Source organism: Euleptes europaea, chromosome 18, assembly GCF_029931775.1.
Source record: "Euleptes europaea isolate rEulEur1 chromosome 18, rEulEur1.hap1, whole genome shotgun sequence".
Taxonomy (NCBI): Eukaryota; Metazoa; Chordata; class Lepidosauria; order Squamata; family Sphaerodactylidae; genus Euleptes; species Euleptes europaea.
The window spans coordinates 6,260,493-6,470,758 of NC_079329.1; the positions used below are offsets into that span (position 1 = coordinate 6,260,493).

The window sequence follows — 210,266 nt, forward strand, 5'->3', positions numbered from 1 at the left end:
AGAGCATTTTCTTGGCATGCGGAAGGTCCCAGGTTCGATCCCCGGCATGTCCAGTAAAGGGACTAGGCAAGGAGGAGATGGGAAAGACCCCTGCCTGAGACCCCGGAGAGCCGTTGCCGGTCTGAGTAGACAGTACTGCCTTTGATAGATCAAGGGTCTGATTCAGTATAAGGCAGCTTCATGTTTTTATTTAGGGGTACAGAAAAAAGAAATGGGGGGGGGAGAATCAAAGTGAAAAGTATATCTGTGACCAAGCTACAACGTAATGATATCTACATGCACCCTTCATCAACTTTAAACTCATTATTAATTTCTAATCCTAGTTATTAGTCATTCCTCTAAATGACTCAATGAGGAGCAAAAATATTGGAAGCACAATTGGTAATTAAAAGTCAGATAGCGACTTATCACGATAGAATGCAAACATAAACATTTCTATTTCAGTTAAGCTGAAATAGGGAGGTGGGTTTTCTGGAAGCTGTTCACGCAAAGAGCTCTGCCCGTAAGTGCTGGGGGACATGCGGCGGTGCCAAGGGTTTTCTGGCGGCTGTTTTGGGCTGAGTTCCCAAGGCCCTTTTGAAGTGTGTGGGCTGGTCCAGGAGCTATTGTGTCGCTCTCCTAAAATCAGCAGAACCGTTGCACGGACAGGGCTTGGGAATTCTGCAGGGACGTGAATAGGGAGGGACTGGAAACAGTAAAATCGTACCCGCCACGTTGTAGCGCGAAAACGGAACACGTTTGCAATACTGTAACACACTGGCCAACTAGAAACTAAGTGAACCCTTGTTGTATTAATGTAAAATACTATATGACCGCCTGTTCTTAGACCTGGCTAAACGGCTTCAAAGGAGGCCGAAATAGCTCAGTTGGGAGAGCGTTAGACTGAAGATCTAAAGGTCCCTGGTTCGATCCCGGGTTTCGGCAGCCCTTACGCTCCTTTTGCTGGATGTTTTACTTTAATGATACTTTAATGATAATTGCCTTCGACAATATTTTAATGATACTGTTCATATGGCCAATTTGGCCCTGAACACAATGTCACACTGAGACCAAAATTAAAAGGGGGAGGGGGGAAAGGAACTATCTAAAGAACCCATAAGGATATTAATATTTTTAATCTTAAATGCTGGATGTTTTGCATCCCCCCAGTAGTGTTTATCTCTTTTTATTCTTTGTGCATGAGGCAGAAGTCTGCAGAAACAAAGCAGGCACAGAGGCTGACTCATTCCTCTGTAGTTGCAAGTTTCTGAACTATACTTAAGCTAATTAGATCATGATGGGTAGCTGCAGAAAAGAGCAAGGGTCTAGAAGCACCTTAAAGGCTAATGAAATTTCTGGTAGGGTAGGAGCTTTCGTGAGTCACAGCTCACTTCTTCAGATACTAATTGGGCAGAGAAGCAGATTACAACATCTAGTGTTTTGTTGCTGAATGATTTATTGATGCATAAGTCAGTGTTTTAACAGGAATGTTAAATCTGCATCAGTTAGACGTATCTGTGAGTATGCATGTTAGCAGGTTGAAGTACTCCTTGTTCCACAAAAACTCTACAGCCCAGTTGCATTCCGTCTCCTCATCCAATAAACCACCAGTGAAGCATAAGAGAGCATTTCCTAATCTCATATAAAATAATGTTTACTTCCTAATGTTACTTCTTTATTTAGAACATTTTATGCTGCCTCTCCAAGAACGTGATTGAAGTAGCTTACAAAATAATAAAAAGCGAAACATTACAAGATATTAATAAAAACCCATCATTAAAAAATCCCAGCCCAGCATAATATATCATCAACACAAACCACAGACACCTTATAATAACAGTTTCCAAGCTAAAATAGTACTAAAAAGTCAAGCCTTTAATTAAAACCTGGGTGAACATAATGTTTTGGGCCCGGTGCCTAACAGGTAAGGTAGGTGAAAGGTAGGTTAAAAATTTTGGTGTGAGGCCAAAGGACTCTAACAAAAGTAACTGTCCAGGCAATAATAAATATAGCAATAAATGCAAACACAGCAAGGTTAAAAACAGTTTTGAAATTGTCAGGACCAGGGCATCACATAGATTGCTGCACATTAAACATCAGGGTGAGAGTTTGGCACAAATCTTTTTGGCTGCCAATGCAGACAGTGGCATCATACAGGTGACACAACGATCGTCATCAAATAGAAGATTAAATGATTTTGTCTGCCACTGAATGCAGGGCTAGCCTTGCTAAAATGGCCCCAAGAAACTGGGCCCTGGGAATCGAGTAAATGTCACAAGACAGGCTATAATGGAGCAGGTCCTCCTATTCCAGGGCTCCACAGAGAAACATAGAAAGCAATATCAGTACGAGGAAAAGGAAAGGGCATTCCACAAGTAAGGGGCCACTTCTGAAAAGGCCCTCTTTCTGGTTGTCACCTGCCTCACTACTGAGGATGGGGCACAGATAGCTGGGCGAGTGAGACAAATCCTAACTGTTGGGCTGGATGAAGTGGAAGCGTGCATCTAAGTTATTTCTTGAGAGAGATGTGTGGACCAATTTATGTACTCAGTAAAGAAGGAATGACAAGGTTCCTAACACAGGTACACTGACCACCATACAGGATGTAAACACCATCAGAGAAGTAGAAGCGCAACCCTGAAAAGAAAAGAATGTAAGTGCATAATATTCGATTGCCATTGAAACAAAAAAATTACAAATCATTTTTAAAAGTTATATGTGTGTGTGTGTATACACACACACTTTTTGATGGTGTTGGTGCCCAGGACATCTCACTATAAAATTTTAAAAAAAGATCAGTGGGTTCTAGATCAAATCAAGCCTGAACTGACCCTAGAAGCTAAAATGACTAACTGGAGCTATCATATTTTTGTCACATTATGAGAAGACAAGAGTCACTGGAAAAGACAGTCATGCTAGGAAAAGTTGAGGGCAGCAGGAAAAGAGGAAGACCCAACAAGAGATGGATTGACTCTATAAAGGAAGCCATGGCCCTCATAAGAACATAAGAAAGGCCCTGCTGGATCAGACCAAGTCCTGCAGTCTGTTCTCACAGTGGCCAACCTGGTGCCTCTAGGAAGCAACAAACAAGACGACTGCAGCAGCACCATCCTGCCTGTGTTCCACCTCACCCAATATAATAGGCATGCTTCTCTGATCCTGGAGAGAATAGGTATGCATCATGACTAGTATCCATTTTAACTAGTAGCCATGAATACCCCTTTCCTCCATGAATATGTCCACTCCCCTCCCCTCTTAAAGCCCTCCAAGCTGGCAGCTATCACCACATCCTGGGGCAGGGAGTTCCACAATTTAACTATGCGTTGTGTGAAAAAGTACTTCCTTTTATCTGTTTTGAATCTCTCACCCTCCAGCTTTAGCAGATGACCCCGCATTCTAGTATTATGGGAGAGGGAGAAAAACTTCTCCCTGTCCACTCTCTCCAAACCATGCATAATTTCATAGACCTCTATCATGTCTCCCCTCAGCCGCCTTCTTTCAAGCCTCAGTTTGCAAGGCTGTTAAAGATAGGATGCTTTGGAGAACACTGATTCATGATGTCACCATGAGTCGGATGTGACTTGATGGCACTTAACACACACACACACACGAACATAGCAGGCAACAATAAACACCTAATTCAGAATAGATACCTAATTCATAATCCAGCATGGGTGATTCCAGTGTGGCCATTTTAAGAAGTACTGTCAAATGAGATCAGCCATTTGTCCCAGTCAGTGGGCACCTTTGGAATTCTGACACACAGTGGTGGACACAACCACAAAATGTCCACTGTGAGAGATGGAGCCACACACACAACATGGCCAGGTGCTGGAGACAAGAGGAATTATTTTAAAAAATACGCCAGGAAAGAGTACTGAGTGAGACATAAGAACATAAGGAAAGCCCTGCTGGATCAGACCCAGACCCATCAAGTCCAGCAGTCTGTTCACACAGTTGCCAATCATGGGCCTCTAGGAAGCCCACAAACAAGACGGCTGCATTATCCTGTCTGTGTTCCACGGCACCTAATATAACAGGCATGCTCCTCTGATCCCGGTGAGGTCTGCATCATGACTAGTATCCATTTTGAGTAGTAGTCCTGGATGACCTCCTCCTCCATGAACATGTCCACTCCCCTTTTAAAGCCTTCCAAGTTGGCAGCCATTCACCACATCCTGGGGCAGGGAGTCCCACGATACTTCCTTTTATCCGTTTTGAACCTCTCACCCTCCAGCTTCAGCAGATGACCCTGCGTTCTAGTATTATGAGAGAGGGAGAACAGCTTCTCCCTGTGCACTCTTTCCATACCATGCATAATTTTCTAGACCTCTATCATGTCTCCCCTTAACCACCTTCTTTCCAAGCCGAACAGCCCCAAAACCACATTAGTGGCAGCTGCCACCAAAACAATGTTATTTTGATCTGCATAGCCAATGAGTCAGTGGCCAATTACTAGCTCTGCTGGGCAGGAGCTCCACGTGGCTCCATCCACTTCCTAAAATCACTTGGCGAGTGCCAAGGAAATAGTTGGTGGGCGCCTACTTGGGGCTAAAATAATAATTAGTCGTCCCTGGGTGGGCTCGAACCACCAACCTTTCGGTTAACAGCCGAACGCGCTAACCGATTGCGCCACAGAGACTCCTATAAAAATACATTTTTCCACATGGGCAGAGAATTGTGTTACCATTTAATTACTGTTCAATTACCTTAAGAAAGGTCAGCAGCCGCAGGGTTTGTGCGGTCCTGGTTTCTGTCCCCATCCCTTTCCATTTAGAAAACCGACCACTTATTCTTTAATGACTCCTAGACGAGTTCATCAAGAGAGCTGAGTTCAATAATATCAGTAGTTTAACATTAAGGCTCACTTTAAAAATAATAAAAGGCGAACTGAGTTCCAAACATTTCCACACAGGCGGGTTGTCATTTCTTATATGCTCACGTAACACAGTTCTTTCCGCCATTTTCAATTGTTTTCCAAAATAAAATTTTTTTTTATTAAAAAATGGGCTCGTCCGGGATTTGAACCCGGGACCTCTCGCACCCGAAGCGAGAATCATACCCCTAGACCAACGAGCCAGCTTCGGTAACACTATTCTGTAATTGACTTTTTACTATTGCAACAGAGAGAGTGATTATAGTACGTAAATTTGACCGGCTGGCAAGGTTTTATCTCATTCACTTCATTTCCGCCATTTCGCAATCCTTCTGTAGCGCTTTAAGGCTATCAGAATATATTTTTTGCAGCCTATTCTTCCACAATCCATTGTTATACTGAACAAGAGAGGGATTGTGGGTTGGAGATAGAGATCAAGCCTCCAAAACCTTTCCACTATCTTGATTTAAAAAATCAAACGGGTATGATTTAGAGAACCTTGCTGGAAATACCAGCCTGAGCAGATCACCAGGAATGCATGCAAATGCCCACGAAACCCAAGGCCGCCTTGGTATCCTTTTTCCAGTGCCTGAGCCGAGGTTTGTTAACAGATGGGGAAATAATGGAGCAAAAGGAGCGCTCTGAGCATGTGCAAATTCATGTTTACTCACGCATAAAGACAGGATGCATGTAACCATGCAGCGGGGATTGCTAGGAGGTCTTGCACAAAATTAACCCCCCCCCCTTGCAGGGCTGTCACCGGAAATACAACGCTGCAGTAAATTGAGGGAGGGAGGGAAGGAAAGAACACAGACAGGATAAATGCTGCTGCAGCCGTCTTGTTTGTGGGCTTCCTGGAGGCCCACTGTTTGAACAGACTGCTGGACTTGATGGGCCTTGGTCTGATCCAGCAGGGCCTTTCTTAATTCTAATTAAGAGGAAAAAAGATCATGCAAAAAACAAAACATCAATGAAAGCGGTATGGTCTGATTTAGAGAGGTTGCAATAAAAAAGTCTTCCCGCCTTCTCCTCGTTAGTATAGTGGTAAGTATCCCCGCCTGTCACGCGGGAGACCGGGGTTCGATTCCCCGACGGGGAGGTTACATTTTGTTTACTATGGTTTCCTCATTATTCCATGGGTCTTTTTTTTTCTTACACATTTGTACAAAAGCTCATTCGCTTTCTGGAGCAAATAGTGCAAGCCCGCGAGGAGGCTGCAGTCTCGAACGTTGCCTAAGGGAGGAAGGACAATATTTATTTATTGGCTGAAAACAGTAATGAACCACGGTGCACACGTGCAAGTAATCACTCAATGATTGCTGAATGTGTGAACCTCTTTTAATTTTTTTTAAAAAGCGCGTTTGATATATGTGGTCCATTCAGACATGTAGGTGTGATGGTGAAGAGAAAGGCTATTCTATAGGAGCCGACGAGTTGATCTGCAAAGGTATGCATAGTGATCGCTTACAATCCAACCCAAAGAAGGCCTAATCCTTCTAAAGCAGCCCATGGATTTGGAAAGTTAAGAACCCACTACCAACCACAACAGGCTTTTATTGCACATGGAATGCAAGATACATGCAGGGAAAGAGCAGGGACGAGATACTACAGTGCTCAGCACTAGGGGACAGATTGTGCTGAACAAATACTAATATTTATTTGCTGGAAAAAAAACTTAGGTTCCACCGAGATTTGAACTCGGATCGCTGGATTCAGAGTCCAGAGTGCTAACCATTACACCATGGAACCACCTTGATGAATGTGTTGTCTAGCTGCTTGTGGAAAAGGCCTGCCATATATTGAAATATTTGCTTTTATGAAAGAAAAGGAAATCCTTTCAACGTTGTATCAGTATATTGTGTAATCAGACATTTTCTGCAATCATTTTTTAAATCTCTCCATTACGATACAACAGCAGTTTTAAAAGTCACAGATTAATTATAGCTTTCCTTCCAAAGTTGTAATGTATTTGAAACCGTCCATTTAATGTTTCTGGGAGTTTTTATTCCCTGTATTTATATTTCTGTGTTGATTTAAAAAAAAAAAAAACTCCGTTTTAAACATGGAAAACTTAGGTTCCTTTCAGAAAAGATTTTTTGCCCCCTCACGACTAATGTGATGTCTTCAAAAAGGCACCACTGGGATTCGAACCCAGGATCTCCTGTTTACTAGACAGGCGCTTTCACCAACTAAGCCATGGCGCCTCCCATAGCAAACATTTTGAAATAATCTTTGAAAATAAGGTAACTGAATTGCGAACTAGTGGAAGGATCACATTCAGAAAGTAAAGCACTTCTGGACACTATTTCAAGAACCAGAGTTTGATCCACAATGTCTCTTCAAAGAGCAGGTGTGGAAGGATGGAACAACGACTCTGCGGTGTTTTTTCTATAGCTTCAAGAGAGGAGGATGGGAGAGGCTTGACTCCTGAGAATGTGTGGAAAGCCACCCTAAGCATCTAAAAATGTATTCCAGATGACATTTGATGGAGAAATTTTTATTTAACTTAACTAAGACTATTTGCTCCCCAGGGCACTGTTTTAGACACTGCTTATAGTGTTCGATGTTAATTGAATGTCTCTGTGTTGTGATGAGTCTGTGAATTCTTTAGCTTTATTTTGCTAAATTACTTTGATCACTGGAAAGGTACTGTATAGTTTATACCCCACTGATGTTGCCAATAAAATAAACCGGTTCTCAACATCCTATTCTTACCCGTGTTTCTTCAGAAGTAAGCTCCTCTGAGAGCAGTGAGACTCTCCTAGGCAAATAACGATAATAAAAGATTGCAATTAAAAAAAGAGAAGCCTTATTTACCTATGCCTTGGGGGCACGGAAAGCCGCCAAGAGCCTGGCCAAGAAGGTGGTCAAGGCGAAGGCCAAGCCCAAGGTGCCCAAAGCCAAATCTGGCAAGGCCAAGAAGGCAGCCCCCAAGAAGAAGTGAGGCCCGCCACGAGTTTCGCCCTGAACCCCCACCCCAAAAGGCTCTTTTCAGAGCCACCCACAAACTCCAGAAAAGAGCCGGATTCTGAAATGCTTCTGATCTGATTTCCCCCTCTGTTCTGCAGCGATTACTGGCAGGAGTCAGTAATCTGGGGAGGGGGATCTCCCCCCCCAATTCGTATAATTAAATTCGTACAGTTAACTCCCTGCCCCAGGATGTGGTGATGGCTGCCAACTTGGAAGGCTTGAAGATGGGAGTGGAGGAGAGGGCTATTCGTGGCTACTAGTAAAAATGGTTGCTAGTCATGATGGGTACCTATTCTCTTCAGGATCAGAGGAGCACGCCTATTGTATTAGGTGCTTTGGAACACAGGCAGGATAATGCTGCTGCTGTCGTCTTGTTTGTGGGCTTCCTAGAAGCACCTGGTTGGCCACTGAGTGAACAGACTGCTGGACTTGATGGGCCTTGGTCTGATCCAGCATGGCCTTTCTTGTGTTCTTATTTTGTAGTTTGACTAAGATCTGGAGAGTACCCAGTTCTGAACTCCCACCCTGTCCTTGGAAGCTTGCCTGTTGACCTTGGACCAGTCACACATTATCACCCTAATCTACCTCACAGGGTTGTTGTGAGAATAAAACAAAGGAGAGAAGGATGATGTATGCATTGTGGCCTTTCTGTTCTCATTGGGGAGAGGAAGCTGGGGGTATAAACAAACTAAATGTACAAGGAAAGGAACGTGGGGTATCATAAGCCTTTTGTCCGTCCTGTAATGTTAGACTGTAAAATATTGTCACTGGGTATCAATATGTAGTGGTGATGCATAGAGTGGGGAGTAATTGTCTGTTCCTATGTACAGCATGCAAACAGAGCAAAGATGGGATGAAATTGTGTACAAAATATGGGGGTTTCACTTCCCTATGGGGTGGTTTCTAGACTCGCAATATCACACATGTGGACAGAAAGAGCTACCAGGCGAATCCGGTAGAAGTTCACTCTTTCTCCCCCTGAACCTTTGAACAGCAGGCTCCCACCTGTCTTGTCAGGAAGTGGCAGCTAACTCTGGGGCTCTGCCTCTGAGTTTTGTGTGTGTGTGTGTGTGTGTGTGTGTGATTTAGAAAGTCTGGTGTGATGGCCTATCTGAATTAATCTAGAAGAATGGCTAGTTACATGAGGCTTACCCTAACCTGGATCATCAGATCTTGTGAAGCTAAGTAAGGTCAGCCCTGGATACTACTTGGATGGGAGACCACCCAAGAAGTCCAGGGTTGTGATGCAGAGGAAGGCTTGAAAACCTTATGGGGTCACCATGAGCCAGCTGCAACTTGATGGCATTAAGTCAGGCCCAAACTCCCCTCCCTCTCTGGACCCATACAAGTGGAGTAAGGGGTGTTTATCCTGATTCCTCACTGAACACCAGGCTTCCCACATCCCTGGGTTTAGTTGGTTTGTGTTCCTGGTTAGGTCCTGAACTGGGCACCACTATGGAACTCCCAAGAGGTACCTCCTGGGAGATCCATAGGCTGGCATTGTAAAGTACATGGATAATTAGGAAGGAAGGCAAGGCAGATGTGCCCCCAACATATGGACCACCCAACTCAGAGTAAGAACTCTGTGCCTTGCAAGTTGCTTTGAAGTGGTGCCCAGTTCAGGGCTAGCTGTGGATCAGAAGTGTGAGTTTGCTGGAGCAGGGTGAACCCTCTGGAGTGAAGAGGTCACCATGAACAATGGTGGTTGCTCTTCTTACACCTTTCTTCCTACACACACCCCAGATGATGATCCTGCATCAGGCTGACCAACCGTAATGGTCTCTCCTGTCCATGTGACATATGCCATCCATAAATTCAGGCTGTCAGGGATTCTCGCTTCTTATCTAGGGGTCTATGTAGGCTCCATTGTATGCCTGCCCTATTAGGGCTCCTGTAACCACATCTGCTTGACCTTGGACCCTGGATAAGCCCTTTGCCTCTCTGCCTGCAGCATGTGTCTCTGATAAGCTACTTTTTGTTGAAAATAATAACGCTGACACGGTAGTTATTAATCAAAGTAACAAACTTTATCTAGTCTATAGGGAAAAGGTAAAATGGGAAATTCCTGATAAAATAATAAACTCCTAAGCGCTACATAGTCGGCTTATTAAAACATTAGTTTACATACCAACAAGCAATTAGGCATGGCCGGTAAGTGGCTATATGACTGAGTTACAAATTAGTCATTTTACTAAAATCTCTACAGGAAAACCTATTGAGCTCGTTAACCAACTCAAACAATGACGTAATTCAAATTGGCAAATCAGTTTCTCAAACACACCAAATAATACATAGGATTGATTGGCTAAAAGCCAGATTTCACTTCGAGGTCAGGTCTATGATGTTGCTAAACAAATACATTAACCCCAGAATGACTAAATTTAGATCTTGACTATTACAACACTTTTTGGGGAGAAAACAGCCTTATGGAGTCTTAGAGAATAGGAAAACGTTCAATAGAACAAAGATGGCGACAATTTTGGTCAACAGGAAATTTGAGGGGAAACCCAGGGTGGGTTTTTGGTTTCTAACACTAGCGACTACATGACTTGGAGGAGAACATTCAGGCAGGGGCCATTTTCAGTGGCCTGCGGGCAAGACAAATGCCAGTCCTTTGGAATCATAACTGGGAGAAGTCCTCAGAGGGGGGTGGATTTTAACCAATTGGCCAAGATGGGTTAACATCAGTCAGGAGATACCATTGTGATTAATCAGGAGATGCAATCAGGAAAAGGGGAGCTGCAATTATAATTGCTGATTGGTTCTTGTAGGTTATCCGGGCTGTGTGACCGTGGTCTTGGTATTTTCTTTCCTGACGTTTCGCCAGCAGCTGTGGCAGGCATCTTCAGAGGAGTAACCCTGAAGGACAGTGTCTCTCAGTGTCAAGTGTGTAGGAAGAGTGATATATAGTCAGAAAGGGGTTGGGTTGAGCTGAATCATTGTCCTGCAAAAAGTATCAAAGGTAATGTGCTAATAATTGCTGAATTTGAAAATGTGGGGAGGGGTCGTGAGGGATTTGAATGTGGGACCTCTCGTGAAAAGTCTGAAGCCTACACCTAAACCAGATGCAAATGCTGGCCAAGAATGTAGAGCCGCAGAAGTAGTCCTCTTCCTTGGACGTCTGGTTACTTTTCCGCTTTGGAATGAGAGAGACCGGACTGTGAATGTGAAGGAGACTAGAAAGGAAGAAGACACTGGCCATTGATGCCTGGGAGGTTTTGCCTTGGATTTGCCGCTCTCTAGATGCACCTTTTCCCATCTGAATTCTCAGGACTCAACAATAAGCCCCCATGCAGAGTTGAGTTTTGAGAATTCAGATGGGGAAAAGGTACATCTAGAGAGCGGCAAATCCAAGGCAAAACCTCCCAGGCATCAATTGCCACTGGGAAACTGAGAAATAAAAATCCGCCTAGAATTAAGTTACTTTTAATTTCAACTCTTAGAATGCGTTATAAACTGCTGAGGGGCTGTAGTCGTGGCCGAGTGTTTTTTTTGTTTCCCATGAAACAATTCCAAATGTCTCCACTTATAAACAACCACTTTTAAGCGCTATATAGGTTTGCTTTCTTGGATGAGAGACCACCAAGGAATGCCAAGGTCGCTGTGCAGAGGCAGGCAATGGCAAACCACCTCTTGTTAGTCTTTTGCCTTAAATACCCTGCAGGGTTGCCATACGTCGGTTGTGACTTGACTGCACTTTTATACACAGACACACAGAGAATCGAAACATTTCAAAACCCTGAGCTTTCCTGTATTACAAAATGCTGCAGAGAATTCTTCACCGAAGACGAGGTGGCCGAGTGGTTAAGGCGATGGACTGCTAATCCATTGTGCTCTGCACGCGTGGGTTCGAATCCCACCTTCGTCGAGATATTTTGGGGGTTTTCTTCTTCTCTTTTTAACCACCACATCAACATCTTTTACCTAGCATTTATCGTTCCAGCCTCTCCAAAAACGACACTCGGATACAGATGGTTTTTAATTTAGCAAATTCAGCATGGGGGCAAATTAAAGGCATAGCTTCCTCTTTGAGCTGTTCCGAAAGGTATTGCAACATTCCAGCCCACGTTTTCCTAGGTAAAAATCGTCAGGTGGTTTACGCTCCCAACCAAATCCCGAAATGCATATATAACACAAGCCTGGTATTTAAAAAACAAAACGGCCCCTTTCCCCTGTGCCACCCAAGGCAAGATCAATTCTGCTCAGTACTTAATAGACAAGGATCATATGCTTTTAGGACATTTATTGACAGGGTGCTTGGCAGATTCTGACGATAAGTGTACTAACTTTTATTATTGTGACCAGATATCGTTTGAAGGAGGAAAAAAAATCAGCAACGCCCGAGCAGGGACTTGAACCCTGGACCCTCAGATTAAAAGTCTGATGCTCTACCGACTGAGCTACCCGGGCTCCTGTTAAAGGTTTTCTGGCAAATGATTTTAATAATATTGGTGCTGTCCTGCCTGAATTTATCAAAATAAATCTTTGGAGGTTAATAGAAACATTAATCTAATTTCCCAGTAATCTGATAAATGGAGTTTTGAGTTTCTAAAGTGCATACCCTGGAAATCTTGTTGGTCTTTGAAATGCAACTGGAATCGAATCTTGCTTGCTCACCCTGGCAATGTTTACTGACTAAAAAACGCTCCATTAAAAACAGGTTCCAGTAATTTTGACTTAAGTATCCCTGCATCTCTTGTAAAAGTATAATTGCATCCTTCCACAAATGTAATCATTTCTTCTTTAATTTGCTTACCTTGGAGACACCCACTTGGCAACAGACACTATTTTGAGTTCTGTTTTACTGCAAGGGAGCATGCATTTTCAAAGCGTGTAATAGGAATAGGAGACCCAAGCTTGGGTTTTTACTCTCCTACTGAACATTAAATAGATGAGTTCCAGAACTGCCTTATTGGTCTTCCAGGAGAAAAGCCACTTTCAGGTCCAGTAGTACCCAAACAAGAAAGTTTTGACTCTAGAGCTCCTGCCACCAAAATAATCTTGTTTAAGGTGCTACTGGACTTTACTTTAAAAGATATGACAAGCAAAAAGATATACGTTCATGGAGGAGAGCTACTAGCAAAAATGGATACTAGTCATGATGCATACGTATTCTCTCTAGTATCACAGGAGCATGCTGATTATAATAGGTGCTGTGGAACACAGACAAGAGAATGCTGCTGCAGTTGTCATGTTTGTGGGCTTCTTAGAGGCCCGTGGTTGGCCACTGCATGAACAGACTGCTGGACTTGATGGACCTTGGCCTGATCCAGCAGGGCCTTTATGTTAAGGCTTCAAGAGGGGAGTTGACATGTTCATGGAGAAGGCGGCTATTTGGGGCTACTAGTAAAAATGGATACTAGTTATGATGCATACCTATTCTAAAGTGCTGTGGAGCTTAGGCAGGACAATGCTGCTGCAATCGTCTTGCTTGTGGGCTTCCTAGAGGCCCCTGGTTGGCCACTGTGTGAACAGACTGCTGGACCTGATGGGCCTCGGCCTGATCCAGCAGGGCCTTTCTGATGTTATGGCTTTTCGCTATGGTTAAGACTTGCCTCTAACTTGCCCATTTAGTATAACACCGACTACAGATTCAGACTCTCTCCTGTGACCAGGTGGGTGGCTCTGAAAAGAGCCTTTTGGTGCTGGCTGGCAATCTCTCTCTCTCCCCCCCACCCCCAGGCCATAGCTTGAGGATAAGAAGGCTGCCATATCCCATAAAAGAAACTGATTTACAAAATGGATTAGTGGTTTTATACACACAGCACTAACATATTGTAGTGGTGGTGCACATAATTTACTTATGATAGCTATATCATTAGCTAACACATTCAGTCAGGGTTCTTAGTTTCTGACTGTTTCCTTTTTGGTTGCTTTTTATAAGAACTTAAGAAGAGCCCTGCTGGTTCAGGCACAGGCCCACCAGTCCAGCAGTCTGTTCACACAGTAGCCAAAATTACTGATTGAACTTGCACGTATGGTGTTCTTTGACTAACAATAAAGGTTGATTAAATCGCAGCTCTTTCCTGTGAGCGGGTGGGTGGCTCTGAAAAGAGCCGTTTTGGTGCTGGCTGGCTGGCCGGCGGTCTCCCCCGCTAGGCCCTCTCCCCGCGGATGCGTCGGGCCAGCTGGATGTCCTTGGGCATGATGGTGACGCGCTTGGCGTGGATGGCGCACAGGTTGGTGTCCTCGAAGAGCCCCACCAGGTAGGCCTCGCTGGCCTCCTGCAGCGCCATGACGGCCGAGCTCTGGAAGCGCAGGTCGGTCTTGAAGTCCTGCGCGATCTCGCGCACCAGGCGCTGGAAGGGCAGCTTGCGGATCAGCAGCTCCGTCGACTTCTGGTAGCGCCGGATCTCGCGCAGCGCCACCGTGCCCGGCCGGTAGCGGTGCGGCTTCTTCACGCCCCCCGTGGCCGGCGCGCTCTTCCGGGCAGCCTTGGTGGCCAGCTGCTTGCGCGGCGCCTTGCCGCCCGTCGACTTGCGCGCCGTCTGCTTGGTGCGCGCCATGACGCAATAACCTCCACTCTTGGTTTGGCAAAGAAAGACTAATCAAGGGGTGAGGCGCGGCGGGGTTTTTATAGGCAACTTGCTCTCCGCCGATTGGCCGAAAGGGCAGGCCAATCAGCGTTGCCGGATTCGAAATTCCCGCATGGGATTGGACAGATTTGCAAAGCCACCTTCCTCGGCCTTTCACATGGCTGCGAGTTCGGTTTTTGCTCTTTCCTGGCAGTTCCCTTGGGAAATGGTATCCTGTTTTCCCTTTTGGCCGTTTATGCCTGGGAGGTTTTGCCTTTGATTTGCTGCTCTCTAGATGCTACCCAGCTTTCTGGGGGTAAAGGGAAGATGACTGGGGAAGGCACTGGCAAACCACCCCGTAAAGAAAGCCTGCCTAGTAAACGTCGGGATGTGATGTCACCCCATGGGTCAGGAAGGACCCGGTGCTTGCACAGGGAATCTTTACATTTAGAAAGCTAGCCTGATCTCGTCAGATCTCAGAAGCTAAGTAGGGTCAGCCCTGGTTAGTATTTGGATGGGAGACCACCAAGGAAGACCAGGGTTGCTGTGCAGAGGAAGGCACTGGCAAACTTGACGGCGCTTTACACACACAGAGAGAGATGCATCTTTTCCCCATCCAGATTCTCAAAACTCTGCATGGGTGTTTTTTTTTTTTTTTTTAAATTTTGAGAATTCAGATGGGGAAAATGTGCAGCTAGGGAGCGGCAAACCCAAGGCAAAACCTCCCAGGCATAAATGGCCTTTGTATGGTTTGATTTAGGGCTGGTCTCTATAGGCTGAAGTGGCAGTGAGTTGGTTTAATGGACTTCACACGTCAGGAAGGTTTACAGCTCCTGTGTAAAATTGGGGGGGGGGACGAGACACACACACACACACACACTCAAAACACCTTGCTTAAAATAAAAAGTAGCAACTGGAATAGTCCAGACTAGCTCAAAACTCCTCAGAGCTGGGATGCTAAGCAGGGCGAGTCATGGCCATTTTTAAACCCCTTCAAAATAGACAAGAAGTACAACCAAGAAGTGGGGTTGGGTACTTAGCAATGTATTTTAAAACGCCCACAGTGCATTTTTCTCCCGGAAGGGACTGATGACGGCTGACAGCAAAAGTAAAAAAAAAAAAAATCTAGCAATTATATGTCCAAATGATGATGCTCCCCCCCCACCCAATGCAAAAGGCCAAACCAAGAAAAGGGACTGTTGTCACAGCTTTTAATCACCCCACACACACAAACAGCTGTCTGAAGAGAGTGGGTGTCCCCCTCACAATCTAAGTGAAAGGGTCCCACAATATAAGGGTAGCCATGGGTATTCTCACATGTGTGCTAGAAGTGACAGAGAGCAGAAAATGGTAGTGGGGTAAATGGCGCTTTCAAATGGGGTCAAACAGGGAGGGCCTGGCTGTAATCTTTCCCCCTGATATCCTAGTTTTCAACTTGCAGGGAGATTTTCATGTATGGGAGATTAAAGGGGAAATGCCGTCTCTGCTTGCAGTGTGATTCTTTCAGTTCTTGCGCCTCATCCTGCAGCACACATGCTAGTTAAATGCCTTTGGATAAACTTGCAGCATTTAATTACTTTAGATGGTAGCTGTGTTTGGTATGTGGTAGAAACCGTTAGCACCTCAGAGACTAACAAGATTTTCAGGGTATACACTTTTGAGAGTCAAAGCGCCCTTTGATTGTGTTCACATATCACCCTTGGTGTACATGTTGTTACACAGCCTGCCTAGGATTCTGCCTCCATCAGTTTACAGTCTAGAAGTGGCTTGTGCAGCGAAACCAAGGCAATCATTGTGTGACTTTGTCTTATACTTTAAAAAACCAGACACCAAGCATTGCTAGCTGAAGGGCTGGTTCTGGAAGAACATTTGCCTCCTTCACCAGTTCATCTATGTGGGAAGATATGAAAAATCCCACAATTTGTAAAGATCTCCCAGTTCCCAAGCAACTGCTGTTAGAGCCTAACCTGAGCAGGAACCTTTAAGAGTACCCTATTCCTGATTTGGAAGTAAAAGGGAACATCACACCCCCTCCTCTCTGGTGCCAAATTCCCCATGGGGCTGTGTATTTTATGTAAAAGTGTACTGGTGCCAAATCAGCTTCATAAGGCATACTTGATTTGCTTATTGGGGGGGGGGGATAAGGTTTTTAAAGTTTTTTAAAAAACTGTTCCCAAAGTTATATAATAATAATTCTGCTGACAGAATTCAAGGCAGGAATAAATGGGTTGAAATGGGAGTGAGACCAGCTAGTGAAACGAAAACTTTTTTTTTTTTGCCTGATCCACACATACATCAAAATGAGGTATACTCAACATATTAAAAAAATGTGTTTTATATATGTGTGTATCCCAAAACATAGGAGGATAGCTTTCATTCTGGCCCTTTTTAATGTTCTTCCATTTGCCTCATTAGAAGGGAGCTACTGTGATGTTCCACTTATGCCCTTGTGCTACTGGGGGAATTGAAATGGTTGGGCATGTGCATGCTACTGCTGCTGCAGTGCCTCTTCTATAGTCATCTTAGATTTATGTTTATTACACCCATCTTCCAAATAAATCCCAGGAAGATCAGAGGAATGGAGTATCTGCTTTCTTCTTGCAGACCTTGAATCTGAAACGATGGATAGAATTGCCAGATTTGGTGCAGCTGCCAGAGTCTACTGACATACAGTGTTGATTTAGCTAGCTTCAAGTCCCATAGCACCTTAGAAACCTGCAAGATTTTGGGGGTAGGAGCTTTCAAGAGTCCCTGAGAAAGTAACTTTGACTCTCAAAGGGTCTCTAAGGTGCTGCTGGACTCAAATCTAGGTGTCCTACTGACGATCAACATGGATACTCTCTGAAATTATCTTAATGGAAGTGCAGATTTAGTGACATATATTTGCATTTTTATATAACTTACAGTGCATTCCTAAGGAGAGTTATTCCAGTCTAAGCCCATTAATTTCAATGGACTTTAACCTGGAGTAACTCTCCTTAGGAATGCACTGTTAATGGAAGATTGTATATGTATCTTTATAACCACTTTGCTAATGCATATTATATTCCACTGGTTTATATAAATTATTGATGGATATTCGAGTGTTTGTCTACACACACACTAGCACATGAAAGAGCTTGCTTTCTCCTATACAGTTTTCCTACTTGCACAGTCTTGTCTATGTAGGGAACATTCATTAATATGAACCCAGACATAACATTGAATAGTACAATCTTCTCCACCACTTTAGGATCCTGTCAATCCGTTTTCTTGCATGACATGGGTAGGTTAAGGCCTTAGATTTCCCAGCACTGTAGAAGACTTGGGCAAAATGTCAAAACCCACTGCGAGATCAAAAGCAGAATATAGGTCTTTGATGGAGTAATGAGAAACATTGCTAGCATTTTTGTTTGGTTAGAACTGCTTTTGCAGTGCAGAAATAACAGATTGAAACAGCTCTACTGTAGGTGAGACAAACTTGAAAACATTGAACATAATACATTTCAGAAGCAACCAAAGAAATCATATTATTAGGAGGAATTAATAAGCAGGCTTGGACATGAGAAGGAATCTATAGTAGAAAATGTATCATGGACAGATGCAAATTTTTTTGAAGGGAATGGGAGAGGGAAAAGCATGAGACAGCAGATACTGTGTGAAGAATGCAATATGCAACATCTCACAAGATTTGCTCCCGCTTGAGAGTAAATGACTAAAAAGTGATTAGATTGGGAGTCTTATATTTAACAGAATTATCACTGGCAGACACAATTTACTTCTAAGTGCCATTGGGGGTGAATACATTCACATACTGCCAGTGGATTCCCTGAAAAGTATTTAAGAAGTTGCTTAGGGAAAGAAAATTGCTCTTGATTTTTTTGCTTAACTCCACCGGATGTATAAATTTAAAAGGATGCTGTCGAAGGCTTTCACGGTCAGAGGTCATTGGCTCTTGTAGGTTATCCGGGCTGTGTAACCGTGGTCTTGGTATTTTCTTTCCTGACGTTTCGCCAGCAGCTGTGGCCGGCATCTTCAGAGGAGTAACGCTGAGAGACACTGTCCTTCAGTGTTACTCCTCTGAAGATGCCTGCCACAGCTGCTGGCGAAACGTCAGGAAAGAAAATACCAAGACCACGGTTACACAGCCTGGATAACCTACAAAAACCAATTGAAAGGATGCCTTTGAAATGCAATTTATAAAACAGAAGACTTGTTTGAATTTAACATGCATGATTTAAGTGGACAGCAGTACCTGTTGTGCTCAATACATTTAAAATCAACTTGTTCTCAGCACTTCAAGCAGCACGTAAAAAAAAAAAAAAAAACCCTTCAATTGTCCTCCCAGACCCTATGCATTCTGTAATGTACTCCTGTGCAATAAGCAGCTCTTTCACAGACGTTGTGGGTGGCTCTTAAAAGAGCCTTTGGGTTGGTGCGAGCGGTCCGAAGGCGCCGGACGTCTTTTATTTCCCTTTGGCCTTGTGGCTCTCGGTCTTCTTGGGCAGCAGGACGGCCTGGATGTTGGGCAGGACGCCGCCCTGGGCGATGGTGACTTTCCCCAGCAGCTTGTTGAGCTCCTCGTCGTTGCGGATGGCCAGCTGCAGGTGGCGGGGGATGATGCGCGTCTTCTTGTTGTCGCGCGCCGCGTTGCCCGCCAGCTCCAGGATCTCGGCCGTCAGGTACTCCAGCACGGCCGCCAGGTAGACCGGCGCGCCGGCCCCCACCCGCTCGGCGTAGTTGCCCTTGCGCAGCAGCCGGTGCACGCGGCCCACCGGGAACTGCAGCCCGGCCCGCGACGAGCGCGTCTTCGCCTTGGCCCGCGCCTTGCCGCCCTGCTTGCCGCGTCCCGACATCCTCTAAACCAGCTAATGTCAACCCTTGCCGAAGAAAGCGAGACTAACCCTCCAAGAGGCGCAGCGGCTATTTTTATTTGTGCCGCCGCCTTGCAACCGCCGATGCTCATTGGCTGCGCCGTTCCAGCGCGTGAGTCACCTGTCCAATGGGGAAAGGGATGTCCTGCAGCTCCCCTTGTGGTTGGACGGCTCCTGTCGCCGTCCAATGGGAGAGGAGGAGAAACGGCGGCTTGCAATTTTGTATGGGCCTCTAGGCAATGAGACAATGGGCAGGCTCTTTGGGGCATGAGCCGAAGGGTGTATAAATGGGCAGGAGACTGGGAAAGCAATATATGTATTTTAGCTGTGCGGTTGTTTAGTGGTGGGTCGCTGCAGAGATGCCTGAGCCAGCCAAGTCCGCGCCTGCGGCCAAGAAGGGCTCCAAGAAAGCCGTGACCAAGACGCAGAAGAAGGGGGACAAGAAGCGCAAGAAGAGCCGCAAGGAGAGCTACTCCATCTACGTGTACAAGGTGCTGAAGCAGGTGCACCCGGACACCGGCATCTCCTCCAAGGCCATGAGCATCATGAACTCCTTCGTCAACGACATCTTCGAGCGCATCGCCGGCGAGGCCTCCCGCCTGGCCCACTACAACAAGCGCTCCACCATCACCTCCCGCGAGATCCAGACCGCCGTGCGCCTCCTGCTGCCGGGCGAGCTGGCCAAGCACGCCGTCTCCGAGGGCACCAAGGCCGTCACCAAGTACACCAGCTCCAAATAAAACTCTTCTTTAGGCAGGTTCGCAAAACAAAGGCTCTTTTCAGAGCCACCCACTTTTCTCAGCAAAAGAGCTGCAATTGCAAAGCCTTAAAATGAACCTAATGTGTTTGGGGATTTAAAAAATGTACTGGTTTGAATGATATGCGGGACTCGTCTCAAAATGCCTATGGCTGATGAGGCGCTTGGGAGATATTTTCTTTATAAAAGGGAAAAAATCCTAATCTCTGTCTAATAAAATGCCACACTCCCAAGTGATCCCCTTTCCCTGAAGGTCGAAAGCGCCAGACCTCAAACCCAAAAGCTCCTTTAAGAGCCATCCACTTTCTCAGCAAAAGAGCCGTGGCTACTGTGCGCAATTTAATACACCCCCTTCCACCAGCAATAAAACTACCTACCGGCCAGGTACTGGGTGCATTGAGAAATCAGATTAGGTTTTGTACATTTGCAAAAACTCACAATTTTTAGTTAGGTAAACTTTCCCAATAAAATTCCCATTCTTCTGATAGTGAGTTCTGAAAGTTTTTGGGATTAGTGAATTCAGAGAGTGTTTTAGGTGTTTATAATACTAGCTGTAAATTGGGGAACAGTACAGGACTCCGCATTAGGAGTGTGGAGGGAATTACGGGTATTCATTCTAAGATTTCACTGTCACAGAGCAACGTTGTATTTACACGTATTGATTCTCCCACATAGATACTTCGGTTTTGCTTCTGAATTGCCCTTGTTTGGACGGAATTCGTCCTTTTAGATAAATTCAGTGACTAAACTAAGGAGATTCCACGATCCTGCAGACACTCTTTTGTGCTGAAGGGAAGGCGTGCATTTCTCTTGTGGCTCTAGCATGATCTTTATTGTAATTATCAGTATTGTGACAGGACTGTCAGTTTTTCTCTTCCATCAAACTAACTTCCCCCACTCCTAAGTGGCCGGTTAGCTCAGTTGGTTAGAGCGTGGTGCTAATAACGCCAAGGTCGCGGGTTCGATCCCCGTACGGGCCATTCAACTTTTATTGCGAAAATGCGGGTATTTCAAGTAGCTTTCAAATATTATGGTAAATATAGTGGAGACATAATGCTTCTAAGGAAATCTTCTGTGCTGAGTTTACAATGTTTCGTTTGAACAGAAACATGTATAATTTCGATACGGTGATACATATTTCATTCTGTGTTAAAAGTTTGATTAACCAACTCCAGGTCACAGCACTTAAAAAATAATAACAACAACTTTATGCTGGGACAGCAGAAATTTGATGTCACTTAAAGCTCGCTCAGTGAGGCCTAAATTATCCCAGCACAATATTAGGTACATGAATATGTGACAAATGCAAGATACCTTCCAAGCAAGCTATGGTTTTCAGAACCGGGGGGAAAAAACTGGGCTCGTCCGGGATTTGAACCCGGGACCTCTCGCACCCAAAGCGAGAATCATACCCCTAGACCAACGAGCCACGATTAAAAGCGTCCTTCGTTAAAAGGCTATTGTATTAAATACTGTTGCACCGTGCTCAAAGGAATGTTGAGAAAAGTTGTATGTGAGCAACATCATCGGCTCTTCCAAATGGATCTCAAAAGGGTCTTTATATTTTTCATATGTTTGTTTCTGTGTTTGTTTTTCTGTGGGTTGTTTTTTAAGTGGAGAGCTTTGAGTGCTCTGGAAGTTTTGTGGCTCAATTCCGCCCCCTTTCCACTGAGAGAAGTACTGATGAGTCTCCAGCAGCACTGAAAGTTTGTAGAAAAGAGCAAGAGTCCAGCAGCACCTAAAAGGCTAACAAAATTTCTGGCAGGGTATGAGTTTGTAGTCAGCCATGTTGCTCCCACAGAAAGATGCCCAACCCCAAAGTCGTGCAATCCCTGCATTGTGCAGGAGGTTGGACTAGATGACCCTGGTGGACCCTTCCAACTCTATGATTCCAACAACACCGTACCAACTTCCTAATTCACCAGAACTACTTGTCAGATAAGATGTTAACATAAGAACATAAGAAGAGCCCTGCTGGATCAGACCCAGGCCCATCAAGTCCAGCAGTCTGTTCCCACAGTGGCCAACCAGGGGCCTCCAGGAAGCCCACAAACAAGACGACGGCAGCAGCACCGTCCTGCCTGTGTTCCAAAGCACCTGATACAATAGGCAAGTTCTTCTGATCCTGGTAAGAATAGGAGATGCCTGGAAGCATAAAACAAGCCCACCAGAAAAGTTCTCTGGAACTAAAGGAATGTTTTGGTGGATTATAATAAAAAGGGGTTGTACCGTTTTAACTTCTGGGGGAGCAATAGGGAGAGAGAAAGAGAGACAGAGCATGAACTGAATGTTTGTTTGGAATGTATATATTTTTAAAAAACTACTTTGCGGAAGTAGTCGTGGCCGAGTGGTTAAGGCGATGGACTAGAAATCCATTGGGGTCTCCCCGCGCAGGTTCGAATCCTGCCGACTACGGTACTCACTGCCAAACGTGACTTTTGTCCATTTTATGCTGTGTGACCTTTGGTCGCTTTCCGCCAAATCTACTACATCACGGGGTTCTTTTTGTTGAGATAAAATGGGGGCTGGGAGAAAGGTGTTGTCAACCAGAGGGTGTCTTGACTGGGGAGGTAAATATTCCCTCATTTCGTAAACTGACATTTTGAAACGTAGACGATTCTTCATACTGATTCTCACATGAATGACAGCTATTGCATGAGAATCCAGCTCTTGCTAGCCCTGGACCCATTACAGGGCATGGGTTACACGTTCTTTTTTAAAAATTAGAGACCTCTATGAGAAGTATTGACTATAAGCACAGGGACCTATATTAACTCGGGCAGCTGAACTCTCCTGTAAATATTTCTTAGGACTCTTTAACACAGAGGGAATAGCTCCACCGTGTGCATCAGGAGCTTCACAGCAAGTTTACACCGTTCTTTAAAATGAGCCAAGCTCTTGCTGCAATACCACATAAAGATGTTCTGCAACCATTTTTTTTCCAGCAAGCGTTGGTGGTATAGTGGTGAGCATAGCTGCCTTCCAAGCAGTTGACCCGGGTTCGATTCCCGGCCAACGCAGGTACAATTTTCTTCCCCAAAAACGCTTTTTATTTAAGCATTACTTAAACCGCCCTGGCCCTAACGTGGATGGCCCAGGCTAACCTGATCTGGTCAGATCTCAGAAGCTAAGCAGGGTCAGCCCTGGTTAGTATTTGGATGGGACACCACCAAGGAAGGCTAGGGTTGCTGTGCAGAGGAAGACACTGGCAAACCACCTCTCTTAGATTCTTGCCATGGAAACCCCCAAAAAGGGTACGCCATAAGTCGCCTGCGACTTGATGGCACTTCACACACACACACAACTGCCCTGAGAGGGTCTCTTTTCATTTACCAATAATGACAGCAGATCTTGTTCCATCTAGCTCCAGGTTCTCCTTACAGTCAGGGATCTCAGTCACCAATATTTAAAATGGGGAAGGATGCATTAAATCACAGGTTTAACCAGCCCACCCTGGTGCAAGCATAAGCAATGCAGGTGAAGTATTAGCATTATCATTTGATTGCTAAAGAAATGGGGGGGGGGGAGGGAAACTACTAAATTCTAATTCCAGGAAGCATTTAGCAACCCTGCTGGATTCAGATAAGATGTGGATGCATACTTATAATACTTGGTTTTAAAAGAGAAGCGCTCTCCAAGTTTTTGTTGCCTGTTTCTCTCTGCAAACTGCTGTTAAGAAACAGAAAAGAGCAAGAGTCCAGAAGCACCTTAAAGACTAACAAAATTTCTGGCAGGGTAGGAGCTTTCGTGAGCCACAGCTCACTTCTTTCAGATACAGCTAGAATGTGATTCCATCTATCCTTGAGTGAATCAGACACACAATGGCAATGTAAATGTAAAAAGCAAGTAAATGACATTAGCAGGCGTGATTGGATTAGGTGTGATATGCAGAGGGATAGTAGGCGTGGAGACATCAGCATTGCTAATGAGACAGGAATCTCAGATCCCTCCTAAATCCTGGAGAATGCATAGTTTCAACTTCATTATCAATTGTAATTCAGCAGTTTATAATCTCCCTTTGAAATCCCTTTGTAAGAGAACTGCTACTCTTAAATCAACAACTGAATGTCCTGGAAAGTTAAAATGTTCCCATACTGATTTCTGAATGTTGTGGTTTCTGAAGATTTTTAGGGTATGAGCTTTTGAGAGGCAATTTTACCCTCCTTCAGATATCTTGGAAAGGGAGCTTTGACTCTAAGAAGCTCATACTCTGAAAATCTTCTTTGTCTTTAAGATGCTACTGGACTTGAACCCAGAACTTAGAAAGGTGTAACTCTCTTTAGGATGTATGCCATGTGTGTGTTAAGTGCCGTCGAGTCACTTCTGACTCATGGCGACCCTATGAATCAAAGTCCTCCAAAATGTCCTATCTTTGACAGCTTTGCTCAAATCTTGCAAATTGAGGGCTGTGGCTTCCTTTATTGAGTCCATCCATCTCTTGTTGAATCTTCCTCTTTTCCTGCTGCCCTCCACTTTTCCTAGCATGACTGTCTTTTTCAGTATCTCTTGTCTTCTCATAATATGACAAAAATATGATAGCCCCAGTTTTGTCATTTTAGCTTCTAGGGTCTGTTCAGGCTTGATTTGATCTATAACTCACTGATTTGTTTTTTTGTCAGTCCACGGCATTCGTAACACTCTCCTCCAACACCATATTTCAAAGAAATCTACTTTCTTCCTATCAGCTTTCACACCCATACATAGTAATAGGGAATACAATGGCATGAATTAACTTAATCTATGTATGCCATAACCCTTTTTATATATGGACATAGTTGCCTTAATTTTATGTATGCATGTATTTTGCTCCCTTCTGGAGGTGAGATTAGGCCCAACATCAAAAGAGCCCTGCTGGATCAGACCAGGGGTCCATCTAGTACAGCATCCTGTCTCACACAGCAGCCTGCCAGTTCCTCTGGAGTGCCAATGACAGGCCACAGAGGGCGAGGCCTTCCCCTGATGTCGCCTCCTGGCACTGGGATTCAGACACTGACTGCCTCTGAACATGGAGGTTCCCTTTAGTCACCATGGCTAGTAGCCACTGATAGTTCTATCCTCCATGAATCTTTCAAATTCTCCCCTTTAAAGATGCCTGTGGTCATCACTACATCCTCTGGCAGTGAATTCCACATTTTTATCACTCAAAGAAGTATTTCCGGGGCCTCCAAAGCCACCAAGAGCCCGGCCGAGAAGGCAGTCTAGGTAAAGGCAGAGGGTGGCAGTGTTCATCTGCAACAGGAGAGCTATCTAAAAGTCCAGAGACCAACAAGTTTCAGGGTTTGGAAAGTCAGGACTGCCTTCCTCAGATACAAGTTGGAACAGAAAATCTGAGTCGTTTTATCCCAGTCATTTGTGTGTGGGTGGGTGGGTGGGTGTTTGCAAGGAAGAAACTCAGGATGCAGAAGTACAGTGCACATTGTAAATCTTGCAGGTCTCTTAAGGTCCTACTGGACTCAAATCTAATTGACCTTTGGAAGAAATCTAACTGTTTTTTGGCTGTCTTTAAGCTTTGTACATACTTGAGAATGGGAGGTTTAAGTATGTGGTTCAGTCTTTAGCTGAAGCTAGAAGAAACAACCAGCACTTCTCTGCAGCTGGGACTTGCCACTAACTTGCCCATTTTGCATAACTCTGACTATGGATTCAGACTCTTTCCTGTGACTGGGTGGGATGGCTCTGAAAAGACCCTTTTGGTGGTAGCTGGCAATCTTTCCCCCTCTTATGGCCATCCTATTGCTTGAGGATAAGGAGTTTGCCATATCCCACCCAATGGCAAAATTCTTCTTTCTAGCTATTAAGAGAAACACACTTACAATTAAGGAGATGGATTAATTAATACACAGTACTAACCTATATTGTAACTGAGGTATACATCATTTACTTATGATAGCTATCTAGCTATCATTAGCTCACACATTCAGTCAGGGTTCTTAGTTTCTAACTATATACAATTTCCTTTTTTTCCCTTGTCTCTCTTTTCATAATAACATAAGAAAAGCCCTGCTGGATCTGACCAAGGCCCATCCAGTCCAGCAGTCTGTTCGCACAATGGCCAACCAGGTGCCTCTAGGAAGCCCACAAACAAGACAACTGCAGCAGCATTATCCTGCTGGTATTCCACAGCACCTCATATAATAGGCCTGCTCCTCTGATCCTGGAGAGAATAGGTCTGCATCATGACTAGCATCCATTTTGACTAGTAGCCATGAACAACCCTATCCTCCATAAGAACATAAGAAAAGCCTTGCTGGATCAGACCAAGGGCCATCAAGTTCAGGGCCATCAGTCTGTTCACACAGTGACCAAATTACTGATCCAGAAGACAAAAGTAATGACTACAGGAGACTTAAACAACTTTAAGGTTGACAATGAGGAAACTGAAATTGTTGAAGACTTTCTATTCCTTGGCTCCATCATCAACCAAAAGGGAGACTGCAGCCAAGAAATAAGGAGATTGAGACTGGGAAGGGCAGCCATGAAGGAGCTAGAAAAGATTCTGAAGTGTAAGGATGGGTCATTGGCCACCAAGATCAAGTTAATTCATGCCATCGTATTCCATATTACTATGGTATGAAAGCTAGACATTAAACAAAACTGACAGGAAGTAGATTCCTTTGAAATGTGGTGTTGGAGGAGAGTGTTACAGATACCGTGGACAGCAAAAAAAAAAAATTAGTGGGTTCTAGATCAAATCAAGCCTGAACTGACCCTAGAAACTAATGACTAAACTGAGGCTGTCTTACTTTGGTCACATAATGGGAAGCCACTAGAAAAGAGTCATGCTAGGAAAAGTGGAGGGCAGCAGGAAAAGAGGAAGACTCAACAAGAGATGGATGGACTCAATAGAGGAAGTCACAACCCTCAATTTGCAAGATTTGAGCAAGGCTGAGAAGGATAGGACATTTGAGGACTTTTGATTCATAGGGTCGCCATGAGTCGGAAGTGACTTGACTGTACTTAACACACACAATTTGTATGTACGCTGGCCTTTGACTGTAACAATAAAGATTGCTTAAAGCGCAGCTCTTTCCTGTGAGCAGGTGGGTGGCTCTGAAAAGAGCCGTTTTGGTGCTGGCCGGCCGGCCGGCGGTCTCCCCCGCCTCTCCCCCCTAGGCCCTCTCCCCGCGGATGCGTCGGGCCAGCTGGATGTCCTTGGGCATGATGGTGACGCGCTTGGCGTGGATGGCGCACAGGTTGGTGTCCTCGAAGAGCCCCACCAGGTAGGCCTCGCTGGCCTCCTGCAGCGCCATGACGGCCGAGCTCTGGAAGCGCAGGTCGGTCTTGAAGTCCTGCGCGATCTCGCGCACCAGGCGCTGGAAGGGCAGCTTGCGGATCAGCAGCTCCGTCGACTTCTGGTAGCGCCGGATCTCGCGCAGCGCCACCGTGCCCGGCCGGTAGCGGTGCGGCTTCTTCACGCCCCCCGTGGCCGGCGCGCTCTTCCGGGCAGCCTTGGTGGCCAGCTGCTTGCGCGGCGCCTTGCCGCCCGTCGACTTGCGCGCCGTCTGCTTGGTGCGCGCCATCGCCGACTCCCCCGGGAGACGCTGCTGCAAGCCGCTCTGCCCAAGGCGACTGGAAGGGGCTGCCTCCGGCGCGCTCTGTATTTATAGGCCACCCGCCCTCTCCTGATTGGCTGAGTCCCGCTCAGGGTCCTTTTTTGCGCATGGGAATTCGAATCTCCCGCCCGAGTGACGTCGCTTCCATCCCCTCCCTTGCTTTTACAGCCAGGCTTTCCCTCTCCTCGCCGCCGCCCTTTCCCAGTTTTTAATCTATGGGAACATCCAGGCTTTTCCAACTGTAGGTGCTTTCTAACCAAGGCTGGATTGGCTTCTTCTCAGTATTCCAGATCCTTTTTTGTTTGTTTGTTTTGTTCAGAAGGTTTATAAACATTTTTTTTGTTAATTTTATATCAATTAGGGTTGCCAACCTCCAGGGAGTAGCTGGAGATCTCCAGCCAATAGAGATCAGTTCACCTGGAGAAAATGGCTGCTTTGGCAACTGGACTCTATGGCACTGAAGTCCCTCTCCTCTCCAAACCCTGCCCTCTTCAGGCTCCACCCCCCAAAATCTCCAGGTATTTCCCAACTCGGAGTTGGCAACCCTAATATCAATGTATCGTTTAATCCTAGCTGCCGTCCTTTTCCTGTTTTAATCTATGGGAACATCCAGGCCTTTCCAACTTTAGGTGCTTTCTAACCAAGGCTGAATTGACTTCTCAGTATCCCAGATCTTTTTGGTATTGTTGTTGGTTCAGAAGGTTTATAAGCATTTCTTTTATTTTATATCAATGTATATTTTCCTGATCTAACGGGATATTTATTTTTGTAAGCCGCTCTGAGCCCGGTTTTGGCCGGGGAGCGAGGAATAATAAGTAGAAATAATAAATAAATTTAGTGGGGGAGTCGGAAGTGCAGTCAAGTCGCAACCGACTGATGGTGACCCTATTGGGTTTTTAAGGCTAGAAACCTTCGAAGGTGGTTTGCCATTGCCTGCCCCTTCATAGCAACCTCGGGGGTCTCCCATCCAAGTACTGCTGAGCTTCTGAAATCTACCTAACCAGATCGGACTAGCCTGGGTCCTATATTTTAGTGTGCGTCCTTAATGGGAACAAGGCATGAAAATTAAATTCTAGTTCTTATTCCATCAATTTCGATAGTATATGTTAGAATCAATTCACAGAAAGAAGAACATCTTTGCAGCATTTGGTAGCGTGGCCGAGCGGTCTAAGGCGCTGGATTAAGGCTCCAGTCTCTTCGGGGGCGTGGGTTCGAATCCCACCGCTGCCAGTATCTTTTTGAAGTCTTTCATTCCACGACAGCACAATAAGGCGCGCTAAGACTAGACATCATAGCGTCTCTTTTGTAATTCTTAGGTAAAGCATCTTGATCAATAATCTGGCCCAAGCCTTGTATAGTGTAAATAATAATGAATGAAAGGAAGATTAATGCTTAAAATGTGCCAATCTGTACATCTACCTTAAAGTAAATGTATCCAACCTCAATATCTTGAATTAAGTATTCTCAGTCTTATTTCTTGGATTCCTTACAGCTGTTTGAAAAGGGAGAGTGCAGTTTTGACGAAAAGGAAGGAAAGACATAGAAAGGGTAGTGGAGGGAAATTATTGTTTTGATTTATTCTTCTTAAAAAATGTCTTGTATGGAGGTCTGTGGCGCAATGGGTCAGCGTGTTCTGCTGTTAACTGAAAGGTTGATGGTGCAAGCCCACCCAGGGAAGGTTTGTTTTCTGCACCAGCTTAATTACATGTATTCTTTTTTTTCCCTTTGGGTATAAGACAGTCAGACAAGCTCCCCCCAAAGGTATTTTCAACTTACCCTATACGATTTGGGAATGTGATCTCATTAGGTACAACTAAAGTGGAAAGGCAACTCCAAGGCTTGGAGGAGATACCAAAACAAGGCCTTCCAAGTGAAATTCAATCTCCCTGTCTCTTCCAAGAAGTCCCTTAAAGGACTCCTTTGATATCTTCTCTCAGAAGTCTGTAAATTGTTTACTTACTTTGATGATACTGCTCATATAGCCAATTCGGTCTTGAACAGTGGAAGTCTGTAAATGAGTTAGTACACTGTCACATTAGGAGACCAGAGTGCATTTTATTATAGCCCAAAGCAAAAGCTCACACCCAACTTGGGGCTTGAGCTAGCCATGCACTACACATACTATCCTTAATTTGTTATAATTTCCAGGACGGTTGCTTTACCCTTCCTATTTTTGGAGATCTGGAGGCAAATCAGACCCAGGAAATTAATTGAATTACCATGAGTTCAACATGCTATTCTCCAGCCAGCCAGAAGCACTGGGACACCTCCCCCCATGGGAACCCCTCCCTTTGCCCCCTTGACTCCACAGGTATTTTGCATGAACGATGACATGGAGCAAGCCCTGCTGCGGCTTTCTCCCCCATAAAAGTAGAAGGGATCCTTAACTCATCCTTTCCCTCTGACCTCTAAAGCAAAAACCGGGCGGGTTCCCTGGCAAAACTTTCTCACGCCCTCCAAAAAGCGAAGGTGAACTTCGATTTATAGATCACAACCCGCGAAACAGTAACTTCGGAGGAGGGGTGGGGCTCCAAGGTTGTAATCCTGTATTCATTTAACCCCCTCCGAAGTCATTGAGAGCAACTTCCGGGTGAACGCGTACACTTGCCAGGGCTGCGAATTTAGGAATTAAGGTCACACCCGAGAATCGTTCTGAAATAAAACAGCACCTGGCAGCGGTGGGATTCGAACCCACGCCTCCGGAGAGACTGGAGCCTAAATCCAGCGCCTTAGACCGCTCGGCCACACTACCCTGCATAAGAACACGCTGTTTCCTATGTCATCTAACATATATGACCCATGGTGTTGAAAACAATTAATTTACAATGGCTAGATGACAGTTCGCTAGCTCTTTAGAGCCAAAAAAAGTTCCAGGATATAAACTTTCGAGAGTCAAAGCTGCCATTCGTTCAGATGCCTGACTTCAGATTCCAGACTCTTCATCCTGGGTACCACATGACCCAGGGGGGTGGCAGTAAATAGACCTGGTGGTGACTGATTTGTACCTGAATCGTAACGTTATACAGATTTACCTAGGGCTGCCAACAACTGCTTGGGAAATTTTTGGATATGGGGAAGGGGTGTTCCCTGGGAAGTGTGTAGGTTCAGGAAGGGAGGGTGCTCAGTGGGGAAGTGATGTCATAGGGTTGCCAACCTCCAGGAACTAGTGGAGATCTGCTATTACAACTGATCTCCAGCCGAAAGAGATCAGTTCACCTGGAGAAAATGGCCGCTTTGGCCATTGGACTCTGTGGCACTGAAGTCCCTCCACCTCCCCGAACCCCGCCCTCCTCAGGCACTGCCCCTAAAACCTCCAGCCAGTGGCGAAGAGGGGCCTGGCAACCCTATAAAGACCACCCTACAAACCTGCCATTTCCTCCTCAGGAACTGATCTCTGTAGTCATTATATCAGTTGAAATCATGGTAGTTCTATGGTGTGAATGTGGTTCCATGGTGTCACAGTTAGCACTCTGGACTCTGAATCCAGCGATCTGAGTTCAAATCTCGGTGAAACCTACGTATTGCCTATTACATGAGGTGCAGTGGAATACAGCCAAAATAATGCTGCTGGTGTCATCTTGTTTGTGGGCTTCCTAGAGGCACCTGGTTGGCCACTGTGGGAACAGACTGCTGGACTTGATGGGCCTTGGTCTGATCCAGCAGGGCCTTTCTTATGTTCTTATGGAGGATGAATACTAGTCATGATGCATACCTATTCTCTCCAGTATCAGAGGAACATGCCTATTCTATGAGGTGCTGTGGAAGACAGACAGGATGCTGCTGCTGCAGTTGTCTTGTTTATGGGCTTCCTAGAGGCACCTGGATGGCCACTGTGTGAATAGACTGCTGGACATGATGGGCCCTGGCTTGGTCCAGCAGGGCTTTTCTTATGTTCTGAGGAATCCAAGCTTCCCCTTGACATTGGTAACCCTAGGTCAGGGGTGTCAAACATAAAGCCCGAGGGCCGGATCCAGCCCCTTGAGAGCTCTTATCTGGCCCACAAGCCAGCCAAGGCAGCCACGCCCTGACCCCTGTCCCGATCTGGGCTGGCAAGGCATAGCTCGGCCCAACTGAGTGACATTTATGTCATATCCGGCCCTCGTAACAATTGAGTTCTACACCCCGCTTTATGGCATTATATCCACTAAGGTCCTCCCTGCCCCAAGGCCTGCCCTCCCCACTCCACCACCAAATCTCCTAGAGTTCGACACCCCTGTCCTAGATTGACTTTGTGGGATAGTGAGAATATTCATGTCCCCACCAGTAGCGACTATACAGATGGACTCACAAACTGAAAAGACTCCCGTTCTACCCAGCAGTGGCTTTGGAACAGTACCTGTTGGTTTTGGTTACTACGAAGATGTAGGTTTCAAACACCTCCCCATGTTATATTGTGTTTTGTCTGCATCACTACCAGGTGAATTAGTTGTTGGCACCACCAGCCATTTTAAACTCTCATCCTAGACAATGCCACATCCCAAATGATAATTAATTGATATGGGGAGAAGGGGGAGAGAGACATAAACTGAGGCAGGAAGAGCAAACCTATTTGTTTTGTTAAAAACAAACCTCTACGCCTGAACAGGGACTTGAACCCTGGACCCTCAGATTAAAAGTCTGATGCTCTACCAACTGAACTATCCAGACCTACATGACATCAAAATATAAGTGTTTGTGACACAGGAGGAAAAATGCTTCCTAAACCCAAATGGTGATGGGTATTACCATGGGCATGCAAGAAAGGGCCAAGAGAACCAAACACTGACTCATCCCTTCCTGCCCTCCCTCTCACGATCTGCCTAAATTCCTAGAACCTGCATCCTTCTATGGTGATGCAAGGCTGAATTTTGAATTTACCATACTTTGAAAGGATTTGCCTGTGCTCTTTGGCTCCATCGACTCATTAGCTCATGTGCTCTTGGAATGCCCTGGAGTGCCGCTGCCTGTCTGAGTAGACAATATTGACTTGGATGGACCAAGGGTCTGATTCAATAGAAGGCAGATTCATGTTCAACCATAAAGTTGGAAGGCACCACCAGGGACATCTAGTCCAACCCCCTGCAAAATGATCAGGTTAGTCTGGCCTATTCAGGTCAGGGCAAACATTTTCGAAATGAACAGTTCAGAGAAAGGAAGGCCCAGACTAGCCTGATCTCATTAGATCTTGGAAGCTAAGCAGGATGGGCCCTGTTTAGTAATTGGATGAGAGACCACCAAAGAATGACTGGGTTGCTGTGCAGAGGCAGGCAACGGCAAACCACCTCTGTTAGTCTCTTGCCTTGAAAACCCCACTGGGTTGCCATAAGTCTGCTGCGACTTGACGGCATTTTATGCATGCAAATTTTCAGTTAAAAGTCTAACACTCCATACCACCAAGCATGGTCTATTGTTACAGTTGTGTGAATATATATGTACACCTATTAATATATGTAAGTAAACACACAGGTGGTTTTAAAAGTTATTATTGCAATAGAAAAAGCCACTTCTCCCCATGGAGTAACCCAGTCTCTCACATGTCAGGTAGGGATATTTACCACTATACTAACTAGGAAACCGCTGTTACTGCCACCACACAAAAGTCCAGTATGTGCTCTCTATCCCTGTTTCCCACAACATTGATCTGGTAACACAATACCTTCATCAAATTCCATTGCTCTGTCTTCCCAACCTGCCAATTATGTCCCAACCTGCCAATTAATTTTTACTTTCAGATCCTGATCTCTGCTGAGAGTAATGTGGGTTGGTAAGAACATAAGAAAGGCCATGCTGGATCAGACCAAGGCCCATCAAGTCCAGCAGTCTGCTCACACAGTGGCCAACCAGGGGCCTCTAGGAAGCCCCCAAACAAGACGACTGCAGCAGCACCATCCTGCCTGTGTTCCACAGCACCCAATAATTAGGCACGCTCCTCTGATCATGGAGAGAATAGATCTGCATCATGACTGGTATCCATTTTGACTAGTAGCCATGGATGCCCCTCTCCTCCATGAATATGTCCCCTCTTCAAGCCTTCCAAGTTGGCAGCCATTACCATATCCTGGGACATTTTAGCTATGCGTTATGTAAAGAAATACTTCCTTTTATCAGTTTTGAATCTCTCACCCTCCAGCTTCAGCAGATGACCCCACATTCTAGCATTATGAGAGAGGGAGAAAAGCTTCTCCCTGTCCACTCTCTCCAGACCATGCATAATTTTATAGACCTCTGTCATGTCTCCCCTAAACCGCCTTCTTCCCAAGCTAAGCAGCCCTAAGCGTTTTAATCCAAAGAAGCCAAAGCATATTTTCTTTTCTAGTCTCCTCCAGCACAGGCAGGAGATGCTGGCAAGCAGTTGCAGGCTTGAGAAAAACCTGCTTCCAGAAGTACTTTACATGGCTGTTTCCCTTCTGTGTGCATGTTTCTCTGGACAGCAAATCTGGCATCATTTTCTTTTCGAAAGAAAGCTGAAAAACAAGTACCCAGAACTCTGCATGCTTTAGAAATGCACTGTGTTGGCCGGGAATACGAACCAGGGCCAACTGCTTGGAAGGCAGCTATGCTCACCACTATACCACTAACACCCCTGCGGAAAACACTTTTTAATTTTCCTTACATATATTGAATTTGGATGTTGATTAACCCAATGCCCAAATTGTTTTATTTATCAACTGTGCATCCTCAAACCAGAGCTCTAGCAAACGAAGAGCTGTATGAACACGCTTGAGTTTCTTTTACACCCTGTACTAAAAGTGAGAAGTAAGAACAGTGAAGAACAATGTGAATCTGAACATGCTGGAAACAATACATCCCTTCCCAGATGGGTCACTCTCTCCCACAGAGAATCTGGCTTCAGAAGACAGGACTTCCAGAGAGGAGCTTCGCTCCCCCTCATGACTACTATCCCTGATGGGCAAAATGGAACCTCCATGTTCGGAGGCAGTATACCAGTTGCTGGGGGGACAGAATAAGAGGGATGTCACTATGGGAAACAGGATACTGGAATAGTCGGACCACTGACTGGATCCAGAAAGGCTGGCCTTATATTTTGTTTTTGGAAATTCCGTATTGGACCACCGGGGGCATTAAAACAATTACACCCCACCTCTAGGAGAGTCAAGGGGGGTGTCTATCGATATTCATGAAAGAGATGTAGGGGTTTAGCTGGAAAGCATTTCGATGCTGAAGCCCCTGTGTGAGATTCCCTAAAAAATATGATGGGATATACTAAAACGAATAACAGGCTAGCTACCCCATTAGGAACAATGGGAGAGGCTGCAGAGCCCATCGATGATAATGTTTTTGTGTTGCAATGTATTTCAATGGAGCCCATGCAAGTCAACCGACAATCCAGGCTCCCATTATCTTCAATCGGAAGTGCAGCCTCTCCCATTGTTTCTAATGGGCTAGCCTGTCATTCATTTTAGTACATCCCTTTTTTCCTTCATGCTGACTTGCAATTTTGGCCATTTATGCACGGGGGGTTGTGCCTTGGATTTGCCGCTCTCTAGATGCACGTTTTCCCCATCCAAATTCTCCAAATGCAGAGTTTTGAGAGTTCGGATGGGGGGAATGTGCATCTAGAGAGCGGCAAATCCAAGGCAAAACCTCCCATGCATAAGTGGCCAATGTCTTTCTGCAAAGACCGGAGCAGAGACATACCCATGGTTTAGAAAGCAAAGATCTGAAAGGGCCCGAAACCAGAAAGCACAGAGGATGTCAAGCAAAGAGGATGGCTCTAAAACGAATTCAACACAACATAGAATATGAATTCGTGAGCAAGAAAAAAGTTCCGTAGTCGGCAGGATTCGAACCTGCGCGGGGAGACCCCAATGGATTTCTAGTCCATCGCCTTAACCACTCGGCCACGACTACTTCTGTAGAGTTTCTTTTGAAATATGACACTTCCCGGAGAGGCTTATGACGTCATACCACTCTGGATGTTATTCATAAACTCCATGTGAGTTTTAGAAGGGCCATTAGAAAACAATGCATTTGCGAGTTAACAAGCTAATTAAAAAAAATTAAGAGTTTAAAAACTATTTTGCAAAAAGCCAGGATGGCCGAGGGGGTTAAGGCGTTGCAATCAAATCGCGGTCTTCTCGGGAGCTCTGGGTTCAAATTCCATTCATGAAAAGTAATTGTTTCCTTTCCATCATTTTTTTTTAAATAAAGCACCCAGCTTTTCATACTACCTACTCATTCAGCAAGCACCTAGCACTTGAATCTTGACACTAGAACGAGTGTTTCCCTTTTACCTGTGAGGGTCTGTGCTTGGGTGTAACCGTCCTTGATAAAGGCCTGCTGTAACTGAAGTAAGCGAGGGAGTAAATAAATAACAAAAGGAACCTGTTGGCAGAAGGCACCATCACTACAGGGGGGATAATCTAAAATTATTAATAAGTTATTATTCACATAATCAGATAATCGAATCAGTTATTATTCAGATAATCTAAAATTATTATTCAGTTATATCCATATTTGTCACTCCCCCCTATTTCTTCCAGAAGAAAAGCTCTATGAATTGTAAAATCTTGTTATTTCCCATTGTTAAAGGTGGTTCAGCAGAAGAGATTTCAATATCTGAATTGTCAAAGTGGGAGAAGGGATGATTATTTATTTAAATGTGTAGTTCGCCTTTCTCTCTGAGACTCAAGGCGGATGACACACACCTATTACAAGCTGATGTGTCTGGCAGGTGCAAAACGTTGCGAGGTTGATTTTTTAGAATATCCCCTAAACATCCAGCCTTTTGATAGAGTTCTGTGTGACTCAAATGATGACACTTGATGAATTCAAAGAAACAACAGTATTTGGATTTAAATTAAAAAAAAAACACTCTTGCTTCCTCTGTGGGACAGTATAGGCGAGTATTCTGACACTCCCCGTCAATATTGGCACTTATAAATAGATGGTCAAAGAGTCAGGGTCTTATAGCTCTTTTAAACCTTAATTTCTTTTGGCCCCAGAGTAACATTCCAGGGCACCTTTTGCAAAGACCTGTACCTCTTTATAGAAATTAGGCTTAAAACAAACAAACAAACAAACATTGCTCTGAAAGGTGGGTGGGAAAATGACTTTGCGCTTCTGAAATAATTAAGTGACGTTTTCTACACCAACTCACGCTTTGTGGGCGTCTCTCAAAGGGGAGTGAAAAGATCACACTCTATAGGAGCTCCAGTGGCGCAATCGGTTAGCGCGCGGTACTTATACAGCAGTACTTGTCGAAGCAATGCCGAGGTTGTGAGTTCGAGCCTCACCTGGAGCACTGATTTTTGCTCCCCAAATAGAGTGACTCAAAAGGACTACGTTTCGCTCCCGCATTCGACTTTTTAGTCTTGGTTATATACGAAACGGCCAGGGCATTTAGGATGTGGGGTTTCCTTTGGGACCATCTTGCTGGAATGGGGAAAATACAACTGGGAGAGACCGGCTGTTTAACATGCGACTGGATGAGGGGTGAAATTTGCAATAAATGGGCGCAGGTTGAATTGGACGAGACGTTTTTTCAGGGACTCAAACAGGGAGTCGCTGGTTTGACACAAGTTTAGAAAACTTCGACATGAAATCCCCGAAAAGCCACGTTGAGAAATTCTAATGCTTAGTTTACAGCGCCACCGTGTGGTAATTCAGAGACATACATTTTTGAGTAGGTTCATAATATGTACTCTTGTTATATCACTGTTGAACAGCCGCGTTGGTGGTATAGTGGTGAGCATAGCTGCCTTCCAAGCAGTTGACCCGGGTTCGATTCCCGGCCAACGCATCATTCTTTTGTCTATTTACTCCCCCCCCCAGTTTTATATTTTTATGTGCTATTTTTCTTCCAGCTGCAACCTCTGGGGTACTAAAAGAAGTCACTAAAGCAAAGCATTCACAAGGAAGAGAGCTCTGACTCACCAAAGCTGATGCTGGAAAAAAAAATATTAGTTATTAAGTTGTCACCACTGTTTTGATTTTGGCGCAATAGACTATCGTTGCTATTCCCACCAAGAAGAATTTAGAGTGGGGCCACTTGGGCAGTGTATGGCGGTTCTGATTGAATTGGCCCCAATATTTGATCAAATCTTATTGGGAGCTGCTTCATGAGGCCCTATGGTTAAGAGTTGTGGGGTATAAAGGTTACTCAGACAATGGTTTTACTTATTTGGGGAAGTGTATATTAAAATGCAATAATGCCTCGCTACAAGGAGGAAGGCTGAAGAAGGGAGAGTGGGTTGCTATATGGAAGAATGCAATGGCGAACCATCTCTGCTCATCTAGTCGCAATCAGTTGTTTGGGACTGGATGGCACATTCTTCTTCTTTCTCACTGAGACTCAAGGTGGATTATAAAATATAAAACCAATGCAATCAGGCATCTGACTAAGGCTGCTGACCTCCAGGTGGGGCCTGGATATCCCCCAGAATTTTAGCTGACCTCTAGACCACAAAGTTCAGTCCAGCCGGAGACATTAGCTGCTCTGGAGGGTGGACTGTATGGCATAATATTCTGCTGAGATCCCTCCCCTCCCCAAAACCTACTGTCCGCAGGTCCCAGCTCCTCAAATCTCCAGGAATAATTTCCCATCCTGCAGTAGGCAACCCTACAACAGACAATACAGGAGAACTATGATCACAGAATCAGAAGACATTAACATATGACATACAATTACGCAGAAAATTTATTACTGATCTCATCTAAGGCATTTCTATGCCACCTTTCCGCCCTGCTTAGGGTTCCCCATGGCAGTGAACAACCCCCCCCAAAAAAAACAATATTGAAACAAGTTTCTGAAATACACTGCACAAAACAATTAAAACAGGAACAGGGGAAGGAAGGTAAGTCAGAGAATGCCAGACAAAACAATTCAGTCTTCACCCGCTGGGTGATATTGGGGCACAGAGATATTTCCCTGGAGAGGGATGTTATGTTCTCTGCAGATGGGAGTGGGCTAAATAAAAATGCTGGGATAGGTTTATGTGCCTTTTTTTATATTAAAAGTGCTTTTGTTTCCCCCCAAAGTGGCAGATTGATAAAACAGCATTTTTTATTTAAGTCAGTGCATCTTAACAGTCAATTGCGCTTAGTGGGTTAAACACAGGCTGAGACATGGCTAAATCATGAAGAAACTTTATTTGAAACTTTTACTGGCTTGACAATACTGGGTTTAGAACTGTAGGACACAAGATGAGAAGGTACCAAGCTTCATTTGATGGAAACTGTTGCTTTCCAATCTGGCTTTCTGCCAAAGCATCTCACCAAGAATGTGGCATTTATTAATCTGGGATTAGGATTTTCCCCTTCTCCAAAGGAAAAAAAAAAACTCTTCCAAGTCCCTCATCTGCCAGAGGAATTTTGAGATGAGTCCTGCTGTGTATAGTTCAAACCAGGACATTGTTAAAATCCCAAAACACATAAGGTCCATTTTAAGGCTTTGCAACTGCAGCTCTTTTGTTGAGAAAAGTGGGTGGCTCTGAAAAGAGCCTTTGTTTTGCGAACCTGCCTAAAGAAGAGTTTTATTTGGAGCTGGTGTACTTGGTGACGGCCTTGGTGCCCTCGGAGACGGCGTGCTTGGCCAGCTCGCCCGGCAGCAGGAGGCGCACGGCGGTCTGGATCTCGCGGGAGGTGATGGTGGAGCGCTTGTTGTAGTGGGCCAGGCGGGAGGCCTCGCCGGCGATGCGCTCGAAGATGTCGTTGACGAAGGAGTTCATGATGCTCATGGCCTTGGAGGAGATGCCGGTGTCCGGGTGGACCTGCTTCAGCACCTTGTACACGTAGATGGAGTAGCTCTCCTTGCGGCTCTTCTTGCGCTTCTTGTCCCCCTTCTTCTGCGTCTTGGTCACGGCTTTCTTGGAGCCCTTCTTGGCCGCAGGCGCGGACTTGGCTGGCTCAGGCATCTCTGCAGCGACGTCCACCAACAGCAGCAGAAAAGAAATAAACGACGCGGTGTGGGCTGCCCTTATTTATAGGGCTGCCATGCTAATGAGGGTGTCGAAATCCTCCCTTCCTATTGGCTGGGTCTTTATTCAGTGGTTAAATAAACATGCAAATGAACGCATTCTACCCTCCTCCGTTTCTATTGGCCGAAGGCGCAACGCCGGCTGCCTACTGGTCACTGGAGAAAGCCAGCCAATCTATTGGTCAGAGGAGAGCATCTCTGAGAATGAGCCAATAGGAAGTCGCGACTGGAAGCTGCCCGAGTGAATAAAAGGCAGAGAAGCCCTTGGAAGAACTCAGTAAGTTTTTGCTCCTTGGAGTAGTTCTGGTTACTTTAGTTTAACTTTATTTGTGGCTCCATCGTCATGTCGGGACGCGGCAAGCAGGGCGGCAAGGCGCGGGCCAAGGCGAAGACGCGCTCGTCGCGGGCCGGGCTGCAGTTCCCGGTGGGCCGCGTGCACCGGCTGCTGCGCAAGGGCAACTACGCCGAGCGGGTGGGGGCCGGCGCGCCGGTCTACCTGGCGGCCGTGCTGGAGTACCTGACGGCCGAGATCCTGGAGCTGGCGGGCAACGCGGCGCGCGACAACAAGAAGACGCGCATCATCCCCCGCCACCTGCAGCTGGCCATCCGCAACGACGAGGAGCTCAACAAGCTGCTGGGCAAAGTCACCATCGCCCAGGGCGGCGTCCTGCCCAACATCCAGGCCGTCCTGCTGCCCAAGAAGACCGAGAGCCACAAGGCCAAAGGGAAATAAAAGACGTCCGGGGCCTTCGGACCGCTCGCACCAACCCAAAGGCTCTTTTAAGAGCCACCCAAAACATCCAAAAGAGCTTTGGTCGCCCGATGCTGAATACAGTTCTATTACACGAATGTTTTTAAGATCCCCCCAAAAAATCAATTCTCCAAGTTGTATAAAAGCACAGCTTTATGTAAATATGCTTTCTGCAGTTTTCCATGGCCATTTATGCATGGGAAGTTTTGCCTTGGATTTGCCGCTCTCTAGATGCACATTTCCCCCGTCCGAATTCCTGGAACTCTGCATGGGGGTTATTTTTGAGTTTTGGGAATTTGGATGAGGAAAAAGTGCATCTAGACAGCAAATCCAAAGCAACACCTCCCATGCATATATGGCCCATATTTGGTGAAGCCCTTTTTTTGCCTAGCCTAATAGAGTGGGCTCCCCGCCCCATTTTTATTAATTTTTTATTAAAGGGCACAGAAGGAAAAAATAGGGATGGGTCAAGATAAAGGGTAATCGTCTTGACAGTCAATTAAAAAAATGTCAAGTGCATAAACATCTTAAAGACTAATCGAGCAGACTACTTTCTTATGCTTTCTTACAGTTATCCGGGGGAGCGGGGGGGGGGCGGTTAGGGTCGTGTAGGAAGTCAGTGTAGGAAAACGGGTTTCTAGCCTCCCCTAAAAATGGTTTTGGCGCGAATTTCGAATGGATGGAGCCTTCTGTTGTGAGAATCTTTGGATGGAGCTTAATCAGCCAATCGCGTGTCAGGGCGCGATTTTCAAATTGCCTATTACTTCCCTCCGGCGTTATTATACTCTTCCTGTGGGTGGGGGAAAGTCCCATCAAGTCGATTTATGGCGACCCTGTAGGGTTTTCAAGGCAACATCCCTTCGGGGGTGGTTTCCTATTGACTGGCTCTGCCTAGATCTTCAGGATTTCTTTGGTGGTCTTCCATCCAAATACTGATCAGGACCGACCCTGCTTGGCAGCTAAGATCTGAGAAGATCGGGCTAAGCCTGACTTCCTTTGGCAAAGCATATACACGACCCCTTTAAGAACCATAATAAATGTTAGCTCAGAAGACTCTTTTAAGAAGCACCTAAAATCCAAAGTGATGAGAATTTCGATGAAAGTCTCGTGGTGCTTATATGATTTTTGATCCCAATCCGCCAACACGGCTACCTAAATTTGTACATATCTAAATTGCCGCCAATCAGATGCTTTGGAGGTCATTCATTCATAGGATCGCCAATAAATCGGAAGCGACTTTACGGCACTTAGCGCGCCCAAATTGCGGCACACCGATCCACAGCATGCGTTTTAGCTCCTCTCCATAGAATCATAGAGTAGGAAGGTACCACCAGGGTCATCTAGTCCAACCCTCTGCACAATTTTTCCCGTTGGAGAATACCGTGGCATGAGTTCAAATCAACCCATTTCTTGGGTTTACATGCTGCTTCAATCCTAGAAAGTAGAAAAGAGCAAGAGTCCAGTAGCGCCTTAAAGACTAACAAAAATATTTTCTGGCAGAAAATATTTTTGTTAGTCTTTAAGGCGCTACTGGACTCTTGCTCTTTTCTACTACCGGTACTGCAGACAGACTAACACGGCTACCCACTGTGAATTATCAATCCTAGAAAGGGCTTCCTCCCAAGTAATCCCGCCCAAGATGGCGCTAGAAAGGGCTTACTCCCGAGTAAACCTGCCCAAGACGGTGTCGTAAAAGCGCAGGGCCTACGTGGTCAAAGCAGCCCCTAAATAAATACCCCCTCCCTCCCGCGCCTCCTCCGACGAGGTAGGAGACAAAGCATCAAGGAGGAGGGGGGGGAAGGTATTGTAATTTCCACCCTATCAATGTTCAAAGAAACTTGGGCAAAGGCCGTCACATATTGGGATAAACTGGCAAAAATGGATTTTACTATTTTAGTTAGTGAGTTATAGAAACAAGTTTTATTATTTTTTTATTATATTGTTAATGGAATTTTTTTAAACTGTTAAGACACTTCTTCGGAAGTCTGGTGGTGGGTCACTTTCTAAGGTGGGTGGAGGGTCAAAAGGGTATTTTCTGTTTTTTGGACTTTATAATTTTGTAACTATGAATATACTAACAAGAGCATATAATTGATACTCTTTTGTATTTTATTTTTTATTTTTTATTATTGTATTTGTTCGTTTTGTTTAATGTGTTATAAAAATTAAAAAAATTTAAAAAAAGGAGGAGGGGGGAAGGTATTGTAATTTCCACCCTATCAGTGTCCAGCCCGGGAAATTCAAATGCTGCAACCGCGGTCCGCCTCATCCAATCAGGACGCGGACAGTGGCTATAAAGACCGAGCCATCGGCTCTTGTTGCCCATTTCGTCTTCGGAGCCGGCGATGGCGCGCACCAAGCAGACGGCGCGCAAGTCGACGGGCGGCAAGGCGCCGCGCAAGCAGCTGGCCACCAAGGCTGCCCGGAAGAGCGCGCCGGCCACGGGGGGCGTGAAGAAGCCGCACCGCTACCGGCCGGGCACGGTGGCGCTGCGCGAGATCCGGCGCTACCAGAAGTCGACGGAGCTGCTGATCCGCAAGCTGCCCTTCCAGCGCCTGGTGCGCGAGATCGCGCAGGACTTCAAGACCGACCTGCGCTTCCAGAGCTCGGCCGTCATGGCGCTGCAGGAGGCCAGCGAGGCCTACCTGGTGGGGCTCTTCGAGGACACCAACCTGTGCGCCATCCACGCCAAGCGCGTCACCATCATGCCCAAGGACATCCAGCTGGCCCGCCGCATCCGCGGGGAGAGGGCCTAGGGGGGAGAGGCGGGGGAGACCGCCGGCCGCCAGCCAGCACCATAAAGGCTCTTTTCAGAGCCACCCACCCTCTCACAGGAAAAAGCTGCGATTTAATCAACCCTTATTGTTAATCAGAACATAGGTGCAAATTATAATCAGTCCTTTGGCCACTGTGAACAGACTGCTGGACTGGATGGGCCTGTGCCTGAACTAGCAGGACTCGTTTTATGTTCTTATGAAAAGAGAAACAAGAAAAAGGAAACTAGTCAGAATCCTAAAAACCCTGATTGAATATATAAGCTCATGATAGTACGTAGCTATCATAAGTAAATCATGTGCTTTTAAGATGCAGTATTAGTACTGTGTATATAAGGCCATTAATCCATCTCGTAAGTGCCTTTCTCTTAATAGCTAGAAAGCAGAATTTTGCCATTGCATGGGATAGGTCAGGCTCCTTATCCTCCAGCAACAGGATGGCCTGGGGGGGCGGAGATTGCCAGCTAGCACAAAAAGGGTCTTTTCAGATCCATCCCATTCCAGAGATCTGACCTACGCAAAAAAAAAAAAAAAACCAGACACTATCCCATCAGTTAATAATGCTGCTTATTAAACCTGTAAGGTCGTTTGAAACTAATTGCAGCACCAAAAGTTATCTGTGTCAGAAGTGGGATTCGAACCCACGCCTCCAGAGGAGACTGCGACCTGAACGCAGCGCCTTAGACCGCTCGGCCATCCTGACAACTCGGAAGCTTTTTTTCCTGCTCTGAAATTGTAGCTCTGGCTACCCTCTTCCTGTCCCTCCCATCCCCAAATATTTTAAATTACTTGTTGATATGAGTATTAAAGACAAATAAAATAAGCTGACATGAGTCGGTTTCTGAAACAGTCCTTCCCCCCCCCTTTTTCCCCCGTTCCATCTGCTACACAATCTGCAGAGGCAGGAAGACCTTTTTTCCCTCTCAATGGGACGAGGGAAATCAATCGGATACTGTTGCCTGTTTGTATTTTTGCAGCAGCAGACTTAATGCGGCTACATTGAAGCTGCGAGCCTGTGCTAAATGCCTTTCTTCCCTTCACCCCCACCCTGCCCTGATTATTCATGAATCTAAGATGGGGGTTGGGGGGGGGTTGAAGGTGTGAGTGCGCGCGCTCTCTCCCACCCCCACCCCGTAGGTCTTGAAGATGGGAGATGCTGCTAATGAATCACAGAACAGAATCATAGAGTTGGAAGGGACCACCAGAGTCATCTAGTCCAACCCCCTGCACAATGCAGGAAATTCACAACTACCTCCCCACCCCACACACACACACACACCAGTGGCCCCCTACTCCATGCCCAGAAGATGAGACGGTGGGGAAATGGCCTGGGGGATCTGAGGATCTTTCCTGCTAATCCTTTGATCGAAAGCCGGCTCCCAAATAACCCTGGAAGGGGGGAGGGGAATGGTTCTGCAGATTCTCAAATCCGCTTTCTCTAATAATAATGCTGCACTCCTTTCCTGTGATTGCTAATACCTTATTTTCTTCAGCGTGGATTCATTTAAAAATACATTATTTTTTTAAAAAGCAGCTAGCAGAGGATGGTTTCGATCCATCGACCTCTGGGTTATGGGCCCAGCACGCTTCCGCTGCGCCACTCTGCTACACGGGTACAAGGTTTTCGTGTAACCCTTTGAAATCGGTGATACCTTTTGTCTGTGATGCTATTCTCTCTCCCAATGTTTATTTCTCTTCCATTCAGACGTTTTGGCTTTAATTGCCCTTGCAAATCGTTCCTAAATATTCACGAGTTAGATGCATGTAAACTTTTGAATACAGTGGTATGACATGGCAGCTCCACAATGAACAGTCGGTGAATACTGACTCAATCTTTGATTCAGGTGGCTCTTCATAATACAATCTGGATCTCCCAGTCTCCCCCTTGGCAGGGCTTCATGTGAGCTCAAACCCCAGGAAGTATTTCCCAGTACCAGAAAAGAGCAAGAGTCCAGTAGCACCTGGACGTGTTAGTCTTTAAGGTGATACTGGACTCTTGCGCTGTTCTACTACTGCAGACAGACTAACACGGCGACCCACTGTGAATTATCTTCCAGTACCAGAGTCAGTCTCCTAACACCTGACTTGGAAAACGACTGTCCGCTCTGTCCAGACTTTAGGCCTAAGGGGACAAACTTCTGAGGCTGAATCACCCAGAGAGCCCACCTCGAACACTTTATCGATGGAGAAGAAAGGAAGCATGCCTATTATATTAGGTGCATTGGAACACAGGCAGGATGGTGCTGCTGCAGTCGTTTTGTTTGGGGGCTTCCTGAAGGCACCTGGTTGGCCCCTGTGTGAACAGACTGCAGGTCTTGATGGGCCTGGGTCTGGAGACAGAGACCCTCTGAGAGATTCTCTGATCTGGTATAATTCCCCTGACTTGAGAAATTCTCTGATCTGGTATAGTTTGCTGGCCATTGCCAATTCTATCACCTCCTTCTCTTCAGATATATGTAAATTGGGTAGGGTCAGTGTTGTGTAAAATTATGTCGGGGTTCAGCAACAAAGAAGGAAAGCACTATGTATCTAAAACATGAAAACGCACATTTATACAGTTACGTATAAACTTAAAGCTGCCTCGCTGCTATAAGGTTCCATAGTGTAGTGGTTATCACGTCTGCTTTACACGCAGAAGGCCCTGGGTTCGAGCCCCAGTGGAACCAAAAAGTTTATTTTTTCCCCTTTCTTACAGAACAACGAGAAGTAATTCTAAAGGCACTACCGCTCCCTTATTGTACGGAACTGTAGGCAGAAAGAGGCTTGTTAAATATAAATGAGCTGTCTTTATAAACTACACAACAGAACGCGCCTAGAATTTCACCGATAGGCAAGAAATTTAGAAGACGGGAGTTGGAAAAAGAAGAAACCAAAATCAATGAGGAGAAAATACAAAACAAAAACAAAACCTTTATTTGAACACCAATTTCAACTGGCTTACGTATAAAAGGGCGGGGGAATAGAAGCGGAGAGTGAATAGAAGCAAACAGCACTTTAGGGAGTCTTCCTTTTGAAGAGGGCAATGTTATCCATTGGGAAAGGCCACTTCCTATGGAAAATATATATATATAGTGGGAAAATAGAATTGGCCCGTACGGGGATCGAACCCGCGACCTTGGCGTTATTAGCACCACGCTCTAACCAACTGAGCTAACCGGCCAGCTGGTACAATTGCTTTTCAGCAGTGTATGTGACTCAACGCAATCTCATTTTTTTCTGTTGCAAAATGGCTTTAAAATAACAGAAGATGGCAGGCCACCGGGGTTCCAGTTCTTCGACTGCTCGATGCGGCAGTTGTTTCAAAGCTTGCAAACTATGCAGACGGCTATGAGCAAGGAACGTTCTGCATGTGGTCTCTCTGGCTCACTTAACACAGATTACTGAAGCCCTAATTGCTCAATGATTGCGCCTACTCTGCTTATGTCAATTGCAAAGCCAGGCAGTGAACTGGAGAGGGGTGTACTACTGGCAGCAACATTTTAAAAAGTTCACTAAAAAAAAAAGAAGACCTGGTAACCGATCCCTCCATTATAACACTTGTGGCAGGGTTGCCAACTCCAGTTTGGGAAAGGCCTGGAGATTTGTGGGTGGAGACTTGGGAGGGGCAGGTCCACAGCAGGGTGTAAGGGCAGAAAGGTCGCTCTCATTTTCTCCAGGGGAACTGACCTCTGTGGTGGTCATTCTGGGAGACGTCCAGGCCCTGCCTGGAGGTTGGCAACCAGAACTTGTGGGTACTGTTCCGTCTCTCCATATCTTGAGTTGAAGAGTGTGTTTGCCCTTAGCCGATTCCCCCTCCAAATGTCCTAAAAACACACAATTATTGTATGTGTTTTTTTACATCTAGCATCGGCCCACTCCAAGCACTTGGAGAAGACAGAAGAAAGGGGGGATTTAATGTGCAGATGATTTTCCTCCTGTTGAATTCATATGGGGTGATATAGTATACTCTCATCAGATCTGGGGAATAAAAAAAGCAGGGGTGGTAATTTAGATAGGAGATTACCAAGGAAGACTTTGCAGAGGAAGGCTGAGCCAGCGTGGTGTAGTGGTTAAGAGCGGTGGTTTGGAGCTGTGGAGTCTGATCTGGAGAACTGGCAGACGCTAATCTAGTGAAATGGATTTGCTTCCCCACTCCTCCATATGAAGTCAGCTGGGTGACCTTGGACTAGTCCCAGCTCTCTCAGCCCCCCTGCCTCACAGGGTGTCTGTTGTGGGGAGGGAAAGGAAAGCGGATTGTAAGCCGGTTTGATTCTGCCTTAAGTGGTAGAGAAAGCCGGCATATAAAAACCAACTCTTCTTCTAAATGTTTTCTCACTGGTTTCTTAATACTGTGTGTGTTTTGTTTTCTTAACGTTAGATTTGCATCCACTTATTCTTTTGCATATGGCCTGTCCTGTTTGCCCGATGCAGAGAGCGGAAGGGGGCTGTTGACAGAAGGCATATATCATAAACTGGAGGCTGAACAAGTAAGTCCCAGATGGTTTGGCTGATGCTTTGAGGTCCTGCCCCAGCCTCTATCAGAACCAAGCTGACATCTGTGTTTGTTGGAGGATCTGATCTGTGAGTTTGTATCTGTTAACTGGCCCGCCGATGTTGTTTTTGGTGAGAGGGGTGTTTGTACGTGAGGAAGGACTTGCCAGCCAAGGCGTGTGAGAGAAAAAACATTATGCAGGATTGGTTTGTGCTGGGAGCCTCAGCAGGCTATTGCTGAAAAGCAGCCAAAGCCAGCTTATTTGTTTGCTACAACAGACTAACTGGCAACCCCTCTGGTGCAAAAAACTATGCTAGCCGACAACATCTGCATGAATACAAATGAATGACTTCTTCAGAATTTGGCTCATTAATAAGTATCTTACACCAACATGAGATTGGATCCAGGGGTAGGTTTCTACTAATGAAGGGGGGTGATTTTCACTAATCCCCCCTCCTTTCCACTGCAAATCTCCATCCTGACTCACATATTGTTGCTAGGGGCGTCTTTGCTGCAAGAGCAGATTTGCAGGGAGCATTCTGGACTGCAGCAAGCCGGGAGAAGCACGGAAGTCCTGTTCCACTGACGAAATCACTGCTAGTTCCAACTCACTGCATTTCCTAGTCTCAAATTACATCAGTTTTACCTAAGGTAGCAGATAAATCTTACAGGCCTGGATTTATCGTTCTTTCCCCCCTCCCTTTTCCAGAATAAAGTATGTCTCTGTTTACAAATATTTCAATAGTCTGCCTCAGAAGTTCAAAAGCAGATTTCATCCTAGGATAATTTTGGTGTAAATTATAAGGTGGGCTTGGCCTCTGGGCTAGATGGCCATCTGTCAGCAATACTGATTCTATGACCTTAGGCAGATCATGAGAGGGAGGGCACCTTGGCCATCTTCTGGGCATGGAGTTTGGGTCACTGGGGGGTGGGGGTGGAGGTAGTTTGGAATGTCCTGCATTGTGCAGGTGGTTGGCCTAGATGACCCTGGTGGTCTCTTCCAACTCTATGATTCTATGCCCTGTAGTTGGATTTCTGAAGGAACTGGTTGAGGCCACTGTGTGAGACAAGATGCCAAACTAGATGGATCACTGGTCTGATCCAGCAAGGCTCTTATGTTCTTACGTCCAGATGGTTGGAAAGCAGAATCATAAGCAGGTTATTTTAAAATGTCATTTGAGGACTTTAAAAGAAACACACACACATTATATGGTTTCCCATCCTCAATATCTAATAATGTTCTCATGATGAGAACGTTGAGTTCCAGCTTAGCATGTGAACTAGCGTAAGTGCAGTCCATGTACAAATAGCGAATACTGACGAAGAAAAAACTCGAACCAGGTGACTACTGGGTCCCTGTCTTATTGAGGGATCCCTTTGGGGCTCCCTAGAACCACATTCAGGGTTCAGAATTGCAATTCCAGCTGTGGTGACATGGGGATTAATGCACCATTGGAAAGTCCACAAGAGATACAAGGACTATTTATGAGAGGAAATATATGGACGTTGTTCTTTGGATCCTATTTGAATATTGGTGTAATGAACTGTACTTCCTTTCCTCTGATGTCATACTTGAGTACATGACTGGATTTATAGTTGTATTCTAAGTGTTAAGCATAGTTGTCAATTACATGTTATTACAAATTGGAGATTCTGATTTACTGCACGTCTTGTGAGCAGTAACTGCTGTTATTTGGTTGAACCATCTATGTGCAGCAGGCTATTTTTGTTGTTGTTGTTGTTAAGTATCATCCTCAATATCTAGCATGAGATTTGCCACAGACAATACATGCTAGAGGAGCTGGAGGCAATGCCACCAATATCTTCCGCTGTGACCTCCTTCTTAGCTATCTCCATAGTATCTATGGATTCCGACACTACCCAACACATACGGACAAAAGAAATTCCAAACACTCCATAGCCAGAAGGCATTTTCTTCCACCTCAAGCCAGGGGAGGGAGGGGGACTCAGACACAGCCATGCAGATTTCTGAAGTCAGTTTCTTTTTATTGGCACTTTGGAAATTGCATTGGTCCCATAAAGCTCCGCAAAGAGAAGAACACAGACTTGTTCCTTGCTGTGCAATGTCGACCTCCTGTGGTCAGTGAAAGTATTGCACATTTCCTTGTTCTCTCAAAGGGTCACTTTTAGTGAGGACAGCAGCACAGCCGAGGGGCAGTGATAGATTGTCTGGTCCCGTGCAGCTTATAATTAATGGCAGAGAGCAGCTTGTGTTAGGGCAACCCCAAAAGGGATGCGGACGCCTGGGCATGTGTGCTCAAGGCTGGCCTGCAGGGTAACGCAAGCACCACTCACAGGCGTTCTGGAACATGCGTAGCCATGGGGAGACCTGCAGGGATTGGCGCCAAGAGCTTGGCATCCAGGGCCACTGCCAGGGAAGGACGCAGCGCTCAGGGTGAGGCATCATGGCCAAATGGCGCCCGTCGGGGGAACAAATGCCTGCAATGCCTAATGGGGATCCATTAGGATTCAGGGGGTACTCCTCAGTCGGCAGCCCCTGGTCGTCCACGTAGCGTAGCGGGGCGAGACGGGCAGATCGTACGCGATCCAGGATTTCAGCTGAGCGGAACCGCATCCGACCTGGTTGGAGGGGAAAGACACAACACATACGTGAAGCTGCCTTATGCTGAAACAGGCCCTTGGACCATCCAAGTCAGTATTGTCTACTCAGGCTGGCAGCAGCTCTCTGTGATCTCACTGAGGTTTGTCACATCACCTCCTCTCTGATCCCCTTAACTGTAGATGCTGGGGTTTGAACCTGGGACCTTCTGCAAGCCAAGCAGATGCTCTACCACTGAGCCATTACCTTGGCTGTCGAAAGAACTTAATAGTACTACTGGGGCTAGAACCCAGGACACACAAAGCTGCCCTCCACTGAATCAGACCCTTGGTCAATTGAAGTCAGTATTGTCTACTCAGACCGACAGCGGCTCTCCAGGGTCTCAGGCAGAGAGGTCTTTCACATCACCTACTTGCCTGGCCCCTTGCCTGGAGATGCTGGGGATTGAACCTTCTGCATGCAAAGCAAATGTGATAACCACTACACTATGGATCCCACCACTAGGATCTCCCAAAATATTTATATTATAGCCTCTCTGTATTGGCTGGTTGACTTCATTCTCTTCAGACCAATGAAGATCAGGGACCACTACTGGGAGGCAAAACAAAGAAAGTTACAAAAGAGGCAGGATTCTACACCTGGGCACTTTCTAAATCCAGCCCCTGCCCCCCCACAAATAATTACCTTCTCCATGTGCCACCCAGATGCCCAGGGTGGAACCAGCCATGCCCCGCAGCATCAGCGCCGGACTTTCCTCAATGTTCAACGCCACAAAACGCGACTCAAAGCGACCAGAATTGTTGGGGCTCAGCAGCACCCCCGGTTTGATTGAGCCACCTGGAAGAAGATGAGTTGGTTTTTATATGCGGACTTTCTCTACCACTTATAGAAGAATCAAACCAGCTTACAATCTCCTTCCTTTCCCCTCCCCACAACAGACACCCCGTGAGGTAGGTGGGGCTGAGAGAGCTGTGACTAGCCCAAAGTCACCCAGCTGGAGGAGTGAGGAAACCAACCTGGTTCACCAGATTAGCCTCCACCGCTCATGTAAAGGAGCGGGGAATCAAACCCGGTTCTCCAGATCAGAGCCTAGCACTCCAAACCACCGTTCTTAACCACTACACCATGCTGGCTCTCTAGAAATGGCCACACCAAAGGTGCACAGTGCAGGATTCGCCACTGGTTCCAACCCACCCCAGGAGAGCTGGCCGGCCTCTCTGTCCACCCTCTCTGTCTTACCCACTTCGACTTCGGCATCTGGGTTCTCGGTCCCCACCCAACCAAGCAAGGCCATCAGCTGGCAGCCGTTGCACACGCCCAGGCTGAAGGTATCTTTGCGATGGTGGAAGGCCTGGAACTGAGCCTGCGCACGGGGGTTGAAGGTCACGGAAGCAGCCCAGCCTAGAACCATATGTGGACATTAAAAATGGTGAGAAGGCGGCAACCTCTTTGCTGGTCCAGCTAGTCTCACCCAATGCTGATCATCCAAATGATGGTGGTGGAAAGTGCCGTCGAGTCGCGGCTGACTTTTGGCGACCCCACAGGGTTTTCAAGGCAAGAGACGTCTACAATTGCCTTCCTCTGCGTAGCCACCCTAGTATTCTTGGGTGGACTCCCATCCAAATCCTGACCAGGGCCAAACCTGCTGAGATTCCCAGATCTGAAAAGATCAGGCTATTATCCAAACGCCTCTGGGAAACTCACAAAAGAGGACTCCACGGGGAGACCAGCTGAGAACTATCCTCAGTTTGCCCCCCTCTCCACTTTACAAAATTGGGGAACCACAATTTAAGAAAGATGTAGACAAGCTGGAACGTGTCCAGAGAAGGTCAACAAAGATGGTGAGGGGTCTGGAGACCAAGTCCTATGAGGAAAGGTTGAAGGAGCTGGGTATGTTTAGCCTGAAGAGAAGACTGAGAGGGGATATGATAACCATGTTCAAGTACTTGAAGGGCTGTCATATAGAGGAGGGTGCTGATTTGTTTTCTGTTGCTCAAGGTCGGACCAGAACCAACAGGTTGAAATTAAATCAAAAGAGTTTCCGTCTAGACATTAGGAAGAATTTTCTAACAGTTAGAGTGGTTCCTCAGTGGAACAGGCTTCCTCGGGAGGTGGTTGAGCTCTCCTTCCCAGGGGGTTTTTAAGAAGAGGTTAGATGGCCATCTGTCAGCAATGCTGATTCTGTGACCTTAGGCAGAGGATGAGAGGGAGGGCATCTTGGCCATCTTCTGGTCACTAGGGGTGTGGAGGGGGGAGGTAGTTGTGAATTTCCTGCATTGTGCAGGGGGTTGGACTTGATGGCCCTGGTGATCCCTTCCAACTCTATGATTCTATGATTCTAAGAGCCCAGAGCTTTCCCAAGCAGAGGTAAAGTGAGGATCTGATCTCTGCAGAGAAGAAGAGTTGGTTTTTAGACCCCACTTTTCTCTGCCTTTAAGGAGTCTCAAAGTGGCTTACAATCACCTTCCCCTCCCCACAACAGGCACCTTGTGAGGTAGGCTGGGAGATTTCGGAGAGAACTGGGACTATCCCAAGGTCACCCAAGCAGGCTTCATGCGGAGGAGTGGAGAATCAAACCAGGTTCTCCAGATTTGAATCCGCCACTCTTCGCCACTACGCCCCGCTGGTTCTCCTCACCTTTGGCCGAGCCCAACACATCGGCATAGCTGAACCCTCCGACGAACACCAGGCCTCGGAAGGAGTCCAGCGACATCTCGCCTGAGCACAGGTCTTCCATGTTGAGGTCCCAGACCTGCAACAAGGACCAACGGGGGCAAATGAGGAAGGAACGGTTAAAGGAGGATGCCAACCCAGCTTGCAGAGAACGTCTGATGGTGAGAGATGAACTCCCTGACTCTGTTCTTTAGTACACCCACACAGCCACAGGCCATGTCAGTCCTACCACTCCCTCTTGTTCCAGTTACTTCAAGACAACCCAAGTTGCAAATATTATTTGTACAACAGGAAATATATATGGCACAGAAATTGAGTGTGTTTCTTTCATCACACCTTCAAATTAATCTGGGAGTTTCATCAGTGTTCCAAATTGTGGGCATTTATGTTGGGATTTTTTAAATTAAAACATTCATTAGCCGCCTTTCTTCCATACGGAGCTCAAGGTGGCTTACGACAGAGATAACATACATAAAATACATGTTTAAAAAAACCAAAGTTGAAATCACAGTTTAGGACTGCTAGTAAATGAATCAACTGTGGTCCTAAATGAAACGGCCTCCTGAAGATCAACAATGAAGGGGACAGGCGCACCTCCCTGGGGAGGTTGTTCCATAAGTGTGGGGCTGCCACTGAAAAGGCCGTCTCACATGCCCACCAGCAAAACCAAACAAAAATCTTTGCAAACAGGTCACAGCTAATTGTCTGTTCCTGAGACAGTAAAGGTTCTGGAAGCCAGAAGGGAAAGAGAAACAAACAGCCTAAAACCTCTGAGGTCATGTTTGGTTTCTGAGATCAGGTTGAGGCACTTTGACCAAATCCCGTTGCCCAGCTCACCTGAAACCCGGCCATGAGGAAAGCAGCCACCATTTCACGGTCCCCGTTGCTTCCTTCCTCCCGAAGTACAGCAACCCGGGGGGCAGGCATGGCTGTGGGAGGGATAAGAGGTAGAACAAAGGGGTACCTTTATACCAGGACACAATCAACCCTTCCTGGAATCAAGGGGCTGTAGCTTAGTGGAAGAACATCTGCCTGGCACGTGGAAGGTCCCAGGTCCAATTCCCAGCATCTCCAGTTAAAAGGACCAGGTTATATGAAAGACCCCTGTATGGGACCCTGGATAGCCACTGCCAGTCTGAGCAGATAATAATGACCTTTATGGATTGGGGGTCTGATTCCATAAAAGGCAGCTTCATGGTGACCCTCTACGGCTTTTCAAGGCAAGAGGTGAGCACAGATGGTTTGCCATTGCCTTCCTCTCCCCAGTAGCCCTGGTTTTCCTTGGTGGTCTCCCATCCAAGTGCTGACCGTAGTGGAACTCCCTGCCCCAGGATGGGGTGATGGCTGCCAACTTGGAAGGCTTGACGAGGGAAGCGGACATGTTCATGGAGGAGAGGGCTATCCATGGCGACTAGTCAAAATGGATACTAGTCAAGATGCATACCTATTCTCTCCAGGAGCATGCCTATTCTCTTAGGTGCTGTGAAACACAGGCAGGATGGTGCTGCTACAGTTGTCTTGTTTGTGGGCTTCCTGGAGGCCCCTGGTTGGCCACTGTGTGAACAGACTGCTGGGCTTGATGGGCCTTGGACTGATCCAGCATGGCCTTTCTTATGTTCTTAAGCCTCCTTAGCATCTTAAGTTCGTGTATGTAATTCGACACCTTCCTTTGGGCACCCTCTTCCCCTCCCCTCCTTTGCCCCTCTCCAGTCTCATACCTATTTCCTGCAGCAGGGGAAGCTCCTCGTGGGGGTTAAAGGTCATGATGAAGGTTGGTTCAGTGCGCTTGGCCAGCCCTGCCTCTTCTTGGGCCACGCAGTCAGGGTTGGCCTGCAGCCGCTCAAGCTGGAAGCTGGTGGCTTCCCACCAGCCCCGTAACGTCCCCACTTTCTCAGCTACCACTTCCTGGCTGTTCACAGTGACCCGGACCTGCAAGGGAGCACCAACTTGGTTAAGCAGCAAGGGCGTTGGCGGCAGGATGGGGAAAGAAAGGTGGTGACCCCCCAGAAGAAGAGGAAGAAGAAAAAGTAGAGTTGGTTTTTACATGCCGACTTTCTCTCCCACTTAAGGAAGAATCAAACCAGCTTACAATCACCTTCCCTTCCTCTCCCCACAACAGACACACCTGTGAGGTAGGTGGGACTGAGAGAGTGTGACTAGCCCAAGGTCACCCAGCTGGCTTCATGTGTAGGAGCGGGGAAACCAACCCGGTTCACCAGATTAGCCTCCGCCGCTCATGTGGAGGAGTGGAGGAATCAAACCCGGTTCTCCAGATCAGGTTCTCCACTGCTCCAAACCACCGCTCTTAACCACTACACTACGCTGGCTCTCTGTGGCTCAGCTCAGTGGGTCCATCATGCAACTGTATGACTGCACAATCTCCCAGGAAGCCGGCCTCCAAAAGACCTTATTTCCAGGTCTCCCCATCTCTGACAATGACTTTTCCCAATACTCCTTTTTTTAACGCCCTCTCAATCTTTCTTTAATTTTGTAATCACACCTATATACTCACCATGGCATTGGGCCCCCGAGAACCTGAATGCCCGACTGGCACGCACCGCACACCAGCTTCCTGGTAGCGTCGGCAGACATCGGCTGCCGCTATGGGGGGCACCTCTAGCACCAGGCCGGGTTCCTCTGCAAACAGCGCCTCCAGGGCTAGAGTCAAACGGGAGAGAGGCTATGAGATGGAGGCAGGCAGGAGAATGGGACACATGAACACATGAAGCTGCCTTCTACTGAATCAGACCCTTGGTCCATCCAAGTCAGTATTGTCTACTCAGACCAGCAGCGGCTCTCCAGGGTCCCACAGGCAGGGGTCTTTCACATCACCTACTCGCCTAGTCCCCTTACCTGGAGATGCAGGATATTGAACCTGGGACCTTCTGCATGCCAAGCAGATACTCTACGATTGAACCACGGTCCCTCCCCTAAATCATTTCCCTCTATTAAACCTGATGTTTTCCTACACACATGAACACATGAAGCTGCCTTTTACTGAATCAGACCCTTGGTCCATCCAAGTCAGTATTGTCTACTCAGACCGGCAGCGGCTCTCCAGGGTCTCAGGCAGAGGTCTTTCTCGTCACCTACCTGCCTAGTCCCTTTAACTGGAGATGCCAGGTATTGAAACTGGGACCTTCTGCCTGTCAAGCAGATGCTTGATCACTGAGCCACAGCCCCTCCCCACTGCCCTTAGCCAACCTCCAATCTCGAGCAGAGAAACGTCATGCCCTCCACCCCGCTGATATCCCACATGTCCTTCCAACACTGGAGAGCTCTGTATCCAACCGCTCAAAGATTTCACCATGCTTTGGCCTTGGCCCCTTTTACGCAGCATTACTGGGGTCCCTGCCGCTCTCTGACCCCTTCCACTTGTCCCTGTTCAAGCACACCTGCCGCATAGCTCGTTTTCCCACCGAGCTCACTGACCGTTGACTCCGGGGGCACCCAACTCTACACGGGCTCCACAATTCCCTGCAAAAGCCATCTCCAGCAGACAAGTCAGGAGTCCCCCGTCGCTGACGTCGTGCCCAGCGGAGATCAATCCATCTGCGGGGGGCGGAGGAAAAAACACAGCATTGGCCAAAGAGCCAGGCCGCCAGGATATTGTAACACATGAATTTGCCTTCAAACCAATCAGACCCTTGGTCCATCAAAGTCAGTATGGTCTACTCAAACTGGCAGCGGCTCTCCGGGGTCTCGGGCAGGGGTCTTTCACATCTCCTACCTGCCTGGTCCCTTTAATTGGGGATGCCAGGGATTGAACCTGGAACATGTGAAGCTGCCTTACACTGAATCGGACACTTGGTCCATCAAAGTCAGTATGGTCTACTCAGACTGGTAGCGGCTCTCCAGGGTCTCAGGCAGATGTCTTCAGCATCACCTACTAGTGACTACATAGGAAAGACCCTCGGGTACTTCAAATCATGAGCAGGCTGACTGTAGCAACCCAGTTAGTAATCGTGGGGATGACTTCCAGGCAGGCTTCAAGGGATTCGAAAACAAAAGGAGGTAGCACCAAGGTCTAAGAGGGCAAAGGTGTCCTGGGGAGCCGTGGTGTTGTGGTTAAGAGCGGTGGTTTGGAGCAATGGACTCTGATCTGGTGAACTGGGTTCGTTTCCCCACTCCTCCACATGAAGCCTGGTGGGTGACCTTGGGCTAGTCCCAGCTCTCTCAGCCCCACCTACCTCACAGGGTGTCTGTTGTGGGGAGGGGAAGGGAAGGGGATTGTAAGCCGGTTTGATTCTTCCTTAAGTGGGAGAGTAAGTCAGCATATAAAAACCCACTCATCTTTGTCCCTGCTTGCGCCCACCTTCCAGCAGCTCTTGGGTGACTCGGAAGCAAGAAACAAGAGTACTGGGGCTATCCAGGTCTGGGGAAACGTCCCCCAGCTGAGAGAAGCACTGGGCCAGCGCGCTGCCCCCTAGGCGATGCCGATCCGGGTTGATTGCCACATGAAGAAGGGTCCCTAGAAGCAGAAGGACGGGCACGAAATCAGAACCAAGGTAAAGACCGCTTTCCCCCACTCCCAATCCTGGTAGTATTAGTCGCTAGGCACTACAACCGCACCCTATGAGCTGCTACAGGCATCTTTGAGAACTCGGCAGGAAGTCGGGGGATGGATCTAGGGTTGCCAAACTCCAGGTGGGGTCTGGAGATCTCCCCCGAATTGCAACTTACCTCCAGACAACAGAGATCCATTCCCCAGGAGAAAAAGGCTGCCATGAAAGCACATTCTATGGTATTATACCCTTGCTGAGGACCCTCCGCTCCTCCCCCCAGGGTCCTCCCCCAAATCTCCAGCATTTTCGCCCACTCAGTTCTAGGCTCAAACCTAGATAAACTTGCTTCCTCCAGCATCTTTTGCTGTAGAGGTCAGTCCCACGCTCTACCTCAAAGGGTTGTTGTGAGGATAAAAACTGAGGAAAGCAGAACAACGTAAGCAGCTTTGGGTCTCTATTGTGGGGGAGAAAGGTAGGGCATAAAATGAAGTTAAATTGATGAATTAAATTTTCTCATACACAAAATGGAGTATCTGATTAAGCACCAAACCTTACCCTTGCCTTCTGGACATTTAAGATCGGGGGTGACAGTGGATCTGATATCTGGGCAGACGGCATAAGCTGAGATAACCAGGGTCCCTGTGGGAAGAGAATACAAGGCAGTTGTAGGTAGGTCGTGGAGTTAAACTGGGCGCCTGGGCCAGGAAATGGTCTTCTGCCCTTCCTCAGGAACCAGAAAGCTGAGCACCCCAGCTCTGTGGTAGTTTGATGGAGCACAACAACACTGTGAATGCGCTGGAGAGCAAGTGGTGTAGTGGTTAAGAGCGGTAGTTTGGAGCGGTGGACTCTGATCTGGAGAACCAGGTTTGATTCCCCTCTCCTCCACATGAGCGACGGAGGCAAATCTGGTGAACTGGGTTTGTTTCCCCACTCCTGCACATGAAGCCAGCTGGGTGACCTTGGGCAAGTTACAGCTCTGTTAGAGCTCTCTCAGCCCCACCTACCTCACCGGGTGTCTGTTGTGGGGAGGGGAAGGTGATTGTAAGCCAGTTTGAGTCTCCCTTAAGTGGTAGAGAAAGTCGGCATATAAAAGCCAACTCTTCTTCTTCTTCTGGATTGCTGGAAATCCTGTGCTTTGGTCAGCATCTCCTCTTTGCCCAATGAATGGGGCAGGCACTGCTTGGGAATCCATTTCCCCAAAGACTCTCCCAAGCAAGAACCTGAACCTTCATTATTCTCCCAAAGTGCTTTCAATACTTTTAATTGTTGCTCTGAGGTTTGTAAGTCTCTGATTCCCCACCCCACCACCACATGGGATCTCTATTTCTCATTTCATCTGGAGACCGGTTACAACTTATTTAAAAAGTGCCAGTGCTATGTAGTGGTTAGAGAACTGGCCTCTGATCTGGGGGACCCAGGTTCGAATCCCCTCTCTGCCATGGAAGCTCGCTGGGTGACCCTGGCAGACACCCACTCTTGGCCTAACCTACCTCACAGGGCTGCTGTGACAACGAAATGGAGAAAGGGAGATTGCTGTAAGCTGCTTTGGGTCATCATTGGAAAAAGAAATGGGATATAATTAAGTAAATAAAATATCTTAGGCTGTTACTCCCGTAAACTTGGTCACAAAGATTGCTTTAAAATTGCAACCTCCAAACAAAAGTAACTGGACTAGAAATGAGGATACAGTTTTAAAAAACAGTGCCTGAGTAACCCTCAAACAAACAACCTTGCTTCCAACTTAAGGAGCGCAACTTTGGGGTAGTCGGGAGGTTGCGGGGGTTGGGGGGCACCATCCCAGGAGAAAAATTAAAAGAAAAATAAGGCCTCGTCAACTTACAGGAAGCTCTGACCATAGTTTCTGGTGATTCCTAGAGCTACCCTGGTCACTTCAGGGTAGATCTTGGGCCCCCTTACCACCTACCGATCAGGTGAGCATCGGCAGGCAAGGGGTGCAGTTTCCTGGAGGTCTCCAGGCAAATGGGCAGACCCTAGGCAGCCCCCAGGACAACCCAACCCCCTTCTTACCAGGCGCCTTGACCGTTTCCGTGCCAACCCGGGCTGCCATGCTGAGCGAGTCCTTGCCTCCGTCCACAGCCACGCCCAGCTCCCCCATCACGGTGCACATCGCTCTGCAGGCCTCAGCCAAAGTCGCCCCCTCACCCGGGAGCTTGGCTGCCCACATCCAGTTCCCGCTGCACTTCACATCCTGCAAACACACAAAGATTCCCTCAGGGAGGAGATGCGACAGGAAGTATTTCTTCACACACAACGCATAGTTAAACGGTGGAACTCCCTGCCCCAGGATGTGGTGATGGCTGCCAACTTGGAAAGCTTGAAGAGGGGAGCGGACATGTTCGTGGAGGAGAGGGCTATCCATGGCTACTAGTCACAATGGATACTAGTCATGATGCAGACCTATACTCTCCAGGATCAGAGGAGCAGGTCTGTTAGATTAGGTGCTGTGGAACACAGGCAGGATGGTGCTGCTGCGGTCGTCTTGTTTGTGGGCTTCCTAGAGGCACTTGGTTGGCCACTGTGTGAACAGACTGCTGGACTTGATGGACCTTGGTCTGATCCAGCAGGGCCTTTCTTATGTTCTTATGGAGGATGGGGCTATCCATGGCTACTGGTCCAAAGGGATACTAGTCATGATGCACACCTATTCTCTCCAGGATCAGAGGAGCATGCCTATTATATGAGGTGCTGTGTAACACAGGCAGGATAATACTGCTGCAGTCGTCTTGTTTGTGGCTTCCTAGAGGCACCTGGTTGGCCACTGTGTGGACAGACTGCTGGACTTGATGGGCCTGGGTCTGATCCAGCAGGGCCTTTCTTATGCTCTTAGCAAGATCAAGTTGGGAAATGGAAGGGCAGGGTTGGGGCGGGAACCTTACCTTCAGGTCGGTCACCCGAGCAAAGACCAGATTGGTGAGAGCTTCCGCCACAGCCAATCGAGCACCGGCAGCTGGGTCAATGAGCCCCTTGAGAGGCTGCTCCCCCAGGGCTGTGGCTCCTCCCACGGTCTCGAAGGGCGACAGGGCCACCACCGCAACATCTGCCAGAGGGGTGTGCAGGGGTCCCACGCACTGTTGCTGAGCCACCAGGCCTGTCACGGACCGATCGACCTGCGCCAGGGGAGGAAGAGAGAGCCCAAAAATGCGCAAGCGCGAAAAGAGACGGTGTGCAAAACACACCCACCACTTTGAAAGAGAACCCCGAGAGCCCAAATCTCGAAGGTCCATCTGAGAAACAAAAACTAATTTTTCCCAGGGTACCTTATTGGTCAGGTAACGTTTACTAGCCACGGAAGGCAGCCGCAGGACTCGCTGGAGGGCGTCCACCACGCTAAGGTCCCGGGGCAGGTCCAGAGGCCAGAGGGCTCGCTTCACTCGCTTCAAAATGAATTCCTGGTGGGAAGGGGATCAACAAGAGTCCATGTGTTATTACAAGCCAAGTTGGAAGATCGCTGGGGGGAAAGTGCCGTCAAGTTGCGGCCCAGAGGGGGGAAAGGCAGGGGTATAAACTAAACGAATAAATATTTATAAAAAGTCAACAGGAAAAGAGACAAACTTGCTCGCTGTTAACTTGAGATTTCCTGCATGTCATGTCAAAAAGGGGGGAAAGGGGGGAGATCCAGCGTGGTGTAGTGGTTAAGAGCGGTGGACTCTGATCTGGAGAACCGGGTTGGATTCCCCGCTCCTCCACATGAGCAGCGGAGGCTAATCTGGTGAACTGGATTTCTTTCCCCCACTCCTACACCTGAAGCCAACTGGGTGACCTTGGGCTAGTCACACTCTCTCAGCCCCACCTACCTCACAGGGTGTCTGTTGTGGGGAGGGGAAGGGAAGGTGATTGTAAGCCGGCTGGAGTCTCCCTTAAGTGGTGGAGAAACTCGGCATGTAAAAACCACCTCTTCTTCTTTCTTCTAGAACAGAGTTCCTTCATAAGATAGCCCCAAAGGGTAGACAATTTTTGATGTAGTATGAGAAGGGCACGAGGACCATCCGCTTTAAGGAGAACTCCTTCTTACGGGTGGGGCTGTGGGTGGTAAGTTACCTTGCGGGGCATCTTCCCCAGAACCCATTCCAGCTTCAGGTCGACAGGGGTAGGCCTTCCTCCCGTCTTCCCTTCCTTCAGCTCGTCATCGCTTGCCGGTGTCTTCGTGTCGTCAACCAGCACGATCTGTCAAGGACCCACCCACAGAGAGGAGGAGTCACTTCCACAGACCGCCTCCTTCTGGAACTCTCCCAATTAATTTCTCTCCCCACCCTTGTTCTCAATGCACCCACTTTCTAATGGGTTCCCACCCATCCATCCCCTCAGCATTCTGGACCAAGGCACATGAACACATGAAGTTGCCTTATACTGAATCCGACCCTTGGTCCATCAAAGTCAGCATTGTCTACTCAGACCGGCAGTGGCTCTCCAGGGTCTCAGGCAGAGGTCTTTCACATCAACTACTTGCCTAGTCCCTTCAACTGGAGATGACTGGGATTGAACCTGGGACCTTCTGCATGCCAAGCAGATGCTCTACCACTGAGCCACAGCCTCTATGCAGCCTCATGAGAAGAAAGACCCTCGTTGCCTGAGCAACATGTAACTCCTATATTTATTTATCTGTCCGTCCATCCAGCTCAATCTCCAGATGCGGCATTCATCATACCCCCCCCCCAAAAAAAATTAGGTACTTGGGTCAGTTGTGGGGAGGGAAAGGGAAGGTGATTGTAAGCTGGTTTTGTGCTGGTCGTGGACCGTAATAAAGTTTTAATGTAATGAAAACTGGTTTGATACTGCCTTACGTGGTAGAGAAAGTCGACATATAAAAACCAGCTCTTCCTCATCATCATCAAAGACCCCTAAAGGAGAGCAGCTGTTCTGCCCAACAATTCAGATTTGTAGGTGGGCTCTTCTCTGGGTATCCCCTCCTTCCAAAAGTACTCCCTTCCAGATTCTTATTCACTCCAGGTTTTTAGAACCCACAAGAGCGTTACGTTTTGCAGAATTCCGCTGGGGGGGAAATGTTCCAAGGGAGGGGTGAGTGAAGGGTTCTGAGTCCTTAAAAAAAAAATAACACTGGTTTTCTGTTTCCCCTTAGAAATTTTTAATCTGCCTAGTTTATCTGAAAAACGCTTTCTAGCTCTTCCTCTACCTCTGTGAGAGAACAGGGTGTATTTTCCCCCTAAATAAATATACCCTGCAGCACAAGAGGACACAAGAGCCATTTCTTCGATATGTAAAGCAAGCAGCAACAAGCCACAACCAACTTATGGTGACCCCAGCAAGGGGTTTTCAAGGTGAGAAGCAGAGGTGGGTTGCCACCATCTTCCTCGGCAAAGTCTTCCTTGGTGGTCTCCCATCCAAGTACCAACCCTGCTTAGTTTCCAAGATCTAAAGAGATCAAGCTGCACCATGCCGCCTTCCCTCTAATTTCCTAGACAGCCCTGACCAAATCAGCACAGTTTCCAACTTGGACTTTGCTTGTTTTCGCCACTGATGCATCCCTGACCCAACACCATTGATAATCCCCAGTCCTGGTGAGCCGGCATCATCTTACCCGTCCGTCGCCAGTAATCCGACCTACGAAGTCAACAGGGCACCTCTCGCGGCGAGCCAATCGGCGCAAGAAAGTTGCATCCCGGGGCCGGTGCAGGAGAGCATTGGACTCTTGGTACTCGGCCCCCCAGATCTCCAAGACGCTCAACGTGGGGTCTCCGAGCTGGGCGAGGAAGGAAGAGAAAGGAGATTGAGCTCTGGAGAACTGCCAAGGAGTCGTGTTATACAGAGTTCAGCAATAATAATAAGGGCAAAACACTTGAAAAGATTATTGTCTATTCTTTGCATTTTATCTGTCTTTCTGCATTTGGTTTTCCATCTATCGTTCCTTGCTCTGGATCAGTGGGAAAGGAGATAGAGGGCAAAACACAAGGATTAATCACCAGAGGTGTCAGAAGACAAATGAGTCTACAAGTTGTACAGAGGGGGAAATGCGAAACAGACCTGGAAGCGGCTAGCGTAGATAGTGGCCCCGGCTGGCTCGCTCAGCTCCTTCAGCACATTGCCTAAGTGGAGAGGAAGAATCATTTGTCGACACCAAAAATCCTTGGTAAAGAAAACCTTGATATTGAAGTATTTCCAGACTTCAATCTGGAGAACCACATTCAATTCCCCACTCCTCCACATGAGTGGCAGACGCTAATCTGGTGAACCGGGTTGATTTCTCCCACTCCTACACATCAAGCCTGCTGGATGACCTTGGGCTAGTCACAGCTCTCTTAGGGCTCTCTCAGCCTTACCTACCTCACAGAGTGTCTGTTGTGGGGAGGGGAAGGGAAAGTGATTGTAAGCTGGTTTGATTCTCCCTTAAGCGGTAAAGAAAGTCAGCATATAAAAACCAACTCTTCTTCTTCTTCTTGAAAAGCCAAGATGGCTGCCACCCAGCCCATCTCGCAAACAGCCCATACCAAGCTCCTGAGAAACCAGAGAGCAGTACGGTAGTGTCTCGAATTGTGGACAGATTGGGGAAACCTGGGTACCACTCAGCCACAAAGATGACCATGGGTCGGTCTGTCAGAGTCCTTCACCCTGTGCTCTACAAGGGAAAGGTAGATCCACTCCATGTAGCCATAGTAATATTGTTCTGCAGCCCCCTCCCCTGCTACAGGTTCTCACCATTGCCTCCGGCGCCCTGGTCATGCAAGCTGCAGATGGGGTTGTCCTCGCCGCTCTCCACACAACCTCGCAGTACCCGGTTCATCTTCTGCTCCATCTCTGCGTCCCCACGCTGCACGGCCCCGAAATCCAGCTCGCTGGCATTATCGCCCTGCACCTGGCACGCAGGAAGCATTGGTGGGCGTGAGGGGCTTCAGAGTGAGATACCGTCGCTTTACCAATGGCAAACCAGGAGAGAAAGAGAGGAATAGCCCAACAAACAGGATGTTTTTTCGCATCCCAGCTAGCCTCCCGGAAGCAACCGAAGAGACGTTATCGCACGAAAGGGGGTCCCCAACCTTTTTGAGCCTGTGGGCACCTTCAGAATTCTGATTTAGTGGGGTGGGCGCAGCCACAAAATGGCTGATGCAGGAGGCGGAGCCAGCGACAAAATGTGTTGGTCTTTGTACTCTGGCGGCAGCTGCTGCCAAAGCAACATTTTAAAAGATCTGCGCAATGAACTCTCCAGTGGCAGATCAGAAACCTTGCTGGGCAAAAGCTGCACTAGGGACCGGCCCACTTTCTGGAAACACCAGGAAAGGTGTCAACGAATGCTGTGGCACCTACAAGCACCACGTCAGGGAACCTTTGCCGTAGAATGTAGAAAGAAAACATACTATCTTCACCTCCAGAGACAAATGGATGGACACCCCCCCTCCACCTTACCTGGATGGAAGATGCAGCTCCTCCCCCCACTCCAATTCGATAGACGGGACCTCCAACCTTCACGACATCCATACCTGGAAAGCGAATAACAGTACTGAGACCTTAATCATCCCTGGCAAAATCCAGGGCACCCAACTTGGCATCCTGAGTCTTTTCTGTTTTTAAAAACACGCCGATTCTCTAACTCTCATGGCTCCAAAGACAAGCATGTGGGCAGTTGCCCATTGAAGCTGAGGACCAAGGGAATAGATCCAGTGATGGTGCTGGGAGATCTTTAGAACTGGGCACTCTTAACCACTCAGCCATGCTGGCTTCGTATGCCACACTGGCTCTCAGTATTTACCTGCTTATTAATTTAAAAAGGTAAAGGTCCCCTGTGCAAGCACCAGGTCATTCGTGACTCATGGGGTGACGTCACATCCCGACGTTTACTAGGCAGACTTTTGTTTATGGGGTGGTTTGCCAGTGCCTTCCCCAGTCATCTTCCCTTTACCCCCAGCAAGCTGGGTACTCGTTTTACCAACCTCGGAAGGATGGAAGGTTGAGTCAACCTTGAGCCGGCTACCTGAAACCAACTTCCGTCGGGATCGAACTCTGGTCGTGAGCAGAGCTAGGCTGCTTATTAATTAACTTTTTAATTTTACAGCCCAATGCTAGACATGCCAAGGCAGAAGTAAGCCCCACTCCCAAGTAAGCATACCTAGGACCGTACCCTTGTATCTATCTGGCGTAAACTATCGTTATTGACCCCTAAGCCTTTGAGAGCTGGCGAAAGAATAGTGTAAGAACCATTTACCAGGCTGTGGGGTTTCCTTGAGCACGTGCGCATCCTCCATGGCCCCGATACCCCCACTGAACATGATGGGCTTGATCCACTCGTACCGCTCACCATCCGCCAGACGCTGCCCAAATGAGCGTGCAAAGCCTACGCAGAAGAAGCTGGGTTAATGGTGTCAACGCCTTGTGTTTCACCCCAACCTCTCTTGCCATTCCATCTTTGGTCCTCATGTTGCCCCAGCTGTAGTTCACAGATTTAAAAAATTTTTCAAAGGGAAAAAAAGCAATTGAGTCTTGGGACCATCATCACATGCCTTCTACTGAGTCTGGCTCTTAGTCTATCAAGGTCAGCATTGCCTACTCTGACTGGCAGCTGCTCTTCAGGGTCTTAAGTAGAGGTCTTGGAACCATTATCACATGAAGTTGCCTTCTACTTAATCAGACTCTTGGTCTATCAAGGTCAGTATTGCCTACTGACTGGCAGCTGCTCTTCAGGGTCTTAAGTAGAGGTCTTGGGACCATCATCACATGAAGTTGCCTTCTACTTAATCAGACTCTTGGTCTATCAAGGTCAGTATTGCCTACTCTGACTGGCAGCTGCTCTTCAGGGTCTTAAGTAGAGGTCTTGGGACCATCATCACATGAAGTTGCCTTCTACTTAATCAGACTCTTGGTCTATCAAGGTCAGCATTGCCTACTCTGACTGGCAGCTGCTCTTCAGGGTCTTAAGTAGAGGTCTTGGAACCATCATCACATGAAGTTGCCTTCTGCTTAATCAGACTCTTGGTCTATCAAGGTCAGTATTGCCTACTCTGACTGGCAGCTGCTCTTCAGGGTCTTAGGTAGAGGTCTTTCCCCTCACTTACTACCTAGTCCTTTTAACTGGAGATGTCAGGGATTGAACCTGGGACCTTCAGGAGACAAAGCTGATGCTTTACCATTGAGCCACAGCCTCAAAGGATGCGCTGCAATTCTCACCTGCCAGCACAGGTTCCCCAAATTTGTTTCCGTAATCTGAAGCACCGTCACTGGCTCCAACGGCCACCTCTACAGGCCGAGCGAAGTTTCCTGGGTATGGCAGGGATGCATCCTCCCAAGGTAATGAGTATCCTGCAGCCAGGAGAAAACACAGGATGGAGTCCCACCATGGGACTGAAATGCCAAAATATACTTTCTGTCTGGGACTCGGGAACTCTTTGCATTTCTGCTGAATCTCAAAAAATGATGATGGTGTGAATTGGGTACGGCTGTGCGTGCCCCAGAGGGGATACAAGTTGTGAGTTTTTGATGTCTGGCTCAGAATTTAGCGTCTTGAGAAATCTCAGCTTTCAATTTAGAACATAAGAAAGGCCCTGCTGGATCGGACCAAGGTCCATCAAGACCGGCAGTCTGTTCACGCAGTGGCCAACCAGGTGCCTCCAGGAAGCCCCCAAACAAGACAACTGCAGCAGCATTGTCCTGCCTGTGTTCCAAAGCATCTGATATAATGGGCCTACTCCTCTGATCCTGGAGAGAACAGGTCTGCATCATGGCTAGTATCCATTTTGACTAGTAGCCATGAATACCCCTCTTCTCCATGAACATGTCCGCTCCCCTCTTCAAGCCTTCCAAGCTGGCAGACATCACCACATCCTGGGGCAGGGAGTTCCACAATTTTAAATTTATTTAAAAAGCTTCTAATCCATAAGGAAAAAATGGGGATTGGTACATGTCAGGAAAGCTGAGCTTGATTTACATACAGTAGACCGTGGGACCTGAATTCGTCCATCCCTCCAGAAGCAATATAAATGATGCATTTTATGTGCTTAATAGTAGAATCTGTTTTCTTCTTAAATATACAAATGGGATGATCAGCTTTGGGCCACAGTGTGGAGATAGGGTCTGCTTATTAGAGAAAGGTGTGCTAAAGAGGCATTTGATCAAGAGGGAAGCCGGTGGTCTTGAGAAGTCCCCAAGCACTAGGGAATCTGAAATATCTTTCCAGCCCATGCTTTTCAATATGTCAGCCCCAAGAACTGCCCCTAACCTGGAATGTTGAGATTGCCAAAGCTGTACCCAGCCGTGCCAGCGATCACATGCGCCCCACGACCTGCGCACTGCACGTCCCGGATTCGCCCGCCTGTTCCAGTGGTTGCCCCACTGAAGGGAGCCACGCCTGCAAGGAGATATTTAAAGCTGCATTTATTTATTTGCTTACTTCACTCCACCTGTCTCCCCAGTAGAAACCCAGAGTGGCTCAACATCATTCTCTTCTCCATTTGGTCCTCACAACAACCCTATGAGGTATGTTAGGCTGAGAGTGTGTGACTGGCCCAAGATCACCCCTTCCATGGCAGAGTGGGAATTCGAACCTGGGTCTCCCAGATCCTAGTCCGACACTTTAACCCCTATACCACGCTGGCTATTGTCCACACTAACAGAGCCAGCGTGGCGTAGTGGTTAAGAGAGGTGGTTTGGAGCGGTGGACTCTAATCTGGAAAACCGGGTTTGATTCCCCCGTCCTCCACACGAAGCCAGCTGGGTGACCTTGGGCTAGTCACAGTCTCTCAGTCTCACCTACCTCACCAGGTGTCTATTGTGGGGAGAGGAAGGGAAGGCGATTGTAAGCCAGTTTGAGTCTCCCTTAAGTGGTAGAGAAAGTCGGCATATAAAAACCAACTCCTCTTCCTCTTCTTCTAATACCAAAACACCAAAGAGGCAACAGCCAACAAACTTTATGAACACCTCGTACACGAGAGAGTAGGAAACTTGTCTCAGGGTTGAAGGGAGAACGTCTTCTAGATCACAGGCAGCAAACTGGCTTAAGATCTTCACAATGCACTAGAAACCCATTTTCCCCAAAACACACACACACAATTTTTTTTTCCATTTCACTCACCGGTGGGGAAGTTGTGGGTCTCAGCCGTGAAAATGACATGCCGAGTGGAGGTCCGCTTCTCAAAGGGGCTGGCGTGAGACGGGTCTCTGGGCCACAGCGAAAGAACCTCCCTGCCCTGGATTGCACTGAGGAGGGGAAAGTGACACACAAAATAGATTAGAGTCCAGTAGCACCTCAGAAACCCACAAGATTTGGAGGGTATGCTCTCCAAAGTCAAGGCTTCCTTAGAATCGATGGAAGAATTTCAGAAGAAATGGGCATCTTATTATGAATATGCAAAACTTAAGGTGTAATACAGAAAAGTAGAAGTTAGCAGATATTAGTATTTAGACGTGTAGTGATTATCAGTCACCATTATCAATTACCATGGCGACCCCAATAAGCATCCTTCTACTCCTCCTCTGTGATGGAAACTGGGCATGGGGATGCTACCTGTGATCCAACCACCCTATCTTCAGCATTTTGGGGAGAAAACCCACCTGCTGTTATCACAGAACTTGATGACGTTGTTGGGGTTGCTGTGCTCCTGGGTCTTCATGATGGACTCGAAGAGGGACTCTTTGACTTCCTCCCCGTCCACCACGAGGCGTCCTTTGAAGAACCAATGCCGGCTGTGTTCGCTGCAGAGGACACAGAAGGGGAACGAGAGACGCATCTGAGAAGTCCCAGGGAAGAGGTGGGCGGAGGTTTTCCCTCTGCTTTCAGTCCTCGCACCCAATTAATGTTAGGGACTCTAGAACATCAGGTGACTTCATCTATATTGTTATTCCTAAGGCAATTCAGCCTTTGACAGACCTGTTCATTCTTAACGTGCCTTCTCTGCCATGGAAGCTCGCTGGGGGACCTCGGGCTAGTCACACACTTGTAGCCTAGCCTACCTCGCAAGGTTGTTGTGAGGATTACATGGAGGCGAGGAGAACAAATGCAAGCCTCTCTGGGTCCCCTCTGGGTAGGAATAAAGTAAATTGATAAATAATAAAGCAAAGCCGATACCTGTTTGACTGGGCAAGGTCAAAACACTCCACGCTGGTGGGATTCCTGCCAAGTTTCTGGAAAAGGCTTGTGTAGAAGTCCAGATCCCAGGAATCAAAAGCCAGCCCTGCAAGACAGAGGAGTGTTTGTGAAACCGATGCAGCTATCTTTGCTCTATGGTACGTCCCTTTCCTCTCTTCGCCTTCTTCCACCAACCATAAAGAGTATTATAAACCCAAGGGGATCAAGACAAAAGAGAATTGTACTTTCAGGGTAGCTTTTTTTCAGTGGGCAGAATGTGCAGCTGGAAAATAAGGGCCTAGCTAGGATTGACAGGTCCCTCCGCCACCAATGGGAGGTTTTTGGGGTGGAGCCTGAGGAGGGAGGGGTTTGGGGAGGGGAGGGACTTCAATGCCATAGAGTCCAATTGCCCAAGCAGCCATTTTCTCCGGGTGAACTGATCTCTATCAGCTAGAGATCAGTTGTAATAGCAGATCTCCAGCTAGTACCTGGAGGTTCTCAATCAAAATAACAGCACACACAATATGTTTTATAGCAAACACAGAATATATTAATATGGAAGTGACAAGAACATAGGAAATACCTAACTAGCTAAGAACATCAAACCGTATACAGACAGGCAGGCTGATGAAGCCTCTTTTGGTGAAACGCAAAAGAATACCTGGGATTTGCGTACCTTCTATGCGGTCCTGAACAGTATTTCTATTGTGGGCCCCACCAGACGCTTGGAATTACTCTTTTAAGGGACTCATATCAGCTCCAACATTACGGGTGAAACTAAGGATTTTTACCATGCGCTTGAGGCTTATCAAGTCCACATACGGTTTACCTCACTCTGTATTTATAGGATCCTAAAGATATATTATTGAATTTATATATAGTGCTGTGGGACCTATTTGCACATTGTATATATTTGTAAATAATATTTTGTGATTGGTTCAGTACCACTTGTTTGTCTGTATACAGTTTGCATGTTCTTAGCTAGTTAGTTATTTCCTATGTTCTTGTCACTTCCATATTAATATATTCTGTGTTTGCTATAAAACATATTGTGTGTGCTGTTATTTTGATTGAGCATCTCTCAGTACAGCACCGGGTGACTGTTATTTTGGTTTAGTACCTGGAGGTTGGCAACCCTATCTATCCAACACCTACTCACACCACAGTCTCATAGCTTTGGCCACCTCTAACCATCTTGATCTCGGCGTCTCATACCCAACTGGTTGTTGGCCTTCACCAGGGCAGCTCTCCCTTCTCCTAGAATATCGACGTGGAACACCGGCTCAGGGCGGACGGCTATGTCAAAGCTACTGATGGGCTCCGGGTAGCGCTGCTCGGTCATGCGGTCATGTAGCGAAGCAACCAGAGAGGCCTCCTGAGATGAAGATGGGCGCTGGTCGCACTGAAAGACAAAGGCGTGGTCTCTGCCAGGCAAAGGGTTCCCAATCAGGGCAGAACGCCAGTCGATTTGGCAGGGGGAACCTTCGGCATGAAGCATCAGACCCACACAATACAGTGGGGGAAAGAAGATCCATATAGAATCATAGAGTTGGGAGGTGCCGTACAGGCCATCTTGTCCAATCCCCTGCTCAATGCAAGATCAGCCTAAAGCATCCCTGACAAGAGGGCCAGCGTGGTGCAGTGGTTATGAGTTGTGGTTCGGAGCGGCGGACTCTGATCTGGAGAACCGGGTTTGATTCCCCACTCCTTCACACGAGCGGATGCTAATCTGATTAACCGGGTTGGTTTCCCCACTCCTCCACATGAAGCCAGCTGGGTGACCTTGGGCTAGTCACAGCTCTCTTAGAGCTCTCTCAGCCCCACCTACCTCACAGGGTGTCTGTTGTGGGGACAGGAAGGGAAGGTGATTGTAAGCCGGTATGATTCTTCCTTAAGTGATAGAGAAAGTCGGCATATAAAAACCAACTCTTCTTCTTCATCGCCTGAGTTTCTATCCTCACAACAACCCTGAGAAGTAGGTGAGTACGCGACCGGCCCAAGGTCACCGAGCAAACTTCCATGGTACAGTGGGGATTCGAACTCAAGTCTCTCTGATCTTGTAACCATTAAACCACACTGGCTCAGTAGCCCTTTTCCTATGTTACAGCGAATGCATGCATATCCTAGAAACCTGCTAGGGGGTGAGTGGGAAGTGGAAACGCCTGTCAAGAAAAGACTGTTTGTGGGGAGAAAGGCCAATGCTTACCTTAATGAGATAGCGACGAGAACACTCGATCCTTTCCACTGTTTCCAGTCCAGCTGCGCGACACACTGAGACAGCATTTGTGGAAGCTGCCGTGGAGAAGTTCAGCCTGCAATCGCCCCAAATCCATTTAGCACTGCATGCAAATATTGATTTCGAATTCTCTCTCATACACAGGTTGTTCCTCCCTTCTGCTATAAGACACCATCTTCTGGGCATGGAGTATGGGTCACTGGGGGTGTGGGGGGGAGGTAGGTCAGAATTTCCTGCATTGTGCAGGGGGCTGGACTAGATGACCCTGGTGGTCCCTTCCAACTCTATGATTCTATGACACAGGCTGTATACTGTAGTGGTCGGAGTGAGACTAGAACCAGTGAGACTTGGGTTCAAATCCCCCCTCCTCGCTCCAGCCATGCTCTCTCAGCCAAACCTACCTCACAGGGTGGTTGTGAGATAAAAGTGAAGCAAGGGGAACTATGTATGCCATCCCTAGTGCCTTCGAGGAACAGCATGGTAAAAATGCAGTGAAGAGATAAAAATAGACCAGGGGTCCCTAGGGTAATACCCCCGGGCACCATGAAGCCTGCCGACACCTTGACAAATGTTTTTAGAAAGTGGGAAGGGACAGGTGGGGCTTTTGCTAGCCGGGCGTCTGACTGGCCACTGGAGATCTGACTGGCAGCAACTGCTGCCATAGCACAAGGATCTTTGCTGCATGCCTGCAGGTAAGCTATTTGTGTGCAAGAACACATTTGCAAACAGTATGCTCATTTAAAAGGGCCTCTTGTTAAACACAGCTTCTGCCTGAAACACTGAAGAGCTGCTCTTAGAATTATGCATCACCTCCCCCCTTGACATTGTGCGGATGGCTCCGCCCCCTGCGGCGGCCATTTTTGCAGTTGCCCCCGCCACACCGATGTCAGAATCCTAACGGTGCCACACAGCCTCAAAAAGGTTGAGGGTTTCTGCAATATACAATGCGATACGCTTTGTGCACCCTGACTTACCGGGGTCCGATCTCTATCAGCAGATCCGAAGGGGTCGGGCTGAGGAAGGTCTTAGTGGCAACGTCCCCCTCTTCAAAGGGGCACCTGAATATCCACTGCAGAAGCTCAGTCGCATTGGAGTCTGGGAGCGCTCGCCCTGACCACAAAGCAGAGAGAAATGTGACCAGTTACCCATAAGCCAACAGGCAAGTTACCCAACATTCCCAGAAGGGATGGACCACCCAGCACCAACCCACTTTCCCACACAAGAGCCAACCCTCACTCCTCTCTCTCCATTTTATATCAGAAACATCTAACACATGAAGCTGCCTTCTACTGAATCAGACCCTCAGTCCATCAAAGTCAGTCTTGTCTACTCAGACCGGCAGCGGCTCTCCAGGGTCTCAGGCTGAGGTCTTCCACATCACCTACATGCCTGGTCCCTTTAACTGGAGATGCCGGGGATTGAACCTGAGACCTTCTGCATGCCAAGCAGAGGCTCTTCCACTGAGCCACGGCCCCTCCCCACTGTCTGCTCCCACTTCTGTACCTGTCCAGTTAACATTGAAGCACAATTCCCTCTGTACGGCTCGGACGCCGTCGCCCAAGGCAGCTTGCGCTGAACGCAAAAGGCTGTCGAGACCACTGTCTGCCTTGCCAGGCCGCTGGTAATAATGCAGCACCACCATGGTGAGATCCTATGGCTGGTGGCTGTCTAGAAGAAGAAGAAGATTTGCTTTTTCTATACTTTTTCTATACTGACTTTCTCTACCACAAGGATCAAATGGGCTTACAGTCACCTTCCCCTCCCCGCAACAGACACCTTGTGAGATAGGTGAAGCTGAGAGAGTTGGGAGAGAACTGTGACTAGCCCAAGGTCACCCAGCTGGCTTCATGTGTAGGAACAGGGAAACAAATCCAGTTCACCAGATTAGCCTCTGCAGCTCACATGGAGGAGTGGGGAATCGAACCCGGTTCTCCAGATCAGAGTTCACCGCTCCGGACCACCGCTCTTAACCACTACACCACACTAGGATGGTTTAGAAAGGGCCTTCTGCAGGACAAGAAGACAGGGTGAACACCGAGGCTACTGGGGCCAAGCGGTCAATGATCAAAGACGGTTAAATATTTAAAATTTTAAGCATGTTTGTATTTTAAGCAAAAAAATAATATCATTAATTGGCTTTTTCTGAGTTTCTATAAAGTTTGTATCTCCGGTAGCTGGCATTAAAAAATTTTGTACATGTGGCCCGGCCTGATCAAGTGACATTTATGTTGTATCTGGTCCTCATAATAAATGAGTTTGACACCCCTGCTGTAGGGTTTCAAGCCAAGAGACGTTCAGAGGTGGTTGGCCGTTGCCTGCCTCTGCCTAGCAACCCTGGCCTTCCTTGGCAGTCTCCCATCCAAGCGATAACCAGGGCCGACCCTGCTCAGCTTCCAGGATTGCACCATCCAACACAGGCCAGCGTAAGCGAGGAGGAGGAAGAAGTTGGTTTTTATATGCCAACTTTCTCTACCACTTAAGGCAGAATCAAACCGGCTTACAATCACCTTCCCCTCCCACAACAGTCACCTTGTGAGATAGGTGGGGCTGAGAGAGTGTGACTGGCCCAAGGTCACCCACCTGGCTTCATATGTAGGAGTGGGGAAACCAACCCGGTTCACCAGATTAGCGTCCACTGCTCATGTGGAGTGGAAAATCGAACTCAGTTCTCCAGATCAGAGTCCACCACTCCAAACCACCGCTCTTAACCCCTACGCCACGCTGAAATATGATTACATGCATGAGTCTCGGGGGGGGGGGGGGAATCATCCGCCTCAAGGTACTTTTCTCCAGTCACAGAATACAATCCACAAAGGACAGCAGGGGACAGAAAGGGCAACTTGCCAAAAATTACAACGGCAACTCAATGTCAGTGCCCTGTCAATCGTTCCCGCTTCTTGCTTCATCCAGGTCACGTTTAGGAAAGATCCCTCTATACGCCCCCTTTACCAATTCACACACATAGCTAACCATCCAAAGTACATAGCTAGGGATTTGTTCAATAGAAATGCAATTTGTTGCTGTTCTTTTTGAAGATGCCCTTGGTTTGGGTTACGCACAGACACGTCACTGAGCTGTAGCAATCTTTTGCGACTGGATTCTTCAATCCGGACAAGCTAGCTCCATTGAGAACAACTGCTATATTGCAACGATACCAGGGCATTCTCTGTTGAGCAAATTCAGCCCACGTTCCCTGGACTAAACAACTAGAAAAAAAGCGCCGCAATGCAAACATGAAACTGTTTTATATGTATTTGTCGATCCATTTATGAACTTTTATATTGTAACATCAATGACGAACTTATATACAAATAACATTACTCAGATAACATAAGTTTCACGATTGTCCTTGTTTCACGGTTGCTTCTTCAGAAGTCTGTCACTTTAAAGCAGCTTACATAGAATCATAGAGTTGGAAGGGACCACCAGGGTCATCTAGTCCAACCCCCTGCACAATGCAGGAAATTCACAACTACCTCTCCCCCCCACCCTCCCAGTGACCCCTACTCCATGCCCAGAAGATGGCCAAGATGCCCTCCCTCCCATGAATTGCCCATTATTCACCTATCCCCCATTTTTATCCCCACAATTTCTCCGGACAGCAGCATCCAATTTAATTGTACACCAGCAAGATGTAATGGTTAGAGCACCGGGTTAGGGCCTGGAAGACCCAGGTTCAAATCCCCACTTTGCAATTTAAGATGGCTGGGTGAGGTTGGGCCAGTCATACACACTCGGCCTAACCTACTTCACAGGGTTGTTGTGAGGACACAGTGGAGAAGGAAAGTTTTATACGCCACTGTGGAAAGTGAGATGGAAATTAAGTAAGTAAATGCCCTGATGTGGATGGCCCAGGCTAGCCTGATCTCATAAGATCTACCACGCAGAGGCAGGCAATGGCAAACCACCTCTAGACATTTCTTGCCCTGAAAACCACAAGGAATCACCATTAAGTCAGCTGCAATTTGACAGTACTTTCCAACACCACCTAGTAAATAAAACATAAAATTTGTTCCATTAATTTGAATGGGGCTTCAATCCTAAAACAGTGGTTGGAAGAGCATAACTCTGTTTAAGATTGCATGTAGTGACTGACTTTAGCTGGATTGGGGCCTTCATATGTACAAAGAATACAAAACAGGGAAAACACCTTTTCCCCCTAAGAAGATGACATGTAATACCTGCATTTGTCAACATACCCATTATAGAGTGATCCATAGGAGGGAGTTATAACTGCTGCTAATTCACACATGTGCATTTATTTACAACGGGACCACTACATCTTTATGGATCTTAGAATCATAGAGTTGGAAAGGACCACCAGGGTCACCTAGTCCAGGGCTTCTTAAACTGTTCCCACTCGTGACCCCTTTCGCTCGAGAAATTTTTATGTGACCCCAGGTATATAGGCATATAAATCGGGTATTTACTGGTAATAAATCATAAAGAAATGTGATTTATATCGTTGCCAAATTTTTCCTGACCGTCACATTCAGTTACGCGACCCCATATGGGGTGGCGACCCACAGTTTAAGAAGCTTTGATCCAGTAGTCCAACCCCCTGCACAATGCAGAAATTTACAACTACCTCCCCCCCACACCCCCAGCGACCCCTACTCCATGCCCAGAAGATGGCCAAGGTGCCCTCCCTCTCATCATCTGCCCAAGGTCTTGTCGGTAGAAACAGATCCTTGCACATGCTACCAGCACACTGAACTTTTAACACGACCGCCAGTGCTTTCCGATGGGCTCAGCACAAGCGATTCCCTTGCCCATCTTCCAGCGCAGGTAAACCAACCGTGCGTGTGTGAATCTCAACACCATAAGGCACCAGCACTGACCGCCGTTTGATATGCGAAAGGCCACGCATCTGCACCCGACCTGAGTGGTGACCTTTTGCACGGATCTGCTTTGCACGCGTTAAAAGGTCACGTCTGAAAGAGCGCGGCTTCCTTGTCCCCTACTCCGCTCTCTAGCAGAAATTCTCTGTCGGGGGCCAAGGTTGGCAGCAACCCACCCCAGAAGCCCCAGCTCCGCAGGGAAGCCCCTAGATCCTAACGACGTGCACCCTGCGTATCGTGGGAACGCGCGAACCCCGCGTGGCATGGAGTTTACCTGGCGGTCCCAGGAAGAGTCCCTGTTCTTCCTTCTCTCGCTGGCTCTGAGCAACGGGGGGGGATCCACCCTGGCTCGCCTGCGATCACGGGGGCGACCCTGCGCTCCCGGCCAGGGGTGGGGGGGAGTTCCGCACACGCTTCCCCGCCTTTCGCGAGAAGGGCGAGCGGGCCTTCTGATTGGCCGGCCCGCCAGACCGCGCCCTCCCCATTGGCTGAGCCCCTTCCTCCCACCCGCGGCGGCCCTCCCCCCCGTCCTTGAATAGAGGCACGTGGGGGGAGAAGAAGCCCAGTTTTGTTTGCTGGAGGGCAGATCGTCACGCCACCGCCCCCCCTCCGGCGCCAGGAAAAGAAACACGAAGAATCCCCCCCCCTACACTTTGTGCAAACTTCGGATGATCTTTCCATGCCCCCCCCCCAAAAAAAAAGTTGGCTGAAAGTCCAGCGGGCAGGACTTCTAGGATGCCCTCTTGCATGAGACAGCAATAGTCAAAAAGGGCAAGAGTCCAGTAGCACCTTAAAGACTAGCAAAAATATTTTCTGGTAGGGTATGAGCTTTCGTGAGCCACAGCTCACTTCTTCAGAGACAGCAAGGTAGACTTCCCCTGACTATGGAAGATCCACGGATTTTGCAATTTGTAATAATCTCTTTTCCTTTCTGTAAATGTACTGAAATGTATTAGGACAGCAAGGGAATAGCTTGTTGCTGGGCAGGGTATCTCTGTGTGCCTGTGTGCTAGTCATTGGGGCAAGAGGGTTACAGTGAACCATAACAAGAACTGGGTGAAACTGTGACTATACTGCCGCCTCTCTGTCTGTATTACAATCAGATATGCCCTGAATGTTGATGGCTGTCATATCTTGAATTTGGATAAATATCCCTACCTCAGTATGATCAGAGATTTCTGCCCATTCGGGCCTCTGGGTCGCAGCTGCCAGAATAAACTGTTTTCTTGAAATAACGGTTCGGGTCTTTATTTCCCCCACGAACCCCCGTTTACCACTACACGCATTGAGCTTGCAGAGAGGTAGACCCCGTGCCAATCTGTCGCAAGAGCAGATCTGCCTGACGGACTAGGCTGTGAGCCACGAAAGCTGCTGGTGTGGAGAGAGTGGAAAGGGGGGAAGCTTTTTCTCCCTCTCTGGTGATACCAGAAGGCGGGGTCATCTGCTGAAGCTGGAGGGGGAGAGATTCAGCACAGGCAAAAGGAAGTCTTTCTTCACTCAAGGCGGAGCTCAACTGTGGAACTCCCTGCCCCAGGATGTGGTGGTGGCTGCCAACTTGGAAGGCTTGAAGAGGGGAGTGGACATGTTCATGGAGGAGGGGGCTATCCATGGCTACTAGTTAAAATGGATACTAGTCATGATGCAGACCTATTCTCTCCAGTGTTAGAGGAGCATCCCTATTGTATTAGGTGCCGTGGAACACAGGCAGGACAGTACTGCTGCAGTTGTCTTGTTTGTGGCTTCCTAGAGGCCCCTGGTTGGCCACTGTGTGGACTGACTGCTGGACTTGATGGGCCTGGGTCTGATCCAGCAGGGCTTTTCTTATGTTCTTTTGAGTGGATATGTTCGCGGAGGAGAGGGCTATTCATGGCTCCTAGTAAAAATGGACACTAGTCATGATGCATACCTATTTTCTCCAGGATCAGAGGAGCATGCCTATTACATTAGGTGCTATGGAGCACGGGCAGGACAATGCTGCTGCAGTCGTCTTGTTTGTGGGCTTCCTGGAGGCACCTGGTTGGCCACTGTGTGAACAGACTGCTGGACTTGATGGGCCTTGGTCTGATCCTGCCGGGCTTTTCTTATGTTCTTATGCAGATAAATGATTTGTTTTGGTTTCTTCTATGGGTGTCTGGCACACTACTTCGATGCTTTTATTAGGCACACCGCTAATGAGATTCACAATATATGTAAAGCTGAACTGCTGTTTATGTGGAATAGGGAGAAGTTTATTTATTAAAACATTTATCTCCCACCTTTACTCATGTTTCAAGGAGGTTAAACCCCCCCTCTTCGACCAAAAAGCCAGTAGTGACTCTGGAATACTCTCAACCTTCAGCTACGTTGTTATATGTATTTTAAACAAAGGCTGTGTGTTTTGACCCTAAGAAGCATCTACAAATGTTACTGATCAAGAAGGACACAGTTTCCCTTTTTGCCCTTCCCCACTCTTGCTGTTGCCTTAGCGGAGGCTAATCTGGTGGACAGGGTTGGTTTCCCCACTCCTACACATGAAGCCAACTGGGTGACCTTGGGCTAGTCACAGTTCTCTCCGAACTCTCTCAGCCACGCCTACCTCACAAGGTGTCTGTTGTGGGGAGGTGAAGGGAGGGTGATTGTAAGCCAGTTTGATTCTCCTTAAAAGGTAGAGGAAGTCAGAATAAAAGCCAACTCTTCTTCTATAATCTAGTTAAATGGTGGAGAATATATCATATGAGCCTCTGTACGTGAAATGGTACAGTCCAGGTACAGGGTTGCCCCTTCCTTGAGACCTACACTGGAGAAATCTACCCAGTCACATTACGTACTAGAATCCTTTCTTCTTGCACCCATTAAAAACTCAGAAAAGAAATTCTAAAGGTTTTTTTTAAAGGTATTTTATTTTGTTAACGGTTAAGCATTTACGCCTACCAATGAGGCAACTCCAAACAGAGCCACGCCAAGGACTGGAAACCAGAACCTCATTGGTTCAGCTGCTCCTGAAAATAAAACAAAATAAAATGGGTATATAGCTGAAGCAAGGCCGTGCACACAGCTAGCTCTGAAGCTCTACACCGACTCCTAAGTTCGATTACTGCATGGCAGGTCTGAATTTGGAGGTTTCATTCTGCTTTGGAAAAGACTGTATACAGAGTTTGGCTCAAGCAAAAAAGGTAAGATTAGTGTTTGTGGAAGTAGGAAACATGTGGCAGGGTACATTGTTGTGAGCACACATGAAGCTGCCTTATATTGAATCAAACCCTTGGTCCATCAAGGTCAATATTGTCTCTCTCAGACTGGCAACAGCAATCCAGAGTCTCAGGCTGAGGAGGTCTTTCCCATCACATGTGACCTGGTTCTTTTAACCGGAGATCCAAGGGATTGAACTTCTGTTGCCCCAGAAGGTCAGACCAGAACCAACGGGTTGAAATTATATCAAAAGCATTTCCGTCTAGACATTAGGAAGAATTTTCTAACAGTTAGAGTGGTTCCTCAGTGGAACAGGCTTCCTTGGGAGGTGGTAAGCTCTCCTTCCCTAGAGGTTTTTAAGCAGAGGCTAGATGGCCATCTGTCAGCAATGCTGGTTCTATGACCTTAGGCAGATCATGAGAGGGAGGGCACCTTGGCCATCTTCTGGGCATAGAGTAGGGGTCACTGGGGTGTGTGGGTGGGAGGGAGTTGTGAATTTTCTGCATTGTGCATGGAATTGGACTAGATGACCCTGGTGGTCCCTTCCAACTCTATGATTCTACGAAGCTGGGACCTTCTGCACACCAAGCAGATGCTCTAGCCATGGTCTCTCCCTTGTGAAAAGTCGCAGTACTCTAGTTCCATGTCTGTTGGAGACACAAAGGCTGCACAGCTCCCATGAAAACATCTTCCATCACACACACCTTGACAACATTCACAAAAATGGTCTACACAGATCCTGCCATCCACAGGGCCAGCAGACAGAAATCAAAGACGACATGATGCTGGTGCCAAAAAGAACTGAGCTGCCTTCTTTCCCCTTTGCTCTTGGTACAGAACTGGATAAGCATCTGGAGGAATAAGCTTCTCACAGATAGATCCCAACTTTCCATACTGGACCTTTTTAATATGAGTCTTCACTAGATGTTTCCTACATGCTTGAGGTATTTTTGCAAAGGGTTCTTTTAAGATCGGCTGCCTTTCTGGGCTAGAGAAACCAGTCTAATTGAGATATCACTATGCAGCAATCCTTACTGAAACAGTACTATCCTGATTCGGGACCGCTGGGTGTGTGTAAGGTCTCACCTGCCAAAACATCACCTGCCTTCTGGAAGGAGACGTGGTCATCCATGGATCTTCCCTGCCGGTAAGCTGCGAGAGGGGCTTTCAGAGGAAAGCAGTGAAGTTAATTTAAAACATTTAACTAAATGCATTTAATTCATTTATACCACGCCTTTCCTCCCAATGGGACCAGTCATCCCACCATGTTTAGTTAGAAGCCTAGTTGCAGGATCCAGACAACCAGTGGCATGTGCCATCTCTCTTACCTCTGGCCCCAAAGGCATAGGGCACAGGTGTAACCATGCCCCCCATGAGTTGTTGAGCCCAGACTCTGAGAGTCTCATTTAGGGGGTAACGGCAGCGCAGAGTCAGACTAGAGGAAAAGAATACAAATGCACACCTGAGCCACCGGCTTTACTCAGTACCAAACCATGTATAGCCCAATGAATTTTAGGTAGAGAAAAACGGTAAAGGTCCCCTGTGCAAGCACCGGGTCATTCCTGACCCATGGGGTGATGTCACATCCCGACGTTTACTATGCAGATTTTTTTAACGGGGTGGTTTGCCAGTGCCTTCCCCAGTCATCTTTCCTTTACCCCCAGAAAGCTGGGTACTCATTTTACCAACCTCAGAAAGATGGAAGGCTGAGTCAACCTTGAGCCGGCTACCTGAAACTGACTTCCGTCGGGATCGAACTCAGGGTCGTGAGCAGAGCTTGGACTGCAGCACTGCAGGTGACCACTCTGCGCCACGGGGCTCCTCAGGTAGAGAAAAGCAGGATATAAAAACCAGCTTTTCTTCTTCTTCAGAAGAGGTCCATGGGGACTCCTTTTCCAGCCACATCTTCAAGGATGGGATACTATTGCTCTTTTTTTTTTAACCCCCAGAGGGCATGTGCCAAGTTCTCATGCCAACAGCGCACTGAAATGGCTTGTGTGCGCCCATTTGTCTCTGTTTTTACTATTAGGCTCACAAAGAAGGCATTTCAGACGGGTCTGTCGTTACCAGCTAGACAAAGGGAAAACCGGGTATTTTCTACTTTACTTATATCCCGTCTTTCTCCCCTCGGGGACATGAAGCAGCTTACAACATTCTCTCCTCCATTTTATCCCCACAACAGCCCTGTGAGGTATGCTAGGCTGAGGGTGTATGACTGGCCCAAGGTCACCCAGCAAATTTCCATGGCAGAGTGGGGGGGGGGGGATTTGAATCTGGGTCTCCCAGATTGTGATCTGACACCTTAACCACTACACTGGCTCTCTTTAAACGAATAAATGAAATATAAATGGACTGGTTGTTTTAGATACTGCCCATCGTTCGAGGCTTACCTATATTGGGAGTCCCTGGTAATAACTGGATCTGCTTCTGGAATCATTTGTCTCTTGAAGGTGACTTCATTCTCATATACCAAGTAATTACCTTCAAACTGAAAGGAAAAGAACCAGAAAGGGATTCCATGTTTGGCTCTGTGGCCAAGTCCAGAACATGCATGAATCTGCCTTACGCTAATGCAGACCAAAGGTCAATATTGTCTACACTTTGACCAGCAGCTGCTCTCCAGGTCTGAAGCAGGAGAACTTTCACTTCACCTACTGCCCAATTCTTCCTAACTGGAGATGTTGAAGATGGAAGGTGGAGCCTTCTGGAGGCAGAGCAGATGTTCCCCCACTGAACCTCACCCAAGCAGAAGTCAGGGATGAAAGACAGAAATCGGATCACTGACACCCCCAACATGGACTGTGCCCATTCCAAACGTTCTGAATGCTCTTGTCCACATTGTTATGGAATCAGGGTTCCCACAAGGCCACTGTTTTAACTCCTGGACTCTTCGGTCTTCTGATTTGTTTTCATACTCAAGGGTGCAATCAGACTGAAGAATGGGTAATAAGAGCAGGCAGAAGGGTAGTTCACATAAGCTATCTTCGAATCCAGTAACACTGTACAGATCAACAAGAATTTCAGGGTAGAATTATAGAGTTGGAAGGGGCCATAGAGGCCATCTAGTCCAACCCCCTGCTTAATGCAGGATCAGCCTAGAGCATCCCTGACAAGCGTTTGTCCAGCCTCTGCTTAAAGACTGCCAGTGAGGGGGAGCTTACCACCTCCCTAGGAAGCCGATTCCACCGTAGAACAACTTTTACTGTAAATCCCCCCCCCCCAAATCCAGTCGGTACCTTTCCACCCGCAAATTAAACCCATTATTGCGAGTCCTATCTTCTGCTGTCAAGATTTTAAGAGTCGCAGCTCTCTTCATCAAATACCAGATACCTCGTGTCTGACAAAAGGAACTTTGATTCTCGAAAGCTTATACCCCAGAAATCTCGTTGTTCTCTAAGGTGCTACTGGATTCGAATCCAGCTCTTCTACAGCAGAACACAGCCACCCTCTGACACCATATAAGCTAGCAGATGACATTCCTCAGCACTCTAGAACAGCAACTTACAAAGGGCCCAAGATTCAGGAAAAGGGAGAGGGTTGAAGTTGGGCCCTGTAGCCAAGTAGGAAGTTCCTGGCAAACAGCCCCCACTCTCGGGTTGCCAACGAGCCCCTCCGGCCCCCCTGCATCTTAACCCTTCTCCTCCCCAGAAGGTTTTGCAAAAAAAGTCCTACCAACCCTTCTTGTCGTGCCGCAGGTGGCGACCGGGAAAGAGAAGAGGGCCCTGGATTCATCCGCCACCACCGGCCCGCATTTCTCATCTCGTAGGTGGGTTCTCCTGGGGTCCAAGGCAGGTTTGGTGTCCAGACTGAGCACGGTGGCTGCCATTGTGCCGTTGGGAAGACACACTGAGCCCAAAACAACAGCACGGTCATTCAAAGTTATATGGAAACAAGATCTGTCCCATCCAGTTTAGTATTGTTTTCTGACAGCTCTCCAGGGTCTCTTGCGGAAAAAAGGTCACTTCTCCCCATTCCTTATTATCCAAATGCCTTTAAGTAGATATACTGGTCCTGGATTCCACCAGTCAGTCACATCTTTCCTGTACCCTTTGCAGGCTACAATCGCCATCTGTTGAAAATGCATTTATAAATGGTGGTAACAGTATTATACCCCCTTTGCAGGGTATAGTATTGTTACCTCTATAACCGCATTTTCACTAGACGACAACTGTACCATATTGGGCTGCTATGGAAACTGCCCCCTTAGGTTTATTGATTTGTTTTATTTTGATTATTTTTATACTTGTATCCCGCCCTTTCTCCTGGCCAAAGCCGGGCTCAGGGCTGCTAACATCAGATAAAAACACCATAAAGCACAATAAAAATATACAGAGATCAATCCCCAGCTAAAACCAACAATCTCTAAATTTAAAATTGAATGGTGCTTGTTTACAGGGCCGCAGCTGGCCCGGGGAAGCAATCAAGGTCCCCTGGTAGGAAGATCTAGGTGGAGAGTTCCTTTGTTTCCTGCCACAACCTCATACTCTTAAACAAGGACAGTTTTAAAAAGCATTGGTCTCTCCTGGCCTTACATTTGACTGGGGCCCTGTTCAAAGCCAAGACCTAGAACACTCCCATCACACCTGTGGTGTGATTAAAACTTCAAGGGGAGATATGCCATCAAGTGTCAGAAGTACCCTTCTGTTCTCTATATCGAAGGAACAGGTCAGTCCCTACACCAAAAGAATAAATGTACATAACATCTGACATTAAAAATCACAACACAAAAGCCAGTGGGAGGACATTTTAATTTTCCAGGGCATTCCATTGCTGGCCTTATTGGCAGTTCTCAAACAGAAAAGCTTCAAAGGGAGATTAAAATGTGAGGCTGCTCAACTTGAGTTCATTCACAGATTCAGAAAAATGTCCCCCCCCCCCCAGGGCTGAAAAGGGACATAGGATTCTGATCTCACTGCAGCTGCTAATTTTCTGCTCTTAGCATTTCTCCCCTGTGGTAATCAAACTGATTACAATGTGTACTGTATCTATGCATCCTGACTCCTTTCTTTGAAAGACCCCTCCCACCTTCAGACAGGAATATAAGGACTCGAGGGACTTCCATTCCTGCTTGTATCTGGTGAAGGGAGCTTTGACACTTGAAGCTCATATCCCAAAACTCTTGTTGGTCTCTAAGGTGCTACTAGGCTCACACCTAGCTTTCCTATTGCAGACAAACACAGCTGCCCTCTGAAACTATCACACCTGTGGGAACTGCTCCCATATAACAAAAGGAACTAAAATCCCCAGAACTTTACTTACCGATGAGTTTCTCGGCAGGGAAGATGCAAGAAATTGGAAAGGTCATTTTAGCAGATAGAGTCTTGTTATCCCTCAGACTGAAGTCGAGCCGGGCGGTCACTCCTTGAAGAGAGATATCCTGTACAAGAAAAAGAAGAAGAGTTGGTTTTTATATGCCAACTTGCTCTACCCTTTAAGGAGAATCAAACCAGCTTACAATCTCCTTCCTCTCCCCACAACAGACCCCTTGTGAGGTAGGTGGGGCTGAGAGAGTTCAGAGATAACTGTGACTAGCCCAGGGTTACCCAGCTGGCTTCATGTGTAGGAGTGGGGAAACCAACCTGGTTCTCCATATTAGAGTCCACTACTCTTAACCACTACACCACACAACCACGTGCATCTGGGCCAGCTGCCATAAAAAGAGTGTTCCCCAACACAAGGCCAAGACACCCCAGCCCACACCTACCTCGTACACCAAGCCAGATGCCAGGAGGGGGACAGATAAGTGGAAACGGCTGCCATCGTCCCACACGGTGTAGTTCTGGGACTCGGCTACCTTGCCCGTCAGCTGCAGATTCCCAACATATGGGACCCAGTAGCGATCCAGATTGCCATGGGTCATCACCAGGCTGATCCTTCCCACCTCACAGAAGCCCTCGACGGTTGGAAGGACTAATGACATTGAGGGCAAGGAGAGTTAGGAGAAAGCCACACTCCAGGTTTCAAAGCTGTTCATAAACCCTGAAGTTTATAGCAAGAAGCTGCTACATACTTTTTTTTTTTGCAAGAAGTAACCACTTCTTTCATAAAGTTCTATTACATCTATAATTTTAAGTTTAACAGGTTGGAGGCCATATAACTCTATCACCCTGACCTGGATGGCCCAGGCTAGCCTGATCTCATTAGATCTCAGAAGCTAAGCAGGGTTGGCCCTGGTTAGTACCTGAAAGGGAGACCATCAAGGAAGTCTAGGGTTCCTCTGCAGAAAGGGTTGTTTTGGAGGGTAGACTCTATGGCATTATGCTCCTCCACACTGACGTGCCTCCCCTCTCTAAACCCTGCTCTCCCCAGACTCTACCTCCAAATCTGCAGAAGTTTCCCAGCCCAGAGATGGCAACCCTACTGAAGACTCACCCACATCAGGGACTTCGCATTCAATGATGGCAGGGTGGACGAGAGGCTTGTTCTTGGGAACTAGGTTGAGGGTGAAGACCAGGGGCAACGTGTATCTCCGGATGTTGTCATACAGATACTGCAGAAGAGAAAACCTCAAGTCCACACATATCACAAAGGACGCTGTGTTTCCAGGACAGAATTTCAAAACTGCATAGCCTTTTTTTGTTGTTGCTTCAAGCCAATGTGGCTACCTGTTACCACAGATCAGAATTTGAAGCTCTTCTTTTTCTTTACATCTCTTCTAGAAACATGAGCAACATCCTGGGGATGTAGCTCAGTGGTAGAGCGCATGCTTTGCATGTATGAGGTCCTGGGTTCGATCCCCAGCATCTCCACTTTTGCCAGCGCTTTCTACAACGCTCTCGTTATTTGTCTGTTTAGGCACTGATGCATATGCATTGATCTATGAGGCACTGGTTGTGGGCCGTGCTGCTTCTGAACAGAGAATTAAACCAGGTGGCTAGACAAGTTTACGAAGACAGATCTGTTGTTGGCCATTGGTTGTGATAGCTGAATGGGACTTCCAGGTTCACAGGCGGAATGTCTCCTATTATCCAGTGCTGAGAAACAGCCGCCAGGCAGGGGTTAGCAACCGGATGCTGCACTCGATGGACCACTGGTGCTGGACACGAGATTTAACACCAAGTTGTGTAGACATCTAACAGGGGGAACCTTTGCCTGCTTTTTGTATAGTGGTCAGAGTGTTGGCAAAGGAGTTGGGAGACCCAGATATTAAATTTCCTGCTTTGCCACGTAAGTTTGCTGCATGACCTCAGGCCTGTCACACAGTCAGCCTACCTCACAGGGTTGTTTTGAGGATAAACGGAGGAGAGGAGAACAATATCAAAAGTCACTTGAAGGAAAGAAGCAGGGTATGTGGTAGAAAGTGCCATCAAGTCACAGCCAACTTACAGCAACCCTGTAGGGTTTTAAAGGCAAGAAACTAACAGAGGTGGATTGCCACTGCCCGCCTCTGCACAGGAACCCTGGACTCCCTTGGTGGTCTCCCATCGAAGTCCTGACCAGGGTGGACTCAGCTTAGCTGATGAGATCAAGTTGGCCTCAACCATCCAGGTCAGGGCAACGGACATACAGAGGTGGTTTGCCATTGCCTGCCTCTACATCACAACCTTGGACTTCCTTGGTGGTCTCCCATCCATATACCAACCACTGCTGACCCTGATTAGCTTCCAAGATTGGGCAAGCCTGGGCCATCCAGGCCAGGACACTAATAAAAATATGTGTTCCCATATTGTTAGAAGACTAAAGAATGCAACATTTCAGTACAACAAACAATTCAGCTCAGGAGACTTTCCCCTGAATGAGAATCTGTATAGGGCAGGAAGACCTTCTCCCCTTGGCGTGAGCAGAAGGTTCGCTCTGCTGTTAACTCCCAGGTGTGTAAACGTCACCCTGCTGATCTACCTCCACACTCTGCCTTTTACCTCTTGCTGAACCAGAGGATCGTCAAAAGGGACCTTCAGAGTGAAGGCCCTGGTGCCGTTGGGATGGGGAGCCTCTGCCAGGTTGCAGCCACGGCTCGGGAGCTCTTCAGGAGTCAAGAGCTTGCCGCCGATCGTCACCGTCACCAGCGCCACATCAGGGAGGAAGTTGCCCAAGCTGACGTCGAAGTAGCCTTTCTCCGGGACAGTGCCTGGAAAGGAGGGACCAGGAGTTTGTCAGTTCAGATTCTCTCCTCTTTCCAGTTTAGCCATTTCTAGTTTGGATCTCCAGTCATCTGACAGGCTATGTTCGAATAATAGTTGGAAGGGACCACCAGAGTCATCTAGTCCAACCCCCTGCACAATGCAGGAAATTCACAACTACCTCCCCTTGTATCAGATGCATTTTCTTCACTATCCACCACTGTTTTCCCCTCAGCTGGTTCTAACTTTCTTAGGAGGCATAACTTTCTTAGGAGAAATATCTTTCTCCAAACAGAGAGGTATTTAAGTGGGCAGTTAAGGCAGGAATTATTTCCTGCCTTGGCTGCCCACTTAAATATCTTTCTCCATTTGGCACAACGTTTCTTTGCTATTTACACATCCCACCCCCTCAGTGATTCCCTAATTTACTTAGATAGGTGATTTGGGAACAATAAGTACTCTAATGCTGAAAATAAATCACTCTAACGTTTACCTCAGGAATTACTGTCTGGTTGTCTGACAAAGGGGTTGAAATATTCTCTGTCTCTCAACAGAGTGGGATTCCTAGCAGTAGGTCCCAACTAGGGCTGTTTCCTTTCCTCTGAGGAAAATTGAAACCTGAACTTAAGTATATCCCAGAAGCACTGAAAGGACTTTGTAGGCATTATAGTCACTAGGGAATTTCCCAGAGGGCCGATGGATAGGGATGCCAGCCTCCAGGTGGGGGGGCCAGGGGACCTCCCGGAATCACATATCTCCAAACTACAGAGAACAACTCTCCTGGAGAAAATGGATGCTTTGGAGAGAGGACTCTCCAATATTGTACCCCACTGAGGTCCCCGACCTCCCTAGCCTCCACCCCCCAAAATCAGTAGGAATTTCCCAAGCTGGAGCTGGCAAACCTAGCCCGCCCCCCGCCCCCCGCTGGTGACCAAGGGGACCTGGCAACCCCTACCAATGGAGCATGCCCTCCCCTTGGGTTGGTCCAGCCCAAGGTAGATTGTCTGTGCATGACCCAGGGGATAGGGTGCCAGCTCTGGGTTGAGAAATACCTGGAGATTTGGGGGGCGGAGCTGGAGGAGGGCAGGGTTTGGGGTGGGGCTTCAGTGCCATAGAGTCCCATCACCAAAGTGGCCATTTTCTCCAGGGGAACTGATCTCTATCGGCTGGAGATCAGGTGTAATAGCAAATATCCAGCCACCACCTGGGGGTTGGCAACCCTACCCAGACCAGCAGAGCCGGGCACAGCATGAAGTTGGCCGGGCCCAGGAAAGCTGTGAAAGGTACAGGGCTGACTGGCCCTCCCTCTTTCCACCATCCAGGGAAGTTTTTCCTTCCCAATCTGCCCCCGGGGTCATAACCCAAGCAGGCTTACTGTTGATGAGCACAAGCACTTGAGGGGCAAAGGGTGTGTGGATGTCCTTCAGGCTGCGGTGTCGGGTCCGGTCGCTCGCATCTCCTTGCCACCTGCGGTCCAGCAGCAGCTTAATGCGGTACGTTACGCCATATTGGCTGCCGATCACTTCGCTCTGCAAGCAGAAGAGGCGGCAGCAATAGCATCCCAAGCGCCAGGGAGATGCAGGCACACCTAGAAATTGTTGCTAGGGGAGACTGCATCCTTCCTTCACCATCTCCCACTTCTGCACATCTGTCTACCCAAGTCCTCCCGTTCTTGCAACTTGGGTTCCAGAGAGAGAGCAGGAAAGAATGCCTCGCAGAACGCTGTAACATTTGGGCATTTGGTTCTTGTAGGTTATCCGGGTTGTGTGACCGTGGTCACGGTCACACAACCCGGATAACCTACAAGAACTGATGAACTCTGACCGTGAAAGCCTTCGACAATATTTGGGCATTTGTTTTTCCCTTCACGTCTCCAGGTATAAAGCTCAGGCGTGGCCAGAGATGCAAGCCCTTTGACAAGAGCTCAAGGGCCCCTGGCAAGCTGGCCTACTGGGGACCACCCCTAGACAATTGTTTGTTGTATTTTTCTGTCATAGTAAGCCGCTTGGGGTCCCTTTGGGGAGAACAGCAACAAATATACTAACATGCTGTGTTTGGAGCAAAGTATAAAATATTGTCGAAGGCTTTCACGGTCAGAGTTCATTGGTTCTTGTAGGTTATCCGGGCTGTGTAACCGTGGTCTTGGAATTTTCTTTCCTGACGTTTCGCCAGCAACTGTGGCAGGCATCTTCAGAGTAGTAACACTGAAGGACAGTGTCTCTCAGTGTCAAGGGTGTAGGAAGAGTAATATATAGTCAGAAAGGGGTTGGGTTTGAGCTGAGTATTGTCCTGCAAAAGTATTGTCCTGTAAGTATCAAGATAATGTGCTAATGAGGGTATGGTATGTTAATATGGAACCATTGTATCCTGAAGTGATCTGTTAATGTGTGTAATCCAAAGCTAATCTGTATGGCTATTGTTGAATGTTGCCTTTGTCAGTCTGGAGGTTTTTCAGGGCAGGAAGCCAAGCCTTATTCACTCAAAGAGGAGAGTTTAAGAATGAATAAGGCTTGGCTTCCTGCCCTGAAAAACCTCCAGACTGACAAAGGCAACATTCAACAATAGCCATACAGATTAGCTTTGGATTACACACATTAACAGATCACTTCAGGATACAATGGTTCCATATTAACATACCATACCCTCATTAGCACATTATCTTGATACTTACAGGACAATGATTAGCACATTACTTTTGCAGGACAGTACTCAGCTCAAACCCAACCCCTTTCTGACTATATATTACTCTTCCTACACACTTGACACTGAGAGACACTGTCCTTCAGTGTTACTACTCTGAAGATGCCTGCCACAGTTGCTGGCGAAACGTCAGGAAAGAAAATTCCAAGACCACGGTTACACAGCCCGGATAACCTACAAGAACCAATCAGGCCAACAATTTATGCAGCTGAAATGAAAAACACTAACATATACCATTTACACTGTGTGGGCTGTGAAGCTGTTAAATCACGTAGTCTAATTTCTCAGACCTGTTCACTTTAGGAACTGAGAATATCAGCTGATCCTTGGGGGGGGGAAGCTGTGGGGGGGGAAATCACACCTTTCCCGAAGGCTTAAGAACTGTGTGGTTGGATATATGCAAATATCTTATGTTTTTTTCCTTATCTAAGAAACAAGTCAGTGAATTTGAACATCTAGTACCATTGAGATTTCCAAACCCAATGTAAGGCATGTCTGAACCAAACAGATTGTTAAAAATGTTGCAATCACGTTTAAATATATGACACTGTTTATTGTACATTACACTGTCTGAACTCCCTTGTTCTCCAAGTTTGTAACCTTGTAATATTGCATTGATTGTATTTTATTGCATTATCTTAATTGCGAAAACCAGCTTGAGTTGATGCGATACAACTGGAAGCAAAGTAAGCAAATACATTTTGACACCAATTTGGCAGTCTGAGGCACAAGTCAGACAGAGGAAGGGGCTCCCAATGGAAGCAGCTCCCTTGCCAACTCTGGGTTGAGAAATACCTGGAGATTTTTTTGGGGGGGGAAGCCTGTGAAGGAAGGGGTTTGGGGAATGATGGACCCCCAGAAGGGTATAATGCGATAGAGTCCACCCTCCAAAGCAGCCATTTTGTCCAGGGGAACTGATCACCACCAGCTGGAGATACGTTCTAATTCCAAGAGATCTCCAGGCCTCACCTGGAGGTTGGAACCCTACCTTTCACCAATCCTGCCCATCTCTCATAACTGGGGGACAAGCCAGAACTCAGTTCCACTGAGGCAGAAAAAGAAACAGAAAGAGGGAGGTCATTTATGCATGGCAGGTTTTGCCTTGGATTTGCCACTCTCTAGATGCACATTTTCCCCATCCGAATTCTCAAAACTCAACAATAAGCCCCCGTGCAGAGTTTTGAGATGGGGAAAAATGCATCTAGAGCGCGGCAAATCCAAGGCAAAACCTTCCATGCATAAGTGGCCGGAGAGAACGACACCCGGCTGAGATTTGCAAAACCAGCCTGTCTGGTCTGTCTTCCTAGAGAGGCCACAAGAGCTGGTTCCTGACCAGCGCCGAGGCATTCTGGTCAACGTTCCCCCTTCTCACACTGACCTCAATGAGCCCTCCAGAGGCCCCAATGGGGACAGAGATGCTGACGAAGTCGGCATCCATCAGGAAGTTGTATCCATTCCTCGCAACGGTGGCGGCATCAATCACACGCCCATCCAGGCCCATCTCTATGGTTTCATCCTGATACAGGTCTGGGAACTTCACCAGAGATGGCATGATCCGTGGAGTCACCCAGCTCAGCATGGAGGCCGTGAAAACCGGAGGGTCTGCAGGAGAAAAACAAGAGTCTGGGACATGTTCAGACTATGTAGGGTTGCCAGCTCTGGGGTGGGAAATACTTGGAGATTTGGGGGGCATAGGGAGGGAACCCAGTAGGGTAAAATGCGATGGATTCCTACCCTCCAAAGCAGCCATTTTCTCCACCCATTCAGGATAAGAGGCCACCCTAGGTTGCCAACCTCCAGGTGGGGGCTGGAGATCTCTGGCTATTACAACTGCTCTCCAGGTCCCTCTTCACGATCGGCGGGAGATTTTGGGGGTGGAGCCTGAGGAGGGCGGGATCTGGGGAGAGGAGGGACTTCAATGCGATAGAGTCCAATTGCCAAAGCAGTCATTCTCTCCAGGTGAAGCAATCTCTGCCGGCTGGAGATCAGTTGTAACAGGAGATCTTCTGCTATTACCTGGAGGTTGGCAACCCTAAGAAAATGGCAACTTTGGAAGGTGGACTCTATGGCATTATACCCCACTGAAGTCCCTCCCCTCTTCAAATCCTGCCCTCCTCAGACTCCACACCCAAAATATCCAGGTATTTCCCAACCCAGAGCAGGCGACCCTGTGCCATCCACTCGGCCCCGAGCCAAAGACTCACTAATAGGGCAGGCAACGGCTGTGTCCACCATCAGGATCATCCAGGCCTGCTTGTAGAAGATGGTAGCACGGGCAACCTCCATTTCCAGGCCTTGAACCTAGGGAGGGAGCAAAGTTAGCTCCAGTACTCAGACCAAACCTTTCAAGGTCAGGCGTTCCACCTAGAACATTAACCCCAAGCTCCTAAGAAGAGCAAAATACACCATCACGGATTCAATGAGTCCTCCTTGTATCAAAGCTACCCAGAAGCCACCAGTCCTGCCCACTGCTTACCTTGGAGATTTCCGTCTGCGGCGTGCTGTAGGGTGTGCGGAAGAGGACGCGGGTCGCTGTGGTGTTGACCCCGAAGCCCAAGGCGTAGGCCTCAGTGGCCATCATGTTCTGCAGGGAGCCGTTCTGGAAGTGGAAGACCACTTGCCACACCTGGTTGATAGCCCCTTGTGCCTGCAAAAGGAACCATGTGGTATAGTGGTTAGAGTCTCAGGACTAGGCTCTCCTTATGCCAGCCCAACTTCCCTTGGTTTCTGTCTCCTTCCCGCATATCACACTGCGCCCCAGTTCCTTACCACAGGCCACACGGCAATCCAATCTTCATTCAGGGCTTCGTTTGCTATTCCCGGGACCGCACGCCGGACGGACACCTGAAACGGAAGCCCCGGGTCAGCCGATTCAGCACTCCCCAGCAAGTCTCCAACTCCATGTCAGCTAACACATTTAACCAAGTGGTCTTTCAGGACTACAACAGGTGACCCAACTCTTCAAACAGAGGCTTGGGGGCAAGAAGCAAGGTTTGCCACAAGCTTACTAACCCTCCTCGCAAGTAATCCTGCATAACCAAGATGATGCCATCTAGCAGCCGGGGCTTTACAGTTAGAAGAAGAAGAGTTGGTTTTTATATGCTGACTTTCTCTACCCCTTAAAGGAGACTCAAACCGGCTTATAATCACCTTCCCTTCCCCACAACAGACACCCTGTGAGGTAGGTGGGGCTGAGAGAACCCTAATAGAGGAGTGGGGAATCAAACCCGGTTCTCCAGATCAGACTCCACCGCTCCAAGCCACCACTCTTAACCACTACACCTTCCTGGCTCCCACACCATTGTTACAAGCCAAAGTAGAATGCAAGTCGACTATTTAACCCAAGTGTGTACACAGCCAAGTCCCTTCAGTGCCTGGAAGCACACAGCCACCCTCCCAACGCACCTCCATGTAGTTTTCTTCACAGACAATCTCCCGGGGGCTCCATGGGGCACCAAGGGGACAATTCATGGACACGTTGTAAGCCACATTCACCGGACTGGTTACTTCCACCTGCAGATGCAGGCTGAACTCCTGGTCAAACTGAAAAGAAACAATACTCAATGGCCCCTTCATTCTGCTCCTCTCTTGCCTCAAAAACCCCAGGATGGGGTCTCTGTATGGTCAGTTGCAACTTGACAGCACTTCATTCTTGAAAGCTCAAAGCCCAAATAAACACTTTGGCTTTGTAAATTCAACACCCTGGAGTACTCTAGGAAACCAAGTACTTTGTAACATCCCCAAGGCACAGGGCTTACCAGATTCTGGACAGAACATGCCAGGAAAGACACTCTGATCTCTGGGTTGCCGTACAGGTCGGTGGAACTTGTGAAGCCACACTGGGAAGCAACCTGGTCAGTCACAGGGATGTGTTGGCCAAGATTGTCTGGAGAAAAAGAGAAAACAAACAGCAGCAAATTAACCCTAAGCAGACTATGTTTATGGGGTGTTTTGCCACTGCCTTCCCCGGGTCATCTACACTTCATCCCCAGCAAGCCGAGAACATATTTTACCGACCTTGGAAGGACGGCAGGCTGAGTCAACCTTGAGCCGGCTACCTGAAACCAACTTGTCGGGATCGAACTCAGAGCAGAGCTTTCGACTGCAGTACTGCAGCTGACCACTCTGCGCCACAGGCCTCTTAGAATAGGGTTGCCAACCTCCAGGTAGTGGCTGGGGATCTCCCGCAATTGCAACTGATCTCCAAGTGGCAGGGATCAGTTCCCCTGGAGAAAATGGCCACTTTGGCAATTGAACTCTATGGTTTTGAAGTCCCTCCCCAAATCCCGCCCTCCTCAGGCGCCACTCCCCAAATCTCCAGGTATTTCCCAACCTGGAGCTGGCAAACTTATCTTAGAAGAATTACCTCCACATAATTACTAGGATTTTCCCCATTAAAAAACAAAAACCCTGCATTGAGTTCTTCTCCTCCATCCTTTGCTGCCAACTGTAAAATTCCAGCCAGCTTCTACATGCCTTGGATAAGAAACAAGGCTGAAAAACCCAATCTACCAAAATACTTACTGAAGACTCCATAATGCCATGAGTTCTGGCCTACGGTGGCTTTATCCATCCATATCCAAAAGTAGCGGCCCCGACACTCAGTGCGTGCAACACCTTCCGAAGAAAGACATCCCATCAGGAGACGTCAGTTCACTTTCTATGCAACATTGGCCTCTTCCTGCCCACCCCCCACCTAGCGTTGCCAACCTCCAGGTACTAGCTGGAGGTCTCCTGCTATTACAACTGATCTCCAGCCAATAGAGATCAGTTCCCCTGGAGAAAATGGCCACTTTGGCAATTGGACTCTATGGCATTGAAGTCCCTCCCCTCCCCAAACCCCGCCCTCCTCAGGCTCCACCCCAAAAACCTCCTGCCGGTGGCGAAGAGGGACCAGGCAACCCTACCCCAACCTTATTAGTTTGGTAGATTTTAATAGGAGTCCAAAGGCACCTTAAAGCTTAGCAGGAGCTCATAGTTCTATGGGGCACCCATCCATGTCCTTCCCAATTATATCCATAGGAAAAGTCCAGTGCTCACCTGCAGGGAATGATACTGATGCCACTTCCTGGGACAGAAGCATACACAGCAGGGCCAAGCTGCAGAGGAAACCCAACCCAGAAGAGTTTTGTTCTTGCTCGACACACTCATAGGGTTGCCAACCTCCAGGTACTAGCTGGAGATCTCCTGCTATTACAACCAATCTCCAGCTGATAGAGATCAGTTCCCCTGGAGAAAATGGCCGCTTTGGAAAGTGGACTCCGTGGCACTGAAGCCCCTCCCCTCCCCAAGCCCCACCCTCCGCAGGCTCCACCCCAAAAACCTCCAGGTATTTCCCAACCCGGAGTTGGCAACCCTAGATTACAGGCACAAAAGGCCTTCAACCCTGGAACAGGAGACTTTGAGGGCAGAGCCTGGAAAAGGAAGTCCTATTTTTGGGAAGGGGAGAGAGAGCCTAATGAAGAAAGCTACCATTTCCACCTAGGGAGATTCTTTCAGTAACCTGGGAATCAGTTGTAATGCCTGGAGAATTCCAGGCCGCACCTTGAGGCTGATAACCCTTGCACCCCGCTGAGTTCCCTTCCGAAACCCCACCCTCCCGACTCTACTGAAAAAAAAAATCTCCAGAAATGTCTCAACCCAGAGCTGGCAACCCTATAAACAGGTTGAGAGACAGGGGGGTGGCGGCTCATTGAGCTACCTTGAATAAACTACATCCTCTTTAACCTCTCCAGTAAACTTTAAAAAAATGCATCCCACAAACTCAAAGGACATGGCTGTCAAGGCAGCTAATGCCTAACGCTCCCTTCTATAGCCCAGGGTGTTGCACATTTCAAAGAAGAGCCCCCCACGTTCGACCATCACAAAAAAGCACCAACTAATACGAACAAAACCCACTTACCCAGCAAAGCAGAGAGAACGCATAGTAGCAACCTCCCCTCAAAAACCAATCACTCTAAATTCTGCCGTTCACGAAAATAAGCAGCATCTCACTTTTGGAGGAAGCCAAACTTATAAATACATTGCTTCCTCCGCAACAGTCCTCACCTGTTTCCAATCAGCCCAATCAGTGTGGAGGTTGGCTGGGATATTGCATGGGTAGGTTTTCCCCTAATTTATTTCTCAGCATCATTGACTTATGAGATGACAGTAAGGCTAGCCCTTTGCACAATAAAATATATGTTTCTCTCTCCCCCCCCCCACATCCCTTTTATTTATAAATTCATTAGCTGGAGCTCCATTTTACGCACAAAGGGCAAAGAATTTGTTAGCAAGAATGCCAATTTTTGTGTCTAGCAGGGCTCCTGCACCTTCAGTTGCTACACAACAGGCAGACGTTCAGCAGGTAATATTTCATGTCAAGAAAAGATTGCTGAATTTCTGCTTATTAGGCTTCTATTATGGTCCAGGCTAGCCTGATCTGGTCAGATCCCGGAAGCTAAGCAGGGTCAGCCCTGGACAGTAAGTGGATGGGAGACCTTCAAGGAAAACCAGGATTGTGATAGGGAGGCAAGCAATGATAAACTACATCTGAACGTCTCTTGCCTTGAAAACCCTACAGGGTAAGTCCGTTGCAATTTGACGGTGTGGGGGGGAATAAAGATACAGGTACCATCAGAAAAAAAATAGGTGAATGGTATAATATTAGGGTTGCCAGGTCCCTCTTCGCCACCGGCGGGAGGTTTTTGGGGCAGAGCCTGAGGAGGGCGTGGTTCGGGGAGGGGCTTCCATGCCATAGAGTCCAATCGCCAAAGCAGCCATTTCCTCCAGATGAACTGATCTCTTATCGGCTGGAGATCAGTTGTACTAGCAGATCTCCAGCTACTACCTGGAGATTGGCAACCCTATATAATATACTGCCTTCTTCTGGCTCTCTGAGTATACTGGAACCACACTCAGCCTAAGAACTTTTTTTAAAAAATCAACTGAGCTCTGGAAGTTGGGAAGCAATAACAGTGCTTTTTGGCCATGTACAGAGTGTTTTCTTCTCATTATACCCCTCCCCAAACCCCACCTTCCTCGGGCTCCACCCACAAATGTCCAGGTCGTTTCCCAACCCAGAGCGAGCAACCCTAATGAACATTATAAATACATGTATATATGTATATGTGCATATAATATATGTGCATATAATATATTAAAATAAAATATTAAAATAATAAAATATTAAAATAATATTAAAATAATGTGCCCAACTTTTTTTAAAAATGACCCATACACTTAAACGCCGAGCCACTGGCTACACTTTCCACTAAGAATTCTAACTCTAGTCCTGCGTGTAACACGCAGGTTCCCCCCAAGCAACGTTTTGGTGGGCGGGACTTAGGGAAGCCTGTCCACCCGCGCTCCGGTACATGGCGCTCGCCACACTGGCCTTCGCGATTGGTCGAGCCCCTTGCCAGCCACGCCTCCTTCCGCGGCCGTCACAATGGAATTGCCGGCGTGACGGCCGCGGGAAAAACTTCATCCCTCTGCTTTCTGATTGGCCGGTTTAGGGCGGCTCTTGCCTTCCGCCTGGGACCTTTAAAGGGGCAGCAACAGCAGAAGCGCAGGTGAGGCTTGAGAAAGCAGAAAGGCGGGTGGAGGAAAAAGCAGAGAGATCAGGTCCATCCACGGCTGTTCACCGCGATTAATAGATCCTCCATGGTCAGGGGCAGTGTACCCCTTGATGCAATTTCCGAGGCAAACGCCAGTTGCCTTTATGCCTCCTTCCCTGTGCTGGGTGGTGCTTTTCTTGCAGCGCTCCACGAATCCCTTCTTAACGGGATGTAGATGAACCGGGATCCGTTTGTCTCCCCGATACCCACCATCTTTCTTCCTATGCATGCGTCGTTGCGCATTAGGAGTCCCCGTGGAGGCTTTTTGCGGGCGCCTTTCCCCTTTAAAATTCAGCCCCCGCCTCCCCCCAACTCTTCCCACCAAGCCTTATCCAAGAAATTGGTTCACACGACCTGCGGAATTCACTGCCACTAGATACCGCTAATGTTTTTTTTTTTAAGGGTGCTTGGTAAATTCATGAGAGAAAGATCTGCCGGGGGCTAAACAGAGCCTCCGTGTTCAGAGGCACTATACCTCTGCATGCCAGTTGCTGGCGGGTAAGTAGCAGGCGAGGAAACTTGTTTTCTTCTCCTGTTGGCTGTCTTTTTTGTGTGGCATTTGGCTTCTTGCTGTGAGAGCGGTAGAAGTCTCTCCCTGCCTAGTCGGTGAGCAACTCGAACCATATCTTCAGTCCAAAACTTGTCCTTTCTGCTAGGGCTCAGCCTTGCAGTTTGTAAAGAAGTAGTACCTCTGAGCTTGTACAGAGTGCTTTTCTCCTTCACTGGTTTAGAAGGTGCATCTGTGTATCATTGAACACTGCGATATCTGTGCATTTCACATTTCTGTCCAGAAATGAAGCCCATGGGTTGGATCCGGCCAGCTTTTTCACTAGATCTTGCCCAATTCCTCCCCACACTGCCTGGTGTGTGTCCATGCAAGTCCCTGGATCCCCCAGTATAGCCTTTTTGGGGACCAAAGGAGACCCCCCCCCACCTCCATTTGGCATCAGTGGAAAAGCTGGCTGGAGATCCAGCCCAGTCCCCTGAAAACCCTTTCCCATCTGAACACACATTGCACTTCAAATGCTTTGCAAAATCAGTTCCCTCCTTTACTTTGCCTTGCAGGCGGGGGCGATGGATCATGTGGCGGGACAAGAGCAGCAACAGCGGCCACTCTTTGGGGGGGCTTTTTCTGCCTTCCTTCCCCCCGGAAGCCTGGATGTCAGGTATGCCAGCCCCTCAAAATGACCAGAGGCGCCTTAAGCCAAGGTTGCCAAAATAGCCCCCCCCCTTCTCTAGAGTTGCCAAATCAACAGCTGAAAAATAAGGGCCGGTTTGGAGCTCGGAAGTAAAGGGCTGTCCATTGTCCTCTGTTAATTTCCCAACCCAGAGATGGCAACCCTATCTACTTAGCATGATCACTGTTGATCAGTCAGATACTTAGAAAGATTAGTATTTAGGGGAGAGGGTTTTTTTTTTTTTTTTGCTGTCTTCCATTGTCTCAGGAAGGTCCCTTGTTGGCATCCAAAGCGGCCCCCTTGATGTCTGCCTTCGCCTGCCTGAGTCTCTCCCTGCCTTCTCTTTCTTTTGCAGTGAGTTGCGCCAGGTGCCAGACAACCAAGAAGTGTTTGTCCACCCCAGCACAGATCAGAGCATCATTATGGAACTGTTGGAATATCAAGCAGGGGTGCCCGACGAAACCGCCGTCAGGTATGTGGCCAGGTGCCGACTGGCTGAAAAAGCAAGGTGCCGATTCTGAACCAGTTGCCTGGGAAACGCTTTCTCTGAACCAGAAAGCCTCACTCCTTAATCCTGAAGATGCTACCTCCGCAGTGAAATACACTCTTTGCATGTTCAAAAGCTTCTTATCATTCATGACTTCACATTAGAAGGCTGAACTGTTACACTGAAAATATTCCAGAGATGAGTCCTGTGTTTCCACGTGCCCCTCTAGGCCTTATATTATTTTGAGCTGATATATCTGTCCATCTGTCTGTGCATAATTCCAAAAAATAAATGAGGAATTCATGAATCAAGGTACGAATTTCCCTGATCACCTTGACAACACTCCAGGCCGCTGAGGATGGCTCAAGGAATGGGGATGTAGCTCAGTGGTAGAGCGCATGCTTCGCATGTATGAGGTCCTGGGTTCAATCCCCAGCATCTCCACTTTTGCTGGAGGTTAATTCATTCTGCAAGATAGATTTGCTGGGAGTGTAGAAATGAGGTTGTTTGTGTTTTGAATGTTTACCGGGCGTCCTTATAGGGCAGTTAGTTCTAGGGTGCGTTTGCCCTGCATTTTGTGTGTGTAAACAGGAACAGAGTTGAAGGCTGTTGCCTGGGAGATCTCCCAAAGGGTCTTGCTGGCCTTTGTAGGAAACAATGCTAAAATAGATGGGCTTTTGGTCTGGCCCATTCATTCTTATGTCAAGGTATGTGGCAACACTGCAGCACATTTTCTAGGGCTTTAGCAGCAGTAAGGGGAGGTAGCTCAGTGGTAGAGCGCATGCTTTGCATGTATGAGGTCCTGGGTTCGATCCCCAGCATCTCCATTATTTTGATTCATGGCTCTCAAGGAAAAGTGCCAGGAATTACCTGACAATTTCCAGTGGGGTAGCAGTGTCATTCAGTTGGCAGCCTAAATAACAAAGTCTTGCGACACCTTAAAAATAGATCACAATGGGTAGCCATGTTAGTCTGTCGGTAGCAGTAGAAAAGAGCAAGAGTCCAGTAGTACCTTACATAAGAACATAAGAAAAGCCACTCTGGATCAGACCAAGGCCCATCAAGTCCAGCAGTCTGTTCACACAGTGGCCAACCAAGTGCCTCTAGGAAGCCCACAAACAAGACGACTGCAGCAGCATTGTCCTGCCCGAGTTCCACAGCACCTAATATATTCAGCATGCTCCTCTGATCCTGGAGAGAATAGGTCTGCATCATGACTAGGATCCGTTTTGACTAGTAGCCATGAATACCCCTCTCCTCCATGAATATGTCCACTCCCCTCTTAAAGCCTTAAAGACTAACAAAATTTCTGGCAGGGTAAGAGCTTTCGTGAGCCACAGCTCACTTCTTTCAGACATTTTAAAGAGTAATGTCGTTACTGTGGCCAAAGCTTTTGCGAGTCCAGCACCTCTGACAAATGGAGCTTTGGTTGTGGCAGAAGCATTCTTGAATTAGAGCTCCTCTTGTCAGGCATTTCAGCTGTTAAATTGACCCTTTCCTCACCTATCCATTGGCTACAGGGGTTGTAGCCGCTGGATATTGTCCTACCGCTATGGCACAGCAATCATTAGCTGCTAGATTTTCCTGAGCTGATGAGAAGAAGAGTTGGTTTTTATATGTCGACTTTCTCCACCACTTAAGGGAGACTCAAACTGGCTTACAATCCCCTTCCCTTCTCCTCCCCACAACAGACACCCTGTGAGGTAGGTGAGGCTGAGAGAGTGTGACTAGCCCAAGGTCACCCAGCTGGCTTCGTGTGTAGGAGCGGGGAAACAAATCCAGTTCACCGGATTACCCTCCACTGTTCATGTGGAGGAGTGGGGAATCAAACCCGGTTCTCCAGATCAGAATCCACTGCTCCAGACCACCGCTCTTAACCACTACACACAAAGTGCAATGACTTGTAGATGTTGCAAGAGTATCAGGAGTTAGGGCCACATCTAGATCTTGTGGCGCAGACTTCAAGAACCGGGAGCTGCACTAGGAAGGGGGTGTAGCTCAGTGGTAGAGCGCATGCTTTGCATGCATGAGGTCCTGGGTTCAGTCCCCAGCATCTCCACTTTTGTTAGCGCTTTCTGCAGCTTCCCTGTATCCAGCCTGTAAAGCGCTGCACATAGATTGATCTGTGAGGGGCAAGTAGGTGATGTGAAAGGGCAAGTAGGTGATGTGATGACCGGGCTAGTATGTGATGTGAAAGACCCCTGCCTGAGACCCTGGAGAGCTGCTGCCGGTCAGAGTAGACAATACTGACTTGGATGGACCGAGGCAGCTTCCTGTGTTCCTTCGTATGTGTTCAATCAGTCTGTAGAATCTGCTCTGTGAGTCTCTGTGAAAAAGGCAGACTATATTTCATTTATTTACGGTATTTAATCAGGTGCCCTTGGGGTCTCATTCTGTGATTAACTAATATTTCTCCTCCCACCCACCCCCCGGCCCTTTTCAGATATCACTTTGAGGATGTGGTTGGCACCTCTGGCAGTGCTGAGGTTTTGAGCCAGGAGTCTCTGGCGCCTCATCTCCTAGCTCTGGAAGGCTGTAGCAGTGCCTGGCACCTGACCGCTTGCCAGCTGGTAGCGAAATTCGATGAAGAGGTAGGTATCGGAGATCGTTGGGTTGGCGGTTTGGAATACATGGCTGGCTCTGTGCATACTCGGCCACACACTAAGAGCCAGTGTTGTGTAGTGCTGAGAGTGCTGGATTGAGACCTGGGAGACCCAGATCCGAACCCCTGCTCTGCCAAGGAAGCTTGCTGGATGACCTTGGGCTAGTCATGCATTCTCAGCCCAACATACCTCGCAGGGTTGTTGTGAGGATTAAACGGAGGAGAGGAGAAAGATGTCAGCTCATTGGGGAGAACAGCGGTGTTATAACTGGAGAAGAAGAAAAGGTGGGGTTTATACCCCGATTTTCTTTACCTTTAAGGAGACTCAAAGCAGCTGACAATCACCTTCCCTTCCTCTCCCCACAACAGACACCTTGTGAGGTAAGTAGGGCTGAGAGAGTACAGAAAGTTTGGGGAGGGACTGTGGCTCTGTGGTGGAGCATCTGCTTGGAAGGCAGAAGGTCCCAGGTTCAATCCCTGGCATCGCAAGATGAAAAGACCAGGTCTGCACAGTAGATGTGAAATGGAGGGTGGTCCCAGCCATATTTGACCCATTTTCCAACCATCCTTTTGCCTGCAGGCCAAAAACGAGGTGAGACTCCATCTGGCGTTGCTTCGCCTGCCCCAGTACGGGACAGACGTGCTCCTGACCTTCAATGACCCCACCCGTATTCAGTGAGTATGCCTTAGAGCGGAGGGGTGCATAGCCCCGAGCAGGCCGCGCCAGCCTTACTGGCAAAGGAGAGGAGGCGCCAGTGGTCACGGTTGCCCGTTCAAGCAGCCCTTTCCATTAATGGCATTTGCAATATTTCTGTGCCACTTTTCTGGCCCTTGAGTCAAGACAGTTCAAAACAATTGCCTCTGTTATAATACCCATGATGCAACTGGGGAAAGGAAGATCAAAAGCAGGAAATGCTGGTAACCAGAAGAAGAAGAGTTGGTTTTTATATGCTGACTTTCTCTCCCACTTAAGGAAGAATCAAACCGGCTTACAATCACCTTCCCTCCCCCTCCCCACAACAGACACCCTGTGAGGTAGGTGGGGCTGAGAGAGCTCTAAGAGAACTGTGACTAGCCCAAGGTCACCCAGCTGGCTTCATGTGGAGGAGTGGGCAAACCAACCCGGTTCACCAGATTAACCTCCACTGCTCTTGTGGAGGAGTGGGGAATTGAACCCGGTTCTCCAGATCAGAGTCCACCGCTCCAACCCACCGCTCTTAACTACTACACCAGGCTGGGTCTCAGGAGGCACGTTCATCACAAGAGCTGCCCTTGTGTGAGACCTTCCCTGTGCAGAAGTGCTATCAGCAGGGCCTTCTCAGCTGTGGCACCTTGTTTGTGGAATGCCTTCCATTGATCCTCCCAACAGGCACTGAACTAGTTGTCTTTCCAACCCCAAATCAAGATTTGTGGGTCTCTGATTGTTGATTGTGGCCCTTACTACTGCTAGATTTTCTATTTTGTCATCTTTATAAACAAGACCAACGTTTGCAATTTGGTAACCTTGTAATCAACATGAGTTTTATATATCCTGTTTTTGCGGCTGCCCTTTGAATATCACCGTGGACCGATGATGCCACAATGCACAGCCTATCCTGGGTGGCGTAGTGGTTAGGAGCAGCGAACTCTAATCTGGTGAACCTGGTTCGATTCCCCATTCCTCCACCTGCAGCCTGCTGGGTGACCTTGGGCCAGTCACAGTTCTCTCCGAACTCTCTCAGCCCCACCTGCCTCAACAAGGTGCCTGTTGTAGGGGCGGGAAGAAAAGATGATTGTAAGCCACTTTGAGACTCCTCGGTAGAGGAAAGCGGGGTATAAAAAACCTTCTTTGTGAGAAGGAGGTGCCAGCCACAACAAAGGCCAGCGTGTTTGCGCCCACGTTCCTCCTGCGGGCACTGGTTCTGTCCAGGCTAATGGCAGCTGCAGAAGGGAATTCTGGGAAGGGAAATGGCAGTTGATGAGGGAGAGGACTCTTGCTTCCTGAAAACTCATTGGTGTGGGGACAGGGTGGGAAGTTTCTTCAGTGGAACGGAAGGGGGGCAGATGCGGCGGAAGCCAGGAGAACCTCTCAGTGATAACCCTCCTTCTCACTTCTCCCAGCCCCCTAAGCAGTAGTGCGGCCCGAGGATCTGAGGTCCCGGCTCCTTCCCTGCCTCCGTGGACGGTGGAGCACTTCCACACCTTTGTACGTGGCCTGCGGCTTCTTGACCCCGGCATCTTTGGCTAGCCCTGCCCTAGAACCGGACACCTGAGATCCAGCTTCATCCCTTCTCCATCCTCTACTCAACGCTGTCCACCGGGAGTCTTGGACGGCTACCTGCCTGGGTCTCCCCCATGCTGTAGCTTTCCCCGTTGTCCAGAGGGAAATAGAGTCAGGGAACCGGCGCCGTACAGGATGGCCTCATCACAAAAGGCAGTTTCGTGCCACCCTGTCTCCAAAAGGGGGTTTCAAGTCTCCCCCTAAGCCAAGTGGACTTCTCGCGCTTCACCTGTAGGACTTCAGCTTGGTCTCTTCCTCGTAGGTCCCTCTTCTCTCCCACCTAGTGCTTTCCTCCTCCAGCCCCAACATACTATACCTCAAGTGTTAGGGGGAATGGCCCCTCCTGGTTGTTCTGTCCAATAAAAAGTCACTCCTCCCACTACAGTTTGTTTATTTTAGCCAGCGGCGGGGGCGGGGGCTGCCTCAGCCCCTTAGAACAAAAACCCCACAGGCCGGTACCAAAAGGATATATTGCCCTAGGAGCTGCCTAGGAGGGGGGGGGGTCAAGGAAAGAGAGGAAGAGTAGAAGTCTGTGACCAAGGCTATGGTGCCAAGACCCCTTTCCATCTCTGCAGATTCCCCCCTTTTTTTCCTGTCTTGCAAGGAAAATTCAGGAGGATCCCGCTACTTTGCTATTTCTTTGTCCCATTAAAAAAGACCAGGACTGCATTTTTGAGTTAAATTATAGTGTTAATCTTCACAGTTACTCGGCCCTAACAAGTCCTAATACTCTAGCACCACCTGGGGGTAGGACTTCTCTAGTGCAGAGATGCTAACAGAGATGTTCAACCAAGGCCTACCAGAGTGGAGAGCTCTTGATTGCCAACTGGATAACTTTGCGGCTCTTGACGCGCTCTAGGAGCGGAGAGACCATACCAGGAGCGAGCCACCTCCCCAGGTCAGCTATAGGAACCAAATCCAATCCAGCAGCCCCTGTGGGGTTCAACCATCTTCCTCCTGCAGTCTCCTTGGAATTATAGAAATAGGCCATTGTCAACAGATTACTGGTCAGCTTAATTCATCTCGGATGCCTATAAATTAACCAGGCCCGGCCTAGCAGACGGGGACTCCGAAGTAGATTTAAAGCAGAGCTGTCATCGTGGGAGTCACACAGTAAAGTCTCTTCGGTCGCAATAAATTACAGTTGCGGATTTACCATTTTCGGGTGAGCGTGGGTTGCGGAAGACCTCCTGAGCAGCGAAGCGAGAGGAGAGAGGTGATGGAACCACCAGCTGCCATGTTATGGGACGCGGCGAGAGGCGCTGACGACCTTCCCTACGCAGCGAAAGATGCCTCAGGCAGCTCCGTTGCAGTCCCAGGTGAGCACCTGGGAGAGGAGAGGGAAGGGCCCAGCCCGGCCAACGTGAGCCCCTCCGCGTCTCTCGTGGTCAGAGAGGAGCCACGGAAATCAGGTTGACACCTGGCACTTCCGGCTGCCATCGGTGTCACCGCTGGCCCGTCCAGCCGGCGTAAGCGCTGCGCAGCTGGTCCCAGAAGAGCAGGCTGAGGATGGTGTGGGGCCCGATCCGAAAGTAGGAGGCCCCCAGTCCCTTGTAGATCCCCAGGAAGCCCTCCTTGCGGATTATTTTAGCGAGGCAGTCGAGAAGACCCTTATACATCAAGCCCTGCAAGAGAAGGGGGGATAAAGTCATTTTTTTTAAACTTAGCAAGGCAGTGCTAAGTTTCTTCTTATGAACACACAGTGGCACCCAGTGAGTTTCATGGCCCAGTGAAGAAGTCAGGTCTAGGCAAGCAATGTAGCCAGTATACTGCACAGTCTCTCAACCGGGGAGAAGGGCTTCATGTCTCTATCCCCAGCCAGACACAGCTACAGCTCTGTGCTCACCTGACCCTCGGGCCCCACAGGTTGGTTGTAGAGACGGGTGCTGGCCACATCAAAGGGCGTCATGGCGATCGCTATGGTGCAGCTGCTGGTCATCCCGGCGCTCAGGGCAACCAGCCAGCTGCCTTCAGGAAAGATCTGGTGGTGAAGGAAGGAAGTGGAGTTAGCAAGACAGAAGGAAAAAGTCAAGTTTCTAGCCCTCCTGAATTAAAAAAAAAAGTCAAGTTTCTAGCCCGTTCCACGTTCCACTGGTACCCCAGCCCCAAATAAATCAACACGCCTCCGTGGAGGACCTCTCTCTGTGATGCACCAATAGGGCAGCCAGAGACCACACCTATTAGGACTGAAACACACGCATAGACAGCCTACCCTAAGATTCAGAATGGAGTTGTGACAGCTGCGGCGCTTCCTCCCCCCCCCCCCAAAAAAAGAAAACAACAGCCGTCTCGGCAGACATTCATAGACTTTACCCCAAGCTTCCCGATGAACTCCTTGGAAGAGGTGAAAGTAGTCAGCTGCGTGGCAGATCCCACCATGACTCGGGGGACGGCGGAGAGGGCCCCCCGCCAGAGCCCCGCCAGGCCGTGTTCTCTGTGGATCATCACCAGAGCCTGGAACATCCCCTAGGTCCCGAGGAAAAAGGGGGGGAAGGGGAGTTAATAACTTTACTAGGAGCCCCGTGGCGCAGAGTGGTAAGCTGCAGTACTGCAGTCCAAGCTCTGTTCATGACCGGAGTTCAATCTCGATGGAAGTCGGTAGCGGGCTCAAGGTTGACTCAGCCTTCCATCCTTCCAAGGTCGGTAAAATGAGGACCCAGCTTGCTGGGGGTAAAGGGAAGTCGACTGGGGAAGGCACTGGCAAACCACCCCGTAAAACAAAAGTCTGCCTAGTAAACGTCAGGATGTGACATCATCCCATGGGTCAGGAATGACCCGGTGCTTGCACAGGGGACCTTTACCTTCTTAATAACATTACTATTCATTACTGGGAGGTGGTGGGCTCTCCTACTTTAGAGGTTTTGAAGCAGAGGCTAGATGCCCATCTGACAGCAGTGCTGATTTCTGTGTACTTCAGCAGATTGTGAGAGGGAGGGCAGGAAGGGTTGCATCAGTGCTTGGCTCTAGTGGCCCTTTCTTACATGCCCAGGGTAATGCAGATCACCACTTTGGGGTCAGGAAGCAAGTTGCTTCCAGGCCAGATTGGGCAGGGATCCTGGAGGGTTTTTTTGGCCATCTTCTGGGCATGGAGGTTTCCTGCATTGTGCAGGGGGTTGGACTAGATGACCCTGGTGGTCCCTTCCAACTCTATGATTCTAACACTCTCTATTTCCAAATTGCTCACTGATCTTTAGTGGGCAGATCCAGATCACCTTGAAAGGCTGGCCATACATCATGCTCAACCTATCCCCTTGATAGCTGGTGTGGTGTAGTGGATATAGTGGTGAACTAACTTGGGTGACCCAGGTTTGAATCCCTACTTCTACCATGGAAGTTTGCTGGGTGACTTGGGGCCCATCACAAACTCTCAGCCAGGCCTGCCTCACAGGGTGGTGGTTGTGAGAGAGAATGATGTTCGAAAAGCCACTTTCGAGTCCCAATTGGGAAGAGGAGGAGGAGAAATGAAGAAGAAGAAGAAGGAGAGTTGGTTTTTATATGCTGACTTTCTCTACCGCTTAAGGAAGAATCAAACCAGCTTACAATCACCTTCCCTTCCCCTCCTCACAACAGACAACCTGTGAGGTAGGCGGGCCTGAGAGAGCTCTAACAGAGCTCTGACTTGTCCAAGGTCACCCAGCTGGCTTCGTGTGGAGGAGTGGGGACACAAATCCAATTCACCAGATTAGCATCCAACGCTCATGTGGAGGAGCGGGGAATCAAACCAGGTTCTCCAGATCCACCACTCCAAACCACCACTCTTAACCACTACACCACGCTGGCGGGATATAAATAAATAAATGCAAACGCTAATGCGTGCCCAAGGTCCACACAAAGCATTCTGGGAATGGAAGCCATGGGTAAGCGTGGTGAGAGCCAGCGTGGTATAGTGGCTAAGAGCGGTGGTTTGGAGCGGTGGAGTCTGATCTGGAGAACCAGGTTTGATTCCCCACTCATCCACATGAGCGGCGGAGGCTAATCTGGTGAACTGGCTTTGTTTCCCCACTCCTGCACACGAAGCCAGCTGGGTGACCTTGGGCTAGTCACAGCTCTGTTAGAGCTCTCTCAGCCTCACCTACCTCACAGGGTGCCTGTTGTGGGGAGGGGAAGGGAAGGCGATTGTAAGCCGGTTTAAATCTCCCTTAAGTGGTAGAGAAAGTTGGCATATAAAAACCAGCTCTTCTTCTTCTTCTAAGCTTCTGCAGGTCTGTTCTGCTAACAGGAGCTCTTTGCTAGAGGATCCACAGAGCACATACAGAACTTGTCTTGCGGTTGTCTTACAATTGGCTGGGGTGGGGGGATGATGGAGAGGACAACAGCATCCTCATCCCTCCTCCTCCAGTTTCCAGCCCCCGTCCAATGAACACTTCACCAAAGGACTTGCTGCCTGCTTCTTGTGATGACCCCCTAGAGAGACTTCGGATGCTGGGCAACTGGGGAGAGTTGTCAAGATAAAACTGGTTGCCAGTGTACCGCTTCCCTGGGAGAACAGGCCCCTCGGTACAAGCATGCAGTTACGGGCCACTCATCCTTACAGGCCCGGCGTCCCCGGGTGAGCACAGCGAATGGAACGAGGTTGACGTACCTGGTGCTGGTACTGATGCCCGACGGCAATCTCAGCAGCTGACTGTGCCTGGATGTGGGTCTTGACCTTGGGGAAAGAGAGGAGATATGTTTGTGGAGCACACCAATTCAGACAAGCACATATTTGCTTCTATAGGTGACATTAGGCAGAAATGACACCCTTTTCCTTTAGAAAATAGAGGATGGTGTGGAGTTGTTTACTGTTGCCACAGAAGGTCGGACCAGAACCAACGGGTTGAAATTAAATCAAAAGAGTTTCCGGCTAAACATTAGGAAGAACTTCCTAACAGAGCGGTTCCTCAGTGGAACAGGCTTCCTCGGGAGGTGGTGGGCTCTCCTTCCCTGGAGGTTTTTAAGCAGAGGCTAGATGGCCATCTGTCAGCAATGCTGACTCTATGATCTTAGGCAGATCATGAGAGGGAGGGCAGGAAGGGTTGTGTCAGTTTTGGCTTGCGTGGCCCTTTCTTGCATGCCCAGGGAAATGCCAATTACTGCTTTGAGGTCAGGAAGCAATTTTCCTCCAGGCCACATTGGCCGTGGATCCTGGAGGGTTCCTCCCCTCCCCATCTTCTGGGCATTGAGTAGGGGTCACTGGAGGTGTGGGGGGAAGTAGTTGTGAATTTCCTGCATTGTGCAGGGCGTTGGACTAGATGACCCTGGTGGTCCCTTCCAACTCTATGATTCTAAGAAATCTTAAGGTACGTATGTGCTCCTCAGATGCATCTTTGTGATATTGACGATGGCAGATGGTCTCACACCCTCAAGGTCACCTTAAACCTCAGAGGAAATGTGGAGCAAGCGCAATGGAAGTGGAGGTGGTGGAAAGCGCTGTCATGTCACAGTCAACTTATGGCGACTGCCATGGGGTTGTCAAGGCAAAAGATGACCAGAGGTGGTTTGCCATTGCCTGCCTCTGAGTAGCAACCCTGGAATTTTTTGGAGGCCTCCCCTCCAGGTACTAACCAGGGCTGACCCCGCTTAGCTTCTGAGACAGAATCACAGAATCCTAGAGTTGGAAGGGGCCATACAGGCCATCTAGTCCAATCCCCTGCTCAATGCAAGATCAGCTGCCCTAGAGCATCCCTGACAAGTGCTTGTCCAGCCTCTGCTTAAAGACTGCCAGTGAAGGGGAGCTCACCACCTCCCTAGGTAGCTGATTCCACTGTCAAACAACTCTTACTGTAAGAACTTTTTTCCTAATATCCAGCCGGTACCTTTCCACCCTCAATTTAAACCCATTATTGCAAGATCTGAACAGACTGTGCTAGCCTTCCAGGTCAGGTTGGCACTGGAAGCAGTGTTCCATAAAAAGCCCTCCCCTGTAGAATCTTCCATCAGCCAGCGATGGAGGAAGGATGCAGGAACAGATGGACCGCAAGGACACATGACATGAATAGTCAGGAGGTCAACATACAACCCTTTGCCACAGATTATGGTGCAAGAATGTTAAAGGCTTGCTTCTCGGTGCTGGTTGGAGAAAGAAAGGGCAGGTTCCTGTTTTGGGATGCCTGCATGTGACCTGTTCCTTATCTCTGAAAACTGGCCCATCAGCAGTGGAGCCACCCTTTGCAATTAGAATGATGCAACAGATTGTGTGGATTGCAAATAAACAAAAGTGTTTATGCATCGACTTGAAAGACCGAAGAGGCCGTCTTTGGCTTAGATGTGGGGTTACGGGCAGGGTGGGGGAGAAGAGAGGAAGTTGCATTTGGCTGGAAGGCGTCAACCACTTCCAAAGAATCAGTTTAGCACCTTTTCACTTTCTTTTGCTCCAGGGCATCACTAGGCAAAGGAGGCACTGCCTCAGGGTTTGGGGGTAAATACCACACTGTCAGCTTATCTATTAATAAAATGTGGTCCAGCGTGGAATCGGGGGCACCATCTGAATGTCCCGTCTCAGGGATAACAATGTCTTGGGGGAAGGGCACCCCAGGGTGACCTCAGCTACCGAACCTTTCCAAAGAAACAAAGTTCATGAAAACAGGAAGCTGTTTCTGCAAAGAGAGTCAGGGTTTTCAAAAAGGTTTACCATAAAGCCAAATGTCAGCAAGAGGAAATAAGAGATTCAGGCTCAAAGGAAACTCTGCTCTCATCCAAGTATTATTTGGCAGGCGAAGGGAGCAGTTAGCCCAATTGGTTAGCGTGTGATGTTAATAACAGCAAGGTTGTGGGTTTGATCCCTGGGTGGGCCTTACATTTTGACCTGGATGGCCCAGGCTAGCCCGATCTCATCAGATCTTGGATGCTAAGTACAGTTGGCTCTAGTTAGTACTTGGATGGGAAACCACCAAGAAAGTCCAGGGTCGCTACTCAAAGGCCAGCAATGGCAAAGCACCTCTGAATATCTGTTTTCTTGAATACCCTAAAGGGTCTCCGTAAAGAAGAAGAGTTGGTTTTTATATGCCGACTTTCTCTACCACTTAAGGGAGACTCCAACCAACTTACAATCGCCTTCCCTTCCCCTCCCCACAACAGACACCCTATGAGGTAGGTGGGGCTGAGAGAGCTCTAACAGAGCTGTGACTAGCCCAATGTCACCCAGCTGGCTTCGTGTGTAGGAGTGAGGAAACAAATCCAGTTCACCAGATTAGCCTCCGCCACTCATGTGGAGGAGTGGGGAATCAAACCTGGTTCTCCAGATCAGAGTCCACCACTCCAAACCATCGCTCTTAACCACTGCACCACACCACTACACCTCAGCTGCAACTAGAAAGCACTTTCCACCAAAGGGGAAAAAAGGCTCTAGCGAGTGCCAACCTAGACTTGGCAAAAAACAGAAAAAAATATGGCTAAGAAAGGCTTCATTGTGCCATTCATTTCCCCCCTTCCCCCAATCATATTCCGAATGTCTAGATTTGGGTTCAGTAGCACTTTAGAGATCAACAACATTGGGGTAACGTGCTTTCAAGAGTCAACGGTCCCTTCATCAGCTTTAGCTCTTGAAACCTTATACCTCCATAATCCTGTTGGTTTCTAAGGTGCTCCCAGAGTCAAATCTACCTGTTCTACCGCAGACTTAACACAGCTACCCTCTGAAATTCCAAACCACGCTACTTTGACTCAAGTGCAAGCAAGCTGGATTTGCACGGGTGGCATATTTTGGAATTTGAGAGGTGGGGAGAAGGAAGAAGAGTTGGTTTTTATATGCCGGCTTTCTCCACCACTTAAGGGAGACTCAAACCAGCTTACAATCACCTTCCCTTCCCCTCCCCACAACAGACACCCTGAAAGGTAGGTGAGGCTGAGAGAATGTGACTTGCCCAAGGTCACCCAGTTGGCTTCATATGTAGGAGTGAGGAAACAAATCCAGTTCACCAGATTAGCCTCCACCACTCATGTGGAGGAGGGGGGAATCAAACCTGGTTCTCCAGATCAGAGTTCATCGCTCCAAACCACCACTCTTAACCACCACACCACGCTGGCTGACACAGCTGAGAAAAACTTCACCCCAAAAGGAAAGAAATCAGGATTTCGGAGACTGGAATCCTTGCTACTAGTTCCACTTCTCCTGAGGGGGCGGCCAAACCTCCTCAACATCCCGGTCACTGATTCTCAACACCCACCAGGTAGATCGGACTGCTGGTGACGGCCCCCATCACCCCCGCTAACGCCCCCGCCAACGTGCTGCGCAGCGGGCTGACGTGCCCCTCGGGGGTGCGAGTGTAGCCGGCCGACTCGGCGATGCCGTAGGAGCCCAGGCGGATGCCGTTCATGCTGAACTGGTACACCAGGGCGGGCAGCAGGCCCCGCTGGAGGGCCGCCAAGCCGTCCACCCGTCCGATGGTATAGAAGGCGTGGAAGACGTTGCGGTAGTGGCGGGTGTAGGTGCCGGGAGCCCGGAGTTCACCCTGCAGCTGCATCCGGGTCTTCACCACCTCCAGCGGGTTGGTGAACATGCACGCCCCGCAGGCAGCCACCCCGCTCAGAAGGAAGTCCATTATTGCAGGGCGGGAGGGGTGCTCAGGAAGGAGAAAATGAATCAGGAGTGGTGAGAAAAGGAGGGAGGGTTCTCTCAGGGCCAGAAGGGAGCAGGAGCAGGTTCGGAAGGACAAGAGAGACCTTGCTGAGGATATTCCAAGGGAGATCCTTCTCGAGGATATTCCAGTGACAATAAGATTACAGAGATTGGGACAAATACAAGATACGGGACAGCAGCGGACTCCAATGAATGACTTCTTGTAGGAAACAGAAAAGATCCAAAGAAGGAAGAATAAATAGCAGAGGGGAGTGGGGAAGCAAGTTTTGGGAAGTGATCTACTCTTGTGCAAGAGGAAGACCGGGGGAACCAAACGGCTCAGATGCATATGGAAAAGCAAGGGTTAGGGAAAAGAGGGTGCCTTGATTTTCAAATGTTTTTCGTATATGCCTTGCTATGTGCCGAACTAATAAATGACTGACTGCGAGTGCCAAGATCTGTGGTCAAATGAGCTTGAAATAAAAAGAGTGCCAAGATCAGGAGTGCCAAGATTATTTCTGGGGGTGGTGTTGGAAGGGGGGCAACAGAGAGGAGGAAGAGAGAGAGAATCGCCAAAGAAAGAGAAACCAGGGGTGGGAAGGAGCTGCGGTGCCGAGTTGTGGCTTTGCGGGCACCAGATATCCCAGGGAGATTAAAGAGAGGAAGCTGGCATTAGAAAAGGGAACCAATAAATCCGGTTGCGGTTTCGGGGCAGGAGGAAGAGCCGATCGGAGATGGCCTCCCCCCCCCACTCCAAAAAGGGGGAAATCTGCAATTGGGAAAGAAAGCAAGGAGAGGGAAACTGAGGCAGAGGGAAGTCCTGGTTGCGGGGACTGGGATTGGGGGAGAAGTAGCAGCCAAGCTGGAAGGGAGCGGGGAAACTGAGGCTGGAAAGGGCTCGGATCCGAGAGGGGGACCCCCGATTCCTCACGTGCCCGCTGCGCAAAAGGAGGACTCCCCCCAGCGCGCCTCGCCCGCGCCGCCCGCCTCGCTCTCCCTCTCGGTCTGAGCCGGCCCAGCTCCAGCCGGCCAGGTTACCGGCACCTCCAGCCGTGGCCACGCCCCCCAGCCGGTGCCGCCGGCCAATGGCCGGCCGCCTCCCGCCGCGTCACTCCCCGGCTCCGCCAATCGGGGGAGTGATGCCCCAACAGGTCCCCTTGGCGCATCCGTTAGCGGCGGGCGGAGCGCACCTGTACGCCCGGCGGTGGGCGGAGCCTGGAGGCGGCGCGCGGGTCATCGCAGGTCGTGTGAACGCGAGCGGATGGGGAGTTCAGGTGACTCGCGAATCGGGGTGGCGGTTATTTCTGTTCCGAGGCGGGTGGCGTTCCCTGGAAGCCAAACCTATAAGGTATTAACCTATTAAGTTTAGATTTTATTATTTTAATTATTTTATTATTTTATTTTATTATTACGTTTATTGTTTTACTATATATTTTAAAATATTGTCGAAGGCTTTCACGGTCAGAATTCATTGGTTCTTGTAGGTTATCCGGGCTGTGTAACCGTATATACCAAGACCACGGTTACACAGCCCGGATAACCTACAAGAACCAGTGTATATTTTAACTTTATATTATATATGGTTTTGTCTATTTTAACTTTATAGAATATAGGCGTGTGTTATATGTTGTTAGCCGCCCTGAGCCTGGCTTGGCCAGGAAAGGGCGGGGGTATAAATCAAACCAAATAAAATAAAAATAAAATAAATACACGGGTTTCTGGAAAGTTAGTGATCTGGTCGATCGCATCTTCGCCTTTACTACAGCCGAAAGGTGTATTTGGTTTGCGATTCCTGGTTTCCAGCTTGATCCTCTTCTCAAAGAAAGGGATATTGTGGCAAATATAAGCCTGGGGGCAGTACATGACTTGTTAAGTTCTTTATTTTATTTTGTAATATTAAGATGTTTTATTTCTAAATGTTAAAGATGACAAAAATGGTTAAAATCCATTACGTTGTCAGGTCCTTGAGTGATGAAAATAACAGAACTATCTCATAGAATCATAGAGTTGGAAGGGACCACCTGGGTCATCTAGTCCAGCCCCCTGCACGATGCAGAAAATTCACATCTACCCCCCCACACACACACACCCATTGACCCCCTACTCTATGCCCAGAAGATGGCCAAGGTGCCCTCCCTCTTATCATCTGCCTAAGGTCATAGAATCAGCATTGCTGACAGATGGCCATCTAGCCTCTGCTTAAAAACCTCCAGGGAAGGGGTGCTCACCACCACCCGAGGAAGCCTGAATCTCACAACATAACACATAAAATATAATCCAAATTATGGCATGCCAAGTTCTTTTTCCTTTCTTTAGTCATGTCTCACTGCTGTGTCATTTTCTTGCACGTGTGAACCAGGCTTGAGGTAGCGACCTCCCCTTACAGCCCAGCAACCAGGACTCCCTGTGCATTTTCATCTCCTCTTCCAGAACTGCGAGGCGTGTCTTTACACACCCTACGAGCAGAATTCAGTTTAGTTGCTGATTCTTCCTTTTGCTCTACCCACCCCACCCATGAATTAAATTAAAATTCCCCGCCAGCATGGTACCACTGTCATTTAATGATGCAATACTGTGAACGCTTTGCACTCCTCACTAAGTAAACGCAGATTTCAAATGAGATTGAAGTCGCATTGAAGGGTTGGTGGACATAAAACAAAGGACAGGCGCCTGCAATGCTGAGGCTGCTCTTGCATGTGAATCCTCTGCTTCCCCATCCCCCAGGGCAGCTTGTTTGTCAGAGCAGGGCCCTCTGAGGGTTGTGTGTGTTAAGCGTCATCAAGTCGCTTCCGACTCATGGAGACCCTATGAATCAAAGTCCTCCAGAATATCCTATGTTTAACAGCCTTGCTCAGATCTTGCAAACTGAGGGCTGTGGCTTCCTTTATAGAGTCAATCCAACTCTTGTTGGCTCTTCCTCTTTTCCTGCTGCCTTCCACTTTTCCTAGCATGATGGTCTTTTCCAGTGACTTCTCATGATGTGACCAAATTATGACAGACTCCGTTTAGTCATTTTAGCTTCTAGGGTCAGTTCAGGCTTGATTTGATCTAGAACCCACTGATTTTTTGGGCGGTCCAGGGTTTCTGTAATACTCTCCTCCAACACCACATTTCAAAGGAATCTACTTTCTTCAATGTCCAGCGTTCACACCCATACATAGCAATAGGGAATACAATGGCACAAATTAGCTTGATCTTAGTGGCCAGTGACACATCCTTACACTTCAGAATCTTTTCTCGGTCCTTCATGGCTGCCCTTTCCAGTCTCAACCTCCTTCTAATTTCTTGGCTGCAGTCTCCCTTTTGGTTTATGATGTAAGCCAAGGAGAAGAAAGTTTTCCAACAATTTCAATTTCCTCATTGTCAACCTTAAAGTTGTGTAATTCTCCTGTAGTCATTACTTTTGTCTTCTTGATGTTCAGCAACCCTACAGATGGGTGAGATCAACAATTGCCCCCAGTTGGTGGAACGGCCTACCTGAGGCGATCAGGGAAGCTCCCACGCTTCTATGTTTCCTCACACTATGTAACGCAGAATTGTTTATGAAAGCATTTATATAAAGGTCATCGGGCAAGATTGCAACAGCAAGCTTCTTACAAAGAATGCAACTGCGGACTACTGTATGTAAAGTGTGGTCAAGTCGCAGCCGAGTTATAACACCATAGGGCTTTCAAGGCAATTATTAAATTAAAAATTATGTGCTGTTCCTGGCACCTGTGCTCAACGAGGCAGAAAGAGGGTCAATTGTTCTCAAACCATTTCAGATTGGCCATTGGCTCCATCCAACCTATAATTTCATTTATGACACCTTTGCGAAATAAGCAGAACACTAAAGCCCCCAGGTCTCACGTTTCAGGACAATTAGAAATGGGAAGAGAGCCAGCGCCAAACGGATTGGCATGCCTCCGCTGTTTTTTGCTAACCTCACAACGGTGACCTATGTGATGTAATGCCCCTATTGTAGTCAACCAAGGTTCTGACTGGTGGCAGCGTTGTGGGATTTCGGCATTAGGTTGAAAGGTCCTTTTCTTGAGGAGGATGGCATTGAATTTCCAAAAAGGGATTTTAAGTTATTAGCCCCTCTGCAGGAAAAGAGCGGCTGAGCTGGGTATGGCTGACCTCCCTTTTGTTGACGGTTCCACAGGCCAAGGCTGTTCTCATGGCACACCTGGCAGGAAGAAAAACAAGCCCCGCTTGGCTCAAATGAACAATGCTCGCCCACGTCGACGTACGGAGAAGTCTAGCTCAGCCTTGATTTGGGGGGGGGGGGAGAAAGAAGACAGGACTCTTCGGAAAGTTCAGAGAAAAAGGAATGAGTTCTTCCTCGACGAGGCAAATCCAAGAGGGGGACAATTTGGACTCTCCTCCTGGGCAGGAGCCAGAGAGTGAGGATAACTGTGGACAGGGCAGGCCCAAATAGAAAAGTGTACAGAGAGCAGCTGGTATGGTGTATTCGCTAGCATAGGATCCCTATTCGAATTCAGAGCTGTGCCTCCAGGTGGGAACAGAAGAAAGCCCTTGTAAAAGTATGGAAAAAGCCCCATTCCCTCAACCGTCAGTAGGAACCCAAATATGCTTGTGCGGGGAACGAATGTCCACTACAGGTAGAAGAGCAACATACAGCCCAATTGGTGTACTAACAGCTCATAGTTGTAAGCCTATGTCAACCCCTCCTGAAGCGCTCAGAGGTTTTATCGGTGACTGGACAGCTGGCAGACAGTCAATCAAGCCCACGACCCAGCACTGGATCAGAAGGTGTCCAAGCTCCCGCCTTGCCGGTATGCTTTCCTCTCGCCCTCTCGTGGAGGTGGGCTTAACATAAACACTGGCAAGACAAAAGTCACCTGGGGGGGGGGAGACCTCAAATCAGAGCCCTGCCAACCAATTCCATGTGCCAGTCAGCAATGCCAGAGGCCTGGCAGACTAGGGAGGGGGTGGCATGCCAACCCAGTGCACGCGGCTGCTTTTTGCCCAGGTGGCAGCCCAGTTTAAAGACGACACATAGGCAAAGTTTGGCCTTGCCCAGTTGACATTAAGAACAAGAGTTGGTTTTTCTATGCCGACTTTCTCTCTCAAACCAGCTTACGATCACCTTCCCTTCCCCACCCCACATCAGACACCCTGTGAGGTGGGTGGGGCCGAAAGAGCTGTGACTAGCCCAAGGTCACCCAGCTGGCTTCATGTGGAGCGGGGAAACAAAGCCAGTTCACCAGATTAGCCTCCACCGCTCATGTGGAGGAGTGGGGAACCGAACCCGGTTCTCCAGATCAGACTCCACCGCTCCAAACCACTATGCCACACTGGCTCATCTCACAATTGCCAGAGGGCAGAAAAACTCTGCAGCCTCACCTGTGGTTCCATACAAGAGGCTCTACTTGGCACGCAGATGGTCCCAGGTTCAATCCCCACCACCTCCCATTGAAACTAGGTAGTAGGTGATTTGAAACCCCTCAGCCTGAGACCCTGGAGCCTCTGCCAGTCTGAGCAGACAAGACTTGACCAAGGACTGATGGTCTGATTCAGTATTAAGGCAGCTCCATGTGTGTCTTAAGCGCGTGCTGGTCGCCCCTGCCCTCCCGTGGCCCCCGACAGACAGGCGGATTCAAGGCAGGCTGGTTTTTTTCGCTCCATTTTATTTGGAATTAGAAAAGTCCACAGTCACCGGCGTGACCTACAGAGTTTGCATATTTCCTTACTCCAACTTTTAGGGTTTTTTTAGTTTTTTTTTTAGTTTTTAAATTTCTCTCCTTTTGTCTTTAAGGCCAAGAGTGTCCTTCGTTTTTTTTTGTAAATTCCCCCCCCCAAATCCCCACCCCCCGCCATCGCTAATTCGGTTAAGGGCCCCCCCTTTTCTTGCCTCGTCATGCAGACATGGCAATGAAGGGTGGGGAAGTGGAGGGGGGAGATCAGATCAGGGGACCAGGTAGAGCCATGGTGCTCACTTCCGCCTCCCCTTCACACACATTCGCGCGCACACACACACACACACACACACACAAAAATCCAGAAGTCACAGTTTGTTTGTTTTGCCTTTTTAAATCTGGAATTGAATGCAGGGACTAGAAACAGAGACGGGATGGGGGGGGGGAATAAAGAGCATCTGTCTCTTTTTGTTCAATGTTGCATATTTCCCTAAATGTTTTGAAGCAACTGCAACTTGAGGAAGACACAAAGGGAAAGACAGCCATAAAAAAAGGGGGGGAAGAGGGAATAAAAATGGAAAAAATAAGAGCAAAACGGACTCTACGACGGAGCGGCGCTAGGGGACGAACCGAGGGGAGGAAGGCAGAAGGGAAACTCGCCACGTGCCAATATTCAAAAGTGCCACCTTGCTTGGGAAAAGGTTTATTCCGGCCACAGGGAGCCACAGATCTCATTCCTCGATGCCGCCGTATAGACCCTGTTTGCTTCCCCCCCTCCACCCTCCTGTCGATCCTGGTAGCACTTCTCCCCCTCCCTCAAAAAAAAAATCTACTGGACTTGCCTGCAGGGAGACAAAGAGGAATTTCTGCACGCGTGTCCAGAGTACAGTCAGCCACCTTCGTTGAGCTGCCAAGGTGGTCTGGAGGAACTCTACGCTGCCTGCCGGCTCTCGGTCTTCAGCGTATGAGCTCTGAAACGCTCCGTTCCTCCGCGGAGGATTTTGGAACATGCACCAGAATATCCCACACCCAGAAGGACAGAGCAGACAGGAAGAGGGGAAGGGCGTTGCCTACTCCTTTCTAGGGGTTTAAGAGAAGGCCGGGATACATTAATGCCCTGAATTTGGCATGGAGAGGGGAAGAAAGAGGGAGGAACTTGCCGCACGAGGCTTTATTTTCCATTTGTGTGCTTACGAACCTAGCCTGCTTTGGCTCAGTGGGGGGGTGAGGGGGAAGGGGAAGAGGAGGGAGGCTATGGCTTTTGATCAATCAATGGATTGCACAGAGTCACAGAGAGAGAGAAAAAAATATGAGGAGTGCAGGAGCCGGCCGCATCCCGACAGCGAGAGGACACCGGGCGGCGTAAGGAAGCCGCCGCGGTGCCCGAGGGCGGCGGGGGCCGTGCCTGGCCGGGTCGCGCCGCGTTTCCCCGCCCCGGCTCAAAACTTCTTGGGGCCCCAGACGGACGTCTGCTTGGGGACGACGCCTGAGCCGAAGACTGGAAACTCTTCGGCGCTGCTCACGTCGGGAGCCTGAAACCGGACAAGGAGAAGAAGAAGCGTCACCTTGAGAGAATGGAAATCTGGACATCAAAACAGATTTTCTAATTCCACACCAACCTACTAATCGGGGATATATAGCCGATCCTTGAAACAAAGCAAGGAAAGGTGCTAGTCCTCATGGTTTCGGAGGGAAAGCTTGCAAGTGCAGAGCTTCTACATAACAGGAACCTGGATTGTCTTAGTCCCCTCCCCGTCCAGGTGTGTGGTGCCTTACTATTGGTTAACCAAATTAGAATTCAGCCTGGGAGAAGCCAGAAGTGTTAAGGGCAGACCTTATTCCCAGATGCGTTCCAAGGGGCGTCCCGCACCACGAAGCCCTTGGCTGGGCCCCGGGGCTCCTCTTCTAAGCGGGAGGGGGGCTTCATATACGCAGCCATGGTTTCTGTCTCCACCACGTCCATCATCTGCAATGAGACGTGAGCCTTTTAGTACTGGAAGAAGTGATCACAGCCACGATAGAAAAAGAAGAACACATGAACACATGAAGCTGCCTTATACCGAATCAGGCCCTTGGTCCATCGAAGTCAGTATTGTCTACTCAGACCGGCAGCGGCTCTCCAGGGTCTCTGGCAGAGGTCTTTCATATCACCTACCTGCCTAGTCCCTTTAACTGGAGATGCCAGGGATTGAACCTGGGGCCTTCTGCATGCCAAGCAGACGCTCTACCACTGAGCCAGTTTTGATATGCCAACTTTCCCTACCACTTAAGGGAGAATCAAACCGGCTTACAACTGCCTTCCCCTCCCCACAACAGACACCCAGTGAGATAGATGGGGCTGAGAGAGCTGTGACTAGATTAAGGTCACCCAGCTGGCTTCATGTGTAGGAGTGGGGAAACAAATCTAGTTCACCAGATTAGCCTCTGCCCGCTCATGTGGAGGAGTGGGGAATCAAACCCGGTTCTCCAGATCAGAGTCCACCGCTGCAAACAGCCGCTCTTAACCAGTACACCACGCTGGCTCCCAGCGTTCCCAGTTACAGGGACGAATCTTCGATACACTAACTACGCATGCGGGCTCCATGCTCAAGACCTGGCAACTATGTGTCAGGGCGCAAAGGCCTGCACACCTCTGCTCCCCACCCCCTTTTTTTGCTGTCAAGTCACAGCTGACTTATTGCAACCCCGTAGTTTTCAGGGCAAGAGACGTTCAGAGGTGCTTTGCCATTTGCCTGCCCCTGCGTCACACCCCTGGTGTTCCTTGGAGGGCTCCCATCCAAATACTTGCCAGGGCCGAGGCTGAGCGTGTGTGACTGGCCCAAGGTCACCCAGCAAGTTTACATGGCAGAGCAGCGATTCGAACCTGGGTTTCCCAGATCCTAGTCCAACACCTTAACCACTGAACCACACTGGCTCTCTGCTTCACACACACACACACCCCTCTACTGCCACTGATTTCAACATGCAAGTTGTTGTCTGAAGGCTACAAGCCAGGTTATCTTGCTAGCAATAAATAACTGATTAAGTGAGCAGTACTAGGCTTCCGCTAATGTTAATTATTTTACTTATACCCAGAACCAGCACTAATGGCATCTCAATCCCTGTAGTAATGACGATCCCCGCTAGCTACAGCCAACAGAGGTAAACTGACTTGCCAAATAGGCAAGAGCAGCAGATGCCATTTTTGTATCCTCGTTTTATCCTCAAAACTGTCCCGCAAAGTAAGCTGGAAGAGGGCATCGCCCGGTTGCATGGCAGAGCAGGGATTAGAACTTCAGCCCACCCACCCCCCACTTCTAGTCTGATGCGTCGCTTTCCCAGAGCAGAGCAAGAGACCCTGACCCCATCCTCCCCACCAGCTATTCAGACAGATGCGCCCATGCCCCCCCCCCCCACAAATAACCCCCCACTTCCTCTCACATATTCCTCTTCCAAGTTGAGCAGGTGGTCTATCGCATCGTCGACGTTCTCAGGCAGCCCCGTCACCGTGACTCTGTCGGGGTCACTGGAGCCTGGCTGAGGGAAGCGGATGTCCACCTGTTTGGAAAAAGGGTATGTTCGTGTAAATGAAGGTAAAGGTAGTCCCCTGTGCAAGCACCGGGTCATTCCTGACCCATAGGGTGACGTCACATCCCGACGTTTTCTAGGCAGACTTTTGTTTACGGGGTGGTTTGCCATTGCCTTCCCCAGTCGTCTTCCCTTTACCCCCAGCAAGCTGGGTCCTCATTTTACCGACCTCGGAAAGGTGGAAGGCTGAGTCAACCTTGAGCCGGCTACCTGGAACCGACTTCCGTTGGGATCGAACTCAGGTCGTGAGCAGAGCTTGGACTGCAGTACTGCAGCTTACCACTCTGCGCTACAGGGCTCTTACGTGTTCGTGTACTACAGCATAATTGATGGGTTAATCTAGTACAGACGTTCCCAGACTGTGCTCCATGGAGCGCTTGGTGCTCCGTGAAACATCTCCTAGTGCTCCGATTGGAAAGAAAAATACTAGTCATTTGGTTTAGTATATAGGTGCAAGGTGAAAATTAGTGCTCCGTGACAAATTTCTCTCCTGAAAAGTGCTCCATGACTCAAAGTTTGGGAAACTCTGATCTAGTATAATGGAGCAGCTTAGGGTCACTTCTAGAAGGAGAAAGAGAAGGAGGAGAGTTGGTTTTTATACGCTGACTTTCTCTCCCACTTAAGAAAGAATCAAACCGGCTTATAATCACCTTCCCCTTCCCACAACAGACACCCTGTGAGATGGGGCTGAGAGAGCTCTAAGAGAGCTGTGACTAGCCCAAGGTCACCAAACTGGCTTACCGCGTAGGAGTGGAGAAACCAACCCGGTTCATCAGATTAGTGTCCGCCATTCATGTGGAGGAGTGGGGAATTGAACCCGGTTCTCCAAGATTAGAGTCTGCCGCTCTTAACCACGACACCACCCTGGCACTTAGCCTGGTTTATGCCCCCTCGCGGGGGGGTGTCTGCCCTTACCCGGAACTCTTCCATGAGCTTGCGGATTGCCTTGCCCCGCCCACCGATGATGCGGGCATGGACCCTGTGATCCAACCGGACATCTTCGCTGACCATTTCCTCCAGGTCCGCCACGATTTTCAAGATGGCGTCGCGGGCCCCCTCGGCATTCTTCTCGTAGCCGGTGATCGTGATGAGGTCCTGTTTCGGGAGCACCGGTGTTAGATTGGCCCCAAGTCAAAAGACAGCCCACCAGAATCTACGTGAGGTTCGGACATTTTGTTTTAAAAGTCTGGTTTTTAAGAAAAGTCTCGGACTCTCTAAACCTCTTAAGTATGGGACGCCAAGATGGGAGGGAGGTCAAAATTCCAGCCAACCTTGTAAGGCCAGTTTGAGAACGGCCAGAATACAAGATAATGTAACAGACTGGCCAGGGATCCAATCGCCACTTTAGGGTCAGGAAGCTTCCTCTAGGCCAGATTGGCCAGGGATCTTGAAGGTGTTTTTGTGGCCATCTTCTGGGCATGGAGTAGGGGTCACTGAGGGGGGGCGGAGAGTGTGAATTTCCTGCATTGGGCAGGGAGTTGGGATGAGCTGACCCTTGTGGTCCCTTCCAACTCTATGATTCTATGATAATATAAATTCCGGAAGCGTCAGTGTGGAAACAGCCCGTACAAAGACTCGCAGCACGTTAAAAACTAATAGATATTTTATGGTGTAAGCTTTCGTGAGCCAGGGTCCACTTCGCCAAGTACATGAATTATCAGAATTTAGCTGGCTGAGAGATTTAAACCCAGAGGCGCACGCAGAAGGGCAACGCTGTTACCAGGTGTCAGAAGGCCCCGTTTCCCGGGGTGAAGTGTGTGACGCCACACAGCACAAGTGAAAACGAGAGCCGGTTAAAAGAATAAAAGATGCAGTCAGAGTGGGCGCGGGACACTCTAACAATCTGTGAAGTCTTTAAAGTGTCACTAGACTCTTGTTATTAAGAAGAGTTGGTTTTTATATGCCGACTTTCTCTACCACTTAAGGGAAGAATCAAACTGGTTTACAATCGCCTTCCCTTCCCCTCCCCACAACAGTCACCCTGTGAGGTAGGTGGGGCTGAGAGAGCTCAAAGAGAGCTATGACTAGCCCAAGGTCACCCAGCTGGCTTCATGTGGAGGAGTGGGGGAATCAAACCCGGTTCTCCAGATCAGAGTCCACCACTCCAAATCACCGCTCTTAACCACTACACCACACTGGCTCACCTGAAGCCATATACAACTTAAGCATCATCTCTTGTACCTGAAAGTCTGGCCTTCCTGCCAGGGATTTAGTGGATCAGGGTTCCCCCAGTGCACACACCTCTGAACCAACCGACAAAGCCAGAGGTCCCTCTGCTTGTTACAAGCCAATCTCAAAAGACTATCAACTTGCTACTTCGCCAGGATTGTTCCGTAAATCCCCCGAGCCAAACACCGCCACCGAAGAGGAGAGACACACCTGATAATCATCCCCTTTGTCCGGGAACTGGACAGTGACATCGTGGTCCTTACGGATCTGGGAGATGACTGCCCCCTTCTTGCCAATGATCTTTGGGTGGTACTTGGGCTCCACGCTGACCGTGAGCTTGAAGCCCCGCAATGCCTGTAAAAAGGGAAACATGCACAAAAAACAGTAGTTAGAAGAGAAGAAGAAAAAGGAGAAGAAAGAAAGAGTTTGTTTTTAAATGCCTATTTTCTCTACCTTTTTAAGAAGAATCAAATCAGTTTACAATCTCCTTCCCTTCCTCTCCCCACAACAGGCACCCTGTGAGGTAGGTGGGGCTGAGAGAGCTCAAAGAGAGCTGTGACTAGCCCAAGGTCACCCAGCTGGCTTCATGTGGAGGTGTGGGAAAACCAACCCAGTTCACCAGATTAGAGTCCGCTGCTCATGTGGAGGAGTGGGGAGTCAAACCCGGTTCTCCAGATTAGAGTCCACCACTCTTAACCGCAACACCATGCTGGCTCGGTTACTGACTGGCCAAATGCCCTCGGCCTAGCAGAAGCTAACCAGCTAGGGGAAAGACATGCTGCGGGGGTGGGGTGGGGTGGTGCTTGTCACGCCGTGCTCCGACAGTACCCGGTCTTCCTGCTCAGCCTGCAGCTCCTTGACTCGCTCCAAGAGGCCCATCCTGGCTCGTTCCACGTGGGGGACCAGGCCTGTGATCTTGATGACGTCCGACTGCTGCTCCGGCTGCGGCACGGAGATGTTCACCTGGGGGCCCACAAGGCAAAAGGTTTGAAGCAGGGAGGCCGACGGCGATCTGTTGGACAGACCGGGGTTCGGTCGAGGAGTCGGCAAGGGCGAAATGGCACCAGCTAGGCAGTGTATTAAACAAGCCCCATTTCTTCAAGCTGCTTTAATTCTGGTGCGTGGCAAGAAAGCGGGCCAAGATTAGGGCTTGGGGGAATCCCATGAACAGGTTCCACACCCAATCGAAAGCCCCTGCTGTGAAGAACATCTGCATCAAATGGGCAAAGCCACAAATTCTGAAGTGCATGCATGCTTTTCTCCCCCTGGTGGTGTTTTTCTCAATTACTGCTTGCTGTCGGCACCGGGGAAACACAGAGAGGCTGTGGCTCAGTGGTAGAGCATTTGCTTGGCATGCAGAAGGCCCCAGGTTCAATCCCCGGCATCCCCAGTTAAAGGGACTAAGCAAGTAGGTGATGTGAAAGACCTCCGCCTGAGACCCTGGAGAGCTGCTGCCGGTCAGAGTAGACAAGGCTGACTTGGATGGACGAGAGGGTCTTATTCAGTAGAAGGCAGCTTCATGTGTTCACATGTTCACAGAGACGGAGGGGGACACACTGGTCCAATGATGAATAATTTGATTCTGAACACCCGTACGGTGAATCTGGCATGTGAACACGGAAGCTCAGAGGGGAGGGGCTGAGGCTCTTAACTTGAAGAAGGCCCTGGGTTTAATCCCTGGCACCTCCAGTTTAAATCAGGGGCCCTCAATGTGCTGCCCATGGCACCCATCAAGTGTTTTTAGAAAGTAGGTGGGTCTTTGGACCAGCAAGCCTTCTGATTAGCTACTGGAGATTCCATTGGCTGTGCAGATTTTTGGAAAGGTTGCTTGGGCAGCAGCTGCCGCCACAGCACAAGCATCTTCACTGAGTGACTCGTAGGTCAGCTGCGGCGGCAGCCATTTTTACGGCTGGCTTCATCGCCTTGCGGCGCCTCTTTTGTGGCAGCCATTCTGTCAGAATTCCAAAGGTGCCCCACAGGCTCAAAAAGGTTGGGGACCCCTGGTTTAAAGGACCAGGCAGTAGGTGATGTGAAAGACCTCTGCTTGGAGACCCTGGAGAGCCAGACAGCCTGAGTACACATGAACACATGAATCTGCCTTATACCGAATCATTGAGTTTAGTCAGTATTGTCTACTCTGACTGGCAGAGGCTCTCCAGGGTCTCAGGCAGAGGTCTTTCATGTCACTTATACCCGATCCTTTTAACTGGAGACGCCGGGGATTGAACCTGGGAACCTCTGCATGCAAAGCAGAGGCTCTTCCACTGAGCCATAGCCCCTCTCCATGGCTCTCCAGGGTCTCAGGCAGAGGTCTTTCATGTCACTTATACCCGATCCTTTTAACTGGAGATGCCGGGGATTGAACCTGGGAACTTCTGCATGCAAAGCAGAGGCTCTTCCACTGAGCCACAGCCCCTCCCAGTAGACAACATTGGCTTTGACAGGCCCAGGTTCTGATGCAGAGCAAGGCGGCGTCACAAGTGTTCATGCGTGAGCTCACACACAGACCTGGGAAGAGACGCCGTCTTTCCCCCGGCAGCACTGCCCTGTACCTCATACTCCTCCATCATCTTGCGGATGCCGGCTCCTTTCTGCCCAATGACGTAGCGGTGCAGATCAAAGGGGACCTCCACATCCACGGTGATGGGAACCAGCGCCTAGGAGGGGGGAGTAGGATAGCTTCAATACGATGGCTACGAGCAGGAATTGCGGAGGGCAAAGGATTATTTGCAGCAGGAGAGGCAGGCAGGCGAGGTGACGGCCAGCTCCAGAAAAGGTGGCATGCACCCCATCTAAGTCCACTTCCTCCCCTTGAAGGCCTCGCGTTTCAGAAGCGTGGGAGGATCGGCACCAGCATCATTAAAAAATGGGGCCCCGGTCAGTCACAACTTGGTTTTGCCCCCAAGCGCTGGGACCGCAGTGGGGAAAAAAAAAATCGGTCTTGCCCATGGGTAAGAGGTGAAAAACAAGTCCTAATTCAGCCACCAGTAGCCACTGACTAGGTACAAAACCACTTACTTGTTATGTTGAATAAATGTTATAAAACGCCTCTCAGGAAAAAGCCTCAAGGCAAAAACTGAAGAAGAGGAGCTGGTTTTGATACCCCGCTTTTCTCTACCTTCAAGGAGTCTCAAAGTGGCTTACAATCGCCTTGCCTTCCTCTCCCCACAACAGACACCTTGTGTGGTAGGTGGGGCTGAGAGAGTTTGGAGAGAACTGTGACTGGCCCAAGGCCACCCAGCTGGCTTCATGTGGAGGAGTGGGGAAACCAACCCAGTCCACCAGATTAGCCTCCGCCACTCATGTGGAGTGGGGAATTGAACCTGGTTCTCCAGATTAGAGTCTACCACTCTTAACCACTACACCACGCTGGTTCTCAACTGACTGCCCAACTGAAGGAGTCCCGTAGAGAGTGTCAGATACGGACCTAAGTTCAAATATTAGTTATGCACAGCCTTGGTCAAGTCGTTCTGAAGAGGCCCTCAAGAAGAAAGACAAGCCGGGGACCCTCGAGTTGTTTTCGCCTCCCAACTACGAGAACGTAAATAATCTTCGTGCAGTCAACCCAGCTGACTCCACCGCTAGGGCGATCTTCCCCCGCCCACCCTGCCACCGCCGAGAAACGACACAGGGTCCCCACCAGCAATGCCGCCCGGGCCGACTCGCACTTCTCCTTGCGCCCCGAGATTAGGATGGTGTCACATTTGCGGGGGGTGGAGTCCGGCTCGGGGCTGACATCGCCGTTTTCCTGAGGCTGTACTTCCGAACCTGGTGGAACAGCCAGGAGAAATTTCGGGTGGGAAGAAGAAGAAGAAGAGTTGGTTTTTATATGCCGACTTTCTCCACCACTTAAGGGAGACTCAAACCGGCTTACAATCACCTTCCCCTCCCCACAACAGACACCCTGTGAAGTAGGTGAGGCTGAGAGTGCGTGACTAGCCCAAGGTCACCCAGCTGGCTTCATGTGTAGGAGTGGGGAAACCAACCCAGTTCACCAGATTAGCCTCTGCCGCTCATGTGGAGGAGTGGGGAATCAAACCCGGTTCTCCAGATCAGACTCCACCACTCCAAACCACCGCTCGTAACCACTACACCATGCTCGCTACACCACGCTGGGAGAGAGAGGAAGTGACATGCTGAAAAAGAAGCTCCCGGAAAGAAAACCAAGGCTTCATCCTTGAGACGTCCTCCTCTTTCTCCCCCCTCCCCCCACCTCACCTGGATTGTCGTCTCGCTCCGGGAACTTGATCTGGACGTCGTGGTCTCGAGTGATCTGCTGCACCCGGTAACCTTTGGCTCCCATGACGACGCGGTGGAAGCGCTGCGGGATGACACATTCCAGCACCACCTGGGCCTCCTGTGCATGGGTTGGGCCAGGGGTCGGCAAACTCATTAGTCAAAAGAGCCAAATATCAACAGTACAACGATTGAGATTTCTTTTGAGAGCCAAATTTCTTAAACTTAAACTATATAGGTAGGTACACTGTTTATTAACTTAATAAACTTTAATTAAAGTTTATTAAGTCTTAATTAAACTATAGGTACACTGAATAAAACTTGATACTTAATAGTGATCTTATTTATTGATAAAAATTAAATTGTAAGTCCCTGCCATTTCCCCCTCCCCATCTGGAGGCCTGGTCTACTGCCATAAAAGCCTATTGGTAGACCTGGCCTCCGGCTGAGTCCCATTGGGAGGCCAGGTCTACCCATTGGCTTTCTTGGCAGTAGACTTGGCCTCCAGAGGCCCATAGAAGCCAATGGGTAGACCTGGCCTCTGAAGGGGGACTTTTTCCCCTCCTCGGAGTCCAGGTCTACCGCCAAGAAAGCCAGTGGGTAGACCTAGCCTCCCAATGGGACTCAGCTGGAGGCCAGGTCTACCAAAGGAAACCCACCCAGCCCAACAGCTGATAGGCGAACGGGGGGGGGGGAGGAACCGCCGAGCCGCCCGCCCAGCAATCGCGCGGCTAGAGGGAAGGGGAGGCTTTAGCCTCCCAACCATTGAGGGCAAGGGAAAAGGGGACCTGGCCATTCTCCACGGCGGGGGGGGGGGGGAGAGACAGTGCGCCCGCTCGCCTGCTCTCTCGCGCTCGCTCTCTCTCTCTAGGCACGCGGCTCCAAGTTCGGAGAGCCGCACTCAACGAGCCAAAGAGCCGCATGTGGCTCGGGAGCCGCAGTTTGCAGACCCCTGGGTTGGGCGACAAAGAATTAAAGTGTGAGCAGGATGGGAAGGGGCAGTGTGGGGGGGCTCAGTGGCTGAACACTTTCCCTGCATACAGAAGGCCCCAGATTCAATTCCCGGCATCTCCAGTTAAAGCGTCTCTCTGCTGGAGAGAGAATTCATCCAGCAAGACCGAGGTGGATGGACCAATGGCAGCTTTGGGAGGGTGCATTATTAGAGCGCATGGTGCAACCGAAAAAAGCAATCAATCAATCTTTATTAAAAGCAGTCATAGACCGACACAGCTCTTCACAATTTACCACTAAAGCCCTTAGTATTAAGCTCTAAAGGTAAAGGTCCCCTGTGCAACCACCGGGTCATTCCTGACCCATGGGATGACGTCACATCCCATTTCCAAGGCAGACTTTTGTTTATGGGGTGGTTTGCCATTGCCTTCCCCAGTCATCTTCCCTGGGTACTCATTTTACCGACCTCGGGAGGATGGAAGGCTGAGTCAACCTTTAGCCGGCTACCTGAAACCGACTTCCGTCGGGATCGAACTCAGGTCATGAGCAGAGCTTGGACTGCAGTACTGCAGCTTACCACTCTGCACCACGGGGCTCCTACCCACAAGTTTATACAAATAGTAAAAAGAAGTTGTTTGCACTCTTTCCAAACTATATATACTACTACCCTTTAAAATTACTGACCTACCAATGTTCTCCACAGCGCCTGATGGAGTCTACAGGTTCCTGCACAAAACTTAGCCATTCCTACTGAAACCTGTGGATTTTCGTCTATAAGCAGCATTTTAGTGTACTCCTGACATGTATGGCTGGGATGCCGACTAAGCCAGGGGGAGATAAACTTAGAACGAACCTCTTAGAACGAACATTTGCAAAACCCAGAAGCGATAGAGGTAGACTCTCAGACAACTAACCCCGTATGTCTCAACTGGGCCCAAATAAAGGGAAGGTACCAGGGGAGGCGCGTCTTAATTCAGACAGCTCACCATTCAGACAGCCAACACACACTTACCAGGTCGCCAATGATCTCCAGGATGCGCTTCTTGGCCGCCTCCACGCAGTCCTTGGCTCCCTTGAGCGTGACGCGATCGCTCTGGACGCCCGTCCTGGGGAAGCTGACGATGACGCCCCCGTACTCCTCGGCGATCTCTCGCAGCACGTGGCCCCGGCGCGCCACAAAGTGCCGGTGGTACTTGGGCTCCACCAGCATCAAATCCTCAACTATGTTATCCTGGGCAGGAAGGGAAGGAGAAAATAGCGGCCGCACTCTCAAGCGTCTATGCCGAAGCCTCTCCTCGGAACCATGCCTACTCAAGGAAGTTTCTATTTGGCGCAGCAAAACTGTCTCCCCACCCCCGAGATTCAGTTTTGAAGAGCTAGATCAGGGGTGTTAAACATAAGGCCTGCGGGCCAGATCCAGCCCCTTGAGAGCTCTTATCCAGACCATGAACCAGCTGAGGCAGCCACCCCACCACCCACACTCTCGATCTGGGCTGGCGAGGCATGGCTCGGCCCGACCAAATAACATATATGCCATATCCAGCCCTCTTAACAATTGAAGAAGAGTTGATTTTTATATGCTGACTTTCTCTACCACTTAAGGAAGAATCAAACCAGCATACAATCACCTTCCCTTCCCCACAACAGACACCCGGTGAGGTCGGTGGGACTGAGAGAGCTCTAGGAGAACTGCGACTAGCCCAAGGTCACCCAGCCGGCTTTGTGTGTTACGAGTGGGGAAACCAACCCAGTTCACCAGATTAGCGTCCGCCGCTCATGTGGAGGAGTGGGGAGTCAAAGCCGGTTCTCCAGTTTAGAGTCCACCGCTCCACACCACCGCTCTTAACTACCACACCACGCTGGCTTGACGTTTGACACCCCTGCCCTATGGCGTTGCCATAAGTCGGCTGTTACTGTACGGCACTTTTGACCACCAGTGGCTGACGGCATCAACTTGAGACTAGATTTGTATTTTGAGCTTTGGGGAGGGGGAAACCCTAACCCCTTGTGTTAGGACAGCAAATGGAATGGACCTTGGCAAGAGACACCCTGCGTTAACACCTCGCAGATTTAACGCGAGGCTGAACTGTTCCTCTCAAGAACAGCTTGATTTATGATAAGGGGGACTGGAGGGCTTTGTCTTTTCATGCATTTTGATGTCTGGGAACTTGACTAGAATGCCATAACAATTTCTTCTTGATTCTCATTGGTTCTCATAGCCAAAAGTATATAAAGGGGCTTGAGATTGTGAGAGGTTGGGTATTCTTGGCCAGGCAGGCTTGCATGCTGTCTGTCTGAGAATTATCCCTGGCATGACACTCTGAGGGTTACCGCATTATGTATTCCCAGCGATGTATAAAACATCATATAAAAAACATCGCTTTAAAAGGGTTTTTGGATGCCACGGCTAAAAAATAGTTGGAAGACGTCTTCACAGCTAAAGGGGCAAAACAAAGTGCGAACAGTATTTTTTATAACATTTTCAAACTCTTAATACATTGCTGGGAATACATAATGCGGTAACACCCATTGAAGGGTATGTAACTTTACTGCATTTGTTCATTGTGATTTTTACCGTATTTCAGATCTGTGTTATTTTGTTAGAATCTGTTAGGCTTACTCGCGTAATCTGCTTTTCATATATACTAGTGAGCTTTTTGAGTTTTTCACTTTTTTATTAGTATTATTAAAGCTTTTACAATAAAAAGGATTTTTTTTTTGAAAATTCAAAGTTGTGTCATTGCTTGAGGTGGCTAGTTAAGTAAAATAAAGTTTTTTTTCGTGAAATTCAAGATCTAGAAACTCAGGCACTTATCACAGCAACTGATCTGCTTCAGGGCACTTCCTATCTCAAAAATCTCAACAACGGCGGAAATAAAACCAGCCTCCGGAAGGACGCTTGGGACGTGCAGCTCCATGCCTTCTGGCTCCGAGCCGTCAAACCCTCTGCCCAAGGCTCCCGTGTGCGTTTTGGCGAGCCTACCAGGTTACGGATGAGGCTCTCCAGCTCGTGCTGAGCCTGCCGGACGGCGTCCTCCTTTCCGACTATGGTGATGAGCTCCTGATCCCTGTCGTCAGGTGTGGGGAAGATGATGCGGGCGCCGGTGCGGTCTCGCACTTTACGGATGTTGGCGCCACCGCGCCCGATCAGGAACTTGTGGTACTCCGGCTTGGCATGAAGCTCGACTGAGTGGTTGTTGATTTGCTGCAAAGGGGGAGAAAGGTACGGTACAGAGAGGGAAGGGTGGAGGGCACCAGAGGAAGCCGGGGTTCATCCCAAGGTGGGCAGCTCTGCCCTCCTGTTGTGCTAGCGAGCCAGCTTCCCTTTCCTTTATCCCTTAGAAGCTCCTTGATCCATTGATCTTGAGCAACGTAAATCTAACGTTTGAGGGATATAAGGACTGAGATAAATCTTGCCACTGACAATGTAGCCTCAGGATCCCTGTCACTTAATTAAAAAAGCATTATGTCAGACACAGAGGCATTAGATTTAGATGTTAAAAGAGGAGAGATACAATGTGATCGAAGGTCCTCATAAAAGATTAGAGCCCTCCGCTCTTAACCACTACACCACGCTGGCAAAAAAAATGAACTGAAGAGAGCAGGCCTCCTTCCTCCGTCCATTTCGATGGGGCTTTCCAATACCTTCTCCTCGGCAAGCTGCAGCAGCTGGCGCTTCGCTTTCTCCACCTCCTCGCCGGGCCCCCGGATGGTCACCTTGTCACTGCCTGAGCCCTCGGAAGGGAAGTGGATGTGGACCCCGCCGCACTCCTCCATGATGGAGCGCACCAGCCGTCCCTTGGCCCCGATCAGCGAGTTGTGCAGCTTGGCCGGGATAGACACGTCCACCTCTCGGATGTTCGCCTGAGAAGGGAGGGAGAGGAAGACGGGAAAGGAGGGCTACAAAAACCCCTTTCTCGGCTCGAGGCGGGAGAAACGGCAGTCGCTCACAAAGTGGGGGCAGGGTCATTCTTTGGATTGTCTCTGGGGGGGATTTAGAGGTGGTGGGGGGACAGGCTAGAGAGGAAGCTGCTTCACACACCCACCAGCTCCCTCTGGATGGCCAGGATGCGGTCCCGAGCGCCCTCACAGTTGGCCTTCTTCCCGGTTATCAGGATCACTTCCGAGTTGCTGTTTTCTGTGGGGAGGTCAATCTTGGTATTGGTTTCCTCTCGAATCTATTGTGAAGAGACGGTATCAAGCCGGGACCCTCGAGGCCGGACGGCTCAACAAACTCGAGAAAGGGAAGCCCCCTCTGTGACCCCTTTGGGTGCTGGGCACGGAAGAGTGTGTGCCCTTCAGAAGGGGCCAAGCGAGTAGGAAGCCGTTTAAACCAGGACTCCTGGCTCTGCACTGACTCCCCCATGCCCAATGGCACTCAAGCCACAGGTCACAAAGTCCACCTGCCAAGCTGCGATCCTTAGAGCAAAGCTTCTTAAACTGTGGGTTGCGACCCCATAGGTGGTTGCATAACTGAATGTGGGGTTCGTGAAAAATTTGGCAACAGTAAAAGCTTTCTAGATTTCTTTGATTTATTATCAGTAAATATTTGATTTGTATGCCTATTTTATATACCCGGGGTCGCGTAAAAATTTCTCGGGCGAAAAGGGATCGCAAGTGGAAATGTTTAAGAAGCCCTGCCCTAAAGCAGGGGTGTCAAACATAAGGCCTGGGGGCCTGATCCGCCCCCTTCAGAGCTCTTATCCAGCCCGCGAGCCAGCCCCCCCACACACACCTGATCTGGGCTGGCGAGGCATGGCCCTGCCCAACCAAGTGACATTAATTTCATGTCCAGCCCTCGTAACAATTGAGTTCGACACCCCTGCCCTAGAGTGTGGGGTTTTGAGGGGGGAGAGTCGCTGATTTTTGAAAAGGCCCGCTACACAGAGGGCTGAGCTGCCGTACTTCCTGCCCCGCTCCGCGTACATGCCACGGAAAGCAATGAGGTGGAGTCACTCGTTGAGGGAGAGGATTCTTCCGTGGCTGTGACCAATAGTTTATTCCCGTACGACCTCTTCTGGTGCTGGCCCGTATTTCTGGTCCCCCTATTCTTTGCTTATGGTCTTGCCCCTGATCCGGCTGAAGTAGGCACTCTGCTGCCCCTTCTTCCTGTCATATGACCCTGACACCATGACTTCCGATAGCCTGCTCGCATTTTCAGCGGGTCTGGAGAGGTTGACGGCTGCTGCCCTAGAGCCGCATTTCCCAACCTTGTGGGTCCTGCCCCAAAAGCGTATTTTCGTGCTGCTGCAGTTATACTGGTTTGTGCATGCTCTTTTGTTTCGAGTGGGTCACCGGGCCAAGTACATTTTGGACGTAGGTCACCATTCCCAAATAACTGGGAACCACTGCCTTGGAGCATTCTAAACTAAATATGTTGGATTTAACCCATCTAATCCTAACTGGTTGAGTTAGAAGGAACCTCCTTCCATCAAAAGCAGTAGATATTCTACGTGTGTGTGTGTGTACACACCCTGTCTGGAAGCCCAGTTCTGTAATACTCTGAGCAAGGGGGGGGGGATTGGGCATTGGTGGTGGTCTCACACCTTTTACCTTTTTGATGTTGGCGCCTCCTTTCCCGATAATGTTCTTGTGGAATTGCTTGAAGATGGGTACGGGGATGGAGAAACTGTTCTCAATCTGGTGAAGAGGAAAGAAACACAGGATCAGCATGGGGGGAGGGGGCATGGGGAAGGGGGGCACTGAGGGAGCCCCCCCCCCCCGGTCCACAGCTTACCCCTCGCTGCTTCAGAGACATCACAGATTGCACAGCAGCTGCGGCAGTTTGGGAGGTGGCTGATCCACTCCCATTTGGCTTCACGGCCCTACCCACGTTTTTAGCTTGCTCTGGGCAAGCGGTGTGGGGAATGCCGGAACTTGCCCCGCATCCAACGTCTTCCTCGGTCCCCGATTCCGCACCCACTAGCCCATCCCAACTAGGGTTGCCAACATCCAGGTGGCACCTGGAGATCTCCCGCTATTACAGTTGACCTCCAGGCGACAGAAATCCGTCCCTCTGGAGAAAATGGCAGCTCTGGAGGGTGGACTCGATGGCATTATACCCTGCTGGGGTCCCTCCCCTCCCCAAACCATGGTTTCCCCAGGCTCCACCCCCGCCCAGATCTCCAGGTATTTCCCAACCGAGAGCTGGCAAACCTAGTCCCAACCACAGCTACACAAGCCCTCTTCCCAGGGCAAACAATTTCTGCCGTCCCCAAGATGCCCGGGAACAGGAAGCCCACCTTGTTCAGCAGAAAAAGAAGAGTTGCTTTTTCTTCAGCAGAAAAAGAAGAGCCGACTTTCTCTACCACTTAAGGAAGAATCAAACCGGCTTACAATCACCTTCCCTTCCCCTCCCCACAACAGGCACCCTGTGAGGTAGGTGGGACTGAGAGAGCTCTACGAGAGCTGTGACTAGCCCAAGGTCACCCAGCTGGCGTCGTGTGAAGGAGCGGGGAAACCAACCCGGTTCACCAGGTTAGCCTCTGCCGCTCATGTGGAGGAGTGGGGAATCAAACCCCGGCTCTCCAGATCATAGTCCGCCGCTCCAAACCACTGCTCTTAACCACTACACTATGCTGGCTCCCAGAAACACTTGAGAAGACTCTGGAAATAAGGGTGGGGACAAGACCTGCCTTCCCCCCTTCCCTTCTGCTTTCCCAACAGCTGGGCTAAAGAAGGGGCGCCCTCACACCCATACAGGGCATGTGGCCGCTCAGAGAGAAGAGGAAGCGAAGAGCCGCGGCCGTGACAGAACCCACCAGTTCCGCTATGACTTTCTGGAGATACTTGGCACACTTCTCCACCTCGTTTTTGGGGCCGCGCAGCTGAACGATGTCGCTCTTCTGGGAGGGGTCGGGGAAGTTGATGATAACCTGCAGGGTGGAACTGCGATCGGTATGGCAGACTGGGAAGAAACCTCCCCCCCTTCTCCCCCCGGGCCAGTTGTGATCTAAGTGGCTATCTATCACTTACGCACTCTGGCCTGAAGCAAACCGAAGTGCGGCTTCGCTTACAAAGCTCCGTATTGTCTTGGAGCCGAGGATATATCCTGTGTTCTTATGGACACAGACGGCTTTAAAAGGGGAACAGATTCACCGAAGAGAGGGCTTTAAAAGGGGAACAGATTCACCGAAGAGAGGTCTATCAGCAGCTGCTAGTCACGGCGACTAAAGAGAACCTCCACATTCAGAGGCAGTCAACCTCTGATTCCCAGTGCCAGGAGGCAACATCAGGGGAAGGCCTCAGCCTCTGTGCCCTGTTGTTGGACCTTCAGAGGAACTGGTTGGCCGCTGTGCGAGACGGGATGGTGGACTGGATGGACCCCTGGTCAGACAGGCAGGGCTCTGCTTATGTTTTTTACCTGTTTTTCCTCCAAAAGAGTTCAGGTAAGCGCACGTGACTTGTATGACTGAATGAAGCTGCCTTATACTGAATATCTTGCAAGAGTTTGGAAGATGAGCAGGACCAGCCCAGGTTAGTATTTCGATGGGAGACCACCAAGGACCTTCGTGGTCGCTACGCAGAGGCAGGCAATGGCAAAACCACTTCTGTTCGTCTCTCGCTTTGAAAACCCTACAGCGTCGCCATACATTGGCTGTGACCTGATGGCACTATCCACCAAAGAATACAGAGGGGCTCTTGGCAACATGCATCTCCACAACACTCTAAATCCTACCTCCGGGAACTTATCACGGATCTCCTTGATCTTCTCGCCCTTCTGCCCGATGATGGTCCGGTGGAAGCGCTGCTCGATTATCAAATCTTTTGTGCGTTCGTTTTCCTGGGGGAAAGCCCACGTACCATCAGAAGCAACCAGACTCTGCAGCGTGGGTCTCACAAGGTCTCCTCTTGTCTTCATACTCACAGAATGAACAAGTTTATGGTGACGAGCAGCAGACGCATCATGATACCTTCCCCACGAACTCGTCACTTATTTATACCCTGCTTTGGATCCAACAGGGATCCAAAGCAGCTTCCAACATTCTCCCTTCCTCCATTTCATCCTTGCAAATAACCTTATCGAGGTCAGCATCTCCTGCTCTGAAGGGTAGCTGCTCCCAAGGGTCTCGGGAAGGAGTCTTTCATATCATCTACTGCCTGTTCCTCAGTGGAACAGGCTTCCTCGGGAGGTGGTGAGCTCTCTTTCCCTGGAGCTTTTTAAGAAGAGGCTAGATGGCCATCTGTCAGCAACGCTGATTCTATGGACCTTAGGCAGATCATGAGAGGGAGGGCATCTTGGCCATCTTCTGGGCATGGAGTAGGGGGCACTGGGGGTGTGGGGGGAGGTAGCTGTGAATTTCCTGCATTGTGCAGGTGGTTGGGCTAGATGACCCTAGTGGTCCCTTCCAACTCTATGATTCTGGTTCTTTTCAGCTGGAGATGCTGGGGATTGAACCAGGGATCTTCCGGATGGAAAGCAGATGTTCTATCACTGAGCAGCAGCCCTGCCTATTTGTGGCTGATCCATCAAAGGTACCCAATGCTCAATATCCTGGGTCCTTCCTTCCTATATCTCCTCCCACCCTGCTGTAGTTTGAAGGTCTGGATAGCCTTGGTCCTGTACCCCCTCCCGTACCAATAGTCTGTATCAGCCCATGGGCCTTTACAAACCTTGCTAGCAGAACTGGCCCCAGCCTAGGACATCTCCACGACTCACCAACCATTTTAGGTTTGCCCACTGATTTCTAAACTCGTTTACATTTGTTTTATGTGTATTTTACTCTGTAAGCCACTTTGACTTCCAAGAGCAACGTGGGAGGCATGAGACATGAGATAATAGTATTAAATCAACCTACAATCACCATATTAACATCTCTCCCTATTGGGATTTAATTGGGCACCAAATATAGTTTTATAGGAAATGTAAATCTCAGTGGGTTAGAATGTTTTAATGTTCAATTTTGAATTTTGTGATTGTGTTTATGTATTTTAACTGTGCTTGTAGCCGCCCTGAGCCCAGCTTGGCCAGGAGAGGGTGGGGTACAAATAAAAGTTTATTATGATTATTAACTGTAGTTCAATGAAGGCACAGTCTGCCACCATTCACTCTGTGGTTGGGCCCCAAAGTTCCCTTCCTGATACAACAGCAGCAAATCCAAGAGCAGGCAGCCAGTCTGAACCACCCCCCCACCCGTCTCTGCTCCGTTTCCAAAGGCAGCAGCCTCCCTTACCATGCGAGCAGCCATCTCCAGCAGCTCCTTGCGGGCCAGCTGAACCCCTTGAGGGTCCCCCTCGATCCGGATCAGGTTGCTCTTCTCGTTGTCAGGGGGGATGCGGACGGAGACTCTGTGCTGTTCCTTAATGCGGTTGACTGTCGAATGGGATCACACGAACGCATGAAGCTGCCTTCTACTGAAGCAGACCCTTGGTCTATCAAAGTCAGTCTTGTCTACTCAGACCAGCAGTGGCTCTCCAGGGTCTCAGGCAGGTGTCTTTCACATCACCTACTCGCCTGGTCCCTTGAACTGGAGATGCCGGGGATTGAACCTGGGACCTTCTGCATGCAAAGCAGATGCTCTACCACTGAGCCACGGCCCCTCCCTAGAGAGGCTGCAGAACAGAGCTGTTTCTAGACTGGGGGGGGGCAACCTGAGCAGAAGGGGGGGAACACCCATGAAGTAGCATATATATATGAGAGAGAGAGAGACAGAAAGAGAGATAAATACCCTCCCCCTGCCTTTGACCATGCAAGGCATGACCAAGCAGAAGTAGAAGAAGAAGAGTTGGTTTTCATATGCTGATTTTCTGTGCCTTTTATAAGGAGAATCAAACTGGCTTACAATCGCCTTCCTTTCCTCTCCCCACATACGACACCCTGTGAGGTAGGTGAGGCTGAGAGAGCTCAAAGAGGAACTGTGACTAGCCCGAGGTCACCCAGCAGGATTCATGCATGGGAGTGGGGAATCGAACCCGGTTCACTAGATCAAAGTCCACCACTCTTAACCACTACACCACGCTGGCCCGTCGAAAGGGTGTAGGATCTGGGAATCAACAAGGAATGAGGTTGCCACTATCTGAAAAAGAGGGGGACTCTGCGCTCCCTGTCCAAGCGGCTTTTTGAAACTTCCTTACTAGCAAGTCTTACATGCCAAGAAAAGATGCTTTACAGACTAGGAATGAGACAGTGTGAAGGGTTGTTCCTGTAGATGATGATGAAGATGAGTTGGTTTTTCTATGCCGACTTTCTCTAACACTTAAGGAAGAATCAAACCAGCTCACAATCACCTTCCCTTCCCCTCCCCACAACAGACACCCTGTGAGGTAGGTGGGGCTGAGAGAGGTATGACTAGCCCAAGGTCACCCAGCTGGCTTCACGTGTAGGAGCGGGGAAACCAACCCGGTTCACCAGATTAGCATCCACAGCGCATGTGGAGGAGTGGGGGTTCTCCGGATCAGAGTCCACCGTTCCAAACCACCACTCTTAACCACTACACCATGCTGACTGTCGCCAGGCACCGCATTTGGCGTCCTGACAGCCTCCACCCCCCCACCCCCCAAGGCAGCTGTGTCTCTAGCGTTCTGAGTTGTACAGATGAGGCTGGGACCTGTGTAAAAGTCAGTGGGGGCGAGATTTCTGAAGCAGGACAGCGGCAGCATCGTTACGCAGAATCACCTGGAAGATCAGTAAAAAGCCTGTGTTCCTGACAGTTTGCAGAACCGAGATCTCCCTGATGCAGAAATGGCTAGCAGTTGCGCAGGGCAGACACACGAACGCAAAGAGGCCTGGCTGTTCAGATCAACAAGGAAAGCCCGGGATATGCAAAGACTCACTGTTGGCGCCGTTCTTCCCTATCAGGTGGCGGTGGAATCGCTGATCTATGAGCACTTCGGTGTAATCCATTCGACCGAGCTGTCAAGGTGGGGGAAAAGACAGAGGTCGCTTACGCACGGGGTTTTTACCTGAGGTTCGTTGCTCGCTGGACCCACACTTTCCTGTCTGCAATCTATGCACCAGCAGTCTCCAAGCTCAAATGAAGCCCCCGCCCCTTTAAATGCTGCTTTGTAATTGGCTTACTTGTACTGCTTACTCTGAGAGAAAATCCCCCCCCCCAAACCCAGTTGCCACATAAAAAAGCATTTTAAGAACAACAACTACTGAGGAATCTGAAAGGAACGGGGCAGGGGGGATCCAAACCCCAGTTTCAAAAAACTTTTCTTCTGCTCAGAAAGAGCTCCGAGGAAGCAGGAAGTATCTGAATCCCCGCCTCTGGACATGCTGCTTTGTAACTGGCGGTGAGCGAAACTAAGTTTGTGTGTCCTGCACTTTGCCTTACACATGGGGATTTCACCCGGCTTTGCTCAGGAAAGATGGAAGAGTCGAGCTAACAGAGGAATGGGATGATCCGGGCACTGTGAGGGCTGGGCACGAGGTCATCTATAATGGACGGAAAACTCATGAATAATTCCAAGGAACAACCAATTCAGACCGGAAGCGAACGTGAGAAACATCATTTCTCAGTGGTCAGGAAAGGCTCTGCTAGAAGAAAAGCAACTCCACCGAGCATCCCTCATGGGTAAAAGAACATTGCTCCGAAGCCAGACCTTACGTGGCATTAAATGCAACTCTCCAGCTAACCTGCCTGTGTGTGTGCCTGAACAGTCTTCTCTGGGAAAGAATAAAGAAGACTGTTCATCTCTGGGAAAGAATAAAGAAGACTGGGAAAGTATAAAGGCGACTTTGCAGGGAGGTGCAGTAACCAGCCGAGCGCTCACCAGATCCAGAATGATTTCCTGTATCTGCATCTGAGCCAATTCCACCTCTTCGGTGGGTCCCTCCAATGTGATCTTCTCGTCCCCGTCCGTGAATTCGATGTGAACCTGAAACGGAGGAGCAACATTTTATTAGGCAGGCCTCACGGCAGAAGAAGAAACAAGAGGATGCATGGAATTGTCTCTTTCCAGTTCATGGTGCACAAGGGCTCTTTAAAATGCTTGTCTGAAGTTAGAACTGCTTCCAAAATAAGACAGGAGCACTTTGCAAAAAGTTTCTTTTTTAGGTTATGTGCTACAAGTGGTAAATGTTAAGTAATGGGGGCGGGGAAGAGTGATAGTAAGCATGTGGACTAGTAACTTGTGTAGCTTTCATTTGCAGGGCTGCTTCTGCTATCCATCAGAAAGGGGCAAAGAATAAACTCCAGATCACCGGTTCCAGTACAAAAAAGAGCACCTGTACACAAATAAGCATTTAGGCATAACTTGGTTATAACTTTCGGCGTATCTTCAAAGCAGCCCTTAAATAATAAACTACGGACAGAGCAACGTCTTTACCAGACAGCGGATAGATGAAGTTGTAGTCGTGAGAACAAACAGGAAAGTGTGAAATCAATGGAGTAATAAAAGAAGACCTTACAGAAGAACTTAAATCACAATTGAATAAAAAAATGAATAAGTGTTTCTGTCTTTGCCACACAGGCAGACTCTCCATTCGATTGGGGTATTTAAGAATCTGCCAAATAATTCATTGAGGGGTAAGGCATTGTGTCTTGCCACGAAGAAAAGTCTTCGAAAGGTCGGAACGGTTAAGAATTCTAGATAAATCTGGAAGCACTGGAAAAGATGGGAAGCTCTGTACCCAGAAGGAGGGTGTGTGCATTTCCTTTTGGCATTGCCATGTATCCAGACCACCATTCACTGGAGGTTTCACAAGGCAGTCGACCCCTTTCCTTCTAGCAAACTGTATTGCATATTAAAATCCAAAGCTCTTCAGATTGTACAGCTATGACATTTCTGTTCAATTCCAGTAAGCCAAGAAACCGGTTGGACCGAGATCACTTGCCTTGGGAAGTTGCTGGGTGATTCTGCCAATGTTCTGCCCTTTCTTTCCGATTATAAAACGATGTAACCAGGCTGGGGCCGTTACTTCAGCTACCATCACACTCTTCGCCTGAAGGAGCCAACGAGAGAAGGGTCAAGGGAAAACAGACACATGCCTTTTCCTGGGACTGGCTACCTGGATTGGTGTTGTGAGTTTTCGTTTAAAGAGGCATCTTCAGTAGCCAACAACACAGGGGCTTCCCACCCGCTTTGGGGGCTTTGTAATGACTGTGTTCTGCCCCTAGGTGCTGCAACAGGGCCATCCGCTCAGCATTCCCCTCACGCTACTTCAGCAACTCAACGCCAGAAGGAATGTCCATTGCTACCCAACTGGACTAAATGCATCTGACAACTCTTTCCAACAAGCCAGCAACCATGCTCATGGCAGGCTGTGTCTGGTAGGGGAGGAGAGGAGAAGGCAAACCCCCAACAAGAGAGAATCTTGGAAGACCCACCACTCTCTGTCGGGATAGGAGACATTTCCCCACTACGTGGGTCTCAAAAAGCTGAGAGCCATGCAAGGAAGAGGAAGCTGACCCTTATAAGTCTTCACAGGGAGACAACCAAGGGTGGGCCAGAGGGCCGTCTTGCCCTCCTCTGAAATCTCTCCTAGGCAGGAGATGCTGCTTTGGTTTCAGCCTTCCCCACGTGATCCCCTTCCAGTTCAAGACCACCCACTTCCAGGAGCCTGGCTCTTCTGCGAGTGTGTAAAGGGCTGTCAAGTCACAGCTGACGTACGGCGACCCCGCAGGGTCTTTTGGGAGGTGGTTTGCCATTGCCTGCCTCTGCTGGGGCTGAGAGAGTTCTGAGAGAACTGTGACTGGCCCAAGGTCACCCAGCAGGCTTCATGTGCAGGAGTGAAGAAGAGTTGGTTTTTATACCCTGAATTTTTTTTCCTTCAACGAGTCCCAAACTGGTTTACAATCTCCTTCCCTTCCTTTCCCCACAAGAGACACCTTGTGAGGTAAGAGGGGTTGAGAGAGTTCGGAGAGCTGTGACTGTCCCAAGGTCACCCAGCAGGCTTCATGTGTGGGAGTGAGGAAACTGACCTGGCTCACCAGATTAGAGTCCGCTGCTCAAGTGGAGGAGTGGGGAATCAAACCAAGTTCTCCAGATTAGAGTCCACCACTCTTAACCACACCACCCTGGCTCTCAGCCTGGTTCTTGCCAAGCCCAAAGATTCACCGCAACAGACTCCCTTTACCTTGGCGTAGACCTGAGTCAAAGCTGGACCCAGCTTGTCAGGCTCCCCCCGGAGGATGATCGTTTCCGAGCTGCTTTCGAGGGGCGGCATCTCCACGGAGACTCCGGTGGCGTCCAGGATCTCTTGCAAGGTGTTGCCTTTGGGGCCGATGATGTACTTGTGCTGGGACTTCTTCACCTCCACAGAGATGGTGGTCGTCTTGCGCTTCTGGGGGGGAGGGGAGGCAGAAGCACTCGAGATGCTGCTTTAGAACGCAAGGGACTATTCAAACCCACCCAGGGCCAAGATAAGAACATCAGAAAAGGCCCTGTTGGATCAGACCAAGGTCCATCAAGTCCAGCTGTCTGTTCACACAGTGGCCAACCAGGTGCCTCTAGGAAGCCCTCAAGCAAGACGACTAGAGCAGCATCCGGCAACAGTACAGTGCTTCTCAAAGCAACAGTTTTAAAAGTCAGTTTCCTGCCCCAACGAGCTTGCAGTCTACTATAGATTATGACCCCATTTTGCCCTTGACCCACTAGGAGAGTTCCAGGCTCCACCTATAGCCCACCAGATCCTTCCTAGTCACGATGGACATCTGCTCCAGGGGTCCCCAACCTTTTTGAGCCTGTGGACACATCTGGAATCCTGACAGTGTGGTGGGCGCAGCCACCCAAGGCTGCCACAAATGGCTACCACAGGAGATGGAGCCAGCCACAAAGTGGTTGCTCCAGATTGCTTTCAATAGCACAGTGATCTTTGTGCTGTGGTGGAAGCTGCTGCCGAAGCAATGTGTTTTTTTAAAAAAGTCTGTACAGCCAATCAAATTTCCACTGGCCAATCAGAACTCTTGCTGGGCAAAAGCCCTACCTGGCCTGGAAGTAGGGAGGGGCCATGGCTCAGAGGTAGAGCATCTGCTTGGCGTGCAGAAGGTCCCAGGTTCAAACCCTGGCATCTCCAGTCAAATGGACCTGGTAGGAGGTGACGTGAAAGACCTTAGCCTGAGACCCTGGAGAGCTGTTGCCAGTCTGAGCAGAATCATAGAGTTGGGACCACCAGGGTCATCTAGCCCAACCCCCTTGGCTACTCACCTTATCCTCATAGATCTTGCGGATCCGCAGGAGTGCCTGGGCCACGGGCTCCTTCTCGCCCGTGATGATGATCTCGTCCTTGCTGACGCTGGGTGGCGGGATGTTGATGCGGGCCCCCGTCTCCTGCGCGATCTCCTGCACCACTTTGTTGAAGGCGCCAGCGATGAAGGGGTGGAAGGCCTTCTCCAGGCACAAGCGCTCGACTGCACGCTTATCCTGGAACGCGTATAAGAACATAAGAAAGGTCACGCTGGATCAGACCAAGACCCATCGAGTCCAGCAGCCTGTTCACACAATGAACCCACATCCTAAAATACGCAACTGTCAGTTTTTGCTGGTCATGAAGTGGAGCACAAGAGCTGAGCTGCTAAGAGGTCTCGCCTTCCCCATACTCTCCAAAACCCTCTATATTTCAGATCGCGAGCTGAACGACTCCAACCCTACTCTGCAGGTCACGGCACAGACACCCGTTCCTGGCGGGTCGGTCACCTGCTCGGCTGAGATGAGCAAGATCTCGTGCCGAGCTTTCTCGATGCCTTCTTTGGTGCCAGTGATCTTGATCTGGTTGCTGGGGTCCTCGGGCCACGGGATGTTGATCTTGGTGGCCGTCTTCAGCTCGAGCTCCTGCAGTTTTTCTCCATTCTTGCCGATCACAAAGCGATGGTGTTCTTTGGGGATTGTGACAGTAGCTGAAGCCTGCAGAAGAGAAGATACATTAGAATCATAGAGTTGGAAGGGACCACCAGGGTCATCTAGTCCAACCCCCTGCACGATGCAGGAATTTCACAACTACCTCCTCCACACACACCCAGCGACCCCTACTCCATGCCCAGAAGATGGCCAAGGTGCCCTCCCTCTCATGAACTGCCTCAGGTCATAGAATCAGCCTTGCTGACAGATGGCCATCTAACCTCTTCTTAAAAACCTCCAGGGAAGGAGAGCTCACCACCTCCCGAAGAAGCCTGGTCCACTGAGGAACCGCTCTAACTGTTAGAAAATTCTTCCTAATGTCTAGATGGAAACTCTTTTGATTTAATTTTAACCCGTTGGTTGTGGTCCGACCTTCTGGGGCAACAGAAAACAACTCGGCACCATCCTCTACATGACAGCCCTTCAAGTACTTGAAGATGATTATCATATCCCCTCTCAGTCTTCTCCTCTTCAGGCTAAACATACCCAGCTCCTTCAACTTTTCCCCGTAGGACTTGGTCTCCCGACCCCTCACCATCTTTGTTGCCCACCTCTGGACACGTTCCAGCTTGTCCACATCTTTCTTAAGCTGTGATGCCCAAAACTGAACACAATACTCTAGGTGAAGTCTAACCAGAGCAGAGTAAAGCGATACCAGCACTTCACAGGATGCATCAAATATGAGATCTGGGGTCCCTGACCTTTTTGAGCCGGCAGGCACCTTCGAAATTAGGACACAGTGTGGTGGGTGCAGCCACAAAACAGCTACTGCAGGGGACAGAGCTGGCCACAAAATGGCTGCAGCAGAGGTACCCAGAAGGACAGACTAAAGCAGAAAGAAAAGCCACGCCGCAAAGGCAACACTGGCTGGGGGACGCACCTGGGTCTGAAGCCGAGCGACTATTTCCTTCCGAGCCTTCATGACGGAGTCCAGTTTGCCGGTCACCATGATAGACAAGCCCTGGTCTTTGGCCAAGGAGAGCTCAATGTGAGCCCCTGTCTTCTGCATGATGTCCACGCACACCTTGGCCTCGTCGCCTTCTCCGAACTGGCTGTTGTCCTTGTAGCGTCGCTCTTCCAAGGGGACGTGAAACACCTGTCGAGAAGAACCGCATTGGCGTGCTCCGAAGGGAGAGAGGGGGAAGCCGTGGCCTCAGCCCTCCGGGCAAGGGCACTGGGCCGAGAGCATATTCTCGCCGGCCAAGGATCCGCTACGGGTTCGCCCCAGCAACCGAGCCTGGCGTGTGGGCAGGCTTGAAAGATTTCAGCGACGGTTTTGAAGGAGTCGCTCCGACTCAAGAGGCACGAAAATAAAGATTGGGGGGGGGGGAGTCATTTTGAAGGCGAAGACTGGTTTCCAATTATCTTACCTTCGCTAACCAAAACTAGCAGGGAATTCCTTACTACAGACCACCCCTGTTAGTGCAGGACAAATTTGAATCATCATGGCTAAAGGAGGTTCTCAACAAATTGGCCTAGCTGGGCCTTTCTCCATCTTCCCTACTGGCCATGGGTTTAGAACGAGCAGCAAGCTTTTTGAAGCGAAGGGCTGAAGATACCGAACGTCAGGCAGACCTGGGAAAATCACCCTTCTTCTTGGCTCCAGAAAAATCTGGATACCTAGTTACCCCTGCAGCATATTTCTCCCATTTGGAATTTATCAACTATAGGAAGGCCTACACTCTAGCCAGATGTCACGCCCTGCCTTCGGCTGTCCTAGAAGGAAAATACAAGAAGATTCCAAAATCAGAAAGGCTACGCCCCTGCAGGTCAGGAGACATTGAAACCACAGAGCATGTATTGTTTAGCTGTTCATTCTATCATGAGGCCCGTATTAGATTCATTGCCCCCCCCCCCACCCTATCAGTGAATTCCCCGATAAGCCAGTAGAATTCCTGACCAAGAGGCTCCGGATGGGTGAAAACTCCATACTTTTCGCTCCCAACTGCCAAACTCTGTGCCATCGCAATTAAAATTGGCAAAAATAGAATGGAAAAAATTACTAAACCGGGCTATACTTTCAGAAATATTAAGCTGTTAAATTAAATCTTGTGATTTGTTTTAATATCCTACATTTTAACATAATTCGTCTTTTATCTAATTTTGTGATTTATGCTAGTTTTACAGTTTTATTAAGTCAGATAATTTAATGTATTAACCTTTGGCTGGTCAAACAGACCGTTATCAATAAGTATATATTACTACAGACCAGGCAGCAAGTAGGGAAAGCCGGACTGTGCTAAATTACTTTTCCTTTGGTGTCCTGACCCTTCAGAGTACAGACGGAGCTCCTGCTTAACCATGCCTTTTAAAGCCGGCTGTTAACGAAGACCCTTGGTCCTTCCAGGGGCCGAGGCTCAGCGGTAGAGCATCTGCTTGGCATCCGTGCAGTACCCCTCCCACAAACTCACCTGGGTGATGACAGAGGATTTGATAGGCCGGATCTTGTTCCATACTCCTGTAAACTCACTGGACTTTTCCCCCGGGGCTCCCTTTTCCGGGAGTGGGGGGAAAGCTTCCAAGTAAGTGGGGATGTAGGCCTCATCCTCTGGGACACCACCTGCCCAGAACAGAGAAAGACAGAACGGGACCTTTCAGGGGAAAGAAAGGTAAAAGGTAAAGGTAAAGATCCCCTGTGCAAGCACAGGGTCATTCCTGACCCATGGGGTGATGTCGCATCCTGACATTTACTGGGCAGACTTTTGTTTTACGGGGTGGTTTGCCAGTGCCTTCCCCAGTCGTCTTCCCTTTACCCCCAGCAAGCTGGGTCCTCATTTTACCGACCTCGGAAGGGTGGAAGGCTGAGTCAACCTTGAGCCGGCTACCTGAAACCAACTTCCGTTGGGATCGAACTCAGGTCGTGAGCAGAGCTTGGACTGCAGTACTGCAGCTTACCACTCTGTGCCACGGGGCTCCTAAAAGAAAGGACTGTGAAACAAAAAGAGCAATTTCCCCCCCATTAAGTTGCAGCCGACCTATGGCAAGACCCCACAGGGTTTTCAAGGCAGGGGATGTACAGAGGTGGTTTACCATTGCCTACCTCTGTGTAGCAACCTAGGACTTCCTTGGTAGTCTCCCATCAAAGCAATTGCCAGGGCTGACCTGTTTACCTTGCAAAATCTCAGGAGCCGGGGCTATCCAGCATGGTGTAGTGGTTAAGAGCGGTGGTTTGGAGTGGTGGAGTCTGATCTGGAGAACCGGGTTTGATTCCCCCCTCCTCCACATGAGCGGCGGAGGCTAGTCTGGTAAACTGGATTTGTTTCCCCATTCCTATACACGAAGCCAGCTGGGTGACCTTGGGCTAGTCACAGCTCTCTTGGCCCCACCTACCTCACAGGGTGTCTGTTGTGGGGAGGGGCAGGGAAGGCGATGGTCAGCCGGTTTGATTCTCCCTTAAGTGGGAGAGAAAGTCGGCATATAAAAACCAACTCTTCTTCTTCTATCCAGGTCAGGACAAAAAAGAGCAAGAACCCCTGCTTGATAAACACGAGTTCCAGCTTTAGGGGCTCCCAGGCGAGGTGGCCATGTTCATCTTACCTCGCGTTTCTTCATCCCTCAGGCCGCTTCGGTGCTCAGCAAAGCTCTCAGGTGTTAACACTGCTACCGAGCTCATAGCTTCAAACCCAGATTTGCGCGTTTCCGGTATTCCACTGTTGGGAGGACAAGAAAAGGAGAGGCGCTAAAAACAGGGCAGGAGCTGGCGGTTTGGAGAATTCCCCCATCGCCACCAAGCGTCAATATACGAGGCATTTTTACCTCACGCTTCTTCTGAAAGAGTTCAGAGGAACAAACATGGTTGTCCCCTCTTTTGTTTTATCCTCACAACCACCCTGTGAGGTAGATTAGGCCAAGACAGACTCGGACAAGATCACCTAGGGAGCTTTATAACAAAGCAGGAATCTGAATCCAGGGTTCCCCAATTCTAATTGGGGAGCCAACGTGGTGTAGTAGTTAAGAGCGGTGGTTTGGAGTGGTGGACTCTGATCTGGAGAACTGGGTTTGATTCCCCACTCCTCCACATGAGCGGTGGACACTAATCAGGCGAACCGGGTTGGTTTCCCCACTCCTCCAACATGAAGCCAGCTGGGTGACCTTGGGCTGGTCACAGTTCTCTCAGAACTCTCCCAGCCCCAACTACCTTATAGGGTGTCTGTCCCGGAGAGGGAAAGGGAAGGTTTGATTCTTCCTTAAGTGGTAGAGAAAGTCGGCATATAAAAACCAACTCTTCTTCTTCTTAAAGTGGAAGCTAACTGGTTTGTGAAAACATAGCCCTGGCCACCCTGGGGCCCGACTATTTGCCTTGACCCAACGGGGAAGCCATTTGCTTGAGAAGGGCGATATTCCACTGAGGGCTAGAAGCACAGCTGCTTCAGTGATTCTTGGCACTGCTAAGAAGTAGTAGTACCACATGCTCTATGGAAACACACCACACCCCGAGAAAATAGCTGCTCTGAGCCCAGCCCTGGCCGGGAAACAGAGCAGGGTATAAATTAAATTAAATAATTTTTTAAAAATCATAATTTGTGCGGCAATGGATAAAACACTGCCAAAATAATTTGCTGTTCTCTGGTTTTATTGCTTTGCGACATCCCTCCTGAACTTCACTGCACAGATACATGCCCCCAAAGCACAGCAGGGGAACTCCCAGAATGCTTTGAAACCGGATGCCGGCCTGTCGTTTTTATTGAGCCCCGAAGCAGATCTGGTACTTGTGAACGCAAGACTGTCTCGCCCAAGGATTAACGTTGATGGCCCAGATGTGGAATGCTTCCTGGGGACCTTGCCTAGAAACAGATGTTTACTTCGGGATGCTAAAAAGACTGGGAAGTCGCCCATCCCCGGGTGGAGATCTGGAGGGCCCCCTAAAAGTTTCAAGCTGGCAAGAGCTTTTGTGAAAATTAGATTCCCACCCCCCGCCCCAGTAGGACCCAGACCTCCTCTGCCAAGAAGGAGGGGACAAAACCTACCTGCAAAATGGTCAAATGCCAGAAGGGTCCGTCCTGAACGAGGCTACCTGTGACGCTTCAGCGTGACGGCGGCTTTGGTCCTGGGGGGAGGAAAAAAGATAGCAGGCCATCAGGACTACTGCAGAGAAGGACGGCCACTGACACCCGAAATCTAAGCACAGGAACCGAGCAACAGCTTATAAAGATAAACCAAAACACGCAGAAGTAATTAATACACAGAAATTAAAATTCTTCACCTTACTGTCCTAGAATTAGTTATACATAAAAGTTATTAGAATCTATGGAATATCTGCTTTCTTAGGGACAAAGTCTCAGCACGTAATTTGGCCCCTGGAGAGGTGTTCTTGTTGGTGGAGGTCTGCAAGGAGGAGACACGTGTAGAATTTTCCAGATCTTCCTGGGAACTCAGACAGAGCAGGGGTGAGATATGTAGAACAGATGTGCTTATAAAATAGACCATGTAGTAACACGCGCTCCATGGTTTCAACTGCGTTCAATCAGCAGGAACACAGATGGGGTCCCTAAATGTTATCCCGAGCAGAGATAAAAGCTGTTTGCTGATGGGTGGGGGGGGGGCAGTAGGATTGCTCTCCCCCATTCACTGGGCTCTTCAAACTGCAGCCTCAACGCCTATTTGGTAGAAGCAAAAAAAAGGGGGAAGGGAACATGAGCCTTCGCCAAAAGGAAGCCTGAATTCCGGGCCCCTCTTCTTCCCCATGGGACAGGACTCATTCACACATTACAGAAGCCTGTTCGAGGGAAGGAACCATCCACGGCAGACGAGCATGCCTGCTGGGTCATGCTGATCTTCCCGCCTCGAGGCCTGCCATTCTGCTTGCATGGAAGGGAAAGGGGTCAGTCCCATTTGCGGGCCACTGTCATTGCCGTCTTCCCCCTCTCTTACCAGCCAACCCCCCTCCCTGTCCACGAGAGCCCTCGACGGTATCAAGGAGTTTCGCCCTCTGCCTCCCAACACACACACCCTCCCCACTAAGCGGGCCAGATCGCACTAAGCAGCACAGATCCAGCCTACCAATGGGATTTGCCAGAAATCCTCTTAGCGCAACCTGGAAGCCTCTCGCGATTGCCACGGGCCGTCAACTTCGCGTCAGAGCTGCACACAGGGTCAAGAATGCCCAACGAAGTCCCCGTTCCGCTCTCCCACCCCCACCCCCAGCGCACATGGAGCCTGCAGGCTCCTAATCCAAGAGCCTGCTTAAGCACCGGAAGGTGCCGCAAACAGCTGCCTTCCATGACCCTGGGTTCGCACTGCGAGACGCTCAGTTGCCATTTGCCGACCGCCTGGAGGAAAGGAGGGGGGGCTCACAACAATGGATGCACACAAATTCTGCAGAGAGAACTACACGATTCAAATGTATTTGCAGTCAAACACCAGCAGCAGTTGATATAGTACCAGCCATGTTAAAACTATTGGATATCACCATTACAATATTACAATGCATCTCTGATCCAAGGTGATAAGTCCCTAAATGAGAGCTAGAGTGGTGTAGTGGTTAAGAGCGGTGGTTTGGAGCGGTGGACTCTGATCTGGAGAACCAAGTTCGATTCCCTACTCCTCCCCATGAGCGGCGGAGGCAAATCTGGTGAACTGGATTTGTTTCCCCACTCCTATACACAAAGCCAGCTGGGTGACCTTGGGTTAGTCACAGCTCTCTCAGCCCCACCTACCTCACAGGGTGTCTGTTGTGGGGAGGGGAAAGGAAGGTGATTGTAAGCCGGTTTGATTCTTCCTTAAGTGGTAGAGAAAGTCGGCATATAAAAACAAACTTCTTCTAATCTAAATACATAGCTATTGTACTCCACTCCATTTTACGGACAAAGACATATCCTCATCAAACACACCTACACACCATTTGTGAATATACAACATTAGCAAAGTATACATTTAAAACACCTAAATCTCTATAAATTAACTATAATTAGTAAAAGCATTTAAAATTTAAGCTACCTTCTTCCGTCTCATTGAGCATGCCAGCACACAAGATCTTGCCACCTGAAGGGTGGCTTCACTGAAACTATTGGCGAGAAGAAGGTAAAACTACGCAATGATACTGGCCCCCCTCCCCGGGACAAATCAGATAAAAGCATCTCTTCCCACACCATAACGCAAAGAACATCCTGCTCAAAATGCGACGGATGGACAGAGAGAGCCTGACGAAATCATGGGGGAGAAGCTCAGAAACCGTTCACCAAGGAAGCTAGAAATTGAACCTTCATGAACACATGAAGCGGCCCTTTTACTGGATCAGAACCTTGGCCCATTAAGGTCGGTTTCGTCTGCTCAGACCGGCAGCTGCTCTCCAGGGTCTCAGGCAGAGGTCTTTCACATCACTTACTACCTCATCCTTAACTGGAGATGCCAGGGATTAAACCTGGGACCTTCTAAATTCCAGAGCAGATGATCTACCACCTGAGCCTCAGTCTCTCCCCTGAAGCTGCCTTATACTGAAGCAGACCATCAAACTCTGTATTGTCTGCTCAGACTGGAAGCGGCTCTCCAGGGTCTCAGGTGGGGGTCTTTCACATGACCTACTTCCTCACCCTTAACTGGACGAGGCAGGAATTGAACCTGGAATTGAACTGCCAGGGATTGAACCTGGGACCTTCTGCATGCCAAAGCAGATGGCCTACCACTGAGCCACAGTCTCTCCCCTGAAGTTGCCTTATATTGAATCAGACCTTCAGTCCATCAAGGTCTGCATTGTCTGTTCAGACTGGCAGCGGCTCTCCAGAGTCTCAGGCAGGGGTCTTTCACATCGATTGATCCTAACTGAAGAAGCTCGGGATTGAACCTGGGACCTCCTGCATGCAAAGCAGATGCTCTGACACTGAGCCACGGCCCCCTTCGTGTTTAGAAGTGGTGTGAAAGCTGGTATTCGGAGGCTCGGTATAAGAGAGGTCCTTCACGCCTCGCTTGCGGGCTTCTGAACGTCTGCCGGTTGGGGAAAGAGGGAAGCGGAGAAGATGACGCAGCAGATGCCTCCTTGGTCTGATATCTAGCATGCTGTTAAAGAGCCAGAACTCCCTTGCGAGATCCTTCCTGAAAAGCAGACCAGAGGTCCAGTTTACCACCTTACAGGTGCAAAGCAGGAGAGGCGGGGGGGGAGGGAAGCCAAGGGGGCAAAGCAAAGATTGACCAAAGCACTTGACGGACTGAACCGCCCCTCTCTTGCTGCAGAGAACTCAGCGGAGCCGACAGTCTGTCCCCAGGTGATCTCCCATTCAGGCAGCCGCCAGGGACAGACCTGGAGAGCTGCAGCGGTACCCAATTTGGGCCGGTCTCTCAGCTGCACAATCGTGGAAACGACTGATGGGTGCAGCTATTCGAAGAGAGGGCATGGAATCCATGGCAACCATGGTACGCCGAAAGCACTGCAGGGCCTTCTTAGACCCAGCGGGTTCCCCAATTGACTGCGGGCGCCTGAGAAGCCCTGTTAGCGCCATTTACTCACCTGGTCCTGGGTGGTGAGACCTGATTGCCCCGCCTTAATCTTTCCAGCCGCCCTCCCCCCCCCCCGTTCTCACCCTCTGAAGAAGAAGAGTTGGTTTTTATATGCCAACTTTCTCTACCGCTTAAGGAAGAATCAAATCGGCTTACAATCACCTTCCCTTCCCCATAACCGACACCCTGTGAGGTAGGTGGGGCTGAGAGAGCTGTGAGCGGGGAATCAAACCCGGTTCTCCAGATTAGAGCTTGCCACTCCAAACCACCGCTCTTAACCACTACACCACACTGCTCCACTGCTGAATGCACATGAAGCTACTTTACACTGAATTAGGCCCACTGGTCCATCAAAGTCAGTAATGTCTGCTCAGACTGGAAGCGGCTCTCCGGGGTCTCAGCCACAGGTCTTCCACATTCACCTACTACCTTACCCTTTTAACTGGAGATGCTGGGGATTGAACGTGGGACCTTCTGCGTGCCCAGCGGAGGCTCTGCCACTGAGCCACAGGCCCTCCGCTGCGCACAGCCCAATCTGCTTACGGAGGGGGTCACGGACCCCAACTGTGTTTTCCGCCAGCGCTCTGCTCAAGAGTTCTGAGAGGTCTGTTCCAACCCCAGCCCCACAGTTTCGTGAGCAAGTGATGCACAACTTAGTCCCCCTGCTATGCTCCCCCCGCACCGCGACTGACAGCAACCTCATCACCTTGATGTGATCCGACAGTACCGCAGCCCAAGATGCGGCCACCAACCATCAATAAATAAAGACAGGAGGTGAGAGAGCTAAGAGACAAAAGAGAAAGCGAGGAAGGATGTGAAACTGGATCCTAAACGCAGGAGAAAATGCCACAAATTCCAGAAATCTGCCCTCCAAGGCAGGAGCTTGTTCTCTCTCTGCGAGCCAGCGTGGTGCAGTGGTTAAGAGCAGTGGTTTGGCGCGATAGGCTCTGATCTGGAGAGCCGGGTTTGATTCCCCGCTCCTCCACATGAGTGGCGGAGGCTAATCCGGTGGACTGGGTTTGTTTCCCCACTCATCCACATGAAGCCTGGCTCTCCAGATTCGAGTCCACGGCTCCAAACCGCTGCTCTTAACCACTACACCACGCCGGCTCTCTTGCTGAATTACCAGCAAGCCCAAGAGGCCTAGCATGCCGCAAAGTCAGCTGACTGGCTTGACAGCACCTAAAAGGCCCTGATCGGTCAACAGCCCTCAACAGACCCTTGGGGATGGAAGGCATCTCCCAGTTCTGAGCACCTTTTGGGGTGGCCAGCGCTACCAAGAGGGAGTTCTCTGCTCGCTTCTCCCCCACACACACACACACCTGTGACTTGTGACCAGAGTCCCCACCTCCTTGGTTGACGCACCTCACATTCCCATGGACCAAATGTTCAGATGTCAACATCAATCTTGGCTTGTGACACACACGGGGCTTGGGGTATTCGGTTGGGTGGGGGCAATCCACTGCAAACTCTCATCAGGCAAGGCAAAGTCATAAGCCTCCATTGTGTAAAGCAGACCTATGAGGCAGGCTCCTCTTGATTCTACTGTTGGCCAAGGAATTCCAGAGCCAGTGTGGCGTAGTGGTTAAAAGCGGTGGTTTGGAGCGGTGGAGACTGATCTGGAGAACCAGGTTTGATTCCCCCACTCCTCCGCATGAGCGGCGGAGGCTAACCTGGTGAATTGGACTTGTTTCCCCGCTCCCATGCGTGAAGCCAGCTGGGCAACCTTGGGCAAGTCACACTCTCTCAGCCCCACCCACCTCACAGTGTGCCTGTTGTGGGGAGGGGAAGGGAAGGTGATTGTCAGCCGGTTTGAGTCTCCCTTAAGTGGTGGAGAAAGTCGGCATATAAAAACCAACTACTTCTTCTTATCAGCATCGGAGAAACACATAAGGCCCTTGTTCTGCATACATCAGCCAGTCCGTGATGCATACGTTTATCTTCTTTCCAAGAGCTGATCTTCCCAAGCCCGCGCCCCCAGTACACAACTTTTATTTCTATACAATCAATTAAAAATGTCTCAGGGAAAGGCCTACAACAGGACTGTCGAACTCAGTTGTTACGAGGGCCGGATATGATATAAATGTCGCTTGGTCGGGCCATGCCTCGTCAGCCCAGATCGAGAGTGTGGGGGTGGCTGCCTCTGTGGGCCGGATAAGAGCTCTCAAGGAGCTGGATCCGGCCCACGGACCTTATGTTTGACACCCCTGGCCTACAGTATATCAAAATATTCACTTTATCCCACATTATAAATCGATGTACCCGGTCCCCCGAGTGAGACACTTACACGCCGCTTCTTTGGGGATCTGACCGCAACCTGCGGCGCGATCAACAGAGATCAGTTATGGATTAAAACGGTGGAGTTCCAACACAGGCAGCCTCTTAATCCTAATTAAGATCTTACATACGGGATGGTAACGAGGGTAAGCAGGGGTCGAGCAGGAGTACGTGGCTTTTGACCCATCGAGCCGAACGCAGCCCGCCTACCGCTCAATACATGTATTTTTTGCTCAGAGGAGTAGAGCTGGGAGGCGGCACGGGAGTGGAGGAGTCACAAGTACAGATGAATAATTCCTACTCTGAGGCCTTTAAAACGGCTTTCTTGGGGAAAACAGGAAATTGGGGGGGGGGGGGTGAAATGCAAGCGACATTGATTTATCCTGTCAATCCCAAGCTTATTTTTCTTCCTTTATCGTAAACGGTTTGTAACTTACCCATACAAAATCGAACGGCTTGGCATATTTATAGAATTTAAAGTAGAACGGTCAGCCGTTGCAAATTCTATAAGCAAATCTGCAGATTATACCCAGTGTTTCACAGCTGCAAAAGGCCATAACCCTCTTCTACCATAGCAACAGGTGAGAAGCAGGGGGGAACCGCTGAAATTAGAAAACTTTTCTAGCAAAGAAATGAAGTCGCTCGGACACAAATCGCCTCGGCCATAATCAAACTAGTGGCTCATTTGGACAGCAGGTTAAAACACCTGAATGTTAACAAGAAGAGTTGGTCTTTATATGCCGACTTTCTCTACCACTTAAGGGAGACTCTATGGCAGGGGTGTCAGACATAAGGCCCGAGGGCTGGATCCGGCCCCTTGAGAGCTCTTATCCGGCCCTTGAGCCAGCCGAGGCAGCCACACACACCCTTGATCTGGGCTAGCGAGGCATGGCCCAGCCTGACCAAGTGGCATTTATGTATTATCCGTAGGGTTGCCAGGTCCCTCTTCACCACTGGCAGGAGGTTTTTTGGCGGAGCCTGAGGAGGGCGGGATTTGGGGAGGGGACGAGCCTCAATGCCATAGAGTCCAATTGCCAAAGCTGCCATTTTATCTAGGTGAACTGAGCTCGATTGGCTGGGGATCAGGTGTAATAGAAGAAGGAGGAGAAGGAGAAGGAGTTGGTTTTTATATGCCGACTTTCTCTACCACTTAAGGGAGACGCAAACCGGCTTACAATCACCTTCCCTTCCCCTCCCCACAACAGACACCCTGAGACAATGTGACTGGCCCAAGGTCACCCAGCTGGCTTCCTGTGGAGGAGTGGGGAAGCCAACCCAGTTCACCAGATTGGCCTCCGCCTCTCACGTGGAGGAATGGGGAATCAAACCCGGTTCTCCAGATTAGAGTCCACCGCTCCAAACCCACCGCTCTTAACCACTACACCACGCTGCACAGATGATCGCACATGGACTATCGCCAAATAATAAACTGCTGCCAATATTAAATTAAATTATCCAAATATGTTGAAAATATTGATGTCTACAGTAGGGGTGTCAAACTCAACTATTACGAGGGTCAGATATGAAATTAATGTCACTTGATCAGACAAGGCCAGACAAACCTGGGCCGTCCAGGTAAGAAAGCTACCATGTATACGGCTTTCAAAAAGGCTCTAGGGCCAGAGGTTCCCAAACTGTGCTCCAAGGAGCGCTCAGTGCTCCGCGAAGCATCTCCTAGTGCTCCGTGAAGAGATTGGAAGGAAAAATAAACCTAAACATTAGGAAGAACTTTCTGACTGTTCGATGGTGGAATGCGCTGCCTGGGGGGGGGGGGTGGAGACCCCGTTTTTGGAGGTCTTTAAGCAGAGGTTGGATGGCTAACTGTCCGGAGCGCTTTGATTGTGGGATCCTGCATGGAAGGTGGTTGGACTCGAGGGCACTTGTGGTCTCTTCCAACCTTGTGTGATTTTTTGAATGCTACTGTCGTTCAGTTTAGTATACAGGTGCTAGGTGGAAATTAGCACTCCGTGACGGATTTCTCTCCCGAAAAGTGCTCCATGACTCAAAAGGTTTGGGAACCTCTGCTCCAGTGCATGTGCACACAGGGGTTAGGTTCAGCAGTAAGACGGAAAGATACAAAGCGCCCGGATTGCTGAAATCCAGCACCATAACTGGAACAGTTTTCCAGAGCAACCAATCCTGGCGGCTGAAAGAGCCGCTGCCGTTTTCAGACATTCTGGCCTCTGAAACGCTAGGGGATTTTTAACAGCAGGCAACTGATCTCGCGCTGTGCTTCTTTATCTTCCCAAAGGCATTTGGCTGGTCACAGTCGGCAGGCGGGATGCTGCAGCCCGAAGTGTTGACTGGCCACCTGGCCAACCGGCAGCCGTCCCGGGCTTGCTTCAGAGCAGATGGGCTAGCGCAGGCAATGGGCACGAGGAAAGTCCCACGAGAAAGCAAAGCTCTGGCTGCCCGGGACCTGGACATGCCCTGGAAACGGACCAAGAACAGCCGCCAGGGAGCCCAGCCAAGTGGCACGGCCTGCTGGAACAGCTGAAGATTGCTTGGACGGGACCTCTGCTGCAAAGAAAGCATCCATGCCGGAATGGCAGGAGGCAGGGAGAGAGAATCCCTGGCTTTCTTTCGACAAGGAAGAAGCTCTGAAGACCTCTCGTCGCCTTCCAGGCCTTACGGCCAAGACGAGGGGTGGAAAATCCCTCACACGGCCCAGCCAGTGGGATTCCGGGAAGCACTTTGCTTGCCTAAGCCAGCTTTGAACACATGAAGCTGCTTTATACTGAATCAGACCCGTGATCCATCCAAGTCAGTATTGTCTAGTCAGATCGGCAGTGGATCTCCAGGGTCTCAGGCTGAGGTCTTTCACATCACCTACTTGCCTGGTCCCTTTAACTGGTGATGCCGGGGACAGAACCTGGGACCTTCTGCATGCCAAGCAGATGCTCTACCACTGAGCCACAGCCCCTCCCTGGCATAGCCCCAGCAGGGTCCCTCTTGCATTCCCAGATGCCAGACTGGCTACTGGTGGGGCCATGGCTCAGTGGTAGAGCAACTGCTTGGCATGCAGAAGGTCCCAGGTTCAATCCCTGGCATCTCCAGTTAAAGGGGCTAGGCAAGTAGATGGGAAATACCTCTGCCTGAGACCCTAAAGAGCCGCTGCCAGTCTGAGTAGATATTACTGAAAACTTTGACGGGCCGATGGACCGATTCAGTATAAGGTAGCTTCATGTGTACTAAGTTTGTTGGGAGATGCCTGCTTTGCAAAGGGAACAGCACGACCACTGTCCTTGGCTGGGACCGTGTCAGCAAGGCCGGTCAGCATGGCCCACCCCCAAGGAATATGAAGGAGCCATGGGTCATATAATCATAGAGCTGGAAGGGACCACCAGGGTCATCTAGTCTAACCCCCTGAGCAATGCAGGGAATTCACAACTACCTCCCCCCCCCCCAAACCCCCGGTGACCCCCTACTCCATGCCTAGAAGACGGCAAAACAAACAAACAAAAGAAACAAAAACAAAACAAAACACCCAACCCTCCAGGATCCCTGGACAATCTGGCCTGGAGGAAAATTGCTTCCTGACCCCAAAGTGGCAATCGGCATTTCCCTGGGCATGCAAGAAAGGGCACCAAGAGCCAAACACTGATACAAACCATCCTGCTCTTCCTCTCACGAGCCGCCTAAGTTCACAAAATTGGCATGGCTGACAGATGGCCACCTAGCCTCTGCTTAAAAACCTCCAGGGAAGAAGAGCCCACCACCTGCTCCACCGAGGAACCGCTCGAACTGTTAGAAAGTTCTTCCTGACGTTTAGCCGGAAACTCTTTCGATTTAATTTCAACCCATTGGCTCTGGTCCGACCTTCTGGGGCAACAGAAAACAACAGGGAGACGTTATCTCCCTTGCTTAGCAACCAGGCAAGGTGAATGGATATGTACCCACCCCCCCAAGCGTGGCCTGAGAGCAACTCAGTTTCTCAGCTAGATGCTTTCACCAGCCTGCAGGCCACCCGCTGAAAAAGGGGCAGACGTCATCAGTTTGGTTGCCTTCGTTGTGTCAAGCAGTTTTTGTACAAGAGGGATAGATCCCACAGAACCATTCCACTAATGGTTTTGTGCATTCTTCCAGCGCAAGAATCCTTCTGCTAACATGAGTTTTCATCAGTGGAACAGGCTTCCTCAGGAGGTGGTAAGCTCTCCTTCCCTGGAGGTTTTCAAGCAGAGGCTAGATGCCCATCTGTCAGCAAGACTGATTCTATGACCTTAAGCAGATGATGAGAGGGAGGCCATCTTCTGGGCATGCTTGTGAATTTCCTGCATTGTGCAAGGGGTTGGACTAGATGACCCTGGTGGTCCCTTCCAACTCTATGATTCAGTGGGAGGAAATCCTAACCGTGCACGGCACACAGATTGGTGGGATCCAACCCACAGTCTTTGCTCAAGGGCTGGTCACCCAGGGTTCCTTCCTACACAGAGATTATCACCACTGGAACACAATTCGGGGAAAGAAACCAGGTCCTTCCCCGCTTGGGCCAAGCAATGGTCAGCAGGACAAACAAGGGGCGGTGCGGCTTGATTCCCAAGCTGCCGCGTGTCAACATCTTCATCCAGCTTTTTGATAGCTGCGAGACTTTCCTGAATACATCTACCCAGTGGGAGGGCGAAGAAAAAAACACACACAGAGAGAAAACTTCCAGTTAGAGGTAACGAGATCCCAAGGCATTTTGCTCTATAGTTAGCCCGGCGAACACCTTGGAGAACGCTTTCCTCGAGATACTACGGGCTCTGAACACGGGAACGAATTCAGAGCCTGATAAACACTAACAGAAACTGCTTGCAACGGCTTTTGGGGAGCAAGACGTTTCAGAACAGTGAACAGGCCAGGGTAAGATTTCCAGCAGGCGAGGCATCATTGCCTTGCGCCGAGCAGACCGAACTGAGATCTGGTTCCTGCCGTACGCACACAGACACCCCACAATTCAGTAAGGACTGAGGCACAACCCTGCAGGCTTCCACATACTGCCAACCAGAGCAAGCTACCCTTCTTATTCACCCACTTCACATCAAGGGAAGGAAACAGCAAGAGAGCGGCCTGAACTAGCCCGAGATGAGGAATGTCAAGATGCCCCAATGCCACCAGTGGAGGGTTGCGTATCACACTGCAAGGAGCAGGGGTATGGAAGTTTACAGGCAGCCGTAGCATGTCTGCCTCCAACCTCACAGGACAAGAAGGAAAAGAGTTGGTTTTTAAACCCTGATTTTCTCTACCTTCAAGGAGTCTCAAATCAGCTCACCATCATAGAATTATAGAGTTGGAAGGGACCACCAGGGTCATCTAGTCCAGCCCCCTGCACAATGCGGGAAATTCACAACTACCTCCCCCCCAAACCCCCAGTGACCCCCTACTCCATGCCCAGAAGATGGCCAAGGTGCCCTCCCTCTCGTCATCTACTTAAGGTCATAGAATCAGCCTTGCTGACAGATGTCCATCTAGCCTCTGCTTAAAAACCTCCAGGGAAGGAGAGCTCACCACCTCCCGAGGAAGCCTGTTCCACTGAGGAACCGCTCTGACGGTTAGAAAACTCTTCCTAATGTCCAGACGATTTCTAGTCGCTTTCCTTTCCTCTCCCCACAAGACACCTTGTGAGGTAGGTGGGGCTGAGAGAGTTCGGAGAGAACTGTGACTAGCCCGAGGACACCCAGCCGGCTTCGTGAGGGGAAACCAACCTGGTTCGCCAGATTAGCGTCTGCCGCTCATGTGGGGGAGTGGGGAATCAAACCCCGCTCTTAACCACTACTCCATAATATGGGAACCTCGGGCCGAGCTGTCACACAGGTGAATCCTTCCTCTTGTCTGGAAGCCAGACTCCCGACCAGACGATGCCACAGCAGAGGAGAGCGCTCCATCGGAGTTGCTAGGATACAGCACATCCGCCACATCTTCTCCGCCGCCGGTAGCCAGAAGAGAGACATGGCCAGGGGAGGCTTCAGTGGTCTTGACCCTCGCGGTGAATATCAAGTGCTGCCCCTGTGGAGTTCACACCACAGTCTTTGGCCGCAGGTCCGGTCATGGAGTAGGACCCCCCCAAAGTTAAGGTGCGCAAGAGAATGAGGGCGCTTCCAGAAGCAGGCGGAGGGGCGCTTTCTGGGAACGTTCCCATCTGCAAGGAAGCTCCTAACAGAAATTAACCAGAAAAAAGGGGGGGGGACATAACACAACCAGATAGGAAGTAATAAATGTGAAGAATAGCTGGGAAGCAGTTAAAGTGTGTGTGGGGGGGGGGGAATACCAGGACGAGCCCTTCAGAACTGAAGAGTATCCTGAAGGGGAAGATTTAGGGGTGTGAAGCCAGCTGGACGACCTTGGGCAAGTCACACTCTCTCAGCCCCACCTACCTCACAGGGTGTCTGTTGTGGGGAGGGGAAGGTGACTGTAAGCTGGTTTGATTCTTCCTTAAGTGGTCGAGAAAGTCGGCATATAAAAACCAACTCTTCTTCTTCTTCTCATTTGTTGCAAGGGCCGGATACGACACAAGCATTACATGGCAGGCCGGGCCAGATTGGGACTAGGGGAGGCAGCCGCCTCGGCTGGCGAGCCCGCAGTGACCTCGCCATCACAGACTGAGAGTGGGGGGTGGCTGGGGAGTCCACAGCCCGGATCGGAACTGGGGCGGGGGACGGCTGCCTCGGTTGGATGGCCGGCCAGATAAGAGCTTCAAGGGAGTGGATCTGGCCCTCGGGCCTTATGTTTGACACCCCTGAACTAGAAGGGCAGACTTGAGGTCTTTAATGACGGAAAGCCACATGTCTTCCGACGCCGCTCAACACACCAACATTGCCCACCTTAGAAGTTCCAAGCCCTTTTCCCTCCATCCCCCTAGAGTTTGTAAAGATCAGAGCATCCTGGCCACTGGATAGCCAGTTGGCTAATGGCAGAGAGGACACTAGAGTCCCTCCACACTGCCTTATTGTCTACCCTCAGAGTAGTCAGCCTGCGAACGCTGAAGGTCACATGAACACGTGAAGCTGCCTTATTCTGAATCAGACCCTGGGTCCACCCAAGTCAGTATTGCCTACTCAGACCGGCAGCGGCTCTCCAGGGTCTCAGGCTGAGGTCTTTCACAACACCTACTTGCCTAGTGTCTTTAACTGGAGATGCCGGGGATTGAACCTGGGACCTTCTGCATGCCAAGCAGATGCTCTGCCACTGAGCCACGGCCCCTCCCCAAAATATTTCCCCCAGTGTGGGGCTCGAACCCAAGACCCTGAGATTAAGAGTCTGAGCTAGCAGGTCCCAGGATTAATCTGTCCTTCTGGGTAGAGACGGAGGCCAAAGCTGGGCAGAAATCACACACCGAGTCAAGGGCTTCTGGCCGATTCCCCCGCCATTGGGGCCCGTGGGTTCTTCCATCGCTGTAAAGGACACAGGTGAGTCCAGAGCCTGCTGAGGGTCACCTATGGGCCAGGTTTGGCCCGCGGCGGCCAGTTGCCTACCTCCTCAGCAGGCACCTGCGAGAAAAGGCAACTTCTACAGGAGTAAGGGATGGAACTCGATGTTTTCCAGCCAGCCACCTGCGATTTGTTCAGACTCCTCAAGAGAAGCGCCGCCGCACCCGAGCTTTTAATTGGGCTGCGCCAGGGCTTCCCAGGTCTCAGAGGAACACGCAGGTGCAGACGCCAGAAGCAGCTCCTATTTTTGTGTTCGGAGGGAGTGGCCGTTTTCCCTACGTGATCTCCAGCGGAGAAAGCTCCCCGCAAGGAAGCACGGAGAGAGCTGGGAAGGGAGCAACGTCACACCCTTCTATTCCAAGGAAGTCAGGCCAGGGTAACCGCCCCCCTGAATGCTGTGCTCTACCATTAGTCAACCATGGTTACTAGTCAAAATGGCTACTAGTCATGATGCATACCTATTCTCTCCAGGATCAGAGGAGCAGGCCTATTCTATTAGGTGCTGTGGAACACAGGCAGGACAATGCTGATGCAGCAGACATGTTTGGGGGCTTCCTAGAGGCCCCTGGTTGGCCACTGTGTGAACAGACTGCTGGACCTGAAGGGCTTTGGTCTGATCTAGCAGGGCTTTTCTTATGTTCTTAATCTGACCCACCAGGAACCCTGTTCCCAAACTAAGCAAAACGGAACAGGTGAAAGATGCCACGGGAAAGACCGTCCATTTAGGTGTCAAGCGTGGATTTAAGGTACATTCCGTCTCATGCACGCTTCCCGAAATCTCATCACAGGCCAATAACCAGAAGCGAGTTGCAGAATAAAATGCCTCACCTTTTGCCTCTGAAGCAGGACAACCCAAGGCCTCAGTCAGCTCAAGGCCCACGAAGAGGACAAGAACTGGCAAGCGGAGGTGGAAAGTGCTACCAAGTTGCAGCTAGCTTATGGAAATTACATGAACACATGAAGCTGCCTTATACTGAATCAGACCCCTGGTCCATGGAAGTCAGTATTGTCTATTCAGACTGGCAGTGGCTCTCCAGGGCCTCAGGCAGAGGTCTTTCACATCACCTACTAGCATAGTCCCTTTAACTGGAGATGCCAGGGATTGAACCTGCAACCTTCTGCATGCTGAGCAGATGCTCTACCACTCACCCCCTCCCAAATCCTGTGGGGTTTTCAAGACAAAAGACAAACAGAGGAGGTTTTCCATTGCTTTTCCTATAGCAAGCCTGGTGATTTCCCATCCAAGTACTAACCAGGGTCGCCCCAGTTTAGCTTCCAAAATTGGATGAGATCTGGCTAGCCTGGGTCAGGGCTAGAGAGACTCCCAATCCACTGTGTGTGTAAACTGCCTTCAAGTTGCAGCCGACTTATGGTGACCCCTTTTGGGGTTTTCATGGCAAAAGACTAACAGAGGTGGTTTTGCCAGTGCCTTCCTCTGCACAGCAACCCTGGTATTCCTTGGTGGTCTTCCATCCAAATACTAGCCAGGGCTGACCCTGCTTAGCTTCTGAGATCTGACGAGATCAGGCTAGCCTGGGCCATCCAGGTCAGGGCCCCAATCCCCTAGCGATTTCTCGCGGAACCCTGGTTGAGAAACACCACACTAGTGTAACAGCTTACGACCCGGGTGAACCAGGGCTGCAAGTTTCGACTGGCCTGGAGGTCAGGAGTGCCAACCAGGGCCATAAGATGGATGACATGAGTTCATGTTGAGGCCTTCAAAAGAACACAGGTAGAGAGGCAAAAATTACGTGTGCGGTACAAAAATCTTTCTAGTCATACTTTGACAAACTGCTGTGGCTTTGACCAAGGAGCCTTGGGTAAAAGGTAAAGGTCCCCTGTGCAAGCACCGGGTCATTCCTGACCCATGGGATGACGGTCACATCCTGACGTTTCCTAGGCAGACTCTGTTTACGGGGTGGTTTGCCAGTGCCTTCCCCAGTCATCTTCCCTTTACCCCCAGCAAGCTGGGTACTCATTTGACCGACCTCAGAAGGATGGAAGGCTAGTCAACCTTGAGCCGGCTACCTGAAACCAACTTCCGTCAGGCTCGAACTCAGGTCGTGAGCAGAGCTTTTGACTGCAGTACTGCAGTTTACCACTCTACGCCACGGGGCTCCTTAGGAACCTCAGGAATTATTGTTTAATAGTATGGGAGGATTTCTGACACAGTCCAAACCTGCTTTCAGAAATTCCCTTTGGCACGGGTCCCTTGGACGGAAAGAAGCTATGACAGGTAACGGCTAAATTGGATCTTGAGAAAGGCAGATTATGTGAACTGTAAAAAAGGAGAAGTAAATCAGTTTTAGATTCCAAGCGGGACAGGATACCAACCAGTGGGTGAAGCATACCTCCTTCCTTTCCCAAAGGCAACAACATGGTACTGGTGGAAGCTACACCTATGGAACTTCGGCCGGTACTGTAATTTCAGCATGCCCACAATACATTTTTTTTTCTAATTTATGAACCTGTGTGGAAAAAAAAGATTAAAAAAAAAAAAAAGAACCACAGTACCACATTAGAGGTTTGATCCTAGAGTAAACCAGGAAGGAGGAGGTTCCATCATCAGGAGTACCTGAATGGGGCCCAGACTGGCTGGAAAGCCAGTCACAGGAATTATATTACTTTGATTGACACATGTCAACTGAGCTCTGAGGGAGGTACTGTTAATTTACATTTCCTCCCCTCAACACACGTAATTTGGTGACGCATCCACCGCCCACCACGTACTCCTGCTAAATCAGGTGAGCCCGAGAAGACTTGACATGTAAACCAATATTTTCAGTGTATAATAAGGGGGGGGGGGGAGAGAGAGAGAAATTGCTTCCCATTTAATCATGCCACAAGCAAGAAACAGCATGACTGGCCACCCCTGCTCTACCGTTGTACCAGTTTTCTAAAAAAATTAAATGCTTCTTTGCATTTTACAGAGCGCTCAAGACACTTGGGTATTTTGCCTGTCCGCCTGGTGGTTTTCCAAGCATTTCAGATGAACACGCCTGCCAAACTGTGCAACCACTAAGGAGCCCGAAGGATTCTGGAGCGTGTTCTAGAATGCAAATATCGAATGGGCGGCAGGCCCAACCTCTTGGCCCTCGCCGTCTCCCCCAATGAGACAGTCACCTAACCCAACACACATAGAGAAGAAAGTTGTTGGGAAGCCCGTGCCCAAGAGGGGCCCAGGAGACCCCGGTCAAGTCCCCCACTTGGCCATGAAGCTCACCGAATAGCCTTAGGTCAAGCTGCTCAACCTCACAGGGTTGTTGTGAGGACAAAACAAGGGAGGTAAAGAACCAGGTACACTGCCCTGATTCAAGTCCGGTACGAAAAAAAGGAGTTGGCTTTTTATACCCCACTTTTCTCTACCTTTAAGGAGCCTCAAAGTGGCTTACAATCACCCTCCCTACAACAAGACACCTTGTGAGGTCACCCAGATGGCTTCATGTGGAGGAGTGGGGAATCAAACCCGGCTCATCAGATTACAGTCTGCAACTCATGTGGAGGAGTGGGTTCCACAGGGACTGAGTTTGATCTCAAGCTGCAATTCTGAATATGTGAAATAATTTGTTGTTGTTGTTTTAAGTGATGCTCAGAGGACAGACCAACGATTCACCAGATTAGAGTCCATCACTCGTGTAGAGGAGTGGGGAACCGAACCCAGTTCTCCAGATTAGAGTCCGCCGCTCTTAACCACTACACCACGCTGACCTTAAAAGACCAACAAGATTTCCAGGGTATAAGCTTTCGAGAGTCACAGGCTGCTTCCTTCGAGAGTCAGATACCTGGTGAAGAGAGCTGTGACTCTTTGAGGTTTATACCCTGGAAATCTTGTCCGTCTTTAAGGTGCTACTGGACTCGAATCTTGCCCTTGTACACTGCCCTGAGTTTCTCAGAAGAACAGCAAAATAAAAACAGATTATTACCACCTCCACTTTTAAGAATGCATATCCGTAATTACTGGCTGATCTGACAGGAGTCCTGTGTCGACTTCCTCTGGAACTCGGCAAAGTCAGAATTTGCAGACTCACAGTCTGTTCGCCAATGGGGAAACAGACATTTGGAGGCGCTGAGTCAGGAGCCAAACCCCCGAGAACACTCACCCTCGCCTCCAGAAGCAATGTCTCCATAGCAGGCCGAGGAAGATGCCCGACGGTTGAGTGTCAGGTGCCAACGGTGCCAGAGGCATCCAACCCAAATTCAGCCCACTCACCGCGGGCACAGGCTTGCTAAAACTGCAGCTCCGCCATGTGCGTGCCAGCCATGCCCGAAAGCCATAATTTACTCCCACGTTAACTTTCAGCAGTAAAAATACTTCACTTTGGTACTGTTTGCCCAGCTGCCACAACCGAGGACTCAAGTCGCGCCGTTCTCTCTTTGCTTTGGCATCACACTGAGGAGGAAAGCAATAGCTATCTCATGAGAAGAAGAGGAAGGAAGAGTTGGTTTTTATATGCCGACTTTCTCTACCACTTAAGGGAGAATCAAACCGGCTTACAATCACCTTCCCTTCCCAACAACAGACACCCTGGGAGGTAGGTGAGGCTGAGAGAACATGACTAGCCCAAGGTCACCCAGCTGGCTTCATGAGGAGGAGTGGGGAAACAAAACCCAGTTCATCAGATTAGCCTCCGCCGCTCCTGTGGAGGAGTGGGGAATCAAACCCGGTTCTCCAGATTAAAGCCCACCGCTCCAAACCACCGCTCTTAACCACTACACCATGCTGGCTCTCTATTAAGAGATTCGAATCCCGGATCACCTTCAACATTTAAACCCTACAGAGATACACAAAGGTTCTAGCCGCTATGGATGCAAACAAATAACCCAACGAACACCCACCAAAGACAAAACTAAGCTTGAATTGTAAAAGGGTAAACCCTAGTAAATTCAAAAACGATGTGCATGCATACAGACATGAGCTTCAAGAGACCATGTGATTTCAAGAGCTTAAGGAAGTGGTTCTCCAGAAGGCTGCATCTAGTATGGGCTGAATTACACAAGACCCTGCTAATTTAGACAGGTTGCAGCAGTTCATATTTTCTTGCAGAACATGTACAAACAACTCAGAATATTGAGAATGCAGTCCTTTAAAAAAAGGCATCCTTCTCCAACCTTTCTTTTTTTTTAAATTCAAGTTAACAGAAGATAACCCAGAACCACCAGGTGATGGAAGGAAGGCCAACCAGGCCTCCGGTCCAACACCCCTTGGCAATGCCCAGATAAAGACTACTGTAACACTCTCCACCTGGAGCCACCCTTGAAAGTGGTCTAGAAGCTGTAAACTGCGGCTGCAAAGCTCTGAAGCCGGCGCTAATTCGGTTCAAGTTCTAAACCCTAAATAGGCCTGTGTCCAGAGGACCTGAAGCGTCCGCACCAACCGCCCCAGGCCTCAAGATTTACGCATGGTAAATCAAGCGAGAAATCAGCTAGGACCTCTGGGGGGAACTTCTTGGCCACCCAAAGTTGTGGACTTCACCCCCTGAGGACGTGAGATAAGTGCCATCCCTACAGGCCTTCCAGACCATAGCCCAGTGGTTCCCAAACTTTTCAGACCACCGCCCCCCTGGTTCCACAAACTCAACCCCAGCGCCCCTTACCCTATCCTATAAAAAGCATTATTAAAAATAGGGGTTTGCATAACTCACCAAAGAAGATAATAACAGTCAGATTTCAAAACAGTAACAATTATTTACACATCTATTCAAAATCAAATTAAAACTTTTTAGTTGAAATTTATTCAACAAAACTGATGAACTTGATCCAGTGGTACCAGCTCTTCAAAGTCTGGGGGGGAAATTCTGATTGTTTCCACCAAATTTGCCAGCAGGGCGCCATAGCTTGATCCCCCCTGCTGCCCCCTTGCCTCATAGTGCCCCCCTAGACAATCCCACCCCCTCAGGGGGTGGTACCACCCACTTTGGGAACCACTGCTATAGGCGAAAACTCTGTTCTTCCCAAAGACCTCTGACCTGGATTGAAACAGGAAACGAAGTTCGCCGGTTACATATGCCTTGTGCCTTCTTGATAACTTATTCAAGTTTTACGATGGTTTGCAAATACGAAACAGCAATTGCTACCCTTGGCGCTTTCCTGGTGGTTTGCTTTAGTTTTACGAGGTTTAAAAATACAAGGCAGCTCAAACAAATTTTCAGATGCTTTGTACATCCACCAAGGCGGAAGGCAGTCGAAAATAAATAAAGGTTTCACGTAATCGCGAGTCAGATCTATGGTCCGTCCAGCGAAGCACCATCTGTGACGGGCAACTGGTTTCCAAGATCTCAAGAAAAGGTTGGGTTTGGCCATACAGCAACCACAAAGGAACCAGTCAAGTACATCAGATGAGACTTAACTGAATCAACAGGTTTGTTACTCAAGCTAAGGGGGGGAGAGAAACAGCAGATTTCACACACACACACACTCCCAACAACTTAACTGCAACCCCCCCAAGTTTGTCACTGTAAAATTGAAATAATTTGTTTTTAAAAAAATCAACAGAGAAATGAAGCATCACACCAATCATCATTAAAAAGACAGTATTTAAAGGAAGTTGTATTAAGAAGAAGAGTTGGTTTTTATATGGCGATTTTCTCTACCAGGGCAAATTAACCAAGGATTGCCCAAACAAACAGACCCTGAAGACAGACAAGAGCTGTAATGTGGGTTAAAAGGCATAGGGTATCAGAGAGAGGACTGCCCATGCTAAATTCCACGGTGCCAACACCCACCCCCAATTCATAGGGAGAAACTGAAGCAAGTCAAGTTTCCTAGGGCTTCAAACATGCATTGGATGAGAGCCTAATTCTGTGCTTTGAACAGAGCGTCTTTGCATTAAATATTCAGCCTGAACACCTGAATGACCAGACACAAATGCAAAGAGACCCTGGATGGTTCTATGCATCTTTATGCAACACAAGAGAAGAGTGTGGGGGGGGGGGTTTGCTCATCTCCTTGGCTTGTTTTTCTATCCCTACATCTCAGGGGAGGATCCTGCTAGTCTAGCGGGTGACTAGAGCTAGCAAGGAAATCTCTTCTGATTCAAACCTCTCCCTCAAGCGGTTTTGATCTTCTGCTTCCCTTCGGACCAGAGGCAGGAACTTGCAAGGAGGAAAAGGGGGAGAAAGGAGGGAAAAGAGAGCAAGGCAGTAAACTAACATCCTTAAGGTCGGGCTGGCAAAATCATACGCCCCACTGCAGGCTGCCCTGGGTCGTCCACAGGTCAACGGATGCCTCTAGGGAACTATCAGCATCTTCCAGCTCCACACGCAAGAGGCCCGTTGCAATCATTTCTGGAACGAACGAGGCCAGCCGTGCATTCCAGGTCTTGAAATGCCGAGCAGAAATAAACATTTCAGAAGCAGAAATAATTCAAAGCTGGTGGCACTGCAGGCAAGTGTAGGAAGGGCACTCTGCACATGCTCGGGGTACTCTTCTGCGGCCAAGTTACGCACACAGACAGAAAAGCAAGAGTACTGGATAATCTATGACCGTGGCGGGAAGGGCCACCAAATCACGGCTGATTTATGGCAACCTGGAAGGGTTTCCAAGGCAAAAGAGATTAGCAGAGGTAGTTTGTCATAGCCCGCCTCTACATAGGGACCCTGGACTTCCTTGGTGGTCTCCCATCCAAAAACTAACCAGGGTCGACCCTGTTTAGCTTCCCAGACTTGACAAAATCGGGCTAGACTGAGCCATCCATCGCCTATGTTAGCGATGGCAAATTTACAAGCTGTGGATCTCAATTTCTTCCTTCACCCAACCCCCAAGCCCTTTAAAACCATCACGTTCTGCAGTCCAAAACCAACTTTCTAATCTAGTTACGGGTTCCAACCCCCCCCCAGCTCAAGTAGAAGAAGAGTTGGTTTTTATATGCCAACTTTCTCTGCCACTTAAGGCAGAATCAAACTGGCTTACAATCACCTTCCCTTCCCCACAACAGACACCCTACGAGGTAGGTGGGGCTGAGAGAGAATGACTTGCCGAAGGCCATCCAGCTGGCTTCGTATGTAGGAGTGGAGAAACAAATCCAGTTCACCAATTAGCCTCTACCGCTCATGTGGAGGAGTGGGGAATCAAACCCAGTTCTCCAGATCAGACTCCACCGCTCCAAACCACCACACCACGCTGGCTCTAACAGCCAATGCAAGAATTGTAACCTTGAGACCCTCACCACACCGACACGCCCCTTACTCCATACGAATATGAATTCAGCACTGTGAAGTTTGGACCAGCTTAAGATTTACAACTATAAAAACATAAGAACGGCCATGCTGGATCAGACCAAGGTCCATCAAGTCCAGAAGTCTGTTCGCACAGTGACCAACCAGGGGCCTCTAGGAAGCCACAAACAAGACAGCTGCAGCACCATTGTCCTGCCTATGTTCCAAAATACCTGGAGAGAATAGGCATGAATGCAAGAAAAGCCATGTTGGATCAGACCAAGGCCCATCATGTTCAGCAGTCCATTCACTCAGTGGCCAACCAGGTGCCTCTAGGAAACCACAAACAAGATGACTGCAGCAGCAGCATTGTCCTACCTATGTTCCACAGCACCTAATATAACAGGCCTGCTCCTCTGGTCCTGGAGAGAATAGGAATGCATCATGACTAGTAGCCATTTTGACAAGTAGCCATGAATACCCCTCTCCTCCAGCTATCTCCAGCTTCTGGCATTGCCCTTTAACGCACGGCCAGGTACAGCCAAATTATTATTTTCACAACTAGAAGCTTCTCTGCCAGGGAAGCCAGACAACTTACACCTCTCGGTGGGTGAGGCGTGGGAAGCGCTACAGCATCGCGCCAGAGGCCGAGTCAAGCTCGTCTCAAAGAGGCAAGTGGCAAAGCAAGAACTATCTGCTCTGCTCACCTGACGTCTTCCTGCAGTTTTCTTCTCTCCTTGCCCAGCCCCATACCCAAAGCTACAGATGACGGCAACTGTGGTAGAGCCCTGGACCAAACGCCAGCCTCAGATTAACCATCTATTTGTTGCAAGACCACAAGGCAATTAAAAACGCTACGGGGCCAGCCAAAGCAGGCAGATTCCCCCAAGCAGACGAGAATGCTGGTATCATTAGGTTGGCCCTATTAAAGGTATTACACGGATGGCGCTCCTGATTTTTGGATTCGCCTAGCCATGCCCATGTCTTATTAGTGCTTCTAGACCTTGGGCTAGCCACAGCTCTGATAGAGCTCTCTCAGCCCCACCTACCTCACAGGGTGTCTGTTGTGGGGAAGGGAAGGTGGTTGTAAGCGGGGTTGATTCTGCCTTAAGTGGTAGAGAAAGTCGGCATATAAAAACCAACTCTTCCTCTTCTCTCTTTCCTCTGCCCACTCCTTTGTACATCAAATTTAAGACCCTCCCCTTCCATCCACTCACACCAATACCAGAAACTGGCCGACGTCCATCCACCTCCACGTTACTGATAAAAGCAGCCTATAGTTCTCGTTACAGTCTCAGATAACGCATCTGTTTAAGGAAGGCATCTCGATGTTCCAGTTCTCACGGTGGGAGTAGCACAATCATTCACGTACTGGCAAGGGATGCCACAAGAACCCTCTGATATTTGAGGCCCTGATATTTTTGTACACATGAAGCTACCTTATTCTGAATCAGACCCTTGGTCCATCAAAGGCAGAACTGTCTACTCAGACCGGCAGCGGCTCTTCAGGGAGAGACCTACTTGCCTAGTCCCTTTAACTGGAGATGCCAGGGATTGAACCTGGGACCTTCTGCATGCCAAGCAGATGCTCTACCCCTCCCCGTAGCTTTTTTTAGGCCCTAACGACATCACCCCTACAGTTTTCACCATCAAGTCACACATAATGTGCGGCAACCCCACAGGGTTTTCAGGGCAAGAGATGTTCTTACCGCTGCCTGCCTCTGCATTGTGACCCTGGACTTCCTTGGCGGTCTCCCATCCAAGTGCTAACCAGGGCCGACCCTGCTTAGCTTCTGAGATCTGCCAAGATCAGGCTAGCCTGGGGCTATCCAGGTCAGGGCTCCATTCCATATTCTCTCAGAACAGAACCTCACCCCAACACATTTCGTGGGGTACCTTGCCTGCCCCGTGACCCATTTTCCAACGGTTCCTACCTCAAGGCCCATCAATATTACCCTCTCTCCACCCCTCTATTCATGGCCTATCACTGGGGGAAAAATTCCAGACACCCAGCCAAAGCCACCCTCTCTCAGATCCTCTCCCCCACTTTAGCAAAGGTGCCCCAACACCTCCCCCATTACCCCTTTCCATTTGGAGCCTTCTGGGGGAGCCCCAAAGACTCTGCCCTCCTCCAAGACTCCACCTGCACCCCCACCCCTTCTGGGGGGAGCCCCAAAAACTCCCCCCAAAGCCTCCACCTACATCCCTTTAGAGCCTTCTGGAGGGAGCCCCAAAGCCTCTGCCCCCCCAGACCCCACCTGCACCCCCACTCTTTTGGAGCCTTATGGGGGGAGCCCCAAAGACTCCCCCCAAAGCCTCCACCTACATCTCTTTAGAGCCTTCTGGAGGGAGCCCCAAAGCCTCTGCCCCCCAGACCCCACCTGCACCCCCACCCCTTTGGAGCCTTATGGGGGGGGAGCCCCAAAGCCTCCCCCCACCACTTTGTTGCTTTCTGGGGGGAAGCCCCAAAGACTCCGAGCCCCCCCCCCAAGACTCCACCTGCACCTCCACCCCTTTGGAAGCTTCTGGAGGAAGCCCCAAAGACTGCCCCCCAAAAGACTCCACCTGCACCCCTTTGCAGCCTCCTGGGGGGAGCCCCAAAGACTCTGCCCCTAAAAAAGACTCCACCCGCACCCCTTTGCAGCCCCCTGGGGGAGCCCCAAAGACTCCGCCCCCTAAAAAAAGACTCCACCTGCACCCCTTTGCAGCCTCCTGGGGGGAACCCCAAAGACTCTGCCCCCCCAAAAAAGACTCCACCTGCACCCCTTTGCAGCCTCCTGGGGGAGCCCCAAAGACTCTGCCCCCCCAAAAAAGACTCCACCTGCACCCCTTTGCAGCCTCCTGGGGGGGGGGGCGCCTGACCCAGGCCCGGAGCTGCCGCCGCCTCCCTCTAAGCTCTCGCTGGCCGCCCTGCAAGGGCAAGGCAAGCCGGGCCCTGCAAGGCCCTACCGAGATGGAGAGCGAGAGCAGGCAGGCAGACTGCGGCCTCCCCTTGGCGCGGCTGCCGCTGCAGCGGGGGCTGCTCACCTGCGCGGCGGCGGCGGGTCTTGCAGCTCGGGGCTCAGGGTGGCGGTTGCGGCGGCGGCGGCCACCGCCGGGGCCGGGAGGCGGGACGAGCGGGAGGAGGAGGCCGGAGAGGGAGGCGGCTGCTCCAGCCCAGCCGCCGTCGCCGCCGCTCTTGCCGCAGCCTCCGCCCCCTGCCGCTGCCCGGCGCCGACTGACAAGCCGCCCCCTCGGACACGCCTCCCCCCGCCGGGGGCACGCCCTCTCTTCCCCGCCCCTTCCCCCGCGGCCAATCGGCGCCGGCGGAGGGCGAGGCCACGCCCCAGCTCCCTGGCCGGGCGGGGGTGGGTGGAGGAAGGACCCTTGCCTCCGCCACGCAGGCGCAGCCCGGATGCCTCTAGGGGGACGCGCATGCGCTCTGGGCGGGTGGCGCTGGTCCTCTTCTTCATAGGGGTCTCGAGAGGAAGGGAGAGGTTTGCGCGCAGCTCCGCACTTCGGGTATCCGTGGGAGTCTCCTCACATACACCTTTCCTTGGGGCACAGCCCAAATAATGCACTTGACTTTGAAGGTGGATTTTACTGCGTGACCTGGCAAGATCCACTTGCAAATCGTGCTCCCGCTGGTTTCAGAAACCACAATATTCAAAAACCAGTGGGAGAACATTTCAGCCTCCCGGGACATTCTGTTGCAGATTTAAGAGCAGCAGTTCTCTTACAAAGGAATTTCAAAGGGAGATTGGAAAGAGAAACTGCTAGAATTACAGCTGATATTCAAACTAAAGTCAATGCATTTACCTGGGCTGAATAAAGACCTTGCATTCATGACTCATCGCCAATGCTGATTTCTCCACACCCATCTCTCCCCTGGACATCACAGACTCTTCTGCATACCACACCTAATCCCATCAGGCCCGCTATTCACATTTACATACTGTTAACATTTACATACTAATGCTTGTCTGAATTCACTCTCCTCTACTTAAAGACAGATGGATTCACATTCTAGCTGAAGATCTGCTATTACAACTGATCTCCAGCCGATAGAGATCAGTTCCCCTGGAGAAAATGGCCACTTTGGCAATTGGACTCTATGGCATTGAAGTCCCTCACCAAACCACGCCATCATCAGGCTCCACCCCAAAAACCTCCTGCCGGTGGTGAAGAGGGACCTGGCAACCCTAAATCAAATCCTCAGTCCATCAAAGTCAGTATTGCCTACTCTGACCGGCAACAGCTCTCCAGGGTCTCAGGCAGGGGCCTTTCCCATCACCTACCTGCCTCATCCCTTTAACTGGAGGTGCCAGGGATTGAACTTGAGACCTTCCGCGTGCCAAGCAGATGCTCTACCACTGAGCCACGGCCCCTCCCCACTTAATGGGGGATCTCATTTTCCCTCCCCTGCTATGTTCTCTTACCTGCAAGCCCCCACACCTTTGCCCCCTTCCCTGCTTCATTTTCTCCTCCTTACCCACAAGCCAACCTACCTATATCTGCTCCCCCACCCATCTTCAGCTTTCACTCCCCCTAGCAGCCTCACCCTGATAAAACTCTGGCTAAGTTGTGCAGCGCCACCTGAACCAGGTTTGGTGGTCGTGCTGGGCCAGGCCCAGGTGCCCAGTGGGAACCTGCAAAGACTTGCAGGGGGCACCTCCCTTTCCTCTGTTAAACACCCCCCCCCCAGAATTTCTTCTTTCCCTACTGGTAACCCCATAGCCTCTCCCCTTTCCCTGCTTCCTTCTCTCATAAGAACATAAGAAAGGCCCTGCTGGATCAGACCAAGGTCCATCAAGTCTCACTCTTTTAGTGCAGGCCAACTCGACTACGCACCTAAACTCTCTGGGAAACTTGAAAGCTCGCATGCTCTTATCACGTTTCTTATTATTTACTTCATTTTCATTCATACTCCACCTTCTCCCCAATGGGGAGTTAAGACCATAAGAAAGGCCCTGTTGGATCAGACCAAGGTCCATCAAGTCCAGCAGTCTGTTCACACAGTGGCCAACCAGGTGCCTCTAGGAAGACCACAACCAAGATGACTGCAGCAGCACTGTCCTGCCTGTGGCTCCACAGCACCCAATATAATAAGCATGTTCCTCATCCTGGAGAGAATAGGTATGCATCATGACTAGTAGCCATTTTGACTAATAACCATGAATACCCCTCTCCTCCATGAATAGGTCCACTCCCCTCTTAAAGCCCTCCAAGCTGGCAGCCATCACCACATCCTGGGGCAGGGAGTTCTACAATTTAGCTATGCGTTGTGTGAAGAAATACTTCCTTTTATCAGTTTTGAACCTCTCACCCTCCAGCTTCAACAGATGACCCTGTGTTCTAGCATTATGAGAGAGGGAGAAAAGCTTCTCCCTGTCCAATCTCTCCATACCATGCATACTTTTATAGATCTCTATAATGTCTCCCCTTAACCGCCTTCTTCCCAAGCTAAACAGCCCTAAGCATTTTAACCGCTCCGCATAGGGCAGGTAAAACTCTCCTTCCACCTGCCCTTTATCTCCCCTCCATCTTCAGTAGGGTTGCCAGCTCCGGGTTGTGAATTACCTGGAGATGTTGGCTGTAGAGCTAAGGAGTGCAGGGTTTGGAGAGGGGAGGGACTTCAATGCCATAGAGTCCAATCGCCGAAGCGGCCATTTTCTCCAGGAGAACTGATCTCTGTCGCCTGGAGATCAGTTGTAATAGTGGGAGACCTCCAGCCACCACCTGAAGGTTGGCAGCCCTAATTGTCATCTTTATTTATCATTCATGTACCTCATTTATACCCTGCCTTTCTCCACAATGGCAAACCAAAGCAGCTAACATTATTCTCCTCTCCCATTCCCAATCATGCAAACAAGGCATGACAGAGGGAAATAACCCTGCCTATAAACAAAAAATAAACCGGAATCTTCTGGCAGTTTTAAAGACTAGCAAGTTTTTCTTCTAGTCATAGGTTTTTATGGGCTACAGTCCATGTCATCAAATGCAGCACAACTACTCCTCTGAATTTCCTCCTATAAAGCAGACACCACCGTTCACACTCGAGCCCCCAAACCCGCTTGCCACCTGTACCTTACTCCACCCAGTTTCCATGATCTAGATGATCCACCCAGCGAAAACTTCTCGTTTATTTATAGAGAGCACTTTTATGCTTCTTTTCCACCATCACCGCGTTTAAAACAGCCCAGGAGAGCTAAGCCAACAACTATAAAGCACAGTAATAAAAGCAAAGCGGTTAAGCAGATCTTAGGAAAAAAATACAGGGCTAAAATTCTTACTTGGAAGCCTTCCGAAATTTAAAAAAAAAAATGTCTGCAAAGAGGATTTTAACTACACCATCTTAAGCAGAAGTCCATGGGCTTAGAAGGGTGTAACTCTGCTTAGGATGGCATTGTAAACAAAACTCCTGGGGAAGGGAGTTCCAAAAAGCTACCAAAAAGGTCCCCAGTAAACGCTTATATGACAATACATTTCCCATGAACTGCCAATGTATTCATGAGGGCATTCATATGCTACTTATCTCCCCAAAGTGACCCAAAGCGCCTTGCCTATATTTTTTAAAGCCGCATAACACAATATCATTTAAACAAGCAGGACAGACAAATACATCCTGGGCAGGTGAGCTGGTTGCGCTAAGCCCCCAGGTAATGAGCCACAGGTCAAGAGGCTTTTGGCTGATGGCTTTGGCCATAACCAGGCTAAAGTATCTGCAGGCAGAGGTGAAAGCAAAGTCAGCCTAGATAGTTGCTGCTCGTAGCAAGACTTCCCAACTTTCCCCCCTCCTAGAAATGCCTAGAAAAGAGGAAGACCCAACAAGAGATGGATTGACTCAATAAAGGAAGCCACAGCCTTCAATTTGCAAGATCTGAGCAAGGCTGTAAAAGATAGGACATTTTGGAGGACTTTCATTCATAGGGTCACCATGAGTCGGAAGCGACTTGACGGCACTTAACACACACACAGAGAAATGCCTCAGGCAACATCCAGATTTATTTATTTATTTATTTGGGAGCCAGCATAGTGTGGTGGTTAAGAGCGCTGGACTCTAATCTGAAGAACCGGGTTCGATTCCCCACTCCTCCACATGAGTGGCGGACTTAGGGCTGCCAACCTCCAGATAACTAGCTGGAGATCTGCTATTGCAATTGATCTCCAGCTGATAGAAATCAGTTCACCTGGAGAAAACAGAAGCTTGGGCAGTTGGACTCTATGGCATTGAAGTCCCTCCCCTCCCCAAACTCCGCCCTCCTCAGGGTCTGCCCCCAAGACCTCCTGCTGGTGGTGAAGAGGGACCTGGTGGCCACCCTAATCGGGAGAGACGTTCCCTCGGGTACAATGACTTAAGTACTTGCAGGAAGAGGAGAAAAGAAAGTCAACCCAGATACAACTCAGCTGCTGCTCCCAAGCTAGCAGATTCTTTCCAACGACTTTCTCTGCCAGATTGTTTTTTTTTTTTTTTTTTGTGATCTCAGAGTAGAGGCAAATACATATGGGAGGAGGCTATTCTTCAGGGACTTTGGACCTATGCTGTTAAACGTTTATAAGTCAAAACCAGTGCTTTGAACAAGCCCGGAAACAAACGGAGAGTCAGTGTATGTGGTACAGCGGGTTTGTTGCGTTGAGGCCCAGTGAGCATCCTGGCTGCTACATTCTCAACTATGCTGGGAAAATTGGATTTTGCACCCTGGTTTTTTTCTACCTTTAAGAAAAGGTACCAGCTTACAGTCGCCTTCCCTTCCTCTCCCCACACCAGACACCTTGTGAGGCCAGTGGGGCTGAGAGACTGTGGAGAGAACTGCGACTAGCCCAAGGATACGCAGCAGGCTTCATGTGGAGGAGTGGGGAATCGAACCCGGTTCACCAGATTAGAGTCTGCCAACTCATGTGGAGGAGTGGGTTCCGCAGGGCCTGGGTTTGCCCTCAAGCTGCAATCCTGAATATGTGAAATAATTTGTTTTTTTTAAGTGATGCTTAGAGGACAGACCAATGGAGACTGCGCATCATGTACGTCTTTAACAAAGCCTTGCAGTTCCACAAACTCAACCCCAGTACCCCCTATAGGGTTGCCAACCGCCAGAGACTAGCCGGAGATCTCCAGCTATTACAACTGATCGCCAGACAATAGAGATCAGTTCACCCGGAAAAAATGGTCGCTTTGGCAATTGGATTCTATGGCAATGAGGTCCCTCCCCTCCCCAAACCCCACCCTCCTCAAGCTCCACCCCAAAAGTCTCCCGCCGGTGGCGAAGAGGGACCTGGCAACCCTAGCCCCCTACCCTATTCAACAACACAGTTGAAGGGGCCCACCTCTAGCACCCCCTGCTGCCCCCTTGCCTCTTAGTGCCTCCCTAGGTAATCCCACCCCCCCGGGGGGTGGTACTGCCCACTTTGGGAACCTCTGGTTTAGAGCATCCCCCCCCAAAAAAAACCTCCTACAGAAAATGAATGCAAAACAAGGATTCATTTATAGAACGTTAAGAAGTGGAGTCTAGAACATGAAAATGTAGACTTGGAATAACATGTTGTTAGTCTTTAAAGTTAATGTATGTCATCGTATTCCCTATTACTATGTATGGGTGTCAAAGCGGGACATTGAAGAAAGCTGATAGGAAGAAAGTAGATTCCTTTGAAATGTGGTGTTGAAGGAGAGTGTTATGGACGGCCAAAACAACAACAAATCAGTGGGTTATAGATCAAATCAAGCCTGAACTGATCCTAGAAGCTAAAATGACTAAACTGAGGCTATTGTACTTTGGTCACATTATGAGAAGACAAGAGTCGCTGGAAAACACAATAATGCTAGGAAAAGTTGAAGGCAGCAGGAAAAGAGGAAGAATCAACAAGAGATGGAGGAAGCCACGGCCCCTCATTCTGCAAGACCTGAGCAAGGCTGTTAAAGATAGCATGTTTTGGAGGCCTCTTATTCATAGGGTCGCCATGAGTTGGAAGCGACTTGACAGCAGTTAACCCACACAGTCAAAGGCCATTTGTGCATGGGAGGTTTTGCCTTGGGTTTGCCACAGTCTAGATGCACATTTTCCCCATCCAGATTCTCAAAACTCAACGGCCATTTATGCATGGGAGGTTTTGCCTTGGATTTACCACTCTCTAGGTGCACATTTTCCCCATCTGAATTCTCAAAACTAAAAAAATAAGCCCCCATGCAGAGATTTGAGAATTTGGATGAGGAAATTGTACCTCTTAGGAGTGGCAAATTCAAGGCAAAACCTCCCATGCATGAATGGCCAACAATAAGCCCCCACACAGTGCTTTGAGAATTCGGATGGGGAAAATGTGCATGTAGAGAGTGGCAAATCCAAGGTAAAACCTTCCATGCATAAATGGCCTTAAAGTACAAGAAGGCTCCTGGTACATTTTGCTTGGGGGTTCATCTCCTGGGGACACAGTGACACTTGGTGGCTATAAGTACGCATTGCAAGCAGGAAAAAGCTACTGCGTGCATGAGTGGTACTAGGAGGGTTGGTATGAGAGTAAAGAACTAACACAAGACTGCTGTAGAAATGTTAGTTGCTTTCGATGCCTGCATTTTATTTAGGAATGAGATGCCTCAATTAAATCTGGCCCTAAGTGATGCTTTATGAGCTGCTCCTACTAGACATGAGGACGCTGGTGGGAGATTTTACACCCAGACCTTTGCTGTCCATACTGTGTGTGTGTGTGTGTGTGTGTGTGTGTGTGTAAAGTGCTGCCAAGTCACAGCCGACTTATGGCGAGCCCTTTTAGGGGTTTTCATGGCAAGAGACTAACAGAGAGGTGGTTTGCCAGTGCCTTCCTCTGCACAGCAACCCTGGTATTCCTTGGTGGTCTCCCATCCAAATACTAACCAGGGCCGACACTGTTTGTGTGTGTGTATGTTATGTGCCGTCAAGTCGCTTCAGACTCATGCCGACCCTATGAATGAAAGTCCTCCAAAATGTCCTATCTTGACAGCCTTGCTCAGATCTTGCAAATTGAAGGCTGTGGCTTCCTTTATTGAGTCGATCCATCTCTTGTTGGGTCTTCCTCTTTTCCTGCTGCCCTCAACTTTTCCTAGCATGACTGTCCTTTCCAGTGACTCTTGTCGTCTCATGATGTGACCAAAATACAATAGCCTCAGTTTAGTCATTTTAGCTTCTAGGGTCAGTTCAGGCTTGATTTGATCTAGAACCCACTGATTTGTTTTTTTTTGTTTTTTTGGCAGTCCACGGAATCCGTAACACTGACCCTGTTTAGCTTCTGAGATCTGACCAGATCAGGCTAGCCTGGGACAAATACCAATTTAAAACAGCTGCTGCTTTACAGAAAGGAACTCCTCTGAAAGATCCTACTGCCTGCCAGCCTGCCCTTCCCACCTCCTGGCCATGACCTGAGCCCCTCCCAGGTCAAGGAGCTCTGGGTTGGGAAATACCTGGAAATTTTAGGGGTGCGGCCTGGGGAGGGTGGGGTTTGGGGAGGGAAGAACCTCAGCAGGGTGCAATGCCACAGAGTCCACCCTCTCAAGCAGCCATTTTCTCCACGGGAGCTGATCTGTATTGTCTGGAGATCAGTCGTAATAGCAGGAGATCTCCAGTCCCTATCTTAGGGTTGCCAACCTCCAGGTAGTGGCTGGCGATCTCCTGCTATTACAACTGATCTCCAGCTGATAGAGATCAGTCCACCTGGAGGAAATGGCCGCTTTGGCAATTGGACTCTATGGCATTGAAGCCTGGAGAACCGGGTTGGTTTCCCCACTACTCTATGTGAGCCTGCTGAGTGACAGTTCTCTCCGAACTCTCTCAGCCCCACCTACCTCACAAGGTGTCTGTTGTGGGGAGGGGAGGGGAAGGCGATTGTAAGCTGCTTTGAGACTCCTTAAAGGTAGAGAAAAACAGGGTATGGGAACCACCACCACCACCACCTCCTCCTCCTCTTCCTCCTCCTCCTCTTCATTGAGCCAAAATTGTACTCTTCCTTCCTTCCCACTAACTCCTTCTCTTCTTGCTTTTTGTCTAACTGCCAAGAGGGCGAGATGTGACCTCCACAATCTCTTTCCTTCCCAGCCTAGGTAGTTACCTCGAATACTTGCTCTACCTTTCCTCTAGTATGTAGCTGCCATGTTCACCTGGGGAAGTTATCTCTGCTGTCTGGAGATCAGTTGTAATTCTGGGAGATCGCTAGGCCCCACCTGGAGGCTGGCAACCCTATAGATGGGCTTGGGTGAAGGGGGTGACAGAGGGAATGCTCCCTCACACGGCTTCGGCCTTTTGGGTAGGACCAAGAGATTGTTCCAAGTGAGCTTGGCTTGCCTTTAAACCGGTGTGCTGCCAATTCTTACAGGTTCAGGCAGTTCAACGAGCCAACATGTCTTCTCCAAGGATATCTGGGAAAGAAGCCAGGTACTCTGTTGGAACCAGTTTCCCAGAGAATCCTGGTAAACCCAATCCCCAACAGTAGTTTTTGGCTCTCTCGTGGCCATGAGTACAAGAATATTATAGTGAACATAAATGTTCTGAATCCAACCCTGAAAGGTTGGCAGCTAACAAGCTGGTCAATGCACTCCCCCCCCCCTTAAAAACTAGGGTTGCCAGGTCCCTCTTCGCAACCGGCGAGATATTTTTGGGGCGGAGCCTGAGGAGGGCAGGGTTTGGAGATGGGAGGGGCTTCAATGCCATAGAGTCCAATTGCCAAAGCAGCCATTTTCTCCAGGTGAACTGATCTGTATCGGCTGGAGATCAGTTGTAAAAGCAGGAGGTGTCCAGGTAGTACCTGGAGGTTGTCAACCCTATTTAAAACTCTCTCAGCCCCACCTACCTCGCAAGGTGCCTGTTGTGGGCAGAAGAAGGGATCGTGATTGTAAGCTGCTTCGAGACTCCTTACGGTAGAGAAAAGCGGGGTATAAAAACCAACTCTTCTTCTTCTACTACTGCTTGCTCCTGGCTACCAGTGGCCCACCAGGAAAGGTCCCTGTGGGGTTACATGGCCAGTCCACCCCTGGCCTACAGGCTTCCTCTATTTCGAAGACTTTTGGGGCGAGAGCGTGGAGGGCTTGACTCAGCCCCACCTGCTCCTCATCATGGGAAAAAATGACGCTCGGGGCTTGACAGACTCGATATGGAATCCAGCTTCATGCTCCTTCTGCCTCACGCGTGGCTTGGTCACCTCGCCGGGCTTATAATTACACATCAGCCTGAAGGGAATTGTAAACTACCTGATGATAACAGATTATTACATAACCCAACAGGGCCTGGGAAGCGCAGCCAAGGATGAGATAGCTGCGGTTCTGATGGAGTTGAACTGGGAACAGAAGCGCCAAGTCCCAAATAAGAGGCCTCTAGGTGCTGCACCCACAGGTTTCACAGCGGCACCTTGCTGTTAACTGCCTATCAGGCCCGGAGATGGCCTATCTGGTCCTAATTGTCCTTTTGTATTGTTATCAGCAGGAGCTTCATAGCAATATTACGATCATTGACGGTTAAGGAAGGGCCCACAGACGTGAGACCATCTTGTCACAGTTCACACAAGACAGTTAGATAGTGTAACGCTGTCTCATGAGATATTTTAGGGTTGTCAACGCCAGGTTGGGAAATTCCTGGGGATTTGGGGGTGGGGAGGAGCCTGTGGAAGGTGGGGTTTGAGGAGGGGTACGATTCCATAGAGTCCACCCTCCAATGCAGCCATCTTCTCCAAGATCTCAGTCATCTGGACAGCAGTTGGAACGCTGGGTAGGGTTGCCAGGTCCCTCTTCGCTACCGGCAGGAGGTTTTGGGCGCGGAGCCTGAGGAGGGCGGGGTTTGGGGAGGGGAGGGACTTCAATGCCGTAGAGTTCAATTGCCAAAGCGGCCATTTTCTCCAGGGGAACTGATCTCTATTGGCTGGAGATCAGTTGTAATAGCAGTAGATATCCAGCTAGTACCTGGAGGTTGGCAACCCTACCTTACACAAGCTCCAACGCCGTCCCGATCATACATGAACACTACGGTGTCATCTTCCAGAATTAAACTTATCCCCAGACCATCAAGATCAGTTCCCCCAAAGAATGCCAGCAGCAGAGGGTAGGCTGTATGGTATACCATAGATGTTAGGTGAAATTCATTCCCAAGTTCACCCCTCTGCAGGCAACACCTCCAAATCTCCAGGAATCTCCAAGCTGACATTGGCAGCCCTAAGGGGACTTCGGCCTTGCCTCTCTTGGAAACAGCATGCTGGGTTGGAAAAACGTTTTGGTCTGATCTAGAAAGGCTTTTTCTGGGAATTCAGTCACTGTGAAGGACTCGCCGCACTTCTGCTACTAGGGTTGCCAACCTCCAGGTACTGTTGAATTAGTTATTAGTAAATTTCCTGTAGGAAGATCAGTATACCAACACGCAGCCACTAATGACTGTACTCTTCTATATTTTTTCAGTTCCTCTTATATTGTTAACTTATTCAATTTTCAATTATACCGAACTTACAAAATAATAATACAGTGAGTTATGTTACATACAATATGCAGTACATAAACCGGACCATATGTTTACATATGTTTACAATGCGCCAGGGAATTGGAACAAGAATTCGCCAGGGAATTGGAACGTTCCAATTCCAATTCCCCTGCGAATAACCACAACACAGTGGAATACAATATTGTTATTGAGATTGATGTGGGACCTTATAACAACCTTATAACAATGGATTTTATGGACTTTGAGGAAGTCTATACGTTGTAAACATATGGTCCGGTTTATGTACTGCATATTGTACGTAACATAACTCACTGTATTATTATTTTGTAAGTTCGGTATAATTGAAAATTGAATAAGTTACCAATATAAGAGAAACTGAAAAAATATAGCAGCGTATAGTAATTAGTGGCTGCGTGTTGGTATACTGATTTTCCTACAGGACGTTTACTAATAACCTCCAGGTACTAGCTGGAGATCTCCTGCTATTACAACTGATCTCCAGCCGATAGAGATCAGTTCCCCTGGAGAAAATTGGACTCTATAGCATTGGAGTCCCCTCCCCTCTCCAAACCCCGCCCTCCTCAGGCTCCACCCCAAAAATCTCCCACCGGTGGCAAAGAAGGACCTGGCAACCCTACTAATGGCCCTGTTCACTTCGCTTGATTGTCGCGTTGTGCGTGGAGTGGTCAAACTTTCTCAGCTTAGAAACTGTGATTAGTCAAAAGCAGGGAAGACGGTTACGGATGTAAAGACCTCGGGAACATTTGCGTATCCCGACGAAGAAATAATGGGACCTGGCCTGGTTAATGGAGGGAGGGGAGAAAGAAGCAGCCGCACTTCCCTCTCCCCAGGGCTGCGCGCACACATTGCTGGGTAATGCGCTCTCCTTACGCTACAGTAAATCATTTGCAACTGGATTGACTTGTCTTGGAATATCCACAGAGGTGCAGATGCCGCCCAGAGGGGAATAACTTGTCTGGCAAGGAGAAAGGAAAATGCAGTTTTAATACAAACTCCCAGACCTTGGGATTTCTTTTCACAAACTTAAAATACAAACTGGGTTTATTCGACAAAGAGGGGGCAGAAATCAAAGCAGGGCATACTCGCTTAGGGTTCGGCAAAGGAATTAAAACTCGAACCAGCGAAGTGATGAGAATATCTCACTCTCTTTCAGGCCTTCTGAAAGTCTCTCACCAGCTTTCCTTACAGGGTGGCTCTCGTAGGGTTGCCAGCCTCCGGGGTGGAGGTGGTAGAGGATCTCCCAATAGACTGATCTCCAGACTACCGAGATCAGTTCCTCTGGAGCAAATGGCTGCTTTGGAGGGTGGACTGTATAGCACTTTACCCTGCTGAGGTCCCTCCCTAGGGTTGCCAACCTCCAGGTGGTAGCTGGAGGTCTCCCGCTATTAAAACTGACCCCCAGCCAATAGAGATCGGTTCACCTGGAGAAAATGGCCGCTTCGGCAATTGGGCTGCGTGACATTGAAGTCCCTCCCCTCTCCAAACCCAGCCCTCCTCAGCCTCCGCCCCAAAATCTCCAGGTATTTCCCAACCCAGAGCTGGCAACCCTATCCCTCCCCAACCCCACCATCCCCACAAATATCCAGGAATGCCTCAACCTGGAGTTGACAACCCTACATTGAAGTGATACTACTCCAGAGACTACTGAACAAGGAAAGCTTACTTCTCCTCACATGGTTTTCCTCTCCCTTTCTCTTCAGAAATGGCTCCCCCTTTATTGTGTCATGCATTTAGGGCCGGTGCCAGTCATTTTTGCACCCTAGGCAAGGCTAACTACTTGTACCCCCTCCTTGCTAACCAGTTTTCAAAAACAGATGTCTTGTAGAAAAATAAATAAAAGCCTGATGCATTCCTACAAAACTTTTTATAACACGTTATAATTAATTATATTCCATAGCACTGTTGTGGTACTTATAATAAAAAATATAAATTGTCAGTTGCATTTTTTCAAGAAACTAATACGTTTAAAACTGTGCCCCTCGGGCCAGTTCTGCGCCCCTCTGAGGTCTGTGCCCTAGGCGACCGCCTCATTCGCCTAATGGTAGCGCCGGCCCTGCATGCGTTCCCTCCGCTGCCTCCCCTGGAAAGGAAAGAACCCCTTTCCTTCACAAATTCCACCAGGAGGGGGGCTAAACCTATACAGTTACACCTGCATATCTTCCCGACACATTAAACGCGCATAACTATTTGCCTTATCACGCCTGGGAATCTCGCCAGGTGCCGTCACTCCAGGGCTGCAATCGAAGGCCCTTGTGGTGGAGGATGGTCATGTAATGGCTCTTAAGAGGCGGTTGGCCTCAAGCCTTGGCGGGTGAGTCCCTTCCCTTCCCAGGCAGGCACGCTCAGTGCCATCATCTCCTGCCCCGGAGCCACAGAGCTGGGATGAGAACTTGAGAGTGAGCGTCAACCCGTGTTCCCAGTGACTCACCCCTTCACGCCTCGATGTGAGGTACAAATAGGAGTCGGACGCCAGCAGAGAAGGCATTGAGGTCTCCCGAGGTCTCCCGGAGGGAAGGCAGTTCTTTAGCCTAGGATCTATCCTTGAGTAGAACAATGGCTCTCATAGCACCCCCGGAAGAACTCCAGCTGGACGGGGACTTGGAGCAAGCGTGGCCCCTTTTCAAGCAACGCTTCCTGCTCTACCTGAAAGCGGCGGGGGCGTCCCAGTGGCCCAGCGACCAGAAAGTGGCTCTCTTCTTGACAGTGGCCGGACCGGCAGCCCTGCAGCTCTACAACACCTTCCAGATGGACCCCAAGGAGGTGGAGGACTTGGAGGCGGTGCTGGCCCAGTTCGAGGGCTACTGCATGCCCCGCCGCAACGAGGTCTTCGAGCGTTTCCTCTTCCGCACGCGGCTCCAGGAGCCCCACGAGTCGGTCGAGGCGTTTGTCTCCGACCTGCAGCACCGAAGCCGCTTCTGCAACTTCGGGGCCCAGCGGGAGGCCCTGGTGCGGGACCAGATCGTGCTGGGCTGCCGGAGCGGCAAGGTCAGGCAGCGGCTCCTGCAACAGGAGGGGTTGAACCTTGAGGACGCGCTCATGATCTGCTGTTCAGCTCAGGCGAAGGAGGAGGCCCTGCAGAGGACCGTGGAGAAGCAAACTCGATTTCAGTTGGACGACATCAGGCCGATCAAGGGACCGGTGTACCAACAGACGGGGGATGATATCAGGCAGACCAAGGGACCAGTCTTCCAACAGCCAGTGGACGATATCAGGCAGGCCAAGATGCCGGTGTTCCCACAGCCGGTGGAAGATATCAGGCAGGCCAAGATGCCGGTGTTCCCACAGCAGACGCAGCAGGTCCTGTTGGTAGGGAATGCCAAGAACAATTCGCAGCTGCAGTACGCCAATTCCCTCAGGAAGGAATCATACAAAACGTATATCTGAGGTGAACCTTTGCAGGTTGTCATTTGGGACTGGACACACAACGCGGAAGGCCTCTCCAACTTGAAAGACACGACCTGCACCATCTTGGCCTCAAGAAGAAGAAGAAGAGTTGGTTTTTACATGCCGCCTTTCTGTACCTTTTAAGGAGAATCAAACCAGCTTACGATCGCCTTCCCTTCCTCTCCCCACAACAGACACCTGTTGAGGCAGGTGAGGCTGAGAGAGCACGAAGAGAACTGTGACTAACCCAAGGTCACCCAGCAGGCTTCGTGCATAGGAGAGGGGAAACCAACCCGGCTCAGGTCCCCTGCTCAGGTGGAGGAGTGGGGAATTGAACTCGGTTCTCCAGATTAGAGTCCACCACTCTTAACCACTACACCACTCTGGCTCTCAAGGAGATTGGAATCTTCTCAGCTGACATCCAGAACCCACATCATGTTACGAGTTAATATGTTGGAGAAAGCCCCGTGCTGAAAACAAGATGACTAGTCTTCTTTCCCCAGAGCAAAGCAGCTGATATAGTTCAGTGAAAAACCAGGTTCAAATCCTGCCACAGACTTAACTGTGTCCTCTGGGGCAAGCCACTTAACTCTTATCCATTATTCCCCATCTGTTGTTTTCTTTAAAGGAAAAATACTTCACTGAATTGTCATGAGGCTGAACCCAGCCCAAACGGTAAAGCAGTTTGCAAATGTAATGTGTTAGAGAAATGCTACTTAGCAAAGACTGAAACTGGAAGTTTGGTGGTGAGAGGAATCCTTACATTTTGAATATTTCTGTGGACGTTTCTCACTCAGTTTGCCAAATTTGGATGGTCTCAGACTCTCTGATTTGGATATGGATATTGCCAAACCTAAAGAATCCTCCAAAAATTGAATTTATGTTCAGTGCCAGTGAGCATAAGAGCATGATCAGAGTTCAATTTGTGGCTTGCAATGCAAGTGTGGATCAGGCCCTGTCTACCTTTTCAAATAAACTTCTGCGGTAGAGGACTACTGTACCATTCATGCGGCCCTTTTTCAGTGGGCATTAACTACTGTCCTTCCTCCACTTTGACCCCTGCTGAAAAGAAAATGGGTCTATCCCAGAAGCCCTTGCAACGGGGGGAAAAATATGGAGGATGCCGCTCCTGAAAAGGGCACTCTGTCCAATTATTTGTGGTTGGGAGGACAGAAGAAACTGCCCTGAGGTCTAGAAACCATCCCTACCCTGGCATATGTTCCGAGGGGAAAATAGCTGTAAATTAGCATACAGCTACTGCAAGAGAAGGTTTTTGGGGAAACAGTGTTGATGGCTGGTTGGCAGAAGCAACATGAAGGATGAAACGTTCCCCCACCCCGCCCAAAGCCTTCGCCCACATTGGCAGAGGCTGGCAATCAATCCACCTACCCGTCTTTCCTGGCTTACCCTGGGAGCCTCCAGGGTGCTGGAAATACAGCGAGTCTTCACAAGTCATCTACCCTTTCCCCTGTTTGTTTGCATGTTAACCCCTCATCTTCCTTCTGGATATTTCAGAGCAAGATCCCAGGTTTGGTTGCTTACAATCTGTCTCCCGGTCTAATTCCTAAACTATCACCCAAGGAAGGGGGATTATGTTTTGTGTATGTATTTATTTTGGTACAGTTAAATGCATTCATTTTGTATTCGAAGATGTTTTGGCCCTCTGGGGCTATGTTATGTGTGTTGTTTGTTCTGACCATTAAAGTGTCCTACAAACCGTGGTGGATTTCCCATGGCTTTTCTTCTGCTTCCATTTTAAACAGAGCACGGGGTGTGGGTCTTGGTGACCACTTTTGATGGGTTGGCAGCTGCAAATGATGGTAGGCAGGTTCTGGGCCTGACACAAATCCATATTTTTGTACTTTCAGATGATCGCTATAAAATGCCCCACTTTGGGGGCTTATATGGCATGTAGGGATGGTACCTAGGAGGAATAAGATCTTGAGGAAGGTGGAACCTTGCTGCCCATTAGCCAAGACCTGGATGGGTTGAATACTGCCTGGAAGACCAGCCATGAGATAGATGGGTTGAATACTACCTGGCAGACCAGCCATGACATAGATGGCTTGACCAGCCATGATATGAATGGGTCGAATACTACCTGGCAGACCAGCCAAGACATGGATAGGTTGAATACTACCTGGCAGACCAGTCATGACATGGATAGGTTGAATACTACCTGGCAGACCAGCCATGACATGGATAGGTTGAATACTACCTGGCAGACCAGCCATGACATGGATAGGTTGAATACTTCCTGGCAGAGCAGCTATAACATGGATAGGTTGAATACTACCTGGCAGAGCAGCTATGACATGAGTTGAATACTACCTGGCAGAGCAGCTATGACATAGATGGGTTGAATACTACCTGGCAGACCAGCCATGACATGGAAGAGCTGAATACTGCCTGGCAGACCACATTTACTAATACACATTGAATTTGGGAAGTGGGGGTGAAAGGAGCCTCTGTTGCCCCTTGATCCCAAAGTGATTTGAGAATCAGAACTGCTGCTTTCCTCTTGTGATGTTTCCTTGTGAGTGCTCTTAAAAGGGGATCAGAGACATCCTGTTCCGTCATCACTTCTAATATTAAAATGTCTGACCCCTTTAAGGATCAAGCAGCAAAAGCAAATCCACGTATTATGAAGTCAGGGTTTCTATATATTTGAAGGTCTCTGAGGTATACACGACGGCATCCTAGTGTCCATCATGGGGACACCTTCATGTCTAGTTCGGTCCTTAAATGTTCACGCAACATAAAAGTGAAGGGAATAGCAGGGAGAATTTACAAGGAGCAGCCAGTGTAAAACGAGAACCAGCCAGAGTAATTAGTCCATCCCGAGTGAATGAGAACCATTCCCTACTGTTGATAGATTGACAGGATAGGATTAACATAGAATCTAATTATGGAGAATACAATGTGAAACGGTAAGTAGATTCAACACAGCAGTACAGGGACTGGATAAATATACAGCTGAATTAATTAACATCTGTAAAGCATGGTTCATGCTGAGACACTACCTATAGTAATTGAGGAAAGCAAGGTCCTTATTCAGGCCTGGGGGTGGGAAATAGCGTTAAACTGCTTGATGAATTCTAAATCAGCACTTTCACATTAGATTCTCCCTTGGAAGTTCTTATGAAGGAGACCGATAATGTTCAAATCAGCAGCGGTATGTCCTGGAAGATCTGCACTGCTTGCTACCCCTCCTCCAAGTGTTCAGCCCCACACCCCTGCGCCCACCTTCTCACCTCCACGCAAGAGAAGGGGCAGTAAATCCTCCCTCCTCTCCCCAGTTATTATTATTTTTAAAGCAACCCAATAACCTTTGCATGCCCTGTAGAGCTTCCTGAATTCTCAGGAGATTCCTCCTTCTTGTGAGAGTTCGGTCATCATTCGAGTTGCCTTGGCATTGGCAAGGTTGCTTGGGCAGGAAGATGAAGAAGAGTTGGTTTTTATATGCTGACTTTCTCTACCTTTTAAGGAAGAATCAAACCGACTTACGATCTCCTTCTCTTCCTCTCCCCACAACAGGTAGGTGAGGCTGAGAGAGTTCGCAGAGGACTATCCCAAGGTCACCCAGCTGGCTTCATCGGGAGGAGTGGGGAAACCAACCGGGTTCTCCAGGTTAGAGTCCACCGCTCTTAAGCATTACACCACACTGGCTTAAACACACTGGCTTAACCACTACACCACACTGGCAACCAAACTGATGGTTGAAATTTCACAAGAGGATGGAATCTTCTGAGAATTCGGGCAGCCTTACACAGAGCTCATGGCTTGCCGCATTTTTACGAAGAGGACGGGGTAGGGTTTGCAGCTCCGGGTCGGGAAATTCTTAGAGGTTTGGGGGTGGGGGCAGAGCCTGGGAAGGGGAAGTTTGGGAAGGGGAAGGAGCTCCTCTCAGATGCAATGCCACAATGTCCACCTTCTGAAGCCGCCATTTCCTCCAGGGCGTCTGATCTTTGTAGAGTTAATTCTGGGAGAACTCCAGGCTCCCTCAGCAGATTGACAACCCTAGGGCTGGGATAGGGGAGGCGGCAAGGGGGGTGTTAACTGCTCTGGTTCCTGTGTGGATGCAGCAAAAGGGACAGTGGGGCAGGAAGCTGATTGCCACCCTCCCCCTCCAACTAGGGTTGCCAGCTCTGGGTCAGGATATACTTGGAGGTTTTGGGGGCGGAGCCTGAGGAGGGCGGGGCTTGGAGAGAGGAGGGACTTCAATGCCAAAGAGCCCAATGGCCAAAGCAGCCTTTTTTTCCGGGGGAACCGATCACTATAGGCCGGAGATCAGTTGTAATAGGAGGAGATCTCCAGCCACCACCTGGAGGTTGGCAACTCTACCTCCAACACACCCCACCTGCTTCATGATAGAGCCAGCCGTGCCTTGATCTTCACCAAGGGAGCAGCCACTGTGTTTTGTGTTTGCTTTTTGAATTAAACTTTTTATTTCCCAACTACATAAAACATACAACCCCCGTACAAAAAATAAAAACACCAAAAAACACAAACGATACACTACATTACATTACATACACCTAACCTAGCATAACAAAAATATACTTTAACTGCGTGAACATGTTACCCTCTTACCATCTTCCCTATAAATACACTGTTATAACTTTCTGTCATTGATTTTACTGCTCAGTGATATTGAGTTAACTGCTTTCCATTCAATCATTCTATCTCGTAGTATAAGTACTTTAAAGTTACATAATTCAACTAACCATTATTAAATCATACTGATTACCATATAGTCTTATATAAACTTGTCTGTATTTGCTAGATTCTGTTATATGCCATTCCTGTATAGTATTATGATGGAACATTTTTCATTTCAAGGGAGCAGCTACTGTGTTGAATTCACTCATAGACAGGGTTGCCAAGTCCCTCTTTGCAACCGGTGGGAGGTTTTGGGGGCGGAGCCTGAGGAGGGCAGGGTTTTAGGAAGGGAGGGATTTCAATGCCATAAAGTCCAATTGCCAAAGCGGCCGTTTTCTCCAGGGGAACTGATCTCTATCGGCTGAGATCAGTTGTAATAGCGGGAGATCTCCTGCTGCTACCTGGAGGTTGGCAACCCTACTCATAGACATCGGTCACACATCCATGCTCAACGCACGTTCGCAGTGCTGTGAGCCTCCTCTTGGACTCAGAGGAGTCATCCTCCCCAGAACCAGAACCCAGGCCTTGTGGGTTTTCCTCTTTCCCATGGGAGCCAAGTGGAGAGATCCTCCTCCACCTTCCTGGAGCTAACCGCCAGCTGGGTGAATGGGAAAACTCTAATGTCCGCCCACACGCCCGGTCATCCCTGAAGTCAATCCAGCTCCTCAGGGCTTTCCATCTTGGAAACACGTGCCTGTGACATCCTGCCTACTCAGCCGGGCATGACTGGTCATGTTCCCTCAATAATTGTCCTTCTGTTGCTGAAGGCACAATCTTTCGAGCGGTTCCAAGTGCCCCGTGTGACTTCAAAAGCAGCGTTGCTTCAACTCTGGGTCCTCTGGTCCCTCTTCTAAATGGGCTGCCCCCAGCATAGCATCCAGTGTGAAGGCCACAGGTGAGCACGCCAAAAACCTTCCCGCAGGTGCATGTAAGCAGACTGATGCAGCACACGAGGGACCGTGGGCAGACGAAAGAAAGTATTTCTCCATGCAAAGTATAATTATCGTATGGGAATTCACTGACAAACGACACAGCGATGATAGCCACTGCTTTAGGATTCTGAAAGGGTGGTGGCGACAGCTCAGGTTGCCAACTCTGGCGTGGGAAATTCCTGGAGATTTGGGGTGGAGTAGGGTTGCCAACCTTCAGGTACTAGCTGGAGATCTCCTGCTATTACAATTGATCTCCAGCCGATAGAGATCAGTTCCCCTGGAGAAAATGGTCACTTTGGCAATTGGACTCTATGGCATTGAAGTCCCCCCTCAGGCTCCGCCCAAAAAACCTCCCACTGGTGGCAAAGAGGGACCTGGCAACACTGCTCCAGGTAGTAGCTGGAAATCTCCTGCTATTACAACTGATTTCCAGCAAATACAGATTAGTTCCCCTGGAGAAAATGGCCGCTTTGGCAATTGGACTCTATGGCATTGAAGTCCCCCCCCCCCCAAAAAAAACCTGCCCTCCTCAGGCTCCACTCCAAAAACCTCCAGCCAGTAGCGGCGGGACCTGGCAACTCTAGGTTGAAGCCTGGGGAGGGCAGCATTTGGGGAGGGGACAGAGCTCAACAGGGATGTGACTCCATAGATTGTACCCTCCAAAGCTGCTGTTTTTCTCCAGGGGAATTGATCCATACAATCTGGAGATTAGTTGTAATTCCAAGAGATCTTAAGGCTCCACCTGGAGGATGGCAACCCTACTGGCCCTAGCCCACGAAAGTGCCTGCAGAGAGCAGAGCAGAATTTGGGGAGAGAAGTCAGCTGGGATGTAATGTAGGGTTACCAGTCTCCAGGTGGGGCCTGGAGTTTCCCCAGAATTAGAACTGCTGTCCGGCCTACAGAGATTGGTTCCCCTGGAGAAAATAGCTGCTTTGGAGGGTGGACTCTTTGACATCGCATCCCTGCTAATCTCCTTCCTCTTCCCAAATTCAGCTTTCTCCAGGCATCGTGATTAGGGTTGCTAGGTCCCTCTTCACCACTGGCGGGAGGTTTTTGGAGCAGAGCCTGAGGAGGGCGGGGTTTAGGGAGGGAACAGACTTCAATGCCATAGAGTCCAGTTGCCAAAGCGGACATTTTCTCCAGGTGAACTGACCTCTATCAGCTGGAGATCAGGTGTAATAGCAGGAGATCTCCAGCTAGTACCTGGAGGTTGGCAACCCTAATTGTGATCAAATATCCAGAAATTTCCCAAGCCAGAATTGGCAACCCTAGCATCAGGCTGAACCGGAGTTTGATCAAACCAGGGTTTAGTGTGACCTTTGATTGCATTCCTAAAAAGCCCCTCTGGAATATCTTTCTCTCTTTTTTTTAATAACAATTTGTTATTATTTTTCACAATATATAAACACAGTTCAACAATTAATAAAAATCATCAGAAACGGTAAAAACAATGAATTATTGTTGAAAATACAAATATATTTGAACTAAATATAAAGACTTCCCCTTCATCTCCATCTACCTCATTATAAATTTGTATACTCTCTTGTATAAGGTTCTAATCCTAATATTGTCACATACGTATATATAAATTTTTGTATCCAAATGAAATAAAATAAATTCATGTTTTCAGATAATATATAATTATTATCCGTCTTGAAATAAATCTTATTATAATAACTATATATTTTAATATAAAAGCATCCCTAATAATAGTAAAAAAATGGATTAAATCAATGAGTAACCTTTGAATTCCCCCATTTGAAGTTCATTTTCACAATAAGTTCTCCATGCCTCCCATTCTCCCATAAATTGCATATTATCTTTTTGATGTATCAGTGCCGTAAGTTTTGCCATTTCCACCAGTTCCAGCATTTTTTGCATCCAGTCTTTTTTGTCTGGAATGTCCGTCGATTTCCATTTAGCTGCATAAATCAATCTTGCAGCAGTGGTGGCATAGATTAAGAATGATCTCTGAGTCAAAATAAAATCTGGTATCATACTAAGTAACATCATCTCAGGTGTTTTAGGTATATTGTTCTGTATTATCAATCTTATTTCATTGTAGATCATGTCCCAAAAGTTTTTTGCTTTGACACAGGTCCACTACATGTGGTGAAATGAAACTATTTCTATATTGCACTTCCAACACTTTGGGGACATTGATTTGTAGATCATTGCCATCTTTTTAGGTGTTAAATACCACCTATACATCATTTTGTAGATATTTTCTCTTAATGATTGAGCAAGAATAAGTTTCATGTCTCGTGACCAAAGTCTTTCCCATTATCCAATAATATATCATGGCCCACCGTCTGTGCCCAGGTAATCATAGTAGGTTTAATCCGTTCTTGCTCACAATAAATTTCCAATAATAATTTATACATATTGGATATAAGGTGGTCATTTGTATCCAATAAAAGTTTTTGGAAAGTTGATTTATTTTTGGAGAATCCTGTTTTCAAATCCTGAATAAAAACAGAGTTAATCTGGTGAGATGGAATATCTTTCTCATTAATTTCAGTGAGATGTTTCATCCAAGGAAATATGTTTAGGTGGTGCCCGTTATGAAACTCCCCTTGTTTTGCAGCTTCTTCAAGGTGATGGTCATCTCTGATCTCTGATCTCTGTCCAATGACCGGCTGCCATGTGCCTCTCCATCCCTCGGGGAGCAAAGGAATTAATCGCATCGTGGTACCACAGATATTTTGGCTGTGATTCAACCATTTGATGTCTGTTCACATTCCCCCCCTTAAGCAGTGGTTAATGTCTGTTTTAAAAGAACAAAAAGGTGATGGAGCTTCCTGAGGAAGCCGTGCCCTCTAGCCCCAGATAAGTGTGGAACGGGAGGGTGTTTACTCAGTGTCAAAGGAAAAAGAGTCATTCTCCACATGCTCGAAAGCACTCTTCTTAAGTACCGCCTTCCAGGTCTGATTCCTGACGTGAAAGCAGGCAACGGAACCTGCCGCGTGATGATGAGAGGGTAGGGTTGCCAACCTCCAGGTAGCAGCTGGAGATCGGCTGCAATTATAACTGATCTCCAGGTGATAGAGATCGGTTCCCCTGGAGAAAACGGCTGCTTTGGCAATTGGACTCTATGGCATTGAAGTCCCTCCCCTCCCCAAACCCCGATCTCCTCAGGCTCTGCCCCCAAAACCTCCCGCTGGTAGCGAAGAGGGACCTGGCAACCCTATGAGAGGAGACGTTATCATTCAAAATGGGATGAATTCCACGGGGCATGCCAGTTTTTTGTCTCCTGAGGCAATTTGGCTTTTTTTGGGTTTTTGTTTCAGGTGCCAAAACATCTAAAGCCAACGCTCTTTGGGACAAAATTTACCATCTGGTGCTACAAACTTACTTTGCCTGGAGAGCCAGCATGGTAGTGGTTAAGAACAGTGTACTGGAGCGGTGGGCTCTGATCTGGAGAACCGGGTTTGATTTCCCCACTCCTCCACATGAGCAGCAGAGATTGATTTGGTGAACTGGATTTGTTTCCCCACTCCTCCACATGAAGCCAGCTGGGTGACCTTGGGCTAGTCACAGTTCTCTTAGAGCTCTCTCAACCCCACCTACCTCACAAGTTGTCTTTTGTGGGGAGGGGAAGGGAAGGTGATTGTAAGCTGGTTTGATTCCTCCTTAAGTGGTAGAGAAAGTCGGCATCTAAAAACCAACTCCTATGTTCAGGAGGGTCTCTAAGGCCTGTTTTATCACATGGGTCTTAACCCCAGGAAACTGATTTGGGGATTCGGAGCTACATGTTCCGTTGAACACGTTTGATTCCCCCTCCATCTGCAGGATCTCAGGAAGTGCTTCAGAGTGCACTTTCCTCCCCAACACAATGAATTTTAGTTCCACTTTTTATAAACGGAACATTTGAGGAATGGTGATAGTATCAAGGACGCTGTTGAGTTCGGCATCACACCTGTCCGTCACATATTTTTGTACCCTGCCCTTCCTCAAAGGTGCTCAGAGAAGCTCTCCCCTCCCGTTTTATCCTCACAACAACCCTGTGAGGTGGATTGGGCAAAGCGATGGCTCAGGATCACCCAGTGTGTGGGTGGGGATTTGGTCTTTGGATTAGGTCTTTCTCATCCTAATCCAACATCAGCAGCCTTTATACAAGTGCCAGGTAATAGATTTTGGTATGGGTTTAAGCATCCGCTAGCCGCATCCTAAGCACATTATCTGTAAAGTGCTTTAACATTAAAACGTTAAAGCAGGAAGTAGTTGGCAGTAAAGACGTTTAATGAAGATTTAAAGCACTCTGCACGGGCAGTTAATTACTAACGCTCATTGGAATTTTAATTCCCTCCCCCTTTAATGTTAAGACTCTTAAATGACCATGTGTGAATCCACCTTTAGGGCAGGTGAGTGGCTATCTGGTGCTTAAAACGGAGAGGAAGAAAAAAGGAGGGGAATAAAACCCAACCTAAAAACAAAAGCTGGGTACCCAAGGTTGAGTGTAAGGAAAATATATATAAGTCTATGTATAAATACCGAAAGTATAATTTATTAGAAGCGATATATAAAAGTTAAAATTATTTAAAAGCATTTAAATAGCACAATGGCATTTCCTGAGGTTGATAACTATAACCACATACCAAACGCGTTTCGGCCTATGGGGCCTTCATCAGTGGTTAATTAAAACCCTTTGTAAACCTGCACACATTTACAGAAATACATTAATAAATACAAACACAAACAGTTCAAACCCAACCATGCATGTGTATATGTTGTAAATTCTATTCTCAATTACTCAAACATCTGGTATAATAGGTTCTTGTTGTAATACTGGTTAGTATAAAGTCTCTCAAATACTATGTGTGCAGGTATCAGGTTGATAAAATATATATATATTCCTTACACCCAACCTTGGGTACCCAGCTTAAAACAGAGAGTTCAGTGAGCAGATGGCAGTTCCCTAGGCCGGCCAACCTCCAGGAGGGGGCTGGAGATGTCCTGGAATTACAACTGATCTCCTGATGACATAAATGGCTTATTTATTTATTTTTTCCAAGATGGGTAGCTGTGTTAGTCTGTCAATAGCAGTAGAAAAGAGCAAGAGCCAGTCGCACCTTAAAGACTAATAACATTTCTGGCAGGGTGTGAGCTTTCCTGAGCCACAGCTCACTTCTTCAGATAAGGCTAGAATGTGAGTCCATCTATTCTTAGAGATTTGTTAGACTTTAAGGTGCTACTGGACTCTTGCTCTTTTCTACCATTATTATTTGTTTGTTTTAAACTTTCATTCCATTTCTGCTAGAGAAAACGGCTGCTTTGGAACGTGGACTACATGGCATTACACCCTATCAAGAGCCCTCCCATTTGTAAACCCCATTCTCCCAGGCTCCATCCTCAAACCTCCTGGTATTCCTGAACCCAGAGTGGACAGCCCTACAGTTACCCGACCACCCCCCCCCACTGAGAAAGGAAGTAATGCCTAGTGGTGAGAGAGATGAAAAACAAATTGCATTTCCAATTTTTGCAAGAATGTTTTGCATTTCCTTTTTCTTTGCACAACATTTTTGCGTTTCCATTTCTTTTGCACAAAATTTTTGCATTTCCTTTTTTTTTTCTTTGAAAAAAATTTTTTTTGGCATCTTCTTTGCATTTCCAGCTCTTGACAGCTGGAATCATAGCCCAGGGCAGGCCCAAGCCAGGGGCTTCCCTCCTGCCCCCCTGCGGCCTGGGGGCTGTTCCAAATCGGGGGGGGGGGCCTGCCGCGCAGGATGAATGGAGAAGCTTCTTCTCGCAGCCAAGCTGGGGCGAGTCCAGACGCACCTGGCGGCCGGCCGAAAGGAGCCGGCGAATTAGCATCCGAGGTGGAGAAGGAGGCCAGCTGGCACGCTGGGCTTCCAGATGGCACCGCGGCCCAGCAGCCCTTCCCCTGCTGGGGCTGGCCGATTTCATTAAGGAGCGAGGAATTATAAACCTTCAATTCGTGACTGGAGAGGGAAATTATGGATGTATATGAGGATGGCTAAATTAACAGAATTCGTACATGAGAATGATATAGAAGAATTAAAAAAAACTTGGGCAAAGGCCATCACATATTGGGATAAAATGGCAAAAATGGATTTTACTATTTTAGTTAGTGAGTTATAGAAACAAGTTTACTTACTTTTCTATTATTACTATTAACAATTTTCAAAACTGTTTAGACACTTCTGCAGAAGTCAGGTGAAGGGTCACTTTTTAAGGTGGGTGGAGGGTCAAAAGGGTATTTTTGCTTTGTTGAATTTTATAACCTTGTATAATTATAATTGATACTTTTATAATTGATACTCTTTTGTATTTTTTTATTATGGTATTTGTTTATTTTGTTTTATATTATAAAAATAAAAAATATATAAAATTAAATTTAAAAAAAGGCGTGAGGAATAACGCCGCTTACTAGCATCACCCCGGGATTGGCGGCGGGTGGCGGCGGCAGACCTCGGACTGTCCGCTGCTGACCCCTGGTGGACAGATCACGATGGGTAGCCGTGTTCGTCAGTCTGAAGCAGAAGAGCAAGAGTCCAGCGGCACCTTAAAGATTAAACCAGGGATGCCAAACTCAATTGTTACCAGGGCTGGGTACGTAGGGTTGCCAACCCCCAGGTGCTAGCTGAAGAGCCAGCATGGTGTAGGTGGTTAAGAGTGGTGGTTTGGAGTGGTGGACTCTGATCTGGAGAACCGGGTTTGATTCCCCACTCCTCCACGTGAGAGGCAGAGGCCAATCGGGTGAACTGGGTTGGCTTCCCCGCTTCTCCACATGAAGCCAGCTGGGTGACCTTGGGCCAGGCACATTGTCTCAGGGTGTCTGTTGTGGGGAGGGGAAGGGAAGGTGATTGTAAGCCGGTTTGCGTCTCCCTTAAATGGTAGAGAAAGTCGGCATATAAAAACCAACACCTCTTCTTCTTTTTCTCCTCCTCCTTCTATTACACCTGATCCCCAGCCAATCGACCTCAGTTCACCTAGATAAAATGGCAGCTTTGGCAATTGGACTCTATGGCATTGAGGCCCGTCCCCTTCCCAAATCCCGTCCTCCTCAGGCTCCGCCAAAAAACCTCCTGCCAGTGGTGAAGAGGGACCTGGCAACCCTACGGATAAAACATAAATGCCACTTGGTCGGGCTGGGCCATGCCTCGCTAGCCCAGATCAAGGGTGTGTGTGGCTGCCTTGGCTGACTCAAGGGCCGGATAAGAGCTCTCAAGGGGCCGGATCCAGCCCTCGGGCCTTATGTCTGACACGCCTGCCATAGAGTCTACTCTCCAAAACAGCTGTTTCTACCGGGTTTTATTCCTCACTCCTCCAAATGGGCAGCGGACTCTAATATGGTGAAGCAGGTTGGTTTCTCCACTCCTACAATGAAGCCTGCTCTGTGACCTGGGGCTAGTCACAGTTCTCTCTGGATTCTCTCAGCCCCGCATACCTCACAAGGTATCTGTTGTGGGGAGGGGGAGGGAAGGTGATTGTCAGCCGCTTTGAGATTCCTTTCGTCCTTCTGGCGCCCTAGGCAACTGCCTTGGCGAACCTAATGGAAAGACTGGCCCCGGGGCCCATCACTTTCGCATACAATGAGGAAGTCCTTGTTGTTACCCAATCTCACAATCAAAAAAATTTTTCCCCATAGGTAATACTGTGAGATTAGCCAAGGTTTACAACCGATCATACAGATATTTTTAAAGGTGCATTCTGAACTTAGGTACAGAATACATGGGGGTGGGGTGGGGGCAGGAACCATTAGGCATTCTGGGTGTGCCTTTGTGGGTGTGCCCTCTCTTTGCAGCTCACCAGGACAAATGCCAAATGGTGCCAGGAAGGGTGACTCATGAAAGTCACGGGTGGGGGGGGGGGAAGAGAGAAGAAACCTCAGTATGGTAAAAGAGGGAAAAACCCGTAACCAGTGGCCAGTCTGGAGAAACTGGTCGCTGCAAAATGCTGCCTATTGCAGGAACATGCTGGCCAACAAGTCCCAGCTCACAGGAGATGCCAAGCCGGGAACCGCGCCAAGCCATTCTAGCCGGGATCGAGCGGCAGACCGGGAACAGTGCCAATCTGAATAAAAAGAGCATCGAGTGACGTATGGGGAAAGAGATTTGGGGAAAGGGAAGTACCCTTGTGTCATGTAAGAAAGTGGGATTGGGTGGGCTGGATAGGAAAATAGAATTTGGGCAACGCAGGAACCAGATTCTGCCTCACTCCTTGTGTGGAAAGGGCCTGGGGTGCCGGGATCTAAGTGGAGGTCTATTCCCACAAATGAAGAAGAGTTGGTTTTTATATGCCGACTTTCTCTGCCACTTAAGGAAGAATCAAACTGGCTGAAAATCACCTTCCCTTCCCCTTTATACAACAGAGACCTTGTGAGGAAGGTGGGGCTGAGAGAGTTCAGAGAGAACGATAGCCCAAGGTCACCCAGCTGGCTTCATGCGGAGGAGTGGGGAATCGAACCCAGTTCTCCAGATTAGAGTCCACTGCTCTTAGTCTTAACCACTACACCACCACGCTGGCTTTGGAGAGTCAAAGCTCCCTTGGTCAGACAGTGTGGGATTTGACACAGGTTGGTGTGATGTCCCCTTTGCCTCAAGGAAGCCTGAAAGGGTCACCCCCAAACGTTGATGCATTGAAACGATGTGAAAAAGCTGTCCCCCCATCTAACCATGCAAGCACTCCGCCAACCCCTCCCTTTTTTTTTTTATACTTCGGATTAATGAATCAGAGGGCGAAAACGCATGTTGCTTTAGCCTCCTTTATTGCCTGTTTCAGCCAGGATTCAGGCAGGATTGAACACACTTCGGGCTGAAACAGGGAATAAAGGAGGCTACAGTGACCACGCATTTTCACCCTCTATCAATTCCACCCTCAGATTCCCTGGAGCTGACCCCAAATCCAAAGGGGGGGGGAGGAGGAGAAGGAGGATAAATATTAGGATCATCATCATCATCATCTCTGCTGAAACATGCCCCCCACCAGTACATGTGGCAAATACTGCTGCCCTAGGGCTGTTCCGAGTCATGGAAATGGAGTGTCTATGGAGGGAAGCAAGAAGAAGAGGAGGAAGAAAAAGAGCTGGGTTTTCCTATGCCGACTTTCTCTCCCACTTAAGGAAGAATCAAACCGGCTGACCATCGCCTTCCCTCCCCCTCCCCACAACAGACACCCTGGGAGATAGGTGGGGCTGAGAGAGTGTGACTGGCCCAAGGTCACCCAGCTGGCTTCAAGTGGAGGAGTGGGGAAACCAATCCAGTTCACCAGATTAGCCTCTGCTGCTGCTCATGTGGAAGAGTGGGGAAATCAAACCCGGTTCTCCAGATTAAAGCCACCGCTCCAAACCACCGCTCTTAACCACTACACCATGCTGGCTCTCTAAGAGATTCGAATCCCGGATCCCCTTCCACATTTAAACCCTACAGAGACACCCAAAGGTTCTGGCCGCTACGGTTGCAAACAAATAACCCAAACAACCCAACAAACACCCACCTATGGTTGCAAACAAATAACCCAACAGACACCCAACAGACACCCCGTGAGGTCGGTGGGGCCGAGAGAGCTGTGACGAGCCCCAGGTCGCCCGGCTGGCTTCCTGCGGAGGCGCGGGGAAACCCGCAGCTGAGCCTCCGCCGGGGATTGAACCAGGGCCGGGAGGGCTCTTTGGCTGCTACCCCGGGCAGACCGCGGAGCCACTCCCGCGGGGTCCCGATCCCGCCCCGCCCCGCGGGGGAGGACGCCTCCCCAGCCCCTCCTCGGCCCCCCTCCTCCGGCTGCCGGGCCAGAGGAGCCGCCCCGAGCCGCCTGCGCGCCGGGAGGCTGGGGGCGCGGCGCTCGGCGGGGGAGGATCGCGCCGGACGGACGGGCCGGCGGGCGGGCAGACGGGCAGGGTCCTCTGCCCCGGCTCGCCCAGCCTCCGACCGGCGCCTCCGGCCCCTGGGCGCGGGGCGGAGCGGGCCGGGCTCCTGCGTCCCCGCCGGCGACGGGAGGTGAGTCGGGGAGGGCCGGGAAGGGGGGGAAGCGGCCCGGGGACCGAACCTCCCGCCGAGCCCGATCCAGCCCCGCCGCGGCCGCCTGTCCCACGCCGGCCCCCTTGGCGGCGGCGGGGTTCGGGGCCGCAGCACGTGGAGCCGTCTGGATATTCACAAAGGGTCCCTCTGCACATGGGCAGAGCGCCGTCGGCCTTCCCCGGTGTGCGACCGCGGCCGGTCTCGGTTGAAAGAGTTCCCGTTTATATATTCACAAAGGGTCCCTCTGCACATGTGCAGAGCGCCGTCGGCCTTCCCCGGTGTGCGACCGCGGCCGGTCTCGGTTGAAAGGGTTCCCGTCTGTCTATTCACCAAGGGTCCCTCTGCACATGTGCAGAGCGCCGTCGGCCTTTCCCGGTGCGCGACCGCGGCTGGTCTCGGTGGAAAGAGTTCCCATCTATATATTCACAAAGGGTCCCTCTGCACATGTGCAGAGCGCCGTCGGCCTTCCCCGGTGTGCGACCGCGGCCGGTCTCGGTTGAAAGAGTTCCCGTCTGTCTATTCACAAAGGGCCCCTCTGCACATGTGCAGAGCGCCTCCCCGGTGTGCGACCGCGGCCGGTCTCGGTTGAAAGAGCTGCGGATCGGATGGAGGGGATTTCGAAGCGGGTCTCTCTGGCCACATTGAGGCCTGGGAGGTTTTGCCCCTCTAGGTGCACATTTCCCCCATCGGAATTCTCCCAACTCTGCATGGGGGCTTATTGTTGAGTTTTTAGAATCATAGGGTTGGAAGGGACCACCAGGGTCATCTAGTCCCACCCCCTGCACTATGCAGGGAATTCACAACTACTCCCCCCCCCCCACTCCCCCAGTGACTAGGGTTACATCCTCCAGGTACTCGCTGGAGATCTCCTGCTATTACAACTGATCTCCATCTGATAGAGGTCAGTTCACCTGGAGGAAATGGCCGCTTTGCCAATCGGACTCTATGGCATTGAAGTCCCTCCCCAAACCCCGCCCTCCTTAGGCTCCACCCCAAAAACCTCCCGCCGGTGGTGAAGAGGGACCTGGCAACCCTACCAGTGACCCTACATGCCCAGAAGATGGCATTTGGATGGGGAAAATGCACATCTAGAGGCAAATCCAAGGCAAAACCTCCTTTGCATAAATGGTGTCGCTAGGAGCCCCCTGGGACTCACTTCTGAGGACACGTGTTGGGGTCCCACCGCTCTGGCAGCTTGGATTCTCGGATCTGTATTCTCTCTGCAAGATCCCCACCACCACCCTACAAAGGAGCGAGATCTCGAAATATCTCAAATACATGAAGTAAGGCTACTTTCACGTTTCGTTTTTGTCATGAAAGGTGCCCGAGTTTATAATGGGCATGTTTTGGGCCCTGGGAAATTCCAGGTAATTAGAATTTTGGCTCTGCTCTTACTGTTAGGATGCCGGTAACTCTATTGTGGCACTCAAGGCATTGTGACTTCAGAATGGTTCAGACCAGCACGGGAACATCAGTCGTGTCTTAAATGGAATTAAAGGGTCTTCCGGCATAAAATGAGATCAGGAGGGGGGTGGCGTTTCAAAAGGAGGGCGAGGGCAGGGTCCAAGCGTAATTTCTTTTAAGCTCGGTGCAGATCTGTAATGTAGCCCCCCCCCATTTGGATCCAATTCCATACATGCCGTCTCATGAGTCATGAAAGAAGTAGGGTGGCGCAGCAGAAGCATGCTCATCCCATAACCCAGCGGGCGATGGATTGAAATTATCCTCTGCTGGTTTTGGAGGAAGGGCTGTGGCTCAGTGGTAGAGCATCTGCTTGGCATGCAGAAGGTCCCAGGTTCAATCCCTGGCATCTCCAGTTAAAGGGACTAGGCGAGAAGGTGATGTGAAAGACCTCTGCCTGAGACCCTGGAGAGCCGCTCCCGGTCTGAGTAGACAATACTGACTTGGATGGACCAAGGGTCTGATTCAGTAGAAGGCAGCTTTGTGTGTTCATGTAAAACAGAAGACTCAACGCGTTAGGTTCCTGTGTGCTTTCTGATAGCAGAAATGGAACTATGGCTTTCTTCTCTTTCCACCAGCACCCCACCCCCCGCTATCCCAAATCATCTCCTGTGGGTCAAGGGACCCTTGTAAACAAATTCCACTGCAGCCCAAATCTGTAAAGTGGAGGAACTGGGTAAACCAGCAACTTCCCTCTTGTGCGAACAGCAAGTTGGTAGAATCCAACCTTATTTGGTTTTGAAATGTCATAAAGAAACCAGGAATGCTTGCCGCAGCGGATCCTCGATCTAGTATGGTGGAAAGTGCCAATTTATGGAGACCCTGGAGAGTTTACGAACAGAGGTGTCTTTACAGGAAAAAGCAAACGCCAGTTCTGCGCGGGTCCTCACTATCCAAATCATATATTGTTTCCTTGGCCCCAGATTACACTAGAAAAATGACAAATTCACTGCGTTGTGGCACGGCCACGGTGCATAACCATGGAAACTCACAAATTCTCTGGATTTTAATGTTTGGAACCGCATTTTTGTGTCGTGGTGGGGCCGCAAAGCTGTGGATCCATGTTTTTTGGCGGTGCAAGCTGTGGCCATGGACCTGGTATGTTTTTCTGCCCGTACCAATTTATGCACGTTTAATTGATTAAAGCTCACATGATTAATCCACTAAGATGTCTTTAATCGGGTGGTGGTCTGCATTATGGCCATTAAAAAAAGAACCCCACCTCTTACCGCTAAATGCTATGGAGCAGCCGCCAAGAATGTCTCTCCCTGTAATGTTGGACTTGTCACAGTGAGAAAAGAAAGACATTATTTTGTGGACAATGTTTGAAAACCCTGTCCGGTGTGCTTATTCTTGGGGGTGGCCATTTCTGCCGGAACTCGCAAAGGTTTAAATGTAGATGACCTGCTTGCGCCCTCTGTGCCGGGATTTGCAATTCCTTTCTCATGCGCTGGTGCCTTGCGGCGAATTTCCACAGAGTGATTCTTCCAGGCCTGCAGTGCCCGGCGGTTCTGGGGCGGAGAGAAGGATCGGTTTCCTCCAGCTTGGCATGAGAGATCGCCTCGGAGACTCATCGAGGGGTATCGAAGGGAGAGTTATGGTGTTCCGGGTGGACGAAGCGGCCGGAAACCGTGGGGCAAGCGCTGAGTCAGATCCTCTGGTCAGTGATGACAAGAGAAGAAGTTGGTTTTTATATGCCGACTTTCTCTACCCCTTAAGGGAGACTCAAACCGGCTTGCAATCACCTTCCCTTCCCCTCCCCACAACAGACACCTTGTGAGGTGGATGGGGCTGAGAGAGTGTGACTGGCCCAAGGTCACCCAGCTGGCTTTGTGTGTAGGAGTGGGGAAACAAATCCAGTTCATCAGATTAGCCTCCGCCGCTCATGTGGAGGAGGGGGGAATCAAACCCAGTTCTGCAGATCAGAATCCACTGCTCCAAACCACCACTCTTAACCACTATGCCATTCTGAGGAAGAAACCTCAGCTATGCCTGTAAGGAAAAGCACTTGGAAGTGTCTCCCATAGTCCATGTGCGATCCTTTCTCCCTTACCTCCGTGCCCTGTTGTTGGACCTCCGGCATGGTTAACTTAAATGGTTAAGAGTGGTGGTTTGGAGCAGTGGACTCTGATCTGGAGAACCGGGCTTGATTCCCCACTCCTTCACATAAGCGGCGGATGCTAGTCTGGTGAACCGGGTTGGTGTCCCCGCTCCTCCACATGAAGCCACCTGGGTGGCCTTCGGCTAGTCGCAGCTCTCTTACAGCTCTCTCAGCCCCACCTACCTCTCAGGGTGTCTGTTGTGGGGAGGGGAAGGTGATTGTAAGCCGGTTTGATTCTCCTTTAAGTGGGAGAGAAAGTCGGCATATAAAAACCTCCCCCTCCTCCTTCTTCTCCGGAGTAACCAGTTGGCCACTGAGATGGGATGGTAGGCTAGATGGACCCCGGTCTGATCCAGCAGGGGTTTTCTTATGTTCTTATTTTCTCAGGAACGCTCAGCCTCAAAACAGAGCGTTTATTTCCACGCTGGCTCGCCAAACGAACTGCAGCATCATTTTATTTGCAAATCAGCTGTCCTGCGTCTGGCCTGTAGGGCTTGTGAATGCATCGTGTGCCATCTGCCTGCTGGCCCCTTAACAATCTCCCCCTTGTAGCCACCTCCAGGAAACGGCAAAATGATTTTTCAAACCTCTCTGGGCGGCCGCTCATGCTTGGGACTGGTGTTCATCTTTTGGGGGGGGGCTCGCCTGCAGTGCACGCCTGCCCCGTTTACAACCCAAAGCCTTTCTTTTGGGGAAATGAAACCTGGAAAAACTTCCACTGCTCGATGGCTGTAGGAACAGCTGGCGGTGAGACTGAACGTGTGGGAGACAGGTGGTTTCTGGTGGGGTTAGCCGCTCTACAAATGCTCTCCCACGTCTGAGGACAAGTGTTGAGAAGTGTAGAGGAGGGTGCCGAGTTGTTTTCTGTTGCCCGAGAAGGTCGGACCAGAAACAACGGATTGAAATTAAATCGAAAGAGTTTCCATCTAGACATTAGGAAGAATTTTCTAACAATTAGAGCGGTTCCTCAGTGGAACAGGCTTCCTCGGGAGGTGGTAAGCTCTACTTCCCTGGAGGTTTTTAAGAAGAGGTTAGATGGCCATCTGTCAGCAATGCTGATTCTATAACCTTAAGCAGATGGTGAGAGGGAACGCATCTTGGTCATCTTCTGGGCATGTAGTGGGGGTCACTGGGGGTGTTGGGGGAGGGTAGTTTTAAATTTCTTTCATTGTGCAGGGGGTTGGACTAGATGACCCTGGTGGTTCCTTCCAACTCTATGATTCTATGAAAGGAGGCGGTTAAGGGGAGACACGATAGAGGTCTATAAAATTATGCATGGTATGGAGAGGGGACAGGGAGACGCTTTTCTCCCTCTCTCATAATACCAGAACACGGGGTCATCTGCTGAAGCTGGAGGGTGAGAGATTCAAAACAGATCAAAGGAAGTATTTCTTCACACAGCACATAGTTAAATTGTGGAACTCCCTGCCCCAGGATGTGGTGATGGCTGCCAACTTGGAAGGCTTAAAGAGGGGAATGGACATGTTCATGGAGGAGAGGGCTATTCATAGCTACTAGTCAAAATGAATACTAGTCATAATGCATACCTGTTCTCTCCAGGATCAGAGGAGCATGCATGTTATTTTAGGTGCTGTGGAACATAGGCAGGACAATGCTGCTGCAGTCGCCTTGTTTGTGGGCTTCCTAGAGGCACCTGGTTGGCCTCTGTGTAAACAGACTGCTGGACTTGATGGACCTTGGTCTGATCCAGCACGGACTTTCTTATGTAACAGCTAGAGGAGTGCTTCCCAAACTTCTGATAGCTCAGGTTACACTCTGAATGGTGGGTGTCCTTAAAGCTGTGGCAGGTAGATCTACAAAGCAGAAGGGGAGGCCTTTCAAAGCATACCAAGGAATCATGCAGAGAAACAACATCTGTTTTGTTGACTCTCGGGGGCCTTTAATAATTTAATGAATTCTGTTTGCCAAAGGCATACTGCAGGTCGTGGTTTGGGCAAGGCTGCGTTATAGGCAGCATGACCAAGTGGGTACTTTGGAATTTGGACCCGGGTTCAAATCCTACCTCTGCCATAAACTCCCTGGTCTTGGACTGTAACTATGTAACATGCACACTATCCTGATGGAAAGAAGCATTATAGAGTGTTTTCCTCAGGGAAGAAAAAACTGGCTGGAAACTATGGCCAAGGGTGTTGCAAGCCACAGGTATTTCCAGCAACGCAGGCCGGCGTGCTCGGCCTGTGCTTCAGTTTCTCTCCACTGCGAAAACAGCTTGCCAGAATCCTGCCGTTCCGAGGAGGTGCGCCGATGTTCAGATATGACGATAACTGTGCCAGGGAATGTGCCGATAAGATCTTTAAAGACTAATAGGTGCTGTGTGATATTTATGAGGCAGGGTTATTAGCCGGCACAAATAGCTCTCTGTTTATAATAAGGGCGAGGGCAGGGAGCTGTTCCGAAATGTTATAACCTGCACCAGCGAAGTTCAGCCGGGGAGTTTGAACCCTCTTCTTTTTGAAGACTCCGTGTGCTCGAAACGATTCCTCTTTGTGTGCCCCTTATCCTAAGGGATACCAACCTCCCGGTGGGGCCTGAAATCTCGGGAGTTACAATTGATCTCCAGAATACAAAGACAACACTTTTTTTTTGGTATTGTATCAGATTCTGCTTGTCTTTGACTGTAAATACATTTGGATTTGAATACAGAGATCAGTTCTCCTGGAGAAAATGGATGGTTTGGAGGGTGGCATTATACCCTGCTGGGGTCCCTGCCCTCCCCAAACCCTGCCCTCTCCCAAATCTCTGGGAATTTCCCATCCTGGAGTTGGCATCCCTGCTGGGCACATCTTCTGGGGTGGAGCCCCCACGTAGCTTGGCT

At 49.2% G+C, this 210,266-nt stretch overlaps 10 protein-coding genes and 26 non-coding genes across 36 annotated transcripts; 18 read left to right on the plus strand and 18 right to left on the minus strand.

The window, feature by feature from the left end:
• The first annotated feature begins 851 nt into the window (after positions 1–851).
• Positions 852–924, plus strand: TRNAF-GAA (transfer RNA phenylalanine (anticodon GAA)). Its single transcript has one exon. It is a non-coding gene; the product is annotated as a tRNA-Phe (tRNA).
• Positions 925–4,547: 3,623 nt separating this feature from the next.
• Positions 4,548–4,621, minus strand: TRNAN-GUU (transfer RNA asparagine (anticodon GUU)). The gene has a single exon. It is a non-coding gene; the product is annotated as a tRNA-Asn (tRNA).
• Positions 4,622–4,986: 365 nt separating this feature from the next.
• Positions 4,987–5,058, minus strand: TRNAP-CGG (transfer RNA proline (anticodon CGG)). Its single transcript has one exon. It is a non-coding gene; the product is annotated as a tRNA-Pro (tRNA).
• Positions 5,059–5,882: 824 nt separating this feature from the next.
• Positions 5,883–5,954, plus strand: TRNAD-GUC (transfer RNA aspartic acid (anticodon GUC)). The gene has a single exon. It is a non-coding gene; the product is annotated as a tRNA-Asp (tRNA).
• Positions 5,955–6,532: 578 nt separating this feature from the next.
• On the minus strand, positions 6,533–6,604 carry TRNAQ-CUG (transfer RNA glutamine (anticodon CUG)). The gene has a single exon. It is a non-coding gene; the product is annotated as a tRNA-Gln (tRNA).
• A 381-nt stretch (positions 6,605–6,985) lies between these two features.
• TRNAT-AGU (transfer RNA threonine (anticodon AGU)) lies at positions 6,986–7,059 on the minus strand. The gene has a single exon. It is a non-coding gene; the product is annotated as a tRNA-Thr (tRNA).
• A 4,552-nt stretch (positions 7,060–11,611) lies between these two features.
• TRNAS-GCU (transfer RNA serine (anticodon GCU)) lies at positions 11,612–11,693 on the plus strand. The gene has a single exon. It is a non-coding gene; the product is annotated as a tRNA-Ser (tRNA).
• Positions 11,694–12,162: 469 nt separating this feature from the next.
• Positions 12,163–12,235, minus strand: TRNAK-UUU (transfer RNA lysine (anticodon UUU)). The gene has a single exon. It is a non-coding gene; the product is annotated as a tRNA-Lys (tRNA).
• A 1,685-nt stretch (positions 12,236–13,920) lies between these two features.
• LOC130490262 (uncharacterized) lies at positions 13,921–27,470 on the minus strand. Its single transcript, XM_056864088.1, has 4 exons — positions 27,066–27,470; positions 19,676–19,870; positions 18,801–19,178; positions 13,921–14,349 (listed from the first exon to the last, which is right to left on the minus strand). Exons 1-4 carry the CDS (start codon positions 27,468–27,470, stop codon positions 13,921–13,923), a joined length of 1,407 nt encoding a protein of 468 aa, XP_056720066.1.
• On the minus strand, positions 18,786–19,175 carry LOC130489700 (histone H2A type 2-C-like). Its single transcript, XM_056863479.1, has one exon. It carries the CDS (start codon positions 19,173–19,175, stop codon positions 18,786–18,788), a length of 390 nt encoding a protein of 129 aa, XP_056719457.1.
• Positions 19,552–19,933, plus strand: LOC130489702 (histone H2B 1/2/3/4/6-like). The gene has a single exon (XM_056863481.1). It carries the CDS (start codon positions 19,553–19,555, stop codon positions 19,931–19,933), a length of 381 nt encoding a protein of 126 aa, XP_056719459.1. The 5' UTR covers position 19,552.
• On the plus strand, positions 20,857–20,930 carry TRNAI-AAU (transfer RNA isoleucine (anticodon AAU)). Its single transcript has one exon. It is a non-coding gene; the product is annotated as a tRNA-Ile (tRNA).
• TRNAP-UGG (transfer RNA proline (anticodon UGG)) lies at positions 21,308–21,379 on the minus strand. The gene has a single exon. It is a non-coding gene; the product is annotated as a tRNA-Pro (tRNA).
• On the plus strand, positions 22,284–22,365 carry TRNAS-AGA (transfer RNA serine (anticodon AGA)). Its single transcript has one exon. It is a non-coding gene; the product is annotated as a tRNA-Ser (tRNA).
• TRNAG-UCC (transfer RNA glycine (anticodon UCC)) lies at positions 22,899–22,970 on the plus strand. The gene has a single exon. It is a non-coding gene; the product is annotated as a tRNA-Gly (tRNA).
• A 1,181-nt stretch (positions 27,471–28,651) lies between the features above and the next one.
• TRNAL-AAG (transfer RNA leucine (anticodon AAG)) lies at positions 28,652–28,733 on the plus strand. The gene has a single exon. It is a non-coding gene; the product is annotated as a tRNA-Leu (tRNA).
• A 1,440-nt stretch (positions 28,734–30,173) lies between these two features.
• Positions 30,174–30,255, minus strand: TRNAL-UAG (transfer RNA leucine (anticodon UAG)). The gene has a single exon. It is a non-coding gene; the product is annotated as a tRNA-Leu (tRNA).
• A 1,822-nt stretch (positions 30,256–32,077) lies between these two features.
• Positions 32,078–32,150, minus strand: TRNAK-UUU (transfer RNA lysine (anticodon UUU)). Its single transcript has one exon. It is a non-coding gene; the product is annotated as a tRNA-Lys (tRNA).
• Positions 32,151–35,272: 3,122 nt separating this feature from the next.
• On the minus strand, positions 35,273–35,354 carry TRNAS-AGA (transfer RNA serine (anticodon AGA)). Its single transcript has one exon. It is a non-coding gene; the product is annotated as a tRNA-Ser (tRNA).
• Positions 35,355–36,653: 1,299 nt separating this feature from the next.
• On the plus strand, positions 36,654–36,747 carry TRNAI-UAU (transfer RNA isoleucine (anticodon UAU)). The gene is made up of 2 exons: positions 36,654–36,691; positions 36,712–36,747. It is a non-coding gene; the product is annotated as a tRNA-Ile (tRNA).
• A 426-nt stretch (positions 36,748–37,173) lies between these two features.
• TRNAG-UCC (transfer RNA glycine (anticodon UCC)) lies at positions 37,174–37,245 on the plus strand. Its single transcript has one exon. It is a non-coding gene; the product is annotated as a tRNA-Gly (tRNA).
• A 1,732-nt stretch (positions 37,246–38,977) lies between these two features.
• Positions 38,978–70,554, minus strand: PFAS (phosphoribosylformylglycinamidine synthase). The gene is made up of 27 exons (XM_056863484.1): positions 70,416–70,554; positions 69,201–69,306; positions 68,687–68,827; positions 68,208–68,332; positions 67,356–67,484; positions 66,308–66,439; positions 65,349–65,477; positions 64,553–64,626; positions 63,848–64,004; positions 63,176–63,237; positions 62,733–62,894; positions 61,235–61,360; positions 60,454–60,585; positions 60,073–60,303; positions 59,204–59,384; positions 57,731–57,814; positions 56,986–57,141; positions 56,103–56,222; positions 55,183–55,328; positions 54,389–54,599; positions 53,508–53,599; positions 52,635–52,749; positions 51,237–51,398; positions 50,682–50,834; positions 49,821–50,017; positions 45,754–45,757; positions 38,978–39,360 (listed from the first exon to the last, which is right to left on the minus strand). The coding sequence occupies exons 1-27, from the start codon at positions 70,540–70,542 to the stop codon at positions 38,978–38,980; spliced, it is 3,837 nt and encodes a 1,278-aa protein (XP_056719462.1). The 5' UTR covers positions 70,543–70,554.
• LOC130489705 (histone H2A type 2-C-like) lies at positions 39,746–40,153 on the plus strand. Its single transcript, XM_056863482.1, has one exon. It carries the CDS (start codon positions 39,764–39,766, stop codon positions 40,151–40,153), a length of 390 nt encoding a protein of 129 aa, XP_056719460.1. The 5' UTR covers positions 39,746–39,763.
• LOC130489698 (histone H3) lies at positions 42,517–42,927 on the plus strand. The gene has a single exon (XM_056863477.1). It carries the CDS (start codon positions 42,517–42,519, stop codon positions 42,925–42,927), a length of 411 nt encoding a protein of 136 aa, XP_056719455.1.
• On the minus strand, positions 43,566–43,648 carry TRNAL-CAG (transfer RNA leucine (anticodon CAG)). The gene has a single exon. It is a non-coding gene; the product is annotated as a tRNA-Leu (tRNA).
• Positions 44,481–44,552, minus strand: TRNAM-CAU (transfer RNA methionine (anticodon CAU)). Its single transcript has one exon. It is a non-coding gene; the product is annotated as a tRNA-Met (tRNA).
• On the plus strand, positions 45,539–45,611 carry TRNAV-UAC (transfer RNA valine (anticodon UAC)). Its single transcript has one exon. It is a non-coding gene; the product is annotated as a tRNA-Val (tRNA).
• Positions 46,032–46,105, minus strand: TRNAI-AAU (transfer RNA isoleucine (anticodon AAU)). The gene has a single exon. It is a non-coding gene; the product is annotated as a tRNA-Ile (tRNA).
• Positions 70,555–72,406: 1,852 nt separating the features above from the next.
• LOC130490263 (uncharacterized) lies at positions 72,407–94,778 on the minus strand. The gene is made up of 17 exons (XM_056864089.1): positions 94,730–94,778; positions 93,964–94,091; positions 93,611–93,748; positions 92,975–93,049; positions 92,675–92,852; positions 92,410–92,499; positions 91,539–91,807; positions 88,881–89,034; positions 87,305–87,513; positions 85,818–85,935; positions 85,150–85,355; positions 84,705–84,822; positions 83,122–83,291; positions 81,836–81,933; positions 80,774–80,880; positions 80,532–80,597; positions 72,407–72,546 (listed from the first exon to the last, which is right to left on the minus strand). Exons 1-17 carry the CDS (start codon positions 94,776–94,778, stop codon positions 72,407–72,409), a joined length of 2,313 nt encoding a protein of 770 aa, XP_056720067.1.
• Positions 86,123–86,194, plus strand: TRNAA-UGC (transfer RNA alanine (anticodon UGC)). Its single transcript has one exon. It is a non-coding gene; the product is annotated as a tRNA-Ala (tRNA).
• A 4,099-nt stretch (positions 94,779–98,877) lies between the features above and the next one.
• On the plus strand, positions 98,878–104,297 carry RANGRF (RAN guanine nucleotide release factor). Its single transcript, XM_056863860.1, has 5 exons — positions 98,878–98,969; positions 99,337–99,453; positions 101,912–102,059; positions 102,651–102,745; positions 104,171–104,297. Exons 1-5 carry the CDS (start codon positions 98,878–98,880, stop codon positions 104,295–104,297), a joined length of 579 nt encoding a protein of 192 aa, XP_056719838.1.
• TRNAA-CGC (transfer RNA alanine (anticodon CGC)) lies at positions 99,841–99,912 on the plus strand. The gene has a single exon. It is a non-coding gene; the product is annotated as a tRNA-Ala (tRNA).
• Positions 100,224–100,295, plus strand: TRNAA-UGC (transfer RNA alanine (anticodon UGC)). Its single transcript has one exon. It is a non-coding gene; the product is annotated as a tRNA-Ala (tRNA).
• Positions 101,456–101,527, plus strand: TRNAA-UGC (transfer RNA alanine (anticodon UGC)). The gene has a single exon. It is a non-coding gene; the product is annotated as a tRNA-Ala (tRNA).
• Positions 104,298–105,775: 1,478 nt separating the features above from the next.
• On the minus strand, positions 105,776–112,849 carry SLC25A35 (solute carrier family 25 member 35). The gene is made up of 5 exons (XM_056863868.1): positions 112,475–112,849; positions 108,913–108,978; positions 106,644–106,796; positions 106,177–106,311; positions 105,776–105,955 (listed from the first exon to the last, which is right to left on the minus strand). Exons 1-5 carry the CDS (start codon positions 112,847–112,849, stop codon positions 105,776–105,778), a joined length of 909 nt encoding a protein of 302 aa, XP_056719846.1.
• Positions 112,850–119,935: 7,086 nt separating this feature from the next.
• On the minus strand, positions 119,936–150,261 carry LOC130489547 (vigilin-like). The gene is made up of 27 exons (XM_056863302.1): positions 150,179–150,261; positions 148,749–148,861; positions 147,623–147,771; positions 146,092–146,307; positions 145,011–145,217; positions 144,522–144,737; positions 143,452–143,658; positions 142,210–142,317; positions 141,147–141,251; positions 140,205–140,283; positions 138,605–138,744; positions 137,110–137,214; positions 136,193–136,306; positions 134,985–135,071; positions 133,478–133,609; positions 133,077–133,295; positions 132,415–132,636; positions 130,444–130,662; positions 128,463–128,601; positions 127,885–128,012; positions 126,797–126,901; positions 125,073–125,207; positions 124,455–124,598; positions 122,991–123,170; positions 121,929–122,045; positions 120,343–120,474; positions 119,936–120,040 (listed from the first exon to the last, which is right to left on the minus strand). The coding sequence occupies exons 2-27, from the start codon at positions 148,822–148,824 to the stop codon at positions 119,948–119,950; spliced, it is 3,774 nt and encodes a 1,257-aa protein (XP_056719280.1). The 5' UTR covers positions 148,825–148,861; positions 150,179–150,261; the 3' UTR covers positions 119,936–119,947.
• Between the last annotated feature and the right edge of the window lie 60,005 nt (positions 150,262–210,266).

Coding starts and splice junctions, on each gene's coding strand:
- LOC130489705 (XM_056863482.1), top strand. CDS start 39,764: ATGTCGGGACGCGGCAAGCAGGGCGGCAAGGCGCGGGCCAAGGCGAAG.
- LOC130489702 (XM_056863481.1), top strand. CDS start 19,553: ATGCCTGAGCCAGCCAAGTCCGCGCCTGCGGCCAAGAAGGGCTCCAAG.
- PFAS (XM_056863484.1), bottom strand. CDS start 70,542: ATGACCGAGCAGCGCTACCCGGAGCCCATCAGTAGCTTTGACATAGCC. Junction 69,307..70,415: donor GAAGGCCAACAACCAGTTGG/GTATGAGACGCC, acceptor TCTGTCTTGCAG/GGCTGGCTTTTGATTCCTGG. Junction 54,600..55,182: donor CTCGGGGGCCCAATGCCATG/GTGAGTATATAG, acceptor GCTCCCTTGCAG/GTCCGGGTCACTGTGAACAG.
- LOC130490263 (XM_056864089.1), bottom strand. CDS start 94,778: ATGGATAAAGCCACCGTAGGCCAGAACTCATGGCATTATGGAGTCTTC. Junction 94,092..94,729: donor ATGGCATTATGGAGTCTTCA/GTAAGTATTTTG, acceptor CTTTTTCTCCAG/ACAATCTTGGCCAACACATC. Junction 80,598..80,773: donor CTATGCCTTTGGGGCCAGAG/GTAAGAGAGATG, acceptor CCCCTCTCGCAG/CTTACCGGCAGGGAAGATCC.
- SLC25A35 (XM_056863868.1), bottom strand. CDS start 112,849: ATGGACTTCCTTCTGAGCGGGGTGGCTGCCTGCGGGGCGTGCATGTTC. Junction 108,979..112,474: donor CCAGCAGTCCGATCTACCTG/GTGGGTGTTGAG, acceptor TCTTTCCCCAAG/GTCAAGACCCACATCCAGGC. Junction 105,956..106,176: donor CTGTGGGGCCCGAGGGTCAG/GTGAGCACAGAG, acceptor CTTCTCTTGCAG/GGCTTGATGTATAAGGGTCT.
- LOC130490262 (XM_056864088.1), bottom strand. CDS start 27,470: ATGGCGCGCACCAAGCAGACGGCGCGCAAGTCGACGGGCGGCAAGGCG. Junction 19,871..27,065: donor GACGCATCCGCGGGGAGAGG/GCCTAGGGGGGA, acceptor GTGCTTGGCCAG/CTCGCCCGGCAGCAGGAGGC. Junction 14,350..18,800: donor AGAAGACCGAGAGCCACAAG/GCCAAAGGGAAA, acceptor TGCCAAACCAAG/AGTGGAGGTTATTGCGTCAT.
- LOC130489698 (XM_056863477.1), top strand. CDS start 42,517: ATGGCGCGCACCAAGCAGACGGCGCGCAAGTCGACGGGCGGCAAGGCG.
- LOC130489547 (XM_056863302.1), bottom strand. CDS start 148,824: ATGAGCTCGGTAGCAGTGTTAACACCTGAGAGCTTTGCTGAGCACCGA. Junction 142,318..143,451: donor TGACTCAGGTCTACGCCAAG/GTAAAGGGAGTC, acceptor TGGCTCCTTCAG/GCGAAGAGTGTGATGGTAGC. Junction 123,171..124,454: donor ACAAAGGGGATGATTATCAG/GTGTGTCTCTCC, acceptor CTCCCGAAACAG/GACCTCATCACGATCACCGG.
- LOC130489700 (XM_056863479.1), bottom strand. CDS start 19,175: ATGTCGGGACGCGGCAAGCAGGGCGGCAAGGCGCGGGCCAAGGCGAAG.
- RANGRF (XM_056863860.1), top strand. CDS start 98,878: ATGGATCATGTGGCGGGACAAGAGCAGCAACAGCGGCCACTCTTTGGG. Junction 98,970..99,336: donor CCCGGAAGCCTGGATGTCAG/GTATGCCAGCCC, acceptor TTTCTTTTGCAG/TGAGTTGCGCCAGGTGCCAG. Junction 102,060..102,650: donor TAGCGAAATTCGATGAAGAG/GTAGGTATCGGA, acceptor TTTTGCCTGCAG/GCCAAAAACGAGGTGAGACT.